The 288,358-nt window shown below is 43.2% G+C and overlaps 4 protein-coding genes and 1 long non-coding RNA gene across 6 annotated transcripts; 3 read left to right on the plus strand and 2 right to left on the minus strand.

Annotated features, from left to right (window-relative positions):
* The first annotated feature begins 14,009 nt into the window (after positions 1 to 14,009).
* Positions 14,010 to 31,214, plus strand: Scrg1 (stimulator of chondrogenesis 1). Its single transcript, XM_036166787.1, has 3 exons — positions 14,010 to 14,227; positions 28,097 to 28,348; positions 31,019 to 31,214. The coding sequence occupies exons 2-3, from the start codon at positions 28,107 to 28,109 to the stop codon at positions 31,071 to 31,073; spliced, it is 297 nt and encodes a 98-aa protein (XP_036022680.1). The 5' UTR covers positions 14,010 to 14,227; positions 28,097 to 28,106; the 3' UTR covers positions 31,074 to 31,214.
* An 8,719-nt stretch (positions 31,215 to 39,933) lies between these two features.
* Sap30 (Sin3A associated protein 30) lies at positions 39,934 to 45,004 on the minus strand. Its single transcript, XM_036166527.1, has 4 exons — positions 44,390 to 45,004; positions 42,587 to 42,712; positions 42,102 to 42,200; positions 39,934 to 40,269 (listed from the first exon to the last, which is right to left on the minus strand). The coding sequence occupies exons 1-4, from the start codon at positions 44,702 to 44,704 to the stop codon at positions 40,147 to 40,149; spliced, it is 663 nt and encodes a 220-aa protein (XP_036022420.1). The 5' UTR covers positions 44,705 to 45,004; the 3' UTR covers positions 39,934 to 40,146.
* Positions 45,005 to 45,202: 198 nt separating this feature from the next.
* LOC118597690 lies at positions 45,203 to 49,410 on the plus strand. Its single transcript, XR_004946882.1, has 3 exons — positions 45,203 to 45,227; positions 47,967 to 48,068; positions 49,089 to 49,410. It is a non-coding gene; the product is annotated as an uncharacterized LOC118597690 (long non-coding RNA).
* Positions 49,411 to 69,429: 20,019 nt separating this feature from the next.
* On the plus strand, positions 69,430 to 72,408 carry Hmgb2 (high mobility group box 2; the record flags this gene model as incomplete). The annotated part of the gene is given in 6 exon segments (XM_036209435.1): positions 69,430 to 69,636; positions 70,195 to 70,269; positions 70,271 to 70,378; positions 70,803 to 70,948; positions 71,029 to 71,203; positions 71,833 to 72,408. Coding segments are annotated over 6 exon segments (870 nt in total), but the record flags the coding sequence as incomplete, so codon positions are not given.
* An 8,972-nt stretch (positions 72,409 to 81,380) lies between these two features.
* On the minus strand, positions 81,381 to 206,697 carry Galnt7 (polypeptide N-acetylgalactosaminyltransferase 7). Of its 2 annotated transcripts, none has more exons than XM_036166411.1 (12): positions 206,504 to 206,697; positions 141,762 to 142,222; positions 109,344 to 109,510; positions 103,386 to 103,516; positions 103,040 to 103,119; positions 100,682 to 100,864; positions 98,128 to 98,245; positions 96,335 to 96,457; positions 92,514 to 92,732; positions 87,989 to 88,087; positions 87,176 to 87,304; positions 81,381 to 83,805 (listed from the first exon to the last, which is right to left on the minus strand). In XM_036166411.1, exons 1-12 carry the CDS (start codon positions 206,627 to 206,629, stop codon positions 83,668 to 83,670), a joined length of 1,974 nt encoding a protein of 657 aa, XP_036022304.1. In that variant the 5' UTR covers positions 206,630 to 206,697; the 3' UTR covers positions 81,381 to 83,667. The 2 variants fall into 2 exon arrangements, with proteins under 2 accessions (XP_036022304.1, XP_036022305.1); XM_036166412.1 differs by lacking the exon at positions 100,682 to 100,864 and adding an exon at positions 101,003 to 101,185.
* Between the last annotated feature and the right edge of the window lie 81,661 nt (positions 206,698 to 288,358).

Consider the following 288,358-nt stretch of genomic DNA (forward strand, 5'->3'; position numbering starts at 1 on the left):
AGGTGACTTGACTGTGAGTCTTGACAATTGTTCTTTCTCATGTTACTCATCTGCCCATTAGGGTATGGGATAATTATGCCAAGACATTGGAAAGCAATAGCATGCCCCTGGCTGGCAACTGACTCTCCTAGGAATGCTTGATTTCAAATGCCATTAATTGTTTTTTCTAACAGAGACTTTTACCTAGGTCGGGCCGTTTCTTTCCAGTCTGAACTTAGAAAAAGTTCAATAAGGGATGAATTTTAAATTTCATCACACGACTTTCCAGCATCCATGCTATTAACAATTTTTCTCAATGTGGGCTGGAGCAGAGGCCCAGGTGCAGCCTACTGCCCTCTACTGTAGCATACATGTTCTCATCCCATGTACCTGGAATGGATTACTTCTGTGGAGGGGTCAGAGGTGAGACTTTGAGGCCTGGCTGCTTGTCCCAGCACTGAAATCCTTCTCAAGTTGTCCAAGCTCAGGGGTCTTGGAGACTTTGCTCCCTTTTCAGGTAAAGGAAATTTCCGTGAACCAAATCCCCAGTGACAGGAAGGAGTTCCTGGGGACAGAGGTGCCTGGAATAAAGAAAACAAAGAAATCAAGTTAGGTAGAGAAACCCATAACCCTACCATCACCACCACTACCACAACCATCATGTACACAGATCGAGTGGGGGGTGAGGGGTAGGAGGAGGGAGGAAATATGGAAGGGAAGGAGGGAGAGAGAGGAGGAGAGGAAGTGGGGAATGAGAGAGACAGAGAAAGACCTAGGTTAGAATTAGTGGGGATACAGGTGCTGTGTTACACAAAGTGTCCTGTGACTTCTAGCCACGACAAGTCTCTAAGAAGTCCTTTATTGCCAGCTACTCAGCAGCAAACCACTAGGGCATGCAACCCAAGTGGCACTCTTAGTGGGGTCCTAACAGAAAACCATAGCAAGGCCTCTGGGCTCTAGAAGAAACAGGGACTCCTCCAATCCCACCACTGACTATCGGTCCCCTTCCTTCTCCTCCTAGAATCAGCTGGATACAGGCTCTTCACAACAGGGTGCGTGCATGATTCTGCACCAGTAAAAGTCTGTCTGGAGCTAGCTCTCCCTGCACTTACCTAAAGCTGTATTGTTCCCCCACTCAGCCTCTATGTCCTGCTCTCGCTGCCCTGGCCCCTCTTATTTTTGGGAAAGGATGGGTACCTGGGCTTGGGTGAGAAGTCACTTACAACCCAGAGTCTGACTACACACATGGACTGAGAGCCTCCCCTCTGCTGGGGTGTGTGTGTGTGTGTCTTTCTGTACGCTTAAATATATGTTGTTCCCATTGGTTAATAAACGAGCTACTTTGGCCTATGACAAGGCAGCTTAGAGGCAGGTGGGAAATCCAAGGAGGAGAGACAGGAAAGAGAAAGGCAGAGTCTGGAGAGACACCAACCCATTGTCCAAGGAGCAACATGTAACAGGATGCAGGTAAAGCCACGAAACACGTGGCTATGCGTAGATTAATAGTTATGGGTTGAGTTACTCTGTAAGAGCCAGCTAGCAAGAGTCCTGCCATAGGCCATACAGTTGATAATTCATATTAAGCTTCTAAATGATTATTTTTATAAGCAGCTGCAGGACCTCAAGGCCAGGCGGGACCGGAGAAAAACTTTTGACTACACCTCTCCCTTGTCTCACCTGCCTCTGCCTTTCCTCCCTGCCTTACCACCATTGAGGAGCATGTAGCCTCAAACACAGAAGGCACAAAAACCAGAAAATGAACAGAGCTTGGTCTGTCACAGTCCCGAGAGGCAGATTAGGATGGGTCACCAAGTGCTGTTTATCTGACCCATCTTTGTGCTAAGAGGCAGTCTCTGAGGGTGAATATTTTCAGACTGTAAGAAGCTCTTATCCAGACAGAGGCTGTGGTGGTTTGAGTGAGTGTGGCCCCCACAGGCTCATAGACTTGAATGTTTGGTGTAGCACGAACCTTAAAGGTCTTATTAATAAAAACAAATCTGAGAGCCAGGTATTGGGGTGAATGCTGAAAGATCAGAGAAGCAGAACAAGCCACAGCTTCCTCACCTCGCCAATTCCTCAGCTGATCTGTTTCCTCAGACTGGAAACCTCTGTGTCCTCATCCAGAATGAATCTCAGCTGAACTGTTGCTCAAAAGCCTAAAAGCTTAACCAGCTCTAGTTCCTGGTCCTCATGCCTTATATACCTTTCTGCCATCACTTCCTGGGATTAAAGGCATGAGTCACCATGCCTGGCTGTTTCCAGTGTGGCTTTAAACTCAAGAAATCCCGATGGATCTCTGCCTCCCAAGTGGTAGGATTAAAGGTGTGTGTGCCACCATTTTCTGGCTTATATGTCTGTCTAGTGGCTGTTCTATCCTCTGACCCCAGATAAGTTTATTAGAGTGCACAATATTTTGGGAAACACAATACTACCACAGTTTGGTCCAGAGTTGGTGGACTGTTTAGAAAGGCTTAGGTGTGGCCTTGGAGGAGGAGGTTTGTCTTTGGGGGTAAATCTTAAGGTTTGGCCACTATGTTCCCCACCATAATATTTATGGACTAGTCCTCTGAAACTGTGAGCAAGCCCCAATTAAATGCTTTATTTTATAAGTTACTTTGGTCATGGTGTCTCTTCCCAGTAATAGAACAGTAACTGAGACAGAGACCAAAATAGACAGACCCCATAGGCTCCAAATAGGTGTTAACGGTTTAGAAGGGTGAAGCCAGAGAGTACATTAATGTGAAGAAGGCAGGCTATAAAAACCTCATGTCCGTGCTATGGAATGGCTTTGGGTTGCACTATGAAGCCCATGTTCTTGGCCTTTAGTTCTTGTTTGTTTGTTTTTTGAGATAGAGTTTCTCAGTGTAGCAGCTCTGGCTGTCCTGGAACTCACAGAGATCCACCTGCCTCTGCCTCCTGAGTGCTGGGGAAAAAGGCGTGCGCCACCATGCCCATCTGGTCTTAAGTCCTTGATCTTAAGGTTATAGTCAAATTGCTTGCAGTGAGGATGAGTGTGGTGTCTGTCAAAATACGGTGCTTTGAGAATGGCCCCCACAGCCTCATACATTTGAATACTTGGTCCTGGCTTGGTAGAACTATTTGGGAAGGATTAGGAGGTGTGGCCTGGCTAGAACAGCCTGTGCCACTGTGGGCGGGCTTTGAGATGTCAAAATGACTCACACCATACCCAATACACACACATACACACTCTCTCTCTGCTTCCTGTTTTCTTTCTGATCAAGAAGCAAGCTCTCAGCTATTCCTGTTGCCACGCCATTGATGAGCCATCACAGACTCTGACCCTCTGAAACCCTAAGCCCAAATGAACCATTTTCTTTCATAAGACGCCTTGATCAGTAGAACAGTAACTAAGACACAAGGTAAGGTGTTGTGTACAAGTCTAGCAGGTAGACCTCACAGGGCAGTGTAGGAAAGAAAAGTGAGACCAAGATGAGGCCGAGTGGCTACCATTTGACTTCAGGCACTGAGTACTGGGGTGCTCAGATATGTGGAGATCAAGTGGCTGAGAAATGGGTATGTGGTGGAGCAGTTATCTTAGATGTCTAGGATCCCTGATCCTGCTGCTGAGAGAGATCCATCTGCCGCCAAACATGGCTGATAATTTAGAGAAAAAGTCGGATTCAGGATATGGTTAGGTCCGCTCTTGTCACTGGATGCACAGGTACTGCCAATGAGGAACTTTATGTCCACCTGTTACTTCTGCTTCTTGTCCATATGCCCTTGAGGAACCTAGTAAGGCCTGGCTGAGGTCCAGACATGCGTGTAGTGGTTGCTGATAATGAAGTCAACCGTTGATCAAGTCCATGACATGGAGAGGGAACTCTTTTACAAATGTTTGCTTACATTTTGTTTATTTATGGGTGCATGCACGCCATGGTGCACATGCGGAAGTCAGGGGACAGTTCTGAGAGTTGTTCCTGTCCTCCCTGATGTAGATCCATCCCCATATCAAACTCGGATCATCGGGTTTGGCATCCAGCACTTCCACCCACTGAGCAATCTCATCAACCCCCGAGGAAACCCCCCATGTCTGCTGATGGATAGCTTCAGGCCATGCAGGTAGACATATGCAGAAGAGGGTGGCACATGGTGGCCATCCAGAACCAGGGCTGGGTAGGTATTCACCTACCCAGGCACAGACACTTGGTAGATGTCAGAGAACATTCCAGCGGCAGAGCTTCAGTCTTTGCTGAGCTGTACAGGCAGGGATTGACCTTCCTCTAGAAGGACACAGAGCCTGAGCAAGGTGACCAGCAGGGACACCCCACTGAGCCACTCCTGGTCTAGTGGGCTGAGTATCATCACAAACCCAGCTAGAACATCATGTGCTCTGGCAGGGCACCATGACTTAAGGAGGTGTTAGCCATTTGGAGGAAAGGGACTTTGTGTCAGAGTGGTAGGTCCCACTGTCCCCAGCACCAGGTATAAGATATTCTGATGATGACAAAGGAGTGCAGAAGCCTGACCCCACAGTCCACAACTACTGCCTGAGTGGTGCTTCTGGTGATGAAATGAAGGTGCTGGGGGAACACCACTGAGTTTCCATCAACCAGTGCACAGCAGTGAATAAGCCAGTCAAGATGTACAGAATCTCTCTTACCCTGTTCCTCAAGCAGGCTTCTAGGATTTGATCTAAGCTTTTGTACAGTGACATCTGGTAATGGTTCTTCTATTTGGCAAATCCACAGTCAGCACAAGAAACTGTGAAGGCAGGCTCCACCCTTACCTACCCATAGCATCGGATACTCCGAGAAGGAACTGAATTGGCCTGTGCGTGAAACTCGGAGCTGATGTGGAGAAGCAAAAGCCGTTACAGATGAAGAAATGAGCATACCATTCACAGGGGCTTCTCATTCTGAAAGGGAAAACATCCTTTAGGAAACTGAAGCTTCTTCCAGTGATGGTCCCCTGTCTACCATATTGACCTCGGCAATAGCCCTGGCTGCCTAATCCAAGATCATGTGATTCATTCATCAGTCAGGTGTTCACACTCAAACTGACAGCGGATCTTGAGATCTAGGCCACAGGTGTGGAGGAGGGGGATCTGGGCTTGTGGGGAAGGCAGCCAAGTGTCTTGATGGCACAAGATGCCCTCTCCATTAGCACAGCGGCCAGGCTGGTACAGGTCACAAAATAAGGCATGGAAAATGTGTGTCAGAAGATCAGCCAGAGAGCAGGGCTACAGATTTCTTTCCAGCACCAGCATACTCAAATAAGCCGACCAATCAACACAGAGCAGTGGCAGCTGGTCTCCCCCAGACTCCTGTTGAAATCTCCAACTGCCTGTTTCCCAGAGGTCTTGGGATTTCTCTTCTCCTTTGGGCACTGATGTCACTTACCGTTTGTGGAGATGGCTTCCATAAGTATGAAGCCACGTTAAAACTAAAAAGGAGGCTAAAGAAGTGGCTCAGCCATTAAAAGCAATTGTTGCTCTTGCAGAGGACCCACATTCAGTTCCTAGCACCCACACAGTGGCTCACAACCAACTGTAACTCCAGTTCAAGGGAATCCACCTTATTCTGACCCCTGAGGGTTCTGCACACATATAGGTGATGCGTATACACAAATGCAGGCAAAACATTCATACACAGGAAAAATAACTGTATCTTTCAATTGCTTCAATTCAAACTTTTAAAGAGATTGAGCCTGGGGAATCAGAAAAAGACAAGGAGCCTGCCCAGCACCACAAAGACTGACCAGGAGGCAAAGATCCACATGTCCACCTAGGGACCTCCGCCCCAGGCCAGAAGGAAAAAACACAGGCCTACCTGGTGCTATTACGGTAAGCAAATACATGGTGGAGTATGGAAGAGATAGACGGAGACAGAAAGATTCATGTCCTGTGGAGAGAGGCAGATCCAAAGAGGTGAAGGTGGTGAGGAGTGGGCTGAGGTAGGTAGTCTGCTTGCCATCCAGGGCCATGGTGATGTCCGGGCCTGAGCTGCTGCCAAGGCTCATATCTGGGTCCATGACCCTGCCACAGCCTCAGTCTATGTTGATGCCCATGGCTCCTGTTACCACCGAGAGGATAGGGCTGCACAGAATTGGTCTGGCCCCTCATTGGCTTCAACACTAAGGAGAGTCGGTCCTGCCCCTCATCGGCTGCAGTACCTGTGAGAGTGGGTCCTGCACCTCGCCTGGGCAGTGGGACAGAGCTAACCTTGTTGGTCAAGGTGAGACTGAACTGGCTCTGAGGGCATGGGAGTAGGAGAATTGGCCCTGCCACATGGGGGTATGATTGAGGGGTAGATGCTGCCCCACCACTCCCCCACCACCTGCAGCACTTGGGAGAGCAGGCCCTGCACCTCATCTGTCTGCCTCCCATCAGCCATGTGGTGGCATGGGTGAGGGAGAGAAGATCCTCTACCACCACCTGTTGGAGGTGGGAGAGTTGTCCCTGAGGCCATGAGAGCAAGAGAGTGGGCCCCACCTCTCGCCAGCTGCAGCGCCTGTACACCTGGGCAGCAGAGTGGAGTTGACCCTGGTGATGTAGATGTGGGTGAGCTGGTCCCAAGGGCATGAGAGCAGGAGAACCAGCCCTGCCCCCTGCTGCTTACTCCATAGGGGGAGTTAGCCTGGGCAGTGCAGGAGAGCTCACCCTGGTGTTGATGAGCGAGAGCTGGTGAGTTGACCAACCCAGCAAACACCCAGGCCCAAAATCAGGGCCATGGATTTGCCCACCCCATCTATGATCTGCTGGAGCATGTAAAGGGGATGGACCTGCAGTCCAAAGCCACAGGACCTCCATGACCCAGGACAACAACAGGATATCCAAAAGGAGTCTCAGTGAGAGCCCAGTGTCTATAGTGCAACAGAAAGCAGAGGCCTAGAACCAGACCAAGGACTCATTGCAAAGAACACTTGCAAGTAAGATGTCTAGAGTGAAGGGTACACTGTGACTCACTGTGTCACATTATAGCTTCCACGATGAGATTTTTCTTTTCTTTTAAATTTTATTTTGTTTTAACTCAGGGGTGGGGGTTGCAAGGGCAAAGGGCAGATACAAAGGGACGGGGAGATGAGTGGGATAGAGATGCATGGTGGGAAATCCACAAAGAATCAGTAAAAAGTGAAAAATTAAAAAAAATATATATATTGAGTCAGGCATTGTGGAGCAAGCCTTTAATCCCAGCACTTGGGAGGCAGAGGCAGGTGGATCTCTGTGAGTTTGAGACCAGCCTGGTCTATAGAGTGAGCCCTGGGACAGCCAGGAGGAGTACATCCTGTCTTAAATAAAGGTTGTTGGTTTGGTTTTTTTTTTTTTTTTCAATATGTTGAGTATGAGACACTCATATAAAGTAGGAAATAGAAGGGACTGTAAAAGTCATTCTTTAATTCCACGTTTTACAAGAAAAACTGAGACTTCACAGTGGTGTTCAATAATCGTGCCTGGCTTATTCTTTGGAGAGGACCTGGAGGAAAGAGATGTGACCGACAGCTGGACTTCCTTTAGTGACAGTGTAACACCGATCCTGTCAACAAACACATAGCAAATGCCTGCCCCTATAATTTTATGCCTCAAATTACAGTCATTTAGAAGGAGCTGACATTCTGGCAATTTCCCGCGTCTGGCTCATAGAAAATGCAATTGAATTGATTTAAGACATCATCTCAAGCCGAGCATTAACAGAAAATAGCCTGAGGCAAGAGCAAGGGAGCAATGGTCCCGTGGTTCACAGAAAGCATGTGTGGTTCATTCGTATTCAGATTATGAGCTGCAGATCTGAAAAGGCTATTATCTCTTTTATATTTATTCTGTGTGTGTGAATATTTCGCCTGTACATATGTCTATTCACCGCCCTGATGCCTGGTGCCCCAAGGTCAGAACAGGATGTCTGATCCCCTGGGACTGGAGTTACAGACAGTTGTGAGCTGCCATGTGGGTGCTGGGAATTGAACCCAGTTCCTCTGCAAGAGTAGCCAGTGCTCTTAACTATGGAGCCCACTCTCCAGCCTGAGTTATTTTATCTTCTTCAATCACTCACTCCTTTTATTTTTCTCTTGATGGAGGTAAATTGTTTAAGAACATGCCTTTGCCGTTATTTCCAGCTTGAGTCCCATGACTTTAAAATGTATGAACTTGGCTAAGTTGCCTAATTGAAACCCTTTGAAACCAGCGCCCCCTCCCCCAAAATCTGGAAACTCCACCCTGAAAGTAAGTAACTTACTCATATTAAACACAATGGGGATAGAGCCCTGAGTCCATTTACTAATGACAGTCAATGTTATTACAACCAGTGTTGTTACCATTATTCTTAACAACCGATCAGACTCGTGTACCTGTCAGACAACCTTAGAAGATTAGGATAGCAACTTGGGGGCCTGTCACAGAACACTTCATCATTCCACCAATTTGGGTTTGTTAAGTGACTAGGGTTTTCTGACAGAGCACACACGTCACGCAGGGATCTGGAACATCATTCTCTGCACTGCGGGTCTGTTACCCCTGGAAACTCCTGGGAGACTGAAAAGATAGTTGTTAGCTTTCCTTTGCCGCCTCTAGTCAGAGGGCATCGTCACATTAATATTATCATCCATTCTACATGTTCCATGGAGTCCTAAAACTGGATGCTTCTCCTTGGCACACTTTGGGTTTTTTTTGTTTTGTTGTGTTTTGGTTTTGGTTTTGTTTTTTCAGAGTAGCCCTGGCTATCTGGAACTCACTCTGTAGACCAGGCTGGCCTCGAACTCAGAGATCCTCCTGCCTCTGCCTCCAGAGTGCTGGGATTAAAGGTGTGCGCCACCGCCGCCGCTGCCACCACCGCCACCACCGCCACCACCACTGGTGGCACACTTCTCTCTTGATGCCCACTTCTGACATTGTTCCTCACTATTTTGAACAGTGCTCGGGACCTGTAGGTATAACTCTGTGAAGAAGCCCAGCAGAGAGAGTTCAGTTACTCTCCCTTTCCAGGGAAAAGAGGGCTCGGGCTTGCTAGTCTAGTCAACGCTGTCCTGATGCCATGATGACCGCAACAAGAAGCCCCCAGGACCCTGCCCTGCCCAAATTGCATCCCAGTGTAATTTTGTCTCTTGAAAGCGTTTTCCTTCCTGGAGCTGCCATCTGGCTCCACCAGAGACTTGGTAATTGCGCTTTCCCTGCCGGGGCCTCACGGCAGACTCCTCAGGGCAGTCTGCTTTCATTAAGTTTTACTTCCAGAGGCAGGAAGCTAAGGTTGAGGGGGTTACATTGTTTAACCTAGTTGCACAAACGATTCTAGGCACAGATGTCTCAGGTTCTATAGAAATCTTGAGGGAGAATCTGAAAGAGTTTTAGGAAAAACAAAAACAAACAAACACAACCAAACAAAGCAAAAACAGGTAAACGGGACAACACGCTTCTTTTGAACTAAGGAGACTGTGAGGTAGTTTAGACAGTATGCTGTCCGAGGCTGCTTATTATTTCAACAAACATGTTGTGAATTGGCTTTAAGTTTGTGGGATGATACTGTGACTCTCTTGTCAAGGATACTCAGGTAGGACAAGCCCTGCCTCTCTGCTGGGAGAAACCAGCTGCTGCTTCTCCACAGACTCCCAATCTCAGAGATTCCCGAGGGACTGGAGCCTGAAGGAAGCGAGAAAAAGAGGAGGTCAACTGTGCAACAGACAAGCAGGTAGGGAATGGGGCATATGCGTCAGCCCCCAGGTGGGCAGCAGAGGGAGGGTTGACAGAAGCTCTGGGGCTTTTGTTTGGTTTTTGTTTTTACCCCCACAAGCCTAACATTTATGATGTCTGAGATTATTTATAGCCGAGATAATTCTGAGACTTCATCTGGTTGCAAGGATTTTATGGTGGTGGTTGTTGTTTCTAAGAAATACAAATTAGACCCCTTTTCAAATGTAATGCATGTTCTTTGAACGCAATTGTTTGAGTTCTACTTGAAGTATTATTTTGCTTTGAAATCATCTGCCACTAATTTGTGAGTTTTTATTTGTAGCAAACCTTTTTGGGCCTAGAAATGATCATACCTATAAATAAAAATACAGGAAAACACATTTATCATTATTTAAATATGAACTATAAAAGCAGAATTGGCTATATTTTTCTAGAAATCGGGTAGTGTATTTGCACGACTTTGCTTAAAATGTTGGCTTTTTGTCAGTTAAAATGTTCACTTTGGGAGGAGTGTCCAGAGCAATAAAAAGCAAGGTTCGTTAGACAATCTGAATAACAACCCATTAGAAGAGGGGAAAATGGTCCCTATACAAAATAACAAATATTGGCTTGAACTTTGAGCCTCATTTTTTTGAGACATAGTTCAAGCTGGCCTCAAACCTGATATTCCCCTGCCTCAGTTTCCCCAGTGCTAGGATTGTGTGTGCCACCATGCCAGAGTTGAGTCCCAAATTAAAAATCTTTAGTTGCCAGTCTGGGTTTGCAACTCAATTGCTTCTCAAAATGGACAGTTCTGTAATGGACACGGGGGTAACAGCAAATCTTTCAATACTTAGCAATCTTCAACATGTTCCCCTGACATAGCAGAAAGCCCAAGTGGTAATAAATAAATGTTTGACAACCTAACTGGGAGCTAAGGGTCCAAATGTGTATCATCAGGGGACGCTTACCAAGGTGGCTCACATGTGATCCAGAGACTAGGAGACCGTTACCAAGAACTGCTGCACACCGTGTAAAGCCAGCATGCAGGAAGGAGCGTCAGGAATGCTGTATACCTGCGGGTTGCTGGATATACACGATAATATAAAGTGCCCTGGAACACAAAGGAGACTGCATGAGCAACACAATCAGGGAAATGCAAGAGCAAAGGGGGGTTCTGACTGCAGGGAATCCAGGCTAGCACCGCACTTCTGAACTAGAGCTGCACATGCTCAGCAAGGCCCATAGCGGTACTTCAGAGGCAGTAAAGGTGCATCGATTTTTCTCATATTTCTGCCCTTTTATACCAAACTCTCAAAGGCTGGCGGTGGTGGTGGCGCCCTCCTTTAATCCCAGCACTTCAGAGGCAGAGGCAGGCGGATCCCTGTGAGTTCAAAGCCAGATTGTTCTACATAATGAGTTCCAGGACAACCAGGATTATGTTGACAGACCCTGTCTCAAAAGGAAGAAAGGAAGGAAGGAAGGAAGGAAGGAAAGGAAGGAGGGAGGGAGGGAGGGAGGGAGGGAGGGAGGGAGGGAGGGAAGGAAGGAAGGAGGGAAGGAAGGAAGGAGAGAAAGAAAAGAAAAGTAAAAGCAGAAAAAAAAAAGAAAAGAAAGAAGGGAGAAAAAATAGAGAAAAGGGGGATTGATTTCAGTTTACAATTCCAGGTTACAGTCCATTGTTGTGGGGAAGTCAAGGCAAGAAGCTCCAACAGCTCGTCACATCACATCCACAGTCAAAAGCAAAGAGAAACGAACACATACATGCTTGGTTGCTTGTGCTCAGTTTGTGCTCAGTTTGATTTCTCTGCTCTTACACAGTTTGGGACCTAGGGGATGGTGCCTCCCACAGTGGGCTAGATCTCCCCATACCAATTAGCTTAATTTATACATTTCTCCACAGATAGGCCCACAGGCTAACCCAAATGCAGACAACCCCTCATTGAGACTCCTCCCAGGCGACTGTCCATTGTGTAAGGTTGACAACATTCAGCACAGCAGCAGATAAATACTGGTCTACCAGAACCTTACTTTTCTTGACCTACCTCTGTATCAGCATGGGCATGAATCACTTCCCCGGAGCTACTGCTGACAGCCACCCTCATTCTTACTGAAATATTCTTCCTTTTGACTCTTCTGATTTTTCAGAGTACTTCTTTGGCTGCCCCTTGTTCCTTTCCACCTCAGCTGGCTACCTGTCCCTTGGAGGCTGACGAGCCTGAAGATTCTGGTCACAGCACTACACTTTCTTCTATAATCTCTTCTGAGAGGCATTCTAGAACAACAGTGAAAAGTGAAGGTACCAGAACTGCTGCACTGACCCTGTTGTTTTTCTGGCTGTGTGGCCTCGGGCAAGCTATCTAACATCTCCGATATGTCCTCACGTATTAAGAGATTCTATACTAGAAGCCATTTCAGAGGGTCATAAAGAGGCAGGATACATCCGCACATGTAATGAGCATACCACAAAACACAGTAAGCTCTGAGGGGCACAGCCGTGGCTCCAGCTATCACTTAGTTGAGAAACTCTGTAAGTCATATAGTTGGGATGATTTGGCATTTAGTTGATTAATTAGTAAACCCTGATTCTCTAGCCAGGCTTTTTCCTTCCTGAGCTCCAGGTCTGTCCAGCCAATTGCCAATTAAACATTCCCAAATGCTCCTTGACTCAACATTTACCAAGTAACTAATTTCTGTCTTCCCACTCCTGCTTTTGCCAAAACTTTTAGATTTGTTTTCCTGTTTGAATAACAAATAGCTCCCCCTTTTGGATTCCTTTTCCACATGAATGACAGCACAGCCCATCAAAGCCCAAGCCTTGGAAAGTTTAACTATCCCTGTCTTAAACACAACATAATCATTAACGGAGTGACTCAGTTTCCCCTGCGTTGCTAATTCAGTTTTACCTATTTTGTCTTATGAATACTGCTACAGTTCTGTTCCCCAGATCATCCTCATCTCAACTGTCTTTCCACTCACACTATAATTCTTTCACACTGAGATGGGAGAGGTCATCTTTTCTAATGTTCCTATCATTTTCCTCACTCGCTTTTAGGATAAAATTCCAGATTTTCTCTTTGATGGGATTTAATTGTCAACATGATACAATGTAGAAATCTCCCAGGAAAAGAATCTCAATTGGGAATTGTCTACATAGGGTCGGTCTATGGGCATATGTGTGTATTATCTTTGGTTTCTTCATGTGAAAAGACACAGTCTGCCATGGGTGGCACCATTCCCTAGGCAGAGGGCCTGCACTGTATAAGAGTGGAGAAATCAAGTTGCACACAAGCAACCAAATGAGCATATGAGCATCCTTTCTTTCTCTTCTTGATCGTGGATGTAATGTGACTGGCCGCTTGGAGTTCCTGCTGCTTTGACTGTTGTTTTTTTGTTTTGTTTTGTTTTGTTTTGGCTTTTGGTTTTTGCTTTTGTTTGTTTGTTTGTTTTCATGGACTGAAACCTGAACTGATGACTAAACAAATCCTCCTTCTTCTCTGAGTTGATTTTTGTTAAGGTATTTCATCCCGACAATAGAATGTAACTGGAGCATGATGCTTGTTATTGGAGGTATTTCAATCACTTACTTTTTCCTATCTCTCTAATTTCATTTCCCAGATCTCTGGTCTCAGCCATACAAAGCTACTTGTCATGCCCAAAGTTGTTCCTCTATCCTTCACCATCATGATTTTCTTAACAGAACCTGGGATCGACACCCTTTTCTCTGTTCTCTTCCTACAAAATATCTATTTTGCTATAATGTCTCTAGGTCCTATAACATTGCTCCTAATAGAGTTTAAAAGGCCTAAATGAAAATTGGGTGTGGTGGTATGTGCCTGTAATCCCAGCACTCAGGAGGCTGAGGCAGGAGGATCTCTGTAAGTATGAAGCCAACATGGTCTACATAGCAAGGTCTAAACCAGCCAGGGCTATACCCGATCTCAACAAACTAACTGAAAGATAGTTAAATAGAGGTTAGAATTTCTAGACTTTTACTGTTTGTTCAAAAATATGGTCAATTCCTTTTGTGTCTTTTTTTTTTCTGAGACCAAAATAATTTTCTGTTTATTTACTTATCTTTGCTTTCATCAAATGGGTAAATGATGGAAGAATGAAATATGAACTTGAAAATACCTTTACCAAAATGTCATAAGTTATATAAATGGTGAGGGACACCATGCGCGGACAAGAGACCCTCGCCTTTCTTCCTAAGTAACATATCCTCTGCTTTGTCCCCTTTCCTCCCTCAACCCACCCCCAAACTTCTCTTAAGGTAAAAGTCCCTCTGTGTTCTTTTTAAATCCCAAGGTTTCAAATTTTATTGCTCCAAGACTCTGCACCACAGAGGTTCTTGTATAGACTAGTTCTTTCCCTCTGTGAAGAAACTGCTTAGTTCATTCTGCTTTGGAAGAGTCAAGAGAGGCAGTTCCTGTCTCTTTCCACTCCCCTTCTCCCCTCCTTCCTGGCTGGAGCAGAGACTGTCAATCCCAGGCAGAGACAAGGCAGACAAAGGTCCATTTGTAAGAAGCCTCCTTCCAGGACCTCATCTCTCTCTCCTTTGCCCAGACTAGCCAGGGAGCTGGAGCATTTAAGAAGACTCTTCTGTCAGTAAGACTGGAAAGAAAGAAAAAGGTATGACATTCTCTCTATGCAAACATTTTATAGCATTTATTCTCTTCTAACTGCTGCAGTAGATGGGAGCAGAAACATGTGTGTGTGTGGAATGGAGCGGGGAAGACATGGAGATTGAGTAGTCCTCTGAGGAAATAGTATATGCACTTTGAAAGAGATGGTCCTGAGATAAAGCAAAAGAAGCTGGTCAAAACAGGGAAGCAAATGTGGGTCCTTGATGGGGAAAGTCATTGGACCAAATGTTCATTTAATATGCAAACAGACTCTGCATCTAGGCCCCCTGCCCCTCAGAATTAGGTGTGGGTGTTGAAGTACATAAGAGCGCTCTGTCGATCCCCTATATGAAGTTAACTGCAATGTTAAAGAAAGCAAATGGTTTTGCTTTCAGAAGCTGTGATTCCTGAAAAGAAACTAGTTGCACTGTGTGACACAAAGAGGAAATTCATTGCCTGCATCCTTGGTGTTCTCACCATGGAACACAGCACAGAGTCTGCGCGTGCTAACCTTGAGATGGAGAGAACACTCTCCCTTCGGGACTTAGGAAAATACTTCTTGAAGGTTTCTTGACTCAAGTTACATGCACGGGCTACGGGAAGCTTTCCCCACGATTGGTCCTTTTCTCCTCTGATGAGTTATTGTGATCAGAAAAAAAAAATTAAAACGCTGTAAGATTGAGTGTTAGCATCATCCCGTAGCATGCTCTGATAAGCCTGAAGGCAGATCTCCTCCGGTGATTATGTGGACTGCTTTCCCAAGACTGAAGGCATCTTCACGACCTACGCTGCCACGTATGGTACTGGAATTTTTAAAAGGCTTATCCGTTTTCCATGCCATTTCTGTTCCTTTGCATTTGAGATATTTCACTTCAGAATTTAACTGTCCTAGCACAACCCCCACTTTAAGACAGCTGATAAGAAAAGGAGAGTTTTAAATAGCTATTTTCTTTTCCAGTGCCCAAGAAAGCCCAGCTAGGACAACAATTTTAATCTCTCCCAACTATTTTGAAATTTCAAGTGTCAAACATTCGGGGCTGGAGTTGTCCATCGTCTTTGCAGGCTTACTTCTCTCCCGTTAGTTGTTGACAGACATCTGAAAACGGACCGCTCTTGCAGCCTAATCCATCAATCCATCAATGCCGGTTTATTCCACTGTTCTGAACACCGGTTCCCAGAACTGACATCAGCTGCCTGGATGAATGCTCCACCACAACCAGCTGAATGCTTAAACTACATCTCCCTGTTAGTTTTGGCCATTAAATGGTTTGGGTTTTTTTTTGGTTTGTTTGGTTGGTTTGGTTTTTGTTGTTGTTGTTGTTTTGTTTTTAACTCTGGCCATTCAAAAGCTTGCAAAAAAAAAAAACCTCTCACAGAACTGAACTTCAAGACTCCCTTCCAAATGACAGTGCAATGATTTGGTGCTTATGTGGAAATGCCTTCTTTGTAATTCTGCGTCCTCTGTGGTGATTTTTTTTTTTCTGACAAAATGTATGATGGGTGTGTGTAAATTTCTAAGTACACCAATATTGGGTATAAGTGGTATCATACAACATTAGGAACAATATTAAGGTCACCAAATTGAATTTTTTGGAAAATCAGTGCATGACCAATCTCAAAGGCTCTCCTGTTCCTTCAGTTCTACAGTCTTTTGAGCATTCTTGCAAGTTGAATGTTCTACAGGAAGAATTTTAAGTGCATGTGCATGGTCTAGAAGAGAAAAAATGAAGAGTATTTTTCCTTCAAAATGATCAGTCTTCTTTCTTTGGCTGGCATTTGTAAACTATAAAGTTTTGATGGATTTCCAAGGATCGTGGTTGGTGTTTCTTGGTTTAAAAAAAAAAAAAAAAAAAGACAAATATACTCAGGGAACAAACCAGCCTGGACGCTTTTCTATTTGTTATGTAAGAATTAAAGCTATTTATCTGAACCTAACTAAGTAAAAGAGGAGAAGGCTTCAGTTACAACGTGTAATTTCTAAAGTGTTAAAAAAAAAAAAAAATTAGGGAAAAAAGCCTACCATAGGCGCTGGCCAGGCATGGAACTTTCCACTGCTGTAGACTGAACCTTGGCCAGAAACACACACTACTTTGTGCCCTGGCACAGATGTGAGGTTCATGGTATGGCAAATACCAGCTTTTCCAGAAATGTATTTGCTCATTCCTTAAGTGAATGTTTCTATTTATTTTCTGAGTCAAGCATTGAATCAGGTGCTGGAGTGATTTTTTTTTTTAATGTTTTTAAGCTTCAGTACTTGTTTTTGTGATGCTGGCATCTCTTCTTCTTCTTCTTTTCTTTCTTTCTTTCTTTTTTTTTTTTTTTTTTTGTTTTTGTTTTTGTTTTTGTTTTTTTTTCGAGACAGGGTTTCTCTGTGTAGCTTTGTGCCTTTCCTGGAACTCACTTGGTAGCCCAGGCTGGCCTCCAACTCACAGAGATCCACCTGGCTCTGCCTCCCAAGTGCTGGGATTGAAGGCGTGCGCCACCACCGCCTGGCTGGCATCTCTTCTTCAAGCCCAGACCATCCCACGTCCCCTCTTGCCTTCTTGGTCTATGCTCTCTCCTCGTCAGGTGCATAGCTCTCACTGCATCAATAAATATCCTGCTTACTCTCACATTTCTAGTGCCAACCTTGACTTTTTAGGGTCATCTTCCTGAATCACCATTTTCATTTAGATATTGTGGTGGTTTGAAGGAAAAATGACCCCCAAAAGGAGCAGAACTGTTAGGAGGTGTGGTCTTGTTGGAGGAAGTATGTCACTGTGGGGGCGGGCCTTAAGCTGTTCTATGCTCAAATTACTCCCAGTGAGACAGACCACTTCCTATTGCCTGCAAGATCTAGGACTCTCAGCTACCTTTCCAGCACCATGTCTGCCTGCACACTTCATGTCCCACCATGATAATGGACTGAACCTCTGAAACTGTAGGTGAGTCAGCTCCAATTAAATGTTTCCTTTATAAGAGTTGCCGGGGTTGGGAATTTAGTTCAGTGGTAGAGCACTTGCCTAGCAAGCACAAGGCCCTGGGTTTGGTCCCCAGCTCCAGAAAAAAATTAAAAATTAAAAATTTAAAAAAAAAAATTTTTAAATGGGTTGGGGATTTAGCTCAGTGGTAGAGCACTTGTCTAGCAAGCACAAGGCCCTGGGTTCGATGCTCAGCCCCCCACCAAAAAAAAAAAAAAAAAGAGTTGCCGTGGTCAGGCCATGCAGTGCTAGCACATGCCTTTAATCCCAGCACTCGGGAGGTAGAGCCAGGCAGATCTCTGTGAGTTTAAAGCCAGCCTGGTCTACAGAGCGAGATCCAGGACAGGCACCAACTCTACACAGAGAAACCCTGTCTCAAAAAACAAAAAACAAACAAACAAAAAAGAGTTGCCATAATCATGGCGTCTCTTCACAGCAATAGAATCCCTAAGACAGAAGTCTATGGCCATCCCAAATTTAATTATTACCAAAGTATTATTCTTGAAGTTCTTTGAAATTGGCTCCTTCCATTTAAAAAAAAAAAAAAGTGTGTGTGTGTGTGTATGTGTGTGTGTGTGTGTGTGTGTGTGTCACAAGTATGCTTCCACAGATTCACAGATGGTTTGTGCATTGCTTGACATGGGTGCTGGGAACTGAACTAGGGTCTTCTGTAAGAGCAAGAAATGCTCTTAACTGCATATCCATCTCTCCAGCACCTTTGTATTCTTTTAAAAATATTCTTTAAAAAATATTATTTTGTTTATATGTACATCTGTAATAGAAGCTCAAAAGAGCAAGCTTCAGTAAATATCCAGTTCAATACAGGTTTTCTCAGCTTTCCACTCACTTGTCCTTTGAACTTAGACCTAGTATTGTCTTGTGACCCTGTACTTTCCCAATCTCCTCCGTGGTTTATAATGTCTTTCTCTTGATGCATCTTCTACATAGTCCATATATGATTGAGTTTCCCTGGATTTTGCCTCTGGCTCACTTTCTTCTTATTAACATCATTATGCATGCACCACCAAACTGAATAGAAATCTGCAATGCCAACATCAGTCCCCTCTATACTAAGACACCAGTTGGTATTTTATTCTGTTTTTCTTTTTTTTTGTAAGTTGCATGCATCTATAATGAATAAGTCAGTATTTAGTTATTTTTAAAACTATGTTTGTTTGTTTGTTTAATGCCATGCTGTGGTGGCACACACTTCTAAACCCAGTACTCCAGAGGCAGAGGCAGGCGGATCTCTGAATTAGAGGCCAGCCTGGTCTACAGAGCAAGGTTTGGGATAGCCAGGACCACACAGAAAAACCCTACCTTAAAAATGAAAAAAAAAAACCAAAAAAACAAAAAACAAAACAAAACAAAAAACAACCAAACAAACAAAAACAACCAACAGCAACAAAAAAACCAAAATGTTTCTTTCCCCCCCAAAAGGTGTGTGTGTGTGTGTGTGTGTGTGTGTGTGTGTGTGTGTGTGTGTGTGTGAAATGAACATCTGTGGGGATATATAACCTTACATGTGTTCTTGGTGTGATCGAATGGACTGGCTTTGCCTTTGCTTGTCTTTGAGTGACAGAGCCAAGCGTCTACAACATTCATAGCTACAAAGCAAACACTGAAAACACTGAAATGTAAATAAGTGCATGCCTGTAGCTCTCGTCCTCAGCCAAACACAGAATAAATCGGTAAAGAGATCCAGTACCCAGCTTTTACTTAGAGACAGCAGAGCTGGGCCACACATCCACCACTCTCCCTTCCCTGAGAGCTGCTCAGGGGATTGGCTCCCATCTCACCTGTCTCGAAGCCTTGGTAAAGGTATTCTAGGAACCTGCAGACAGCTTAGAGCAAAGGCAGTTGTTGAGATGAGCACAAAGGTAGAAAACTCACACGTGAAGTCCTTCTCTTGCACAAAGCAGATTCATCACAACTGGGAAAGGAATGGGTGCTCTTTCATCTGTTTATTTCGAATGTGCAGATATCAATATGCATACACAAACACACATGTCAATGAAAATGAAAAATAGGGAAACAGAATCCAAATTAAATAACAAGATGGAAGTCTAGAAATTGATACTAAGGACAGGGAGATAAACGAATTACTTGACAGAGAATTTAAAATAGCCACCACAGGGCTGGAGATTCAGTTGAGAAGTTGCTAAGAGTGCATGATGCTCTTTCAGAGGACCTGAATTCATATCCTAGTACTCACATAGGCAGCACAACCTTCTGTAACTTCAGTTCCAGAGGGTCCAACACTGTATTCTGGCATCCACAGGCATCTGCACACACATGTCACACACACACACACACACACACACACACAGAATGTTGGTGTGTAGATCTTATGTTAAATATTCTTAACATAATAAGGAAAAATGGACATTTGAAATAGAAAGCTACAAATAATTAAACATGAAAGTATGGAAAAATAAGTTCATGAGTCTAAAGATCCAATATTATAAGGGTCATTGCAATTTCAATAAAAATTCCCCCAGGATTTTCCTATAGAAATTGGCAAGTAGATTCACACACAGTTATAAAGGACCTAGTCTTGCCAAAACAAACAAACAAACAAACAAAACAACACATAAAGACTTTATGAAAGAACAGAGTTGTAGGGCTTACTCTACCTGATTCCAAGAATCGCTACAGGATGACAGGAATTAAAACTTTAGTTTGGTCTGGGCAGTAGTGATGTATGTCTTTAATCCCAGCACTCAGGAGGCAGAGGCAGGCAGATCTCTGTGAGTTCAAGGCCAGCCTGGTCTATAGAGTGAGTTCCAGGACAGGCTCCAAAGCTGCACAGGGAAACCCTCTCTCGAAAAAACAAAACAAAACAAACAAACAAACAACAACAACAAAACCCACTTCAGTTTGGAGTAAAAACACACAAGTAGAGGAACTGGAAAAGAACGGGCATGGGAAGACTGCCCACATCTATGCAAAAGTGAACACGAGCCTGGGATTGAGTCAGTGAACAGCATTCCTCTGATGTTTTCCTCTAGTTCCTGCCCTGGGGTTTCAGCTCTGACTTTGTATTCACAAATGCCAGTACATTTGACGGAGGCAAAGGAGAGTCAGTGGAGAAAAGAAGCAACCTGTTAAACATCTAGTACAGACATGATTGGACAACTACATTTAAAAGAAAAAAAAAACCAACTTGAATTCATATGATGCACTGCTTACAATGAACTAAAATAGACCCCCAAGTGTAAAACCAAAACTATAAAACTTGTAGAAAACATAGAAGAAAACCTTTGTGAACTTTGGGAAGCTTTGGGAAGGCAAAGATTTCTTAGATAAAACAAAACAAAACAAAATCCATGGAAGAATCAAATACTAAATTATACTTTATCGATTTTAGAATTTTAGTTCTTTGGAAACCTTTGCTAAGATTAAATTGAAAGGCATAGATAAAAGCAAATATATCTAATAAAGAATTTATATCCAGAATGTGTGAAGAACTCTCAAAATTTGACAAGATAAGTCCTGGTTTGCTTCCTGTTGCTGTGGTGAAAACCATCACCAGAAGCAACTTAGGCAGGCAAGGGTTTATTTCGTTTTCTAGATAACAGTTCCTCCCTGGGGGAAGTCAGGGCACACACTCAAGACAGAAACCTAAGGTCAGGAACTAAGCAGAACCTCAGAGGAATGCTGCTTACTGGCTTGCCCTAGGCCCACGTTCTCCTGTCTTTCTTGTATCATCCCCTGGACCTTCTGCAGGGGAGGGGTTACTGCCCGCAGTGGACTGGGCCCTCCAGGTCAATTAACAATCAAGAAGATTCCACCCAGATGTACCTACAGGCCAATCTGAAGGAGACATTTGCTTAACTGAGGCTCCCTCCCAAGTGACTCTGGTTTACATCACATTGCCAAACAAACCAGCATGATAAGCAACCCAGATATCTTTTTCTATTTATTTTTTTTCTCCTCCTTTCTTTCTCTTCTTCCTTTTTGGTGCCTACACTTTGGTAAAAATCAAGGGATTGAAAAACTATGTAAAAATGTTTTAGCACACTTTTTTTTTTTTTTTTTATAAAGAGTGCTCTATCTGCATGTATGCCTGCATGCCAGAAGAGAGCATCAGATCCCCCATTCGAGATGGTTGTGAGCCACCATGTGGTTACTGGGAATTGAACTCAGGTCCTCTGGAAGAGCAGTCAGTGCTCTTAACCACTGAGCCATCTCTCCAGCCCAGCATACTTTTTTAAAGACAGTATTTCACTGTTTTGTTTTTCATTTGTTTGTTTGTTTGCTTGGCCTAGAACTTGCTGTATAGCATGCATAGCTTTAATGTATTGATCCATCTACCTTTGCCTCCCTAGTATTGTGATTACAGCATGCACAACCATGCCCAGCCACAGTCCTTTTTTTTTTTTTTTAAGATGAGCAACAGAATTGAAATGCAATTTGTTTTGTTTTTCAAGACAGGGTTTCTCTGAATAGCTCTGGCTGTCCTGGAATTCCCTCTTTAAACCAGACTGGCCTTGAACTCGGAGATCCGCCTGCCTCTGCTTCCCAACTGCTAGATTAAAGGCGTGTGCCGCCACTGCCTGGCCCTGATAGTTTATTTGAAAGTGAAAATACTCTAGAACTGGGGCAATAGCTCTGCTGATGAAGTGCTTGTCACGTAAACACAATAACTTGACCTGAGTTTGAACCCCAGAACCCATGTGGGAAAGAAGTCACACATGGCAGTGCTTGCTTGTAATCTTATTACTGGGGAGGTGGCGATCAGAGGCCCATTGGAGCTCCCTCAGCCTAAATGATTGACAAGCCCCAGACCCAATGAGATATCCTGTCTCAAGAACCTAGGTGGGGGCTGGAGAGCTGGCTCATCAGTTAAGAGCACTTGGTGCCCCAGCACTCGGGAGGCAGAGCCAGGCAGATCTCTGTGAGTTCGCGGCCAGCCTGGTCTCCAAAGCGAGTTACAGGAAAGGCACAAAGCTACACAGAGAAACCCTGTCTCTGAAAACCAAAAAAGGGGAAAAAAAAGCACTTGGTGCCCTTGCAGCCGGGCATGGTTGTGTGTGCCATAATCAGAATACTAAGAAGGTGAAGGTAGATGGTAGATGGATCAATATATTAAGGCTATCTATGCTATATAGCAAGTTCTAGGCCAAGCAAAAAATGGTGAAATCCTGTTTTTAAAAAAGTATGCTAAAACATTTTTACATAGTTTTTCTTTTTTTTCTTTTTCTTTTTTTTTTGAGCTGAGGATCGAACCCAAGGCCTTGTGCTTGCTAGGCAAGCGCTCTACCACTGAGCTAAATCCCCAACCCAACCCCTTGATTTTTCCAAAGAATCTTGCTCAGTTCTCAGCACCCATATGGTGGCTCATGAACATTCATAAATACAGTTCCAGGGCATCCAACAGGTATGCACATGGTATATACACATACAGGCATACAGGCAAAACATACACATAAAGTAAAATAAATTAGCAAAAAGAAGAACCAAGCTGGATGATTCTTGAGGAATGACACCAACGTTGAACTATGGCCTCCACCATCCAAGCCAGCTAGCTAGTCCACCACGTCCATATTTGCCCAAGAGTAGCAAATGTCCTGATCTTGAAAAGACTTGTACAGGAGTGTTCTCAGTACTTCCATTATGACTATCCCGAATTGAAAATGACGCAAATGTTCATTAGCAGGCAAATGGAGAGACAATTTATAGTGTGTACAATGGAATACTCAGCAGTAAAGCATCTAAACCTCAAAACTACTGTACTGAGATAACCCACATAAAAGATTGCATGGTTTCATGTTTACTATTTTATATAAAATTCTAGTCTTATGGATGTTACCTGTGGCTTCAGAAAGCAAATCAGTGGTTGCTGGATGGGATGGGTCACAAGGAGGGATGGACAATAAAAGGATGTCGGGAAACAGGTGCAATTATATGATTAATGTCTTGACTGTAGTGGTGGCTTCATAGGGAAAAACACATACCCAAATTTAACAAACTATGTTTGAAGTGTTTGCAGTTTATTGTATGTCAATTTCACTTCAAAAAAGCTTAAAAAAAAAAAAAAAAAAAAAAAAAAAAAAAAAACCTTAGCCCAATGAGTAGAACCTGTTAGTTCTACACAAACACTTCCTTAAAGATTAATGACTGTGATTATTTTCCTGCCCCATAGTAAAGGTTCACAGCGTGTGGCCCCAGTCTTGAAAAGCGAAAAGTGTCAGGGATTACAAGGTTTTGTTTTTGAAAAACTACATCTCTTAGGTATTAGAGAAGGGCCTCATTGCAGCAGTTGAGAATGAGAACATCTCATAGCATTAACATTTGTGTGTGTGTGTGTGTGTGTGTGTGTGTGTGTTTTGAGACAGGGTTTCTCTGTGTATCCCTGGCTGTCCTGGAACTTGCTTTGTAGACCAGGCTGGCCTCGAACTCACAGAGATCCACCTGCCTCTGCCTCCCGAGTGCTGGGATTACAGGTGTGCACCACCACTGCCCAGCTTTTTTTTTTTTTTTTTTTTAGCATTAACATTTTAACCATATGAATATGCAGGTGTGGTGGAAACAGGAAGATCAGGAGTTCAAGCCCAACCTTGCAGCTACCCAAGCCCAGAGCCAGTGTTATGTGTTGGCTCACCACATATCCACTTCATCTGTGATCTGCTGGAGCACGTGCAGGGGCCCAAAGCTGCAGAATTTCCACAGCACAGGACAACAGCAGGATAACCAGGAGGAGCTCCAGCGAGGGCCCAGCATGGACAGTGTAGCAGAAACCAGAGGCCTTGAACCAGATCAATGACTCTCTCAATGATCACTTGCAAGTACACACAAGTATACGTGAGACTATCTCAAAACAAAACCAAATCAAAACAAAAGTAAAAATAAGTATGAATTTTAATCTGATTTGCAAAAAGTCCATTTGAAGGTTATAATCTACATATATATATGCTAGATTGTGATACACTGTAGAACTTATGTTTTCCTCTATTAAATAGGAGACTATATCAATTAGACCTCATTTTGTCACTTCTTTTAGTAATTTTATAGATAAGAATTAGGTATGCCCAATTTTAAAAGTTACAAGCCAGGTCAAAGGTAACTAACTCAAATAAGAAAATGAAATAAAATCTGCAACTTTTAGGAATATGATATTTATTCTCTAAACTTAACAAAAAATCAGTCTTTATTCAAAATTTCCTGTCTTACCTAAGACGAGTTACTCATGAGCTGTTTCTAGTCATTGGAGATTTCATACTTTCAATCTCCCTTCAGCAGTACTGTTTCCTTTCAAAGTGCAAGGCTCGGACAAACACACACATGTGCACTCTTGTCGTGTGTGTGTGTGTGTGTGTGTGTGTGTGTGTGTGTGTGTGTGTGAATGGCTATAGATGGTGAGACCAGAAGGGGAACAGAAGAGAGGACACAGAGGTCATAAGGAAGGGGCCAGGGAAGAAGAAGGTAATAGAATATATAAAATAGGGCAGAAAGGGGACTTGGGAGGGAGAATACAGGAATGGGGGATGGAAGTGCACACCGGCTGGGGGATGGGAAGAGAAGGGCACGAAGCAAGTGTGTATGAGAACACCACATGGAAACAATTGCTCCGTAAGTGAATGAAAAACAAGCCGGGCGGTGCGGGCGGTGGTGGCTCACGCCTTCAATCCCAGCTCACGGGAGGCAGAGCCAGGAGGTTCTCTGTGAGTTCAAGGCCAGCCTAGGCTACCAAGTGAGTTCCAGGAAAGAAAGGCGCAAAACTACACAGAGAAACCCTGTCACGAAAAAACAAAAAACAAACAGACAAACAAACAAAAAATTCTTCTTATTTCTGGATTTTTATTTGACTTTGTAGTAAAAAGAAATAGTAGGTATCTCCAGCCATTAAAATCCACAAGTGATTAAATCCCTCCTGTTCAAACCACCTGGGGTTGTGTTCCCAGGAGCCCACCCACTGAGATCACTCTCCCATCCATACATTCTTTCCTACTTGGTCTTTTGTCTCGTTAGGTTATGATGTTTTTATTTTGTAGCAGAGACTCATGGACAGTAGAGCACCACAGTCTAAAATGTTTCTTTTTTTCCCTCTTCTTGTATTTATTCTTTGTGTCTTTACATCATGAATCTCCATCCCATCCATCTCCTCATCCCTTGGTATCCATCCACTCTTGCAAACTGCACCCCCCCCAAAAAAAAATAAATAAATGTAGGAGAAAAAAGAAAAAGAGAAAAGGAAAAAATCAATCTTGTCTTGGAAACTGTAGTGTGACACACAATGAATCACATGGTAAACACTTTTATCCATCTGTCTTTACTTGCTAGTGTTCATTGCAGAGGGTCAGTGGTCTGGTTCAAGGCCTCTGGTTTCTGCTACACTATCGATGCTGGGCCCTCACTGGAACTCCTCCTGGTTATCCTGCTGTTGCCCTGTGTTGTGGAAATTCTGCAGCTTTGGATCTGTAGGTCTGGTCCCTTCATGTGTTCAGCATAACACAGATGGGGTGGATGCTGGGGTGGACCAACACATCACCCTGGTTCTGGGCCTGGGTCCTTGCAGGGTTGGTCAGGCCACGCTCTCCCTTGTCCTCATCACCAGGGCGAACTCCTTTGCATTGTCCTGTCGAGTTGACCCCTTGCAGCATCGAGGCGTGGGGGCCATTTTCCCCACTGCTGCAGCTTCTGAGGGGCAGGACAGAACTCCGTGTGACCTCAAGGCCAATTCTCCCACTTGCCTCAGGCATTGATGGGTGCAGGTGGGGGGTGGGGTGGCACATGCCCTTAATTCCGGCATTCGGGAGAGATAGGCAGAGATCTCTGAATTTGAGGCCAGCCTGATCTACAAACTGAGTTCCAGGACAGCCAGGGCTACACAGAGAAACCCTGTCTTAAAATATATATATGTATGGGTTGCGGGGGTTAGTTCAGTGGTAGAGCACTTGCCTAGCAAGCACAAGGCCCTGGGTTCGATCCTCAAATAAATAAATAAATAAATATCCTTTAAGTGCCGTGTGCAAAGAGATGTGCCCTTATCAGCCTTCCTTCTTTGCCAGGAAGATACACTGTGTGTTAGCAAAGTGCAGTGTGCCATGTGCATGGCTATGGATTTGAATTCTGAATCCTCTACTATGCTGTTACCCCTCCTTTACTACAATCAGCTCCGCTCCCTTCAGGTCTAACACAGACCCTAGAGGAGACTGGTTACAAACATTACCACTATCCCAGTCCTGCAGAACCACTAGTAAATTGTCTCCTGAGGAACTAGACTTGTTTGGTATAGCTACGAAGTTCAGACCCAGACCGGTGGGTAGAAGCAGCTAAGGGAAATGATTTTTACAGTAAGTGAAATGTTAGAACGACATCAACAGAGTCTGTTCACTTAGGAGTTTCCCGTTGTAGGTAGTCATGGCCACACTAGATGATTAAGAAAGAATTCCTTGGGGATTTAGCTCAGTGGTAGAGCACTCGCTTATCAAGCGCAAGGCCCTGGGTTCGATCCTCAGCTCAAAAAAAAAAAAAAAAAAAAAAAAGGAAATTTATTTAAAAAAAAAAAAAAAGGCCGGGCGGTGGTGGCGCACGCCTTTAATCCACTCAGGAGGCAGAGCCAGGTGGATCTCTGTGAGTTCGAGGCCAGCTTGGGCTACCAAGTGAGTTCCAGGAAAGGCACAAAGCTACACAGAGAAACCCTGTCTCTAAAAACAAAAACAAAACAAAAAAGAAAGAATTCAAGCCTCCCTTTTCAATAGCAGATAAGTTGTCTATGTGGGTAAAAATTTAAAAGAAAAAGCAATAAACAGTTGTAACAAGAATGAGTGCCTAGAATAATTCCGGATATATTTATAGAATATTATCTGTGAATATCGGCATATGTAAGTTTTTCTCAGTCCAGGACTGGCACCTGTGCTCTTTGATAATGTTGTGGTTCTAATACATAGGAAATGTCAAGTTCATCTGGGAACCCGAGTCGCTCTACAACTTCCCTGAGATTATATTCTCTTAAAGCCGTTGTGCCTGAGTGACTACACGTAAAAAAAGAAGAAAAAAAAAGTGTGACTTTGGGTACCTTATTAAGTGCAGATTCTCTCTCTTGGTAGTTCTCATTCAATACTTCTTCTTGCGTGTGTGCACAGGCATATGCACGCCATGGCACCCATGCAGAAGTCAGAGGGCCAGAGGCTTTCTTTTGCAGAGTTTTTCTCCCACTGTCTTCCTCATGGCCACAGATCTCTGCTGGTTTTGCTGCTGGGCTGTGTGCTCCAAGGAGCTGGCCCATGGCTTTTGAGCCATTTGTGTGCCTCTTCCTTCCATGGAGTGCTGGAATTACAGATGCATGCTAACACCCTCGGCTTCTTACATGGCTCCCCGGGACTGACCTCAGGTCCTCAGGCTGGTGTGGAGTTGAGCTTCCTTGAGCTTCACTTTTTTTTTTTCCCCAGTGTTTTGAGATGGGTTTCTCTGTGTAGTTTTGGTGCCTGTCCTGGATCTCACTCTGTAGACCAGGCTGGCCTCGAACACACAGAAATCCGCCTGGCTCTGCCTCCCGAGTGCTGGGATTAAAAGAATAAAGGTGTGCGCCACCTCCGCCCATTTCTTCACTATTTTTTTTAAGTGGTGTCCAGACATTTGAATTTTTGGACAAGTGTTTCAAATAAAAAATGTAAATGGCACTCAGGAGGCAGAGGTAGGCAGATCTTTGTGAGTTCGAGGCCAGCCTGGTCTACAGCGTGAGATCCAGGAAAGGCATAAAGCTACACAGAGAAATCCTGTCTCGAAAACCAAAACAAAACAAAATGTAAATGGTCAGAAAGTTAAACTGTGAGAAAGACAAAGAGTGTGTAAAAGAATAACTCTCCTCATAGCCAAATTTACGACAGCATGCAAAACTTGATGTTCAGACAAATCCCACCTTTTAACCAACAAATGCTGACCTATTTTTGTTTGTTATTCTATCTCAGGAACAAAGCCATGATGAAATCTGTGGTGCTTGTCACCCTGGGGCTAACTTTGCTGTTAGGAACCCACGCCATGCCTTCAAGTCGCCTCTCCTGCTACAGAAAGATGCTAAGAGATCGCAACTGTCACAACCTTCCAGAGGGCAGATCCGATCTGACCCCGATCGACACAAACGTCCAGCATCATTTCTGGGACGCGAAGGGTTGCGAGATGATCTGTTACTGCAATTTCAGTGAACTGCTCTGTTGCCCAAAGTAAGGACATGAAATTTCAAAGTGTATTGTTATATTTGTAGAAAAAAGCCTCTTAAAAGATCATCTTTTGGCCGGGTGGTGGTAGCGGCGGCGCACGCCTATAATCGCAGAGGCAGGTGGATCTCTGTGAGTTCGAGGCCAGCCTTGTCTACAGAGCTAGTCCAGGACAGGGTCCAAAGCTACAGAGAAACCCTGTCTCAAAAAACCAAAAAAAAAAAAAAAAAAAAGAAAGAAAGAAAAAATCTTAGGCTTTTCCAAATAATTAATTGTAAATTTTTTCACCTTGCAGCACTGGTATGAAGATAAATTTCCCAGTGATTTCTCTACACAAATCTTTAAAACATGGGCTTTGAAAAATCTACACAAATGCATATAATACAGTGTGGCCAACTTTAACATATTTTTAGCATTATTCTGTATTTATTTATAAGGTTGTTTCAATTATTTCGTTTTATCATGATTATAAAAACAACCCAAAATTTTTTTTTCAGTTTTCAAATGTTGTAGAAATGTAACATTCAATGAAGGTTTATTATATACCAACGATAGTAATAAATCCTTCATAGGTGTTAATAAATTTCATCCATTCAATAGAATAGACTCATAGTTCAGTTACTATCTTTTTTGTTTTTTTTTTTAGACAAAATCTCAGCTATAGCTCAAGACCAGGCTGACCTTGAGACCTTGAAAACTCAGGGCAATCCTCTTCCCTCAGCCTCCACAGCATGAGGTACCAGACCTGGCTTAGAGCAGCTTCAGCACTGGGTTTGCTGAAGTTAATCACTCTCCTAAGTAAACTCAAATCCCAGTTATTTTCAGAACCATCCAAGTTGTGTAGTGTTCTTGTTGAGTAACTGTGGTAGAGTGCAGGCAAGAAGATTGGAGTTGGAGGCTAGCCTGGGCTACACAGTGAGCCTGTCACAAACAACCAAAACAAAGCCTAAATAAAAATGTGAAAAAAATAATATCGTAACTTGTTAAATTCTATTTTCAATTCTTAAAACAACAAACATCAGTTGGTAATATAAATGAACCTCAAAGTTGACATTGTAACTAATTTGAAAACCAATAAAATTTCTTTTTTAGATTAAACAAGTTAGTGAACAGCATCAAGTAAATAACTGGGACAAAAAAAAATGTCAGTAAGGACCATGGGAGGATTTTCCAGATCCATATATAAGTTAATTAGAAATGAAATATATTTAGAAACAATTTACATTTTGGAAAATTGGTGTATGGTAACTAAAAAAAAATGGGAGATTTAGTCAGTAGTTTTAGTTCTTGACTTTAAGATTATTTTCCTTTGATTAAGGACTGTTTTAAATGCTATAATCTTGGATATTTAATACTGTTTCAAATTGCTTTCAACATCTGACATCCTATTTTTAGCCTTCTAAGAAACCTGTAAGGTAGAAAAGGCAGATATAAGACTCTTCCCTAGGGAAGGCAGGTTGAAGTGATGGGTGGGTGACACCTCACGAAACTAGCTAATGTGACTGTGGGGACAAAAACCCGATTCAGACCCAGCTGAACCACAAAGTGAGGTTTCCAGAGCAGTGCGTGTTGAGTGCACACCTGCCCTGGGACCCCAGTGCAGACCCACTGAATCAGAGGTTGTGCATGGCAGGCCCTTCCATTAGAGGTCAACAAGCCCTCCGGTGGTTCTCAAGCACCGTGACCTTTCAGAAACATTGTATTACACCGATGCAAGAACATGTGTTAATTAACCCCATGAAACGCATTTCTATGCTGTAGAAATTAAGCGCCAATCAATATTAAAATGCTTTTTTTTTTCCATTATTGGATTAGTAAACCAATTTATTGCAGTGGGCTTATATTTTCTGATATAACTTTGTGATTATCAGTGTTACATTTAAACAGAGGTATAAATATACAGAAACCATTTCTCCTTAACTTGGAGATTCTTTTCCAGTAGCAACAGAATCACTTTGCAAAGTGTGTTTCTAGTAAGTCAGAATCATAACACCCTCCCTGTACATACAATTCTATACTAGTCCATGCATTTTTTTCATGTTACCTTTATACTAGCTTTTCTACCCAAAAAGATAAGAATAGCTTTTAGAACACTTTTATTGCCTAAAATTTAGGAAGCTGAGATATTTGAATTAAATGTAACAAAAATAATGAATTAAATATGAGAATAAATTTAATAAAATTAAAAATAGTTTAGATAAATATTTAAATAAATATAAATATTTTAAAATTTGTTGTTTAATGGTTTCCTTTTTTTTTTTTTTTTTTTTTTGAGCTGAGGACCGAACCCAGGGCCTTGCACTAGGCAAGGCTAAATCCCCAACCCTTTGTTTAATGGTTTTCTAAGTAATGTTTACTGATCCCTCTCTTCTTACCCCCAAATTTAAACTTCATAACCCATCTCCACATCAAAGTGAACTCTTTTGGATAAATAAGGTTTTGAAATTATCTATTGTTTCCTTTTATTTATAGACAAATAATAGCATAATATCCATGGTGAATGGGTGAAAGAAAATGCAGTTACCTTTTTGGTCTTTGTGACCATCCTTTTGTATTTGGTTCACCTACAATGAGTAGTCTTATCTGAAACCCTCGGAAGCCCCGTCCATTTTAAATCCAGAAGACCAACATATCCCTCTATTTCTGGCTGAGTTTAACTGGTGTTCTTTCTTTCAGAGATGTCTTCTTTGGACCGAAGATCTCCTTTGTGATCCCCTGCAACAGTCACTGAGGACCTGCATGCCTTCCGGAGAACACAGTCCCCAACTTCCCACAAACCGCATTATATAGTTACAGTTCTGATTTCCACCCAGCCTATGAAAGCACAGATTGTCTAAACCTGGCTACAGCAGCAATAAAAGTTGTTTCCATTCGGCTTGTCTCTGTGGACGTTGTTAGGACTGATTAAAACATTTGGCTAGAAGACTGTTATTTAGGAGGAGTTCACTACATCCAATAAGAGTCCTGCCCCCCAATGGGTAGCCACAATCCTGATTCTGAGAGAAAACTTTGGTTGTTAATTGTGAGTTTTAACCAGGCAAATTGAACAGAGAGAACCAGATAATAAATGAACTTAGTGGAGGGAAGCTACACATTTTTTACTAAAAAGGAAAAGAACCCATCCTTAGGTATTATTACATATGCGTCATCTTTAAGTACATTTTAATTTTGCTGTTTTGAAAAAACAAAACAACACCTTAAAGGTAATATTGTTAGCTCCATTTTTCTAACTCGAGTTTAAGACACAACAAACCAAAGCAGAATTTGAATGCCATTCAAACATACAGTTGTATCCTTAAGATCATGATATAGTTGCCTGAAGTATCATTATTTTTAAGAATTAAAAAAGTGCACTCGAGGAGAGCTGGTGTGTGTGACTTGGTTGGTAGATGCCTGGCAGTATGCAGAGGCTCAGGGTTCAAGCCCTGAGTACTACACAAATTATATTTGCTAATCTGCAGTTACAACTCCACGGCTATGGTTCGGCAGCAGGAATTCTGTTCCCTCAGGCACCGGCTTTATCGTGGCTGCTAAAGAGAACTTTAGCTAGATCTCTATCCCTCTATGGAACTCAGGAATCAAAGCCTGAGGCGACATTGTGCTCACTCAGAGAGGCTGAAGAGCAAATAGCTAACCTTTTCTCCTTGTTCCTTCTGCTCAGCCCCCACTTAAGAACCTGGCTATACATGGTTCCCCTACCACCTCCTGTCAGCTAATTGCTGACTCTTGCCCCAGGTTAATTGTATTTAATCAAACAAATGGAACATGTCTTTGCACCATTAAACAAATGCTCCACAGCATAAACAAATGTAACACTTCTTAAACGAACATCCCACAACAGGATGTAGTGGCACATGCCTTGGATCCCAGCACTGGGAACAGGAAGCGAGAAGGACCCCAAGTTTAAGTTTAAGGACATTCTCAGTTATGTAGACGATTTGAGTCCAGCTACACAGAACCTTACTAAAAAAAGAAAAAAGAAAAAAGAAAGCAAGAAAGAAAGGAAGGAAGGAAGGGAGGAAGGATGGAAGGAAGGAAAGAAGGAAGGAAGAAAGAAAGGAAGAAAGAAAAAGACATTTTCTAATTGTGAGGAGACAACTTTGGGGTTTAATCTTCTATTTTAAAATATAAGTGTGGAAAAATATATAAGTATGGACTCACAGTAACCAAAAAGTTAATTTCAGAAACTTCCATTTTATAAAAGCATTACATGCAGGCTAGATGCTAGCCTATATTAAGATTCTTGGGCTACTAGTAATGCATAAGATAGACATGTCTTCTCAGAACATGTGTTCTAACAAAGCTGTCCTCTTAATAAAGTTATTATTTATAAATATGAAGCCTGGGCCGAGCGTTGGTGGCGCATGCCTGTAATCCCAGAACTCGGAAGGCAGAGGCAGGCGGATCTCTGAGTTCAAGGCCAGCCTGGTCTACAGAGCAAGATCCAGGAAAGGCGCAAAGCTACACAGAGAAACCCTGTCTCAAAAAAGAAGAAGAAGAAGGAGGAGGAGGAGGAGGAGGAGGAGGAGGAGGAGGAGGAGGAGGAGGAGCTTGTTATGGGAAACAGGGAATTGGAAAAGGACTGTGGGGGAACATTTGAGACACACCATATCTTGAAGGCAGTTCAGGAGATACCATTTTGTGACAGAGCAGTAACACTATTCATTGAAGTACAACCTTGAAGGTCCTGTTTCTGAAGACCCAAACAGAATAGTAACTGGCATCCATTCAACACTAGCGTTACAGACTGAGTCCAACAATTTTGGGGTAATCTCAGTTCTGTTCCTCTTAAAGAGTCCTTACATATACCTGTCAGAACATGTTTATAAATATCACATCATTTAAAAAGCATGAAGAAATTCAATTGTTTAAAAAATATGGCTCAGTGGTTAAGAGCACCGATTGCTCTTCTAGAGGTCCTGAGTTCAATTCCCAGCAACCACATAGTGGCTCACAACCACCTGTAATGAGATCTGGTGCCCTCTTCTGGCCTGCGGGGACACATGCAGACAGAGCACTGTATACATAATTAAAAAATAAATCTTTTTTCAAATAAATAAATCAGTTGTCTAAATTGCATGCGATTTAATTGGGCTTTCTTCACTGAATGCACTGGCAATAAAACCAGACTCAACAAGGGATGTCTCACCTCCTTTCTGGACCGGTACATCAGACAGCTAAATAAAGAAAATTGTCAGTAATCTGTTTCATTTTGTTTTTTTTTTTTTCTGACAGGTAAGTATTAATAATCCATTGTCTATAAAAGCGACACAGCAGAATCAAAGCAGATAAGAAGCAACAAGTCCTTTAAACAAGCTATTTAAGTATGGTTGTCCACTTTGTACTCAGCAACATGGGAAATAACGTCTTTACTTAAATCTAACATGACTATATATAGAAAAACACATGTGCACGTGCATGTGCAATCAAAACCCGAAGAGAAAACACCATTTGAATAAACCATGGGAGGGGGTGGCCCACATCAGTCCTCCCAGCCCTCAGGAGGCAGGGGCAAGGGAATCAGAAGTTCAAGGTCATCCTCAGCTGTACTCTATTTCAAAAAAAAACAACAGAAAAGGAAGAAAAAAAAGAAAAGAAAAGAAAAGAAAAGAAAAAAAGAGGGTCTGGAGAGATGGCTTAGCAGTTAAAAGTACTTGCTGCTTTTTTAGAGGACCTGGGTTTGAGTTCTAACATCCATAAGATGGCTCCTAACCATCTACACCTCAGCTCCAGGTCATCTCTGATACCCTATTCTGGCTTCCTAGGGAACCAGGCATGTAAGTGGTGCATAAACATATATGCATGCAAAAAAAAAAAAATTTAAACATAAGAAAATACTATCAAAGAAATTCAATGACACTAACTGAATGCATTATAAAACAACACCTCTTCCTTTATATTACCAAGTAAACATAAAGACAACTTGCTTCACAAAATGTTTTCTAACTTGGTCAAAATGCCTTTAAAAGCAAATGTTTGACTCACTTATATTAATGGCTTTAATTGGGTTGTTCTTTAAAATTTACTGGTCTCAACGAAGGAAACAGATGTACTTTCTCCCTGTTCTGTGAGCACAGTGCCAACGTTTACAGAAATGAAGTTCTCTGCAGTTACATTATCAGTGAGCAGTAGACCCAGGTTTGGAATATGGGCAGTCTCAGCACAGCGTCTAGTCTTAACCACTACACTGTTTCAAAACACAGTTTCCTCTATTCCCTTCTCAGAAAAGCAAGCTTCTCAACAAACATGAGTTTATACATGGCCGACAGCTCACCAAATGCTTTCTGTGGTTTTGTCTTGGACTTGCCGAATCCTTGTTTTTGTTCTTAGTCCCATGTTGCTGAGTACAAAGTGGACAACCATACTTAAATAGCTCGTCACTTCCTGATAGTATTCTCTCTTTTCCTCGACATGGTGAGGGGTTCCTCCAGGGTTTGCTCTGCTGCAAACCGTACTGATTCTAAAGGATTGGTGGAGAGTTGAGAGCACCATAGACAACCAAAATAACAGGCAGGGCCCCTCAGGAGGAAGGACAAGTAGTAGTATGTGCAGGTCACCTAACTGCTAACAGGTATGAGTTCTTTTGATGATCATTTTTTAAGAAAAGCAAAGAGTAAGTAAAAAGCACAAAACAGGAATGTGCTTCACCAGTCATGGTCAGCCTAACCGAGCAAGGTCCAGCCAGAGCAACCTGGCAAGAAAAGAAACGAAAGGCATCCAAATGGGATCTAACATGACTATATATAGAATAACACATGTGCACACACACATACACACACATACAAACACATACACACATACACACACACACACACACACATACACACACACACACATACACACACACACACACACACACACACACACACACACACACACCTCTAACGCTGATAAAGGCAGCACAGTTGTTGTAGGGTCAATACACATAATCAGTTGTTTCTAAACCTCTAATGAACAATACAGATAATTGAGAAATCAATTCGATGTAGAATAGCACCATAAGAATAAAATGCCAACAAATAAATTTAACCAAAAGACAATAGAAACACCAAAATTCTACAAAAACAAATGAAAGAAGACCTAAGCAAATGAAAATGGAAATCTTTAAACAGTGTGTATATTCAATGGCATCCCATTGGAAAAAGCCTTTTTTTTTTTTTTCAAAATTCATACGGAATTTCAAGAGTTCAAGCATGATCAAAATAAGAACAAAGAATTGATACTTCTTGATCTTTAAAACTTAAAGCAAGGCTAATAAATCTAATAAGTCAATGGAAAAGAAGTGAAAATCCAGAAATAAAGTCTAATATTCTAGGCGAGGTGATTTTCAAAGAGGAAACTAAGAACATTCAGTGAGGAAATAATACCTTTTCAAAACGATGCTTTGACAACTGGTTAACCATAAAAAAAGCATTGCTCTTGACCACGTTGTGTTTAGCAATGGATTCAAGACTTGATGCTAAAAGTAGAGCCGCACACATAAGAACCTACTTACACCAGACGAGGGGAAAATGTAAAACCTTAGTGCATGGAACACTATCAAAAAACGAGAAAAAGACAACATCTGGAAATCTCTAATAAAGGTTAAATACCAGGAATAGAGAACAGCTGAGCTTAAAAAAAAGGGGGGGGGGACTTAAAATAACTTTTTTTTACAAAAAAGATATGTTATCTGCAAGCCTATAAAATAAAATTATATATATATGTATATGTATATATACACACACACATATACATGTACATATACATATACATACATACATACATACATACATATATATATATATACACCAGAGGCTAGAATTATGGTTTGGCAGTTAAGAGCACTTGCTGTTCTTTCCAAGATCTGGGGTTCAATTCCCAGCACCGACACACTGGCTTGTTCCTGCCTGTAACTCCAGTTCTAGAGGTCCCAATGCTCTCTTCTGGTCCCCTACATGCATGTGTGTTCACAGATAGACAAGGAAGTACAACAATGCACAGAAATAAAAATAAATAAAAAAATTAAAAAGATTATATAAATCAAAGCTACAATAAGATACCACTTCACACCCTGTAGCATGGCTTTAGTTAGGGGGAAATGTCCAGGCCAGGTGTGGTGGCACAAACCTTTAATCCCAGCACTTGGGAGACAGCCCGTTCTACATACTGAATTCCAGGACAACCAGAGCGACATAATAGAGGGACTGTGTCTCAAAGAGAGGGAGGGAGGAAGAGAGAGGGAGAGAGAAAGTACAAGAGCTAGCAAGTTTTCAGCCATTGATGACATCAATGTCCTAGCCACTTGGAAAATTTTGACAGTACATCAAAAAGTTAAACAGAGAATTATTCTATAACTTAGCAATTTTACTGCCAGGTGTATACTCAGGAGCAATGAAGAAATATATCTACCAAAACATTAGTTCAGGCCGGGCGGTGGTGGTGCACGCCTGTTATCCCAGCACTCGGGAGACAGAGGCAGGTGGATCTCTGTGAGTTCGAGGCCAGCCTGGTCTCCAAAGCGAGTTCCAGGAAAGGCACAAAGCTACACAGAGAAACCCTGTCTCCAAAAAAACAACAAAAAAATCGAAACAAAAAAAAAAAAAAAAAAAATCAGTTCAGTAACATTTCTACAGTAGCATTGTTCACACTAGGCAAAGGTTGAAACTCAATGTTCAATGAGTGAATAAACCTACCATGGAGATAGACTAACAGACCCAACGAGAGGAATGGGAGTGACCATGTATGACTGGTTTGGAGGGTGAGGAAAACCATACAAAATTGGTCATATTGTGTCATATTGTGAACACACGGAATACCACCAAGTTACGCACTTTAAATTGATTGTGTATTACGTAAATTCCCCTTCAATGAAAAAAGTACATCGTGTATGGGGGGGTTGAAAAATAAATTTTAGCCTTCTCCTAATTTGTTTTGGTTCCTACATAATTTTTAAAGCCCCTCTACAAATTTAATATTCTTTATCCAACTCTTATGGCAAATTTGGATTCTTCTCTTGATGCTGTTAAAAATAACCTGTACCCACGTAAAGATGATTTTCCACTTTTTATTCAGAGACAAATAAGTAGAAAGATTACTAGTGAATTCATAACATGAAAAACTTAACAGCACAGGAATAAAACTTTTTATAGAAACCTCTTCAGACTACAGCATCAGTAGCGACTCAACCTGGGGGAGATTCCAGTCTTCAATGTCAAAGATTCACTTTTGGAATGTTTTAGACTGATCTGGCAAGGGCCCAGGAGATGGCTCAGTGTGGGAAAAAGCTACCCTCCAAGTCTGATGACGTGAGTTTGATCCCCTGAACTGATGTCAAAAACTGGATATTGTGGTAGCTTCTGCAATCCCAGTGCCTCTACAGCAAGATAGGAAATAGAGACAGGGCAATCTCCCAGCATCCTGGGGCCAGCTAGCTGGAATATGCCATGCTGTAACAGAAAAAAAGAGAGATCCTGCTTCAGTAGGTGAGAAATGGATCCCTGAACTTGTCCTCTGACCTCTACGTGCACGCTATATCCAACTCACACGCATGCATACATGCACCTTCGTTCAAAAGGCTCCTTAAACTGGGCGGTGGTGGCACACACCTGTAATGCCAGCACTCAGGAGGCAGAGGCAGGGAGATCTCTGTGAGTTTGAGGCCAGCCTGGTCTACAAAGTGAGTTCCAGGACAGGCTCCAAAGCTACAGAGAAACCCTGTCTCGAAAAAACCCAACCAAATAAACAAAGGCTTCTTAAAATTGTTTTAACAAGGACTTAATTTCATTGGTTAATCACCATTCAGAACTCTATTCTTCAGGGTTGTTTTTTTTTATAATTTTATTATGCAGATAAGTATAAGAAACTAAATTGCTAGTTTTATGAGTTCATAAGGATACTTTAATCAAATAATTTCAAGTTCTTTTCACAAGAGAGGTTTTTATAGGGAAAACCATGTAGCTGTTTTATTCAAAAATGAAATCTTTCTGGATTAGGTAAAAATATAAAATATGAGAAAAATATTATTTTCAAATAACCATTAACATCTTGCAGCTATGTGGTTCATTTTCACACAGCTAAGAAGAAAAAACCTTGTTCCAGAAGTCTCTGGGGATACAGCAAAAGAGGTTTCCAAAATGCCTAGAATATAGCTTCTGCTCACCAAAAATGTTCTAGGGACATTTTAAATGGTGCTAAGAGCCAGACACCAGCTGTTTTATTTCCTAGTTGTGAATATAATCAGAACACTTGAAAATAAGTAGACTTACTCCTAATTAATCAGGACTGTAGACACGGTACTTTAACTGTCAGTGAGTCTCAGCTGGTGGTCAATACTTTGTCACCTAGGGACCTTTGGCAGTGTCTAAGAAGTAATTTCTGTTGTTACATCACCCAGTTACTGGCACTTATCCGTAAATGTCATGAACTGTGCTCATCTTCCTACAACACAGGGCGGCCTCCCACAGCCAACATCAGCGGTGCAAATGTCAACCGTGAAGGACTTTGAGCTATGTTAGGGGTCTTATCCATGTCCAGCCTAAAGTTTGCTGCCATTCTTAGGACATTTTTCCTGGAGCTGTTTTTGTTTTTTGATGTGACCAGCTAGCTACAAACGTGATTTGTGATGCTAAGCATTTAGCCAAGCAATAAAATTCCAAGAGAAATAGACGTTAAAAAATGATAAGACACTGACAGAGAATGAAATGCAGGAAGATAAAAGTGGCCTCAGCCCTTAAACAAGTCTACATATGTAGACTTCTCCAACCTTGGACAAGGTTTACTGTGTGTCAGGACGTCCTCGAATTCGTGACTCTCCTGGCTAGGCCCCAGAGAGCTGGGATTATAAATATTCACCACACAGCAGTTTTATTAAATAGTTTGAATTTGCTATCTTTGAGTAGCACAGATTATGAGTTATTTTCCATGTTCATGCCATGACTCCAGTTCTCAGCAAGCACTCTTGTGTGTGTGTCTGTGTGTGTGTGTGTGTGTGTGTGTGTGTTTACTTTTGCTGGAACATTGGGGTGTCTTTGGAAAGAGAAAGGCACAGAAATCACCTGTTTTTCTTCATAAGTCTTCAAGGGATACTAATAACAATGCATAAAGAGAAATTTAAAAGTGGTTGAAAAATCAATGGTGGAGGGGGCTAGAGAGATGGCTCAGAGGTTAAGAGCACCAACTACTCTTCCAGAGGTCCTGAGTTCAATTCCCAGCAACCACATGGTGGCTCACAACCATCTGTAATGAGATCTGGCGCCCTCTTTTGTATTAATAATAATTAATAAAAATCTTAAAAAAAAAAAAGAAGAAGAAGGTGGATCTCTGAGTTCCAGGACAGCCAGGATACAGAGAAACCCTGTCTCAAATCCCGCCCCCCCCCCCCCAATACACTCAAAGAAAAGAATGCTGACTCCCATTGGCCTAGGGAAAAAAACAAGTGGGTTATATTTATATCTGTTATTTCTCCTTTACCTTTAATTACTTTTTTAAAAATTTTTAAATTTTTAAGAAAAGTTTACAAAATACAAATCTTCACCTGAAACCTTAATACCACCCCCTGGAAGCTTACAACAAACTCTAAGTTTCACAAAATAAATACACTGAAGCAGCTCTAACAGTAATAACCTTTATTTAAAATAGTTTTAATTTAGGAAGCTCAGTTTCCACGAGTTTCCCACTAATTATTAGAATCAAAGACAAACAAACCAAAGGCAAAGAAAATCCTCTGTAGAAAAAATACACAGGAACCTTTCTACGTATGAAAGAGAGTAAACATTCTTGACAGCCAGACAGCTGGGGGCCACGTGAATGAGAAGCTGCCTCAACTAGTGAACTCCGCTGTCCACCTTGAGGTCTGATTTGTTCTTCTCATTCTTCACTGAGTAGATGAAATACGTCAGGGTGTCTTTCTCGTTCACTGGAATAGACCTGAAGTGGCAGCCAACTATCTACAAAGAAAAGAGGGGACCAATTACTGTTGGATACAGCAGACGCAGTGAGCTGAGGAAAAGACAGTGTTCCGTCAAAGTGTTGCATGACCACGAAAGATGGTCTTTTAAAAGTTAAGCCCTTTTAACAAACTATCAACAAGCCCCAAAGCACGCTGAAAACAAAATGTAATAAACGAAAGACAGTCTGATTTCAAAGGACCCGTTCGCGTACTCAATTAATACGCTCTGCTTCTAAGTATGCTACCCGCTTTGGTCCACTCAACGAATGTGCACTGGTTCTAAGTATTTTTCCCTTTAAACTTTACAACTCCAGTTTAGAAAGTACCTGTTCTTAAACATTAAGTATCAAAAACAGAAGAGCTGATGTGCAGCACACGAAGGAGTTTAGAAGGAAACAGAAAAAGATTAGTTAAAGTAAACAGCACGAATAAACACTTGGTAACAAACTACGATCCCACAACTATCTTTGGTGCAACTGACATTCATTCTTCCTAAGTGTCTCACAGAATTTTCTGAATAAAATGTAAGACCAGAAAATGAAAGGAGCTGGAGCTGTCTCTTCACTGTCCAAATCTAACATGTACACCACAACTACCAACACCTGAGTAAGACACGGAGCTGCTCGTGTGCGCTCGGATTCTAGAGGATGGCCTGTTTTTCTAGAACAGAAAAGGACTCTGAACCACTACAACTGTTTTTGGCAGACCATACCTTAAAGGCTTGAGCTTCGAGGTATATACTTAAAAACAATGTTTGCATCTGTCCTTGGCTCCTCTCTGTTGCAGAAGGGGGATGACTCCAGTACGTTAATATAGAGGATATTTCATCATAGTAGGGGATGTCTTTATATTTATGGAGTGTACCACAGAAAAAGGACGAGATCTTTCCAATAAACTTTAAAGAAAAGTTTGATTTTTTGTTGCCTCGGTAGGAAATATAGGAGAAAACTTGGCTAGTTAGCATTCTGAATTTTAATCATGTTAAAGAGCTTTGGACAAAGAATTGTAACTTGTATTTATCTTTTATTTAGTATGCATATTAGAAATGTAGGCTATTAAAGTCAAGCTGAAGAATATGAGAAAACTCATGTAAATAAACACACACACACAGAAAGAGAAAGGGAGAGAGATTTCTGTCCTATCCCGTGGAAATTTTTACTTAGATATAAAGTAAAATCATTTAAGTCTGTAAATATCTTAAAGTGCACAGATTTTGTGGTTCTATTACTTCTTGAACATATATATACACACACACACACAGATACACACAGACATACACGAACTCGGGCGTGCGCACACAGCTAACTTCCAAACCACACTCAAGGAACCAAAGTCCTATTCAAAACAAACTTTAAGTAAAGAAAGCATCCTTTACGTAAAAACAACAACAGCTAACAAAACCACCTGGAAGCAAAACTAGAAAGTTAGGAAGTCCTCTTTCAGGCTTACCTGCGGGCCTATGCCACAGACACTTTAAAAACTAAACTCTAATAAATGCTTGTAAGCTCTTTTATTTGCTATGCCTCAATTCTGTGTTTAATCAATATTCATTAAATAATTAGAAATTTAAAATAGATTTCTAGAATTATAAGAACTTCTCACTGAATACTTATTCTGAAAAATCACTATAAAAAGATGCTGTAAATGGATTTTTCTAGGTGGCAGACAGATGTTTCTAAACAATTATATTCTCTCACAATAGACCAATTAACTTTGACTTTCCTATACGTAATATACTATTACATATACTACACTGAGCTATTTCATCATCATTTAATGACCTCTTGTTGGTGTGAACAGGTTGTTTAAATAATATAAACTTATATATACCTCAACAAGCTGTGCTTTGTTAAGACCTGGTCTGGTTGGAAGCTTGAAGTGTCTTTTGTATCTTCTAAGTGTATTTACTTGTAGTTGGTACAAATCAACCTAGAAAAAAGTTAATATATCAATTAGTTCACTCTGCTAAAAAGATACCACTGATCTGTATGGCAAAGGGCACTTCCACTTCAGCACAGTAACAATTTCATTTACATAATTAGATCTATAGTTTTTTTTAAACAGTTCTACCTTTTGGGGATACATAATATCAACTTTTAGAGAAAAAAGAAAAAAGGAAGTTGTATGTAAAGGGCTATAAGAATTGTCACCTGAGATTTAATACTAGTCTAAGTACATGTTAACTGACTGTATTTAATTTTGATATTTCTCAGATGCTTTAAATACTTCAAAATTAGCCCAAATATTTACACAACGGTTCTGAAATTGCCAGTATGCTTATGATTTACATGTAACATAGAAAGACTTTCATCTACCTCTGGAGTATCAACATCCTGAACAGGTGAGTCTCCTCCATCATCATCGCTACCTTTCCTCTTTCTTCTGTTTCGAACACTCTGGATTAAGTTTTTATGATAATCACAAATGTAGAGATGTCTTGCCTGAAACAGAAAAAGTTTCGTGGACTGTGAGTACAGAAAAACCGTCTCTCTGTTAGTAAAAGGCCCAGGCCCAGGTGAATGACAGAACATACAGTCTAAGCAGTCCACTGTTAAGACGATGTAATGTTCCTTTCCAATTTTAAACCGGGTACCCGGCTAGGACATTAACAGGTTGTCAATACTGTCTGGAAGGGAGGGGCTAGGAAGAGGTGAGTGGTACCACTGGAGAAGGCAGACAGGCAGAAATTCCAACCCTCTGGGTTTTATCATCAAATTTGTCTGCGTTGAGGGTGACCTGAATAAGTTAGCTCCTGCTGATTTTGACTTTATAAAGGGAGGCATGATGTTGCCCACAATTTTGACCTTGGCAGTATTTTCTCTAGTTTGAGAGCAGCAAATTATATTAATGTTAGGTATGTGCTTCTTAATCTTTCTAAGTAGGTAGCCAAATTATACAAAGATACAAACTATGCATTTTTTAACAAATGCGCTACTGAATTAATATCCTAATTATGTTTAAAGTTCAAGTACTAACGTTTCTTTTTAAGAATTAAATGACTGTGTTTATCTGTATTGTGCTGTTTTCAATGAAAGCAAACAAATAATTCACGTTCACTTGTGAGGTTCCTCATGAGCCCTACTGAAAATGGCTTAAACAGAATCACAAATAAACTTTTCAAAAAAATTAATTACATAGGCATTAGAAAGTTACATAGTGAGCGATAGTAAACACTGAGCTGATTGACAGTCTCCTCCCCCCTCCCCCTTAAGGGTACAATTAAGGGCTGAATGAACAGGCTTTTAAATTGACTTCTAAGCTAAGGGCGAGTTAAAAATATACAGGATGTGTGGCGGGTCTGTATCTCGTTCTCCATGCCATCAGTCAGAGCTCTGAAAAGTAGCAATGGATCTCTCTGAAACCTCATAGCTGGCCAAAAGAGCAGACGTGCATAAAAACGGGGAAAAAAAAAAAAGAAATCCCGAAGGCGGCCGAGCGGGCTGTAAAACCGCAGAGGCTCGTTTGCAGCCTGGGTTTGGAGCGGCCGCCCGAAGAGCTGACACCGCAAACGCCGTTTACAACCTCCTCGCAGTAAGGCATTGCCGAGCTCCGTCCGCTTCCCTCTCCGTGTTCAAGAGAAAGAGAACACAGAGAGTCGGGGGAAGAAAAAAAAAAAGAGGATTTCCCTTCTCTGCGGCTTGGGGTCCTGCCAGACTCTGCTTTCCCTAAAGGAGCGGAGCTACTCCCTGGGGCCAGACGCTGGCTGCTCGGGGCAGCACAACAAAGACGCCTCCATTCCAGAAGGGGCTACCCGGCTACAAGACAACTACTCTGGGCCCTGGGTGCCGCCGTCCCCTTTGTTTCGTTTCCAGATCGCAGCCAAGGAGGAAGAGGGAAGCCTGGCGTGGGAGAGACGCGAGGCAGCAGCGGGGAGTCCGGGTGAGGGGCGGAGGGGACCCGCACCACCGCGCGAGCGCGCGCTGGGGGAGGTGGCCGGAGTTGCAGCGACTTTGTTTCCATCGGGAGAACCCGCTAAGCCCACCGGCAGCTCAGTCCCGGAGGACTCGTGAACCCCGCCAACGACCCGGCTGGGCAAGCCGGGTGAGGGCAAGGGCAGAGCAGGGCAGAGCAGAGCAGGGCAGGGCAGGGCAGGGCAGGGCGGTCCCGCTGCCACTTACACTCTTATCCAGCTCGATCTTCACCTTCTTCTGCGAGATGCTCTTCTGGATCCTCTTGCTGAAGCTGGCGTTGCCAGCCGCGCGCCCGCACCGCTCGCCGTCCTCCCGCAGACAACAGAGTTGCCCGGGGCCCGGACCCGCCGCTCCGGGGGGGCCAGCAGCCGACACCGCACCAGCACCGGGGACCTCAGCCCCACCGCCCGCCGCGTTCCCATTCGCCGCCGAGGCGGCGGCAGCTGCAGCGGCGACCACCGCGGCCACGGCGGCGGCCGCGTCCCCGCCGCGGCTCATCTCCTCCGGAGTGAAGCCGTTCATGTCTGCCAGCTCGGGGGCGCCGGCGCCGCCGCCACAGAGCCCCGCTCGCCGCGCCGCTCCGCCTCCTTCCCACCCCGGTAGCCGTTCGCTCCGCACCCCAAGTGTGGCGGCGGCACGGTCCGATGCTCAGAGTCCCGGGCCGGTCGGTCTGTCGGCGCTGGAATAGGGGCCGGTTCCTGGGGCTGTGATCAGGAGTGGAGTGGCGCCGGAGAAAGGGGACCCCGCTCACTGTCACATGGAGACTTCAGCAGTTGGACCGCAGCTCCACCGCCTCCTTCCAGCCCCCGGGATCAGCGCGAGTGAGACGCCCCGCCTCCGGCCCCGCCCCTCCACTGCCGCGCAGCCCCACGGGAATAGTAGTTCTCGGTCGCGGAGCCAACTTGCGCTCTGTTCTGATTACGTGGGCCGGACGGGCTGGACGAAACTACTCCTCCCAGTATGCATCGCGCGCGCGGCGAGCAAGCCATGAGGGTGTTTTTTTTTTTTTTTTCCATACCAAGCACCGGGTAAATCCGAGTATGAGGTCAGGCTTTACTGTGTTTTCTCGCCTCTTTTCTCTCCTACGAGCAAGGGCTGCTTTTAAGCTCCTGTTATTTCGCCAAGTTAGTGTTCCGACGGCCAGCCGACTCCTGGGAAGAAGCATAAATTGTGTGTTGTATGTGGTGGGGTACTTAGGAGTAAGTGAGAAAAAGTTTAGGGGATGTTTCGTATTTATGGAAAAAAAAAAAAGAAAAAACCACTCGGGCGATCTGGCGCTCATTAGGCGCTGGGTCGTGCATCTCCATCTCCACTCCCCAGCGGATTTCTGGAGCGTGGCAGGCCCTCGGCACACTCGTGTGCCAACCGGTTGACAGGCACCAGGCTGCTTTTCTCCTCTACTGCCCCTTGAGTTCCTTTCAAACGGATCTGAGTGGGGAGGGGTTTAAGATTTAAAGGAACCCCACTGCTACCGGGTCTGCAGGACTGCTCGCAGCGCTGGCTGTAGGGAAGGAGGAGAGAGAAACCTCGAACATGCATGCTTGTGTGTGTGTGTGTGTGTGTGTGTGTGTGTGTGTGTGTGTGTGTGTGTGTGTGTGTGTGTCTGTGTCTGTGTGTGTGTGTCTGTGTGTGTCTGTGTGTGTGTGTGTGTGTCTGTCTGTGTGTGTGTGTGCGCGCGCGCGCACGGGGTACGTGTTTGTGCTCGCGTAAGCCAGTATTCCTGCCTGAGCCTGTGGTGGGCGGGGTGGAAGGATGGGCGTGGCCATGCCAGCCTGGCACCTCTGCTAATTATTGGACTGTTTATAGCAATCCCACTGATTAAACAAACAATAATGTATTTCAGGTAGAGGAGTTTTGAAAAAAAGCTCTTTTCGACTTAGTCAATTGACTGACAGATTTTTTTTTTTTAAACTGGCATTTGGGTTGGGGATTTAGCTCAGTGGTAGAGCGCTTGCCTAGCAAGCACAAGGCCCAGGGTTCGATCCTCAGCTCCACCAAAAACACAAACAAAAAGTCCTGACATTTACGGAGAAACTCAAAGCTGTCTGTGTTACCTGTGGATTTCTATTTTCAGATATAGCAGTGAAAATTAGTGAATACATTTTTATTGTTTAAAATGCTAATTATCTCGTACTTGTTAAATAATTAATTAATATGTTTAATCAATTATTAGAAAATTCTAGGCTCTCCATGCCTTCCCATGTCATTTCTTCCGTCTCTGGGACTCCAATTCAGTACACATTAGGCCTCCAACTGTATCCTTTGTGCTTCCTTCCTTCCCTTCAATGGCTTTGCTTTGTTTTAAATTTCCTTTGGATTCTTTTAACCTGATCTTAGTCATACATTCTCTGTTTAGGTGTGCCTAATCTGCCCTAAAATTCACCTATCATTTTTTGGACTTTGTTATACTTCTTAGTCTTATAATTCCTTTGTGGGTTTTTTTCCCCAAAATCTTAAATGTCACCAATTTTCTAGTCCTCTGGCAAAATTTAGAAGTTTGACTTTTTCTTTAATAAGCCTTGCAAGGACAGTGATTTTTTTTTAGACTGTGTTTATTAAGTCTGTTTCACTTGTCTATTGTTTCTGGTGACAATGACTCACACCCGACTCTTCTTTGATTCATTATCTTTGGTCTCCTTTCATTTTGTTTGAAAAAAATAATTTGAATTATGCTCCTACAGAGCAACTTCACCTCCTTCTCTCTGGTGCTGAAAACCCTTAACTAATTAATGCCCAAGGTCTTCGCATACAAGTAGATGATACTCTAACTCATGTTTCCATTGTGGGCTGTGGTTCTTGCCCTATCGTGAGTTACTACTTATTGTAGTACCGAGAATTGAGCTTTGTGCATGCTAAGTGAATGCCCTACAACTGAACTAATCCCAGCCCAAGAAAGACCTTCTGCTGCCTTTCCTATCCTTAATGCAGACTGCAGTCCAGCCTTCTGGCTAACAAGGGCTCAGCTTTGCTCTTCCTGAGTTCTTAAGTTACATTAGGCAGCCTGACACAGACCTAGACACACCCAGAAAGAAGGACTCTCAATTGAGGAATCTCCTCCATTGGATTGGTCTGTGGGCCTTTCTGTGGGGGCACTTTCCTTGTAATTGATTGACATGGGAGAGCCCAGACCACCGTGGGTGGTACTATCCATGTAGAAGTGGGTAGGAAGGGTGGCTGAGGATGCTCGGGAAAGCAAGCCAGTAAGCAGTGTTTACCTCTGTGGTTTCTGCTTGAGTGCCTGCCTCAGGCTCCCTGGATGACAGACTGGAATGTTCAAGCCAGGTGGACCCTTTCCCCAGGTCGCTTTGGTCATGGTGTTTATCATAACAGAGAAGCAACTGTTATACCTGGGGTACCACATCTATTAAAGCTGCACCCGCATTTTCATACGACCTATAGTTTAACTCTTTTGCTCAGCTATATCTGGCTTCTACCAGGGTTTTATTCTTCTCAATATGAAGTCACCGAATGCTGGAATTTGCCCCGGATACAAAATTCTTTGTGGCTAACTATCACAAAACAGTATTCATTAAAAAAGAAATGTAGTGTCACTTAAAATCCCCAGGACCCCAAGTTAAATACACAAATCTAAAGATTTGATGCTAAGATACACATGTGAGTGAGAACATAACAGTGTGGTCTTTCTGGGTCTGGGTTAGTTCACTCAGTATAACGTTTTTTTTGGTTTTTTGTTTTGTTTTGTTTTGTTTTGTTTTGTTTTGTTTTGTTTTTCCCAGCTCCATCCATCTACCTGCAGATTTCATGAGGTCATTTTTCTTTACAGCTGAATAAGATTCCATTGTATCTAGGCACCATATTTTCGTCATCTCTCATCAGCTGATGAATATTTAGGCTGCCTCAGTGTCCTAGCAGCTAATGAACATGGGTGAGTGTGTGGTTTGTATAGCAGAAAATAGGGCCCTTGGGGTATATGCCCAGGATTGACATATCTGGCTCAAAGGGTAGATCTCTTTCTAGGTTTTATTTCTGAGGAACCTCCGCACTGGTCTCCACAGTGGCTGCACCGGTTTCCACTCTCACCAGCAGTGCACGAAGGCTCCTCTTTCCCCACGTTCTTGTCTTGCCAGCATCTGCTGTCTTTTGTTTTCCCAGGCCGTTCTGACAGGGCTAAGATGAGATCTCCAAGGAGCTCTCGGTTGCATTGCTAGGGCTGAGGATGGTGACCACTTTTAAAGATATGTCTTAGCCATTTGCATTTCATCCTGTGAGAGCTCTGTTCAGTTCCACATCCCCCTTTTTAAAAACTGGGTTGTTTTTTTCTTGGTGTTTAGATTGTTGAGTTCCTTGTATATTTCAGACATGCATTTTCTGTCAGATGTTTAGCTGGCAAAGATGCAAAAACTTTTTTTTTTTTTTTTGCACCCTTTTTATAGGCCGCCTCTTCGGTCGGTTAAGTTTTCTTTGTAGTACAAAAGCTTTTTAATTTCATGATGTCCCGCTTGTTGATTGTCGTATTTGCTGGGTGGTCGGAGGGAGGAAGGAAGGAAAGAAGGAAGGAAGAAAGGAAGGAAGGGAGGAAGAAAGGAGGGAGGGAGGAAGGAAGGAAGGAAGAAAGGAAAGAAGGAAGGAAGAAAGGAAGGAAGGGAGGAAGAAAGGAGGGAGGGAGGAAGGAAGGAAGGAAGGAAGGAAGGAGGGAGGGAGGGAGGGAGGAAGGAAGGAAGGAAGGAAGGAAAGAAGGGAGGAAGGAAGGAAGGGAGGGAGGGAGGAAAGAAGGAAGGAAGGGAGGGAGGGGGGAGGTAAGGAGGGAGGGAGGAAGGAAGGGAGGGAGGAAGGAAGGGATGAAGGGAGGGAGGGAGCTCAGGACCATCTTAGTTGAGGGGTAGAAAGGCTGTAGAAGCCTGAGGTTGGAGAGGACTAACCGTGTTTAATGGTGTCTTCTGTACAGGACAGGACCACAGCAGTCAGAGCCCACAGCACCTGTGGTCGCTTGAACAAGACCAGCACCAGACCAAGCCAGACAGCATTCGATCATGGAAGCCTCCTCCCCTAACTGAGGCGCTGTGGACAGGTGAGGGCTTCTGAGGGGCGGAGAGTCCGTTTTCTTTAAGGATATGGCCCCAGCTATGTCAACCGTGTTGCTGTGCATGGACCCGCCCCCAGGAGTATATGGGGAGCATAAATTGAACTGGAGAGGTTATAAAAAGGAAAAAAGAGAACATGAAGTTGGGGGTGGGGCTAAGGAAGTGAAGCTGGATCTGAAAGGAATAAGGGAGAGAGTGATAGTTATATGATCAAAATACATCGTATGCAATTCTCAAATAATTACTAAAATCATATCTGCAGTATTGTTTATTTATTTTGAGACAGGGTCTCACTGTATAAATCTTATCTGTCCTGGAATTCACTATGTGGACCAGGATGACCTTGAACTCACAGAGATCCACCTGCCTCTGCCTCCCAAGTGCTGGGATTGAAGACATGTGCCCCTATGCCCAATTATAAATTAAAAAAAAAAAAAAAAATCCGGTACCAGAGCTCAAGATATGGCTCAGCAGTTAAGAGCATTAGCTGCTCTTGCAGAGGTCCTGGGTTCAATTCCCAGCATCCATAGGATGGCTCACAACCATCTGTAATTCCAGTTCCAAGGTATCCAGCGCCCTCTTCTGGCCTCTCCAGGCGTTGCATATATGGGGTGCACAGACAATCAAAACACATGCCGTCAAAATACCCATACAAATAAGATAAAAATGAAGTGTGTGTGTGTGTGGGGGGGGGGAGATCTGAAAGACCCAAACCAAGAATTCTTGGAACATTCCATGTGTTTGTTATTTTCCTCACTGCTGTAGCAAAACACCTGACCAAAGCAACTTAAGAAAGATGCGGTGGCTTCAATGAAAAGGGCCCCCACAGGGTCATCTGTTTGCAGGCTTAGTGCCTAGTTGATGAATTATTTGGAAAGGATGAGGAGGTGTTGGAGGAGGAGGTGTGTCACTAAGGGACTGCGCTGAGGTATCCAAAGCTCATGCCAGGTCTAGTGTTTCTCTCTGCCTGCTGCCTGTGGATCAGGATGTAAAGCCCTCAGCTACTTCTCACGCACCGTGCCTGCTTGCGAGCCACCATGCTCCCCGCCATAACGACGATGGACTAACCCTCTGAAACCGTAAGCCCCCGATTAAACGCTTTCCTTTTTAAGAGTTGCCTTGGTCACGGCGTCTCTTCCCAGCCATAGGACCGTGACGAAGGAGAGGTTTATTTTGGCTTACTGTTATAGAGGACATGCGAGAGGGTAGGGAAGGCAGCCGGATGCAGATGCTGCTCAACACATTGCATCTGAAGTCAGGAAGAGTTCCATGAATCCTTGTGCTCAGCTCACTTTCTCCTTTTTATTCAGGCCCAGGACCCCAAACCCTAGAACGGTACCGTTCACAGGTGGGTCTCCCCATTCTGTTAACTGACTCTAGGTAAGATCTTCCAGGCATGTCCTGAGCCTACCCTAATCTAAATAATCCATCACAGCTTTGTCCTCCAGGGAAGTCTACTTCCTATCAAGTTGACCATCAATATTAATCATCATATCTTCCCACTCAAAATTCACTTACATTGAAATGAGGCCCTCTTAATCCTGTCTGCTTAGTATTCTAGCAGCTTGGGCTCAGGAGAAACTTCTTGACAAATCTTTTCAGTGCCATAACAAAATGTTGCTTTGTATTTGATGAGCCCTCCCAATTTAACTTTAAAAAAGAAATCTATGCTATGATGCTGCTAACAATTCTCTATATAATCTACTTTTGGAGTCTTCTGACATAGCTTTATGGTCAAGGCAGGTAGGTATATCTAATTAAGCCACTAAGAATTATAATGTTCATTATGTGGAGTTGGTAATCGGAGCATTTCATATCATGAAAACTCGTGCAGGGAAGCTGAATTAAGTCTGATGCCCTGGTTCGGATGCGATTTGTCTCTCCAGATTTGTGTATTAGAAGCTTGGTCTCCAGGGTGGCTATTGTCAGCACCTGGTGGCACCTTTAGCCTATGGGGACCAGTGAGAGGCCACCAGGACACTGCCCTGAGAAATTAGCTCTCTTGCCAGTGGTCTGTTAGAACAGGACTGCCCTGGTCCTTTTTTTTTTTTTTTTTTTTTTTGCTTCCTAGATTGTTGAGGAATGGCTCCTGCCATTGTGACGTCATGAGGTCCTGACCGGAGCAGAGCCTTCTCAATAAAGCTTCCTTTATAAGGTACTCAGCCTCCACTATTAGGGAGTGGGCTCCTCCAGAAAGGCGTTACTGAGGAGTTAAGTCATTGCTACAACTATGCTTGAAAAATATGGAAGCTATTTTAGAATATATAACATGTATGGAGCGGAAACATTTGGAGGGACGCTTAGAAATGGTCTCGGCTGCTGTAAGAGGCTTACGTGTGATGCTGGTGAGGAACAGCGGTGAGAAGCCTCCCTTGTCACACTGCTCACACTACTGGACAGGAGGTGGCTGTATCGTGTCCACATCCCAAAGCTTTCCGGAAGGCCCAATGTAAGAGTTACTTTGTTAGGAAAAAATTCAAAGTATCAAAGCATTCGGTAAGGGCCTTACAACTGATTTTGGTCAGGTTTACAGTGAGGCATTGGAACGAAAGGAAACAGTGGCGAGGTTTTTTTTAATATGTGCTTTTCTGACAGGTTTTCAAATGTGGCAAGGAAGGAGAAAACCCATAACAGCACAGCTGAGCTACTCCTTGCTGAAGGTATTAGCAAAGAAAAAAGGGAGCAGGTGCTTTGTATCCAGCTCAGTGGGAAAGAGTAAGCTGGAGCGGCAGAAAGCTGGGAGCCTGCCTTTCTCACCATGAGCTTGTGCATCGGCTTCTGGGGAGCAGGGGGCCCAGAATGCTTCAGGAATGAACCTAAGGCCACCTTCCGTGTGCTCAAAGCCCAGGACCCACTTGGGATTCTGTGTGTGGTGAAGTGTTGGGAAAGTACTGCCACCATGGTGCTGTCCCCCTGGGCTGGTCCAAGGCACGTGGAAGGTGAGTTATGGCGGTATAGCAACTTCTATGGCAATTTCAAAGGCGATCCTGTGAGGCTGGATAGAAGTTTGCCGCAGGGTCAGGGCCCCTGAAGAAACCTGGCCACTAGAATGTGTAACAGAGCCTAGGAAGGCAGAGGACTCGGCCTTTCGGGACCAACTTTGTTAAGCCTCAAAAAGCTTAGAAATCATGCCGGGCCATGGTGGTGCATACCTTTAATCCCAGCACTTGGAAGGCAGAGGCAGGTGGAACTCTGTGAGTTCGAGGCCAGCCACAGAGCGAGATCCAGGGCAAGCACCAAAACTACAGAGAAACCCTAAAAAACCTAGAAATCAGGGGCTGGTGATGTGAGTCTGAGGTTAACAGCACTTACTGTTCTTTCAGAGGAACTGAGTTGGATTCTCAACACCCACAAGGTGGTTTACAATAGTCTGTAACTTTAGTTCCAGAAGATCTGATGCCCTCTTCTAGTCTTTAAGGGCACCAGATATACATGTAGTACACAGACATAAATGCAGTCAAAACACCCAACATGTAAATAAGTAAATCTTTTATTTTATTTTATTTGTTTACAGTGTTCTGTCTGCATGTATGCCTGCAGGCCAGAGAGGGCGACAGAACTCATTACAGATGGTTGTGAGCCACCATGTGTTTGCTGGGAATTGAACTCAGGACCTCTGGAAGAGCAGTGGGTGCTCTTAACCTCTGAGCCATCTCTCTAGCCCGTGAGTTGTAACTTCTTAAAAAGATTTACTTACAGGGCTGGAGAGATGGCTCAGAGGTTAAGAGCACTTACAGCTTTTCCAGAAGTCCTGAGTTCAATTCCCAGCAACCACATGGTGGCTCACAACCATCTATAATGAGATTTGTTGTTTTTTTTTTTTTTTTGGTTTTTCGAGACAGGGTTTCTCTGTGTAGCCTTGTGCCTTTTCTGGATATCGCTCTGTAGCCCAGGCTGGCCTCGAACTCACAAAGATCCACCTCCCGAGTGCTGGGACCGCCACCACAGTCTGGCTGTTTTTGTTTTGTTTTTAAGTATTCTGCCTGCATGTGCCCCTACAGGCCAGAAGAGGGCGCCAGATCTCATTACAGATGGTTGTGAGCCGCCATGTGTTTGCTGGGAATTGAACTCAGGACCTCCGGAAGAGCTGTCGGTGCTCTTAACCTCTGAGCCGTCTCTCCAGCCCTAAATCTTTTTTAAAAAGTAGGAATGAGCCAGGCAATGGTGGCACAAGCCTTTAATCCCAGCATTGGGGAGGCAGCTGCAGGTGGATCTCTGTGAGTTCGAGGCCAGCCTGGTCTACAGAACGAGATCCAGGACAGGCACCAAAACTCCACGGGGAAACCCTGTCTCAGAAAACAAAACAAAACAAACAAAAAAGTAGGAATGAAGGAGAGGATGGTCATTAAATAGGTAATTCAGAGTATTCTTTACAATACTCTTAATTTAAGACTGATAAAGGAATAGAACAAGACATTGCTACTTTAAATTTTTCAAAGAGATGAAAATGTTTAGTAGAAATGATTTACTGTCCTCAATTAGCTTAAAAGCAACCTGTTAACCTAGCAAATAATGTGTTCTGTTGTTAAATTGAAATTTTTTCACCCAGTATTTTACTCATTGACATTTGGGGGCCGCTGTCCCGGGACCTACAGAGAATATAAAAACACAACAGATATTCCCAGTCGTCAAGAAACTTTTTAAGCAAGAATTCTTTCTACCTCACACTCTCCTTTGTAAAAGCTCTTTAGGGGTTTTTAATTCTTTTGAAGTTCATAAGCTGTTTTAGGCAGAGGAAATTTCTATCTGATAAAGAAACGGAGCGTGGGAGACAGGCAGCTCCTTACCCACGCCGCCGCCCCTCTAGCCCGTACTGCTCCAATGCTCCCTCCTGTGCCTGGGGACCTTCTCCTAAAGAAGGCCGCTCCACGGGTGGCCCAGGTCGGGGCCGTTGGGAAATGTCTAAGAAGAACTCCCTCCCACGCTGGCAGCCTTCCTCCAGTAAAGGATTTGCTCTGCAGACCACCCGTCTCTCTTGGTTCTTGCGGGGGATAACTCCGGGGCTCCTGTTTTACGCAGGTCCGCAGTAGCCGGCACCCGATGGCACACCCTTTATTGACCGCTTTCCCCTCTTTGTCTTGCTTCCCCACCTTCCACCGGTGTTTCCTGAATCCCTTAGATAAACCATCTGCACTAAAATCCTCGCCTCGGGGTTCTAAAGGGCGTCTCCACTCGGTTATTCCCCTAATACCTGCCCCGTGGCTAAAATACTTAGTTGAGTGTGTGGGCCCATGATTTCAGGAAAGCCAGCTGGAGTCCTTCCCAGGGAGTGTTGCCCGCCTGGAAGAGGGAGTTCGGGGCTCTCTTTTCTGTTAACGTTTTCTGTTCTGATCAGGTCGGGTTCATTCTACATCCAAACGGACCACCGTCTGGCACGACGCCGAAACTTCACCTCTGTAGAAGAGTTAATGAAATAAATTCTTGAGATGTCTCGGCTGCCCACCTGCTTAGGTTGTCAGCCATAGACTTAAAGATTATGCAACCCTGTGGTTTTTAGCACACCACAGTGTCGTAGCCTGTGACCGTAGTGAGAAGCTGGGGGGGGGGAGGGGGGCGGGGCGCAGGTTATTGGGACTTAAACTCTGCCACATGTCAGTTATTTGGGCTGTTGTTTACCAGTTCCATTCCAGTCCTATGCTCTTGTATGCCTTGGACTACTGCTGTCCTCAGAAGCATCTCCCAGACTCACTTGTCACTTGATTTCCAGGTCACTTCTGATAGGAGAATAAAAGGCAAGTGGGAACAGGCGACATTTTCCCCTTCTGGCTCCAATAGTCTCAGCGACCCTGTGCTTTTCCACCTTGGCTCTGCCAGTGGCAAGACGCAGGGTGATGGCTGCTGGGCTTCCTGCAAAGCAGCAGTCAGAGGCAGGCTAAATAATGTTCCACTAACCCCTCAGAAGCTCCAGGTTTGTGGGTCTGGGTCCCAGTGTTTCACGTTGCTTTTCCTAGGGCTAGGGGAGTCGCTGCTGTTTCTCAACATTACTATCAAATGTGAGCATCAGTAATTCAAAGTTAACCTCTGAGGAACAGCAGCTTCCTCCTCCTTCTCCTGTAACTCTTCAGTTCTTTTGTCCCAATTCCACCAGTCATCAAGGTCATTATTGTATTCTCTGAAATATCTAAAGTGACTTTTGTTTTCTTAGGTTAAAGCCAGACGAATACTGTGGTCTTGGGCAAGCGCTTGCTCTAGGCACCAGCTGATTGCTAGAAAATCAAGGTAGTGACGATCCACTTACCCGTCTCCTAGGTGGTTTTTTGTCTTTTGGTTTTTTTTTTTTTTGGCGGGGTGTGTGTGTGTGTGTGTGTGTTTGAGACAGGGTTTCTCTGTGTAGCTTTGCACCTTTCCTGGATCTCGATCTGTAGACCAGGCTGGCCTTGAATTCACAAAGATCCGCCTGCCTCTGCCTCCCGAGTGCTGGGATTCTAGTGTTTTTATGAGGGTTGAGGGAGCATGTGCCCTGAATGCTTAAAACAGTACAAAGCACGCACATTCCTTTGCTCAACAATTGACACTGTGTGCCAGTCTATTACTAAATGTTTGTAGTGTTAGCCAGATTATAAATCTAAAGTGTGCCTTCACACATGTATCACTTTGTGCAATTGGCCCTCGACTGCTCTGTCACTGCCATGTGTCACCATCGTTCCTGTGTGCCCCTGGGCCTCTCTCTGCCTTTCATGTTGTTCGTCTCTTCTAAGCGGGCGTGTGTTGTGCCCAGGGTCTTCTTGCATGGTTTAGCCCTAGGATGGACATTTTAGAGGCCTGGAGGCTCAAGTGTTTCATGACATTCTGTATCTAGGGATGCCGTAGCTAGAGGTGGTTACACAGCACAGGAAGCAACTCTGTAGTAAAAGATATTAGGTTTCTTTTTTAAAAGATTTATTTATTTATTAGGTATATAGTGTTCTGGCTACACGCCGGAAGAGGGAACTGGATCTCATTATAGATGGTTACGAGCCACCATGTGGTTGCTGGGAATTGAACTCAGGACCTCTGGAGGAGTAGCCAGTGCTCTTAACCCCTGAGCCATCTCTCCAGCCCTTAGCTTTTTTTCCCCTTTATTAAAAGTAGGGTTTTTTTCCCCCTCACATAATATATCCTGAATGTTTCCCCACCCTCTACTCCTCCCAAGTCCTGCTCACCTCCCCTTCCATCTGGATCCACCCCTTTTCTGTCTCTCATTAGAAGCCAAATAGGCTTCTAAGGGATAATAATAAAATTTTAAAAATTAAAAAAATAATCAAGGGGTTGGGGGTTTAGCTCAGTGGTAGAGCGCTTGCCTAGCAAGCACAAGGCCCTGGGTTCGATCCTCAGCTCCACATACAAACAAACAAACAAACAAACAAACAAAAAGAATCAAAACTAACACATCGGGACTGGACAGAACAAACACCAGGAAAAGAGCAAGAGAAGGCACAAGAACCAGAGACCCACTTGTTCGCCCACTCAGGAATCCCGTAAAAAACACTGAATTGGGAGCCATCATATATATGCAGAGGACCTGGTGCACACCCTTCAGTCCCTGTGCATGCAGCTTCCATGTCTGTGAGTTCAGATGAGCTTTGCTCATACAGATTTAGAGAGCCTTGATTCCTGGGTATCCTCCATCCTCTCTGGTTCTTACATTCTCTCTGCCTCCTTTTCTGCCTGAACCCTAAGGGGAGGGGTTTGATTGGAGATATCCCATTTAGGCCTGACTGTTCCAAGCAAGGTCTCCCACTCCCTGCATAATGTCTGGATGTGGGTCTCTGTATTTGTTCCCTTCTGCTGTGGAGGAAACATCCCTGCTGATGGCTGAGCAAAGCAGTGATCTAGAGGTAGAACAGATTGTTATTAGGAGTCATTTTATTTTATTGCTACATTTTTTTGTTTTTTTTAAGAACAGTAGTATTTGGTTTTCCCTTGGGTCCCTGGGCTATCTAGTCTCAGATTCTTGGTCACCAAGCAATGTGGGTTATGGGTTCCATCTCATGGAATAGGCAGATGTTGGTTGGCTACTCCCACAAGCTTTGTGCTAGCATGGCACTAGTGTTATCTTGCAGGCAGGACGCCACTGTAGACCAAAGCGTTTGTGGCTGGGTTGGTGTTTACATTTCTCTATGAGTAGTACAGAGTGCCTTCCTGTACCAAACATGCCAGCAGGTATGGGCAAAGACTCTGTGTACACACTAGTTCGACTTCTCAATGTTCAATGAGTTGTGTGTTATCTTCAGCAAGGGGGCCTTGCTATCAATTTACAGAGAACAACCTGTATATAGTCTTGGCAACAGCCTAGGTTGTTTGGAGATTCCATGGGACCGCTTTGCCCAACAACTCAAATAGATGTAACTCAATCCCAGTGCTGCAAGCTCCATTGGGTGACAAAAGATGTCTGGCTGGGGCTCTGTCTGCCCCATTATTTGGCAATTTAAAATAAGTCACCTTGATATGTATATTTTTAGGAAGATTCCACTGTATTAGCTTTACATACTACCCTCAGATCTCCTTTAGTTTTAGCTGTCTCTCCCTATATTACCCCTCTTGTCTCCCTCTTCTCCCCCTCCCTACTTGACCCTCCCATTTCAGCCCCTCTATCCATCCAAAGCTACCTATTCTGTCTTCCTTTCTAATGAGATCTGTCTCCTAGAGTCCCTTACTCTATACCTAACCTCTGTGATTCTACAGATTGGAGTCTGGTTATCGTCGATTTAACAGCTAATATCTACATAGATGCAAATAATATCATATTTGTCTTTTGGGGTCTGTATTACCTCACTCAGGATGATTTTTTTTTCTAGTTCTGTCCAATTACCCTGCAAATTTCATGATTTCAATCTTTTAAATGACTGAGTAATACTCCATTGTATAATGCACTACATTTTCTTGGTCCATTCTTCTGTTGGGGGGCATCTAGGTTGTTTGCAGTTTCTGGCTATTATGAACAGAGCAGGAATTAACCTGGTTGAGCAAGTGTCTGCTTGTTTGCATGAAGCACCCTTCGGGTATATGCCCAATAGCAGCACATCTGAATCTTAAGTAGATCAGTTCCCATCTTCCCGTGGAACCACCACACTTACTTCTGTAGTGGCTGTACAAGTTTGCACTCCCACCAGCAATGGAGGAGTGTTCCCCTTGCTCCACATCCTCATTAGCATGAGCTGTCACTTGGGGTTTTTTTGTTTGTTTGTTTTGTTTGTTTTTCCGCGACAGGGTTTCTCTGTAGCTTTGTGCCTTTCCTGGAACTGGCTCTGGAGACCAGACTGGCCTCAAACTCACAGAGATTCGCCTGCCTCTGCCTCCCAAGTGCCACCCCTGCAGCCCGGCTGTAACTTGTTTTATTGATCTTAGCTATTCTGACAGATGTAAGATGAAATCTCAAAGTAGTTTTAATTCCCATTTCTCTGATGGCTAAGGATGTTGAATATTTCTTAGTGTTTCTCAGCATTTTGTGTTTCCTCTTTTGAGAATTATCTGTTTAGATATGTACTCCACTTTTTAATTGGGTTATTTTTTTGATATCTAGTTTTTTGTGTTCTTTATATACTTTGGCTATTAGTTCTCTATCAGACGTGTAGTTGGTAAGAACTTTTCCCACTCTGCGGGCTGCTGCTTTGTCCGAATGATGGTGTCCTCTTTGAGCAGAAGGTTTTCAGTTTGTTCAGGTCCCATTATTAGTTGTTGATCTTAGAGCCTGTCCTAACAGTGTTCTGTCTGCTGTGGACTTCCTTTTCTGGTCCAATCTGCTGGTGTTCTGTACACTTCTTGTACCTTGATAGGCATCTCCTTCTTTAGGTTAGGGAATTTTTTTTCTATGATTTTGTTGAAAATATTTTCTTTGCTTTTAATCTGGCTTTCTTCTCCTTCCTTTATTCCTGTTATTCTTAGATTTGGTCTTCTCACATTTTCCCAGATTTCCTGGATGTTTCGTGCCAGATTTTTTTTTTTTAATTTTTTTTCTTTGACTGAAGCATCCATTTCTTCTATCTTGTCTTCAGTGCCTGAGATTCTCTCTTCCACCTCTTGTATTCTGTTCATGAGGCTTGCCTCTGAGTTTTCTGTTCTTGAACTCCTAAATTTTTCATTTCCAGATTGCCCTCAGTTTGGATTTTCTTTACTGATTCTATTCCCACTTTCAGGTCTTGAACTGTTTTATTCATTCCCTTCGCCGTTTGTGTTTTCATTGATTTCTTTGAGCAATTTATTCATTTCCCCTTTAAGGCCCGCTATCCTATTCATAAAAGCTATTTTACGATCTTTATCTTGTACTTCTGCTATGTTGCAGTACTCAGGGCCTGCTGTGATACGTTTGCTGAGTTCTAATGGAGACATTCATTGTCTTGTTATTCATTGTATTTTTATGCTGGCATCTAGGCATCTGGGACTGGAAAGGTTGTAATTCTAGGCACTGATATCTGATCTTGTTTTTGTTGGATAGGTGTTTTGATTCTTGATTTCTGTTGCCCTCTCAGTGGTGGCTGTGTGTAGCCTGGAAGGAAATTCTTCTTGGATCCTGATAGTTGTGGCCACTGGGTTCCAGGTAAAATGTGTTTATAGGTATTGGGAGCTGACACTTAGGAATGAGGATGGACTAGGCGCGGTGGGAGACTGAGGTGATATAAAGGAGGGAGGAAAGCAGGGTGTTCCACCAGGATCTGCGTAGTCCCCTGGGAATGGGGACAGAGAGTGAGGAGAGGTCATAGCAGAGGGTCTGCTCCTAAGCTAGGGATGAGACTGGGGGATTGGACTTGGAAGGCTGGAAGCAGGGGTGAAGATCTGTTTGCTTTCCTGGCTGAAGTGGCCTGGGGGGTCTGCAGGGCATGCCTGTAGAAGTTGGGGGCTGGGATAAAGCAATGGTTCAGGGAAGGGAAGTTAGGAGGGGAAGATCTATGTGGCTCACTGGAGATGGGGGCGAAGGAAGGATGCAGCATTAAGTCTGTTGCAGAGTGTGTATTGGGGGGGGGTGAGATGAGAGGGTTGGATTTGGAGGAGCAGGAGGAGAGGTTTAGATCTGCAGTTAGCCTCCCTGCCTCCTTGGCTGGAATAACTTGTGGGTTCCCAGGGAATGTCTGCTGGAGTTGAGGGTTTGGATAAAGCCATGAGTAGGGGAAGGAAGATCTGTGTGATAATTAGGTTTTATTAGAGCTTGATAAATACAGACTCTTTTGGCTAAATATTGTCCACACCACTTAAAATCTGTATGGAATTATACTACTAGCTTTTATTCTTGGATTTTGAGTTTTGTTTTGTTTTGTTTTTTTTCTCCCCTGAGAGGGTTTCTCTGTGTAGTTTTAGATCTTGCTCTGTAGACCAGGCTGGCCTCGAACTCACAGAGATCCACCTGGCTCTGCCTCCCCAGTGCTGGGATTAAAGGTGAGCACCATCGCTGCCTGGCAGTTTTTTTTTTTTTTTTTTAACTTTTTATTTTTTAAGTTGAATCTGGGGCCTTCTGCATACAAGGGCCTCCTATATACAAAGTAAGCACTGTAGCTGAATCCCCAGCTCTAGACTTGTTTCTGGCAACATATGAATCAGTTTTTTACTCTAGGATTTGTTGTTCTGTTTCCAAGATCTCCAATACCCATCCCTCCAACAACAAACACATATGGGAATGAGACTGGCCGAAAAGTTACAAAATGGAAGTTACCTTGATGATTTCCAAGGGCTGCACCAGTGTCTAGAAAAATGCTTGTGGGAATTCCTAGAATGACTTTTTTTTTCTTTTGCTAGAGCTGAGGATCGAACCCAGGGCCTTGCGCTTGCTAGGCAAGCACTCTACCACTGAGCTAAATCCCCAACCCCCCTAAAATGACTTGTGATGCTTTCAACAAAGGTCATTTCTTCAATTTTTGCTTTCTGCAGGCAAATCATACCAGACTCAGGATATCTTATCATCATCATCATTATTATTTGAGACAGAGTCTGGTTATACAACATGTACAGGCTGGCCTACATATATAGGCTACATACTTTACTCTGTAGCCCAGGTTGTCATTTTATTCTCTGTCCTCTTAATTTCAGAAGTACTGTGATTACATAGAGCTGGGATTCTAAAATAGTTGCCAGCATGCCCAGCTTTTAGTCCAATCCAACTTTTCATATGTGTGTTTATTTTTACTCTAAGATAATTTGCAAAGTATATCTGAAAATTTCATAGTTTGTGAATATATTTCTTTCTTGGGGGGGTGAGGTTTCAAGACAGGGTTTCTCTGTGTAGCTCTGGCTCTCCTGGAACTTGCTTTGTAGACCAGGCTGGCCTCGAACTCACAGAAATCCGCCTGCCTCTGCCTCCCAAGTGCTGGGACTAAAGGTATGCGCCACTGCCACCCAGCCTTAGTATTTCTTTTAAAGGACTACCCTGTCATGAAATCAATTATACTTATATAAAAGTTGGGCATTTATTCAAGAAATGTTGGTTGGTTGTGTCAAGCATTGAGCTTAGGAGTGGTCTTCGCTCTCAGAAAATCTTAGTGTAGAGAGACAAAAATAAACAGTACATAATGATAAAATTTGCTCAAGAGTGTAATCACAATGAAGATGTAAGGAACATACTATTGGAGTCCTTGTGTAGAAAGGGAGGGAGGGTCGAAGGAAAAAAGAACAATTACAAATCCACAGACACAGGCTCTTAAGGCAGAACAAGGATGATACTGGACTGGCAGCTTACACAGATATTTAGTCTTCATCCTTTAGCAAAGGAATCCCTAGAAAATAGGAGGGAGGGTGCAAACAGATTTCTTTTTTCATGTTAGTAGGCCTATGGCATGGTATAAATGAGGTCATAGAATTTAGAAATTGATTCATATGTTCATTCTTTTCTGTGGCTCCAAAGGGCAATGGTAAAAGATGTGAGTTACTTATTTATATACACAATCTCTAAGTACCCAGTCTTTTGATGTCCACTTGTGTTTAGATCACTGATTTTGAGGCTGAACTGCAAATATAAAATTGTTACATTATAAACATGTTTCAGGGATTGGGGATTTAGCTCAGTGGTAGAACGCTTGCCTAGCAAGCGCAAGGCCCTGGGTTCGATCCTCAGCTCCAAAAAACAAGAAGTTTCAGTAGGGCGGTGGTGGCGCACGCCTTTAATCCTAGCACTTAGGAGGCAGAACCAGGCAGATCACTGAGTTTGAGGCCAGCCTGGTCTACAGAGTGAGATCCAGGACAGGCACCGAAACTACACAGAGAAAAATAAAACAAACAGACAAAAAAATGTTTCCAATTGTGGTGGCACAAGTATTTAATCCCAGCACTCAGGAGGCAGAGGCAAGCAGAGCTCTAAATTTGAGTCTAACTGGGTCTACAAATCGACTTCCAGGACAGCCAGGGCTATGTATAGAGACCCTGTCTCAAAAAACAAAAACAGAATAAAAATGTTGACATACAAACAGAAGCTCCAAGATTCATTTGCCAACAACCCTGCTTAAGGAAAATTATCCTAGGTCCCCAAGGGGAAAAAATACACACACACACACACACACACACACACACACACACACAGGGTAATTACTTACATTTTTATTTTTTAAGCATGGCCTGTGGGTTCTTATAATGTGGGATTGAAATAACAACAGCAAAAGAATAAGATAAAGTGTTGCAAATGTCTTTGTTTAGAAAGTGGTAAAAGTAAAAATTTGCATTAAATTATAAGCCAAATTCCTTATGCTTTGTTTGAAGTGCTAGTTACATGTATATAAACACATGTGCATGTACAAAAATGTATTCCCTTGTACACAGGATATCAAGTCTTAGTTTATGCTAAGAACCAGGTGATTACTCAGCATGCAAAAATATATATTTCACATCATTATTTATTACAGAAATGCAAAGTAAAACCCAGTAGATACCACTCACTTCTTACTAAGATGACTATAATATTAAAAGGTAGGTAATGGGAGCATTGGAAAACACATGGAGAAATTAGAGCCCTATTATTTGTGAGACTTTAAAATGGATAGTCACTATGGAAAGTTCTGGCAGATTCTTAAGTTTAGACACACCTCAGCACCTACCCAAAGTAGACAAACCAGCTGGCCGGCTGGTGGTGGTGCACACCTTTAATCCCAGTACTCAGGAGGCAGAGGCAGGCGGATCTTTTTTATTTTTATTTTTTGGAACTGAGGATCTAACCTAGGGCCTTGCGCTTGCTAGGCAAGTGCTCTACCACTGAGCTAAATTCCCAACCCCTAGGCAGGCAGATCTTTGTGAGTTGGAGGCCAGCCTGGTCTACAGAGGGAGATCCAGGAAAGGCACAAAGCTACACAGAGAAACCCTGTCTCGAAAAACCAAAAAAGAAAAAAACAAAAAAGACAAACCAGCCAGACAGCAGATCTCTGTGAGTTCAAGGCCAGTTTTAACTATATAATGAGACCTCATCTCAAATAAACAAATAAACAAACAAATAAATAAATATTTAAGGCAGCAGTGTTTGTAATAGTAATATCTCAAAAGAGGAAACAATCCAAATGTCCACTAACTGTACAGAAATAAACCAAAATATGACACATCCATGTGCTAGTTTGCATTCATCAAACAGAACGGAATGAACACTAGTACTAGCTATTAATATGACAGATGAAGCCGAGAAACATGATGCTAGGTGAATGTGGTCGGACACTAAGACCACCTTTTGTATGACTCTGTCTACATGGCATTTCTAGATAAAAGTGAGTGTAGAAGGCGGCAGAAGAGCGGCTGCCCCAGGCTGAGGTCGCCACGGGGCTGCCTGCCTGCACAGTGAGGCTTTTTCAGGCAGTGGAAGTGTTCTAAAACTGTATGGTAAAGGTTGCCTAACTATAAATTTACTAAAAGTAGTTGAACCATACACTTTCAAATGGATGAATTTTATATTATGTAAATTATATATCGATAAAGCTGTTTCTTGCCGGGCGGTGGTGGCACACGCCACCTGTAATCCCATCACTCGGGAAGCAGAGCCAGGAGGATCTCTGTAAGTTCGAGGCCAGCCTGGGCTACAAAGCGAGTTCCAGGACAGGCGCAATGATACACAGAGAAACCCTGTCTCAAAAAACAAACAACAAACAAAAAAGCTGTTTCTTGGAAAGCCAATGACTTTTCCTTTTGTAGAACACGGCATTCAAAATGGTCAAGGGGGGATGCATGGATTTCCCTGGGAAGGGAAAATGGAATGGATTGTACTTGCGGTGGGTGGGAATGGGAACAGAGGGATCAAGTTGGGGGATGGAGGGGGGGACTACTGGAATTGGGGCACTTGGGGGCAATGTGGAAACTCCCTGGAATCTACAAAGGTGACCCTAGCAAAGACTACTAGTAATGGGGGAGTGGGGGTACAAAACCTGAACCAGCCATCTTCTATAATCAGACAAGTCTTCCAGTTTGGGACTGGGACATCAATCCAGCCACAACACCTTCACTCTACAATTTGTCCTGCCTGCAAGGTGTGCTGAGATAATGGTGGCACAGAACCTGTGGGAGTGGCCAAGGACTGGTCCAAATTGAGGCCCACACGTGACACTGCCTGGATGGCCAGGAATCCGAGGCTTGGTAGAGCCAAACATGACTGCCCCCTGCCCCCAAAAAGTCAATAAAATGGTTCCTAGTGATATTCTGCTATACTCACAGACTGGTGCCTAGCCCAACCATCATCAGAAAGGCTTCATCCAGCAATTGATGGAAGCAGATGCAGAGACCCACTGCCACTGTCAAATACTAGGCAGAGCTCAGGGAACCCCAAAGAGGGGGAGGAAGGATTGAAAGACCCAGTGGGGTCGAGGACACCACGAGAACACTGCCCACAGAATCAACTAAGCTGGGCTCCTAAGGGATCACAGACTGAAGGGACAATCATGGACCCCGTATGGATCTGAGCTAGGCCCCCTGCATATATGTTATGGCTGTATAGCTTGAGATTTTTGTAGGACTCCTAACAGTGGGAGTGGGGGTGTCTCTGACTCTTTTGCCTGTTCTTGGGACCCTTTTCCTCCTCCTGGGTTGCCTCATCCAGCCTTGATAATAGGGTTTGTGCCTAGTCCTATTGTAATTTGTTAGGCCGTATTGGGTGGATATCCCTGGGAGGCCTGCTCTTTTCTGAAGGGAAACCGAAGAGGAATGGATCTGGGGGAAGAGGGGAGGCGGGAGGGACTAGGAGTGGAAGGAGGGGAAGCTGCAGTCAGGATGTAATGTGTGAGAGAATAAATAAAAATATATATTAAAAATAGTTTAAGAAAAAATAAAACAATGTTTTCATCATTAAAAAAAAACCACAAAACAACAAGCTGGGCAGTGGTTACACCCACCTTTAATCCCAGCACTTGGGAGGCAGAGCCAGACAGATCTCTGTGAGTTCGAGCTCAGCCTCGTCTATAGAGAGTTCCAGGACAGGCTTCAAAGTTACACAGAGAAACCCTGTCTCAAAAACACTAAAAAACGGCCAAGGACAGCTTAGACTTTGAGAACAAGAGCTACAGGATACAGGAGGAAAAGACAGACATTTGAAAGGAAATGAAAACTTTGTCTGTCTTAAGGAAAAAGACAGTTACCAGTCGGCAACTCTTGAGTGGTAGTAGATTTACTAACTAATGTGGCCTGTCTTCAGTTGAATATCTCACTTTCATACACTGGGGGAATAATTCTTTTGAAAATAATTCCATGGGGTTGGGATTTAGCTCAGTGGTAGAGTGCTTGCCTAGCAAGCGCAAGGCCTTGGGTTCGATTCTCAGCTCAAAAAAAAAAAAAAAAAAAATTCCATATGCGTGTGCACTCAATGCATGTGCCTGTGCCACAAAGAGTGTGGCAGTCAGAGGGCACAGTGCCTGTCCTTCCTTGTCTTGCACCTTAAGGATCACGCTTTCATTGTTTGACACTATGTGAACCAAGCTGGCTTTTGGAAAGTCTCCTGTCTCCAATTTCCAGCTTACCATTAGTGGACTGGGATGTAAGGGCATGTGCTACCATCGCCCAGCTGTACTCTCATGCCCGGCTTCACAGAGGTTCTGGCCAGTGACACTCAACCTGTGAGTCAAGACAGATAGCCTGCATTATCAGATATTTCCATTATGGCTCCTAACAGTAGCAAAATTGGAGTTATGAATTGGCAATGAAAATAATTCTCATGGTTGGGAGTCATCACAACATGAGGAACTGTATATTAAAGGGTCGAAGGAAGGTTGAGAACCACTGGTTTCTGAGATTCCATGTTTGGTGGTAAGTGCTTTTACCCTGAGCCATTTCCACAGGCCTACATAAATTTATCTATTCTTTGTGTTTCAATTAAATATTAATACATATTTATTTTATATTAATATCTTATAAATATTAATTTTATATTGAGGGGTTGGAGAAAAGATTCAGTGATTAAGAGGACCTCTGTTTGGTTCCCAGAATCCACACTGTAGGTCACAAAAATATGTAACATTAGGCTGGGCAGTGGTGGCGCACGCCTGTAATCCCAGCACTCCAGGAGGCAAAGGCAGGCAGATCTTTGTGAGTTTGAGGCCAGCCTGGTCTACAGAGCGAGATCCAGGAAAGGTGCAAAGCTACACAGAGAAACCCTGTCTCGAAAAACAAAACAAAACAAAAAATGTAACGTTAGTTCCAGAGTATCTGATGTCCTCTTCTGACTCCACAGGGACCAAGCACACATGTGGTGTTTTGCCTGCATTCATGTCTGTGTGAGGATGTCAGATCCCCTGGATCTAGAGTGACAGACAGTTGTGAACTGCCATGTGGGTGCTGGGAATTGAACCCGGGTCCTCTGGAAGAGCAGCCACTGCTCTGAACGCTGAGCCATTACTTCAGCCTCCCCAGGCACACACACATGGTACAGAGACATAGATGTGAGCAAAATACTCATACACATAAATAAATCTAAAAGAAAGGTAATTTTAAACTTGATGACTTAAAATTGCAAAGGCTGGTCTAAAACAAAAACTTGTCAATATGGAAGTTTCATATTTACAACTTTGTCCTCTTTATTCCTGTGCTTAGCAGTTTGGCTCTATTTAGAAATATATTCATGTGGCTGGGCGGGGCGGCACACGCCTTTAATCCCAGCACTTGGGAGGCAGAGGCAGGTGGATCCCTGTGAGTTCAAGGCCAGCCTTGTCTAAAAGCAAGTTCCAGGAAAAGTGCATAGGTACACTGAGAAACCGTCTCAAAAAAACCCAAAACCAAAACAAACAAACAAAATACTAAACCACACATGATGGCTACTCTTGGTTGTCAACTTGATTACATCTGGAATTAACTAAACCTCAAGTAGCTGGGTACACCTGTGAAGGATTTTTTCTTAATTAAATCATTTTAAGTGGGAAGTTTTTTTTTGTTTTTTTGTTTTTTTTTTTTGGTGTTTTTCAGGACAGGGTTTCTCTGTGTAGTTTTGGTTCCTGTCCTGGATCTCTCTTTGTAGACCAGCCACTATTAGACTAATTGGATCACAGCCTGTAAGCTAGTCTAATATAAATCTCCTATATAGAGATTCATTCTACCGATTCTCCTCTAAAGAACCACATAAAATTTGTTGTTGGTTTTCAAGAAAGGGTTTCTCTGTGTAGCTTTGGAGCCTGCCTGCCTCTGCCTCCTGAGTGCTGGGATTAAAGGTGTGTGCTACCACCCGCCCAGGGAACCACGTAAGATCTAAAAACAGATCTAAAAGTGACCTCACATTGCTACTTGAGTAATATACCCAGGTTTGGTTAACTTTTTTTTTTAATGCTTAGAGAACAATTGCAACCGCCATTGGATGTAAGATTTCAGGTAGACACAACAATTTTGTAAGGCATTTTGACTACTAACTAAAATTCCCGGACCGGAGTCAGGCATGGCGGCACACGCCTTTAATTCCCAGCGCTTGGGAAGCAGAGGCAGGCAGATCTCGGAGTTCGAGCCCAGTCTGGTCTGTGTCGTGCCTTCCATGACAGGCAGGGCTACACCGGGAAACCCTATCTTTATTATTATTATTATTATTATTTTTAATGCTTCAGGGCACTCACTGCTTTAAGTGGGAGGGGGAAATCACATACCATCAAATCCACCCATTTTAGTATTAGTTGGATGGGTGCCAGAGAATCTACAGTTGTGGAAACATCGTCAAAATCCAATTTTGGAAGACTTCTATCACACACACACACACACACACACACAATTCTCTTTTCCGTCTTATTATTTTGCTTTTCCTAGAAATGTCCTATCCACACGACGTGTGTGTGTGGGGGTAAACCCTGTCTCAAACAAACAAACAAACAAACAAACAAAGGGGACCCTTAACACCGGAAAACACGCCACCCCCGGGCGCTGGCACCTCATTTTCACGGCCGGCCCCGCCCCGGCCCGGCCCCCGGCCCCGGGACAGTGCGCTGGCTTCAGGTATACTCGCAAGGCTCAACAGTCACCCGCGTCCCAGGGAAGCGCAGCTCCCGAGCCAGTCTCATTTTATTAAGGCGGCCGAGCACTGCGGGTCCTGAAGCACGATGGCGGACGGCCTTATCCACGAACCGAGCAGGAGGGGAAACATATAGATATGCACATTCAAACCCCGTGCAGACGGCGGAGTGACACACACTGGCGGGGCCATAGGCGACGGGGCCCGCTGGGACCCCGAAGCCCGGGCGCGCATCTCAGGCGGGTCAGCCGCGGACCACGCCAGCCCGGCGCCCAGAGCACCGCCCGCGGCCCCGCCGCCCCGCCCGGCCCCGCTCCGCTTCCACCTCCGCCGCGTCCGGGCTCCGCGGCTCCCAAACCGTCACCCCCGTTTGTTTTAATTCTATGAACTCATAGTTGGGCTCCCGGGAGGCCCCGGTGCCGGCCCCGGCTCTGTGACGACATCCGGCCAGTGGCTGCCGGAGGCGGCGGGCCCGGCGTCCTTTAGTCACCTCGGGGCCAAGCAAGAGCGGCCGCCATCTTGGGCACCCGAAGAAGTTCGCGCCAGCCGCGGGACATAGTTTTAAATCTGGCGGGGTGGGGGGTGGTTAGGGGGGCAGTTCCCCTCGGGCCAGCCCCACCCCTGTTTACAGTCTCAGCCAATCAGCGGCGGGCCCGCCATTTTTCAAACGCTTTTCCTGCCGCCAATCAGGGTCGAGCAGTCCATTCCTCTCTAGACCGGTTCCAACGGGTCTGGGAGTTAACGACCTGGGAGACCCACCGAACCTGCTAGGCAGGGGCCCGAGGGGCGGGCCCGGCCGGGCGCCGGCCAATCAGACGCCTCCGCCGCGGGAGGGCGGGGACTCCTGGGGGTTTGAATAATCCTGACGGCCAACCAGAGGAGGAGGAGGAGGCGTGGCCTGCGCCTGGTCCGGTCAAGTTGCCGTGGCGCGGAGAAAGTCTGCAAAACAAGAGGCTGAGGATTGCGTTAGCGAGAAACCAGTTCTCGCCGGTGCTCGGGGAAGGAAGTCTCTCGCTCGCTCTCTCTCTCTCTCTCCCTCTGGTCGGGGCTCGGAGGAGAAGCGCTCGCGCCAGGTAAGAGGCGGCCGGGAGTCCTCGGGCACGGCGGCCCGGGGGCCTCTGGGCGGAGACGGGGAGACGTGTGTCGGGCCTCCGGCGCGGCGGCTGCGGCGGCGGCGGCGGCGGCGGCGGGGGGGAGCGGGGGCCTAGCGGGCGGGCGGACTTTGGGGTGAAGGCCGGAGCCGGGGCCGGGGCGGCGGAGGTCGGGCGGGGAGGGAGGAAGCTCTTCGACCCGGCCGCGGTTATTTATTCTTTTTTTACTTTCCCTTTTTTTTTTTAACAAATGGAAGTGCGGGGCTCGCGGCGCGAAGGGAGGGCCGGCGCGCGCCCGGCGTGGAAGGCGCGGGGCTTTGCCGTCGGGGGCGCGCGGGCGGGCGGCTTTCGGGCCTCGGGGCGGGGGAGGGGGGCGGAGGGGCCGCGGCGGGCCGCAGCCGGGCGGGGGGCGGGGGGCGCGGGTTTGGGCGGGAAGCGGAGCGGAGGGGAGCGCCCCCCTCCACCCACCGCCCTCCCCTCCGCGGGCCGCGCCGCCACGGCTTCCTTCCCCCCCCTCCCCACCCCCACTCACTCCCCCAGCAGGTCAGACGCCGCCGCCGCCGCGCCGTCAGCATAGGCAAGGGAGACCCCAACAAGCCGAAGTGCAAGATGTCCCCCATATGCCTTCTTCATGCAGTTGTGCTGGGAGGAGCACAAGAAGAAGCACCCAGACTCCTCGGTCAACTTCGCCGAGTTCTCTAAGAAGTACTCCGAGAGATGGAAGGTGAGCCCGCGGGAGGGAGGGAGGGAGGGAGGGAGGGAGGGCAGGAGGGCGGGCGGGATTCCCACGCCGCCCCCATCGCCGCCGAGGCGCTCTTCTCCCTCCCCGGGCTGGGAAACCAGGAAGTGCGGCTTCCCTCGCCCCGGTGACCGAGTAGGGGATTGTAAAAGTCTGCCCCAGCCGCAGCCCTGGGTCGTGCAGATGTGCGTGTTGGGTGGGAGGCACGGCCACGCGAGCTGGCTGAAAACTTTGCTGACCTAGTCGCTCGCTCCCTCGCTTCTTGTTTGTTTGTCCGTTTGAGTGTTTGGGACGGCTGAGAGCGTGATACTTTGCCCGTTTATTCGCTTTCTTGTTCATATGTCCGGCCAAGAGCTTAACAGTTTGCCGGTTTACTCGGCTTCCTCTCTTCCCCCCTTCCCTCCCCCAGACCATGTCTGCAAAGGAAAAGTCCAAGTTCGAGGATTTGGCCAAGAGCGACAAAGCTCGCTATGACAGGGAGATGAAGAATTATGTTCCTCCCAAAGGTGATAAGAAAGGAAAGAAAAAGGATCCAAATGCTCCAAAAAGACCACCGTAAGTTGTTCCCAGAACTAAGCAAACCGTCTCTCGCCTTTCTTCCCTTCTCCATTTGTTAACTCTATTGCTCCTTTCAGGTCTGCCTTCTTCCTGTTTTGCTCTGAACATCGCCCAAAGATCAAAAGTGAACACCCAGGCCTGTCTATTGGCGATACTGCAAAAAAATTGGGTGAGATGTGGTCTGAACAGTCTGCCAAAGATAAACAACCCTATGAGCAGAAAGCAGCCAAACTAAAGGAGAAGTATGAAAAGGTATAGTGCCTTTGGACCTTTAAAAACTTACATGTATACATGAGCTGCAGAAACTGGTTTGTCTTTGAAAAGGCCTAATGAAACTTTAGCACTACAGACTAGATAAACTTGGTTTTGATTTATTTAGTCTTTACAGCCCTTGTAAATTCTGCTATCCACTCAAAGTTGTGTAAATCTGTTGTAGAGTGCCAACCATGTTTTAGGTAGTTGTTGCCATAAATATGTAAGGTGGGAAGGCAGGGGTGATCTTACAAAATAGATGGGCATTGTCAGCAAAAGCGCTCACACTGATCTAAGGCAGCTCCCATTTTATCTGATTAAAAGGAACAAATGGGCTGGGCTTCGGTGCCACACGCCTTTAATCCCAGCACCCTGGAGGCAGAGGCAGGTGGATCTCTGAGTTCCAGGCCAGCCTGGTCTACAGAGTGAGTTCCAGGACAGGCTCCAAAGTTGCAGAGAAACCCTGTCTCCAAAAACCCAAATAAAGGGGAACAAATGCTCTCAAACCTTTGGTGGTCTCATTCCCAGCTAATAAGGTTATTGGTCAGTTTTAGGTTGTTTACATTTAAGTGCTTTTTCACACTTGAGCAATGACACCGGATGCTGCTCTTACTCTGACAATATTTCAGGATATTGCTGCATACCGTGCCAAGGGCAAAAGTGAAGCAGGAAAGAAGAGTCCTGGTAGGCCAACAGGCTCAAAGAAGAAGAATGAACCAGAAGATGAGGAAGAAGAGGAGGAGGAGGAAGACAAAGATGATGATGATGAAGATGAGGGTGAAGAATAAATGGCTGTCTTAAAATGTGTGGCGTGTCTGTGCTCAGGCAACTATTTTTCTAAGAATGTAAAATTGAAGTGCAGCTCAATATTAGCTTCAGCATAAAAACTGTACAGATTTTTGTATAGCTGATGAGATTCTTTGTAGAGAAAATACTTTTTTTAAAGGAGTTTGTAGCTTTTTCCAGGAGCTACAACATACATTTAGATTTAAAGCTTTTGATGTTGAATGTTCCTAAATATTTAATGGTTTCTTTAATTTCTTATAGTAGCACAGCAAACTTAATAGGAATTTGTATTACCAGTAAATTGGTTGTTTTTTTTTTTTTTTAGGATGTTGCATTTTGTTTTTTAAAAAAAAATTTGTAATAAAATAATGTATATTACATGCATTGTGTTTGTATTCATATATTAATTTTCTCTTAAATAATTGGGGCCCTGTCAGTCCATTTTCTACAGTTAAGCTTTTGATCTTTGGTTTTTCTTTTCTTTTAATGAACATAAGTTAGGGCATAATTATTAGCAACAGGTTAGAGCTAAGTTAGGGATACAAAGCTTTCAAACAGTTCAGTGATTGTGCTAATTACAAGTCCAAAAATTATCCATTCAAATGTATGTGTTGATCTTTCAGGTGTTGGGTGATTTATTATATTAAAATATTTTGGATATTGTTTAGATATTGAGGTGGGGTTTTAGTTATTTTGATTGTTTGAGTGTTAGTGTGGATTTGAGGTATCTTAGCTTGTACCAAAATTTAAAGTCCTGAAAGTAAGTTATGAAATGATTTGAATGAGGATAGGAAAAAGGCTGTCCTGGACCAGATACTACTTGCAAGTGTGTAAAGAGTTAAAAGTAGGTCATACCAGACTGGGTGTGGTGGTCACAGGTATATGTAATCCTAGTGTTGCAAGGTAGAGGCAGGAGGATTCCGAGTTAGGGCCTACCCTGGTTGTGTGTGTAGGGAGATACCCTGAAAAGTAAGTGCTTTTGTGGTACAAAGTGTAAGGATTATAGTAAGCATGGTTACATTCCTTTTCAGCTTTAGGTTCTCGAGACTAATAATCCTAGGAACCATCAAGAATGTGAGCATAGTGGTGTATGTGTGTCTACATATATATGCCGATATCTATATATATGGCGTATATATATATATATAATGTGCATTGGTGTTTTGCCTGCATGTCTGTCTGTTTTGTCTGCATGTCTGAGCTGCCATGTAGGTGCTGGGAATTGAACTCAGGTCCTCTGGAAGAGCAGTCAGTGCCCTTAACTGCTGAGCCATCTCTCCAGGCCCCCTCTCCCCCTTTTTATTAATGTCTTCATACTCTTCCATTGAATAGGTTGTAATTTAACTAGTAGTTTTTCCCACTTAACAAGTACTTTTTTCACTATCATTGTAGCTCTCTGCCCCGCTTTAAGAACATTGCTGTGGCTATTTCTATGTGAAAAAAATCCTTTAAGGAATAGCTGGGCTAAAAGATAAAGACATATATATAAAATTTGCTACTTAGAATAATATAATTTTTTATTTTTTTATTTTTATTTTTTTGCTTTTGGCAGTGCTGGAGATTAAACCCAGGGCCTTAGGCATGCTAGTCAAGTGCTGTACCCCTGGACTAACTTTAGATGGCATTTATTTAGTCTCACCCCCCAAATGTTAGAAACTTCTCAGGCTTTGTTAACATGAAGCCTGGAAAAACTGCTTTAAGTAGTGCAGTATGTCACAGTAACAGTTGTGTAGTATCTGTTCTGTTCCATCAATACATAGTTATCAAATTTCATAGTCTTTATGTCTCACATGTATAATTTCGAGAGCCTTTTTTTTTATAAATACTTTGGGGTGTTTGCTGTGACCTTTTGTCTCATTGCTCTTAATTTTTAGTGTTTTAGGGGACATGGGGGGGGTCAGTTTTTCCTTTCGCATCTTTTTTTTTTTTTTTTAAATGAGTTGGGCATTTATTTAGCTCTGGTAGAGCACTTGCCTAGCAAGCATAAGGCCCTGGGTTTGGTCCTCAGCCTGCACACCAGAAGAGATACCAGATCTCATTCCAGATGGTTGTGAGCCACCATGTGGTTGCTGGGAATTGAACTTTGGGCCTCTGGAAGAGCAGCCCGTGAGTGCTCTTAACCTCTGAGCCATCTCTCCAGCCCTGATATCCTTTTAATGCACAGATTTATTTGAATATAGTGAGATGTTTACATTTTGAAGCCTATCTCAGCCAAAGACTAAAAGCAGTTGTCCTTTGGTTTCTAAAAGAAATGAATGCTGGGGAGATTGTTCATCAGGTAATAACACTTGCTTCGGAAGCCTAATCTAAGTTCAGTTCCCAGAATGAATTGAGAAAGTTGTTTCTGACCTCCACATGTGTCATGGTCACTTGCAAAGACATTTTAAGTGTGCACATGGGCATGTGTGTGTGTGTTGGGTGGGAGGGTGCAGAATGCTTGTTAGTGTCCACAATTTATAGTTGGTTTTGTTCTACCATGTGGAACCGTACTCCAGCTGTCAAGCTTGCTTGACAATGAGCACCTTGTGCCATCTCATTGGCCAAAAAAATACTTATAGCTGGGCGGTGGTAGCACCTCCAATCCTAGCACTGGAGAGGCAGAGGTTGGTGGATCTCTGAGGCCAGCTTGGTCTACAGATCGAGATCCAGGACAGGCACCAAAGCAACACAGAAATCCTGTCTTGGAAAAAAACTATAAATAGTAAATATGTCTTAAATCTGACTTCCCAGCTGGGCCTGGTGGCACCTGCCTTTAGGCCTAGGCAGAGGCAAGTGGATCTCCCTGAGTTTGAGGCCACCCTGGTCTACAGAGTAAGACCAGGAGAACAGAGAAACCCCATCTCGGGAAAAAAAATCTCACTTCCCATTACTTCATATGCCATGAAGTGTTTTGCAAAACAGTTCTATTTTTTTTCTTTTTTCTTTTCTTTTTTTTTTTTTTTTTTTTTTTTTGAGCAGGGTTTCTCTGTAGATTTGGTACCTGTCCTGGATCTTGCTCTGTGAACTAGGCTGGCCTCGAACTCACAGAGATCCACCTGGCTCTGCCTCCCAAGTGCTGGGATTAAAGGTGTGGCCACTACTGCCCCGCTATTGTTTTTTTTTAAGACTGGGTTTCCCTGTGTAAACAGCCCTGGTCTGGAACTCACTTTGTAGGTTGGCTTCAAGTTAACAGATCCACTTGTCCTCTGCCTTCCGATTAAAGGGATTAAAGGTGTGGGCCACCACGCCCGGCAAAACAGTTTTTGTTTCTCGGAATAACAAGGGGAAAAGGAACATAATTAGAAATTCAGGAATCCCTTATCACAATTAGTGGTGACACAATCTTAAGGGAGAATAAAAAGCAATGGGTTTTCATATGAAAATTTCATGTACATATATCATTTGTACTTATTTGGTCTGCACACTGCCATCCCATAGGGACCAAACAAAAGGTCCCGATCCACCTTTTGTTTTTGCTTATTTTAATTGGTTCCCCTTCAGCTTTTATGTCTCGTGGACTTACTGATTCCTTTCTCATTGCATCTTCCTTTTCCTAACACCCTATTTTTGTGTCTTAGACACACTAGATTCTGCATGTCAGAGAAATAGGTGGCGGTTGTAGTTTTATGAAGACTGCTACTGTCAATTTTAAACCATAAGTTTTTCCCTCTTGTGGTTCCTGTGAGTAGACAGGAGATATTTTTTTTTTTTGGAAAAAAGGTGGGGATAAGTGTCCCAAGTGGGTGAAATTACTTTATATTGTATACAAGTTAGCTTGTTTCTGAGGTATTAAAATGTATTCTGATTGTTTACACACTAAAAAGAAGTAAAGGAACTGTTAGAGCATTTCATAAAATTTATTTTAAAAATATTTCTAGAAACGAGCTAGTTTTAGATTAGCTTTTCATAGATTCCCAGTGGAGATGCCATTTTAGAGATCAATTTGTTGATTGATGGGAAATGTAAGGCACAGCTGGATGGGAAAGGCTGGAAGTAAAGAGGTGTGAAGAAGCCCAGGACACTCTTACTCAATATTGCGGTATCTGATGGGCAAAATGTTCTAGGCATACTTGTAAGCACAAATGTTATGAAAAATGGGAGGGCCACTATTTTTAACTTTTATTGGGTAGAAATGGTATAGAATTCATAGATCTCCCACATTTTCAAGTAGAATCAGATATCTTAAATTTTAAAAACTAAAATCAGAATTAAATATTGGCATTCACATTTTAGGGTCAAAGAAAACAGCTTTGGCAAGGGTCACCAATTTGCCACTTCTGTGATGGTTCTTATGCTGCAACAAGGGTAAACGACATTTTCTGGGGGTTCAGTGAACCTCACTCATGCTCCTGGGCCTTGATCACCTGGTAAGCTTCAGCATGTTAGCACATCTGTAGAATAGCACAATTAGAATGCTCACTTTAAAGGTGAAAAATCGGGCTGGAGAGATGGCTCAGCTGTTAAGAGCAATGACTCCTCTTGCAAGTTCAATTCCCAGCACCCACATGCTGGCCCATAGCTGTCTGTAACTCCAGTTCTAGGGGATCTGATGCCCTCTTCTGACTTCTTGGGCACCAGGAATGCATGTGGTGTATAGACATATGCAGAGAAAACACTATGTACATAAGCTAATAAAACAATTAGAAACAAAATAAAGTAAAGAATACCTTAGGTGCCCAGTAGTATTCAATTTCAAACTGACTGACCACATTTTAGAAGTGAAAATGGCCTTCTATCACCTATCCAGTCTCCTTTCCTCACCAAGACAGTGAGTGTCTCAGTACGTAGCTCCGGCTGGTCTGGACAGTAGACCAGCCTGGCTTCCAGTTCAAGAGACTGACTGCCTCCTGAGTGATAGCATTAAAGGTGTGTGCCGCCACGCCCAGCCTGTAGTTAGGTTCTAGTTCAGGTAACAGATAATCATTCCTCAGTTCACATATATGCGTTCTTTGATTTTCCACATTACCAATAAACAAGAGGTGCTTTTACAAAACAACCTGAGAACATGTGATACAAATATATAAAACCAAGACTGTAAAAGAAATTAAGCAGCAGAGGGGAGCTTAGCTTTGGGAAGAGCAGCTCTGTTCTTCACTGGTTGGGTAACAGTAGGCAGGGCATATAGCATAGGCTCTTGGTAAAATTTAAACTAGGTGGTGCACACCAAGAATCCTAGCCTTTGGAAAGATTGGAAGTTCAAAGTCATCTTGTACTATACAGAACCAGTTTGAGGACAATAACCAATAATATGGCACCCTGTGCAGAAGTTTTATCCTTAACTCCAACAGGAAACTCAACATGGACAAATGACTTCCTTTATACTTACATGTGTGCAACTTGCTGCATATCTAAGTTACTTTTGATATTTATAAAATGTGCTGAGTTAAGTCCCTTAGGATTTGCCCCTGACAATACTGTATCACCAAAATTTATGACTAGTTCATTCATGCTCTCCATTGTATAACATTATTATATGATTGTGTCAGCTGGGTGTAATGGTGCACACCCTTAATCCCAGCACTTGGGAGGCAGAAGCAGGAGGATCTCTGAGTAGTTGGAGGCCAGCCTGGTCTACCCAGTGAGTTCCAGGGCAGCCAGGGTTATATAGAGAGACCCTCCCTAAAAAAAAAACAAAAACAAAACCACAAAACATAATTATGTCATCTTTAGCCACTCTACTAATAGGCATTTAGCCATTTTTTTTTTTTTTCTTTCTGCTGCAATGGTGGACTCTCATTCTCTCTCAGCTCAGCAGGATCAGTAGTAGTCTTGCTCTCCATTCCATTCTTCATCTCCCAGGTAGCTCGCTCTCTCTCTCTCTCTCTCTCTCTCTCTCTCTCTCTCTCTCTCTCTCTCTCTCCTCTCTAAGATTTAAAAATTTTTATGTGCATTGATGTTTTGTCTGTAAGTGTGAAGGTGCCAGATTCCCTGGAACTGGAGTTACAGGCATCTGTGAGCTGCCATGTGAGTGCTGGGAATTGAAACCAGGTCCTATGGAAGGGCAGCCAGTGCTGTGAACCACTGAACCATCTCTCCAAGCCCATTTCTTTCTTTTAAATAGTGTGCTTTGCCTGCTGCAGTTCCTGATGACAGTTGCCCGTATATTTTGTCATTTTGAGGTTGTTAGGGATAGCAGGCTAAATGCAATCCCAATCAGTACGTCAAATTTTCTACTAACAGTTTTATTTGGGGCACTTAATCCTCAATAAAGCTAGTGTCTGTCATTATCAAAAGTCCAAATGAGACTTCATTTAAACTAAAACTGAAAGCCACATCTACACAGGTTGTGTGGTTGGCCTGAAGCAGATGTAACAATTTCTTCCCTATGGTAATCATTCAACGTGCTGCTGCTGCTCTTTCTTTTTCTTTTTGTATTTAAATAAATTTATTAATTTTTTTTCATTTTACATACCAACCCCAGTTCCACCTCCCTCCCCTTCTCCCACCTCCTCACCTCCCTCCCACTCTACCCCCATCCACTCCTCAGAGTGGGTAAGGCCTCCTATGGTAGTCAACAAAGTCTGGCATACCAAGTTGAAGGAGAGCCTAGGTCCTCTCCATTGTATCAAGGCTAAGCAAGGTATCCTACCCCAGGGAATGGGTTCCAAAAAGCCAGTTCATGCACCTGGGATAAGTCCTGGTCCTGCTGCCAGGGACCCCACAAACAGATCAAGCCACACAACTGTCACCCACATTCAGTGGGCCTAGTTCGGTCCCATGCAGGTTCCAAAGCTGTCAGTCAGTCAGTGAGTTCCCAACTAGCACGGGTCAGCTGTCTCTGTGGGGTTTCCCCATCATGATCTTCATCCCTTCTTCTCCTCCTTTTTTTTGAATGCCAACTGCCGCTTATTGAAGGAGGGAGGAAGTCTTAAATACAGGCTTACAGCACAATGGGAGAACCCCAGAGGGCAGAAGTTCGCTTCTGATGTTTTTTTTTTTTTTTTTAATTATTTTTTTTTTATAACATTTGTGGGTTTTTTTTTTTTTTGTTTGTTTGTTTGTTTGTTTGTTTTTGAGACAGGGTTTCTCTGTGTAGCTTTACGCCTCTCCTGGATCTCACTCTGTAGACCAGGCTAGCCTCGAACTCACAGAGATCCACCTGCCTCTGCCTCCTGAGTGCTGGGATTAAAGGTGTGCATCACCACCGCCCTGCCACTGCTGCTTTTGTTTTTTTCCAAACAGGGTTTCTCTGTATAGCCCTGGCTGTCCTGGAACTCAGTCTGTAAACCAGGCTGGCTTCAAACTCAGAGATCCTCTGTCTCCTGAGTGCTGGGATTAAAGGCATGCGCCACCACTGCCCAACGAATATTTCTTTATCTAATTTAGATTAGCCTTTATTTAATTTCTAGTCTCAAGGATAAGGGCCCCTACAAACCATTTCAACTTCTCTCTGGTTCTTTATTTAGATTCATCCTTTTAAAGATGCATCCATGTGGAATAATTTTCATATACCCAAACTTGGCCATCTAGGTATCTGATGGCCAGATACAGCCTTGTTTTTCACTGAAATGTATGTGGATTTCCTTGTTCATATATATATATATATTTTTTTAACGACAGTATATAGCCCTGGATGTCCCAGAACACTCTATGTAGACCAGGACACAAACATAAATATGCATATGCCACCATGCCCTGTTCTTTTTTTTTTTTTAACATTTTTTTTTTTGACATTTACTTTATTTATATATGTATTTGCGAACAGGATTTCATGTAGACCAGGCTAGTCTGTAGATGACTTTGACTCTTGATCCTCCTGCGTCCCATGTGATAGGATTATAAGTATGCTGCAGCTGGCAAAACAACTGCTTTATTTGTCTTTCCAATTTATTGACTTGTTTAGCCGCGCATGGGATTGACCCCAAAGCCTTGTGCATGCTAGGCAAGCTCTTTAAGAAGCTACAGCCCCTGGCCTTATTTTTTCATGGTTGCATGGTTTGTTTCTAAGAGGGTCTTGCTGTATAACCCACGCTGGCCTGGAATCTCAGTCTTCCATCCCAGCCTCCTGAGTGCTGGGGTTCCAGACAGGCAGTGTCTGTGTGTGATCACACGCTATCAGCCAGCGGACTCTGCACCCGTCTCTGCAACCCTGCTATTCAGATGTCACAGCAGGCACTTCCCACTACTGAGAACTACACCTCCATCCATTTGCTCAGGACTCTGTGGAGAAGAGATCTTTCGTACACACCCCAAGTTACTAAAAACCGACAACCTCTCAGACACTGTCTCAGTCACTGGGTTAAAAGTAAAACTATGTCTTGAAAGCAAAGATGAACATGCCATATCATTTCTACCAAGTCTGACTTGTCCATGAGGCCGTGTTCCCTGTGACATTGCCATGACAAAAATTGCTTTTTTGGAGCTGTTGGAGGTTAGCCTCCTATTTTAGGATTTTGGTAACGTTCATAAATTTTTATATTAATTATTATTTTTTCATTTATTTTACATACTTACCAGTTTCCTCTCCCTCTTCTCCTCCCGTCTCCCATTTACTCTCTTCTCCATCCACTCCATCTCCAGCAACAAAGCATGGCTCTCAAGTTGAGGCAGGACCAAGCTCCTCTCCCTGCATCAAGGCTGGGCAAGGCAACCCAGCATGGGGAATAGGTTCCCAAAAGCCAGCTCAAGTGCCAGGGACAGGTCCTGGTCCCACTGCTGGGAGCCCTACAAACAGACTGAGCTACACAGCTGTCACATACATGCAGACAGCCTAGGTCGGTCCCAAGCAGGCTCCCTAGGTGTTGGTCCAAAGTCTGTGAGGTCTCACGAGCTCAGAGTCCCCAGTCATGTGCCTTGCTTTTATATGAGGACAGTTCCCAATCATTTTCTGTTTAGAAATGAAAAATAGTCTAAGGTCCCTGCGAGACAGTCTTTTTTTTTTCTTTTGAGCTGAGGCCCGAACCCAGGACCTAAATCCCCAACCCTGAGACAGTCTTTAATTAGGAACTTTGAGTGTTTACATCTGTGTCATCTTTTGATGTGGTTTGTTTCGAAAAGTCCTATGGACTATCTCAAGTTTTATTTTGGTAGACTTCTACTCTCTCGGCTTTTTCCATTTGTTGATGTGTTGGTTTTGATTTAAAAATATTTTTGCTGTCAAATGACAATTTCATACTAGTGGACACTGCCAAGAAAGGTGCCCATTCCTGAGATTGTTGTTTACCATTAGGTAAGTGACTTAACAAAGTGCTAGAGACAAGCAACCTGAAAGGCTGTACCAAGAAATCTTCATGTTCCTGTTCTACAGGTAGGTATCTATCACATACAGCAGAATTCTAAACACTCAAGACACACATTCCTCTAATAACTATAGTTTGTATTATTTCAGCTACTGACCCTATATCCTGTGAATAAAAAGTTAATTGTTTAAGTGTGCAATTATGTATAGAAATGATTACAAATACTGAAAAGCTACGGATTAAAATACAATATTTTATTTTTTCTCACCTAAAAAACAAGCAACCCAGAAGTAAGATATACATAAGCTTCTCAAGTTTACCCTAATAAAATTTTATTTTAAGTATTTGTACAATTTCTACAGAAACATACAGTGTATCAAAATCTGCATAAATCAAATTTATAAAATGTATAGAAATGCATAGTGATATTATCAACTTACAAAGCAAGGATATGGGGATTATTTCCAAAGCAGCCTAAAGTACAAAATAGTCACTATGGCGGCAGCTTCTGATGTTTTCATGTGTGGTAAGGTTTCTGATTTCAATATATAGAATTATGTTCGTACAGTGTCCTAACGAATTGTACTAAAAACAATTTAATTTACCCATAAAATTACATGCACAGTTCGTGTGCAACCTTTCTTAGCCTATGCATAGATACAAGGTTATTATCTATTCAACATGGAAAATAGTGTTAATTTCAAACACAAGTAATTACCAATTCTCTTATTTTTCTTTTTATAGTTGATTTATTTGCAATTATATAAGCATATAAATGCATTTCTTTTTAAATATCCCTAGGGATAAATGAAAGTTTAAATAGTTGATCACAGATCAGTAGCAAAATACAAACTAACAATTCAAAATTATAAATAAAATTCTGCTCAGGATGTTTAAGTTTTACTGTCCAAATTGAAGAACTAAAGTTGGAAGAAAAAACATTGTAGACTTTTCTTCTGAACAAATGTAGGCTTTTTTTTTTTTTTCTTTTTAAAGCTTTAATTAAAAATATTTCCTTCTGGCAGTCATTTGTGAATTTCTTTCATTGTAATGATATCATGATTATAAGATCAAAAACGCTTAATTTACCTGTCCCCAAATTATCACATTGCTTTTCTTTTTTGGCACTCGATGTAGACATTTTAATTTTTCTTTTTGGGTAAGAGAAGACTTCTTAGAAATTAAAATTTGCAACATTTGGTTCTCTTAAAGTAGGTATTGTCTTAAATAAATGGTCAAATTAAATCATTTCATTGGTAAATATTAAAAAAAAAATTCCTAAAAAAGAAATTAAGGAACCCTACAGAACTAACACCCAACTTAACGGAACGTAGTTCACATTTGTTGATGATCTGTGTTCTTTGATGCTAGTTTTCTTAAAATAAAAACAATGTGCATGGAATGTCATTTGGATGAAGACAGATGTCAGCTCATCTTGGTTTCACAGCTTAGGCTGGACTGCAGTTTGCTAAGGCTTTATAGCTAACAAGGGCATAGGAATTCCTGCTTCAGAACCAACTGTAAGCTGTTGATGCTAGACTTCATGTGTTGCCCCTCTAGCCCCCTTTTCAAGTTTCAAACTGAAAATTACTTCTGGTTTTCCAGAGTGAAGATGCAAAATGCAGGTGGGCAGTTTTTCTTAGTAGGAAGACCCCTTTGCTAGCCTACAAGTTGGTGTGAGCAGAGGGCGTTGAAAATACCAGCAGGCAAGGGAGTTAATGCCACAGAGTCTTCAAGCCCTATGGAATGGCCTTGAGATGGCCCCCATTGTTCTTCTTCCAGCCATACATCATTCGACCACATAGTCAATGGCAGCCCAGAAATTCATTTTTGAGTGACAGAGGTATCCCCCATCCAGGTGACTGCCGTCCATCCATCGTTATCACCGTATCAATTTCACTATAAGCTCTCAAAAAGTATACTGAGAAACGAAAGAGGCACTAGATGTGTTGAAATTCACCTTTCAAACAAGCAGCATGACTGAAGGAAGGCCACCTTGGCTAAAGACCTGTGGCAGTGCTTCAGAAAGATGTCGAATTAAATAAAGACACAGCAGGTTGATAACCACCAAGTCATGTATCAAAGTCTGGTTACTCCAACCTTTTTTTTTTTTTTTTTTTCAAGTGTGTTAAAAACAACAACAACAACAACAACAACAAAAACCAAAACCAAACTGCCTTTCAGACCCCTGAGTGTATTCCCAAAGAAGACAACATACGCTTTAACTCTGTTCTGAAAGTCGAGTTAAAGGCACAGATTACCAACGTCATCTGAAAACAAAAGAAAAAACAATGTAAACATCTACAGAGTTTAAGGTAAAAGCAGTTTTGTAAACAGTAACTGCAGATGATAATGTTATTGTAAAAATCACAGTTTATCAACGTCCTTCGAGCTGATCAGAGGTTCCAGGTTTGGAGCTGTACAGAATTAATAATAATGGTTGCAGCAGGTTCCAGGCGGGTTTCAGTCCTCTATAAATGTACTTGTCAGTAGGTAGATTGTTGGCGTCTTTATCCGCTTTTAAATACTGTGAATGTTATTCATTTCCCACTTCTGAGTCGTCTTACTGGAGTCACAGCTGGAGATGAAGACTTGATGCAGGACCTCTGATCGATCTAAGCACTTTCCTGAGGGAATGTGAGTAAACCTGTGCAGGCTCTGGAAAACACGGGGAAGGAAAGTAAGTTTGAAATTTGGACTCTGGTGTCACTGACATCAGAAGCTATTACTTGGCTTTCCACAGAGGGCAATCAAGCACACATTAGACCTGGAATGTCAGTTTTCTCAGCCCTACCTTTATTATTATTAGCAGTGGGTGCTGCTGCTACGTCAAGTTCAATGCACACACAAAGTGAAGGTCAGTATCTTCCCCTCCAAACCTTTGTCTCTGGTTCTTATTCCGGCTAAAGGCAATGCCAGCTTCCCGGTCCTAAGGAAATCACGCTTCTCCTTCACTCACTCCTATTCTATCAGTTAGACACTGGCTAATGTTTCCAGTGTCTCTGGCTTACATTTCTTCTTTCCTACCTCCCAAGCTCTCAAACAGTCCTCACCATACGCGGTAATTTCTTCAATTCTGCTCACAACTTGAAGACAGGTTCTCACACTATCCGAGACGGGGTGTGTTCAGCAAAACTTACTTTCACAATGCGAAAGAACGAGTTCACTTTCCTTCACACTGTCTGTTCTACCGAACAGAAGCCATGGGTGAAAGCACACCAGTCCTCGAACCGCTGGAGCAGTGATGCACGACACACTGTCAACAGTCCTACCCGCCACTGCCGTGTACTCAGCTCCAACCAGTCCCACTTTCATGGAAGGATGCCCACAGTGAAGGTGTAGGGAGGGGGTTTGAGACAGTGTTTCTTTGCGAAGCCCTTGGCTGTCCCGGAACTTGCTCTCTAAACCAGGAAGACCCCCAACTCAAAGGGATCCGCCTGCCTCTGCCTCTCAAGTGCGAGGATTAAAGGCGTGCACCACCACCGCCTGTCAAAGTGTACTACTAATCTGTAATTATCACTTGACCCTCCTGCTCCTTTAAGAAACACTGAGAGGAAACAGACAATGCTATTGGAGTGCTTTCCAAGGTAGAGCATAGTGGGATCTTGAGAAGGCACACGAGAAAGGATTAATGCCTACTCTTTCATACTCTGTCATTTTTACTCAATTCAACAAACTATGATGATTCAAACTTGGATAGTATCTGTCACTATAAGAAAAATAACAACAAAAATCCCCAAACAAAGAAAAAGATACTTGACAGTGTCAGTTCTAGTTTTCAAGGAAAAATCAGAATTTTGAGAAACTTTCCACCACTCCGAAGACTTGACACAATTTAAAAACTTCTCCAACGAAACAGTCCTTACAATTCCTGATTTTTTGCATATTGTACAATGGAACTTGTCAGCATTCGGGAGATCTTTGTAACTTATTGAGTATTATTAATTTAGTAACAGTTTAGCATAATTTGAAACATAGCAAGGTTATAAATTCTTCCAATTTTATTTCAAATTCCAGAAATATTTTTAGTAATAGCCTATATGGAAGAAGTTCGGGGAGGGCGTTAGTATCTTTCTATTGTTGTTTAGTGGAGGGAAAGGAGGCTAGTCTGGATGTAAAATAAAATTAAAAAATTGGAAAAAGAAAATTCTCATAGCCAACAGGGGAAAAAAAAAAGAAAAAAAAAAAGAAAAAGAAACAGGGTCTCAATATTTCAGCAAAGGCAAATTCACAACTTGCTGGGCGGTGGTGGCTCACACCTTTAGTCCCAGCACTTGAGAGGCAGAGGCAGGGGGATCTCTGTGACTTCGAGACCAGCCTGGTCTACAGAGCAAGTTCCAGGCCAGGCATCAAAACTACAGAGAAAAACCCTGTCTTGAAACCCGCCCCCCCAAACCAAACCCTAAAACACACACATTCTATTTTTTTTTTTAATGTGGGGGTTGGTACTGAGGATTAAAATTACTATGTTATACCCCTGAGTTCTATCCCCAGACATCCATTCTTTTGAGGGCAGGGTCTCCCTATGTAGCCCAGGTTGGCCTCGAACTTACATCCTTCTGCTTCAGCCTCCAGAAAACTACTCCTAACTTCTGACGGTTGCTTTGGTCTGCTAGACTCTTTTATACTTTAAAACCTGCTGTTCTCAGTCCTACCACTTACTGCTCTTCATTTTCACTTGTGAAAATAAACACTATTTATCTGTCAGGATTTATTAATCCTATTAATAACAAGTTGTCCCTTCCAACTTGTTATTTAAAAAAAAAAAAAAATCAGGCCTTGTGAGCTGACTTTGTTTCAAAGCCTCAAGACCTGAGTTCAATCCTTAAGACCCATTTAAAGGTGGAGAGAAGCAATTCAACGAAGTGGTGTCCTCTGACCTCCACATGCCTGCCACTCACATATATCACACACGCTATACAAGTAAGAACAATAAGTAAAATTCAGCAACTAGCATGCTCAGTAATTATCCGTGAAAGATGGTGCCTAGGAATATGACTACATGAAGAACAATGCCTTCCCAGCAGGAGCGGGATAGCAAATACTAGATGACTAGAGCAGAGGGCTTCTCTGGGCCTTTCAGTTTCAAAAGGCTTTGTTAATGTTGTTCATAGTGACATAACTTGATTTATCCAGATGCTCGCTTTGAAAAGTTATATGTTCCTGAACATGTAAACACGTGACTCTTGGGCTCTTCTTCTTTTGGTCTGTCTTGTCCAAACAGACTTTAGTGTGATAGGGTTGTAGTTGATTATTATCCCTTAGAAGCCTGTTTGTTTTCTAACAAGACACACAAAGGGAGTGGATCTGGATGGGGGGGGGGGGGGGGGGGAGGAACTGGGAGGGGTAGAGGGAAGGGGAAACCGTAATTAAGATATATTATGTGAGGGGGAAAATCTATTTTTAATCAAAGGAAAAAAATAAAATTATACATTAATCCATTAAGTTTGAATCTTGCCAGAAAGCTTTACATATGCACAGCCGAAACAAAAAAGCAGCCCAAGAGTCAGCAAGGTCATAGGAATAAACCAGGCCTTTAAAACAAGCGGTTAGCAGGGGATGAGGAAGCAGGAAGGCCCGTGTCCAATTCTCATTTGCCTGTCTCTGCTGCCACCTGCTGGACGGCAGGAGTCAACCCCTGTCTTTTTAATGGTCTAAGAATACTGCTGATATTTCAGTGAATGACTCATTTACATTTTTAACATTGGACTTAGATCTGAAGACAACGGTGGTAACTGCCTCCCGGAACACTGGCATGCCTGAGTTTCTGAAATTAGCGCCAACCCTCCACGCCCATCGAGGTGGTCTCCTTGCGTGATGACACTGCTCCAGAGAATGGAAGTGATGCCTCATTATAGAACAGTGACTCACCCAGGGCCCGAGCAAACCTGCACAAATAGCTAATGCAGAAAATCCAAGTCACAAGCATGAACATTTGGTCTTCAAAATGTAGCCATCTAAATCCGACAAGCTATTTGTTACCGACGATGGGGCAGCACACTATCCCAGGAGCTGGGGCACAGCGTACCTTGAAGTACTGCCATTCCTTAAATTCATTTAGGTTGCAGTGAGTGATCATGACCTTAGAGCCGTCGGGCCCTTTTGTCAGACACTGGTCGTATTGCATGAGCTGATTTGCTTCATTGATTCGGAACAGCTATTGAACAAACAAACAGAATAAAGATAACTTTCTGGCCAATGCATGTTTTACAAAAGGAAAGAAGCTTAACTCCTATAATTAAACTGAATAACTTACATATCGTTCTATAATTTTTGGGCATGTTGGGAACCGTTAGTCTGCACACAAGAACTATAGCCAAGTTTGAAATTAGTGAAGAACTCTATTAACACTTTAATTACATTCTTTATTCTTTAGCCTCTAATACACAGAAAGAGTAATTTAATTAACACAGATTTATCATGTACCAACAATAAGAAAATTAAGTTATAAGTATACCTAATAGTGTTTCACAACTGAAATTAGAAACATGAAAAATATCTATATAAGGAAGCAAGAAAATACATGCATAAAATATATAGTACTGGCAGTAGTACCCCAGTTTATTATGAAAAAGTGTGACTTACCATAGAGATCGGCTTACTTAGTCATGATTAATGTATGTTCCCATGTGAATCTATTATTACCTCTGTGCAGACATTTCCACACTCTTATGTGAAATCAACGCTGCCAATAGTCCTTATTTGAATGAAATGCTTTAGCAGTCAGCTTTTACTGAATGTTTTTAATTTATCAGACAAAATTAATAAAGAACCAAACTAAGCCCTCTCTGTCTGGTGGCTCTCAGCACTGACCAATCCTGAGAGAAGGAAGAAGACTTACCTGGTTCCCGCCCATCCTGTGGCAGGGTCCTAGTTCAACGAAGCCTCCATTTGTTTTCCCCATGCTATCAATGCAGTATGCAGTCTCCAAGCCTCGGATCTAAAGGTACAGAGAGAGCCGACATGGAGGAAACAGTATGGTTTGTAATAAACGAGGACCAGAGCAAAAGATTCAATTTCAATATACAAGTTACAGAGAGTTCACTGTTGTGGTGCCAGGCTGTCCCGGGTATCACCATCCTTTAAGTATGTTTTGCGGAGCCCCCCCCCCCCCCTCGTCCTCATCCTCATCCTCATCTTTGAAATCATGAGCTGAAGCCAGCTCATTCTACTTGAGGGCACTAGCCCATACCGTGCTAGAAAATACCACAGAAGAAACAAAATCCAAGTGACTCTAAGGAAAATGTCGGGAGTAGAGGGTTCATGTAAATGAGACATAAACAGAGGAAAGCTATGTAACAACACTGGGGACAGACACCAGCTCTAGATATCAAGGACAGACCCTGCGTCCCTTGTCCTTCTCTCAGTGGCTCTGTGGCACTATTGTGGTAGCTGCCTCAAGGCTTCTCAGCACATGGGCCCTGCAGTGTGGCTCTCTTCTAACTACCAATAATAGAAGCAAGAGCAAACACAGGTTTCCAAGTCCGGAATGCACTTTTGTGCTAGAATAACTACTTTCGGAAGAACTGTGTATTCATCTCAATTTTAGACCGCTGCTGCAGTATTTGGATAAAGTGCTTGATTCTGTACGTACTGACTAAGGAGAAGAGCTTTTGAATACATGGAGATGTGCAAGCCATGGTCACCAGGACCATCCAAAAATGGGGGACAAACAGGTGTGTTGGTCAGTGGAAGAGAGGAATGTGTAGATGGAGCAGCCCCACTGCCTGGGGTCGGCTCACACTTGCTAGGAGACAGCTTTTAAATAAGGATGTATTCTGGAGGGGAAATGCCAGAATTGGACAAATTCCTCTGAAGACGTATTGAAGAGAAGTGGTAAAAGGAGAGGGGGGGGGGACCCTCATTAACCCATTCATTCCCGCATACATGTGTCTATTCACCCACGAAATACCAAGTGGGTACCTAGCACAGGGCAGGCATGTTATATCCCTGAGAGTGTCTCTGATACGTAAGTGAACAAACAAGCACACCTGCTTCAGCGAACTCACATTCTACAGCAAAAGAAAGGCAGAAAGGAAGCAGAACATGTAATGGACAATTAAGATATCGACCATGTTAGTAATTCAGGCCACGGAGGGGAGAAAGGAAAAGCAAGAGGAGGCTAGGGGGCTGAGGGCGTCGTCGGGCGGATCTCGCGTCATCAAGGGCACAGTTGGAAAACCGTGAACAAGGTCTAAGTTAGCCATGCCTGCCGATGTCCAAAGGACAGCACTGTGGGCAGAGGGACGGGAAAGCAGCAAGTGTGCGGAGGAGCAGCAGCAGGGCTGAGGTGGAGGCAGGCAAGCAGGGGCAGGTGAGGCGAGAGAGGAAGGAGGAGCTTGAGGCCACCAGAAGGGAGCCACTGTAGGTTGTATGCGGAGAAGTGATGTGACCGGACTTGCCCTGCCAAAGCCATGCTGACCGCTTGCTGTCTTAGAACAGGCTGCAGTAAGGGCACGTTAGTTTTGCTGAGGGGTGACGGAGTCAGGGTAAGGAAGGGCTGGATTCTGAAGAAGCTGATGCGAGTGTGAGGGAGAGGTCCAAAGAAGACGACCGAGTCTGTGGTGCGAGCAATGAGCCAAGATGGGCTGGAGAGAGAAAAGGAGTTCAGTTTCAAACCCATGTATTGAGTATGTATCCAGACCCCGGGAGGGAGAATTGAGTTGGGGATGGAATCTAACAGTCACCTGTACAAAGATGAGTTTAAAGCCAGCGGATTGGCTAAGGTCAAAGGAGATTCATTCCTTCCACCCAGAGGATTTTGAGGAGATTAAAATGTAACTAGGTCTGGTCTGGACTCCCCAAATTCATTTTTTTTTTCTCTTTGAGCTGAGGATCGAACCCAGGGCCTTGTGCTTGCTAGGGAAACACTCTACCACTGGGCTAAATCCCCAACCCCCAAATTCATTTTTAATTTTCCTTTTTTTTTTTTCTCCTGAGACAGGGTTTCTCTGTGTAGCTTTGTGCCTTTTCCTGGATCTCACTCTATAGACCAGGCTGGCCTCGAACTCACAAAGATCCACCTGCCTCTGCCTCCCGAGTGCTGGGATTAAAGGCGTGCACCACCACCGCCCGGCTCCTCCAAAATCATTTTTCCTAGTAGGTTACTAGCTAGTTTGCTATAACGGGAGAGATACAGTAAGAGTACAGGGGAAAAGGCATCTCAATCAGCAGCCCAAAGACAGCACTTTCAGTGGCCTCCATGTGTTCCCCTCCTTTTTCCCAAACTCTAAACACAGGAGACTTATGAATGGTCTGTATTTCTCCCTACATGGCCGTGGTGTCCTTAAACTGCATGCTAATGGTCTCCAGATGTCCATCTCCAGAGAAGCCTCTTTTCTGGGTGTCAGCCCAAGCTCTTCAAACAACAGGAGCTGACAGTTGAACTTGGCAGTCTAGAAGGGATCCTGGATGTGCAAAACACCAGCAGATAGAGTGCTGTTCCTCACACCTCCACCCTCTCCGGCCGGCTACTGTGTACCCGATCTCTGCTACCTCCTACTCAAATTGGACACGAGCACAGCCCAGCCCCCATCTGTACATAGTTGTCGCTACGCTGTCCCTCTAGTCTCATGATGGTGACACGCATCTGAGATGTACAAACGGCGTGTCCTTAGCTGTGTCCCGTGCTCTCCACCTTCGTCTAAGCCATCGTTATTTTCACTACAACTGCCCTACCCATCCTTACTTCTATTTTAAACTCTCCAGGCAGGTGATTCAAACCGAAACACAGAACAAATCTCACTGCCTTTCTGTTTTAATGGGCCTCTCATCATCCCTACGTCCCACACCTGCTGTTCCACCTCACCAAACCTCTTCTAGTCTGCTTCTCAAATGTGCAACATTTGAAAGAGAATGTTCCCCACAGGCTCATGTATTTGCACTCTGTCCCCAGTGGGTGGCACTGTTTGGAGAGGCTTAGGAGGTGTGGCTTGATTAGAGGGAGAATGTCACTGGAGGCGGGCTCTGAGAGAGTAAAGACTCTCACCATTTCCAGTTCTCTCTGCTTTGTGCTCACAGTCCAAGATGTGAGCTCCCAGCTTGCTGCTACAGCATCCTGCTTTGTTGCCATTCCTGCCACTTGCTCGTTTTGATGGACTCTCAGCCCTTGGAACCATAAGCCCAAATAAACTCTTTTATGAATTTTCTTAGCTATGTTATTTTATCACAGAAACAGAAGAGGAACTAATGCAATTTCCTAACTTTGAATTTACCATTTTCTCTCTTTGTAGTACTCTTTCTTAGCTCCAGGTCTTCAGCATGTGGAGTTCATATTAAACGTCAGATCCTCAGAAAGCCTCCTCAAGATGGCATCTCATGCTCATTTCTTTTGCAACCATTACCATCTTGTCATGACCTCTGCTTTCCTGGACTGCTCTGGTCTCTCTCTCCATCCTCACCAGCATAAATGCTCTTTTAATAAAGGGGGCTTGTCTGTTTTTTGCCCAGATGAATGACTGGCACACACTAGGCCCTCAATCAATATTTACTGAATGTACAAATTAACAAAGGCAAGTAGTCTTGAAAGTTGACCACATGTTCAATTCCCTCTGAGGCACCACCATAACACACAAGTGTGAGTACAATCAGAAATGATGCCACAGAGGCAAGTTGGAAGAAATAGGAAATGACCATCCAGATCAATACCTTTACTTTATTTTATTACCACTGCCCAATTCATTTGACAAGTGCTGTGTGAATAGCATGTGCATTAGTCTCTGCATCAGCCTATTAGAGCAAAAGGAGGGTTAAGGTCCAGATGTGGATTTCTTGGAGGGTGGGCGAATGTGGGCAGAGGACAGACCTGAGTGGCTTTGATGGAATGGAGAAGAATAGCGAAATGGTTTTCAGTATTTATGATCTCCAGGATGAGAGCAGTAAGTGAAACTGGAAGTGGCCAAGACAGGGCAGGGAGGGTGCTGGAGGTGGGGTGTGTTGCATTGACAGCCCCGTGTATAATGGCTGGGAAGTGGTCAAGACAGGGCCATGGAGATTGCTGGAGGTGGGTGTGTTGCATTGACAGCCCCGTGTATAATGGCTGGGATGGGGTAGAGTGGGTTCATGGTCAGGACAGCTCTGATGATTTGGTAGAAGGATAGTGTATGCTGCCAGGTGGTTGTTTTTTTTAAATGGTTGTGAGCCACCATGTGGTTGCTAGGAATTGAACTCAGGACCTCTGGAAGAGCAGTCAGTGAGTGCTCTTAACCTCTGAGCCATCTCTCCAGCCCCCGCCAGGCAGTTTTTAATCAAACATTTCTGCAAACATTCTCTGCTTTTACGAATACCTTTCCATTTTTCTTTGCCTTCTTTCAAACACTGACTCCAAATACACACATTTTGATATCTAAATATTGGCTGTTACTTACTTCTCCCCACTCAACATTTCTGGGTGGCAAAGGGTAGTGGGCAGTGATGTCATAAGCGATTTCTTCCATAAACCATTTGAAACTTTTGCAGTTGTGATCTTCTCGAAATTTCTTCAGTTCGGATATATCTCCATAGGGCAGTGCCTTTGACTCAGGACGGCTAGCATAGAAGTAGTCTTTGTATTCATCCCACCAAACTTCTACAACTCTAACATAATTCTATGAAAAGAAAAAACTACAGTCATTATAAGATGTAGAAATAACTGTAACAGCACGAACAGCGTACCTTAGATGTACAGAATACAACCAAAATATAGTGAACTGATCCAGAGAGGTCTTGACATTTAATAAACAATGAAAGCAAGTGGTCTAATAACCCATATGTCATTTTCCAAGTATAAAAATGCCATACATAACATCAGACATCTCTGAGCTGGAAGACAATAAATTCTGAGATAATGCATTCTATTCTGATAACAATGAAGAAAGGGAAGCCCGGACAGGGTTCTGAGAGCCTGGGTGGCCAATGATATTCCTTCTCATCCCATTCCTTTCTATTCCAACCATGTTACTGACACATATGGGAAAAATCTCATTTTAGAAAGCGTCCTTACAAAGACTTGCTCCGCAGCTAGTTCAGCTACTCTTTGCATTGGCTATAATAGAATCATCTTACTGTAACCACACACTGACTGTACATCTTCCACAGGTGGCTCACGTGGAGGAAAAGGCAGCTGTGCACCAACACAATAAACGGACCCTGTCATAACTGACGAAACTTGAACTTCAGGGCTTGACAGAATTAGTGAATACTTGTGTGAACACACAGTTGGACTGGCGTTTACTGTCTCCACCCAGTGGATCTTCTACATCACCCACCAGCATTTTCTCCATAGAGGAGGGTGTGGGAGGCTGGGGAGATGGTTCAGTAGATAGAGCATTTGTTACTCCAGCGTGAAGACCAGGGTTGGGCTCTCTAGAACCCATTCAAACGCAGGTGGGAGCGGCAGCCTCTCTTCAATTCTAGCACATGGAAGGAAGGCAAGCTAGGGATCTGGAGTGACTGGCTAGTTAGACTAGCTATACAGGCAAGGTTTAGGTTCAGTTGAGAGACCTTGCCTCGGTGAATATGGTGGAAAGCCGTGGAGGAAGACTCTTATTGTTAGGCTTGGGTCCATGTGTACCCTCACACATGTGAACATGCATACACACACACACACACACACACACACACACACACCACCACACTGATGCAGGGATTCAGTTTCGTGTCTGCAGTAATTCTTCAGGCCTGCAATACAGCACCAGCTGGGCCAGGCCCCAGAAGGCTGGATGTGGTTCGTTGACCACAGTTACTGACCTGTGTTTTACATCAAGAGTAATCTTCAGGAATAAATTTAACAATGGAAGGGAAAGATCTGCATACTGAAAGTAATTTTAAAAAGAGACAAATATGGAAACATCCTGAGCTCCTGGATGGGAAGAATTAATACTGGAGGTTCCTCAAAAACACTAAGTTTTGACGGGCGGTGGTGGCACACGCCTTTAATCCCAGCACTCCGGAGGCAGAGGCAGGTGGATCTTTGTGAGTTCAAGGCCAGCCTGGGCTACAGAGTGAGTTCCAGGAAAGGCTCCAAAGCTATACAGAGAAACCCTGTCTAACTAGACTAAAATAAACAAACAAACAAACAAACAAACAAAAATAAAAAGAATACTATTTTTTTTGGGGGGGGGAGTAGCATCACACTTCCCAAGGTGATCTATAAAATACCAACTATAATTGTCATTGACATTGAAAGACCAGAGTCCGGTGAGATGGCTCACGGGAAAGGTGCTGCCCCAGGCCTAATGACCGGAGTTTGTTTCTCTGGCACTGACTTGATGGAATTCACACGGCGGAAGAAAGAACTGGGTCTCACAAGCTGATCTCCAAACTCTGCCTGTGCACCTTAAGGCCCCTGTGCCCCTACCTCCACTAAAATAAATAAGTACAACTGGAAGAGAGAGAACTAGAAAAAAAATCAACCCTAAAATTCGTAGGGTATGAGCAAAGAGTCCAAGCAGCCAACGTAATATAGAGTAGAAAAGAATAAATCCAGGGGCATCATACTAGCTGATTTCAAAATCTGCTGCAAAGAATGGTACAGGCAATAAAAACAGACACTGAGATAAATTCGGGCACACACAGCTGATTCTCACAGAAGGTGTCAGGAGCACACAACAGGGAAAAGTCGGAGAATGAAATTAGACCTTCCTCTCAAGGATATATGAAAACCAACCCCAAACAGATTACAGCCTTAAATGTGAGACCCCAAACAAAAGCTCTCAGAAGAAAACGGAAGAAAAGTTTTGTGATGTATTTTGCACATTTGAGCAAAGCGACACTACCACAGACGAGAGATCACGGCAGCCTAAAAGCCTCGGCGCTGCAGAGACACGCCTGCTAAGGGGTGGGTCATCTACAATGTACGAAAACCTCAAAGCAACTCAGCAGTAGGGGTACAGAAAGCCTGACTTTTAGATGGGGCAAATTGCCCGACACACACTCCTCTGAAGGAGACAAATGGCTGACAGGCACATGCCAAGCCGCTCGCCGTCACTAATGGCGCAGGGGACTCAAGTTAAACCATGACTTAGCATCGCCTCACTCAGCATCACCTCACATCTGCTAGAACAGCTACTGTCGAAGGATACAAGGTAAGGGTCCGTGAGGATGCAGATAAAATGGATCCTTTCAGACCCTCGGTAGGAATACAAGTGATTACAGTCATCTAGAAAGCAGTATGGCGATCCCTCCAGTGTAATGAAAAGAGAACCACTCTGTGACCCAGCAACTCCAGTACTGTGTCCGTGCATATTCCATAAGGATGTTGACTCGGTCTACCAATGAGATGCCTGCATTTCTGTGCAGAACTTTCAAGCATTATTCATAATGACTAATATCTTTTTTGTTCGTCTGTTTTTTGTTTTTTTTGAGACCGGGTTTCTCTGTAGCTTTGGAGTCTGTCCTGGACTAGCTCTGTAGACCAGGCTGACCTCGAACTCACAGAGATCCACCTGCCTCTGCCTCCCGAGTGCTGGGATTACAGGCGCGCGCCACCACCGCCCGGCCATAATGACTAACATCTAGAGTCAACCTAAGTGCCTGCCAACTGGTGTATGGATAAAGAAAATGTGATATGCACAATATAATGCCCAACCTTAAAAAAAAAAAGAAATTCTGTCATTTGTAACAACACACAGGACATTTTAGAAAGTGAAATAAAAGGAAGTGAAAGAGAAACATGTGTGCTCACTCACAGGTAGGATAAAGGGAATCCGTGTACAGAAACAGTGAAATGGTGGTTACCAGAGGCTGGGAAATAAGAAGGCTGGGAGGTATTGGGGCAAAGACACAATTTCTACCCTAAGAGATGCAAGTTGTGGCAATCTCTGTACAACAGTTACTACAATAGTGAGGAAGCACTGGTTAGCATGTTATATACTATATAAACTAAATGGACTATAACCACTCCACAATGAATATCCAATATCGTTATACATCATAAATACACCGACTCTTTACTTGTCAAAACACAAATGGCAAGAACAGGGCTAAATGAATAATATTAAAAGACAGTAAGATATCTCACGAGGAAGTCCAGCCTTGGCTTACCGTGAAGAGCCAGCATGGAGGCTTAAGAGATTTACCCCAGCCAGCGATCTCAGAGTGAAGTGGTACATGAATTTCAGTTCTCCCCTCCTCTCCCTTAACACCACCACCACCACCACCACCACCACCACCAACACCACCACCAACACCAACGACAACAACACCTCACCTTAAGAGTTGGAGAAGACCCAACATAAAGGGGTGGAGGATTTCCTTGCCAGCCCTCAAGACGGTAGATGTGTCCAACACGGGAACAAGGGACAAATAATAATTTACCGCCGCACTGCCAGATCTATCAAGAAAAGAATGTATATTGTGAAAGTGATCGGGAATGGAAAAAAAAATGGAAAATTTGTTCCATAAATGTAAATTTTAAGTTAGACATAATGGATTCTAAGTTATCCAAATTCTAAAATAATCAATTACTTTAGAAACACATGTAACAACAAGGAAGGCAGTGGTAATGTATACAGTAAGTTACTATTAATGAGTTCTTGTCTGTGTACATGGAGATCCAGGAGCCCTTTCTCAATGTAACCTTTCAAAGTACCGTAAATCCTTCATCCCTGGTGTGACCTGTCGTTTCTGGTGCTAATCTATTTCCTACTTGGGTGATTACCGTAATAACCTCTTACTGGCTTCACTACCTTGAACTGCTCTCTACGTAACGCTATCTTTATTTATAGCAAGAGATTACTGCAGCTCTGGGTCACGTTATCCTGTTGCTCAGTGTCTTCGGTGGTTGCCACCTGCTTATATGGAACAAGGGGGTGGGGGACTTCTTGTTTTGTTTTGTTTGTTTTTGTTTTTTTTGAGACAGGGTTTCTCTGTGTAACGGCCTTGGCTGTCCTGGATCTCACTCTGTAGACCAGGCTGGCCTCGAACTCACAGAGATCCGCCTGCCTCTGCCTCCTGAGTGCTGGAATTGTACTTGCCCGCTTTATCTTACGTGTCTTTCTTAATCACACTTTTTGATTCCACCCAATTGCTTTTGCACTTGCTCATGTGCTCCTCACCTCTCCTTCCTCTTCGCACACAGGAGGCCTGCTCGACGCCACTTATCTCTGCTTATTGAAACCATGCATCTTATTTCTACCTCAAATTCTACTTCCATCATGGTGGCATCTTCTTCATCCTACCCTATGAATGCCTCTGCCTTTTTATAGACTTACTATATTATACACGAACAAATATTTCTAATCTGTAAGGTTTTGGAAGGCAAGGATTAGCTGTCCCTAGCCCAACCCTCCCAATACTAAACACAGAATATTTAAGGTAAGAAGTATTGGACATCTGCTAAACTGGAATCTCTTCCCCTCTCTCAATCTCTGAAAATGGGGCAGGACTGGGGCTGAGTTGGACCATTCAGGGCACCTCGAAGCCAGCAGGAGGATGTCAGTCACTCCATCACCCTGTCCTACAGCTGTCAAGGATGCCTATGTCAGTAGACAGTCAGCATGCGGTCCTCCGCAGGGCTGCTATAACCCAAGGCTCCACTGAACAGAAAGCCTGGGAGCAGGAGAAAGGCAATTTCTAGTTCTGAAGCTTGTTGGCCATAATTCTGGGCTGAGCTCTGTAGACAAGCAATTATTTTACTTTATTATCCTAAGAGTTATGCTTTATTGAGGCATTCCTAATAATTTAGAGAAATTTATTATATATACATATATTTTTTTCTTGAAAAAAAAAAAAAGACCTAGTTTTATTTGAAAGTCATAACAATTGGGTAACTAGTTAGTAAACCTGAGGCAGGGCATGATGGCTCATGCCTTTAGTCCTAGTACTTAGGACGCAGAGGCAGATGAATCTTTGTGAGTTCAAGGACAGCCTGGTCTACACATCTAGTTCTAGGACAGCCAGGACTGCATAGACACAGACACCTCCCACCCCCACAAAAAACAAACACCCCCCCCCCCCAAAAAAACTAGTTAGAAAATAGTATTTGTTTGAGTGAAACGTTACCTTGTATGAGATTTCAAAGTTTTCACCACCCCAGATCTGGAGACCAGGGTCATAGAGACCTAGTTCGAAGAAGAACTCTCTTTCAATGGCAAATAATCCACCAGCCATAGCTGGAGACCTAAGAAAAGACACTGCATGCGATAACTGTGGAAACAGAGCCCCACTATCCCTTCACCAACAGACAGACAGCGTTTGGGAATACAGCGTAAGAATGCACAGGAGAGACAAGACTGAAGGCCAAACATTAAGAAACTATAAATCCTTCATAAAAGAATGCGCTCGCTGCACGCATTTACCAAAACTTGTGGAATAATTCTTTAGACTACCATGTTGTTTTGCCACTAGAGGGTGCCTTGGTTCTTTTGATGGTTTAAACATTTCTTTGTAATTAAGATAAAAATTTCTCTTTCTCCCCTGAAACACAGAACCATGCGGACATTGTCGACTGGCTGTTCCTTCAGTGATTCACGAGTGATTCTGGGATGAAACGACACTATACACCATGGAAGTAGTCTGCCATCTTTTAGTTTTATAGCTCAAGGCCTTGCCAAATAATGGTGTAAATCACCCAAGAACAACACGGTTCCTCCAAGATCTCAAGTGTAGCAGAGGAATCAACTTTCTCAGTAGCAAGAGGTGAGACTGCAAAAGAGTGCCCCATGAAGGTCTTGTGCAGATCTTAAGTTCGGTACATTTTTGAAGAAAGAGAAAAAACATTCTCTAACTTTTCAAGTCACTTCTGCCACTAAGGAAATGACAGCAGAATAATTTCACTGCGCTGTGGGTATTCCTTCTTTCTTACCATTAAATAATAATTAATGTATTATGACTCTTAAGTTTTAGGGAACTCGATACTGTTAGAATTCCTTATTCCTTATTCACACTAATGTTTGTCTATTACCGAGTCCTACTGATTTCACCTTGAAAAGGTATGTGTGTACCTTGTGTACTACTCACTACAGTATAAACTGCACAAGAAGATATTTAATTATATACAGGGTCTCACTGTATTGTTTTGCTTGGTCAAAAACTTGCTATGTAGACCAGGCTAACCTTGAGCTAACAGAGACTCGCCTGCCTCTGCCTCCCTGGTGCTGGGATTATCAGCAGGTGTCACCATGTCCAGCAAGAGAACATGTTTTTAAAAGGTCATTAACTTCTAAAATAGTGGCTGGTGCACAGTCAACAGTCAACAAACATGGTGAGCAGCCAATGAGTCAGGCTATTAGTGTTAGTACTGACAGAAAATCCCATCAAGAGTTGTTCTCTTACGCCTTTCTTAAAATATGCTGCCTAAATCACTAAGTTAGCACATTTTGGTTATACTTTCGTGTCATATTTACTTAGCTGCCATTTAACATTATTTCATTATGACTGCACCTTTTTGCTCTTCAAATATATTCCCATTCATCCCAATACAGATCTGAAGATGCAGCTTTAACTGTCTCACTAGTTAGCTAACTGAAGGGCATGGTGATAGAAACTTTCCTAGTTTACTTTAAAAACATGGCTTCACGGAACTGCTGGAGAAACTAAGGCAGTGAACCCTTGCTTTTTCTCCTAGGTGATCCGTGGGCTTAAGCAGCTCGGCAACAGATTTCTGAACCTTAAGTGTTTGGAAGAAAATTTGAAAGCTGTCCTGTCCAAGCTTGAAGTCCTGTAATTTCCTCATGTTGGCCATTCAGCGTCCTGAGCACAAACATGCCCGAATCCACGACACAAAAGCACTTCCCCAAATGAGTTCCGACAGGAGCAGTGTGACAGGAAGGAAGATAATGAAGGCGGAACCACGAGACAAAATAAATAAATAAATAAATAAATAGGAAACACATGATGGACATGGTCACACTAGCCTTTCATTTGGGGGTCACTTTTTGAAAGACTGTACAATGTTCCAATTAACAGATTAAAAGGGGAGAGTAAAATCAATCATTCTATTTGAAGAACCACAAGAAGGGACAAAAGCTGATTTGGGGATCGAGCTTTCTTTTAATCAAGCATTCTTTTGAGAACCAAGCGGCAAAGGATTCGATACAACATTTTCTAAAGTCATGTACTTGCTGTATTCATCACATTTAACCGAAACAAAATCAGTATCAGGGCGTTAGTATATAAAAGGGAGAACCCCCAAATCTCTTGCTAGTGCCGTTCACTGTCAACAGCGCACCCAGGACTTCGAGGCACAAACTGCATGTCTTGAGCTGTCAGCAGTTTGCGTGTCAATTTATAGAATACACTTTGCCGCCTGGTCTCCCCGGACAGCAGGAAAAGGCTGTTTCCTTTTTTCCTGCTTACGCTTCAAATTAACAATGCCTTTTGCGTTGCTTTTTCCCCAATGAAAGAGTATAATCCACATTAGTGCGGCTTGCATTGGGGGTAAAAGCTGTTGCAGGAGCCAATGTGAATTCAAAGCCTTGAAGCTGCAAGGAGCAAAGCTCGGCCAGGGTCCGAGACCACAGCTCCAGTTCTTACAGCGAGTTCTCAGCGTGGCAAGAGGTTAATAGGTTAGCAGCAACCGGAGGAAAGGGGGGTAGGTAAGTGATTTAGTGATTACCGATACGGCTCAGTTTTTGTCTTTCTCAGTCTCTTCTCGCGAGAGGTCAGAGGCACCCGTTTCCAGAGCATACTCCAATCCCATGCTCCTCGGGCATACCCATCTTCATCACCACCCCCTTGGGGTACAATTTCATATGTGTTGCCATTTATGACATCTATAATCGGCACAGTGCAAATGGTTCTGTGTTGTATTGATGATGCGGCAAGATCAAATGGAAACGTATGTATGGACCCACACATTTACACGCGTTCATAGGGAAGGAAAAAAAAAGGACTTAGGTAAACATTCAACACAAAAAAATAAAGTAATAGTCTTTACCGATAGGGTTCAGTTTTATGTTTTCTTTTGGCCTTTTCCTTGTGGCTTAGTGGAATACGTTTCCATAGCATACTCCAGTCCCAGGCCCCTCTGGCAAAACCATCTTCATCCCCACCTTGCTGTGGTTCAATGGAATAATCATTCCCGTCTATGTAATCTATTAGAGGCACAGTACATGTAGCTCTGAAACATTTACAGAAAATGAAAACGCATTTAAGAACCCCAAACTGACTAGGTCAGCATGCCTAACTACATCGGCTTCCTTTGTACTTGGTTTCATTCTGTATTAGGAAACTTATCTAATGGGGGCATAGAGTAAAGTCAGGTCTTGTGAAAGCCAAGGCCCGCTAGCATGAGGGAGGGCTGAATGGGAGGGAAGTTTATCTCGGCTGTCCAAAGAAACTCCTGGGGCTCAGAGCCACACCACTGAGCTTACTGTTCTCTCCCTTTTCCTTGGCATCACCGGCAGCTGTCTCATAGCGATTCTATAGTATTTACAAGATTTTTCTGCCTGCTGTTTCTCTCTGTGTCCCCCAACAAACACTCCTCCAAGTTTTTGTGTGCTCACACCCACTGCCAGCCCATCTGTAATAGCTTCCTTCAACTTTTTCTTGCTTCCTCGGAAGCAGTTATTATGAACAGGCCTTTCTGTGCTTTTACTTAATTTTCTTCCCTTCTTTTATTACAAAGCAAAACAGCTCCCTTAAACAAAAATGAAACCTCAGGTTCTATATTTATTTCACTTAAAAAAAAAAAAAAAAGGCAAGAAAGATGCTATAGTACCTGTTGAGGAATTTAAGGAATGAACTAAGAATTTAGATGCTAAAAGAAAAAAAAAATTGCTTGCATTTGGGCTTTGTAAAATGCTAGCACTGAATAACCAATTGGATACGGTGTTGCAGTTTCAATGATCCGGAACCCTGCTCATCATATCAGAAAGGGTTGAGAATGGGTTTCCCAAAATGGAGATCACAGAGAAATGAAAATCTATGGGACTCAAGAGTCTTGATACGAGGGCAGTAGATTCTAGAAAAGAGCTTACTTCCCTCCTGAACATGAACTCACAGGAGGCCCACTGCATGATACACAGAGTTCCCACTGTAACCTTTGGGAAGCCACGTCCTTGGTGCTGGGAAGACTTCCACATCGCCCTGGAGGCAATGGCTGGCTACCTGGCTAGTTATCTTTCCTCTTGCCACATTCTTTTCACAATTTAAAATAAATGTTGAAATGTAAAGAAGCACTAAGATCTGTCTGACAGTTCATTAAATCAGATTTGTGGCAAATTCATTTTTCTACGGCTTAGTATTGCTTTTGCAAAGTGTAGCTAATCATCTCTACCTGGCAGGGCTGCTGTGGAGATTCAGCCAAACAGCATGTACAGTGTTTAGGATGGGCCTTCACCTTAAATCTGATGAGAAAGTCTCCCAAGTTCCTCCATGCCATTTACCACAAAAAAATACGTTGCATTCGCCTAGATTCTGAAATAGAATTCTAGACAGAAAGCAACAAAAGTTTTTGGAACTAGAGACTGATGCTGTCTTTTGGTGTTTCTGTTCATTAATGGTGATGACCGCTTCCCACGGCACAGTTATCTATTTCTAACAGTTGGAGTTTTTGTAGGAACCCAAAGACTTGGCCTGAGTAACAGTTGCCCCTTATCATCTAACGTAACCATTTGAAAGATTGTAAGAAGCCCACAGGTTTAATTTCAAGACATGCTTCTTCAAATCTTCAGAGCATTTATCCAGTTTTGAGGGAACAATTAATATCACTCTTCGAGAGAGTCTCAACAAAGTACCAAGACAACTCTGCAGGGGGACACCTAGCTTTTTCCAAATACAGGCTGGCTACATTGGAATAGCCCAAATCATCCATTTAGCTCCACCCAGGACACAAACAGCTCAAGGAAAACACATCTCATACAGCATCTGGCAAACTAGATGGAATGGGGATCCCAGAGGAGAATAGTGTTTGTCCTTCTAGGACAAGGTTTACTTTGAAACTAGGAAAGAAAAAAAAGCAAGGTGATGTTACCTGTCCTTAGATATGGGAGCTACAAGTGGTGCATACCAGTTAACTGCCACCTCACAGTGGGCATCAAGGTATATCAAAACCTTAAAAAAAAGAGGCAGGGTGAAAGAATACTCCTCACATATGGTACATCATATATCACACACAATTTAAAATTAAATGCTAATGTAAATTAGCATTTTAGTCAATTTTTCCATATAAATTATCCGTTCAAACCAACATTCTCATTTAAATAAAAAAAACAAAACAAAACAAAATAAAACAAAGCTGAAGGATAATTTAAAATGTATCTGATTTTTTAGTTACCAAAAAGGCAGTGTTGACACTGTAAACAGCACAGGCTTCCTACCTGTCCGAGTTTAGCCTTCTGTGCGCCAATGCTTCGAGCTTGAATTAAACCTTCTCTTCTCTCATTTCGAAACACCTTCACAAGGCCATTCCACAGCTTAATGTAGTCATCCAGTTTTTCTTTTAAATGTTCTGTAAATATAAAAAAAAATTCACAGCCAACATTATAGATGTTTACATAGAAACTTTTTCTCTCTCTCAAGAAACAAAGATTGAGCTGGGGGGTTGGGGGGGTGGTGGTGGCGGAGGTGGCAGCGGCACACACCTTTATTCCCACCACTCTGGAGGCAGTTTGAGCCCAGCCTGGTCTACAGAGCAAGATCCAGGACAGGCACCAAAGATACAGAGAAACCCTGTCTCAGAAAAACAAAACAAAACAAAACAACAACAACAACAACAAAAAGAAACAAAGATTGGATACAGATGTGCTGTGCAATCACTAATCTTACATGGATCAGACCAACTGTTCAATCAATTAAGACCGAAGGCAAGGGCTGGAGGTGTAGTTCAGTGGTAGACCATGTGTAAAGCATTTATGAGGCCCCGGGTTCAGTCCTCTGCCATCACACACAAGAAAGATGGAAGGCAAAATGTGTTACAAGTTAAGTTGTAAGCTTAATATATCTGCAGAGGATTGGGTAGCGTTAAAAAAAATTATCAAGCATCCCTGTGAAGAATAAATGAATATTCAAACTTACAAATGGCAGACTGAAAAATTAAAAAGAAAAACATATAGAATAGTTTGAAGTCGAAAGAGGCTGTGGTTCAGGATCTCTGAAGACACACAATATACTGATATTGTCATGCAACTTCTGGAAGTCTGCATGGGGCATAGGCTGCTTAACATTTTGTTTCTGGGCCATTTTTCTGCCACCATAACAGGTACTGAAAACTGCAGTCTTGCTGTGCTGAAGGCTAGCCACCAAGTTGGCCTGTAACAATCAAAAGTCCAATTTTTGTCTGCAGCTTAGCATTACAAGTATGTGTATAATTAAATTATAATTATTATAATTATATATACATATACATATATGTTTGTGATTTAGTAGAGTAAATTCTATGTTATGAGAACCAGGCACAATTGGCAAAGCTTGTACCTTGGCTTCCCTTTGGAAAAATAACAGCTTTTGTTTATCACTGTGAGCCCAGGAAATTGGCTCAGCATTTAGAACAAGCTCCCGATCCTGCTGAGATACTTCCCAAGGACATAGAAATTGTCCTAAAATAGTTAAAAATCTGGCTCATCACAAAAACCACCCCCCCCAAAATTGCTGTATCTAGATATGAGCTGGTGGTAAAATGGGTATGTTAGACCATATATTTAATAGTTTGCTTGTTTTAGGAGGCTTTTTAAATGTTTCTGTTTGTTTCAAGAGAGAGTATAGTATATCCAAGGCTGGCCTCAAATTCACTATGTAGCTGAGGCTGGACCTGAACTCTTAAAAAATTGTTTTAAAATTGTATGCATTTAAAAATGCATGCATGTCTGTGCACCACTTGTGTGTCTGGTTCATGGAGGAGGCCAGAAGACTGCATCTTATCCCTTAGGACTGGAATTACAAATGGCTGTGAGCCAGGTGGCTGCTGGGAATCAAACTGTGGTCCTTAAGAGCAGTGAGTGCTCTTAACCTCTCTCCAACTCCTAGACTTGAACATCTTGATCCCCCTGCCTCCACCTCCTAAGCACTAGTATTACAGATGTGCATAACTGCACTGGGGAGTTTATGCCAACAAGACACCCTCCCATGTGGGTTTTCAGAATTAAGACATCGCGCGCGCGCGCGTGCGCGCGCGCGCGCGCACACACACACACACACACACACACACACATTTTGGCACCAATTTTTAATGAGTCTTACAAATAAAATTCTCATGCTTAATTATATTTTCCTGCCAACATATTTGGTGATTTTCCTTTTCAGTTTTGCCTTTTTTTTTTTTGAGACAGGGTTTTTCTGTACAGCACTGGCTGTCCTAGAACTCTGAGACCGGCTGGTCTCTGCCTCCCAAGTGCTGAGATTTAAGGCATGCGCCACCACCACCTGGCGATTTTCCCTTTCAAAATTAGTTGTTTCTTTCTTTGTAGAAGAAGCCTTGCCTTTTTAAAAAGCTTGGTACAGTCCTATGTTACTATTCTCTAAAGGCTTTCTTAATTCCATTAGGGCTGTCTTTGGGGCATGTTACTTAAAACTATATCTTAAATACATCTTAATGTACAGAAGCGAGTGATCTGTTTTTTCAAATTTAGACTCTCAGTCAAGACAAATGTTTTCTTTGTGACACCTTACACTGTGGTAGACTGCATTTAGGCCTCAAAATACCCATTGCCACTCTCTAGGTGAATATTGCCTTCCTACAAACCACGTACGTCAGGGGTTGTGACTGTCCGTGGCCCGGGCTCGTGTAGAAAGGCCGTGGGTCACTTGTGCACAGAAGCCTTACAGTCAGTTCACTTGTGTTCTGCTGCTGTCTGCTCCTTTCTCTGTCTCTGTGGAGGCAGTACACAACTGAGGCCACTGCACACTGTAATGTAGGACGGAGAAAACCCTGGGCGGCTGCAGGCTGTAATGTGGGACCGAGAAAACCCTGGTCTGCTGCAGACCTCTAAGCGTCTGGTCTGGGGCTGTTTTATCTGAAACTTCATCAGAAGACTCACACACGTGGTGAGGAGCCGGCTCTATTTAAAGGCCCCAAATCTTGCTAAGAGAGAACACTTTCATTTCCGGGAGCCTAATGGTTATGAAGAGTAGTTAGATCCTTTTAGGGGTTTTATATTATTTTGTCTCTAAAATAAAACTTGTAACTTGAAAGTTTACTTTTTACTGGGGCAAGGTATAAACCACGTTTTTATTTGGGCCTGATTAACCAAATACTACAATTTTCCTGAAGTTAGTAGCAAAAGATTTCAATGTTGTCTTGAGATTGGGAACACTAATTACAGACCTTCTGGACTCCAATTCCAGGAGAGTCTAGAAGTTTTTACCCACTGTGAGGTAAGCAGATCCTGCCTGAGTGTGAGTCAGAACTGTGGAGAGCTATGACATGAGACATGCCACATCAAGAGGGTAGTCAGACGCACAGACACCTCAAACCTCAGGGTCCCCTCTTCTTTGGGGGGCCAAACAGTTATTTTAGGGTGGTAAAGTATCTATTCCTTTTATAATGATTATTAATAATCAATCTCCTACAATCAGTACCAAGGCAGTAGAGTTTAGAAAGTAGTTTTGTAGATTTAGATTATTTATACATTTAAAAATGACTGCATGGCTGCTTGCTTGCTGTATGTAAGTGCACCACGTGTGTGCTGTGAACCGGGAGGCCAGAGGAGGACGCGGGGTCAACTGGAACTGGAGTCAGAGGTGGTGGTGAGCCATCTCCAGTGCCCTAAAGTCTATTTTCAAATGCTTGTTTTGCAGAAAAAAAAATATCTGATAAAAGCATTTCTGTCAGAAAAAACTGCAACCAAGATAAGACATCTACGTTAAATAAATTTAATTTAGCTAAAAAATTTAAAGCTATACATCTAGAGTAATTAAAAATGATTAGTTGAAAAAGTTATCCGCTGCAAAAAAGTGAGAGAAGGAAATAAATCATAATTCTCTTTTTTTCTAGTGCTAGCACATGTGAGCACATCCAGATTCCAGGCACGTCCTTGAAGAAGCAGCACAGGGTTACTCAGCTTTGGAGAGTTCTGAACGGCCCTCTGGAGGAAGTTCAATTCCGGACACCGTATGAAGCTATCCTGAAAGGTGTTTTCATGGCACTGATGTCCTATCTTCAACCCTAACATCGGATTTGGTGGTCACGGCTTATGCAGAAAACCTTGAAACTTGTCTGTCAGAGTGCAAACATCCTGTTCTTACTGAGTAGGTGAGCACTTCAGTCAGTCCAAAAACTCCTGTTGTTCTGTGACGAGTGAAAATAAACGAATATGCAGATTGATACTGAAGAAGCAACGTTCCATTTTCATCTGCATGTTGATGTAGGATCTGGGCTACATTATTTCCACATTTCTGTGATTAAGAATATATATTTAACTTGCAATAACGTATTGAAAGAAATTATTCCCAATGAACTGTGGAAATTCGCTTCTCTAGCGAATGGCCACTGGACCACTCTCTTGCCAAGCTGAAGCAAGGTGACTCCTAAATACCGTCACTGCCTCCTTCAAAAGAACGAAGAGCAAGCCAGGTGCAGTCTGTGGTGACAGGGGACAGGCAAGTACGGACAAGAATTTCAGGCTATACTTAGCTACACAAAGAGTTCAAGGCTATCTTGAGGTACAGAAGCCCATACATTGTGTGTGCTCTCTCTCTTCTCTCAAAAACAAAAACCTTCATGGGACTGGTCCTTCAGACCCAAAGCTGCAGGATCTCTATGACACAGGGCAACAGCAGGATATCCCAGTGAGGAGGCCCAGTGAGGGTCCAGTGTCTGTAGTGTAGCAGAAAGCAGAGGCCTAGAACCAGACCAATGATTCTCTGCAATGATCACTTGCAAGTAAAAATATATGGACAAAATGGTTTATCATGTGACTCACTGTATCACACTGCAGCTGTCATGATGAGATTGATTTTTCTTTTTTCTTTTTTTTTCTTAAATTTTATTTTATTTGGGGGGAGCTGCAAGGGCAGAGGGTTGTAGTGCATAGCCATCCTGTCTTGGCCTGGAAATTCCAACCCCCATTGAGGCTTTGGTAATGGTCACGCCCACAAGGCGGGGCTGAGAGAGGACGCTGAAGACCAAGGATCGAGAGGAGAGGTCTCTCTTGGTTCCAGGACCCTGGACGCTGGACGCTGGAGGTAGACTGAGCAGAGTTCTCCAGAGAACACCGCCGGACTGCACCATACCTTTCCCAGACCCTGCAACCTACCTATCCCTTCATTTGTAAGTTACCCCACAAAATAAACCTCCCTTTTAACTACGTGGAGTAGCCTTAATAATTAAACCAATAGAGGGTGGATACAAAGGGACGGGGAATGCATGGGATGGAGATGCATGATGTGAAAGACACAAAGAATAAATGAAAAGAAAGTTAAAAAGAACAAAAAGCCCTGCATAACTTGTTTTTACTTAATAGTTTAAATCCCATACAGTATTAAATGAGCTGTAGAAGGTGTGTTCCGTATTTTAAAAAGTAGTCCAGTATGGCGAGTATGATGGTTAATGTGGTAACTTGGCAGGATCCAGCTCTCAATGCAGGTGGCACGGACTTGGGTCCTTGACTGAGGAAAAAGAAAATGGGCTGAGCACCAACATTTACCTCCCTCCTCTTCCTCACCATGGACTCAACGTGCCCTCAGACTATGCACCAAAATAACCTGCTCTTTTTAAGTGGCTTTTGTCGGGAATTGCGCCAGAGCGACAAGAAAAGTAGCTCCTCACATTTTCAGGCCACATTCAGTATTTGCATCATGGTTCAAGTGCAAAATGAAGTCGGTGAGATAGGTGAGTGGGTTCCAGTTTGAAAATTATGGCTGGACCTTCGGGTGGCAATGCAAAATATACACGATTCTGTTTTCCAATCTTTCAGTAAATTACTGTAGAACTCATTTGTGTGTGTGTGTGTGTGTGTGTGTGTGTGTGTGTGTGTGTGTGTGTGTGTGAAATCCAAGCCCCACAGAATACTGGTACAGAATCTGACAATGCCTGAAGACAGTCTTGAACTCATGGATTTGGACCTAGCAGTTAATGACTACCTCTGTGACTTCTGGCAAGTCACGTGGTTTCTTTGAGCCTCCTGTATAAAATAGAAATAATTATAATATTGTAAAGGTTACTGTTAGGATTAAACAAAATGATGTATATACGGTGCTTGGCACAGTGACAACATAGTAACATATCAGTAGACACCTTTCATTTTTAAGACTTAATTCTTTTTATATAACATCTTTAATAACTGACTTACTTTATACCCAGAATTTTATAGCCAAGATGTCAAGTCTATAGCCGTTATTACCTTTATTGCTGAAATCATCAATTAAGACAATTTCTGCTAAATACTTCCTCGGTGTCCTTTTGATTACACTGTGTACTGTTCTCATGAGGGTTGACCATCCTTCATTATGGAAGACAATGACAACACTCGAAGTGAGCAGGTTTTCATCATAATGCCAATACTTGCATCTGTAAAAAGAAAATTTCATCATACAAAGTTAGAGGGAATCTATAACACTTGCTCCAAAGTCTCTGTGATTGAATTTTCTGATTGGATTAAATATGTTTGACTTATCTAAGGAAACAGTATGAAGCGCTTTGGATCTCAGCAGAAACAAGATCAAAGCGAGACGCCGGTGTTTAAAGTTCCTCTGAGATAAAGCTCCGTGCTATCAGCACGTCCTGTGATAAAAGATGATGCTAAAGACACTATTACAGCTGTCAGCTGGTTTCTGTATCACAGACATCACTTTACTTTCCTTCTGGAAACTTGAGCTTTAAGACTTACTCTGTTGTCTAATATGACAGCAAAAAATGTTCAGAAAAAATTAAGCAGGTTAACCAGGTACACATGGAAGTCTCTAGAAAATTTACTAGTAAATGAGTACAGCTCTAATATTGTCTGGACCTTCTGGGCTGACGAAAAAACGATCTTTGGTTACTCTACAAAAGAATGTTTGAGGCAAAGGTAGTGGGAATAAAGCTGTTGGAAGCCTTTTCCTAACAGAAGGAATCTGAGAACAGGGTCTGATGAAGACTCCAGAGCCAGGGGATACTTGAGCACATCTGAACGGGGTGGGGTGGGGGAGCCAAAGTTAGAAGTCTCATGCTCTTTCAGAGTAATTGTTTAAAATGCAGAAATAGGACAGTGTAAATCTTGGGCCTGTCCTGTGACACAGAGCAGAGAAAAATGACACTCACTGAGCAAACCTGGTTACATTCCTGGAACCCAGACGGAAGGGACAGCATGAGTGTACTGACTTGGCTTTAAACCATTTACTGTATAACATTCCACAGTATGGGCTGTTCCATAATTGATCGAATCATTTTCTTACTGATGGGCATTGCACCTGACTCTACATCCTTATACGGAATCTATCCTTCTAGATGTTCAAGTTCATAATCCTTTAAGGACAGAGCTTCGTTAGTTCCATTCAACACCAAGTTCCCAGCAGCTAACACACAACAGCTGCTCTGTGATTGGGGATGACAGTTTTGATAATCACTCGATGTGATTATCTCTTAGTATGACCATCCCATACAATCCCATTCTGAGATGCCTCATATTCTGTGAAGAGAAGCTCTGCCCCTTCCAGGAAAAAAGAGAAGCTGAAGATCTCCTAGCATGGAGAAGTGGGAAAAATTGGAAAAAAACAACGGGACAGAATGGAACAAGAGCAGATGAAGAGCCAGGTATGGTAGCTCATGCCTGTAAGTAACCTACCCCAGAGGTGGAGGCAGGATCAAGCCAAGGGCACCTTCAGCGACATAGTGAGTTCTAGGCCACCCTGAGGTACAGAATGAGATCCTGTCTCAAACCAAACCAAAGCAACAACAAAACCAGGAGATGAAGGGAGGTTTGTGCCACCTCCATTTCGTTCCAAGCTTCAAGAGAGCTTCTGAACACTAACAACAACTGAGGTGTATTTAGACAGTCTTCATCCCACATCTTCTTGACAGTCTCTCTTGGCTCTAGAATGACGCCCAAGGGTCAGAAATTTCCACTTGATTTCAGTGGGGAGCAGAGAAAGTGGCTAAGCGTTGACAGGTTCACAGCTTGCCGGTTCTGGGTGGCAGGGTGCTAGGAGGTAATCTACGGTACAGAAGCTTTAAGCCATGGTTTGGCTCTAGTCGACAAGTAGGGCTCAGAGGACCCAGTGAGGTCTGAGGTGGAGATGAGTCACCAGGGTAAGGATGGCATGGCAGGAGCCACTAGTCACAAGGGCTGCCCAAGTCACCAGGTCACCGCAGCATGATTTTCTGTGGTTAAACTGTGGTCCCCAAAGCTCAAGTGTTGCAAACCTGATCCCTAGATGCGAGAGTGTTGGGAGGTGGAGCCTTGAGGGTGATGTATTCATCCTGTTATCATGACACTGGGTTTCTCAAAACCGTGAGTTTGGCACCCTCCTATTACGATGTCTCACTCATTTACACAGGAACAATTCTGCTTTCAAACTTTTCTCCACGATTAGCTGCAGCAAGGAGGTCCATGCCGCATGGCTGTCCCTCAGTCTAAAAGCTTCCCAGTCCTCAGAATTTTGAGACATTTCATTTCTTAATTCTCACTGTGTGGTCTGTGACAGTATAGCAACACAGTGGTCTAACACCAATGTCTCAGAGGCGGATGAAGAGTTCGGTGGACTCAAGGAGACAGGGCACCCCTCACTCAGAGCCAGAAGAGGGCAGCACCTCAAGGATGCATGGCCGTTCAATCACCGAAGGCCAGAGAGAAAGGTGACCTCTGCAGCGTAGAAACACCCTATAGAAGTGTGAGCCGGGGCCAGGGAACCAGCCCCACCAGAGCTGCAGGGCGACACGGATTGCGTTAATTTAACCACAGGCTTCCTCTGTGGTTAAATTAACAGCCTGAATGGATGCAGGTTCTTGACAAAGGTTAGCTTTCTGCCACCTTTTCTGTTTGCCGTGGTGAGAAAGAGCCAAAGCAAAGCGCACACTGAGTGCTCATCATCCGCTGTGCCTTGACATGCACACCGACGGGGGAAGGAGAGAGCTCTTGTACTGGCAAGCCGGCTCAGCGGGTGCAGATGCCTAACCACTGTGCCTGAGGATCTGAGATGAATTCCTATGACGGAAGGACAGAGCTAACTCCTTCACGTTGGACTCTGACCTCCACACACAATAAATAAATGTGAAAGGGAAGAAAAAGAACTCTCTATGGGACTGAGGTAAAGCCCTGTCTTGCACCATGTCTCACCTCACTGCTGTAAATTTGCAATAGAGTAGTCTCCCTTTATCTGTGGGTTTTGCTAGTTACTTGTGGTCAAACATGGCTCAGTAATAGAGTATTATACAGTTAAGATATCAGGAGAGGCCCACTTGGGAGCTTAGTTTGTGATCAGTTACTGCTGTCTGTTCACCTCTTAGGATGCCTAATTTACAGACTATTTTTATCATAGGAATACATGTTTAGGAAAAGATGTAGCATACACATATACAGGATTGGGACTATCTGTGCCTCCAGGAAGCTACTTAGGGGTCTTGACCGTATCCTCTCTGGATAACTCACTGGGAGTGGTGTAGGAAAGAAAACCAATTGCAGTGAGAAGCCACGTTTGGTTGGATGGGTTGGTTACATGCTTTTGACTCATTTCTGCTCTCCAGCCATCTTATGCTCCAAGAGAGCTTTTCAGTCTTCCAGCATCAAGGACAGCAGGGCTCAGCTGTGCGGGAAAACTGCTCTGATCACAAGCATTAGCATTCAGGTTAGAAGCTTGGAATGTGGAGTGATCCTTGTCATCCTATGCAACGTTTTCATGGTAACTTCGGAGACAAGTGCTTGCTATCAGGAGAAGAGACAGAAAGCGTCCGCGCATGTGGCTATGCTACGCGTTGTGTAGGGAAAGGAGGACACCAGGCTTCCTTCTCTGTCACTCTCTACTGTCCTCCTTTCAGACAGTCTCTCACTGGCCCTGGAGCTGCGATAGCAGCCAGAATGCCTCCCATAGTGCTGGGGTTATAGGCATGTGAGGACACACTTTTTTTTTTTTCTTTTGTTGTTTTAAATGTGAGTGCTGGGGATTCGAACTCGGGTCCTCATGCTTGCACAGCAAGTGCTCTTACGCCCGGAGGCATTCCCGCTTCCCCAAGCATTTCACTGTGACTTCTGTAATTTACAAAAGCACATTTCAAATCCAAAACATGAAACCTGTATTAACGTGTACTTGATCTATCTCTGTAGTTCTGGTATCTTCTGTAGCTGATACAGAGCCTTGTCACAGGGGCTCGGCAGTGGTGCTAGAGGGGAGAATTGCTTGCTGCTCTTCCAGAGGACCCGAACTAGGTTCCCAGGACCCACATGGGGTGGCTCACACATCCTGTAACTGCATCTCCGAAGGATCTAATGCCTTCTGGTTTCCCCCAGGCACCCACACCGTGTGCCATACTTAAGACAGATAGACACACACACTCACACACTCCTAGTTAGAACAGAATAATTTAAGCCTTATAATTAGACTATCGATAATAATATCTAGTTAAGCAGACTATGAAGCACCCAACGGTTTTAGGTTATAAGCTGTTGAGATTCACATGTATTATCATTAATCGACAGCACTATGTGTATGCACTTGTGTGAGGACGTTACCCAACTTCCACCCTTTAAGAGCTGTGTCTTATTTATAGATTATTCACTCAAAGTCTTTATTTTGATAGGGAGTAACTTTAGAGTCTCTCCTGTTAATTCTGCAGGAAGTCTACATCTAACAGGGAGGAAGTTTTAGGCATAGGAATTAAACTCACAATTGGAGAAACACTGACTTTATTAATTACCTCTTCCATTTAAAAATAATTACAGTGCTTTTCTGGCCTCCATCTGAAAATACTGTTATTTAAATAATTAACAGGAGAGAAAAATGCTTAGAACCTACCTGAAATGGAGCTTATACTAAATTCCCAAATATATTAGTAATGTAGACACGAAATTGAACAGCATTCAGAAATATCTATTTTATCTTTTTGGGGGGCGGGGCTTGAGACAGGATTTCTTTGTGTAACCCTGGCTATCCTAGAACTAGCTCTTTAGACCAGGCTGGCCTCAAACTCACAGAGATCTGCCTGCCTCTGCTGGGATTAAAGGCGTGGTCCATTTCCAATTAAACCAGAGTTACAGCCATTAAACCTGTGCATCAAACTCAACAGACTGGGGGGAGGTCCTTTATCCAAGGGTGTGGTTCCTGTGCACTTTGGGTGGAAGGGTACAGAGTCACCACCTGAGAATGTAAGTGCTACTCCTTCAAATGTATTCTATGCAGAATTTAACAACAAAAAACCTAGAACGTTACTTCCTCATTAGCACTCTCTGGATACGCATTTTATCAGTGTGGCTCCTGGAGAAGATTTGACGATTTTTAGTCCACTTAAGGGTGTAGTGCCTCAAACTGGCTCTAGGTATAATTCTTTCATGAGTTCAAACAAAATTACATTAGCCCTAAAGTTTGTTTTGTTTTGTGATCGTATCATAGTCTAGCTCCCAAATCCCTAGAACGTTCTTCCTTAAATGACTATCAAGACCAGTGTCTCCCATTCTGTGTTTATAATTGCATTTCATATATTGACTTAGACGCTGACGCCCTGATCTCTGGGACAGGTTTATCATCTGTTGTGTATAAGCATCCCTCCCAGCTTTCTGGGTTCAAAATGGGCTCAGTATGCTTATTATCTCTTCATCTACTGTTCCTGGGGTTAAACCTAAGCCCAGGTGTTGTGCTTAAAGCTCTGTGCTATCTCTAAGAGAGTGAGAAATTCCATCTCTACTTCACTTAGTAACGCTGCCACTCGAACTGTGTGTCTGTGCCTTGTTCACAGAGGTCTGAAGACTTTACAAAGCTGTCCTGCCAAACTGGGTTATCATGGTCTCCCAGTCTACCGGGTTAAGCATGTGTCTGCTTTCAAAGATACGAGCTTGGCTTGGCTCCTTCTCATAGACCATGCTGACGTTTAGCAAAGGTGAGTCTTTATGTCTAAACCACTGGGACCATGCCTCACATCAAGTCTCTAGAACCAAACTTGCTCCTTTCGGAAAACATTTATTTGCTCCTCAAGTCCCTCCCCGGTGCTTCAGTGAGGTGAGTGATGAGACTTAAACTCATCTGCTAAGGTCCTCAATATCTGGTCCTCTGTGGAGCTTTGAAGGCCTGTGAGCTGGAGGACTGGTTTGAAGGGTGGGGACTCTCAATGAGAAGCTGGGTAAGTTTGATCCCTAGGACCCAGCTCCTAGAAGGAGAAAACCAACTTCTGCAGGCCATTAAACACACACACACACACACACACACACACACACACACACACACACACACACGCTCACACTCAATAAATGAATCTAATAACAAAATAAACTTTTAAAGGCCTTAGTAAATCTAACACACTCTTTTTTTTGAGCTGAGGATCGAACCCAGGGCCTTGTGCTTGCTAGGCAAGCCCTCTACCACTGAGCTAAATCTCCAACCCTTAACACACTCTTAAGATGTCAATTATAAAATTTTAATATTCATCTTTCCTGACAATGAGGGAACAAAAATATAGTATGTTTACTTTCCTCATATTTAAAAACCATATACTATGCCCAAACAACTTATTTATTTTTTGCATTTGTACTCCAAACAGAATCTGCATTTGAGGGGAACACTGTGTTGGGATACATGTTTAGAATGTCTGCTTAAAGCAACCACATCCCATGGTTCTGTCTCCTTATCAATTCCTCAGGAGGAGACCATACAACATTATCTCTGGAACAGTGAATGTACGAGCAGGGAACACTGGTCCCAGCTGGGCCAGCTGGGGTCCTTCACTTTGGACTCTGAGCTCCTGTGACTTTAGTTTCTATTTATACTTGCATGGTGAGGCAAGGGGTTGAAACAAGAGTTTTTCTTGGAGAAATGCAAAAACAAAACAAAACAAAAACAAAAACAAAAAAGTATGGTAAGTGTATGAATGCTTAACAGACACATGACTTTACTTTCTCATCTGCCCTCCTGGTTCTGAATCCCCAGTGACTCTCACATGTCCTGTGTGATCTTGGTTTCCATGAGACAGTTCAACAGGACCTCTTCGTTACCTGTTTTAGCTTAGTTAGTTTAAAAGATTTGATTTTAAGAAATTACCCCATCTAACATGTTAACCTTAGTATTTTTACTAAATTTCAGCTTGTTATGTATGTGTGTTCATAGACTAAAACTTCATTGGCCAATCAGCAAATCAAGCTATCTGTCTATTTTCTCTTACATTTTGAGATTGGAGAGCTTCTTGGTGAAGTTACAGGAAAATGAACCAGAGATGACCTCTCTAGGTGGTCTCATTTTGCAGGTCCTAAAAATACTTTGTGTGGTGGCACACGCCTTTAATCCCAGCACTCGGGAGGCAGAGGCAGGCGGATCTCTCTGAGTTCTCGGCCAGCCTGGTCTCCAAAGCGAATTCCAGGAAAGGCGCAAAGCTACACAGACAAACACTGTCTCAAAAAACAAAAAACTTTGTGTAGATGAACATTAACATTAGAGAATTGAATGTTACCTAAATTATAGATATTTCAAAGTAGATTACTAATTAGTGTATAATTTGTGATATTAAGAGAAAAAGCCTTCAAGTTTTATAGTCTAGACACCACTAAAAACTACCTAAAATCAGATTACGTGGCCAGTACAGAGTCTGTGAGAATGGTTGGTGTCACAATTCTGAAGGTTCCACACACCGTTCCTTGGTCACAGCGAGCTCTGCTGGGCAGGCTTATTGAAGGACTCAGCCTCGAGCACTCTCTAAAGACAGCTGGTTGGGACACAGTGACAGTGATCGCCATTTCTTTGGTCCCCCATTCTAGCCTCCATAATATAGTCTTTCTTTTGACTAGGCATAATGGAATCGAGTTCCAGTTTGTTTTCATCCTAATCATTGTCTCAGACGTCTTTCCACAAAGAGCTTGTGCCCTTTCCCTTCACTGTTAGACACTAATTACTTTTCCCTAACGGTCTTATTAGTCAGTCGTCCGTTGAAGGTCAAAATGCCGTCTGTAGTAAAGAACACCCTCATCCTATTATCTGCAAAATGAAAGTATCAGAAAAGCTAAGTTCAGTTCTGCCCAAATCACAAACATTTCATGATTATGTCAATTCTCGATAGATATTTGTTGATTTGATTTCAAAAATGTCTACAGGTCTACTGTTTTTCAGTGTCGCCCGATGTCACGGAACCCATCCATTTTCTCTGCTAATGAGCCAAATATTATTGAGAGGGATAATAATAAATCTTCCATTCTTTGAGAAGGTTCAAAAATCAAGTCGATGTACACAGAATTAACGGCTGTGCCTGGAAAAAATGTCAAGTATATCACTTGTCATGTCAAAACTGAGTAATGGAGAAAGTGCAGCTGCTAACGGTAATTCTTGCTTGAGCTTACCATGTGGTACCATGGCTGGAAACCAGAGCAAGTATGAAGGGTAGAGCCAGTGGGCAGCTTTGGCCCTGCCCCTCACTCAGATCAGTTCAATCTCAATAATGACAGTGGTCTGTCATGTGTACATGGTTTAAGGCAAGTGGTCCAGTTCCAGTTGGGCTACTGCGTCAATTCTTGGGACTAAAGTCTTGTTCTGGGGCCAAGCTGGGATTTCGAGGGTTAGTTCACGTCTAAACAGTCAACGGATGGGAGGATGGGGACTGTTTGAGCAAAACAAGTTTGCTAGAACCTCTCCAGGATGAATCGGGGCTAAGAGCTTTGGACAAAGCAGGATAGCCATAGCCTTGTGCAGCATATATGCCCAAGAGCAATAGTCGCCTACCTGTCCAGAACTCTGCGACCTCTGCTGATTGGGATGTGGGCCAGTGAGATGGCACCGTAAGTATACGGGATCCCTAGAACCCACATAAAGGTGGAAGGAGAAAGACAACCTCCCAACTCCTCTGTTCTCCACACATAAGTGCAACATGATGCCCATCCCCCCTCTCACACACAGAGCCCCCCAATAATAATACATGAAAAAATGGAAAAACCCCTGTATGCATCCATTTCCATTCTCTATGTGAGGTAGTTAGTGACCTGTAACTCACAGTGCAATACAGCTGCCCAGTCGTTAGCCATGAGGTCACCCTTCCTTTCCCTCAGCTCCCCATCCAGGGTCACATTCATGGTATGGTTAGAATTCACAGGTCCTGAAAGGCCAGAGGAGCTAAATGTGATGCTCTCTTCGGAGAACTCAGCTTGAGTTCTCTGCAGTAACCTGGGCCAGAGACCTCCAAGCATGAGAACAGCTCTGTCTCAGCCCCCCAGCTGGTGCTCCAGCTCTGTTAAAGTGTCCAGCAAGCCAAACAGGGAGAAGAGGTTATGAGCTGGAATTCCCGAAGACCCTGCAAGAAGACACAGGAGAGACCTGTCCGCGGAACTGATGGTAAACATGCTACCGTGGCCTCTCTGCTGAGGAGACAGGTGGCTTTAGAGACGCACAGGCTAGCCTCAGAGGACACTAAATGAGCGGACAGCACTGCCTGAACACAAAGCAGAAACACAAGCACCCATGGGGAATTTTAGGGCATCCGTTTCCAAGCATGTGTCCAACATGCTTGGGCTCTCAGAACTCATGGGAAGAGCCGACAATCTTGCAGGGTGGATGTTTGAGCCAGAGAACTGGTCCTTTTTGCCATCAAGTATTCTGCTCATTTGATCCCAGACGGGAGGAAATGAGTTTCTAATAGATTTCATTCCTTCCCACACGGACCACCTTATCCAAGTTTCGTGGTACTCTTGCAAGGTAGGGAGACGCTTTTTATCATTCATTTTCTCCCTACAGGAACTGAGGCAGTTAGGTTATTTGACCTGCCCAGTCAGTTAAGAACAGCAGTGAGTTTCAAGATGAATCCTTCAGCTCTAGCTTTAAAGTTTTTTCCCCTTAAACCACAAATGTACTAAGCATACTTACAAATGCATGCTTATAAAGCAAATAGAAAAATGAGTTCCATATTTTCACCCATACGCAAGGAATGCATAGCTACTAACAAAAATGACTGCATGCAGTGTGGAGGATTTCTGCCTGATTTGAAGGGTCGAGAGGATACTAAATATGTTTTAAGAAAAAAAAAAAAACTAAGAATGCTGAATTATATTTTTGGGATAGCTGCCTTCAAAGTTTTTCTCTTTTCTTTTATTTAAAGAAAAACATACTCAGACAGATGTGTCCAGTTAATGATCTGAAATCTCAAACCACAATTTAGAAAAAAATCTGGCAGTGAGTCCTAGGACAGGACATATGTTCTTGTATATTTCTTCAAAACTCCCTGGGAAAGAAGAAGGAAAAAAAAAAAAAAAGGAACATTTCACAGTGTGAGCCATATGTTTATAGCTATATTGGACTCCCATTTCACATATGAGCTTACATATGATATTCTAATTTTATAGAAATGCCAGCTTATCAAACACCAATATATTTGAGCTAAAACAGCAACACTAAGAGGAGTTAAGAATCAACACACTGTGGGCCATGCACAGATGTGAAGACATCAGGAGTGAAGAAAGGTTCTCATCTTTGAGCTAGCTGGTTAATGCTCTGCCTCACTCTGTGAAGGACCTCAGACAGCATACAAAGACAAAGAACGAAACATTACAGAGATTAAAAATAGAAGAAATGGATTAAAAAAAAAGGACGTAGAGAAAGAAATAAGAATGCAATTTATAAAGTGCCTGGCAGAGTGTGAAGAGTTCCGACAAGCACAATTCTAGGGCACTGCTCACAAAGAATCCACTGCAGATGGTGCTACCCTGAATTCTACTAATGGTGGAGCACCCCTACTCTCAATACCTCTTATGAGTCTACCAGTTTGGCTAGAATTTTCTGGACCTAAACCTGGTTAGGTCTGTTGTTGATGTGAAGTCTAGTGTAAGTTTTTTTTGTTTTTGGTTTTTTTTTTTTCCCCGTAACATGAGGTGTCCTCATGGCAGGGACATACAGCCGTGAGCTTCACTGGGCTGTATTTCTACGAAGGCTTCAGTGGTGACAACGGCATCATACCAAGTGCCAGTCATTAAGAACAGTTGTACAGAGAACAGGTTGGGAGCTGGAGTTCCACACAGACGTGAAGATCACACTTTGCAAACATTCTTCGGATGTTCTTGAGTCATCTTCCACTTGGCATTTCCTCACTCTGAGAGTGAGGCTACGCCTTCCCAGTGCTCTAATCACAATAAGGAAACCACATCGGCCAGATGGAGGGTTTGCAGCTTCACAAGCACATTTCAAAGTCGTTAATGACTGGAGAAGAGGTAGACGCATACAAGGGTAGCGTGGTAACTTCAGGTTGGTGTTAGGGGGTAATTTCCCAACAGCGAATGGTTAGCTATCGCAGGCTGTGTAATGCTTAGTTGCGGATTCTTACACCATGATTCATAGATGCCCCCAACTGCAAAATGAGGGGATGCACTACATTAGTTTGTGAGGACTCTGCTTTTGGCTACAGACTGTTACACACAGAAACCCTGTCTCGAAAAATCAAAGAGGGGAAAGGGCAAAACAAACCCACTCTGTATGACGTGGATGTAACACGGAGCCTGAACATGATGGACAGCAGACGAGAGACACCAGAATTGAAAACTATGACAGTGCAAAAGGGAGGTCATCTGTTCTGTGACCGAGACCCTCCATTAGAAATTTGTCCTGCCGAGAGAGCTAAGAATGGGCAGAGACTGAGTCCCAGGCTGTCCATCATAACATTTTTTACAATAGTGAGAAGCTAGAAATGGTCCCAAATGTCCTAAATAAAAGACTAACAGAATAATGATTGTGGCTAATTAGGAGAGGAATGCTTAGCAGGCAGATAAGAAGATACTGTTCCAAAGGAAACAGACAAACATTTAAAGAACTCAAGAAACTAGACATCAACAAACTAAACAACCCAGTTAGAAAATGGGGTCCAGATCGAAAAAGAATTCTCAACAGACGAATATCAAATGGCCACGAAACACTTCAAGAAATGTTCAACATCCTTAGCCATCAGGGAAATTAAAATCAAAACGACTCAGAGATTTCCTCTTACGCCTGTCAGTCAGTCAGCATGGCTAAGATAAAAACCACAAGTGACAGTTCATGCTGGAGAGGATGTGGAGCAAAGAGAACTCTCCTTCAATGCTGGTGGGAGTATAAACTTGACCAGCCGCTTTGGAAATCAGTATGACCGTTTTTTAGAATATTGGGAATCAATCTACTTCAAGACCTAGCTATACCACTCCTGGGCACACACCCAAAAGATGCTCTATCCTATCACAAGGACACTTGCTCAACTATGTTCATAGCAGCTTTATTCATAATTAGCCAGAAACTGAAAACAACCTAGATGTCCCTTAACCAAAGAATGGATAAAGAAAATGTGGTACATTTACACAGTGGAGTATTACTCAGTGGTTGAAAACAGTGACATGAAATTTGAAAGCAAATGGATGGAACTAGAAAAAAAAAACCCATCCTGAGTAAGGCAACCCAGACCCATAAAGACAAACATGGTATGTACTCACTTATAAGTGGATGTTAGCTGTAAAAAATAATCATGCCATGGTCAGTCTACAGACTCAGAAAAGCCAAGTAACAAGGAGGGCTTATGGGGGCAGAGCAGCAAAAGTTCCCCTGGGAAGGGGAACAGAATAGATTTCAAGGATGGACTGGGGCAGGTGGAGTCAGGAACAGGAGGTATTGGGTGGCAGAGAAGGGAAGGAAAAAATACTGGGAGAGACAGCTGGAATTGGGGGGGGCACTTTGGGGGTGAGGTGGAAACCTGGTGCAATGAAAACTCCATGGGATATATGAGTAACCCTAGCAAAGACTCCTAGGGACATGGAGCCTGTAACCAGATGAGGCCTCGGAGAGACTGGAACACCAACTCAGCCACAAGACCTTCGACCTACGGTTTGCCCTGCCTGCAGAGTGTTCTGGGACCAGAGCCTAGCAGAACTGTCATAAAAGAGATGGGAGACTTCATCCAGCATCCGATGGGAGCAGATGCCAGTCCCACAGCCAATATTAATTAGGTGGAGTTTGGGGCATCCTGCAAAGGAGGGGGAGGAAGGATTGGAGGAACCACAGGGGTCAGGGAACACAGCTCACACAATCGACTGACAGGGACTCATGGGAATTTGCAGAGATCAGGGAGCCTGGTGGGGAGGGGCCTCACCTAGGTCATCTGTATATATGTTATGGTGGAGTAGCTTGGTGTTCTTGTGAGATTTCCAACAGTGAGATCAGGGGTGACTCTGACTCTTTTGCCTACTTATAGGACGCTTTTCCTCCTACTGGGTTGCCTTGTCCAGCCTTGATGTGATGGTATGTGACTGGTCTTATTGAAGCTTGTTATGCCAAGTTTGGTTGATGTCCCTGGGAGGCCTGCTCTTTTCTGGGGGAAGGCAGAGGAAGGTGGATCTGGGGGAGAGGGGAGAGACTGGAGGGAGAAGAAACTGCAGTTGTATATGTAATATGAGATAAGAATAAAAAAATAGTGCTTCAGGAAAAACAAACATTTAAAGACACATAAAATGTGTAGTATAATTTATTTATGAAATAATAATTGCCATCTAACTTCATTGTTTAAAAAAAAATAGTACCTGGAAGTGGATGTGGTGGTGTGTGCCTATGATTTCAGTATTTGGGAGGTGGAGACAGGAGAATTAAGAGTTCAAGGTCATCTTCTATTAAACAGGGAACTAGAGAGAGGTCAGTCTTGGCTACAGGAAACCCTGTCTTGAAGAACCCACAAATAAAAATCATTCTGGGTTGTAGGGCTACAGTGTGGGAGCCCAGCTGGGAGCCCAGCTCCTATATTTACAATAGGGTCTCCTGAGGAGTGAGGGCTAAGATATATTAGATAGAAGGACAGAGGGGAGAGAGACAGACAGAAACATAGGAGAGCCTCAGGAGGGCCTGGATCATTATCCGCCGGCCCCTTCTGTCTCTTCTAAAAGGCTTTTTATAGGAATGCCAAGGGGTGGAGCAAAAGACCTCCCCCCAGCACAGCCAAGTGCAGACCCTTTCCAATCTCCTGGTAACCACACACGTGGTCCAGCCATCCCCTTATACAGCCCTGCTGGGTAAAGCAACCTCAGATCTCACTAGGAAACGTTTGTGGGCCTCCACACTACAGGTTGAGGGTTTTTTTTTATGTTATCTATTAAATACATGTAATTTTCCTGTTTTTTTCAAGTGTTAAAAAATGAAATCACCAGTACGAACAACTACAAGTGTAGAGAACGTCACTCTGGCAGCTTCATACTCGGTAACTCCCCAGGAAGAGATCTGCTCTAAAACCTCGATTCTCACAAATGCTGTTATGTCAGACGAAGGCTTTGCCCAGCATGGGTACCAGCACATGGCCATCGTCATGCCAGATTGCCCCATTACCATGTAGGGAGCTTTGCTGGACACACATCTATTCTAAGTGAGGGCACATTAATACATCATTTATACCTAGCCTCATTCTAATAGTAGGGCAGCTCAAAGATTTGCAAATCCTGCTTAGGCTCCCTTCACACTTCATTTCTGCCTCTTTCTTTCCTTCATTATCTAAGTTGGTTGTCTGTCTAAAGCCACGTAATTTACAGTCCTTGCAGATAGCTGCACCAACGCAACAGGTCCATTACACAGAACAGAGCCACCAAGAAGGCTGTTTCTCTAAGGACTAAGGCAGCTAGAAAAAAGATAAATGTGCTCTTGTACAAATGAGAAACAAAGACAGAACTCTGCGGGAAGAGATGTTTTCCTAGGGCCAGTCCCAACTTTTGCTGATCTCCAAATCCAAGCCAGTACTAGAGTTCCATACAGTGTTCCAAATATTATCAAGTAATTGTATTTAATTATCACCATTTTAGAAGTAAAGTACTTCATGCATACACCTCAGAAATCCTAAATATTCTGAAGCAGCTGGGTAAGGAAGTCTGCAATTCCTTTAAATGGCTGCAAGTAGACATAATGTTGTGGTGACTGAAGGCACTGTGTTCACAGAGATGCACCTAACTGGTGATTTCCCAGTACTGTGCCGTCTGAACGCTTGTCTCATATTCAAACCTTCAAATGCCAGCTTGCTTGTGGCAGCACTGTTGGCCACTGGGCGAGTGCCACAGCACTGCTCTTTGGTCATATCTTACACTAAAACTTCCATGGCAAGAGATCAGGACTGAAGACATCACAGTGCTGAACATCAATTCTCCTAAATTGTAATTTCCCCTGAACAGCTGTAACGCACAGTGTGGCCTTTGGTTTTTTTCAGTCTCTGGAACTTAGGAGCGCCGGATCATGGTAGGTTGGCTCCTTTGGATACTGAATGTACCACTTTCTGAAGCTGACATCTATCTGTTGAGTCTTTCCTGAGAGCACAGATGCTTATAAGGCTTTATTGTCATAGGTTAAAAAAACAAAACAAAACACATGTCCCCTGTACTAACCACCAAATCTTTCTCACCCCAGGAATGAAGTTCTCCATATCACACAAGCCACAAGCCTCCCATATCGTTTCCTGTTTCCCTAGAACCAGACTTCATGGTTGGCTGAACTCAGTGTAACATTTCGTTGAGGCCAAACACTGGAGGGACAAGCAGGTAGAGTGTTCTTGGTTTATGTGCTACATGGAAATCATTTCTTTCTCTCGGGCAGGAGGGGAGATACAATCTAAAACTATTAAAATGCCAGATAAAAATCAAGGCCAGTTAACAAGACACCTGAGCGGATTCAATAGAGCAGCCACCTGTTGAGACGAGGTGATATACTGGGTGCCCCGGAGGAGGCGGCCACTGCTATGTTCCAGTCATCAGCACCTCTGGAACTCTGATTAGGTAGGCTCATCAACAGAGATTGCTGCAACACAAAGTCTAATAAATATTCCAAACAGTGGGGAAAGCTGCAGTATTCCGTTGCTTGTGTCCCGGACTGCAGCAGCCTCTGGGGAGCCCAGTTTGGCAGGACTCCAGCTTCCCTTCCAAGCCTATTTTAGCAGTGAGATATCTGTAAGAGGATGCGGGGGAGGGGGGTAAAGTGAAGAAAGGTGGGTGGGATAGAGGGAAAAAGATGAAATATAGGTGTAATAACAATAATAATAACAATAATAATATAATAGGCCAATTTATTTCTGTTCCTTGTATAGAAAAATTTAATATGCTATGCTTTTTTGTTCTTGACATTTCTATAATCCATTATCAGGTTTTATTTTGGCATAAATTAACAAGTGAAAATATTCACTGTATTAGTGGATCTTTATTATCCAGTCTTTGTCCCAAGGAGGATGGAACCTGGAGCTACCTGACAGACCGACAAGATGATGATCTCCCTGTTTCTGCTTTTGTACAGAAAATGTATCCTCACTGTAGACTATTTAATGCCCCATTGTTCCCCTTTTTATACTTTTTGTTGAGCATTTTGTTGTTTAAAATGGCCCCAAGTGTAATACCAAAATCTAGCATTTTGAACCATAAAGACACCGTGCTGTGCCTTACAGGAAAAAAACAACAACAACCAAAAACGCAGTTGTGTAGGTTTGTGTTGGCATGAGTTACGGCCCATGGCCATGGTTTCTGTCAAATACTCAATAGTATACAAAGGAATAGGAGGTTTTAAAGCAGTCACATACATAAAATAAAATGAGATGTGGGAAAATGTTGTGACCAGGAGTTTGCAAAGCCTAGCCCTGTCTGTTCCCCTTGTGTGGCGGTCTGAATAGAGACTCGTGTGTTTGAATGCTTGGTCCATAGGGAGTGGCTCATGGAGGAGGTGTGGAGGAAGTGTGACACTGTGGGGGTGGGCTGTGAGGTATCATACGCTCAAGCTATGCCCAGTGTGGCTCAGTCTCCTTCTCCTGCTCGGGGAACAAGATGCAGAACACTTAGTTATCTCTTCAGTACCATGTCTGCCTGCATGCTGCCATGTTTCCGGCCATGACGATAATGAACCAAACCTCTGAACTGTAAGCCAGCCCCAATGAAACATTTTCCTTTTTAAGAGTTGCCCTGGTCATGGAGTCTCTCCACAGCAATAAAACCCTAACTAAGACACATTGGAACAACAGTACAGTATTGGAAGACAGTATTCAGTCACTATAGAGCAGACCTGTGATGAATCAATTACACATCGAAATGCAGAGGCACAGAAATTACATTTCATCAGTGAAGGCAGTTATTGAACTGTCAGCTATAAGAAAAAGTAAAAAATAAATAAACAAACAAACAAATAAATAAAAAAGAAAAGTCAGCTATAAAGCCAAACTAGGTGGCATAGACCTGCAGTCCCAGATATTTGGGAGGCTGATGCCGGAGGATTATACATTGAAGATTCGTCTTGGCTACAGAGTAAGAGGAAGGCTAGCTTAGGCAACTTAGTAAAAACCATGTATTGGGAGGTGGGGCCGTATTCTTACCACACACAAGGCCTTGGATTCAACTCCTAGTATTGTGTTGATGGGGGGGGGGGATGGGAGTTGGGGTCAGCTGTGGAATCTGCCACTCTTGGACTGCTCTCTGTGTGGGGAAAGTGTGCTGGGCAGATGGATTTCCACTCTATAGGCAAATGTTTCTGCATGCAAGATGTAAAAAATAGGGATGGAGTCACATCTTTTCAATTCAAATTAAGTTTATGCTCTGATAAAAACAACACTGTGCCAGAGAACAGTCAATAGGCTTGTTCAAGTCAAGCACACCCAGTGAAATATTTAAGGCTGCAACACAAAAATGCCCTGCAAGCTGAAGCTGCCAGAGGAACAGCAGAGATGAGGAGGGCGGCCTTGCCACTTAGCAACAGCAGTAACCAAGCGGCAGTCAGAGAGGAATCAGCCTGCTTTATGACAACCTACCCTTGCAAGGACAATGTGCCCTCTCTACTAGACGCTGGGTCAGCCTACAAAGACGCTTAGCCCAAAGAACTATGGGACTAGATTACAGGGTTAGGTTTTCAGAAATGACAAGGGTGTTCTTGACTAAGAAGTACTTATTTAATTTTACTGAAATACTAAGCCCACACCCATGATGCGCTTTGCTGCCCTCCCTTGGATGCACATTAGAGACTGATCTCTCAAATACAGAAAAGCAAGCATTTCTTCACCCTCTGCTGGTGTGAAGGACTCTGTCTTCTCCCTGTCTTTAGCACTCCTACTCTGTGGGAAGGCAGGATGGAAGATGATGTGAGGCTAACACACTCCAGGACAAAGGGTGAATGCCACACGATGGGGGGGGGGGGTCTTATCAGAAGCAAGAACCCTGCACTGTGACACGGGGAAAGATGGCCCCTAACCATCACGCTCTCCAACCAGTGGGACTCTGTTACCTACCGAGATAGACACTTTTTGAGCTCTTTATTACATCTGTTCCTCACAGGAACTTTAGGAGGCAAGTTTTCTGACCCACATTTGCTAGCAGAGGAAATCAAAGATCGTTAAATGCCAGCTGTCGGGCTGACTGCTCTCCTCAGCTCTCCATGGGATTCTGCAGTGCACGAACCCCCAGCACCCTATTCTCAGGCTCGGACTTGCTAAGACGGTATTCTGCTGGGAAGGGTTGCTGCTTTGTAAGCTTCTGTTTAGTTTTGTTCCGAGGCAGGGTCTCACTACGTAGCTCTCTTTATTCCCAGGGATCTGCCCTCCTCTGCCTCCACTGTCCTGGGGTTAGAGGCACATGGCTCCACACCGATCGGATACTATTGATTTTACAGTTGTCAAGGCAGAGAACTCTGCACACCAGAAACGTGTAGTGTAGAACGGCAGGAGCCTGTTAGTGATAGTTTAGAAACTGTTGGAAATTCTACCCTAATCCCCAAACAAATATCTATTGAATTTCTTTTTCCTATGAAACTTGCCCGCAACTTGAACTCAAACAGTACATTTCTCTTTCCTGTTCCTGGGAATTGAACTTAGGTCCCTGTGCAGGAAGTCGCCTAGCACCAAACAGTATTTAAAAAAAACCAAACATCTGGACACAATCCATCCAAAGATTCAGTAATCTGACGCTTACATGTTGGTGAATGACAACAGAAAAACATTGTCTTTTGTTTTCTGCAGCTTAACTGTGCTTCTATGAAAGCAGAAAACATCATATATGTTGTCAAACACCACAGGTCACTACCACCATAGTGTCCAATCAGAGCTGAGGTGTTCCAGGAAGCCTCTGTGGGCTCTCCACTGCAAGACGGAGCGTATGCATGTGTGTGTGCGTGTGCGTGTGCGTGTGCGTGTGTGTGTGTGTGTGTGTGTGTGTGTATACTCTATGTCCGGAACCAAGGCTGTAGTGAAGTCCCACCACACAAAAGGGGGAATGCTGACTGCCGAAACCCCTGGGGCTCATTCAGCACTGACTGATTTTGAATTAATTTTTGGTTGCGCATGAACTTTTTTTTAATTGCCAAAATGTTCACAAGTCCTGTATTTAGTTATGCGACCCCATATGTGACCCGGAGCTAAGAATCAGCGACTAGGTGACTGGTGCGTCATGGCGGCTAAGCTGGCCCAGTCCCGTGGTGCTCTTCGGGTCCCTTTCTGTCCTCCTCTTGGCTCAAGCTCTACAACTTAAGTTTCAGCAGAAGCCCTTAAACACACATCTGGGATTTTTTTTTTTTTTTTTACGCCCACACTTTAAGAGAGTCAGGCTGAGATTGGTATCATACTTCCTTTACTTTTATGTTAAAAAACATTTAAACATTTCTTACATTAGCATAGAAAGCAATGGGTCTCGCAGCATCTTCATACACCATCTTGTAATGCTTTTAAGACATTTTAAATGCATTTATTTTACTTTTGCATCCTGTGTGTGTATGATGTGTGTGTGTGTGTGTGTGTGTGTGTATGTGGTGGGGTATGCATTGTGCATGTGTGGTCAGAGAACAGCTTGTGGGCGTTGCTTCTTCCCTTACACCATGTGGCTCCCAGGGATAAAACTCAGGTCATCAGGCTTGGTGGCAAGTGCTTCTCCTCCTCCACCTCTTAACATGTCCCCCACTCCTTCACTGCCCCTCCATTTCATTACTACACAAATGCTTTGTGAATGTGCCACAAATATTACACACAAAACTACTCTCATAAACAGACTTTCCTCATCTTGTGTGTGTGTGTGTGTGTGTGTAGGGGCAGCTGGTGTGGTGAAAGATCCTAGAAAATTCGGATTCTCTTTAGGTAGTCACCTACACTCTGGTGGTCACTTGGAGATTCCCTGTGCTCAAAATGAGGGGGGAGCACGGGGAGATCTCTTGGCCGCCTCGGCCTCTAAACTTCTAGGAATCCATGACATACAGAAGATGCCATGGACAATGTGGAGGCCATTCCCACTGAAAGCCACTGTGTGACTGATTCTTCCCCACGGTTTCTAGTCTAGTACGAGCTGGGGCATTTGAGGACTGGAATGAAAACAAAGACGTGGACTCAGAGGAAGAAGGTAGAGAAGGCAATAAACAAACAAACAAATCAGAAAACCCTAGGAATAGGTGCGTGGGAGGAATCCAAGGCCGTATCGTATTGCTTGAGAGAAGGAGAGAAAAGAGCCAGACAGAGCAAGCGCAGCCTTACACCACCGTCACTGCTATAAATAGCCTCTGTGTATGCGAGGCGGTGTGCAAACCATGTCACAGGCTGACCTCACGTAGGGAAGACTGATGAGGCTCAAACTCAAGGAACACAAGTGACGACGACCCCTCTCTGTACACAGAATTAGTTCTTGCGCCCTAAAATTCATGAATGTATTATAAATGCACAGCAAAGAACATGACAGATGTTCCCCAGGCAGCGGTTGCTGCTGGACACGGAGAAGGGACAGATAATCATTCACTTCTTCACTTACAGAGCAAAGGGGTCTTTCTCCATCCTGGGAGCTGGCATACACAAAGGTTTTCCTAACAGGGCTGTATCCCGGAAATGCGAGCAGGGCTGAGCTTGGCAATACAAACTGGTGACTGTCTCCTTGGCTAATCCATTCTGATCCCATGTCTATATGGGGAAACTAAAGAAGGTCGAGTCCGGTCTCTCTGCTGCCAGACTGATGCTTTCTCGGCCAGACCGGACACAGTGCCGTGTAGCTGGGCACTGAGGGCAAGTTCTGCCAGCGGAGCACCAACTGCTAATGTGCTGCAAAGAACGCAGGGCACGCCTCTGCTCGGATGCTGCCTAGCCAACTTACCAGCCACCACTACCTTCCAGCAAGAGCTGTTACACCTGGCAGTGGCTCCAGGTCTGCTGCCAGCACCACTCAGACCTCTGAGAACACAGGCAAAAGTAACCTTGAGCAATGTGCAGCTCAACGCCAGCTGCTTGCTCGATGGTTCTTCAGCTTCAGAATCTAGAAAAACTAAGGGTGAATCTGAGCACGGGAAGATGAGTTCCTTTTGATACAGGAAAGACTTTTGAAAACCATCTAGGGCAGTGATTTCTAGCCTGGTTTAAGGAGCAAGGATTCCAGGAAGATGAAAAGGATCCAAGTCCAGAGTTGTCTAAAAAAGACTGTTACAAAGGGAAGCTGGAGGATCCTGTGGATGAAACAGATTTAGAACATGCCTGTGCTGTGGGATGTTCTATATGTTAAGTGTGTTGCTCCAATTGGTTAATAAATAAAACACTGATTGGCCAGTAGCCAGGCAGGAAGTATAGGTGGGACAAGGAGAGAGAAAAATTCTGGGAAGTGGAAGGCTGAGTCAGGGAGACCCTGCCAGCTGCCGCCATGAGAAGATGTTAAGATACCGGTAAGCCATGAGCCATGTGGCAACTTATAGATTAATACATATGGGTTGATTTAAGATATAAGAACTAGAAAACAAGAAGCCTGCCACAGCTATACAGTTTGTAAGCAATGTAAGTTTCTAGCCGGGCGGTGGTGGCACACGCCTGTAATCCTAGCACTCGGAAGGCAGAGGCAGGAGGATCTCTGTGAGTTCGAGGCCAGCCTGGGCTACCAAGTGAGTTCTAGGAAAGGCGCAAAGCTACACAGAGAAACCCTGTCTCAAAAAACAAAAACAAAAACAAAAAAAACCAAAATGCAATGTAAGTTTCTGTGTGTTTACTCAGTTGGGTCTAAGCGGCTGCAGGACTGGTGGGTGAGAGAGATTTGTCCTGACCCTGGGCCAGGCAGGACTGGAGAAAACTCCAGCTACATGCATGCAACTTCCTCTTTTTACAAATAAGGAAACTGGGGTTCAAAGAAGAGCCCTGGGAAATACCATATTCTACCTTAGCAAATCTGGTCCACAATGCCACAGGTGTGTGGACCCACATATCTTACTCTGTGGTGGACACTGATGAGGAGGCAGGAGTGATTTCACTGGCTTGTAAGGCTAGCTTTGTCCACAGCCTTGTGTCTGGGACTGCAGGCCCTGCTACCTTACTACTTAGGAACTGTACAACAAACACATTCCTCTTGAAATCAGAATGCTGCTTGGGATGAAAAGAGCAAATGACACCATCCAGTTGTATTTTCCTATTGAAAATCTGGTTCTAAAATTAACTAAAAAAAAAAAACTTACATTATTTTGTGTCCGTCTATACTACCTATGGCAAAAATGTAGCCCCTTTCATATTCACTAATTTGCTAAAAAGAGAAAGCCTTGTATAGAATAAGATACACAGGGTCCCAAGCCCATGGATTGAAAGTTTAGAATTTAGGTTACAGAAATAATGTCTCATAAAAAGTTGGCATCATATAAATACTTACATCATATTGATATTTATCCTGTTACTGTCTTCAGGAACTACAGATAACCTTTGGGTGTCAGGTTGAAATTCCTGAATTCCAAACAACCACTAGAAAATACTAACTATTACAATAAAGTGCTCAACTGAAACAAGGTTGCGCTCTGGATCATCACGTCCTTGAACCATGGCTGCCTTCAAGAATTTAATTTTAATTATTATGACAACGGCAAATACCTTAATTATGCCACTTAAAACCATTTCTGTCCTAGTCAACGCCGCCACAACTCCCGGGTCATTAGCGTAGGGACAGGACTTCATAGCAGCAGATTGGCTCCCTCTTTGCAAAGGCTCCAGCACCTTTACCACAGAAAACCAAGCTCTTTATCAACCACTAAAATAGGCTGAGGTGGGAAGACCCAAAGTTGGACGTTACAGGGGGTAACGAGACAGACCCTATCTCTACAATAATAACTTGAAAAAGTATAAACAGGATTTTTTGGTAATTAGGTTAGAATGCAATAATAACTACACTAGATAATTAAATTTCTGTTGTCCACAAATTTGCAATAAAAGGAAATCTTGTGTTATTCCAATCTTTAGTGAAGAAGAGAGGAGCTGATTAAACCAGACTTCGTTTTTGAAAAGCCTAGTGATACTTTCCTTAACCACTGTGCTTTCCAGACTTCGCCAAAAGCTTTCAGCAACGTTCTGTCTTCTGTCAGTCCCACCCTCACCCTGGATCCCTCTCGTTCAAAAAGAAGAATCCTAAGGAACAGACAGACCTTCCTTGGAGGAGGCCTAGGGCCTGCAGCCCTGCAGCGCCGGGCTCTGCCTCTGGAGGGCGCTCTTGCCTCAGAGGAAGATGAGCCCACCGCGGACTGTGGCGGTTGCGCATCTCCAGGGCCTTAGGAACTTGGAGTTGGGATTCTCAAATCTTTCTCCAGAGCCCTTTATCCTAGTTTTTTATTTCCTCACTGGGACTCTCCATCCTGAACCAAATGCAGACATTTCCCCCTTCGATTAAAACGGCAGTGCTCACTCTAAAATAAGTTACTGGGTCATTAAAACTGATTTTTCCACCTGCACGTTAGCTACATTTTGAAGCTGGAATCTCCCGCAGGGTTCAGTGAGGAGGGAATAGCTATGGGCCATTCTCCCGTGACACACTAAAAGGTATTGCTGAGATGTAACTAAAGTGTGTTATTTATACGACTGTAATTGTGTAATTAGCTTGGCTTTGGTGCCGAGGGGTTTTGTTGTTGTTTTTAACCTTTTAGCACATTTACTTTTGTATCTTGTAGGAATGACAAAACAATAATCCTGCTGGAGCCATAACCAAGTGCATCTTTTACATATTTAGTTTCCAGTGGGCAAAGATAATTAACTTTTTCAAAGAGCACTCGGGATAACCACACCGTTCTTCATGTACTGCTTCCACAAGCCCCACTGAAGAAAAATGGTTCTTCCTCCAGGTCTCCAACAGCTTGCCTTCACTCCTGCGATTCGGCCCCACACTGCCTCCTGAGACAGAGAAAGCATCCTAATTGACTCGAATCTGATTCAAACACTTTGGCAAACTGCCCCCCTCCAACACCGATCTTTAAAAAACCAGTCGTGTATGGGGCGAGGAAATCATGCCAGGGTTTACAGCCTACCTGGCAACAGTGAGGCCCCTCACTAAACTGCCCTGAGTGTGTGACCCAAGGACAACACCAGCTCACCGAGAGCAGTTTGTTTCTCAGAATGAGAGCCGTGTGTCTAGAATATGTGTGACAGGGAGTCCCTTCCATAAAAGGACTGATTTTCACTGTGGAAATGCCTCCCTTTCTTAGACGCTGGATGGCCCTTTGCTCAGGGCTTTGGCTTGGACTGTTATAGCCAAGAACTTCTGGTAAGATGTCATGCACATATTCCCAGGTAGCTTTTCATAAACAAAGACAAAAGATGGGAAGGAAAGATTGAAGGTAAACGAGTAAGTATAAAATCAGATGACTCAAGCTTAGGACTTGAGGAACTAAGAGGCAGAGCCCTGTTTTCTGGCTGTGGGAGCAAACCCTGATTGGAAGCAAAAAGCAAACACTGATCACAATCCCTAAACGTTTGTTCTTCGTACCACATCCACGGCCCATCCACCGCAGCCTTAAAACCCACAGGCGTGCACTCTCCATTCTGGAGATTTGGGGAGACATTACGTTCCAGACAGAGCATTTAAGAGAAATGAAAAGCCCAATCCAAGGAAAGCACAGCTCATCAATCAACTCCCTTTCAGCTTTTCTGGACTCGCATGCAGTTTACCTAGACAGCTTAGCACCATGCCGACTCCAGTGGGTTTTGAAGCCACAAGGCACAGAAGGGGAGGTCTTCACAGGTACACCATGTTCACCTCTTACACTAGGAGAGGCCCGCCCCTGACTACCAAGCCGTACCCTCCAGGAGGAAACCTCGGAACCCCCACCCCCCACCCCCATCCTCCACACCAACTTGATGCCACCTCCCTGTTTCCCAAACAGAGCCAACACACTGTCAAGACTCACACTTGGGTTAACGGGCTGTGGCTAATGGTGCTGGCTGCTGCTCAGTCTCAGCCAGCAAGTTCCCAGAGGAACCGTGCTAAGCGCGGAGGACAGGCCTATACCCTCTATGTGCCTGGCGCTTCCACACTGCGGCACTTCACACCGCTGGAACGCCTGGATCTGTTGGAAGTGGTTCTCTTTCCTGGGGAATTGACCTTTGAGCAGAAGCCAAAGGCTCATCACTTTGCGGAGATGAACAGCTCCTTAGTCTGAGACATTTTAGAAAGAGAAGGTATAAAGAGCATCCCCCAGGGTCCCAACTGGTGTTTCTGATAGTCAGGAAATATACTTCATTTTCTTTTTAAAGTTGTGTGTGTTATGCATGTGGAGGTCAGAGGTCAACAGCAGATGTCTTTCTTCTGTTTTTTGAAACAGGGTCTCCCACTGAACTTGCAGCTCCCTGACCAGGCAACAAGGCCCTGGGATCTGCCTGTTTTTCCTGGACCCCAGCACTAGCGTTATAGACCCGTGTTTGTATCTGGATATGTGGACATACCCAGCATTTATAACCTGTACGCATGTCTGTGCACCACATGTGTGCAGTGCCCCTGGAGACCAAAAGAGGGCATTGGACCCTCTGGGACTGGAGTTACATATGTTTGTTAACCACCATGTGGGCGCCGGGAACCGAACTAGAATCTCCTGCAAGAACAACAATTGTTCTTAACTGCCCAGCCACCTTTCCAGTCCTACCATACACATTTTTAGCTGCTTTCTAGAAAAGCTATTCTGGACTCCTGGTGGGTAGCAGAGAGTTAGGAAAAGCCACTAGGAGCAAGGGGTGCTGCTAACATCAGACACTCTGGATGACGTGTAAGACAGGCGACTGGGATGAGATAAACTTGGAAGAAACAGAGCCAACTCCCCTGGCACAGCAACCTGGACGATCACCAGCAAAGGGGAAGAAGCTTGTGAGCCCAATGAGGTCCCCAGCAGGAAGAAAGCCCCCAGGGAGTGTCAAGGGTGGGCAAGGGGATTTAAGATGTCTGGTGTTCCGGTGATGGGAGCTCAGAGCAATACACTACCACAGTTTCTGGTCTCTGTGGCCTCGGTCTGTGAATTTGGTACCCTCTTCACTGTGTGGAAATAAGGGTGACTTGAGACCCTTTGATTTCTGTAACAACTTCAGTTTGCTTAAACACACCTCCTGCTGTCAGCCAGAACCTTAAACAGAAACCAGCTCTGTGGTCACAGCTGGGGGAATTCCCGAGGGCAATGTGTGTCCCTGTGCATCTCTTCTTACGTGCGTGTTCACTGGAGAAAGAAGAAGCAGGGCATCGGAGCAGAACTTATCTTTAAAGTAAATCTGGAAAATCCCTAAACACATGGGAAGTTTCCAAGAGTGAAAAATTTCAAGCTAGCTAGTTAGAAAGTACCTTTTGGATTCAAAGAAGAAAAATACTGTAGCTCATCTGAAACACTTCCAAATGAGCTTGCTATGTATCAGACTTATACGTCAGATCGAAGACTACCAAACTAAAATTTGCAAATAAGACAGATTTTGGAATTTAGTAAAGAAAAGGGATGTGGGTTAAATATCGTTTTTAGTACAGAGCCATCATATAGTCTGACATAGACCCATCATGTATTCAGATGTTCATACAGACCCATCATATATTCTGATAATACAAACTGGGGCAAAGTACTGAAATGTGCATTCATGTATAGGAACCATCCACTCATATGAATGCATATGTGACATATATCGCTCAAAATATGTGTTTTAATTTCTTAGGAGTGCCTCCAAATTTTAGTTTGCTCTAACTGAAACTTATGAGTCATGACAAATAGAAAGTGAAATTAAAGACAACATCACAAGGCTGGGCCTGGAGGAATTCCCACAGCCCAGAACAAGGGAAGGACACATGAGTCTGGCGACATGAGGTCCGGCCTCTAGAACTCAGAAAGAAAGCTACAGCATTGTAATTAAGTGACATTTTTCAAACGCTAACCATTTTCCAAACTGCATTACTATATCCTAGAAAACCCAGTAGATATGGAAGAGAACCTTTAATACAGATGGAGAATGAGAAAAATCTCATGATCACAATTCATCTTAAATAGAAAATTAGAGTCTAGAAATCAGTATATATTTTGAAATCTGGTAAGAGAAGAATTCTTATGTATAAGGGACGGGGATAATTGTAAGTATTTTCAAAGCACCTCTATGTTCCATAGAAAAGCTTAAGAACGTTATTAACAATCATATTAAATTTTCTGTAGCTGAGTTTTCAAAGCGCTTTCCATCTATTATTACAATTTTCAAATGCAGCTAAGATAGCTTGATAAACTGAGATGCAAAAGGCGTGTAAGTGGGAGGCAAGGTTAAACATCAGAAGGAGGTGAATTTGCTCAAGTCAAAATATTTAATTCATTTATTTGAAACAAAACTAGCTTGGATTCTACACCACTGACTGGCTGCCTTCTTGAACAGAAAAGGGATAGAATTCTTTTCATTGTCTGTGTCAGCAGTTCACAGTCATGGAAAGAAAATCCCAAACTTTATCAGAAGGTAATTTATCATAACCACAAGTAGAATTTTCCACTTCTTCACAGAGACGAGTTCCTCTTGCTGCATGAACTCCCTCAACCGGGGAGTAACTAGTTTCGGCAAAAGGGTGGAAAAGCTTTTCTAGCCAGTTCTGTCTGTCTGTCTGTAACTGGCACCGTTTCGTCACTTTATCTTTGATTCTTCCTGGCACTCCGTCACCGCCGAGACCTACTCAGTCTCCTGTGGGTCTCTCAGAGCCTCCTTTCTTCTGGTCCTGCAACCTCTACTTGTTACTACTCTTACTACCACTAACCTGGCCGTCCCCCCTCCTCCCGATCCAGCCTAGACACTGGTCTAGCAGGCCTAAAGTTCTCTTCCTCAGCCTCCTGAGTACCAAGCTCAGGACAAACGTTGTGAATGGTGTTATGGACTGCCAATGCTCTACCTAAGGTACCAGCTTCGTTTATTGTTGTTGCTGGTGTTTTCCATATACCTTCTGATTCAAGCAAACCTGACCATTCATTCGTGGTGTTTTACACCACACCTTCCCTGGAGCATTCTACCCATTCCCGGGGGTCTTCCCCAGGGACCCCTTCTCTGAATCCTTTACTAACCGTCCCTGCCCCATGTGAGCGCTAATTGTTCTCAACCTTGTCTATGCTCACACATTTCCTATGGCTCTTTTAGTTTATAACATTCTCCTTTTCTCCCTGAGGACAGATGGTGAGCCTCTTGGGGACAGAGACTGTGTTTGCTCATTGTCAGATCCCCTAGCAGGCGAACTGGTTATCCCAGTTAAGACCTGTTGAATTACAATAAATTATACTCTATTGTTAAAAATAAACATGAAGGCAAGAAAGGTCATTCTTGACTCAAGTCTTCAAAGAAAAGATGGCAGCCCCAGTTCCCTCAAAATACTGCTAGCCTCTTCATAAGCTATCAACAGCCAGTAAATTACTGAGCCAGTGAATGCAATTCAAAGCATTACATCCCTGAGTCATGCTGGCAGCTGGGCAGCTCTTTCCGGCTGCTTGGGTACAGAACATTCATCAGAGAAGGCTCTGGAACAGCCACAAGAACGAGCAAGTTAACCACAGTGTTAGATGTCACAGCTGGACTGACACCCAGAAGCAGGTCCCTAAGCTTTGCAGGTGGCTTGCTTATGTGAACAACACAGGCAAGGGCCCAGCTGCGGAGCACCAGCTCCACCAACGGGCTCTGATGGGATTAAGAAGCACATTCTCTATGAGGGGTACAAGGTGTGTGTGTGTGCAATATGCAAGTTCTTAACATGCTGTCAGGAAAAGCAGAAAAGTACTCACAGGTACACTAGACCATATGCAAAACTAGGGGGTTGTTACTTTTCTAAAATTTTATTTTAGAGAAAGTTCTTAAGATAGTTGACATCCTAACATAAATCTACTAAATTACTTGTTACCTTACACAGTTTTAAGTGTTCAAAGAGAAATGAAACCTATTATTTTCTATTTGTTTTTTTGCATGTATGTGGAGTTCACATGTCTATGTGGAAGCCAGAAGTTCCCACTAAGTGTCTTCTTCACTGCTCTCCATCACCAGATGGTATATTAAGGCAGGGTCTCTCCTGATGAACCCAGAGCTCACTAGTTCTAGTCTGGCTAGTTGCTTGCTCCTGCCTTTTCCTGTCTCTGCCCTTTACATGCTGGGATTACAGACAGGCTGCCACAGCTGCTTGGCTTTTAGACCAGTGTTAGGTCCCTGCAGAACCATCTCCTTGCTCTGACGTCATGTGCATGTGCGTGTGCGTGTGCGCGTAAAGGAGTCCAATCTTAAAAATAAATTGCATTCAGTTAAGATGTTTCTGATGGTAATTACATTGAGTCTTTTGAAATATGTTTTCAAAGAAAGGAGTATCATGAATAAAAATAAAAAAAAAACTTCAAGGAAAGGCCCAGGAGCAGATGTAAAGATGGAGTGTCAGAGCATTTTATTTGATGGGCAACAATGATGCTTAATAGGAATGATACATGAAAAGGAAGCTCATGTTCTTTCTAGGTTCTGTTGCAGTTGTGCAAGAGAATAGACTACGGGAGACAACTGGCCTATGGCAGGCAGGGATGCTGCAGACACAGGGAAGAGAGTTAGATCAGGCAGTAGTGACATTGATGGAGAATACCGAGGTTAAACAGTAACTGAACACATTTAAATGTGATGATAAGGCACCGAGAAAGCGCCACAGTAGTCAAATGAGCCAAGGATGCTTAAGGTTTGAGGAAGACCGTTGTTTACTATGCCATTAAAGTCTAATTCCAGCCCTGACAGATCAGTACTGTTAGACCTATTGTTAAGAGTTAATAACTGGGCTGGAGAGACGGCTCAGAGGTTAAGAGCCCCGACTGCTCTTCCAAAGGTCCTGAGTTCAATTCCCAGCAACCACTCGGTGGCTCACAACCATCTGTATTGAGATCTGGCGCCCTCTTCTGGCCTGCAGGGACACATGCAGACAGAGCACTGTATACATAATAAATAAATAAATAATAAATAAATAAATCTTTAAAAAATAAGAATTAATAACTAAAGTTAGAGAAGGTAAATGGCAAATCAAAGATCTCATCTCTGGTAACAAAGCCGGGGCAGAACACTGGCAGGCTGCATTCATTCATTCATTCATCCCCTCAAGAGATATTTACCAACTTGGTCCTGCTGACCTAGAAGTCCCTAGTGAGGAAAAGAGACAAAAGTTCTCAAGCTCAGCTGATCGTCTGATAAGAAAGAGACCTAACTCACTAAATCAGCCAGCATCTAACTTTGAGATTTGATGAGTACTATAAGCAAGGTGGCCATGGGGAAAGAACAGATTGAATCTCGGCATGACAAATTAGATGCAAGGGTAGAAGAGTCCCACTAAATAAGACGTGAGAATGGGAAGGATCCAGCCAGGAGAAAAAGGGAGAAGGAAAGCACATACAGACATCCTGAGATGGACCAAGGCAGGCAGGAGCTATGAGCCAGGACCATGGCAGCAAGAGGAGGGTGCGAGGCAGGGTCTCGAGCAAGGGCTGCTGCAAGTTACAAGTCTGAGCTTCTTTCAAGTACAATGGGAGAGCACAGAATAACCTTACCGGGGCTTCTGAAGGACCACACTGGTCACTATGTGAACAACAGAACAGAAATAGAGAAAGCACTCAGCAAGCTCTTGCGAGGTTTCAGGAGAGACATGGTTGACGGAGAGAGATGGTGGCGTGGCGGTGGTGATACACAAAATCAGCTCTGAGAGTGACCAGAGCGGCCTTCGGTGGTGAGAACCAAAGGCCTCTCTCCCATGAACTGTATCCAACAAGACTCCCTTACCACATGTTTATATTAGAAATTAATCAAGCTGGCACCAGTGGCTTAAACCATGTATTTAAAAAAACACAGTACATACTTTCACACACACGTGCCTACTGGTGAGCCTTGCCTCGGCCCCTTTGTGGGGTTTATATGATTCTGAGCCTCAGGCTGTCTATCCACAGGTGAGAACTCTCTCCCGGGTCAGTTGTGAGAACCACCGTAGCAATTCCAGAACACTAGGCTGTCCCGGCATGCAGGAGAGAGACAGCAAATGATGGACATTTGTCCCACTCGCCCTGATCTTCTTCCTTCAACAGCGGCATCAGAACACACAGAACACGGGAGTAATCACATGAGTGCGATGCCTGGATAATGGGAACACACTCGAGCTTCCTACAGATCCTGTTACCAGAGCTAGAAAGGATTTACATGACAGGCCCAACCTCTGTAACATCCATCTTCATACCTGACTGGGAGGGTTGCCAGGTAAAATATGGAATGCCCACGTAAATTTGGATTTTAAGTAAGGAAAAACCTTAAGATATGCCCGTGTATGACAGCAATTTATTCTAAAGTTTTTAATTAATTATCTGAAATTCAGACTTAAACTACGTACACTGTAGTTTGAGTTGTTAAATCTGGCAATCTTATGACTAAGGCTCCCGTAGGAACAAATTGTCCTACAATTCTCCCTTCATAGCCCCCATGAGATGCTAATGCTTCTCTGGATAAGATGGATATAGCTCATCATCATTGTGCTTTTCTTCCATTTCCACATTTTTTTCTTATTTCATTCATCACCTCTCAGTCTAAATACTAAGTGTACACATGTCAAAACCTAAGGAATGGTATTATATTGGGAATTTTATCATACAGTCATAAAGAATGCTGATCCACACACGTGTGTTTGCAGTGGATATAGAGGTGCGTGCACCTGCTGTGTTAACCTTTTAAAATAAAGATTACAGTAACAGCACATCAGGAATACCTTTTAAGGGTTTTCTAGTCACAGTAAATTAAAGTTGCATTCACATTCATGAAAGCTACTTAGATCCCACCGTAGTAGAACCAATTATTGAATAAACGAGAAGAGAAAGCTTTGAATTCACTCAATAATCACTGTCTATCAAAAGCTAAGCACTGAAAATCCTTCCCTTCAAAATCATAACACATGAAAAGAGTTGAAAGGTGTAGGCCACAGTTTTCCCTGAGTACCCTTCTTGCATGCACAGCTGTTTCCATTTCTGTTTCAGGATGGAGGGAAAAGTCAAAGGAGGCACAAATCCAGTTAAGGACATGAGATGTCCAAAGCAGCATCGGTATTTGCTACTGTTTCACAAGATGAGGAGCTTTCTTGTCCCAGAATGAAAACACACAGAGGAAGTTCTGCGACTTTATACACAAATTATTTAGTAGTGTGATTTATTTTCATTCTGGTGTAAGCTCACTTATGTACTGTGGACTGGAAATAAAATACTCACAGACTGGTGCTAGTCTGGAGACCACGTTTTGACTACCACCAATGTAGGAGACCCCCAAAATTAACATTCCATATTTTCAATGACAAAAATAGAGACCTACTTCTGACCATTCCACTAAACGAAGTTCCTTTTCTTTCACTGAAACAAAGGCACAGACATGTCCTTCATCCCTAACAACCTCGCTGAGTCTAAGGACCTGTAGAAACAGTAGTTGCCCCGAGTTTAGAAAGAAGAGGATGTGTGCTTACTCTTCTTGACGTAAGTCATTGACGCTGCGGTCCAGTGAGATCATGTCACTTGCCACCATGTTAAATCCAAACTCCTTAATGCTCGCTTGAACTGCTGGCTTGTATTCTGGTCCCAGAACCAATGGCTTGGCTTTCTCTCCAGGGCCACCAACCACTCCGTGAGGCTCAGGTTCTTTGGGCTCAAAGTTACCGAGGACCCCTGGGCGGAGCACAGGATCGTGGTAGGTGAATGTCTGAGGCTTAAACGTGAGGAACTGCCTCTGTATTATGTCTTTTTGGGAATCTCCTCCAGCATGACGCTCCTGTTCATTTTTGGCCTTGTTTTTTCTTCTAATAGACTCTAAGTCCACTTCTATTCCTTCAACATGAGGCCATGGTACCACAGGTTTGAATCTGTCATCCCCAGGAGCTAATCCATTGCCTCCTCGGTTAGGCATGGGGTTATTGACATCTCTGTCTTCCTATACAAAAGGGAGGGACATACAGTGAGTACACGAAGGCATACAAACCGCAGCAGAATTCATGATATAAACTTTCATGTGCAAGAAAAGGCTGAGATGATGGCAAAACATTTTAAAATGTGAAATGCAAGCAGGACACCATTAATCAGGACGTTGCGCTGGAAGACAGCTTTCAGATTGGAAAGGAAATATGATCAAACAGGCTATTTCCTCACCTTATTATTTCAAAACAAATGAACACATTTTTACTTGTCTCTTTATAAATTTAACTCGCTTTAGAAAGATTTCTCAATGATTGAGACAGACACTTAATTGGTCTAATGGTACAGCGGTGTTTTTCAGTTAGCTTTTCAGTTAGCTGATATTTAACAAATAGAACCTTTTGTTAGCAATACGGCCATATGGTAGCAGTGATATCAGATGGATGTCACCCATCAGCCAGCTGGCTTTGTGCCCCAAATGGCAGAGGAACAAGGTAAACTTATGCATTTGGTCCCAATTCAGGATTTTTCTACTCAGTCAGAGTTTGGCTGAATAAGTACAAAAATAAACAAAACTCAAATAACTGTAACCAAGCCACCATGGCCTTTTAAGCTACTCTCTGCACTTGACTTTGCCACATCCAGGTAATACGGTAAAGATGAGCCCTGCTTGTAAGAATATTCGGTAGATATTCTCTCTTCAGTTTGGACTCTCTTTACCTATGTAGATCATTCAGCCAGAAATCCCCAGTGCTATTGCTTCTGAGGTAAAATATGTTAACCTTTGGCCAAGCCTTTCACGAAGCAGTGTTTCTCAACATTAGCACCATCTCAGGCGACCTTAAAGAATACTAAAGTGCCTGCTCTCGGGCACTGTGATTTAATTGGTCTGGGCAAGTGGAGTTTTGAAAGCACCTCAGGTTGTAATATGCACCTGAGCTACTGAGAGCTACCAGCTTAAAGTCAGAGTGTTAGCTGTAATTGGGCAGGGGAGGTATAGAGCCAACACAGATGGGTAGGATGCAAGGCTCCCTGTGAACTGCAAAGCAGGCCAACTGCTTGCCAGGTCACTCCACACTTCAATTACACCGCCCCCTAACAGGTCAGTAACAGAACTAGCACAATCCACCCTCCTCCCCAAATTTTTAAATTGAATGACCCTGAGAATTAAAGTTCAAAAGACTATATGAAAGCTCTAGGGACAATGGTGATGTTTGGGCTGCTACCTACTTACAATTCATTAGAGACAGACATTTCTGGAGTAAGTTACTCCAGATGGGAATCTAGGTAAGGAGTGGCTAAGGACTGACTTTAGAGAAGTCAAAACCAATTTTTAAAAAACGATCAGTTTATTTTAGTAATATTCTAGTAGCCAATAAGCTACAGACCCGATAGGCACACAATGAAAAACAATATTTTCTCCCAACTGTTTACACATTTCTCCAGAGACGCATGTGAACATACATGTGTTTTACATAACAAGTGATTTTAACATGGAATGCAGACATTCGCTACTCCATTAATGAGAACTTGTATGTTACAATGGAATCAAGGAGAAACCCAAAGAACAAACAAGTACACAAATGTCAAGAATATTAGCTCATACAGGGCAGCAATCAACTGTATTCTATTCTACACAATTTCCACTTCGGTGGATGAGAATCCTTTGTATATAGTATAAAATGGTCCAACAATAACAAAAGTGTCAAAAACAGGAGAACTGGGTGAAATACACCAGTCATCATTTGGGGTCACTTTAAAGTTTCACACAGCTGTACCTGAGACATGAAAATATAAGGTGCAATGTAGCTTGATTTTGTAAATGTGATGCCTTTCTTCCAGAAGATACGGCTTCTGGATCAGGCTTCTGAGCCCTAGGGCTGCGTAGGCGAGACTTAGCGTGGATCTAACTTTTGATCCCTAATAACATCAGAGGCAAACAACTAGAAAGAGAAAGAATATCGGACAAAGAAGGCAGAAGAGTGGACCCCTGCGGGTGGGGAGAGAACCAGCCAGAGGGGAGCAGGGGACACAGAAGGGCAGCGGCAAAGGGGAGCAGGTGGAACAAAATACACTCTCTTACACACATGAGATGCACAGAAATGCCACAGTGAAACGCATTACTCTTACATAAAACTTAAAACAATGACGGTAAACGACTAGGAGGTCATCTTGCCAAAAATGTCCATGAAGGATTGGAGAGTCCCTCGGGATTAGCCAATCATCAGAGGAATGCACCCCAAGCAGGACTAATTCTGCAACAGAGGGACAAGCATTGAAGCCAGGTGTGGTTCCCATGAGCGGAGTGCCACTTTCTCTAGTGTTTCCTGGCTCGTTTCAAACTCACAGTGTTGTAGATGAATCAGAACAGAAATCATTAGAAAACACCGGAGGGTGTGAGAACAAGGTTACTGACATTGACCCAAATTTAACACAAGAAACAGACAGACATTGTCTCCCTTCAAATGTTCATATTCTCAGTGTGAGAACTGGTAAAAGCTGGGGAGAGGAAATGCCACTGACTATGGATGGGAGTCTGGAGAGCCATACTTCCCACTAACTCACTACGGTAGTTTGTAATTGGCCCCCATAATCTCACAGGGAGAGGAACTATTAGGAGGGTAAAGGAGGCGTGGCCTTGTTGGAGGAAGTGTGTCACTGTGGGGGTGGGCTTTGGGGTCTCTGATGCTCAAGATACGGCCCAGTGTCACAGACTATTTCCTGTTGCCTTCTGACCAAGATGCAGCCAGTACCATGTCTGCCTGTGCGCCACCATGCTCCCCACCATGATGATATGGACTGAACTTCTGAATTGTAAGTAAGCCACCCCAATTGAACATTTTCCTTTACAAGAGCTTCTGTGGTCGTGGTGTCTCTTCACAGCAATAGAAAACTGTAACTAAGACATTATCTAATGTCTCCTAGGTGGAAGCAGTATCGGAAGACTATGGAATAGCAGATGAAATGGATTTGAGATGGTTTCTAACTTCATGTGTACCTTCCACTAAACGTTGACGTAATGGTCTTCAACTTTAAGCTGTTAGTGTTTTTCTTAGGGTTCTCTGAGAAGTCTGTTCTATCTTCTTCCCTGGCTATCCCACTTTCTTCCAAGCTCCGTGACCAGTGTTACACTGATGTCTCTTGTGCTTACTTCCCCGCGCCACACCACACTTCTGATTTCCAGATAATGCACACAACTGTTTCCAGACCTTTCCACTTATCTCCAGTATCCCTCCTTAACATACCCCCAATGGAACCTGCCGTTTGCCTCACACAACCGTTTCATCACCGGCTTCCAGCCTTCAGAGCCCGGGTCACCCACCCTCCAAAGTCACATTTCATGTCAACTTCTTGTTTTGTTTTCATCTGTTCTACTGACATCTGGTCAGTCCCTCATGATTCCCTGTTAATTCTGTCAGCTAGGTAGCTCTTGCATTTGGCTGTGACTAAGTTGGGCAGCCACTCTCCTGTAAAGAAACATTAGCATGATAGTAGTCCCAGTGATGACTGGGAACACTGTGTTCCAAATGCTTCTCAGACACGAGCCTGTGTAATCTCATGGATGAGGTATGATCATTATCATACAGAAGGAACAGTCCAAATTATCTGAGACCAGAATCAGCACCGAGTGGAATTAAAATTTGCACTCTGACTGGCTGAGGAGTCTCTGCTCTTGAGCTCCCCACTTTATGCTCCCTTCCTCTCACTTACTGCCCCCTCATTTTGCCTTCCCAGCAGCCAGAAGGATTTTCCTCAAATCAAATATGAAGATACTGACTTTGGTGGATTCTATTTCACCGGTGGCCACAGTTCTCAGTAGACATTCTCTAACAGTACTGACAAGATTTCCCTACACTCCAGGCTGCATTGATGGAATGTCTTTATTATTACCAATGAAGCAGGGGCTAGGTAAGTTTATCTAAGAGTCAAACAGTACCTTTTTATTTTATTTTTTTACTTTGCAAACCACGAGGTCAGTCAGTTATTGTAGTGTAAAAGCGGTCACAGATACTATGTAAATAAATGGTAATGACTATGTTCAATAAAACTTTATGTGCAAAGACAGGTGGAAGGCTGGATTAGGTTCCTCCACCTCTGTACTCTACTGGAAGTTTGAGGAAGGGACAAAGGCTATGTCTATCATGTCCCCAATGTCTGTCTTTGTATGGAATTCCTCAAAAATTTTTATGGAATAAATGAATCCTAAAATTTGTGCTTTTGTAGTAAGAGAGACAGAGAAGAAAAGGAAAAGACAAAGAATGGAGAATATAGTATTGGGACCCAGAGGCTCGGATTAGCAGACAGACCCTTATTGGCAGTATTTCACGAATTCACTGGGGACATAACTATATTCTCTGCATGACACTGTACTCTAATGATATATAACAGGGCCAGAAAAATTGAATCTACTGGCTTCTCAAAGCCCGTATGTCGTTAACTGTGAAGGTAGAACCAAATACTAGAAGTCTGTCAAACCTCATGTCAATTAGGAATAATCATGTCAGCTCTTAATGTTATACGATTCAGAGAGCAGCTCTAAAGCAGTGCAATCCTTAACTCCCTTGGGAAACAAAGCTGTGCACGCCTCCTCCCGGGAGTAAATGAGTTAGGAGCCTCCATGACTCACGGTACTATAATAGTGGCTGACTTACTGTACAGCCAAAGTCAATGAATCACTGTTAACCAGGAAAGCAAGGAGAAGCAGAAGGCACTTTTGCAGGATGGTTACATTCACAAAGGTGAGAAGGACAGAAAAACCGCAACCACTTATCACCAGATGCTAACATGAAATAGAACTGAGGTCTACCTTACATTATAAAACACTCCCTGCACCCACCCCCCAAAGCCTTTTTATGTGTGCTATTTTTTTCCGGCATGATCATGCCTTAGCAAAGATGACACTAATCTAAAAGGACTATAAAAATGGTCTTTAGAGCAAATGACAGTAGTCTAGAGTGGGTATGAAATCATAGGTCCTGAGAAAGAGCTTATGTAGTCACAAGGCTCCTTGGTAAACAGTTTAGAAAAAGTGGCCAGTGCCGAACAGCATCATTCTCTGTGAGCCACAGAATTTCAAAAGTTTTATTTAGTAGTTAAAACCTCCCTTAACCAAAACAAAGTACACCAAAGAAAAATTTAAAAAGCTAAAAAAACTCAACCCTTTAACTGGGGAATTCACATCATTTCTTGGACTGCACTCACCACTCACAACAGAAGAAACAGGCAGAGAACCGGAAGGGAGGCTGTCAAAAATCAACCAGCTGCCACCAGCTTTAGAGGAAACAGTATGCTTGTAAGCGGGCCCCTCAGCCTCTACTCCACATGTGGCGGGAAGTGAATGGGAATGTAGGATGGTCAGGCCTTCGTGCTTGGTTTAACTATAGCTAGATGCTAAACTAACCTATCTGATAATATGCTGACCAGGCCTGCAAGAGTTTCTCCTTTCAGAGCGCTGAAAGTGGGTGGCATTGCAAGTTGTGGCCCTGCTGGGACGTGTGTGTGTGTGTGTGTGTGTGTGTGTGTGTGTGTGTGTACACATGTGCGCACATGTGTGTGTAGGGGGAAATTTGTGCTTAATCAGGGCTTAAAATTGATAAGTCCAAGATTAAATCAGCCCTTGAATATCTAGTACAGTGGTTATCAACTTGTGGTTGTGACCCCTTTGAGGTCACGTATCATATATTCTGCCTATCAGATATTTACACTATGATTCATTACAGTAGCAAAATTATAGTTATGAGGTAGCAACAAAATAATGTTATCGTCGGGGTCACCACAACACGAGGAACTGTATTATAGGGTCACAGCACTAGGAAGGTTGAGAACGACTGCTCAAAAGTATTATCTCTTGTAAGGTATGACCCGATTTCCAAACATATTTTAGACGCTTGAACCAGGAAGACACTTTGCCATGGCAACGTCTGTGTAAGGGGCTAGGGCAGAACGAGGTGTGCTTCTAGGTTCAGTGAATACAAAAATTCCATACAAGCTTTGGGTGTGACGTAGTAAGATAAAGGATGACATTATGACAAGGACCATCTATGGGCAGAAACGGACTCCCTTAGGAGAGGCTTTCTGTGAACTTGTGTTATTTTCAAAGTACCAGACTAAAAAGACTGGAGAAAAGTCTGTAGCTGATATTACGGTGATCACTTCACACAGAGAAACCCAGCTCAGTCACTCAAAAGACAGTGGTAGACTGTATCAGGGCAACAGGCTGAGTGAGTACTATACCTTAAAAGCCACTTCCTCAAATGTAACCCTGAGACCACAATGTTAAGATCCTGACTGTGGAGAACCTCCGGTTACGTTATATAGCTGGAGGTTACCCTTTTCACACGACTTTTCTCTCAAGACTTCCCCCACACTACAGGAAACGTACTCACAAGAGTTGCAACTAGCTGCTGCCAGTTTAAGCCCTGGGAAGATTGTTGTTGTTGTTGTTGTTTTTCCAAGTTTCCAGACAAATGAAGGAAATCAAAAATACATCCTATAAAGTCCATTCTATAGTATCCTGTACCGTGTGACAAGCACAAAAATGGCTATCTTCCTCAAAATTGGCCAAACTGTAGTTTTGACATTTAGCTGTCGGAACAAATGAAAACAGCTATTCCATGAGAGCATCCCAACACGTCCCACTGCTGTGCAGCTGGTCCAACCATCTTTGGGCTTCCTTGCATACCTCAGTATCTTTTGGTATTCCTTTCTTCGTTTAAAAGACACTCGGGACTGAACCTAGGGCCTTGCCCATGCTAGGTGAGTTCTTTACCACTGAGATCTTGGGTTTTTGAGATGGAGCCTCACTAAGTTGCCCAAGCCGGGTACAGAACTCACCCTGGAGCCCTGGCAGTCTCCAGAGTCACTGAAATCATAGGCCTGTGTGATTAGCCCAGCTTCATTTGCTGTTCTTAAATGAGGTATCCATCCGCACTGACACAACCATTTTCTCAAGTAACCTAAGAGTAATCAATCACACGTCAACAACAGAAGAGCCCAAGATGGCAAATTTAAAGGCTCTGGATCTTTGTGCTAGCTTTAACAGTTTCTTTTCCACTGTTAGAATAAGAAAATTTTGTGATTTTCCTGACTTCATGAGAAATCAAATATACTGAAATACTATACACTCAGTAGGAAAATGTCCATTATTTTTGGTAATCAACTAGTGGAGTGATGATAAACTCACTAAGTTATCTAAAATTATCTCCATTTTCTGGTGTCTGGTCCAAACATTGCTTTCAGCTATCTCCTCCTGGACACATCCGAGGCTGCATGCTCTGAGTGGCAAACTCATGCTCCCTCTTGAAGCGTGAGCCCATAAAAATCTATTTAGTAATTTATTATGGGGTACAGTGGAAATGCAGACTCATTGATATAGAACAAGGGAGACTCCAGTGCTGTTCCTGCGGGTCCAGCTGCCACTGTCCTGTCCAAGGAAAACAGAGAGCAGCCGCAAGCTGCTTCAGGCTGCTCGGTTCAGTCCTGGCCCCCAAGAGATCCCTTTTCCTCTGCTCTTAAGTGGTCATGTATGCAGGCAAGGCCCGCTCTAGCGCTACCTCAAAGCCATTGGCTAAACAGAAGAACTTCCCACAACACTCTCTAAGCATTTAAAATCATCTAAGAAACTAAGCAGGGGTTAAAAGCAAGTTTTTTCCTACTATTCAATTTGGTACAAAACCAACCAAACAAAAACCCATCAGGCCTGACAAGGCCTGGAAGATGGATGGCTCAGGAATAAAATGCTCACCTCATAAGCATGAAGGCCTAAGTTCAGATCCCTGGTACCCACGTAAAAAATCAGCTGTAATGTGCCTTGTCGGAGAGGAAAGGGTGGAGACAGGTGGATTCCTGGAGCTCATTGGTCAGCCACCCTAGCCCAAATGATGAACTTTAGGTTCAGTGAGGCCTTGAGCTAAAAAATTAGCGTGGGAGAGGGAGAGGTGGCCCAGGGGTTAAGAGCACTTGCTGTTCCTGCAGTAGACTTGGATCAGTTCCTAGCACCCACATGACAGCTCACAACAGCCTGTCATGTAACTAGATTCAGGGCATCCCAGCACTCCTGGCAAGCAAAACACTCATACACATAATATACAAAAAAATAAATCATATAAAAATAAAGGTGGGGAGCAATCACACAGACCTCCAGCCTCCACACTCAAGTGCATATGCGTATATGTACATGTGTACCACACATGTTAGCAGGTCCAAACAGCGTGCCCGCACACACACACAGTTACTGACATCATTTCTTTATGTTCTTTTGATGATAATTATGCCATGCTTACATTCCAGCTTTACATCAGGCATCATACAATTCTCAGTCATCTATCTCTCTTTGAAGAAACAACTTAGTAGGGTTTTGACACTGAACACTGTGATACTTTGTGTGTGGGGGAAGGCATCTCTTCCTTAGGGTTTTAGGAAAGCTACTTTTCAACTGGCAAGAAATAATTATTTTTTACTTGATCAGAATCCAACCCTAATGGACTAATATAAATGTATTTACAGAAGATGTATTTATTTGAAATATTTCAGAGATACAAGTTTATATTAACAACAGCAAAACCTTTAGAAATATAAAAATATTATTTTGTGGTTTTGTTTTTGTTGGTTTCTGAGACATGGTTCAGGCTGGCCTTGAACTTGCTATGTAGCTAAAGATAATCTTGAACTTCTGATCCTCCTACATCCAAGTGTTAGGATTATAGGCATGTGCTACTATGACATTTTTTTAATTCAATTTTTAAGCTTGAACTTTTGGAATTTTAGATTATTCCAGTGACTGAGTATGCTTACAAATATCTCTGGAAGTACTGTAACCAAGATGGGTCACCAATCCAGTCATTTATTCAGAAGTATACACTACATTTCTAAGCAAAATTTAGTATATCCAAATGAAAACTAAAGTAGTTTGAAATCATGAAAGTTATGTTTTTTAGGGGGGGGGGGAGTTTCAAGACAGGGTTTCTCTGTAGCTTTGGAGGCTGTCCTGGAATAGCTCTGTAGCCCAGGCTGGCCTCGAACTCTAAGAGATCCACCTGTCTCTGCCTCCCGAGTGCTGGGATTACGGGCGTGTGCCACCACTGCCTGGCGAAAGCTATGCTTTAAAAACAAAAAGTAAAACAAACAAACAAAACCACAGGGTCTCACTACATAGCTCTGATTATCCTGGAACACACAACTGTGTAGAACTCACAGAGATCCACCTGCCTCTGGCTCCTGAGTGCTGAAATTAAAGGCATATACCACTACGTCCAGCTGAAATTGTACTTTTTAAAAAGTTATGTTTAAAGTATCAAGTTGTGGAATTCTTAGTAACTTAAACTTTTAATTTTCAACATTAAAGTTATAGCTTGAAAGGAGATTCCCTCAAAATCTTTCACATTAACTCTGTCATCTGTAATGTTCTAGTCTGCAAATGTGAAATTGCCAACGAGCACACAGTAGTTCAAACCTGCAACTTAAACTAAGAAATCAGCTGGCAGGCTTCCCCCGACCCCCGTGGACCTGTGCATACTTCTGTCATTCTGGTCTTGCACTGCCTTGGTATCCACGTGTTTCTTCCTGGTCAGGCAGAAGACAGTGTATTTATCTGTGAGCCCCGAGACCTGGCAGACAGTGGGTTTCCAGTGCATGCTTGCTCGAGGGAGGGCTGAGTACATGGAAATAGTCTAGCTGTGGATTATCTGTTATTACAGTACTTCCTGGAATATAAACGGACTTTGGATACATTATCTTATGCTCGCTCGCTCGCTCGCTCGCTCGGTTTAAGCTAGTGCTTTGGGAATCTAAACGAGACCACAGCAAACGTTCCCTACACATCTAAAATTTGAATAATCCTTTTTAAAGTTTCTTCTTTTGTTTGAATAAATCTTCTCTGCAACTGAAATCTTAGTGCTTCACAGAAAAAAAAAAGTGCTTTATTTAAACACGAGGAAGTAAATCTACTGAGGCCGGTCCTAGTTTTCTAGACTAACTTATCTCACACGGAGCATCCTGCTGAATTTTATACTGCAGTTCATAGGACAGAGATGCTAAATGAGTCCAGAAAAATCTGATGTAATATTAGAGATAACAGATTTTTAAAAAAGTGAGAAAACAAGGCTAAAATATGGTTAATTTTTTTTTGTGGTAGGGAAAAACCACAAGCAACAAACTGATATTTTTAACAACAAAACAACTCCGCCTTTATTCATAAGGCTGTATTTTTTTGAGACTATGTAGCTCTGACTGACCTGGAACTCGATAACGTAGATCAAATTGGCCTTGAACTCAGTAGAGATACACTGGCCTCAGCCTCCCGAGTGCTGTTATTGGAAGTGTGCTCCACCACACCCAAAGACTAACTGACCAAGATCGAAGTTATTATCAAGGAAACTATCAGGAAGCTAGCAAGCGGCAGTAGTGGCGGCTCGCGTCTAACACCAGGAGGAGGCAGAGTCGCTCCTCTGTGAGTTCCAGGCCAGCCTGGTCTACAGAGCAAGTTCCAGGACAGCCACAGCTGTGGCAGAGAGAAAGAAACCCAAAACTAAAATAAAAATACCCAAGAAGCTTATGAAACACATACAATTTTTAAATAGTCGGGCGGTACTAGCGCACGCCTTTAATCCCAGCACTCGGGAGGCAGAGGCAGGCGGATCTCTCTGAGTTTGAGGCCGCCCTGGTCTACAGAGTGAGTTCCAGGAAAGGCTCTAAAGCTACAGAGAAACCCTGTCCCGAAAAACAAAACAAAACAAAAATGTATTTTAAAAGTCTAGTAATTTTTACCTTCGGGAATTCATGAAAATTCATGCTTTAATCCCCAAGATGAATCATAAATACACATATTGAAAGATATCTTATTGTGAGTATTTAATATTAAACAGGTAGCTGATTTTAAATAATTTTTAGGAGCCAAACAAACACAAGTATTGAATAAATGATCAATAACTCATTTCCCAATACGTTTCAAAAGATGTTACCAAATTGTATTTCTCAGCTTATGCTGACATTTTAGCAGTAAGGACACAGACTTTCAGAATACGGCTATAAATACAAGGTACAGAAATGTCATTAAAAACCCTCATCCAAGGTAGTAAAAGAGAATCATAATTTTTTTAAGAAACCATTGAAGGCTGTAGCATAGTTTTTTTGTTTTTTTTTTTAAACTCTCTGTGTTAGAAGCCAAGAGTCTCTAAAATTGTAAAGGAAAGCTCCTAAGTAGAACTTTCACTTTATAGATGATATATAAGCTACATGGAATATTTGAATAAATTTGCCAATACTTTATAGTAAATCTTAGCAGAGTATTTTAGAATGAGCTGTCTGAAAAGTAAGAAAGATGTTTGGGAAAAGTGAAGAGACTAGTGGAAAAAAATTACAACAAAGCAATGGGATTTTAAGATAAAATCTGTGAAGATTTTAAAGCAAATGAATAATGTATGCATGAATATATATTATGTATGCACACGAGGAGAGGAAATATACATTTTAAGACCAAACAGTTTAGAAAGAAGGGAAATTAACCCTGCTGAATAGACCCTTCAGAAGAACAATCAAGGCGTTTCATCAGGTACTGAAAGGAGAGGGCACTTAAGGCTGAACTGATGGAGATGAGGCCACATCCGCTCAGCCCACCCGCACCATGTGTTAGGACTTTGTTTCGGCTTGTGCCAATCAACTCTATTTTCTTACCTACAATTGCTCAGTAAGATTCCATTCCCCCTTCACTCCACTTGGTAACTCATCTTCTCAAAGCCTGTTCTCAGTATTAATCCCTGGAGACCATATTCCTCTCTCTCTCTCTCTCTCTCTCTCTCTCTCTCTCTCTCTCTCTCTCTCTCTCTCTCTCTGTGTGTGTGTGTGTGTGTGTGTGTGTGTGTGTGTGTGTGTGTCCTTTGATTCTTATTTCCAATATCACATTCAATTTTGTAATTTAGTATCACTGGAAGGCAAGCAGACAATTGAGTTCTTAATCCTCCTTCCCACCTGGAAAGTCCAGTGATGCTACATAATGATTTCCAATCTCCCTGAAAGTCTCATAGAAAAATTATGACACCAACGGAATCCTCAATGTTCCTTACAACATTTAGGAAAACACTTTACCCAGGGAGAGTAAAATGAAGTCTAATGTGGCGATTGTGTTGGGAGAGGAATGTTTGATGTCCTCTTGAAAACGAAAAGAGCAATGTCCTGTTGTCCCTCTGGGAAGAGTCAAGAACGGAATACAAAGCTCCCCCATGACCCCGGGACTATTTCTGCAGCTGCGGCTGGATAAAGCAGCCTTTGCTGAGAGCTTCCTTGGCTCTGCCCTGATGGCTGGGTCCACAACAGGTCAAGAACAAAGGCTGCAACAGGAACGTAGCAACACGTACGCTTCAACTGGTGTAAAATAATCTCCTCTCCCAAATCTGGGGGAAAAAAGGAAAATCACGCCAAGGAAGAACATACTTCATTGTGTAGGGTAGATGTGTCATTCTGAAGCAGAGCAAAGCTTTACTACCGTGTTATGACCAGGACGAATCTAAGGGGAGTATGACACAGTAATATAATCAGATGAGACCGAAACGTCACAACGTAGATCAGGTTGTTTGTGTCATAAATGTCTTGACTTTTTTTTTTTTTTTCTTTTCAAGTCTCAACAGGCCTGATCTCAGGAGAAAATGCTTGGCCAATTATTGTCTAGTTTGTCCCAAGTGTTCTGTGGCCTTCAAGTTAGTATAGAAACATCATTAAAAGACACATGAACCATCTTTTTACTTCTCCTATTATGTATTTCAGTTTTCTGATATGCCAGATGCTCTACCTCTAGGGAAGAAGCAGGGCCTATCCAGGGAAAGCTGTGGCCTGGGGCCACAAGATGGAAGGGTGGGTCCACTGATGATGAGGAGACACGAGAGAAGGTGGTGATAGTGTCTGGATAGCACAAAGGCAACAGAGCAGAAGCTGAGAGCTGAACTAGTTCCTCCCAGGCCCTTTGGAACTGTCAGGGGGTCCAGATGTCATCCTTGGATACTGGAACCATGGGACTGGACACATCCAATCAAAGCAAAGCACTCTAGTGTAGCAGACGAACCAGAAGGAAGATAACTTAAGAGGTTTTTGGAGAGCTAAGGAAAAAATATGAAAAAACACGCTAGAAGACAGTGTGAGAGAATTTCAAGAAATGAGTGTCCAACGGGCCTAACAAGTCTGGGCATGATTGTGGTCTTAGGGTCGTACCCTGCTCTGTCGGAAACAAAGGCCACCCACCACATTTTACAAGCAGCACTTAGCTTCATCTTGAACGCAAACACAAGCCAACTCCACACCTTGTATATGTAGACAACACCTCCTTTTCAATACCACCCAGCAGTCCCAGACCAATAAAGAAGTTATTCCAAAAGCAAAAGGTCAGTTGGAACCAATGGACACATGGGCATATTAATACCACCCCAGAAAAACCAGGCTGGAGAACTAACTGAGCGACAGAGGGGAACAACAAGCTCACCCCACGAGGAACACAGAAAGGACGTGATCACCCAGGGTCCGGCTGCAGAGAAGTTTAGCTTTCCCAGGAGCTCCAGGTAAGCTCGGTCCTGGGCGTTATTTGTTTAAGAAGACGATGCTCCTGCCCATCTCTCAGGCCAACCTCAGGCAGCAGCACATCTTGGTCCAGTTTCTCCCTCTTCTCTCCAGGTCTTGTCTCAGTGTCATTTACACGGATCTGCGCTCCCACCTGCTCTGGATGTTGCGGTATTAATTCCCTGGCTTCTCCTCAGCATGGTTCCAACTCCCCAACTGCCCTTCATGCTAGTTTTCCTTCCTCAACCAGCACAAAAGCTCTAACTGAGAAAAGCCTTACACACTCTTCTCGCCTTTTCATAGTACGAGTGCCCGATCAGAATTGAGCCCTCCTTGTGTGTTTTTTTGAGACAAGGTTTCTCTGGGTGACAGCCCTGGCTGTCCTGGAACTCAATCTGTAGACTCAGCTGGTCTCGAACTCACAGAGCTCCACCTATCTCTGCCTCCAGAATGCTCGGACTAAAGGCGTGCACGGCCACACCACCACTCAGTTGAACCCTCATTTTTATAATCATTTAACAACAATGTCAAAGCATTTCAAAAAAGACTGTTGAGAATGACTTACACTTTCTAGGAGCTGAGAAATTTACACAAATAATTAATTTTTGGAGCCTTTAAAAGCCAATTAGCATATCCACTGATGTATCTTCCATCTGTTTTTTTAATTACATTATAAAGTCTGGCTTTGGCATCCACTCACGCCAGAGAAATAGCCAACTGCGACATTGAGCAATGAAATCTGCCTTGTCAAAGCTTCTCTGCTCCTCAGTGTGTTAGGTTATAATTTCTCTTGACAGCATGTGAAAAAAGGGAGGAGGAAACATTTCCAGTCATTTTGCACAAAGTAAATCAGTCTTTCTCAAAATTAAAGACTAAAGTGTTTTCTGTCCTATGTTAAGCTGGCTATTCTGAAACACTGACTTCTGAGCAGTCAAACCACCACTAAAGAGGACCCAAGCCTTTTTATGACCAACAGGATGGCTGAGGCTAGGAGTGTGCCCATGACTGTATCTTCATCCACAGTCTACTCTAAGAAGGACCTTATCAAATACTTGTTTCCACAGAGACGGTGAAAGACCATTACATCATCCTGAAGGACTTGCTGTTTCTTAGGACAGGCTAACTGTGCTTAAGACTGGAGTTCTAGGGGCTGGAGAGATGGATCAGCAGTTAAAAGCACTGGTTACTCTATCCAGACGATCCAGGTTCAATTCCCAGCACCCACATGGTAGGTCACAACTGTCTGTAACTCCACTTCCAGGGGATCTGACACCTTCACACCAATGCACATAAAATAAATAAAGATCACCCAGGGTCTGGCAGCAGAGAATTTTAGGTGGTAGTTTATTTCTTCCCCTGTAATGTAAAAATGTAACAATCTGGAGAAACAAAAGCGCCCCCCCCCCCAAAAAAAAGATAAAAACCCAAACCAACTAACAAACCAACCAAAAACCCTACAGAATACTTATCTACAAATGCAAGCAACACTCCATTCTTTGGGTCACAGCAGAAAGGTCCCAGTGAAAACTCCAGGGGAACCAGAACAGGATCGGAACTGAACAGTGAAAGGAGATATTAAGACTGCTTTGGCAGAGTGTAGGGACACACCACTCTTATACGGATTCACAACACACCCCCATGGTTGGGCATGGTTGCGCATGCCGGGCAGGACCTAGTCACTTCCACCTAGTCATTTCCGGGTCAAAATGTCTCACGTGACCAGGACCCCCGTGGCTTTGTGTGGTTGTGTATGGAATAGCTACATGGGCCTGTGTGCGCAGGTGCGGCCCCGCGTCATGATTCCCGGCCCCACTTTACTCATGTGTCTTTCCACAGGCCTGTGCACGTCTGTCTCTCTACCTTATCATAATAAAATTCTTGTTAGTGGATTCTGTCATGTTTCGTGACGTTTCCTCGCAGAGTAAGAGCAAAAAAAAAAAACCCCAACACACTCTAATGACAACTTTTAGGAGGTGGAGGCAGGAGGATTGAAACTTCAAAGGCAGCCTGAGCTATCTGAGACCATCTCAAAACAACAATAATAAAACAAAAACAGACGTAGCTTTTACAGAGAATGATGATTCAGGATGTTTTCTTAAGCCCCGATTTACTAGGAAGTAAATAGATTCTGTTTAGATTATCAAAACATTACAATTTTGTTGCAGTGAATTTTAAATTAATTTCTATGTCTTAACCTTGCTAACTACCACTTTTTAGGTGGTAGGAAAACAACAGTTAGATTTTATTCTAGTGCTGTTCAAAATACTTACACTTCTTTCTAGAACACCTTACACGCAATTGAAGTGTTTATTTCAGGAAACTCTGGGTATTTTAAGAGACACTAGCCGTTGAGCAATAGGAACAGCTCCATCCACTGCTCGAGAAACAAGCCAGTTTCATAAGAGGAGGCATTGTAAGAAGGTTCGGTCACCCAACCTTCTGCGTGTGTGCTTGTGTGTGTGCGCCTGCTGAAGCCTAGGACCACGGTCATGCTAGGCAAGTGCTCTGTCCACTGACCTACATCCCAATAGCCAACACCTATCTCTTTTCACCCCTCCAGGAACTCCTTGCCTGAGGTACCATAAACCCTCAGGTTACAGATAAGAACTGGGAGAGCGGCTCTCTGAAAGCCTTATCAAGAGGCAGTAAGGATGGGAGTCAAACACAAGGTCACCAGCTCCAGGGCTCATGTTCTTAATGGTCTGTTCTCTTGATTCCTCTTGACTATGAAATCTTAGACCTAGAAATATATTTCTGGAAGATAATTCTAATTTCAGAAATGACATTATGCATAAATGTTCACCAAAAGAATGGGACAGTCAAGAAATTAAGCTACAATTAACACAGCTGAAAAGTACATCACTTTTAAAAATTGAAGCAAAAATATTTTTGTTAAAAGTGTCTGTTCATTTTAAGGGTAGAATACGTACATGGGCTACACATAATGCTGACACTATATGATTCCAAACATACAACAATAAGTCAACAGAAGGAAGCAAAGTTTGCAGCTTTTTCCAGTGGTAAGATTACCAGTACTTATTTTTCTTCTATCTCGGCTTTCCTTATTTTTTTTTATATTGAATGCACTTATATAACTCTCTTAAACTACTAAGCTTATTGTTGAGCTTGTTTTAAAAATTATTTATCCAGAAGAAAACTGGCCTGTTTAAAGTCTAAGTTAGAAACCCAAGGCTCCCACTCTCAACCCTGTAAGGAAGTTCTTTGTCACAGTAGACTGTAAAATTTGTTGACTGCCAAAAAGATCGTCCTACAAAATGCAAGGACCAAGCAGAAAACAATTCTATGAGCAACTGGGAAGGGCTCAGGGGCCCAGCATGGAAGCATTTGGTTGGAGGTTCACAGACAGGGCATAGGTAGGAATCCCCCTCCCCCCATACCTATTATTATTATTATTATTATTATTATTATTATTTAATTTAAGAAGACAAGATTAGGCAGCACTAAAAATAACTACCACCACAAAATAACAATAAAACTCAAAACAAAACCCAAATCACCCTCATGCATTTCTCTTTTCACAAACAAAATCTCCTGTGGCCCAGGCTTGGCCTCAACTAGCTGTGTAGCTGCGGATGACCTGATCCTCCTGCTTCCATCTCATTGCTCTAAGCAATTTTTTCCCAAAGGCCTAAAAATAGAAGGATGCTGTGAAGTAAGCTATTAATCATTCAAACATCAAATATCAACCACAAAGAGATTTACACTGTGTGATACCTTCAGCATGAGGCATTCGGAAGCCAGAAACCCGAGGCACACAGCACAGTGTCTTAAATGAAAACAGATTTTGTTTTAAAAGCAGGTGAATTCTTGGCTCTTGACTGAGTTCTCCACTTATATGTGCTCCCGGCTCAGTTTTCCTCAAGACATCGCTGTTAAGGTTAAGACAGTAATAGAGACTTGTGGGTCCTGTAGACCTCCCCCACACAAAAATTACAGGCCGCTGCCATTGCTCTTGGTCGCCCCTCAGAACCTGATGGTAAGATCCCGCTGCTGAAGACATCACATTCGGGAGTCACAACAGGAGAAAATCAAGCCGGCACTAACCGGAAGCCCCGCCTCTCTAACTGGAAGCCCCTCCTCCCCAAACCGGAAGCCCCGCCTCTCCTGGCTGCTTTCATGGTGCTGGGAGGTGCTATGCATTCTACCAATGGAGCTGCCTCCCGAGCCCGGATACATACTTTGTCTTAAACAAAACTATAAAGAAACCTTAAAGCTTTATTCTTAGCACTAATCATGTCAACATTATACTTCCAAACCGAATATACAAATTCATTAATTAGGAGTAAAACTGTTGATGAGATACAAATATTAAAAATTAATGCTACGTTTCAATTAGAAATCTCAATGTGATTTTATGAGAAAAAGAACTAAACACATTTCCTTGCTAGGTATACTGGAAGAGTCTAGAAGCAAAAGGTATGCTGAGCACTCAGATCTCAGAATACTGTCTCCCACCAAATGGAACAAGTCTCCCTTGGGCAATTTTAGGTCACAGGCAGAAAATTATAAGGTAGGTGGATCTGGCTGTTGGAAAGAAAATGGCACTGAGAACTCTGGGGAGACCTAGTCGAAGCGTGGTAGTTAAAGGGAAGAATTAAGTATTTACCCTGACTTTTCAAAAGTAATTGTAACTCATTTATATTTGACGAAGGAACAGTGCCCTTTACAAAAGGCCAGCTAACTGCGGTAGTCAGAACAATACAGTCTGATGGGAACTTAAGCAAATTTCTCTTTAAAAAGCTTACAGAAAAAAAAAAAAAATAACATTGAAACAAGCTTTCCAGGTGATTATGACGATCAATTAGCTTGTCAAATTTTCGACTGCGTGGGGTTTTCTTTATGAGAGACAGGTTTATTCCAAAAGTGAAGTAAAGAAATTAATTCCTAAAGAAAACACACGATACAAAGTGGTATCCAGTTATTTTAAATTTAAAAAAAAAAAAAAACAAAACCAAAACCCAGCACTTTAATTACTAGACAGTTACATCGAAGTTAGAGTGGTTTTATATGAAAGGTATTATATGTAACTCAAAGTTTACTTATAAAAAAGTTATTCTTCAAATACTACTTATTCATCAAATTTATTGAACATTTACTATGTTAGAACAAAGCAGGGAAGTGGAGGATATGTCTCAGTGGTTTGGAGAGCTTTTTTTTTTTTTTTTTTTTTCAGCGCACCTGAGCTCAGTTCTCAGCACCCGTATGAAGTGGTTCACAACCGCAGGGGATTGGACGCCCCCTTCTGGCCTTGGTAGGCATTCTTACTCATATGCACACACCCAAACACAGACACTAACACATAATTAAAACAAAATAAACCTTTGAAAAAATGAACACGGCAGGGAAATGGCATTTAAAAGGGGTAGGAGGCCTAATGTACTTAAGACACAGTGAATAGGGCTCAATGCAGAATACAGACCCTGGTCTGAGTGCTTGATAATTATTGTAAGTATTAATAGCAGTTTTAATAGAATTAAAATTCTAAGGAAGCATTTAGAATGGAAAGCCTGACTTCCTTGCTTCAAACTGTAATTTCACTAAACCCTGAACTTAAACTCATATCAAACATAAGTCTGGGGCAGTGAAACAAACACTCCTGCACATGTCAGTGAGGGTCCCCAGACCCCGAATCTCGGGATGCTGGGGGCAGCTCCACTCTCGGCACTGTGACAGCTCTTGTGTGCACAGGAAGCCAAGCTCACACCGAGCACACACACTGCCTCTGGGAGGCTCTGTTCCCTTCCTACCAATTCATCTTTATTGTACTGTGTAAAGATAACGGCTGGTGACGGAAGGGAAATAGAAAAATGAACCCCACCCCTACACACACACACACACACACACACACACACACACACACACACACACGCCGCACACAACTCCAAACATGGCGTTTTCACTGCTCATGGAGGAAACCACTGTAGATAATAAAGTCGTGAGAACAGTTCCTGGCTCCTTTTTTAAGCCATACTAAAATGTAAGCACATCTGTCTTATGATCAGTCCCTCTGAACAGCAGGAATGATTAAAGTGCAGGAGAGGCTGAATAAAATGGAATTACATTGTACTGAGGTAACTGTAATGACTTTCAATCTTTGCCTGTGTCAGATTCATCACATCACGGCAACTTAGTACTAGTCAGAGTGGATCTTAAAAGCTGGCCATATATACCACTTTTTAACTTCTCCTTTTTTAGCTTTCATTTTCATCATTATCTTATGTGTGTGCTTTACTTGCATACATGTCTGTGTACATGCATTCATGGTGCCCTCAGAGGCCAGAAGAGGGTGTGGGATCTCCTGTTACTAGAGTTACAGACAGTTGTGAGCCGCCATGTGGGTGTTAGGAATCGAACCTGAGTCCTCTGGAAGAGCAGCCAGTGCTCTTAACCACTGAGCCATCACTCCAACCCCTTGCTTTTTAACTTTTCAAAGAAAGTTTAAATGTACTTTTTTTTTTTGTTTTTTTGGTTTTTTTTGGTTTTTCAAGACAGGGTTTCAATGTGTAGCTTTGGGCCTTTCCTGGAACTCGCTTTGTAGACCAGGCTGGTCTTGAACTCACAGAGATCTGTCTGGCTCTGCCTCCCGAGTGCTAGGATTACAGGCGTGCGCCACCACCGCCCAGCTAAACGTTCTTATATTACTTATATTAATAACTCTTACATAGCTGACATTGAAATCTTAAGATTCTCACTAAATTATAGAGCATTTTTTAAGTTTAAAGAGTTTAGCTCAGTGACAGGGCACATGGATAGCTTGCTGGAGACTCTGGCTACATCCCTGGTACAAAAATAAAATGAACTCAAATCGCTGGGCAGTGGTGGCGCACACCTTTAATCCCAGCACTCGGGAGGCAGAGGCAGGTGGATCTCTGTGAGTTTGAAGCCGGCCTGGTCTACAGAGCGAGTTCCAGGAAAAGCTCCAAAGCTACACAGAGAAACCCTGTCTTGAAAAAACAAAACAAAACAGAACTCAAGGCTAACAGTAAAACAAGTATAAAATAAGTTTTCTACTGATGGTTAATCCATTAGTCTTAAAGAAAAAACAAACTCTAATTTTATTTCATTTACTTAATTAGTTTTTCACCAAAGGACTGATTATGTGTCTCAGTACTAGTGTGGTTAAGAGCTCTATTCTATTTGAAAACTTTATCTTAGCACTGGCTAATTATTGTACTCCTGTTAAGTCTTCTCGAGCCAGAGAATAATGTCATCAAGGGAAAGGTTTTCCCTGTCTATTTTCTGTTATATCTTCAGCACGTAGTAGACAGACTATTGTTGAATATAAATAAAATACAAAATACTGAAATGACCAAGCACTCACTGAGGTGGTGGTCGGTTGAAAAGCGTGGTGACGCATCTATCATGGCATATTGCATATGGCTTACTCTCCTAGTCCAGTTGAGAAACTGGGAACTGCAAGAGCATGAGAAAAAGAGACAGATGGAGAGACAGAGTGAGAGAGACAGACAGACAGACAGACAGACGGATGGAGAGACAGAATGCTGCTGGATGAAATAAGACCGAATGAATCGCGGGTAGTACTGGGTAACCGCCAACACTGGAAAGAATACATACACTTGTCTTTAAGACATTTTAATATTCATTCTAAAGTTAACTGAGTAGAAACTGTATTTCCCTGTCATTATTTAGACAACAGAGCTAATTTCTCTATACTCAGCACAATGTGGACACTAATGGCTAACTACAGAAGCAGGAAAATAGTTGGTTGAGAAAGTTGCCCGGTTGTTCTTCCTGGTGTACGTGGATGGAATACACTTTAAAGAGCACACACAAACTCCTCAGGAGCCACTGCTGGATACTGTTTCCCTGGCAAACCATGCGGAATAATGAGGAAGAACTTCAGGTGTCACACCAGCTTGTTATCCCAAATAACAACACTTTCTAAAATCCTTTTAAGGAACTTTTTGCTTTTCAGAGACCATTATTCCACCAGATTCCATTCCTTCTCACCTTTATTCCATTAGACTAGTAATTGGAATAAAACCACCTCCTCATCCTAAAATTAAAAAAAAAAAAAAATGAAAACAAGTCTGGGGAAATCAAGTAAGGCCTTGTTATTTTTGAGTATCTGAAGCCATGTGTCACCCCCGAGTGAAGACTTCTTCCTTAGAGGAAGCCACTGTGTAAGACTCAAGGAGAGTAGGATTTGTGTACTATTGTTTAAAATTTTAAACCAATTCAACTCACCTAGTGAACAGATAAGATACTGGAATTTAATCTGTCTTGCCTTCTCTCCAGATGCCAAGAGGAAATTTAATAAAGGGATATGGTTACAAAAATTAAAGTTATTAAGAAATCTAATCAGTTTATGTTTTTTGACAGTATTTTATAAACACCTTTCAGAACCCTCCGAATTTTTTAAAAACTACAAATTAAGTTTACCAAACCACCCTTTAATAACTGGCAGAGTGGCAGCAAGCTTGAAAAGTATCTTGACCTCTCCAAATCTGCACAGAAACGGATAAGCACCCAACTTCATAGTCCTGTGTATCTTTAAGGAAAATCATAATTGGCAAAACCACCCCCTTACCATCAAAGAAATGCATAAGACAAACCACTAGTCATCACTAGTGACTGTGTTGAGAAACACAGTCACTAAGCCCAATTTAAGTATGGAAGTTATTCAGAGTAATTTGTGTAGTTGTTGGTGGGTTAACAGAAATTTATTTTGAGCATTAACAGAAATTTATTTTGAGCTGTATATGGTGGTTCCTAGAAAGCCAACATCTGGGGAATGTTACAAGTTCCAGGCCATTTTGGGCTACGCATAGAGACCCTGTGTCAAAACAAATAAAAAATATACAAACTAAAATATACTTTTGACATCAACTCTATTTCCCATAGATGCTGTGGAATAATCTTTCTGAACACTGTGAATATGTATTACTCTCATTGGTTAATAAAAAATTGACAGGCCGGTAGCTAGGCAGGAAGTATAAGTGGGACAGCCAGACACAGAGGACTTTGGGAAGGAGGAAGGGCAGAGTCAGGAAGACACCAGCCAGCTGCCTAGGAAGCAGGACATATAGAAAATGAGGTAACAAGCCATGAGCCACATTGCGAAACATAGATAAGAAATATGGGTTAATTTAAATGTAACAGTTAGCTAATAACAAGCCTGAGCTATCGGCCAAGCATTTATAAGTAATGTTAAGCCTCTGAGTGGCTACTTGGGAGCAGGCAGTTGGGAGAGGAAAACTCCACCTATGCATAGATATTAAAAATGTATGAAGTACTAATGGGATAAATTAGTGGCTTTTACCATGTCACGTGAAATTTATGTTTTCTAACAGAAGAGGGTGAGATGCTACATTACTTTTATTGCTCTGACCAAATACCTAACAGAAGCAACTTACTGGGGGGGGGGGGGAATTCTTCAGGGTGAGGGTTTCAAGCTATATAATAGTGTGAAAGGTATGGCCCAGGGCTTGGTCCATGGCAGCAGAAGCATTCAGCAGTGGCCCTTTACCTCTCCACAGAAACAGAGGGCTCAGGAAGGAACCAGAGCAGACATGACCTTCAAAGCACACCTACACTGACCCCTTTCTCCTAACTTGGCTGTGGTGTTAAGGATTCCACAACTTCCGCATACAGTGGCACCAGCTAAGGGCCAGCCTAAGCACAGGGACCCTTTATATTCAAATCATAACAGATGCATAATTTCCACTTTGAGCACTTTTTCTCACAGTAATGACAGGTTACTGTACCAAGCTATCCTTATTGACACACTTGTCCTAACTAACAGTCACATATGTAAAAAGGGCAATGACTCTAGTTGACTGTGGCACCTGAAAAATTAATCCACGAGACTGTCACCTATACAATTTGTATGGATTTTTTTTCTTTTCATTCTTAAAATTTATTTATTTATTTATTTATTTATTTATTTATCTCCCCCCCCCCCCCCCCCCCGGGAGCTGGAGACCAAACCCAGGGCCTTGCGCTTGCTAGGCAAGCACTCTACCACTGTAGATGTCACCATCTTGTTAAATAAGAAACACAGAGCCAATTGCAGAGTTAAAAGCCAAGAGGTCAGAGCAATAGCTAAGAGCTGAAAACCTTACCCTTCACTGCTGCTCTGTCTTAATGTGGTGGTATTGTGTTCCCCACAATATTGTGCACCCTAATAAATTTATCTGGAAGATCAGAGAAACAGAACAAGCCATAGCTACCTCACCTCTCCAGTTCCTCAGCTGGTCTTGTTTCCTCAGACTGCAAGCTTCTGAGCCCTCATCCAAATGGATCTCAGCTGAACTGTGCTGCTCAAAGCCTAAAAGCGTAACCAGCCAAATGCTTCTAGTTTCTGGTCTTAATGCCTTATATATCTTTCTCTTTCTGCCGTCACTCCCTGGGATTAAAGGCTCGCTTTCTGGGATTAAAGGCGTGTGTCACCATGCCTGGCTATTTCCTATGTGACCTTGAACTCACAGAGATCTGCCTGGCTCTGCCTCCCGGGTGCTGGGATTAAAGGCGTGCACCACCACCACCCAACTTCTGCTATGGCTTGCTCTGACCCATTTTCTAGCCACCATTTTTGGCTCTGTATCTAGTGGCTGTCTGTTCTCTAATAAATTTATTAGGGTGCACAATATTTTGGGGAATACAATACCACCACAACCACTGAGCTAAATCCCCAACCTCCCTTTTTTTTCCCCCATAATGGTACAATTCTCTGTAAACTGGGCTAACTGGCCATGTTTTTCTTTTAGTGTTCTCAGAGTAAATGGTTTACAGATATGAAATGTAACCAAAGATGAGACTCAGATCTCCCATGGATAACCTAAACTGTAATGCAAATATATAATAAAAACAGTATACCAGAAACGCAATTCACAAAACCAGGAAGTGTACCAATCTCAATTCAGAAACCCTCACAACCAAACCCCTAGGAAACACACCCATCACAGACTTGTCCCATAGAGGAACCACATGCTAAGTGCTTGCCAGTGGACCTATGCTAGTAGACACTTTCATACATAACTATCTCACAAAAATCTTCTTGACAACTATAGTTTTTAAGCAGGAAGGCAGTAGAGCTTGGCAGGTGAAATAATTTGTCTAGGTCAATGTATTTCTTCAGTGAGAAAGCCAAGTTTTGGACATAGACATCTTTGACATCAAACACCTCCCTGAAATCTCCAGACTTAAGAACTTCAAGCATTTGCATTTTTGTATAAAACATTTCATTTATATTCTACTTTGAAATGCTTTGAAGATCTGTAAGGTTTAAGTTTAGCTTTGCACTCTTTAGGAAGAAAGTGTCTCAAGGCAATTAGTGGTTGGAACAATATTAAGAGGAGAGGACACACTGTATAGATAGCATTACAGTTTGCTTTAAAGCCAGTTTCTAGGAGCTGCAAGTTGGTAAAATGAAGCTGGTCTCATCCAGTTCAGTCCTAGCTACTAAACAGTTTCCAAACAATAGTGGCTTTTATATGCACCTTGAAAAAACTCCTTGAGCTGGATGAGGCTCTGCATCCTAAACTCAGGTCTCTGGGTCAGCAATGGACAGCTCTGGGTTAGTGCAGTTGCTCCTAGGCTTTGAAAGGGTTAAAAGCAGTAAAGCACAGGCAGGGGATTCATTGGGAACCACGTGAGTGCTTGGATCCGCCCCTGTAACTTCTTTTGTACCACCCCTGAGCTTTGAGCACTGCTGGTCCTAGAATTAGAAGCAATCAACGCCATGGCATCTGCCCTTTGCTTGGATTCCAGTGGAGTACAAGGAGTCAGATTATGATAAGGTTACAGAAAGGAATGGGTCCACACGCCCAAACCACAGCTTGGCTACACACACTGGCATATGGCCATCACCAAGGCAGTGGGTGTATTCCTGAAATACAACCACAGGCTGGGTGCCAGGGTGAGTTGATACTGCCTCTGCTATTTGAAAGGTATTGAAGAACATTGTGGGAAATGCTGTCCAGCTACTGGAGTTAGAAAGAGTCTAATTTAAAAAAGAAATCCATAAAGCTGTTAAGTCTGGGAGTAAAATGAAGACAGGCTGACAGGCTTTCCATCAAAGCATTCTACAGACTCGGTGCCAACCACCAGTAACCTGACTCCACCAGGCTGGGGAACCTCCATTTAGACCAGTGGGTGGAAGAACTTTGCTGGTGTCCTGTGTGTGGGCCCCAAACACTTAACTTTTCCCTAGGGCTAAGCTGGGTCTTTCACTCCCTTTTCTGTACAAAGACTTCTTAAAATTCAGTGTTCTCTTAGTCCCCACAGGCTTGATTTCATCACACGGAGACCTTGACCTTTCTTCTTAAACACACTTTGCACCCCAAGGGGCAGGCAAGTTAGAGATAAGAGATTGGAAGCCACCCTGACCTTAACAATGTGATCTCCACTAATGCCCAAGTTAATGACTTCTCAAAATAAAGCCGAGGCTATCAGAACCCAAAGGTTGAGATACTTACTACCATAGAGACTCCTGAGTTACAAGAGCTTTAGAGCAGACCTGTAATCCTAATCCCTGGGAAACAGAAGAACGAGGGGCCAGGAGGCCAAGGCCAGCCTCAGCTATAAAGAAAACTTGAGGCCAGCCTGGGCTACGTGGCATCCTGTCTCAAAACAAACAAACAAACAAACAAACAAAACCCAAACAAACAAACAACAAACAAACAAACCTGGGGTGTACTGACCCTTGTTTTGCAAAGCAGAAATTGTCTGGGGTTTATCAACTTTGCCTGGAGCAACAGAAAAGTCCCTACATTAACTTTATGAATGTGGGGTGGAAAAAGTCCATTTAAGTTTATCTAAAAGTCCTCAGTCTAAAGCTAAACGTTCTAGAAAAATTATGAGGAATCCTTTCAAGTCATAATGGGAAAAGATATTCATATAATTTACTCCAGGAGAGAAAAAAAATAAAGACTTTTAAAACTGAAGTTGTGATGTATAAGCATAGTGGACAGCAAATGAGTAGACATACTATGCTGTACGCTTGTCAGTTTTTCAATTTTTACCTGCAGTAGTTTTTTTTTTTTTTGTAATTTAATCTTTAATTTCATAAGACTGAATTTTTTAAATAGCATTTTTAGTTCACAGACCTTCAGGATTACTTAGAAATAATTACCATATAGTCATCAAATTACAGTTTTCAGGGCATGTGCCAAGGGTGTCCCTTGAGAGCAAAGGCCATGTAATGAAAATCTCTCTCTAGGACTCTTATGGACAATGTATCTCCATCCATACTATTTACCACGGCTCAGTGGCCTCAAGGGTCATTATCTTGTTGCCTGAGCAGCTCCACAAACATTACTATAGACAGAAGTCCCTTTTCTTGTGTACTTCTAGCCTGGTTCTCTATCTTTCTTGGCAAGCAAACCCTTGAGCCCAACAGCCACCAGGACAAAGGACCTTTGGAAAACTCAGATTCCAGGGGAGCTGAAGGCCACTCATTTCACCTGAACTAACCCCACCTGAACAGCACCCAGAGCTCAGGATCAGGTTTATCAGCTTTATTTTCACAATAAAAACACTGTCCTACGCAAGAAGAGGAAACGCTAGTCAGGGCAATGTAAAAAGAGATATCTTTATCTCTTCTTGTTTCAAATAAGGATACTGAATGCTAAGAAAAAAACAAAGCCTTCCAAATAGGGGGTTTCCATTTTAGTTATCTGGTTACCGTATATGACTGATAAAATACAAACATGCCCATTTTTTTCCTCAGGTAGTTAGGAAACTGGAAGTCGGGCCAATGCTCCCTGTGCGTTGTCTCCAGTTATAGCCATGTGCCCAAACCAATCACCTTCCTAAACCGAACACACATAAGTGAGAAGTGATGATGACAAATATTAGTATTTGCCATACACGCCATTAAACATTTTTGGCTCTTCATCTCCAAGACTCCTATTTTCGAAGAAGTGACTGTTCTCTAGTTAATGCCCTGTGGCCCACAGGACACACAGAAGCACCAGCCACACCTGTAGTGCCTTTGTTACACTATGTCAATAAGCCCCGTGGGTATGTCAACATACTGCTGTCATTTTATCTCAGCACACTAGCGCACTGTACCACACAACTGCGCTCCAGCGACAGTCAACGCAGCCAGACAAGGGAGTGAGTCAGAGACTGGGTGGGGAGCCCCGAAAGGAGCCTGGGCTACCCCGCCCGGATAATCCACCTCTTCCTTTTTCTGTGTGCGTTTTCCAGTTTCTAGGGAGTTAGTTCAGATTCAAACCAGAACTTCTTTTAAGTAGAAGCTATCCATCCATCCTAACTGATCACTGGTGAAAAGGCTTTACTTGACACTTCTGTTGATGTATCTGGTATTTCATGAACATGGGTATAAAGAATCATGAAAATATCCAGTAGTTAAATTCACTTGACTTAAACTGAACAATCAAACTTTAATCATTTCATACAGACTTAGTAATAAGGAGCTATCTTGTCAGTGTAGGCATGAGGATCCTCATCGGTCACAAAATGTGTTAAAAAGCAAACCTTTTCTTCATATTTTCAATTCGTCCAGACTAATTCTTGAATGACCTCTGGATGACCTTTCTGAGGTTTACTGCCTTTCAGTGAGCATGAGTGCTGCCCTTCCCTGCCATGGAAAACAGCAGCTATTTCTGACTCACCCTGTAAAGAATTCCCTTAAAATCACAGAGTAGGCAGCCATGACGCCTGCTGGGCTTGTCATTATGTAAACATGAAATGTTGACTGGTTAGGTCCAAAAAACACTGGCCTATCAGGGCAAGTCCGACAAGATACCAAATCAAGACAATGGAAGACCCCAGAAAAATCTGCCCAGTCATCACAGTGAAATTTCATCAAAGCAGACTACATATGCAAAGCTTGTGTGCTGACACAGTTAATTTTCTTAGACTCCAAGGATTAACCTGAAAAGCACACTTGTCCCTAACCCTTGTTGTAGAAACAACCACACAAATTCTTGCCCTGGTTTTCTCATCTGTGTCAGAAGTAACTGTGGTATAGAAAACAACCCGGCAGGCTTGTCTGTGGAAGGCCAAAGGCTGAGTGATTACTCTCTGAAACAGTCTTAAAGCTGGAGGTGTTCACTCATACTGAAGACGAAGGAGCTGTACTACCTCAGTAGTTTTTAATTAAGGGATGCTTGTCTGAATGCCCAGTGTACTTTTCTCAGAATACACATGCTCCTACAGAGATTTTTACTTCAGTAAATTCGATGGAGGTGGAGGTTCAAAACAGGACACGGTAAGAGAGGGTATAAACTCTAGAAATAAGATGATCTCGCATGTGGCTCGTGCGACTGGATGGGCCCTGTCACTGTCCACGCACCTCAGATTTCAAACAGAGAAGAATGTAAAATAGCTCATTTAAAAATTGTGGACTCTGTGGTGATGTATTACTGAACACAGTGGGTTCAATAAAATGCTAAAATTGTTTTACCTGGCTTTTAAAATCTAAGTGTGGGTGCTACTAAAGTTGACATTACACTTATATGATCAGAATTTATTTTTTTCTAGTAGATAGTACTAGAATAGAATTACAACAAAGGGTTTTCAATAGAAACCACTTGATATGTAAACATTTAATTATTATTTTTTTGTTGGAGACTCAAAAAGGATGAAACGTATATAGCCCATATGTGAGAATAAATAAATATGATTTCTATTCTGCTTGGTTGCTGCTACAGATTATGCAAAAAGTGACCATTTTTTCATGTAGCTCTAAGTATGTTTATGAAACAGCTAACGATGGCTGAAATTCTATCTACCTCAAACACTGGCTCCATGCCCACAGAGAATCCACAGCTTGGGTTTTCTGGCATGGTTCCTGCCAGAAAACAAGTACTCATTCTTCTGGCCTGACCTTGTCATAAGTGAGCTCCAATGTTTCTACATATGCACAATGAAATAAGTAGGTCTTGAGTTGCTAGGTCCCTATCTGTGGTCCGTGCCAGGGGCAACAGAGGCCAGAAACCTCTGTGTTGATAAGAGAAAGCCAAGGAAGGAGGGACAAAGGGACAGGAAACAGAGTGTGACAAATGGCAGAAGGCTGGTCACACATGGGTGGAGGCAGTGATGGAGGCTGGGTCGGATTGCCAGAGATAGGCGGATCAGCTTGGGTGACTTGGAGGTACTGGCAGGTATTGGCAGGTGCCTGGGAAGTGGAAGCACACAGACTGAGACACTGAGAGTGAAATCTAGCCAAGTCATTAGTTTCCTTTGGCTCCAAGGAACTACACACAAAGGCCAGAGAAGATGTACCTTCGCAGACAGAATCCGCAGGAATGGCGGTTTTCAGTTCTGGATCTGGAAAAGAGTAAGAATAAAACCTGGGAGCAGGGGGAAGTTAACACAACACCAAGGGTTACTCCTAGTGCCTAGGTGGGGCAGCACCGAAGACGAGCTAAGAGACGGAGCCAGTCTTGGTCAAACCCTACTGCAACGGTTCTCACCACGTGGGTCGTGACCCCCTGGGAGAGTGAATGACCCTTTCAAGTGGGTTGCTACCCCCAGGGGGAGGGTGTCAAGTGACCCTTTCACAGGCGTCACATATTGGACATCCTGCATAACAAATACTTTACAATTCACAACAGTAGCAAAATTACAGTTATAAAGTAGCAATGAAAATAATTTTATGGGGGGGGGTCACCACATGAGGAACAGTACTAACAGGTTGCCCAGTGTTGGGAAGGTTGAGGACCACTGCTCTGCTGCATATTCTGCAAACTCCCTTTTTGCAGCGGGGAAATGAACAATCACACCGTCGGTTGAGAAGATTGTGAGACAGAAGAATAATGATGGAGAAGGTGGAGACCCTGCCTTCCAACAGTAAAGTGAATTCTCAAATCTACAGCATAAAAATAGAGCGCTTTCTATAAAAGATTCACTTCATATTAAAAACACAAATACACTGAAAGCAAAGGGCAGGGAGACGATATTCTCTGCACAGGGAAACCAAAAGAAAGCAAGAGTATTTATACTTGTATCTGCTGTCAAATAAAATTCAAGCAAAAATCTGAAAAATGAGACAAAGTCACTGTATGGTGATAAAGCAATCAATTCATAAAGAGGCTACCATTATAAATGTGTGTGCACTGCACACACAAAGCAAACAATAGATGTGCAGGGAGCAAGAGTAAAAAATGAATCTGCAGAAGTGATGGCATTACGATTTAAATCAGAAGTACCCACGACAGGCTCAGTATCTGACACTTTCTCCTGGTTTGTTCCAGAACTGACGCCACTGTGTTTGGAGGTGGGAACTAGCGGGCCAGGGCTAGGCACTGGGAACCCGTCCCTGAAGGTAGAGCTCAGCCCTGGCTCTGCTTAGTCTGACTTAACTCTGCATCCTCTTTGCCCAAAGGTAGCTGAAACCATGAACCTCAGAACCGTGAGCCAAAATAATGTCTTGCCTTAAAGGGACAGAGATCGTAGCTGAGAAAGCAAAGCACCTCACGGGGCTGCCGCGGAACAAAGACAAGCACGTGTTCTTATTTAGTGAGATGTAAAAGTACGTGCATCAGGTACACGGAGACTGAATCACAAACGCTGTACATGATCAAACAGTAGTCCAGGTTGTAAGGACAAATAGAAGCTATAAATGGTTAAGGAAAGAAATACATTGGAGCCTCCTGCAAGGCTTCCAAATGGAAGCAGAACCTTAACCAGATAAGGAAAAAGCAGAAAAAAGTGGAATTAGTGATTCAGGAAAGGTACATCCAAATTAGGACGAGGTCAGCGCTCGCTTTCCCTTGATGTTTTGTGGTTGGTGTCCAGTTCTATGACCACTGTGAGCCTTAACAGAAAGCAGCTTCACAGGCTCCTTCCAGGGTCCTCCAAGTTTAGGAACTGCACTAACTTCTTACTGGTCCTGCTTTAGAACGTCTAAATGAATTTGCAGACATTCTACAATGTCTGGTGTAGAACTGGACCCTCGGTAACACACACTTCTCTCTGGAAAATTCTCTCTGGCTCTACGAACTCTTCTCTAGCCATGAGTTAGGACACTGGGAAAGAGCCAGAGAAAGCAATTCAAATACTGGTTGCATTCCCATTTTCAAAAACACACACGTGTTTCCCTTTGGCAAAATAAAAATAATATACAATATCAAGATTTCTCTGAAACAGCAACAGTCACCAGGGAAAAAAAGAAGAAGAAATCAGTGTTATCACTTTTCTAAGCCAGCCTGGCTACTTCCATGCACACCAGACTTCCTGCTACAGGACACACACAGTGTCTGCTGAGTTTTCTTTGGGGAAGATTTTTCTGAAATCAGAATACACCATAGTCAGAATACAGGTATACACTTCTGAAAGCTGCCACTATCCTCAGACTTCAAAATCTAATAAGAAGCAGAGACTGGAAGCCCCTTGCCTTTCTACAAAGGAAGTGCCACAATAAGAATATCTATGAGAGGTGATCTATAGCTATTTGTGGGGTTCTGGACATCTGGCTGGAGCATTAATAGTTTACTCCAGGCTAATTAGCACAGCAAGCTGTAGGATACAAACAGCAGTTACTAAAATGAAGATTTTTTCCCCCCTAAAGTGTCCTCTCTGATTCCACCTGTTGGTCACCCGTTGTAAATGGGGGCTGGCATTTTCATTAATGTTAAAACAGGGCTGATCTGAAGCCTCCAGACTGAAAACATATGGATTTGGCTCAATGTAGAAACAGTATATAACCTAGCTCTCTTTTCTTAAAATAGGGTACATTCGAGTCATGAGGACAGCTGTGAACCCTTTCCAAGCACTTCAAGTTTTCATTTTTATCTTCTACAGGCAGCAAAATGCAATGGGATCAGCAAGCACAGCGAAATTTGAATTTATACTTACATCAGACTCTTTTATTTCCCACCCGAGTGACTTTGGCCAAGTTTGTAAGTAGCCCATTCATCGACTTAATATCTCATTATACTGAGGATATGAGGTGACTATACTTAAGAACATGTGGCATAAATGCAAAAAAAAAAAAATGCTGGTTTGAAAGAAGGATTGGGATAGGGAGGTAGCTGCGAAATGCTTCCTATAGACTGAGGAGAGAGCGCCGTGGTAGAGCACTTGCCTCACTTGCACCAAGTACAAGGGGGCAGAAAGTATTCTAAAGGGTCTCATAAATTACCAAAGATAGGTTAAAATTTGAACTTCATAGATGGTGAAACCAAGTAAAAACCAAACCATTTACAAACTCATTGCAAATCTGATCAAACAGAATTATATGTGAGGAACACTATCACCAATCTTGAGTATTCAGCCTGTGTAAACACTCAGCACAATCCCTAGAGCGTACAGTAGCTGTTCCATAAAAGTCCTTCCTTTCCTTCCCATGATAAATTTAATTTAAGCTGGAGTTCAAAAGCAGTATTTGAGAAATAGATGTTGTTGAAAATGCTGTTCTAACCCTACTTCATTCAGATTATTGCTCTGGTCTCACTGAAATAAAAAGCAACACACAACACAATCTACGATACAGAATTTCAGGACTAAAGAATCTTAACACTAAAAAAAGTTGGCAATAACTAAATCTTGCAAAATATATTTGAGACCACAGTCTTCACGAGAACATATCCACTTCCTGCTCCTTCACATATCCTGAAGACCAGAGAGACACAGAGTTTAAGAAAGCCAAATTAAACAGCTAAGAGCAAAGACAGGGAGAACACGTGCTAGTTACTGGCCAAAGGACCAGTCCTGTACGCGGCATCCTAAAATGGTCTCTGTATCAGTGCGCATACTGGGTACTCATCTACTTCTGGGAAGTGATCCCACAGGTTTCAGAAGGCACTGTCTGAGGGCAAGGAGACCTTGTAGCATCAAGTGGCCCATATGCAGATGACTGAAGATGTTCTAAGCAGATTCAGCTGAGTGGCTGTCTTTCTGCTTCCAACAATCTAGAGGAAAAGTGGTTCTCTGTAATAGAAAGACCTGACATTTTCATTCTCTTGGCATGAAATTGTCATGTGCAAAAGGTGAGTGACTTTCAAAAGAACACAATTAGGTTAATTCCAGAGGGCTGCCGCAGAAGCTAGTGTGTAATTGGCTAGCTAAATGGCCTCTCCAATGCACTGACATCAGGTTACTCATTTCCTTGACTTTATAAACTCTCCTCTGTCTAAAGGTTGAGTGAGGAATGGATTCTTTAAGGGCATTTGCAGCAACTGATATCATCCTGTTCTCTACACTGATTGGTAGTTTTCTGAAAACTAGAAGCCAATAATGTATGAAAACAATCTCAGATAATCTTACCTTTTGTTAAAGACCATGGTGAAATTTTAAGAGTCCCAAGGCCACTGCAATGAAACTCTGGTACCAGCCCAAGTCTGCGGCTCTAATCTGCGGCTCTCATCTAACTGAACGCAGCAAATGTGCACTGCAGAAGCTGGCCTACACGATCCTGCACTAAATCCTATCGCCACCACTATCACCAATCAGAAGAGAAGACACACAGGCATAGGAACCCTCAAGAACCTTTGTGTGTGTGTGTGGGGGGGGGGTGAGTAGTGATTGAAGGACAGTTAAAAGTTAATGGGTAGAAAAGAGATGAGCATGTTTCAATCTTTTCTTTGTTGGGTAGGGATGGTGGGAACATGATGACATGAGATGAGCATGTTTCAATCCTTTCTTTGTTGGGTAGGGATGGTGTGAACATATGATGACATGAGGTGAGCATGTTTCAATCCTTTCTTTGTTGGGTAGGGATGGTGGGAATATGATGACATGAGATGAGCATGTTTCAATCCTTTCTTTGTTGGGTAGGGATGGTGTGAACATATGATGACATGAGGTGAGCATGTTTTGGTCTTTTTTTTCTTTGTTGGGTAGGGATGGTGCTAACATGATGACATGAGGCGCTCTATCAGCAAGCTGCAGTCCCATTTGCAAGAGAAGGTACTGGGGCATCTAGACCGAACCACGGCACTAGGTAAAAGACTACAGTAAACAACACTGTAACCAGTATAAGAAATAGAATAGGAATTATTACCACCACGATCACCACCATGTTTTTAACAATGGCTTCCATGCCTGGGAACTAGTCTAAGAACTTAGCATATATTAATAATCCAACAATGTTGCCTAATGTTCAAACACAAAGGTTAAATAATTTACCCCAAGTTATAAAACACATGAATGGCAGACCTGAGATTTGAACTTAAATAGTCTGCTTCACTTCACACACTATACACTGTACTACCCAATCCCCTAAGTGTTGACTCTCTCTCCTCTGACTTAGTCTACTCTAAATGTGCCTGGATCTGTGTCTACGGCCCTTTGTGCCTACAGGGCACAGCATCTAGCAGCCGATGCTCAATAAGAATTCCTAGGTCTCAAAACTTGACTAGGAAGGACACCTGCATATGTACTTGATCTTTTTCTAACTCTTTTCCTCAAAGTGAGAGTAGAGAAAAGGAACTCCTTGGTTACTCCTCCTTTCAGTCCACAAGGTTCTATCACCCACAGTGCTTCTAAGGGCCTTTCACTTGCATGAGGACGATGCAGGGTTTAGTCTGAGTCACACCTTTCCTAGGGCCTTTTGTGACCACCGGATTGCAAGTAGCTTTCTCTTCTCATCCAAAACACATTTGAGTCATCCTCAGACTACCCATAACTACCCAAATCAACACCATTAAAATCCTTTCACCTCTTTCTCTGTAGCTTCCCAGCATTGTCTGAGGTGCTACCCAATGGTCTCTGGCACACAAGTTCTGAAACACTACGCACTTCAACAAATTACTTGTTCATTACTTACTATCATACTAACAAAGATTTTGTTTTCAGACGTTTGTGAAACACTGCATTAGAAAAAGTAAAGAAATTTCCTTAGGAATTTCCAAGCATGAGAATCATCCAGAGTCAGGATGACGAACAGCCTCTGCCAAACTTCCGTGGTGATAGAAATGAGGCGGCCTGGAGAATTTTGTTTCGATTTTTAATGGATCTCACATAAACACTTTGAATCTGGTTAAGGCCACAAGAAATGCTTGAACTACCAGGAGAGCCTGCACACTGCACATTGCTTTATGAAGTTGCCTTCTCCCAGGCTTTCTCACTAACCAAATGGTTTAAAGTAAGGTAAAAGCAGGCTGACTCAGCCTCCCAGGCTGTGGTAGTTTGAATGAGATCCCCCCCCACCCCCACCCCCACCCCCCCCACCCCCCCCCCCGTTACGGCTCAGGCATTTGAAAACTTGGTCCCCACCTGGTGGTTGTTTCTGAAAGATTAAGGGGTGTGGCCTTGCCTCAGGAAGTATTGCACTGGGGTGAGCTTCAGAAGACTCTCTGCTTCCTTTCTGAGCTCCCAGCTACTGCTCCAGCACCATGCCTGCCTGTCACCTGCCTGGCTTACTACCACAGTCCATCCTTCTGGAACCAATAAAGCCTTCCTTCTACAGAAGTTGCCTTGGCTGTGGTGTTTTCTTGTGGCAACAGAAAAGTAACTAAGACGTGGGATGCCATGAGGACCACATATGACATACATATGGCTTCTTATTGTACTTCCTGCCTCTCCAGCCATCAAGGCTGCACTGTGAAGGTGGCAGTTTCCACTGTCCAGAGGAGGAGGTGCATTTCCGACCAATTAAATAGTATGCTCTAAGAGAAACAGTGGGATTATATTGAGAACCGCCCAGGCCGGAAGTCATCTTGCTCCCACTTTCCTCTCTACCCTCCACTACTCTCTAACTAGAGCCTGAGCATCCTGGGGTCTGGACTTGGGGAAGACCTTGAGTAGGGTTTAGATAGCCAAACTGGACCAGAGACTGGATAGCATTTCTTTCTTTCCCTACATGTGCTGACACTGTGGCTTCAACAACCCCTAGACCATGAGCGACGGCAACATCCTGTCTAATGTTCATCAATATGAGGTATGATAGAGCCTGAGTATCCAATATGGTAGAAACACCTCTGATTGTCACCAACACAACTATTTTCAATCTCTTTCTAGTATAAGATTTGAGAACAAGGACATGTTATGTATTTATTTTGTGGGTGCCGGGGAGTGCTTGAACGGATAAGCAGGAGTGGGGACTCAGGCTGTCAGACTTAGGAGCAAGCACCGTGACCAGCCGGGCCACCCAACACTCATAGGGAAGCTTCTTTTCCTCCTTATTGCTGAATTAATTAAAGGATGAATCAGTTTTACCGTGAACATCTGGTCCAGGGTTTATCAAATTCAGTTCTTTTGCCCTTATAGGCACAGACTTCTCTCCATTTTTTAAACAGGACATAGCTCAATAGTTCTATACATCACCATCTTGATCTCTTTTACTTAACAAAGTGGGGCGGGGGAGAGGTTACAGTTTAGTGGTAAGTCTGAAATTGCCACTTTCCAGAATGTGCTGGGTGGAGTCAGAGCTCCGCCATTACCGTTCTCACAGGTCCAAATGGTTGTTCATTCTGTTTCCCTACTGGGAAAAACACAAAAAGGAAAGGAGAGAGAGAGAGAGAGAGAGAGAGAGAGAGAGAGAGAGAGAGAGAAGAAAGAAGAGAAATAACAGGATTTAAAAACTTCGCCTTCTCTGAAATGCATGTAAGTTTCAAATGAATCTCTAAATGTCTGGGCAAAGAACACATTTCTACAGGAATACACCTGCTAGTTAAACAAGAGAAGTTAATAAAGAAAGCATTTCCAGAACAAAGCAAACAGCAGCGAAGGAAGTGGCCCTGGGGTTAGGTCAGTTACTCCACGACTGCACCATTGACGTCAAACTACTCTGTCGTCAAGACAAGCAAACATCAATAACCTTCATACCAAATCATACCGAAGGATCAGGCTCCAATTTCCAGATCTTCCCACAGATCTTAAGGAACATATGAAATCTTTCTAGTTTAAACAGCTCAAATACATGTCAACATGAGAATCCTTTCACCGTTAAAATCTGAATAAGGAAACTAGTGATTTTCCATAATCTATGTTTTAGGGTTTTTCCCCTGTTAGTTAGGGAATTACCAAGTAACTTTACTTACCATATCTTGAAGTAAATAAAGCCAGCATGCAGGGCTGTTATGTTCACATTAACTTAAAGGTGGCTATTGACTATAAAGCAGACATTACTAAGAGGCATGTTTAAGTAGGCTTTAAAGTGTCAATCAATCAATGCCACTTCATGATGGACACTGGTTCTCCTCATTAATTTTTTTGAGTGGCAATTGAGGTGGCTCAGTTGCGAAAAGTACACACTGCTCTTGCAGAGGACCCGAGTTCACTGCACCCCTGTTTTAAGGCCCACAGCCACCTGTTAATTCCAGCTCAAGGGGAAGCGGAACCCAGTGGCCTCTTCCAGTCCCCTCAGGCGCTGCAGTCACATGACAAACCCACACAAACACATGTATACACATAATTTTAAGAAATTAAAATATCTGTTGCTATGAAAAACACCATGACCCACAGTAGGTTAAGGGGGAAAGAACTTATTTCATATTACAGATTACAGTCCATCCCTGAGACAGATGTCAGGGCAAGAACACCAGCAGGGCAGGAACTCAAGCAGAAACCATGGAGGAATGCTGCTTACTGGTTCTCTCCCACGTTCAACCTCAGCTGTCTTTCTTATAGAGGCCACACCCATGTGCCCAGGACCCACTGGGCCTTCCTACATCAATTAATCAAGAGAAGGCACACAGTCACACCCACAGGCCAATCTATCTGATCAAGGTAACTTCCTCAATGCAGACCAGCTCAGATAACTTTGGGCTTTGTCAAATTGACAGTTGAAGCTGACAATCTAGAAGAATCTACTGTCGTAGAGAAGAAGATACATTTGTGGAGGATGTTCAGGTACTGAAGGCACAAGGGCTGGGCAGAACTCAATGGACTAATGTTCCTCTACATGATGGGCCCAAGATCCTGGAGAAATCAGATGGCCACTCAAGCCTTTAAAGGCATGGGAAGGGATTAGCTTCAGAGACCTGTTCCAAAAGTGAAATGCATGTGAGTTAGCACCTTCAATCTTCAAAGGATTGTATTGTTTTTATGGACAAGCTCTGCATCTTTTCAGAAATAAGTAAATTTAGCAACATGGGACGTTGTTAGAAATGCTCAGAGAAGAAAATGAACAAGAAAAGAATGATAGACCATGACAGATAATCAGGGGCACTTCGTCAAGGCCAACCTCAACAGTAATTCCAAATCCCACAGGCAGATTTTGTACTTTCGCCTTGAATTAAAGGAAATAAGTGAGTTTATAAACACTTCATGTACATGAGACACAATCTCATGATCAAACTGAGTTATTATTAAACCAGCATCGGAAATTAACACCTGCCACTTACTTACCTACTGATTCCAAATGGAAATTTAGCTAAAGAAAACCAGGACAAAAGATCTTGGGTTTACAAATCTTTATACTAATTTCTGGAATAGCAATAAAGAGTACAAGGGACATTTCCAAAATCCACATCAAACTAACTTCCTATAAGACAGAAAGCAAGCCGGGCGGTGGCAGCGCACACCTTTAATCCCAGCAAGTGGAGGCGGAGCCATGAGGATCTCTGTGAGTTCGAGGCCAGCCTGGGCTACAGAGTGAGTTTCAGGAAAGGTGCAAAGCTACACAGAGAAACCTTGTCTGGGTAAAAAAAAAAAAGAAAAGAAAAGACAGAGAGCACTTCAAAATCTCCCATCAAACCACCTCTCAAAACAAGGGCTTGGATTAAAGAAAGCTAATAGTTTCATTTATCAGTGAAAATCATCTTTCCCTTTTTTTTCTGAACATAATAAATTCCTCAGTTTACATTCAAACCCACAGAGTATTTCTACAAATGTGGAATAATTGGCAAAAAAAAATTCCCAACAGCTTTCCAAGCATTTTTAAAAAGTTGCAATGTGGTTATATACTAGCCCTCAGGCAATGAGACTGACTTTCCAAGTTGATAAGTGTCTATTTAAAACTAAATTGTCCCTTTAAACAACCCAAGGCATGTTCAAACCATGCCTCCTGTAAGTGCTGTATATTAACATGTTACATTAAACCTGACAATACAAACCCCAATTAGTTTATACCATTAATCTTCTTAACGCTCTATTATCTCTTAATGCTTTTTACTTTCTGTACCTTAAGCAAGCACAGTGAAATAAATAATGGTCATGAAGCAATTAGCTGAGCCATTAAAGAAATATTTAATTGGTTCCTTGACTATCAAAAGGACTTTCAATCTATTTATAAACAGAAAAGGAGAAAACTAAAGTCTAATTACTTTCACTATCTGTAACTTTACAGCATATGAACAAAATATATTCTGAAAACTGACAAAGGAAAATAGAAACCAATAAATGACTAGACCTGTCAGCCATTGAACATACTTAGCCTTGTCCCCAACGGTCTGCTTTCCTACTATACACAAACTACTGGATGCCTCTTTGTAAATGAAAGATTTATTCAAATGTATTAAATGCATCCTCTAGAAAGATGTCTAAAATGGTATTTTACCTACTTGGAAAAAAGTTAAAGTTTGGGGGTTTGAGCAAAAACAACTGTACTACTCATTAACTGCATTAGTTGAAAGCAACAATCTGGGACATTAGTAATTCCCGTTCTCTCTTCCACTGCCTTCTGGCTTATTCATCTACACAGAAACTTCTCTCACAATACCTATCACAATTAAAGACTCTTCTTTTTGTCAAAAAAGATCATCAGGAAGTCAGATATGGTAACAAAAATTATATAAAGTAGATTTTACTCTGGCATAGACACATGCTTTATCTCCCTTCATGTCCTACCTCAAAAATAAAATAAGTAAGAAATAGCTGCAGTTGGAGGAGAGGTAAGACATACGAGTCCATAAAACTGCAGAGCAACCTTATGTACAGTTTTGAGGGTCCTGCTCAAAATTCTCCCTTTTTGTCTACCACGTGGGATACCCATAATACTGAATTCCCTTAGGTTAAAATAGAGGCTTATTTCCACGTGGGATATATGGTATTTAGAACAACTTGAGCGTGTTACAGAATCCATGCGAGCTAGATTAATGAAAATGGCATTTATTACATGAACTCAGACCAGCGTTAGGGATGCTAATCAGTAACAGGTAACAGGAATGAGAAGGTTCCCCAGAATGTTTTCTGTTAGTCTGTTTCAGCTGAACCCTCGATACATTATCTTCTGTCTCTCCTAAGAAGTCTCCTTTATGTCCCCTCTGGAGACTGGATTCCCTAACAAGATTTAGATGGTTTCTTCCCCCATAACTGTACCTCGTACGGGCGGTTGGCAGTTAAACAGTTGACATTGACGTCACATCTACAGGCCATTGGTGATGTCAGTGCTGGGCAGTGCCACACAACTAACAAATGCAAGAATAATGCTCCCGTTTCTGAAACGCGAACCCCTTAAAATTGACAAATGAACACCAAATAAGAACTGTTACTACATGGCATGTTCTTTTAATAATTATTTCTCATCTGCGTTACATTTCCAGATGATTCTGGTCTCTCTCCCCATTCCATCCTCCGCACAAGCACACCTACACACACTTCTCTGTCAGCCTGGCCAGGCTCTACTTTGGTAGATGAGCATAAAGGTTGATTCTCTTCCAAGAAACTTCCGTTTTCTACTTCCCAGTGGAAAATTCTATTTTAATCTCACACAAAATAGTATTAATAATTTCACATTTAGCTAGTAGTAAAACCAGACTGCGGCTTCCCTGGGGACAGGGCAGTCAACTTTGTATCCTCAAGATCTTAACACAGCACGAAAATAAGCCAATGCACATACACATAAGAACACACATACACGTAAAAAAATAAAAATAAAAAGGTTTTTGTTGTTGGGGTTTTTTTTGTTTTCCGAGATAGTGTTTCTCTGTGTAGCTCTGGCTGTCCTGTCACTCCATAGGCCAGGCCAGACTCAGAGATCCAGCTGCCTGATTACAGGTGTGTGCCACCATTGCCTAGCCAAAAATAAAATCTTTTAATACAATAAAAGCTCCCAGAAATTTCCCTGAGGAAACAATAGGCTGCATCCTTAAGCCACAAATAGAAGGCTGGGAGATATGCCTTCTTCCATGGAAGGACTCACTTAAGATGTAATACAAGGTTGACTGGACCACCGTTCTCTTCGGATGCAGAAGCGGCTCTTGGAAAGGGCAATCTACTCCTGTCGATGTGGAGGACTCCCTCCTGCTCCCATCCCTCCGGTCCAATTCCACCCCTCAAGATTCTCTCACAACACTGTTCAATGAAACAACAACAAACCCCGCAGACCTTCCAAGGAAAACATTAGCTCAGTATTGTGCTCGTAACTAAACCGAACCCCCACCTCTCCAGACTTCACTTTGTGACCTTTTGAAAGGCCTTAAGCATTTCTCCTCTGTCAACCTGTCCCTGTCAGGAGCTCCTAGAAGGCTCCAGAGACAGAAAGACAGAGATCTGGCAGAAGAGGTTGATTCTTGTCCTTGTGCTAAAGACAGCTCACCACAGCAGCTGGAGTGGGCCAGTCTCCAGCAGTCATCCAAACCCCCTGCTACCAAGGAACCAGCCTCAGGGCTTTCTACAATAGGCAGCCGCCATGCATCCAGCAGTCTCCCACTCTCTCCTTATTATCTCGGATCCAGGATGCTTGCTCTTAAGACTCACTCTTTCTGTGTTTCCAGAGTATAGTATGCGGGTGTCTGCCCACCACCCCCCATGCACCAATATCCTCTTTTAAAATGATTTTTATTGCCGGGTGGTGGTGGCGCAGCCTGTAATCCCAGGCAGGTGGATCTCTGTGAGTTTGAGGCCAGCCTGGTCTACAGAGCTAGTCCAGGACAGGCTCCAAAGCTACACAGAGAAACTCCTGCTTCCTTCCCATCAGGCGGCGTTCAGACTTCAGAGGCGCACATGTAGACCAAACACTGAGTAGAGCATCGAAGACAAACGATGTTAATTTTGTACACAAAGGTTCCTCAGAGCCAGAAAGGGGCATCCATGATTATTGTGGGGAGTTTCCAAAAGAAAATGGGGTGTGTTTCAGAGCAATTGTTATTAGACTAATACTCCAATGTTGCCAATGCAAGAAAACTTTTTCCATGTAATCAGTATTGCATGGCTTTGGTTTTACATGCATGAAAATGCTTCGGTTGGTTTGAAATAGACATCTACCTACTTTTATACAAACAGAAATCTGAGTCGTACTTCAAACCCCTTGACCTCCAACCAAAGTAAAAGAAACGTACTCGGTTGAGGTTCCTTATACAAAAGTAACTCCTGGATGCAAACACTAAGCACGCATGAACTGTCGTGGCACAGGGACAAGACAGAAGTGACGCACGAGAGATGCCTATTCTAAGAAACCCATTAACTGAGCAGTAAGATTTTCCTGCACCTCATTTGTGTAACACCTTCTGTATTCAATGAGACTAAAATTATTCTAAAAGAAACAATAGAGAAAAATCAATGAGTGATCTCCAAATGAAACAGAATACAGGGAACACAACTGTTGAGAGCAGTGTAAGATGGTTATATGAATTCTTGGAGCTTGAACGTTGAGAGTGTTCACCTCCAATGAAGCCCACAGACAGACAGACAGACACACACACACACACACACACACACACACGCCCCTCCCCTCAAAACAAAAACTCAAAACTCAGCAGCCACAGGCATAGTTTACTGGGCACTTGCCCAACATTCTGAAGTCTGGAGGCTCTGGGTTTTTCCCTCAGGGTATCCTTCCCTCAAAAGAAAGAAATAAAACAAAATTTGACCAGGGAGACAATGAGTATGTGTTAAGTGGACAAAAGCCACTCCTGAGACTTGAGGCTCTCTCCGCCAGGGACTAGTCAGCAGAGGACCTGGAGGCTGGCTTACAAACAGCCCCCCTCTGCCCCCGGGAGCTCAGGGACAAGTCCCGAAGCACTCCTTACTAATGGCAGGACAGCAGGTCTCGTCATGGGTCACATGGGAGCCTTTCTGAGATGAGATACATCCCTGCGAGAACAGTTAACAGGAACAGCGTGGGAAAGAGGTAGACCCTGAATGGTCTGAGAAAGATGGCGGGATTCCCAGTTAGATGCCGGAATGGCATCCATGAATATAGACATTGGAGTTCTAAAAACAGACAGCTCATCAGCCAATGAAGCTGGATTCTTCCCTAGAGACTCCATCTGTCCACACAGCCGCTAACATCACCCAGGTAACTTGCAACTAGTTTGGGGACCAGCAAACTATCCTTTCAGGAGACATGACTCCTTTAATGAAGATGAAGAGTGGCTAGCGCAGGTCAGTGTGACAGCTGAGCTCCAGAGCTGAAGGCCCTCTTCTGACTGACTCTCCATGACTGCGAACACACCCGTCAATGTGCGCTATGAATCTGATAAGGGTAATATGATGTGCAGCGTTTTTCAACCTTAGTGGCTCAAGGACTCTCTTTTAAATAAAGTAGCACATGCTGCCATGCTGACAGATCTTGGCTCACAGAAAATGGTTGAGGAAGTCCTACGTGTGGCACTGAGTCCTTCCTGGGAAGGTGGACTCAGCTTTTCAATTCTAAGTCTATTATTGTAGGAGCAAGGGAACTTGGGCATGCCATTTCACTTCCTGAAATACAAATCCCTGCATTGATAAAATGTTAGAATAAAACAGAGCATGTAAACATGTCTAGCAGATGGTACTGTTAAGAAGTAAAGATGAGCTAACAGTACTTGATGTTCCTCAGTTTTCAGGCTACCACCTGGCACATAGAGTGTGCTGAGCACAGAGTTTGAAAATGAGACTTAGAGACCTAGAAAGAGCCAGTGATATGGCCTAGTCATAGATAGTTGCTTAACACGCACAAGACCTTGGGTTCGACCCCTAGTACCACACACACACACACACACACACACACACACACACACACACGACTCTGAAGGCAATAAATCAGTAGACAGACGACAAAGACTTTGCAGACAGCCCTGCTGCTGTGTACTGGCATCAGTGTGGCTGGCTACGCAGCGGGTCAGTTTTGTTTTTAAATACACTATGGAGGAAAACGTTACATAAACCCTGGTAGCTGAAGTTAGCTCAGCAGAAAGGGAAGAGTCGGTGGGACTCAGAGTACACAGCCAGGACAGTCATGTCTGTCCTCAGCCTCATGACTGACCCCACTGCACAGACGCCGACCTCACCGGGCAGAGGTTTAATGGCTTTGGAGAGTTACAAGAACTCCAAGGAGAAGTTCACTGCGGCCTCCTGGGATGGGCGAAGACGGAGGAAGAGACCGTGAAATCAGTAACTTCCGCACACTTGCTGCCTAGCTCTCCCTCAGATCACTTCTCCTTTCTTTCATCTGGTTGGCTGCTGGCTTGGTCAGGAAACGCCAAGTTCTAGCAAGTCATAAAACGTTTTAAGTCCTATAAAATTCAGAGTCAGGCCTAGGCATTTCCTTTCTTTTCGGTTTTTTGAAGACAGGGTTTCTCTGTGTAGTTTTGGTGCCTGTCCAGGCTGGCCTCGAACTCACAAGAGATCCGCCCAGCTCTGCTCCTGAGTGCTGGGATTAAAGGTGTGCGCCACTGCCGCCCGGCCTGAGTATTTCTAAAAGGGCAAATGAGAACAGTTGTGCAAATGTGGTGTGTCGGTGATTCCCAATACACAAACATTTCTTCTCTTTTTCCTCCCCCTCCCTCCCTCCTTTCTTTCTCTTTTCTTTATTTAATGTCTTCTTTGTCCTTTTTTTTGAGCTGAGAATCGAACCCAGGGCCTCGCACTTGCTAGGCGATTGCTCTACCACTGAGCTAAATCCCCAACCCCATGTCCTCTTCTCTTTAAAGCACCTCAATGCTAAACTGGCGTCTAAAGAGGGTTAGTTTAAGAGAAAGAGCACACATCCTAAATGAAAACATTTCTACTGTGAAATTTTCTCCAAGGCGATCCCTAAGGCTGTCTATATAGTGTGGTGTATGTTGATATCTAAGTATCTGTGCAAGGAATGCAGTGAGCCACCCAGTCAATGACAACCACCTTGGCACAGACAGGTGACTTCTAGTTTCTCATCTGCTTTCAGCAATAATCGAAAGTTACATTCTGAAAACCATGTATTTTACAATTAAAAAGTCATTTTCCTTTCTCTTCCCATTTTGGAACACTGGATCATTGAAAGACATGACTACTTTTAAGACAAAAGACTAGCAGAAAAGACACTCCTCAGCTCCTTTTTATACTCAAAATTGAAGGAATTACTTTACAGTAAATTCAAAAACTTAAGTATTTTCCCTTGAAACGCTGCACAAATTATTCTCACAAAAGAAGGAAGCAAAAGGGAAGAGGGAAGCCAGCTGGGTGGCTTGATGGAACCTAATCCTAGGAGGGAGAGGCAGGAGGCTCGAGCGTTCAAGGCCAGTGTGTCTCCAACTTAGTGAAGCCAGTCTGGGTTCCAGGAAAGTCCACTTAAAAAAAGAAAAGGGGGGAAAAGAAGAAAAAAAAAGGAAGGACGAGGAAGAAGAGAAGGAAAAGAAGCTGTTGAAAGGAAAAACAACACATGTAAAATTGCATCTTAAATCCTTGGAGGTTCTGGCAAACTCATTGAATGAAGCATCAGGACCTTGCTATAAAGCGAACTTGTCATCTTCTTTGTAGACGGGCAAGGCAAGCTCAGAGAAAATCAAGAACTAAGGTAAACTGATAAAATTATTAACAGTGGCTGTGCCACACTTTAACCTCGTGAGCGTCCATGTACACTTTAGCTACATGACATCAGCTTTCACCCACCAGCTGTCAGCTTGTAAGGGAAATTAAACACAAATAATTTCTTCATAATAGTTCATACTGGTGGGGGTTAATCTTCATTACTGACTCAATTATTTTTTCAAGAGAAAGGAAAAAAAAAAAACATGCATGAATAGAAGACCCCCTCATCTTCCTACATTCCAACCTCCATTCAAATGGCTGGCCGAGGGCTGGCTGTGATGAGACAGCCTTGAAACCCTAATATTCACTTGGGAAGGCCGAGGCAGGGGGATAGCAAGTTCCAGGCCAGCCTTAGCTACATAGTCAGGCACCACTGCAAGAAATAAGAAAGCAAAAAAGCAGGGCGGTGGTGGCACACGCCTTTAATCCCAGCACTCGGGAGGCAGAGCCAGGCGGATCTCTGTGAGTTCGGGGCCAGCCTGGTCTACAGAGCGAGATCCAGGAAAGGCGCAAAGCTACACAGAGAAACCCCGTCTCGAAAAACAAACAAACAAACAAAAGCAAAAAAAAACAACCCCCAAAAGATGACTAGCACTTTGTGTTCCGCAGTAGCCCTCCCGCTTTGGCGTGGCACACACTCTCCTGCTGCCGTCTGAGAGATCCTTCTCCCTGACCTACCCTCAAAGTTCCCTATCACCACCTCAGGTGGAAACGTCTCAGGGACCGGTTGACTTAAGGACATGCTGGAGTTTTTCAAAACCTCAGCACAACGGTCATGAGAAAGCCACTAGAATGTCACGTGACTCTTAAACCATGACCTTGCTGTGACTCTTGAACCTCCACAGAGCTTGTCTCTCTCATTTGAACAGCTTATAGTGCCCATAACAGAAACGGTTACAGTTCACAGGGCAGCAAAACCAAGAGAGTGAGGCGAGGCGCACACCAGGCAATTAGGAACCCGCCCAGCAGAAAAGACCGAACCTCCACCACACATCCCGGGAACTAGTCTAACATTATAAATTTAGGATTCCTAAGTTGCAGGTCCCTTTGGCTGAATATCAAACACGTTTAAATCATTAGTCTGTCTGGGACTGGAAGCTTTTAGCAATAGTAGAAAATCAAATAAATACAGAACCAATTTTTCTTTCTTTTTTTTTTAAATTTATTTTTATTTTATGTGCATTGCTGTTTTGCCATGGGTGTCGGGTGCCCTGGAACTGGAATTACAAACAGTTATGAGCTGCCATGTTGGTGCTAGCTAGCGATCGAACCTGGGTCCTCTGGAAGAGCGGTCAGCGCTCCTAACCACTGAGCCATCTCTCCAGCCCGTAGAACCAATTTTTATGGGATCGGAGATTTCTGTCAGTGAACTAACTATAGCAAACAGAAATCCTTAATCATAGCACCCCAAATGCTTGCTTACACTCTCCAAAATGAACTTCTTTACTTTTCTTTGGAGACACTCATTGGAACCCTTAACGGTGCCCTTAATAGTAAGTTAACCATCCTGGAGGCGGTCCTTTCAGGATTCCAGGAGCCACCAACTGTACAATTCATCCTCACACACACAGGGACAGGGGGCTGTGCATACAGTGGCAGGGATGAGAAGCCAATCAATCCATCTGTTCAGAACAGTAAGATACCAGTGGCCTCCATCGAGGGCAGGAAATTTCTCTTATGCTTTGCTTCACTACAAACAAAAGCGGCATAGCTTTGTTTTGGTTTGTACTTTCTGGGTGTCTACAACCAATATATGTTTAAATGTACGAGTGCAATATCCTAAATAAAGACCGCAAATATCAGCACTGACTCATGGGTCTGGAAATAAGTAGCTCAGATAAATAAAGTGAAAACCACTAGAAATAAAGTCAGGAACTTGACTTAACAAAACACTGCGTATTTCCTGATCTTTCTGCACCCTTTGAAAAGCAGTTCCTAAGTGAAACTGTGGCACTTGGACCCATGCTCATAGAGAGGTGACAAGAGCCGGCAGGAAGAGAAGCAGGTTCAGCCGCAGCAACCAGCTTCCAGAATGCTAGGACATCTAAGTTCCAATGGTACTATTCTAAGTCAGCTTTTAAAAACATTATCAGGAAGACTGTCTACTTAGAAATTTAAATCTGATTTTATTTTCATTGCTACATATGTGAGGCAGTTTAAAATTAAACCCTTGTCAACCCAGGAAAATTCTCAGTTCTTTGACAAAAAGGATTTGTGTGGAAAATACAAAAAATCCAACAACCCACCTTTGCTTGTTCCCCATCCCTACTAGTCAATGCTGGGCTCCTGGACTCCCATCCCTCACTTGTGCCCTGCAAACCTGTGGTATTCCACAGGACGCAGAGGCCTCTGAGGGCTACTGATTTGGGGTGTCTTTTTTTTTAAGTGGGGCATCTGAGAGGAGTAGAGTGTGAAGAGATTACACACAGCAAAACAAAAGAGGTCTTTCCCTTCAATTTTAGAAATGAGATTTCATTCTCTCCTTAGCACTGGCTCATGAGCAGAGTTCTAAGATTTGGTTATCTTTAATTAAAAAGAATCAGGGAAGGAGAGAGACAGAGACGGAGACGGAGAGGAGGACAGAGACACAAAGAGAGAAACAGAGGCACAAAGAGAGAGAGACAGACAGACACACACACACAGAGAGAGGGGGGGGGGGATGGATATATTCCGAAAATGTAACTTCTGTTTGGCAACAGAAGTCACCTGCCAGGCTCCGCTCCGAGGCACACTGTGCCCAATGGTTGGACTTTCTGCTGCAGGCTGCATGCCTGACCTTGAAGGAAGGAATCCTTCTCACATTTAACACCCTCTAGTACCCAAAGAAACTGACCAACCACTCAACAAAGGCCAGGCCTCATAATCGGAGAAAGAAATCCTCTGTCCAGGGAACAAAGAATGAGGTAAACAAAAGGCAGTTGTTTCCTGAGCACTGAGGGGCTGATAGGAAAGTTATCCATCTCAGTCCATTAGAAAACAAAAACGGCACTGAATAAATGCGTGTTATCTTTGCTATATCTCAGAGGGGTTTATTCCTTATCGTCACTTACAAAAATGTGTTTCCACACTTTCTGTATCTCATCAGGTCTTTTAACAAACGTGAGATGTACTTCCTTTTCAATACAAGTACCTGTTAGACAAGCTAAGAGCGGAAGTGAACCAGAGGAATGTTTCAAGCCGCTCGCTTTATCTTTAGAATGGAATTACTGCCATTGCAGTGTGTGTGTGTGTGTGTGTGTGTGTGTGTGTGTGTGTGTGTGTGTGTGTGTAGGTGGCGGAGGAGGGAGGGAGAGGTCACAAGCTTGTATTAACACACACATCACAGGGTGCACCTAGAGGTCAGAGGACAGCATCTACGATTTGAGACAGTCTCTGCTAGCTGGCTCAAGCTTGGCAGCCCTTCTGTCTGCCTCCCATCTCACCGGAAGAGAACTGGGATTAAGGGTTGATGTGGGTTTTGCCACGCTTGGCTTTCCATGGGTCCTGGGGGCTCAAACTCAGAACCTCCTGACTGACTGCACAGTAAGCACTCTCCCCACTAAACCATTCCCTCAGCCCTCTAAAGAAGATTTTAACATTCCCCTTTTGCTTAGCCTAACCAGTTAATTGAATAGAAGTCAAGGATGCTATAAGCATCTCTTATGAACCATGATTGTACTACAGTGAATCTATTCATTAGACTCTGGCTGGGATTTTCTTCAGTGGAGTCAGGGGAATAGCCTGCATTGTTTCTGTGATAGTAATTAATGGAAAACAAAGTGAACCCGTGTTCATTGAAATCTCTTCCAAGTTTCAAGCAGAACATTGGAAAAACAACCTGAGACTAACCACAAGACATATAGGTACTCTGACGGATACTTCATGATACCATCCATCCTTTTCTCAAGCTAAGAATGCATCAAGGTCTGGGAAGGGTGTGTTATTTTTGTCTCTGCAGATTGATACTACCCTTCAAAACGGTATTGTACTTTCATATACTCTACTTTTAAGACATAAATGTTAAGTGTGCTATATTTTGAGTCTAAATGTTGGCCACAAGAAGATTAGGAGCGAACCGGCCCTCTCCTGTGACTAGATTGGTGCCTAGCCCAGCTGTCATCAGAGAGGCATCAGCCAGCAGCTGATGGAAACAGGCGGAGACCCACAGCCAAACCTTAGGCGGGGTTTGAGGAATCCTATAGAAGAAGGGAAGAAAGGAGTGTAGGAGCCAGAGGGGTCAAGGACACCCTAAGAAAAGTCACAGAATGAACTAACCTGGCCTCACAGAGACTGAACCAACACCCAGGCAGCCTGCATGGGGCTGGTCTAGGTCCTCTGCATATACGTGACGGTTGTATTTGATTGTCTTGTGGGGCTGTCTCTGACTCTTTTCCTGGCTTTTGGGGCCTACTCCTCATACTGGGTCGCCTTGCCCAGTCTTAACACAACAGGAACTGCTTACTTTTCTGCAACTTGATGTGCCATGTTTTGTTGATCTCCACGGGAGGCCTGCCCTTTCCGGAACAGAAGTAGAGGAGGTGTGGCTGGAGGGCAGAGGAAAGGTGGGGGAGGGGAAACTGCAGCTTAGATGTAGAATAAATGTATTAAAATGAATAAATAGGTCACAGAATAAGCACTGTGAGAAAACGAAACAAAACAATAGTTATCAACTTACACAGAAAATGTGTTTTGTTAAAATTTTAATTTTTAAAAACTATCCTCTTTTCAAAGAGAGAATTTTAGTAAATTATTTGCTAAACATATATATTTTTTTAACCATCATCATTTCTCTGGGCTACAGGCAAATTTAATTGCCAACTACTGCAGAAACATCTTCCTCCAACCTCCTCAGACAGACACTGAGTTTAGAATTTCCTCTGAGGCCATCATACAAGGAACCATAGCTAATTAAACTACACATCTGCATTTCCTTATTCTAGCAATCCACAGTCTAAATGCTAAAACAGTCAATTTCAACTTACCAAAGTACCCAGTCTTAGTGATTTTTTTTTTAGTTTAAAAAAACTACACATCTCCCAGAGTAGAAAAATTGTAACGTATAAAGTAGTAACATTTCAGTCATTTCTACTCCACTACTCTAAAAGGCACTTTGTAGGCATTTATTCTACATCATAATTTGAGAACATATTTGCCAAAAATCTAATGGGCTTTTTATTCATTTTAAACCATTCTGGCAAGAATTAGTAGATGTTTGAACAGGGCGTTTTAAATGGATTCTTTCAAAAGAAAAGAGGTAAAACCTTTCAAACAGATTGTAAAGGAAACAAATACTAAGATTTATATAGCTTACCTTGCTGTACTAGAGATTAAAATATTAATTCTATAGGATTAATTGGATTATAAGAAACACAATCAAATTATATAACAAAGTTGGTGACAAAATACTGAATTTGCCACAAGAGCACATTGAAGAGGTTGTGTACCCATTTTCAGCTATTGCAAATCAGCACAGTAAAACACATCTCCTGGGGCTGGGGCTGGGGCTGGGCCTGGGGTGTATTTCCTACAGAGGTTGCATAGCATGCAGGAAGCCCTGGGTTCAGTCCCCAGCACCACAGAAACAAGGTGTGGTGGCATGCTTGTAATCTCAGCACTCAAGAATTATAGGCAGGAGAACCAGCATTCAGGAGCAACGTTGGGGTTCAGATCAGCGTGAGATACATAAATCCTGTCTTAAAACAAGCAATGGCCACACAGAGTGCCCCTTTTGGATGTATACAGGCTGCTGTCAATAAAGAATTCCAGTACAATATAAAGTATTCTAGGGGACATTTTTCTAGGGAAAAAGTTCACCCACAAATACACATTCTCACAGCAGCATTAAACAAATACAATTTCTTGATTGCCTCAACCTCACTGTGTAAAATGTTTGTGTAACTGACCACAAACAGCAAACCTAAAGGAATGGGGATCCGATCTCACATTCTCCCCTTCTCATAGCCTATACCTGAACATCCTCACAGGCATCTGCACAGGCACACACCTGCCAACTCACTTCCAGGAACTGACAGTCTACTTTTGTCCCCGAGTTATACAGCTGTACTGTCTGTCAGATAGTAGATGCCAACAAAAATGTTGATGTGGTAAGTAAGAGCACTTGCAGCTCCTTCAGAGGACCGACTTTCAATTCTTAGCATCCAATCTGGGCCGCTCACAACGGCTGGCAGCTCCAGCTTCGAAGGATCCCATAATCTCTTCAGGCTTCCTAGGGTAGCCATACACACCTGTGTGTGCACATGCACAGAATCACACATGCAACACATAAAAAGAAAAATCTTCTTAAAATGTGTATAAAATATTTACCTCAAATTCAGATTTTTTTTTAAATATAGCGTGTAGCAATAAATGCTGATGAGCACAGAGTTTCTAGAGTACTTCTAGAGTACTCCAAGCACATGTCTTAGGACTATATTTTATAATATGTAGCTGCCCCTTACTTGTCTGTGCTAATACAAAAATTACTTAGTCTTGTAAATGAATATATCAAAATGTGAATTCTCAGACAAGCATGAAGATACTGCAGTGATGTGGTCACTGTATCTCACCTCTTTACAACTGTTAATTTCTAAAATTCTGCAAAACCGTCCCAAATTGCCTCTTTTGCTTCACGAAGAGTTTGAAAGCACTGTTATACGTTGATAACCAGGATCAGTGGGTTAGTTTAAGGCAAGGACTGCTGGGGGAGGCAGGCCTTCACCTGTAAGCTGACCGCAAGCCTTTCTAGCATTAAAGGGAGTGTCCAATGTCTATGGTGTGGCCTTTTTTCCCTTCGCCTTTCTTTCTTTCTTTCTTTCTTTCTTTCTTTCTTTCTTTCTTTCTTTCTCTCTCTTTCTCTCTCTCTCTCTCTCTCTCTCTCTCTCTCTCTCTTTCTTTCTTTCTTCCTTTTTGGAGTTTTTACTGAATGGACACTCAGAAATCAAAGGCAAACCATCTGGGGAACAGGAATGCGGCGCCCTCATTTGAAGGACCGAAAGGAAGAATGGGAGACTTCTAGCTTCCTTTCTGTTGCTGTGAAGTACCCCGACACAGAGCAACCGAGGGGAGAAAGGGTTAATTTTAGCTCCCAATCCCCAGGCACAGTCCATCACAGCAGAGAAGTCAAGGCATCAGAAACCTGAAACAGTCAGGGCAGGGCGTCACAGCCACAGTGGAGAGCGGGAGAATAAATGTGTGGATGCTCAGCCTGCTGTCTCCATTCTCAAACAAATCAGAAACCAAACCCAGGGCATGAGATGGCCCTTCCTGTATCAATTAAGACAGCGTTTTCCCAACCTTCCTAATGCTGTGACCCTTTAATACAGTTCCTCATATTATGGTAAACCCCCTTCCCAACTGTAAAATTATTTTGTTACTACTTCATAACTGTGCTTGTGCTACTGTTATGAATTATAATGCAAATATAGGATGTGCAGGATGTCTAATATGTGACCCCTATGGAGGTTGTTATCTGCAGGTTGAAAAGAGCTGATTAAGGCAGTCAAGATACCCACAAAAGACATACCCATATGTCAACCTGATCTAGACAATCTGTCATTGAGACTCTCTTCCCTGGTTAGTTCAGGTTATGCCCAGTTGCCAACACTATCCCAGGCAGCTTCTCTGTGAATACCTACTTAATACCAAGACTTTACATAAAACAGTGTGTAAGTCAGGATGTAAACACTACTGAGTAGTATCAAATAATTTCATAAAAGCACTACAAATGGAGGCCTAGAGAGACTGCTCAGTAGTTAAGAGTGCTTGCTGCTCTTGGAGAGGACCAGAGTTCAGTTCCAGGGGATCTGATGCCGTCTTCTGGCCTCTAGTGAACTAGATATGCATTCAAGCACTCGAGCATGTGCCTACGTGCTTGCGCGGGCACACACACACACACACACACATACACACACACACCTTTAAAAAATTCTACAAATGCTAAAATTACATCTAAGTCAGACAATTGTTAAACATGTAAGTTTGCTATTGAAGATAGTATCATACCTCTTGAGGCCAAATGTATCCTGAAACCCAGAGAATCAATAAAAATTAAAAGATGAAAAAAATGATTAGGGCATCTATTCTTTTACAGAATGGTTTCCCAGTATTGTGTGATTTAATTTTAATTCACCAGTTAAAAAAAATTCTTGGTAATAACAAATTCCAATTGCTTTGCTTAGCCGCCTATTAGCAGACTAGCTGGTATTGATACAACAGTGCAGTTAATTGTACCTTCTAGATTTGAGAAGCAAGGCTACTCTGCAGCACACCTAGATAATGCAAAGCTAATTTTTTCCCTCAAGTCTCAGTGTTCTGGTTCCCGTATTCGGTGAATTGACGCCAGTTTCCCTGTTGGCTTGTCAAATGCTTCTCTGGGTGATGCAAGAATGCACTTCAAAGACTGAGGAGCTCATGGGGGAATGCATAATGGAGCAGAAAGAAGAATATTTCTCATTTTGAAATAGTCAGGATTCTTAGCAAATGAAGTAACTGCCAAGGTAGTTCTTCCTCCTTCAAGAGGGCTTATGGATCCCTGGGCAGCTGCGGTTCAAGTTGTCTGCTGCTCTCAAACTCACAGGACTAAACAGAATAAAATGGTAGATCCCATCTTTTAAAAGCAGACTGATTTATTATAACCTCAAAAAGTAATAATAAAAAAACCCCTAGACTGCTGAAATGCTGAGGCCAGTTTTTCTATTCTGCCCTCCCCCCACCTCTAACCCCCCCCCCCGCCCCTTAAATACACAGCAACCACATGGAAGTAACGAGAACTAACACTTAGCCTAATATTCTTGGCATCAAATTTCCTTTCTAACTTAAAAATTAAAATGATTTTTTTCAGGCAGCTTTAAGTCACAGGAGTTCTGACTGAAAAGCACAAAATGCCTAATGTATATAATCATAATATTTAGTATATGCATTATCACATTATCACAATTGCAGACTACACATCAACTTAAAATACATATGCGTGTCTATATGTACACAACAGTGTGCAGGGGGAGATAGGCACTTTATTAGATACAACCATTACGTTCCTCTAAGATTGTAAGTAAAGGCTTTCTAATAATACTCCATCTCCTCTGGCATGTACTATTTACCACTTGAATTTCTTCATGAAGTTCCTGAGTCATACTACTTACTGAGATCTGCTGAAGAGATACACAGATCCTACCTCTCATGGCTGCAGCGGTACAGGTTGGATTATTGGGAGCAACACCTTCACAGTCACTGATGTGTTTTCTTAACCAGCCTCATGTCAGTACTGTGGCCTTTGAATGTGCCGATGACCCTGAAATTACCTTTTCCACACCCTGGACTGCGATTTTAAATTCATCAGCATCCCCTTTCCCTTCATCCTCTCCTCTAGAGCAACTCTACTCCCAGAATCTCACCTTGTATTGCGTCTCTGCGCCCCTCTCCTAGGTAAACTTCATCCTAGCCTCTAGAGACAATTACCTCGTACTGGCATTTAGCCTGCACTCGGTTTCCAGATTTTTCCTTATTACTTAGCTCTAACAATACGTATCATTCAGTCTTTCAGGGCTCAGATTGGTTCATTTTTCTATGGTCTCCAGGACTGGCCATGGTCTCTCATGCTTTTACAACATATGCTGTTCCTCTGTGGCACCTCCAACGTGTCCCTCTTTAAAACAAGCGTCATGCTGCCATCCAGCCCCAGTCAAAGTAGATGCTGCTTCTCTGTGATCCCACAAGCCCTAGTCAGCTAGTACAGTTCTCTTCTCAGCAGCTACAGTTGTTCACATCTGGCCTGCAAATCTCTTGCAGGGTGTGTGTGTGTGTGTGTGTGTGTGTGTGTGTGTGTGTGTGTGTGTTTCTATTTATCGAAGACCGGGTCTAGCGAGTGAGATAGTCATCCATTTACGCTGCAACTCAGGCCACTTGAAAGTGAAAGGTGGCAATGGCCGAGGACAAAGACGATAAAGGAAATAAACAACCACTCTAATACCAGACCACAGGACCTGCACTCCAGGCAAGGGCTCTGCCTACACCTCTAACTTCCTCAAGGACTACACTCCCTCAAGGGAGATGCTCCGGCTGCACTGACCTCCACTGTGTTTCTCAAACACTCCCGCTTCACTCCAAACTTGGGGATTTTTGTACTTCCTGTTCCCTCTGCTTGGGACACCCCTGCCTCAGATTCACAAGGCAGGCTTAAATGCATTCCTCAGGCTTCAGCATCGTCTTCCCTGACCAGCTGTCATGGTTCCTGTCTGAAACGATCCTGCTGTTGTTTGCAGACAAACCTTTCAATGTGCTCCCTAAGAACACGTTAGAATCAGAGGCGAAGGGTGAATGCTGAGGATCGGATGTGGAGTGTCTCCACAGGTTCCTGTGCATTGGACGCTTGGCTGGCAACTGATAAACTGGGGGACTGAACGAATCCTGAGGGTTCAGTGGATGAATCCCCTGTCAAATACACAATCTGATGGGCAGGACTGGGAGCTGATAAAAACTGGGGGTAGGACCTAGACAGGGGAAGCAGGGCAGTGGGAGCATGCCTTTGGGGGCCCTCTCTTGCCCTGACTCTACCCTCTGTCACTACCCTGCCCACCCCTCCACCCCCACTTCCCTGACACGCAGTATGAGCTGGTCTTCTCCACCTGTTTTTCCTCCCAGGACACGAAACCTCTGAAATTGTGAACCCAAGGCAATCTCTCCTCCTTGTTTAGCTTGGGGGTTTTGTCACAGAGAAGTGTAACTCTGACCCAGGCTCAACTGCTTGTTAAAGTAATGATCCCAAATAAAGGAGTCACTAAAGCAGCTTCATCTATAAGGCCGGGTCTCATCACACTGACATTCAAAGGTTGTGACCACACTATAGAGAATATCTGCCTGATCCAAACTAAGGACCCACTACATGTTGCTACTACTTCCTACTGTGTAGAAAGACCAACGCCTAGAGCAGTGAAGTAATGGAAGGCACTGAGAAGGCATTTAGAAAGTATTTCAAATATCCAGAGTAAATAAATGATTGAATAAGAGTTGACATGTAAATGTTACTATTCCTTCCCTCTCCCTTCAAAAGCCTCCAAAATCACTTTAAAGACCAAGTCAATATAATCCCACCCAGTACCTTAGGCTCCCGTTTAACTCCCTTCAAAATGTGATCAGAACTCACTTCTCCAATCACATTCCACCACTCTTCACCAACAAAAACTGAACCGCTTTCTGGTCTACGAGACTCTTCTGGTCTGGTTCTTTCCTGCCTCTCTCCATGGCCCCACTGCACCTACATCCACAGCTCTCTAAACGCTGTTCTAAAGGCTGTGCTTTTTGTTTTCCCTCCCAACTTCCACCTAACCCACTGCAGCTCTTTGAAGACCTCCCTTTTGTGACTGCTACACAGTCACACAGCTCATCTTAGAAGAGACCCAACGTCTCTGTCATTTCTGCATCTCCAGAGGGCAGCCCAGTGGAACACAGAAGCCTCAATGTATTGTTTTGAGCAAATGGGAAGCTGGGAGTTGGGAGGTGTAAAGAGGTCTCTCTCTCTCTTCTCTCTCTCTCTCTGTCTCTGTCTCTCTCTCACACACGTACCTAATAATTATTATTATGGACATTACCATGTGGCTATCAGGTCAAGACTTAAGAACATCTTTAGTAGTCTCTGTAATCTATCGTCTCCAACCCCTAAAGCAATGAATGGATAACATTCAGCAAACACTCAAAACAGTAAGAAACAACTTGAGTGAAAACCATGTTTACAATATGGCAGCAAGAGACTAGGGGTGTGGAAAGAGAAGTCTCAAGATTGACATATGAGAAAAGGCAGTCAGTTGGCAGAGGGGAACTGGAAACTCTTCCCCACCTGACCTCCAGGCCACAAATAGGATGCAGGAGAAAAGCCTACAGCATCCACCTTTAGGAGGAGGTGTTTTGCTGTGTAGGTAATGTAAAGGGTCAGAACTGACATGGAGCAGGACAGACTCACCATCGCACTTCAGTCTCCAAGAGTGTTTTTTTTTTTTTTCTTCCTTAATAAACTGCCCCTGTTTCTCCTTTTACTCATATGTCCCTGATCCAATTCATCGTTCTGGAATATAATGACCCGGACACCTCAGTGGGTGCACTTCAGACTCCCATCCCCCTTATTACAACATCAGTGCCTCCCAATTCCTACTAAAATAATCAGTCAACCTTAATAGATACTCCACTTTACACCCTTCCCATCTCGTACCTGAATTTAAAAAAAACGTATGAAATTGCTCTATTCATGGCCTTCATCGATGGCACACTGGAAATCTAAGTCCTTTATTTTGTTACTTTTGTCAGCCTGTACATCCAATCTTCAAGAGTAAGAATTAGCATCCAAAATATGAACAAAGACAATGATCTCCTTTGAAGCTGAATGATCATAATTTCCCTGCACTCAGCTATTCTCATTCTGCTGACCGTTTTTTTAATAACTACTAAGTTAGAATTTGCCAACAGTCTGTTCACTAGTGGCTCAAATTGAGGATTTCGCTTTCCATTCCTGATGCATTCTTTTCTTTCTCTAATATACTACAGCCTGGCACGATGCAGCTTGTACAGAAATCCACACTACCCGGCTCTCATCTCCCATTCCACATGGCCGCCCTACCGGACCAAGCAGTGATCCAAATCCAACTACTGTTCGACACCTCTCATTCCGTCTTCACTGAAAACTGGGCACTCTCCAAATGGCTGTTTTTAAGCCTTCTCCACCAATTGTTACTAGGAAAACATCTTCTGCTGGCAAGGGTTGTTTTGTTTGTTCGTCTGTCTTTTGGGGCAACTTGAACCTCAATTGAGAAAACGCCTCCACCGGGTTGGCCCACATATAGGCAAGTTTACAGGGCGTTTTCCTGATTACAGATTAATGTGGTGTGGGAGTGCCCAGTCAGTCCACTGTGAGCAGTACCACTCCTGATTCTAGGAGGTGTCAAGTAAGGCAGCTAGCTGCAGGATGCAATCTTCCTCCAAGAGTCTACCTCAGTTTCTGCCTCCCACTTCTTGCCTTGCCTTTCCTCACTGGTGGACTCTAAAGTGTACGCTGAAATGCACCCTCTCCTTCCCAGATTGCTTTTGGTCATGATGTTACCACAGCAATGGGAAACACACTCGGACATGGTTTCAAGATGTCTTGGTGTTTTTTTCCTTATATAGCTCCTGGATTAAGGAACGGCTTTGTTCCTTTGGTTTCTTTTTTGCCAAGGAGAGAAGGTGGACTTGTGCTGTGTGTTCTCTGAGCAGCCTCTCTGGAGCCTAACTAAGGGGGAGAAGAGGGGCAGCTGGAAGCAGAGTGCTACCCGACCCTGCTAAGCCCTCAATAGAAAACCTTCCCACAGAACCAACAAATGCAGCAATTTGGGGAAATCTGGTTATAGAGGAGCACAAATAAAGGCAGCACCTCGTTTACGTTATTTGACATAATAATAATAATAATAATAATAACAACAACAACAACAACAATAATAATCAGTGCCTCCCATAAATTCAGCACCAAGGAGAGAGGAGAGATACTCTCATCAGGAAACAAGAATTCTGCCTTGAAGAGCTCTCAGTCAGTCAGGGTTCTGAAGCTTAAAAAAGGCTTTGGATGACCCCCCCCCCACACACACACACGATCAGATTGTGCACAGGTCTCCCCAGTCCTGAACGTTTGAACAGAAACTCTAAAGCTAACGGTCTGTCAACATGTCCACTGCAAACCTTTCTTTTCAGGGTTTATGATTCAACAGTGCACATTCAGGAGTAACACCTGGGGCAAATGGTGTCACTCTGAAACACAGTCGCTGTATTTAATTAAAAGAATGTCTTGCATTTTCCAAGTCTAAACCAATGATCTGAATAAATGATGACATTAAAATACCCATTTTTAGAAATGAGCTTTCTTATAAACTACAAAGGGAATGCATAAATCTTGTCTCCCTAACTTGTCCTAATGTAGCAAACTGTTGTCACCCTAGACTTCGTGAAATCGTCCCTTCCACATCCATTCACCAAATCCTGGCACATTAGCATCTTCAGCTGCTCTTGAATCAGTTTCCTTCATCTCAACAACCACGTGACCAAACATTGTCAGATGTGACCCGGACCATTATTATGAGACTCCTATTATCTGCTCTACAAACCAGCACGCGAACTCTTCCTGCAGAGACCTACAGTGATCTTTCCAAAACGCAAACAGTGCCATGCCTTTCCCCTACTTCCTTCCTTTAGTGGCTTCCCACACTTAAGATGCAAACTCGCAGCATGGTCCACAAGACCATGCTGTCTTTGTGTCTTTGTAGTCTCACTCTCCATGCTTCCCCTGGATTCACCTTCCAGTTTCTCACCTTATCCTTGCTACCTTCGTGTCTCAGAAACTGCACCTGCGGCTCCTGTCAGGATTGCTCTGTCCCCCAGCCCCAATTCAACAACTACTCTTGTTCAAATCTTTAGATTTCAGCTCAGAAGTCAGTTATTAAATAACTGGTGATGTGAGGATATGCAGAGATGACCGGTCACACTAGTGGAAGCCCATGAACTGTGGACTGGTGGCGGTGGAGCCCCCACGGGACTGGACTAGGCCCTCTGGATACGGAAGACGGTTGTTCGGCTTGAACTGTTTTGGGAGCACCCAGGCAGGGGGATCGGGATCTGTCCCTAGTCTATGGGCAGGCTTCTAGAATCTGGTGCCTGTGGTGTGACACCTTGCACAGCTTTGGTGCAGTGGGAAGGGGCTTGGACCTGCCTAGGCTCAGTGAGCTGGGCTCTGCTGACTCCCCATGGGAGACCTCGATTTGGAGGATGTGGGAATGCGAGGTGGCTTGTGAAAGAGGGTTGGGGGTGGGAGGAGGGAGGAGGGGGGATCTGTGGATGGTATGTAGAGTGAGTAGAAAATTTCTTAATAAAGGAAAATGAGAAAAAATAAAAGACTTGCATGCTCAGACCTGTTTTCTTACCCCCTAAGGTTTTTCCTAACACAAGTGTATGTATGCATATGCTTATTTCAGAGCACAATTGTATTTGTATATTTGTGAAGGCTTGACTAACATGTGCTTTTCTCACTAGGCTGTAAGACCCATAATGTCAAAGCAAGAAGTGTTTCCTTAAGAGTTAGCACCATATCTAGTATACAGCAGGCATTCACAAATGTTTGAACAGAGCCACAAAAATAATCATGTAATAGAGTTGTGGATACAGTTCAGTTGACAAAATGTATGCCTACCATGCACAAAAGATTCCCTGGCACACCACAAACCCAGTATGGTGATACATGACTGTAATCCCAGCACTTAGGAGGGAGAGGCAGAAAGATCAAAAGCTTAAGGTCATCTTCAGCTACACACAGAGTTCAAGGCCAACCCGAGCTACAAGAGATCCTGCCTCCAAAAAATAAAATATAAAATAAAATAAATCAGATTGAAATGATAATGTCACTTTAAATATCAGTCACCCCAGAGAAATAGCAAGAGGCTCAGACGTAAGAGGGAATTTTTGTCTTCACCTCGCTTGTTCCACAAAATTAAAGCAAAGAAATCTTCAAAGGACCCTTTAGTTCCAGTAATACCAGCAGTACAAAACAGAAGCAGCCTTGGCTGGACACAAGCTGGTGGTAGCAGAGGCAGAACTTTCATTTGGTAAGGTAGGTCGCTCTGGTCTACCTCAGGCCTTCTGCAGAGATCAAAAGAGGCCACGTATAGACCCACATCCAAGAGAAGCAGGTTCTCACGATGGATGGAAGTACCTGCTGTCACACTGTACCACAAGGCAGAGGGAAAACCCAGGAGTCAAGGCCACAGATAGACAGACCCACATCTAAGAGAAGCAGGTTCTCACCATGGATGGAAGTACCTGCCGCCACACTGTAAAAATACCACAAGGCAGAGGGAAAACCCAGGAGTCAGCATCTGAACCTTCCCTAACTGTTCCCCCAACACTGGTTCTCAAGAACCCTCAGGTTGGCTTTTACTTTAGGGAAGTAACAGTCCTTGATTCACACTCTTCTGACATCACATCTTAAATTGCTTTAGGCTACTATTTACTACACGTCACTGATGTCTCCTGACACAGCATTCTTTTTAATACTGTGCTGGTAAATCTTGGAAAGTCTTAGTTTATCTTTGGCAAAAGGTAGAAATGACAAGTTATACTAGGTCTACTGACAAACTTAATACAGTGAAGAAAAAAAATTAAGCTGTGCTTCCTTCCTAGACAGGTGGGCACTACAGTTAATTATATATCAGCACTAATAAGCTATCTAGAAAGGTGTTATGATATGCCTCCACTTCTTTTTTCAGCTCCTTGAGACTAGAGTCTCCTGTAGCCCCCGCTGGCCTTCATCTTGATATATAGCCAAGAGTGACCTTCAGCTTCCCAAATGCTGGGATTATAGGCAGGCTTCACCTTGCTGGGCCCAATCTTGGCTTTAAAAGGACCAGAACACTACAGGACATTTTGAATGCAAACAGCTTTGGCCGGTTTTCGATTTCCTTCTCAGAGAAATGGGGGTTAAGTTGTCCAGCATTATACACAGTACTTTTATATAAAAGGGTATTTGATGACTTGAGGGAAAAAATAAATTTCAATATTCATCTCACCGAATCACTTCGAGAGCAAAAATGATTTAAAAGGAAAAAAAAAAAAAAATCAGCCATCACTCCAAACACACCGAAAAGGGAGATGTAGTTGTTTTACCAATTTAGGTGACCTAGGTGGGACTCCACTTCAGTAAAGTCAGTCTTAAATACTGCAGTTTACAAATTAAGCTGTGACATACGCAATAAGAGGGCCACCTCCTAGGAGTCTTCTCGGCCGGTCGTCACCAGCTTTTACACTCCAACTTCCTGACGCTAACTTTCCAAAAGTTAATAAAGTACATCATGGAGATGCAACGCCGATTTTTACAGAAGGCACTTGACTACAGACTCCTCCCCCGGCTGCTCAGCTTCTGCGCCCCGGAATCCTTCGTGTCCTCCACTCCCTTCTGGCTCTGACCTGAACTCGAGGCAGTGGGCATCGGGGGGTGGGGGTGGGCGCTTGGTGTGGATGGGGGTCGTGGAGGATGAGGAACCCGAGGGGGGCTCTAACGGCTCATTTTGCTGAGGGTGGGGGGGGGTCAAGCCGGGGAGGTGGGAGCGGCGGTGCAGTGCGCGCCGCCAACGGCTGGGTGAGTGTAGCGCAGTGGCCGGATCCCGGTAACTAAAGTTCCGAGCAGCTTGACTAAACCCTCAAAGCCAGGCACTGTCAAGGCTAACACCGGCGCCGAGGGCGGCAGACGGATGCGTCCCAGCGGAGCGCGCCTGCTCGGCATCAGGCTGATGGAGCGGGCAGCGAGGGGGCGGCCAGGAGCCGGGACAAGTTAGCTCCTCAGCCGGAGCAGCCCAGCCAGGGCCCGCCGGGGGCGGGGAGAGGTGCCCGCTCGGGATCCGCAGGACAACGCAGGAGCGCCGCCAAGGGGCCGGGGCTTCCCCGGCGCCCGGGTGCGGGGACGCCGATCCGGCTGGGGGACCCGGCTCTCCCCTGTCCGGAGATCGAAGGGACAAGCGGGTGCAGAGCGAGGCCTCAGCCCCACGTTCGCACCCGGCTCCCGGCTCCGGGAGTTGCGGGGAGGCGGTGCCGTGGGCTGGAGCCCGACGCGGACAGGCTGGGGGCGCCCCGGTGGCGAGCACCCGGGCTGGGCGGGGACGTCCGGGGAGGCTGGACCGCGGGGCCTGCTCCACCGGACCACGGCGGCGGCGGCATCTCGCCTCCTTCAGGCCTGCACGCGCCACAGGCCGCAGCGGGGACCAACCCCGCGTCCTCCCGCCGCCACCCGCGGGGCTCGCAGCTCCCGAGTCGGACACCGAGCCAAGCCTCGCTTCCCCGGGAGCCGACTCTACCCCGCGATTCCCAGCCCGGCAGCCCCGGCGTTAGAGCGTCCGCCTAAGCAGCAGCAGCAGCCGCCGCCGCCGCCGCCGCCGCAGCGCGGGTGACGGCGCTGAACCCGGGGCGGGGACGCGCGGGAGGAAGGGGCGGCCAGGGGGCGGGCCGGCGGCGGCGGAGCCCCGGGGCGGGGGGGGGGTACCCGCGGTGTAGGGCTAGGCGCCCCCGATCGGCCGGCGCCGGGCCAGCACCACCTGCGGAGCTGCGGCGCCCACGCGGCCGCGACCCCGCCGCCCCTCGCTCCCGCCACACGCGCGCGCAAACAAAACAAGTTGCAGGTCGCCGCTGCCTGCCTGCCTGCCTGCCTGCTTGCCGGAGGGGGGCCGGGCGGGTCACTCACCCTCATCCTGCTCAGCGGGCTCGGGTCGTCGGGCCGCGAGGACAGGGAAGACCAGAGGACCAGGAGCCCCAGGAAGCTTCCCACCACCAGCAAACTGCGTAAGATGAACCCGATCTTCAGCCTCATCTTCCTCCGGCGGCGAGAGACACACAGCCCGGCGCAGCCGCCGCCACCGCTCTCCCCTCCCTTCTTCCCCCTCCCCCGGCCCTCCTCCTCCTCCTCCTCCTTTCTCCCCCACCCGGATCGCTACGCCCGCCGCCCTCCCCACCGCCTGCCCTCTCCAGCTCCAGATCCGGAACTCCCCTCGGCTTTACCTTCCCCTGGCTCTCCCCCTCCGCCCCCTCCCCGCGCCTGCCTCTGCGCTCCGCTGCCGCACCCCCCTCCCCTCCGGCGGCCTCCGCAGAGCTCCGACCGGCCCGAGTGGCTGGCTCTCCCGGCTGCCTTTCTACCTGCCCGCTCTAGCTCCGCAGTGCTCCCCCCGCCTCTCTCCACCCGCCAGCGCGAGAACCCCCTGCGAGTCCCTAGTAACCTTGGAACTAACTTAACACTTTTCCCCCCGGGGCTGATCGTAGCCTTTGCCCTATGCCTCAGCCTCTTAAAGCTTCCAGATCCCCAAACTTTTATAGTGATTGTGGACTCAAACTCTGTCCTTGACCAAGCCCCTGCCCTCCCAGGATGCGGCCTCCCTCCCGTCGCCCCTCAGGTGGACCTGCAGCCTTCCCTAGGCTGCCCTTCCTTCCCTCACGCCTACTGCCCGATCTCCCCTGCCTGAGGCTTGCAGGAAGCAAACCAGGAAGTCGGCTACCGCTGCTGCAGCAGTAGCTCCACGTGGCTGATTTATAACCGGATTTTTTTTTTTATTGACCTTGTTCCCCCCCCCCCCCCCCCCCCCCCCCCCCCCCCGCCACACACACACACACGGCTCCTTAAGGAGGTGCATTTGTAACCGAAAGGCTCAGGTGAGATGTGCAAATACCAAAGAACTAAAGAGCGTTCCCTTGGAAAGACGGTATTACCTTTTCTCTTGAGCTTATTAGAAAGCCAAGTCGACTAGCTAATACACAATACCGTCCTTGTTGATGAACTTGTAAGTTTCTACTCCGGGGAAAGCGGATTTCGGGTTTTTAAAACATTAAACACACGCACCATTGCTTCTCTCACAGCTTGATTTTTCCAGGAAAGGATATTGGCAAATGTTTAGCTACACGCCTCTCCCTTGTACATTGTGCCAAAGATGTCAATCACTTTATATCACAGTCTACAGTGTGTGCCATACTCCTCAGCTATCCAATTTGTTGAACAAATGCTTTTTGATGGCAGGTTTTAGAACGGTGTGAATTGACCTTTTTAATCCTAGTATTGCCTTGCCTGAGTCTGTTTTGCTCTAAAACAAGTGAAATTTGGTTATTTAGTCCACCTGGGTGATCGGCATGATATGAGCCAGAGATAGTTTTCCGTTATTAGGAAAAGGGAAAGCTGACCCTTTAGGATTGTGAGCATAGATGGGCATACACGGTGGAGAAGTCCTCATCTCTGAAGTGATGGGAGCCGCCCTTCAGCTGTCAGTATTCACAACTTGAAATATGTTTGAAAGGCCAAAAAGATAGAAATTGATGAACAGGTCTACGGTTGTAAAAGCCCATGTACCTCTTGAGTTCTGAACATTGTTTAAGAGAAACTGAAAGTATACCTTAAAACACATGCTTTTCACCACATTTGCTAGCAGGCAGCCTCTGTAGAGACCTCTTTAGAAAATGAGAAGCTACGTTAAATGATTGGGTCAAGAAAAGTCACACTTAGCCTCTCCGAGCTTAGAGCCCTTATCTGCCAAAATCATGATTATAATACTTCACAATATTGTCAGAAGGAATAATGGAGGCCAAGTGCACATGAAAATATAAAGCACAGATAATGTGATGGGGTAAGTCTTAGTGATTATGGGTATAATGCTTGTGAACACCACAGCCATTATTGTATATAGGGGCTGTTGCTCTGAGCTATTTCTGACATGTTGATCCCTGAGTAATGCTCACTGAAGAGAATACCCCCTCCACTGTACCTATGGGAGAGGTACAGAGTATGAACAACAAGGCAGCGGTCTCTGACAGATTATCAAGTCACAAGTGAATGGTAGCATGGTGCCTTCACTCCGAGGCCAGCCGGGGCCTCAGAAGTAAAATCACAAGGGAGTAGCATTTCTGAGCAGGCAGAAGGATTCACGTTTGTCATTTAAGTTTTGTGTTGCCGGAGACTGGTGCTCCCTGTTCTTAGAATTCAGAGCAGGTTTTCTCATCTTGCCAACACGCTCACAGTCCTTGCCAAACAGTATAATCACCTCATGTTTATTATATAAATGCTTTCAGGATTCCACAGGTCAGAACCTAAAGGCTTGGTGGTTTTTTAAAAGTCATCCCCACGTGACCTCTGCTAAAAGAGGAAACCCCCACAAGGAACTAAGCCCACCTTTGGGCTACACTCCCCTGGGGCTTTCAGCCTGCCCCCTCATCCTGTACCCAAGCTGGAGGTCTGTTTCTAAATGCCACTGCTTGCCCTCAGGCCTTTGTACAGGGATTTCTTTTCACCTGCACTATCTTTTGACACCTCAACATTAAGCTTCCATGTCAGTTACAAAAGCTTTTTTTTTTTCTAAACTCTTATCATGGTCTCTACACCAAGATATTGGCCAGGCACCCTGCCTTCCACTCCATTTCTCCCTAATATGTTTGATTGCTTAATTTCCATTTGCAAGTAAAAAATAACATGATGCCGGAGACTTGTCTTTGGAGAGTTTATTGTATTCTTGTGTCTGATGTGTAAGAAGGGTTTTAATATTTTTTGGAGGAACACTGAGTAAATAACTGGATTAAAGATACAAAGGGAAAACAGAGCTTAGAAGAGGGCTTAGGAGCACTTCAGCTCCAATTGTTCTTTACCTAGGAGCTGTTTTTCCGAGAACAAAATCTTGGAGGTTTTATTTCATTAGGTCAGTGATTGTCTTACAGTAGTTGGTATTTTGGTAAGCTGTTGTTTGCCTATTGATAGTCTACTGATAACACCTAGATACTCCATTGATAGTCTACTCCAGCTACTCGAACTAAGAAAATCATAGTTTCAACTTAAATTCAGGACCCCCCAACATAGATTACTAGTTCTATAGTAAAATTAATACTTGTGTTGTGCTCATTTGGAAATGAAAACATTGTCAAGGGCTGCCATTTGATAAGATTAGTGATCTCCTGTAATGTTTTGGAGGCTAACATGCTGATTTAAGGCCCCCTTTGATTTCATGCTGTGGAATACTACCTTTTCATAGCTGGTTACTCTCTGGAACACCTATAATTCAGAGGCTCTTCTGATTTAGCCATGAATTTAAAAGGCCATTGAAACACATTTCGTCTCTCTTCATTGGAACCCTACCACTAGCTCTCTGTTCCTCCTAGAATTAATCCTGAACTTCTTGGTTTGTCACGGAAGACTTCTGGAAGCAGGCATAGCTTTGTACCTACTTGATTACAAAGCTTTTCCAGTTGAAGTTACAGGCATGTCAATTTCTATTTCTAAAATAGCTCAAGTTCCTTCTCACTTCTAGATTTTTGTGCATATCTCCTTTTTTCCAGAACTCTCTTGGTGGTTTTTATACCAACTGGCCCCAAAAGCTCTATAATTATTCAAACTTCCATTCCTACACTGTGTTTTTTCAGAACTTTTACTTGCATAGCCCCCCCACTTCCTTGCTAGGTTGGGAATTTCTGCTCTGTGTAAGAGTGTCTTGGAAGGTCCCTTTCTGAACAGAGCTCAGCTTTTGTATTTGCTCAACTGTCACCTTAATTAGACCAAGTTTTTAAAGGCAAGGACTGTGTTGTCATTTAGCATCGCGTTCCTAGGATGTTGACAATGTCTTGCACAGAAGACATGCTCAGTCCATGAGAGTGGATGGGAGAGAGAGTATCTCATGCATTCACTGGTAAAACACTGAAAGATTTGCACGCATTCTGTAATATAGTAAACTAATAGCTTAAAAGACAATTATATCTGAATGTTCGCAAAATATGTTGTTAAGTCAATTTTTCTCTTATTTAAAGAGTTGGGAAAGAAGAAAACAATGTTCTATACCTTATCCAACCAACATGTATGCTATCATTCCTAGATAAACATGTAGTTTATTCAAACTAACAATCTGCTTGCTAAAATGAATGTACGTTGCCCAGAACCTATGGTCTTTGAGAACCTGGTGCCTGCAAAATGAAAAAAGTAGCCTGGTTTTTACTGAGACTGGTAATCACAACTTTGTTGTTGTTGTTGTTGTTGTTGTTTTGTTGTTGTTTTTAAATGGAATGGGTGGGATGGAAAGAAACTTACAGTAAAAGGGCTGGAGAACCCACCCTACCATTTGGAGCTAGAGGTTTGACTAGGCTTAAATTTCTAATATCCTTTTACAGATTGGCTGAAGACTCAGGTTCTCAGCAGAATGGTTAAGTGATCAGAAAGTCTTCACAACTGAACTTTGTCAAGGTATTACTGTAAATCCTGTTACAGTGTGTGCATATAAATGCCTGCGTCGGCGCAGACAAGCAGCTTCAAACATCTGTCAGTTTATTATCACATCCCCCAGAGATCTTGCTTATTCAGCTGTGCCCCGAACCTCACTGTCTTTAATGGGCAGATCTGATACCTATAACACCAACTAGTATCTGTCTTGTTAATACCAGTAATCTCTTAGACACAGGGCACAACCGTTCTACAATTAGAGTGGAAAGGAACACTGTCAGTAAAAGGGCCAGAGAATCCACACTCACAGTTTGTAAAATGAGAGATATGGCTAGGCCATATTGGGCAGAGCCTTGATATTCAAGGTCTCTGGAGGGCTGGGAAGGCTGTTGATATTGGGAGGGTTGGGAGGGTCAATTCTGGCTCCTCTACAAGAGCTGATAGGAACAATAGAGAAGTATTTCACACTTACCAATGTTTGTGATTAGTTTTAACTAGAGTGGGGTATTCTTAATAATGAACCATTCCTATAAGCCTTTTTAGACATTTCAGAGGAGATAAACAGAGCTGAATACAAATAAAGAAATCTGAAGCCAGACTGCAGAGAGATTCTGCGGGAAGATTACCCCAAATCCAGGAATTAGAGGATGGACAGGAACTCATTATCTGTCGATTCAACCCCTCTGCTTTTGTGTGCTCTGCTGCATCTCACTGAGGTACAGAAATTTCGTCTTTTCTCCAGCTATTTTCTAACAACTGAACAATGAACAAGTGTATTCTCCCTCTTATTTGAACACATGGCTCTATATTAAATGACTGTTTGGAGAGTCACACCAGGGACTTGTGAAGCGAAAGTACTGCTCTTGCAGGGAGTTCACAATACTGTCATTCAGATAAAGGTGCCTTTTGGAATATCGCAAAGAACTTCAAAATTTGAATTTAATTACATTTCTTTTATGGAGAGCAGTCTTTGAGAATTTGGCCTTGTGAGATGGCTTCTGTTTCTCAAACCATTGAAAACAATTTTTAGCAAACCGAGTCCTTTTCTGTGATCTTTTATTGTATATTAATAGCTATTTCTATTTACTCAAAGCACTTTTTTGTGCGTGTATTATGTGTTAGCCATTGTTCAAGACTCAGGGGATATAGAAATAAACTAAAGGAGCAATCATCCCTGTCCTCATGGAGTTAGATAGTAAATTGTGTGTATAAATCATTATATATTGTTACCAGATAAACTGCTGCCCCCCTCGTGTGCCCAGAGTCTATGAAGATTGACTCACAGACTTAGATAGTACCTTAGAAGGTGTCTATGATGGAGTGAAACAGCCAGGGCATGTAATTTGGAATGCTGGATGGACATGAAGAGAGGTCTGTGTTTTGAACAGCTGGAGTAGGTCTCCTTGAGAAGATGACGTTTGAACAAGCCCTGAATGGGGATTTGGGACAAAGCCAAAAAGGAAGAGATAGCACCAAGCACAAGGAATAGTACGTGAAGGCCCCAGGACAGGAGTGTTTCTTCTCGCCATGGCATGGGAAGTCTTAGGAGGTTTACTGCGAGGTGGTGTGATTTAACATATCTAAATCAGACCACAGCTGGCTTCTGGGTTAGACATGCAGAGCAGCAAAGCTAAAAGCAGAGATTATCTAGTTAGGCTATTTTGACAATCCAGGTGAAAGCCTGCAGAAGAATGGACTGGGATTACAGCAGCAGTAATTACACTAGGTCAGACCATGGATAGATTTGATTTTTTTCTCAACTATTATGGTTCCAAATAATTTAGTTTATTGTTTTGCTTCTAGACTGTAAGCAGTTAAATTAATAACCTGTAAAGCAACTCTTTAAATACTCTGGCAAAACACATTCTTTAAAGAAACCATGTAAGCAATTACTCAACAATTTAATTAAATCCCCCATGCAACAATAGCAGGTCAGATGCCAGGCTTAATGGAGCTGATGCAAACAACGGAAATGCCAGGAACATACGTTTTTAAATTTAAAAAAATGCACCCATTAGATAACAAAACAAAGAACTTTAAGGTCAGAGAACGAACAACGGAGGCCTCCCTTCCCTGCCTTTTCATTCAAGTGCCATGGCCAAACATGAGTTAACCTGATTATCATTTATTTTGTATTTATGGATTTAGGAACAAAGCTGTTTCCAAGCCGCCCCCCAACTGGAAAGCCTGATAGGTCTGCAAAAGGCTACGGAGACTCCCAGGGTGAGAGAGCAAAACCTAGTGCCCTGGTTTCTTGAAGAGAAGCTTATCAGTACACATACCCACATCATGATATAGGGAGTCATAATCAAAAAGTGTTTTTCACTCTCTTGCAGTGAAAACACATGCCCACTTGACAGCTAGAAAACCCGTAAAAACAATCATTTAGTTAAAACTGACCCCAGACCAGTGTCAGACATCTGAAAAGTTAATCTAGCTTTCCATGCTTTTCTTTCTTTAATTACTTAATTTATTTGTTCTATTATCAGCTTGCTACAGTACAAATTCTAATCCTAATAGTGAAATGTTTCACTGAAGCTTGCCCAGTGATTTGAGTAAAACCAAAACTTACTATAAGCCACAGTCATCCTAGGGTCTCCCCTGCTACGTAGGCTCCCTGGTTCTGTGGGTTGCAAATGGATGGAACTAGAAAATATCATCCTGAGTGAGGTAATCCAAACCCAGAAGGACAAACATGGTATGTACTCACTCATAAGTGGATACTAGATATAAAGCAAAGAACAATGAGACTGCAACCCATGCTTTTCTTATTACAGTTTTTTTTTTCACACAGTGTATTTTGATATATTCTCTCCCTCTCACAACTTCTTAAATAAATAAAAAGCACACGTGCACAACACCCCTGGAGTTTGTTTTCTGTTGACTAACTGTTGAGCATGAAGATTGCCCTAGAGTGTAGTTGAGATATCCAGTATCACTCTAGGTTAAGAAAACGGATTTTTCGCTCTCCCAGTAGCTATTGCAAGTAGCTTCTTGCTTAGGGGAGGAACTTGGTGCCCGCTTCCCTTTCTTTGTGCTGGGATTTTGTCTGGCTTGAACCTGTACGGGCTTGTCTTAGTCTCTGTCCATCAGCTGTTTTGTGTATGGAAAATGCTGGTTCCTTGGACTCACCCATCACCTGCAGTAATTACAGTCTTTCTGCTTAGATCTCTGAGCCTTGAGTAGTGGGTAGTAAAGACATTCCATTTAGGATTGTATGTACGTTCCAGTCCGTGCATACCATAGCACTCATGTGGAGATCCGTGATCATCTTGGAGTTGCCTCTCTCTCTTTCTACTTTGTGAGTTCCAGGGATTGCACTCAAGTCAAGCTTGGCTACAAGTACCACTTCCTACTGAGCCACCATGCAGGCCTAAATAAAACTGTGTGTGAGAGACAATGTCTATGGATCTCTTGCATGCTGCCTACCTATATCTGCCCCGAACTCACGAATATGCCTCTGCCTCCCAAGTGCTAAAATTAAAGGTGTGTGCCCCTACTCACAACTAAAACCTGTCTTTGAAGGACTCTCATCAGGGGGCTGGAGAGATGGCTTAGCAGTTAAGAGCACTGGCTGCTCTTTCAGAGGACTTGGGTTCAATTCTCAGCACCCACATGACAGCTCAAAACCATCTGTAACTCCATTTCCAGGTCCTCTGACACCCTATGGCCTCTGTGCACACCAGGCACATGTGATGCACAGACATATGTGCAGGCAAACATACAAAGAAATAATAAAAAAGAAACCCCATCACCTTATGCTTTGAAAAAAAGTACTGTTCTTGTTTGTTTAAAAAGTCACATTTGAAAGTCCCTGAACACTGTTCCTGTGAGGTACAGATGGCAGGAAGAAGGTGTCATACTTTAGAAATAGCAGTTACAGCTATGGACACAGTAGAAAGACATTGAGACATTTGAAGAACTCTGAAAATATGAGGAAGACTGTGAACACACTCAAATTCCAGAAGAGAAAAAAAATCGTAAAGATTGTGAATAGGCCAAATTGCAGATTCGATTATTAACTAACTTTTTCAGTTGGTTTCTGGAGTCCTGCTTTCTGTCTTGAAAAGGTCACAGTTTCAGACTGTAAATTATCTCTAAAAGGAATTCATTGAAAGTTGAGTCTGAATTGTTTCCTCGGTTTTAAATATTTTCCACATTCATAAGGATTCACTTACATTAATAATTTGCATACTTGAATTTCAGAACAGATTTTTTTTTAATTTTCTAAAACTTTCTAACTTTAAAAAAAATTTTAATTCATTTTTTTAAACTTTATGTTTATTAGTATTTTGTCTGCTTGTATGTCTGTATGAGATGTCAGAAGCCCTGGAACTGGAGTTACAGACAGGTGTGAGCTGCCATGTAGGTGCTGGGAATTGAACCCAGGTCCTCCAGAAGAGCAGCCAGTGCTCTTAACTGCTGAGCCATCTCTCCAGTCCCAGCACAGATTTTTTTTTGAACATTTAAATGTCTGTCCACTTGGACATTTGGAAGCCTCTTTGGTGCATTGAAGTCAGCAGTTCCTCAGTGGAATTCTATTTTCTCATGGAACCTGTTCTTCTTGGGCTCTGGACTCAATCTTTGAGGCTACACAAGGTTTCTAAGACATCTCCCATGATTTCTTTCTTCCATCACAGACTCTGGTGGCACGTAATTGGGACTTTGACATTCAGTTGGCTTGTTCACACTGTTGTAATCAGGGTCCCTTGCAAATTTCATGGGGTCTAACCTTCAGTTTCTTTTTCTATCATCTCCCCCCCCCCTCCCCGCTTCCAAGACAGGGATTCACTATGTACCTCTGGCTGTTCTGGAACTCTGTAGACCAGGCTGGCCTGGAACTCACAGAGATCCACCTGCCTCTCTCAGTTGCCATTTAAAGGCGTGTGCCACTACACCCAACCCTCTTGTTTCTTAAAACCGTAATTTCCAGTACTACCAGAATCTGTCTAAAATGTGAGTTCCATCACACTTCCACAGCAGAAAAGTTTAGTAGTTTTCCCTTAAAGGTGGCAATTTATTGCATCCTGGAACATACAATCTCAAGTGAAGCACCAGCAAATAATGTCACTTCCCCTGGGAGATTATAGGCTTGGGTGGAATTTATATATAGGTGTTTTGCCTCCGTGTACATCTGTACACCACATGTTTGGTACCCACAGAAGCTGGAAGAAGGTGTTGGATGCCCAGGAACTAGTGTTGGACATGGCTGTGAGCCACTATGTGGTTGCTGGGAATTGAACTGGAAGAGCAACCAGTGTACTTAACCACAGAGCCATCTCTCCAGCATCCCCTCATCCAGTTTTGTTTTTTAAAGAAAGACAATGGGGTAATTAAAGAAGATGGTGATAGAGTAGATACCTGATAAAAACCCACTGGTTGGATCAGTGCACTACAGACCAGAACAATCAAGTATGAAAAGGAAAGCCTTGTGGAACACTGCTTTCCCTGGTGACACCATCTAAAAGGCCATAACTGGCAAACAAAAGGACCACACTTTCCTTACACGATGTCCTTAATTTCAGCCTTATCACGCTCAAAGCACACTGTCAATGTGGCGGGGATGCTGGAGAATTAGCTGTGGTTGTATTTCCTGAGTGTTATTCTTTTGGGGACTGTTTACAACACTTTTCAGCCATGGTTGAAGTTGCAACATACTATTGTTTAATATTTTTACTTCAGTAACCTAACTTTGTATTAAATTTAGCTCTGTGCTAAATAGCAATACAATGTATTATTTTTTCTACATACATTAAAATGAATACAGTTATAATTAAAGATATTTGTGTTTCGGGGTTCCTAAGGATCATCTTTTTATCCCCAGGTTTACCACAGCTGGGAGCTAACTGATACATAACATAGTGCATTTATCTCCTTAGTGTCGTAAGTTCAGTTAAGCCTGCATGGTCTAGGGATTACAAATGATGTCTGTTTGGGCTTCTAGGTTTTTGTTTGTTTGCTCTCTGTTTGTTTTGAGACCCTTCGGATTAAACCCAAAGCCTTGTGGATACTAGACAAGCCTTCTATTTCTGAGATACACTTCCTGCCCACTGTCATGTGGTTTTATGACTTATGCCCTAATTTCACGAGTTATCTTTTTATGTAAGTTCCAAGCATGAATGTTTTATGTAGTATAGATGCTATATAGAATGGCCCACCTTAAAACAAAAACAAACAAACAAAAAACAACACACACACACACACACACACACACACACACACACACACACACACACACAAAAACCTCACCAGGCAGTGGTGGCTGGCGCACGCCTTTCATCCCAGCATTTGGGAGGCAGAGCCAGGTGGATCTCTGTGAGTTTGAGGCCAGCTTTGTCTATAAAGCGAGATCCAGGACAGGCTCCAAAACAGAGAAACTTTGTCTCGGGAAAAGAAAAGCAAAAGAAAACCAGTCAATACTCTGCCTTTCCTCAACCACCTACTTACTATAGAAGTTCACTAATAAAGTGTAGAATATTTCTATTTTTCCTTCTGAAAAACTTGGTAATTTAGATAACATATGAAAAAGGTATGTATATGTGCATGTGTGATTGTGTGGTCTATGTGTGGTGTGATTGTGTAATTGTGTGGTGTGTGTGTGGTGTGATTGTATGATTGTGTGGTGTGATTGTGTGACTGTGTGGTGTGCATGGATGTACGGAGGCCAGTATTCCACACTGGGATCTTCCTTAATCTCTTTCCACCTCCTTTGTTGATATGACAGGTTTTCTCACTGGACCTCCATCTTCCCAATTCTTCTAGGCTAGCTCTCCAGCAATCCCTCAGCATCCTGTCTCTCCCTCTCCAGTGCAGCACTCAGATTACATGCATGTATTGTCACATCCACCTTTTATACAGCTGCTCAAACTCAGGTCCCCATCCTTGCCTAGCAAGCACTTTACCAACTAAGCTATCTCTCCGGCTCCCTGGAACATTTAAAAAACGATTAACTAGTGTGTGTGTGTGTGTGTGTGTGTGTGTGTGTGTGTGTGTGAGAGAGAGAGAGAGGGGGGGGGGGGGGATTGCATGAGTTTATGTGTACCATGTGTATTCAGGTGACCAAGACCAGAGGGTATCAGATCTGGAATGGTCGTGACAGGTGGTTTGGGACCACTTGATATGGATGCTGGGAACAAAAGCTGGACCTCTGGAAGAGCGATAAGCACTCCTCTAACTGTTGACCTATCTCTGTAAGCCCAGGAACTTTTTTTTTTTTTTTAAGTTCAGAATTCTTTGCTTTGTACATAGTCTAGATGAGTCAAGTTAACCATGTAACTGCTCATGCTTGGGATCATAATCCTGATCCCACAAACATCATTTGTTTTACACTTTGGATGAAGATTTCTTTGTGGTTGTCAAAGACAGGGCAAGGTTTAGATTCTGAAGCATTTAGAAAGAAGAGGACATTTTAGAGTCTGGGAGAAACCTTAGGACACAAACTTGTTTAAGATGATTTATGGGTTGTCTGAGAATTCGGATGTGGTTTCTAGGTTATTTCTGGCTTCATGGTTATTATGAGTAAGCCTTGTTATTATGGGCAAGTTGTAAAGGATGGAAGCCAGAGAGGACAGGGCGAAGTCCACAGTTTAATCACCATGATGCCTAAGACTTTATTAAACCAAATGACTTAAATTCACTAGGTAAGTTAATCAGTAATATTTGTTTTTCATATATTTTTAAAACAAGTAAAAATCTGACTAAACCCCATCAACGAAGTCCTTATGTGATCTCATCAAACAGCAGCCAGATGGTGGATACTTACCACTCTTCAGAGCACAACCTTTTGTGAATACTGTCGACCTTGAACACATTGTGTAGTAAACTATTATCGCAAGTGATGGAACTGAGTTTCTATTACATGTGGTCACCCCATCATATGAGTCTATCCTGGGGTGTGTTTTAATGATTGAAACAAAAACCAAGAGGATTTAGAAGGGAGGATGCCCATGAAGAAATTCTAGTATTCTGCATTATTCTAGTCAGTGTGGATTTATTCTTCCCTTCCTTTGATATCAGAGAAAAAAAATATTTGTACTTCTACAAGATAAAGGAGGAACGAGTGTGGAAATAGGAGAACGAAGCACTCTGGATCCAAGGGCCTTAGTCATTGTCACATTTACCCCAGGTTTCACATGTTTGAAACGTGTGACCCCATCTCAATGTAATGTGACCCCTCTTCACCATACTGAGCCTTGTGGATTGAATGTCATACTGTACTATCTAATACTGTCTTAATACATGTTTGAACAGACTATGTCCTGTATAATCCTATATTGTCCCATCTGTTTTGAAGTTTATATAAATTATAAATAATAAATGGATTTGGCCTCGATTTTGACTGACCTCATTAGACATGAACCACAGAGAGACACAAATGTACAATTCAGTTGTTTGGCTCTGAAGTACAATGCTTAGAATTCATAAATAAAATAACAGAAATGATTTTGTCTCGCATGGACTGCAAGAAAAACAACAGACAGTTGTACCTCTTGGCCCTTTCCAGTCAGTGAGCTAGAAAAATCACCCAAGAGGCAGACTGGCGGACCCGGCCCATTACACTTTGAGCATTTTCAACTGTACATCCAGAGATAGGCCTTGCACAGCTCTGTGGAAAAGACCATTCATTGGTCTGGTGTTTGTATTTTCAGCTATGTTATGTAGACAGCAGTCACTTAAGGACCAAAGTCTCTCTGCAACTTATGATCTCAATGTAGGTGTTCTAGAGGTACTTAATGATACCTGACCTCTTAGGGTGAATTGAAGAAAACCCTTCTGGAAAAAGTAGTGTTTAAGAAGATGGGCGGTGGTGGCACACACCTTTAATCCCAGCACCCCAGAGGCAGAGCCAGGCGGATCTCTGTGAGTTCGAGGCCAGCCTGGGCTACCAAGTGAATTCCAGGAAAGGCGCAAAGCTACACAGAGAAACCCTGTCTCAGAAAAAAAAAGAAGACACTACCAAATTAGTAGGTAGGTAAGGCCATAAAAGGAGATGGGGTAGGAATGAACATGCAGTATATTTGAGAAGAAATAAATAGAATTACACATGGTCAGAATGAGTTCAGCAGTGGGCAATAACTAAGCCAAGGATTTTTATTCTTGTTTGTCTTTCTTTGACAAGTTCTCAGTGAGCTCAGACTTGCCTTGAACTACTGGTATATTCTATGCTAGCAAGGCTGACCTTTAACTCCAATGTTGCTGCCTCTAGCTCCAAGTGCGTGGGTTACAGGCATGCTGGGTTACAGCTCTAGCTTCATGGTGCTTGGATTAAGCCAAGGATTTTAGAGGCTATCTACTAGTCAGAATTTTGTTTTGTTTTTCGAGGCAAGGTTTCTCTGTAGTTTTGCGCCTTTCCTGGAACTCACTCTGTAGTCCAGGCTGGCCTAGAACTCACAGAGATCCACCTGCCTCTGCCTCCCAAGTGCTGGGATTAAAGGCATGCACCACCACCGCCCGGCAAGTCAGAATTTTTGTATGATAAAGTACATGGTATAAACAACGTTAGGGGAGCTGATGGGATGGGCCAGTGGGTAAAGGCCACTTGGTGGGTAAAGGTGCTTGCTCAGCAAACCTGACAGCCTTAATTACATCCCTGAATCTATGTAGAGATGGAGGAGAACCAACCCACCATGTTGTTCCCTGACCTCCATAAATGCACTCCAGAAATCCTACCCCCAGCATACACACCAATAACATTAAAAGGCCCATTATGTGGGGAGTAGGTAAGTTTGGCTCCCTATTTCAGAGGGTTAGCCCATAGTTCTTGGCTCTGTTGATTCTAGGCTGGTAGTAAGGATGACAGGAGCATGTGGTAGAGGCTACTCATCTCAAGATAGACAGGAAGCAGAAGTCAGGGATATAACAGCCCCCAGCTGGGCTCCTCTTCAAGAAGTTTCCAGAATCTCCTCGTCTACCACCCTGGTTGGAGATCGAGCTTTCAATAGATGAACCTTGGGGAAAGACACTTGGTTTCCAAGTAACAGTCCTTAGGACAGTGAGAATTTCCTTAGACCATCAACATCTCTGTGATAAGAGCCACTGAGAACATCAGCATTGAACATTCCAGAATACACATGGATCCAACTGCATCCCCTTCCTCATTGCGGCTGATACTGTTAAGAATACACATATAGGGGCTGGAGAGTTGGCTCAGGGGTTCAGAGCACTTGTTGCTCTCCCAGAGGACCTGGGTTCAATTCCCAGTACCCACATGATGGCTAAAAACCATCTGCAACTCCAGTCACAGGGAAATCAAATGCCCTGCATATGTGTGGTTCATAAACATATATGCAAGCAAAACAACCATACATATAAAGCAATAAAAAAAGAATACACATGTAATTATTTTCCTGCATGTAGACTGGAAGAAAAACTCATGATTCCCTATGTGATGCTATCTTTCAATTGATCTAAAATTCCTTTATTGAATTTCTAGTCTGTTTATGGGAATGTACCACTTTGCCCTAGGCACGATTGTACATTCAATATATTGACTGATTACTTGCCCATTATACAGACTGGTGACCAGAGAGGATGTCTAAGGTCTTGCTTACAGGACAAAACAGAGTGAGGCAGCTGGGATTGTGGAGAAATAGGCATTTTGCACAATGCTCAGAGTTTTAATAAACAGCCAAGTTGATCTGGTGTTAACCAGAGATAAGATATCTTTTAAGTTATTTTTTTGAAGACTATTCAGAACTACTTTCAGTTCCATGCTGCCTAGTTACTTTATGCTTAAAAATATGTGTGCATATCACAGGTCAGTCACTGTACTGTGGATATAAATTGAAGGCATTGTTCCTGGCTTCTGAGAGGCCTACAGACAAGTGGTAACTATAGACACAAGAGGAAATCCATCGTAGTAAAATGTGATATAGAAAAGGGGGTTGATCCAACTTCCCATGGGATCCATCAATCCTCGACCTCACAGGTCAGAGGGGCCCCTAGACCCCTGTGCAGACTAGACGTCTACCTTCAGTGGCCCTGAGCCTCCAAACTGCTGAGGTTTCCCATGATATAGGGTAGTATCTTCCCATGCCCCGTAGCACAAATACTGGCCCTCCTAACACTTTCCAGCTCCTAAAACCCGTCTTCCTCTCTTTTGAAGATTGGTAATGAAGCTTCTCTCAGGAAGGAAGGAGAGCAGGCTCCTTAAGCTAGTGTGTGTGTGTGTGTGTGTGTGTGTGTGTGTGTGTGTGTGTGTGTGTGTTGCTCTTTATCCTTTGAAGCCTGATGTGTGCAGAGAGAGGTACCCTGTCACTCCTCTTGGTCAGTGTATCCTTTTATGCATCATGGTGATGGTGAGGGGGATGAAGAAAGGGAGTTAATGTGTACAGCTCCATAAACCACTCTTAACTGGCCTCCTACAGGAAACAAAGGAATACACAGCCTCTCTCTTTTCCCTAACGACACAATTTTACTTTTTTCTTTGCTCATTTATCTTGTTTTTGAGAGGGGGTTTCATGTAACCCAGGCTGGCCTTGAACTTGCTATGTTGCAGATCTGACCACCTGATCACCCTGCCCCCAACTTCCCAAATGCTGTGATGACGGTATGCATGACGGTATGTGTTCCCTGCTCTGATGACATAGTTTTAAATGAAAGTAGCTGAAATCCAGTAGGTGCTTGTTTTCTTCTAAAATTTCCAAACAGAGTAGTATGCCTAATGAAAATATAAACATTAAGAGCCACTTCCTGTTTGGGGAACTAAGCTTTCACTTAAAAAAAAAAAAAAAAAAAAAAAGGCAGCAGATTGCATTCCAAAAACCAAACTTTTCGTCAGAGAGAGCCATTTTTAACGTGATTTGACAGTTCTCTGTCAGCACAGAAAATCCAGCAGTCACTGCACTGCTGAAGACTGTTGGGATCTCCAGTTCTTTCATTTTTAGCAGCAAGAACACTTACACAGCTTTCTAAATGGAACACCAATTTTCATATTTCAGCATGAAAAGCTTCCTCATTTTATTTAAAACATGAGATATTATCATAACTTTAATCATTCAGATAGGATCTTAGTGATGCAATCATTCTACAAACATTAACTAGTTTGCCTGCCTGAGAATTAAATCCTACACTAAGGTGTTTCATAGCCCAGAGAGCCACATGGAATGATTAATATTACTATTTTTAATTTTTTTTTTTTTGGTTTTTTCAAGACAGGGTTTCTCTGTGTAGCTTTGTGCCTTTCCTGGAACTCACTCTGTAGACCAGGCTGGCCTCGAACTCACAGAGATCCACCTGGCTCTGCCTCTCGAGTGCTGGGATTAAAGGCGTGAGCCACCACCGCCCGGCTATTTTTTAAATTTTTCTTAGCCATTCTCCTCATCTTTTATTGTTAAAAACTGAGGCCACATCTTATTAGTATTCTCAACTATCACTTTTTAAAATATAGAATTGTATAACTTTTTTCTGGGTATATTTCACTGTCTCGCATCATGAATTTTGTCAAAGCAGCCATTCCTGAGATTTACTATGGCAAATTCTTCTGTTTAGAAAAGAATGGGAGGGGGGAGTTCATATAAATATCCCTGAAGCTCTTTGTGACAATCTGTAATGAGAAAAGAAAAACCAGAAGTAAAAGTTTGGGAGAACGCTTCAGAAATACAGGAAGAAGGAAGCATGGGGTTGTATAGATAGATTTCTAAAACTAATCAGAATTTATTTTCAACCAAGTTTGGAGAAAATAGGAAGTTAATAGTCAGTCAATACAACCTGAATAAAATAGTCACATAACCCAAGAACTATGAACATCCTGAATCAGAGATGATGTCAAGAGGAGATAGTTGATTGAATTTCCTTTAGCTCATCATTAAATAACAGTTTAGTCATTTTATCTACTGAGTGACTAAAAATAACCTTATTTCCTAAAAATAAGTCAAATAGATGATTGGAAGGCAGTCTGTGATGTCTGATTTCACAAGTCATTTAATGCTCAATAACAAAAGCCAATCAATCAATGGGCAGAATAGTAGAGCTAATTAGTTGATTTTGAGACTTTAGACTTACTTTGCCTCCTTAATTTTGATGTCTCAGCATCACAAATCAGGATTCTGCATTACATTTCTCTTTTCCTCAGATGGTTTTAAATGGCAGTATATTTGAATCATGGTGTTCTGTATATAAATCTTGATGTATGGGTTGTTTTACTTGATACATTTTTAAAACGTTGATTGTAGAGAAGGAGGTCACTATGAATGAGTGTTCACACCTGCCTGATCCAAACAGACACTTCTAAAAACTGTATTCTGAGTATGTATGTGTATACTTTATAGAGTTACCTTGACTTGCATTTATTACAGTCCTGAGGCTAGGTTACAGGTGATTTTAATAACACCACAACCTCACTCAGTAATTATCAACATACAGCACAAACCAGTCCTTTCTCTATTTGCCTAAATGCTAGTTTGGAGGCATGAGGGCTGTAGCTCAGTGACAAAATGATTCGGGTGTAAAGCTAAGTAGTGCAGAGTCACCATCTGGCTCTGAAATGACTTTGACTCTGTTCCTAACCTCATTTTTCTCAACCATATTTTTCTTATGTCCAAAATTACATCAGGTACTGTTTACTGTGGAAGTATTGAATTATACACAAATGGATAGATGGAATAGGGAAGAAACAAATAAACTGAATAAACCATGAGATTTAGTGTATATTTCCATCAAATAGCATTCAGAAATACAAAAATTCATAATAAGCAACAACATTTATGGGAACCTTGTGACAGCAATTAATACAAAGACGGCCTGAATCTTCTTCCACCAATTCAATTCTTGATGTCTGAACACTATAATCTCAACAGTGAAACTCTGGCCATGGGATAATATTCTCTTTTGTTTTTGTTTGTTTGTCTTGTTTTGTTGTTATTGCTTTTGAAACAGAGTTTCTCTGTGTAGCTCTGGACATCCTAGAACTCGCTCTATAGACCAAAGTGGCCTAGAACTCAGAGATTCACCTCTGACTCCCAAGTGCTGGGATTATAGGTGTGCGCTGCCACCACTACCCAGCTTTTAATTGAAATTAGAATAACATCCATTTCCCCTCCCTCTCTCCTCTTTCCTCCCTCCAACATCTCCCTCCAACACCTTTAATGTCCCCCACCCCAGGCTGATAGCATCTTTTTCTTTGATTATTATTGCTACACAATACACACACACACACACACACACACACACACACACACATATATATATATATATATATGTATATATGTGCACAAATACATAAAGACACATACAGCCTGTTAGGTCCGTTTTTGATGTTCGAGTGTGTGTGGTTTTAAGGCTGACCACTCTACATTGCACAGCCAACAAGGGCGCTCATCTCTGGGAGACACTAATTCTCCTTCTCGAAGCAGTCATCTCTCAAGACGTGGTTTGTCCAATCGTCTTGTTAATTTTTATTGCGCTTTATCTTCTATTGCATTTGCTAAGTTGGAAGAATAGCACACTTAGCTGTACCCGAGTTTCCTGTAAACCTCCTCGGAACACAAAGAAGAATGAAGAACCAGCTTTTATTGTCAACAATTCTATTTTCTTATACGATACTGGCGTTACAAAGCTTTCATCAACAATTACCGACTGCTTTCATTGTCCTCATGTGCGAGCTCTGAGAGACTGTTTGAAATGCATTCAAGGAGCAGGAGAGTGCACCGTGCAGCTCGGTCTTAAACAAAGAACAGCAGGAAAATACGCACTCCTATCCGATGTGCACCCAGTAGAGTGTCAATACAAACAAAACAGATGCAAGCCAGAAAGTCTGCAGGAAGCTAGGGGAGGAAGACCAAAATTAGGTTCTTTGGATGTGCACAGAACAAAGGAAGTACGATGCTATTTGTAAGCGAACTTTTATGAATGATAGACTTAGCCAGACAATTGTTAAGATTTACTAAGACACTGGTCCAATTAACAAGACCTTCCAGAAATATCACAGTAAGAGGAGTTCCCAAAAGTTCTGCTGCTGTGTCTGTTCAGGCCCATGAAAGTCGCTTACCACCAACAAACTACTACATTGTAATATAGTTAGCAACCACGCTGCCTCACAATTTTCTCCACAAAATGTGGAGGAGGTGGACTACAGATGAAAGTCAATTAGAGAAATTCCAAAGGTTGTCTATTAATCATTCTTCATATTAATTAATGCCATCTTAGCCACTGAACCCTAGGTGGAAAACCCATATCATTTTGGACTTACCCAGAAAGTATTTTATGTCAAATCCCTCTATTACAAGTACAAAATGATTTACTTCTTTGACATTAGGAAAGAGAATTATTTCCAGAGAATATATTAATTAGAGAATATATTCCAGATTTATGAAGACACATGACAGATACTCCAAGAACTTCCTAAATTTAATGCACTATTATAAATTATACAATGGATCTCATTAGCATAATTGTCAAAGTAAGATGCTGAGTGCCTTAAAGGAATGTCACTATGGGAAAGAATGTAATTAGTAAAGATTACCACAGGAGTGTGGTAATCAGTATGGTAGTTTGCAAATCCCACACTGTCCCTTTCTCAGTAAATGGTGGGATTAGACTTTCTTGTGCAGTTGGAATTCGATGTAGCAAGTGATTTCTATGGCTAAGAGACCTGTCTCTCTCACCACATCCATCTTCCCCTCCGGCTCTGTGATTGACAATATTTAAGATGGCAGCTTGCTCCACCAGCCCGGATGCCTGAGTGATTACTGGAGGCAGAGTTGTGCTTCCAACCTGCTACAGAAATAAAGCATAGCAAAGAAAGATAAGAAAGAAAGAAAGCAGAAAGAAGCTCTGCACACGAAGCCACTGAGATTTTAGTTTGTCAGCGTCATAACCTAGCCTATCTTTCCACGATACTGTAGCCAGAAACACGCAAGGATCAGTCTTTGACCATCAGCAGCAGCGGTGACAGAAGGCCGGTTTCTCTGTCTCGATTCTGCTTTGTCTTTCAAAAGGAACTCTATTAGCTGCTATGAGGAAAGCATTGCCAAATTGTGCCAACTCACAGTGTTTGCAGAGATACGGTGGGTGAAACGGAGGGCAGATGTTGCATTGTTAGAACTCACAGTAGCTGAATGCTAGCCATGGCAAGCAGTCCAAGGCACATCCTTCTGCACTTCCTTACAATAAAATTAATAAGACAAATGCTAGTTTACTGTTTAAAACAATGTATTACTATCTCATTCAGCTCTAATATTTGTTTTCCTGATCAAAAAAAAAAAAAAAAAAAAGAGCCAAGACAAGAATGTAGGAGTTATTTTTATCAACAACAAAAAAAATTTCAAATGCAAATGTAGATTCCATTGACTCCATTTAAAGTTATACTGTTTTCATTTTCTGAAGGAAGGGATCTCACTGTTCTTTCTCAAAGCTCTATCTCTTAGAACTTACAAGGGAACATCCACTAAGTGGATCAAAGTGAGCATTTTCAAAAACAATTACGCCTGCTTTTTTTGCTAGAGGTTTTCATTAGTTACAAGGTCAAAATGAATTACAAGCCTCATGTGACTTCTCCAAAATCCAAATGCCATGTTAGGCTATAGTAATAGAAACATGAGGCTTAGGACAAATGATTAGCACTCATCCCAGTAAGCTGTTTGGGGTGCAACATTTGGCTAAACATGGACACATACAGGACAACAATAATTACCAAATTCTTTTGGAATGTTTCTCTAAGGCATATATATACAGTATGGCCCCAGAAAATGAATAATATTGGTAAGACTGAAATGAATAAAATAAAGAAAGGGAGTTTCTAGGCTATACTCAGGGAGAGATTCTAACATGATCTCAACAGCTATGGGCTTATGAGATGGCTCAGCAGGTAAAGACACTTGCTGACAAGTGTGGTGGCCCAGTTCCATCCCCAGGACTAGTGGAAGAAGAGAAGTGACTCCCAAATGTCATCCCCTGACCTCCACACACTCACCACAGTGCATGCGTGCACACATAATTAATTATCAATTAAAAAAGGAACTCACAAATTTCCTTTAGATGTTCCTTTTATTTCTGATACAAGTTGGTGTGTAAATGCTGCTAATGAAGAAATGTGGTGTACATGACAATGGGCAAAAAGAGGACTGTCTGTGCTTTAAAAGGTGCGGTGGTCAGGAGAGAGCAGAGGATGGATGCGGTGCCCATGTACACAAAGGTCATTACCCCCACAGAAAACAAAGCCATTTGCCTGACATATGGGGAGGCAGTGTTGCATCCAGAGAAAAACAATTCAGCTCCAAGAAGAGACTTAGGGCTACAGTAATTATGCTAATCTAGCACCTTTAATGTAAGACATTCTGCATATATTAACGGGTTTAATCTTCTTAAAGACTATAGATGGGTGTAGTTTCCTGTTTTTCATTAAAGAAACAGGCCTAGACACTCACTAGCATTTCCAGGTTTATGTAAGCTAGGACCGAACCCTCAAATCATGTGGCTTTTTTCATTTTTGGCAAAACAATAAGGATTTTATGTGTATATCACTACCTTCAAGTGTAAAAGGAATGTTATGTGTCTGAGAGAGTAGACATTTTTTATATTCTCAGAGGTTGGTCTAGTATGTCATTAGCAAAGAAGAAACTATTTCTGGATAAGGAAATTTGTTAGAATTTTTTTCTTCATGTATGATGTTTTAATAAAAATCATGAAAAATTATGTTAAGGATTTTCTCTTGGGTTAAGGATTGTCTTCATTGATAAAGTAATTACTTGGTGTGTAAAAAGTCCTGGATCTCATTCCCAGCGTTATGTAAGACGGGCCTGGTGGCACATACCTATAAAATCATCACTTAATAGGTAGAGGCAGAAGGTCAGAAATTCAGGGTCTTCCTCTGGTACGGAGTGAGTTCAAGGACACTCTGGGATATATGAAATACTACCTTTAAAAAAATCAGGCCAGCAGGACAGCTAGAGGGTAAAGGTGTCTGCCACCAAGCTTGAAGACCTGAGTTAATCTCTAGGACACACATGGAAGGAGAAAGCAGAATCCAGCAAGTTGTTCTCTGACCTCTACAAACATGCTATAACATATATGTGCACACACATATAAAATAAATAAAACATAAATATATGTATATTTTATATGAACTCTATCAAGAGGAATTTTTAGTTTACACTAACTGTACAAAGATTAAAAACTCCACTTCCAATAGAAAGGATTCAGTAGCTTTGTAACTATACCTTTCTTTGAAGATTATTATAATACTTTCAAGTTTCTATGACCTGATCAGAAATCCATTCATTCTAGAAAAAGGAAAAAAGAATCAAAATGCACTCCTGAACTTCCGTCTTCGGCAGGGTCAGAGTAGAACAATGAGGTTCCAATACTTGGCTCAACCTTCCCAATAAAGTGAAAGCCTACCAGCTAACAGAAAGATCTAGAACGTTACTTTGGAGAATAGTGAGAGTAATCTTAGTAGGATTTAATTGTGTCTACGAGAGGAAGGCTGTGTTTTCCTATTTCCTGTGTTTTACTGCCTTTGGGGTGGTGGTGGAGGAGAATGCCCCTTTCCTAGACACATTTCAACATTCTGCCTTAGAATACCAATTAGCGATCTAGGCTACTCTGAGGATATTTTCATCCTTGGCTGAGTTAAGAGAGGATGGACGCAGTGGTGGCCATGGCAGCAGAGCGCAATTGCAGGCTGGGAAGTGACAGCCGTCACACCCACTCCCCTGCCTTAGTCCCTCCTCCTTCAGGACAAGGCTTAGTACACAATGAACTTCCAACCCCTACAGGAATCAGACCAAAGTTTGAAGATATAGCTGCTGTCTCCTTCATCCTTCATTCCCTAGACCAAAGATGATTCATATGGCTGAATTCTCCCCTTTCAAAATATTTACTAGACATGCTTTTTTGCAAAGGCACAGTCACTGTCTTTGATTCAGGGCTGAAGTCTCCACTGTCTGAGCTTTGTAGGTGGGTTGGTGAATGCTGCAAAAAAAGCCTAGGCATTGCACAGAATACTAAGAAGAGTACCGTGTAAATAGAGGTGGAAATCTCTTTGTATTGAGCTGACAGTCCTGCACCTTAACACAAACCATTGCCCAGACATTCATGTTATTCAGGTTCAAGACAACCGCTGATGAATTAGTTCAATTTCCATGACATGTTCCAAAGAGTAAGGTTACAAACATCTTCATTGAGAGAACGGTGTCATTTTTTTTTTATTAGTTTTCAGAATCCTTCAGTTAGATTTCCACTGTTTTATTTCTGCTCCTCAATAACATTCACAGTTAACTTCTTGTTCGCCTATCTTGACTACTTGTGTGATTTTTCATGCCTTCAGGTACAAATGAATTATTTATGCACCCATATGATTTTCTTTCAACATCTCTGTGCTGTGTTTTTAGGGAAAAGTTATGAAGGAATATTAAATAAGATCAGATCAGAACCAGGAGAAATGCAATATGGTTGTGCATGTGTACTGATAATGCCAAGCATCAAGTATTACTGCACTTGGCTGAGCAAACCAAACAGGAAAAGCTGTTACCGCCTTCTCTGGTTGCCCATTTTATAATGCCCTAAGTCAGCATTACTTCTGAAAAGACACCATCCAGTACTGTAAACCCTCCTCACCTCTAATCTCCCCAGCCCGGCTTCTGCCCCCATCATAAGTCATTGAGTGAAGCATAATGCGTTTTATTAGCAGTGGAAGAAATGTATGGAACAGAAAGGTAGATAATCTGTTATGCTAGAGGATAAATTACAAAGTGTGTTTTCACCAACCAGATACATTTTGCAAATCAGACCCTACAAGAACTGCAAAAGGCAGACATTGCTAGACTTATATTTTGCATCCATCTTAAGTCATAAATCTTTAGATGCTCTTTAAGTCCAACAGACAGAATTATATAGCTCTTTCCATGTTGCTCACAGAGAGCAAAAGAATTTGCCACACTGTTCAGTCCTAACAATTCATATCCTTCTCAGGCCTTTTGTCGAAGACCTCTCTCTCTCTTAAGATTCTCCCATAAAGCTTTAAAATCAAGCTTTTTCTAGCACGGAGAAACAGTTTCAGTCTAAAATCCATGGTTTTGCATTTTCATCTCCTAAGCTCCCCTCTGTGGGAAGTAAGCCCCTTTCTTGGCTTTTGATTGAGAAAAAAAGATTCAAAGGATGTTTCAAGTGTCGATTGATCTCCACATCTTTCTGTATCATCTAGCACCTGTTTCTCTCTCCTCACTGGAGTTGGCCATAAAATTCCTGTGTTGGAAATTGTACCTCATCCATCACAGAGTTCCAGATCAGAAAAAGGACCTATCAAGGCCATTGGAAAACCATCTGTTGACTTCCAGCTGGCTTCCAAGGATGTGCAGAGCAAAGCATTCTAACTGGCCTGTAGCATTAAGGGCACAAAATCACAGGCCATTCAGTCAGTCAACTGGAACCAGCGATGAACCATGCTCCCCGTCCCTCCCCACATGCACTTAAACCTATCCCAGTGTAGCTAGCAGAATTCTTTACACTCTTTTTTTTTTTTTTGGCAGCTTATAGAGTGCAGAAAAAAAAACAAAAAAACAAAAAAACACCACGATTTCATGACAATTGACCATGCAGTAACATGGTTAGAAAATTCAAAGTGACCGTGCTATTGTAGTCTTTGACAAGTCTCTCATTCCCTAGGTATCCTGAGAGTTCATTTCTCCGTAAAATATACCCTGCCATTTATCTACCATAGTAAGAACAGACCAAAAAAATTTAGAGAATTCTCTTACGTGTTACGAACATTTTACATTCATCTGAAGTATCTGTCTTAAGATTCCCATGTTCATTTGTTTTCAGGTAACAACTGTGCTGTGGCTTCATTTCTTGTGTCTGTCTATCTCCGATTTAATGACCGATGCTACTTTATATTATTGTTTGTCACCAATATTAAAAAAAAATGCAAAGATGCTAAATAGCCACTAAAACCCTTGATGTTTTTCTTTAATGCATTTTGTCTCTGAAGCTGTTCATTTTAACCCATCCCTTTCCTAGATTGCTAATGGTGCAATACATAGTTTCTCAACTGTTCTCAGGAGATGATAACATGGACTGGTTAGTAGCTCTGTCTGCGGACAGATTCACAACACCCATCGTCCACTGTGTTAGAGAGAATTAAAACATCAGCTAGAGAGCACGAGAGCTTCAGGTCCAGGGCTGAGGAAGCCAGCCAAGCCACTGGGTAGTTCTGATATTGAAAGGATTCTCAGACCTTCCCTCCAAAGTCACACACCCACACTGGAACATCAACACAAAGGAGGCAGCCAGTGTGGGATTGATGTAACTCTGCCTGGCCTGTGGGTCACTCCAGCTAAAATCTAACAGTTATTTCACACAAATGGTGTCATGAGTCTCAGGGTATGCAGTTCTCCAATGGCCTGGTCATCAGACTGAAGATATATTTTTGTCGTCGTCCCCTCCCCCTAGAGATGGGGAAAAAAGATGACGGAAAATATGTGGTCCTCATAGCCACATCCTGATACAACATACTTTTAATACCCTGACGGTAATAAATTACTCCAATGTTACCAATAACCAATATTTTAGCTTAAACAACTGTAACTCTGTAGTCAGGGGTCATAAGCCTCTCCTTTAATCAGGAGTGAGCAAAACATTTCTATATTTTGTTCTTAGATTCAACTTAAACCCTTTTAGAGAGAAGCCAAAGTTATAATCGGAGAGATCACAGGAATGTGAAGGAGTGATTCTCAGACTTCATTTCTTCACTTTCTAGCCTGGTGTACAAGGCAGGATGAGAGGAGCAGAGGAGTGGCTTCCTCTGCATCCAAGAATTCCACTGTCTCTGACTCTGCAACCTGTTCCCAGGTCCGAAGTAGACATGAAAGCAGCTTTGGCTGTCTTAAGTCACAGTGGCCAATCATGCTCTCCGGGAGGCATGGCACCCAGGGGAAGAAATCCTCTTCCCTAACAAAAATGGCTATGTGGATAGAGCTACTTTCTTCTCTCTCTCCAGGGACTTTTACATGAAATTACTCTGGGGTCAACTGCATAAATTCTCTTTGTTGTTCTTCTGGCTTCCGCAAAAGAACACATGGAGACCTGTTCATGGGTCTAACACGAAGAGATGGTGCCCAGCCCCACCATGCTCTGTATGTGTGTGTGTGTGTGTGTGCGTTGAGTGCACGCATGCTTCAGAATGCTTCGTAACAAATGTATACATGCAGTTGACAAATGATAGTCTCATTTTACATTTGTGTTAAGTCTTTTAATGCTAACAGTAAATGCAGAGCAGGTGTTGAGAAGAGCCTACAGCAATTATAGCAGGCATGACACATCAGTACTTGTTATAATGACTTAACAGTTAAGGGTTAGCTGAAAATCTCGTTACAGTCAGGAGTCAGTTCAGCACCACCATGGCATAGGAGTGCAACAATTAAGCTGGCTTCCTTGCCACACTGGTATTCAGAGCTGAAAAAAACGCCCTTTGGATTCACATGCTCTCATTTCCCGGCCTGTTCATTTTACCAAATGACATGATTATGCGACTCTGCTAACTTCTGACCCGCCTTCTGCTCGGAGGTTTATTTCTATGTGTTCTCCATTCTGCGTCCCTTACCTGTGGCATAAGCCACACACCAGATCACGCATTTTGTAAACGATGCTTAAGTCATGGCTCTATTTCATGAAATTATGCAGACTATATCTACAGAGATACTTTGTATTGTCAGCATCGAAGCTAGTGAGATAGACCCAGCATCAGCTCGAAATCCTTTCCAAGGCCTCTTGAAATGTTAACTCAGTTTCTACGATGACCATGGGCAAAAGCTTGGTTTTTGTTTTCCAAACGCTCACGATCCATCTAGCTTTCCTTCTTGTATTCTCTTCCCTTCTTCTTTTTAAAATTTGACCTGGAGGAGATTTCAGTTCCGCAGCCACGACTGCTGCTTTCCCTCAAAGGCTATAATTAAGTCTTTTGTTTGCTTCAACCGCAGTTCATTCCTGGCCTTGGATAAGAGCTCAGTCACTGCCTCGGCAGGTTCTTCCCACAATAAAACAGGAGGCAATAGTGGAGTGATTACTGCCTTCTCTAATGTGAATTGTAATACACATGACAAAACAAATTCGCTTTAATATAAAATGGGATGTAGCATTTTATTTCATCAGCCACCTGTCAAACCAACCCACCTAGAATTTCTAAAATAATTTCTAACCTTTAGATTAATGTTTCTTTTCATTTGTATTCTCAAAAAAATCACATCAAACATCCACGACAGCCTCTTTTTTTGAGTGTATGTGTGCTTCTTTTTTTTTTTTTTTAAGGCAATTAATACATTATGTCAGAAGTATTGCTTCATTTCCTGTGCTTTGGCTTTCCCATGTCAGCACCACAGTCAAGTCAGCATGTTCTAGAACTAATTGTTGGGGAAAAAATACCTTGCTTTTTGACTACTCTTATGCAACCCAGAGTCATATTATTATGGCATAAATTGGACATTGAAAAAAAATAAGATTGACTTTAGGCTTAGCATGAGATTAGGTATATAGAAAATAATATAAAACTGCTTAGCAAAGTGAACAGTAACAAGAAGCATTGCATTTTTTAGATGACTCTTACTTAGTATTAACCCCTCTGCAATTAGACCGCTGAAAGCATAAAGATTCTACAAATGTAAAGTAGATAAGGGAATGGGGTACACATGCCAGCCTCCAGATGCCAGGTCTGGTGTTTGATCAGCTTGCTAAAGAAGGGGTTAGAGTTGTCAGGTTCCAAAGGACGTGGCTCCTCCTTTCAGAGTTTCCGGGATCCGGCAGATTTCACATGCTCTTCTTACTATGGCAGTGTGACCTTTCCTGAAGTTTTAATTAGTTAATTAGTGTGTTTGTTCATTCTCCCCCCCCCAAAAAAAACCTAGGGCTTGAACCTAGGGCATTGGAGGTGCTAGGCAAGTGCTCTACCATGGAGCTATGCCCCCAGCCTTTCCTTCCCATAATTACTTAATTACTTAAGGCCATCTGATACTTCTACTTCAGCAGGAGCACACTGTGTTTATCTCTGCTTCATTGCCTTGTACCGGACCTTGCTGTCCGGGAGTCTGCCCTCTTCTTCCTGCTTTTCCATTCCGTGTGTTTCACTCTTGACTCTCAATTAAGTCTTCTCTGGTGGCCTGTACTTATTTCAGTCTTTCTCTTTTCTGAGCCATTTAAATTATATCTATACTAGTCTCTTTCTACAAATGCTTTCTTGATATATAATCATTGACAAAAACCTTAGTATCTTCGTTTTTGGACTTTCTGGTCACTTTTACAGACTGCTTCTTTAAAACAGAAAGACAAGAAAGTCCACAGGCTCTGTTCCCTTTACTGACTCCTTGGCATCTGCTTGAATCACTCACAGGAGAAAAACACTGTCAGCCTTAATATGTAGCAGCAAGTTGAATATTCATGTTGCCTTGACTAAGGAAGTCTAACCATTTCATTAGTCCAATGATGTCTTATGGTTGGATTACTACTTCTGTATAGAAGATATGACTATCCAGCATTTCCACAGGTGAGCATTGGCCTTGTTTCTTGAGAATTATCAAAGTCTTATGGGAATTTCATTTGCTGTAATAAAAGGTATAGAGTGGACCCAGAGGAGTCATTTAAAGTAAGCCCTCTGCTCAGCTCACTTTCTAGCGTGTGAAGATACTCAATCCAGTCCTAAGATCTCAGTTCACAGAGGAAGTTAAAGAGATGAATGCAGGAATTACTGGGATTATTGAACAGTCTAGGAAGAGAGGGAACAGATCAGAGAACACATAGTTCACAGAAACCAGGATGTCTGAGACGGAGTCAGACACAGTCCCTGGAGAGAAGCAACCACTGAGTGCGATAAATGTGAGTTTAATTGTCATTGTGGTGACTCTGTTAGAATCATCTACGCAGGTGATTTTTAAGTGTCTCAGAATTTTCCAACTGATCACTAGGTCCACGTCATGGACTTTATACAGGGCTTCTGTCTGTACTAAGGTCCTCAGAAAGCCACCTAGTAGCCAATGTTGGCCAGTTGGGCTCTCCAGCTCTGACATCATTAGTTGTGGGTTCACATGATCTGGAACCATTTTAGTACCTTTCTCTAGGTACCACTTATCCATGTCATCAACTTTAGTGTTGGCCGTGAGGGTCTCCTGAAAGAAATGGCTACCAGAGAGATGCTGGAGGTTGCACTCTGGGACATGGTACCATTGCCCAAGCTGGGCTGCCAGAGGATGACGGCTTTCAAAACTTCAGAAGCCTTCACCTTGGTAGGCAATAGGTGGCCTGGCTGGCAGCTTGCAAACATGGCCGGCCCTTGGCCTCTATACCATTTTCTATTTGATTTTGATTTATATGTGCCTTCACATTATGTATTCCTTGCAGCCTATATTCTGTGCATCTGTATCTATTATTGGTAAACAACACTTCTTATTGAAGTTCATTTTTAAACTGGAAGGTTACAAATTATTAAGGCACTCCTTTTAATCCCTTTGTCTGTCCTCCTGGATCTGATGATGTGCACTGGAGACTTAACGAAGTGAATAAGTCAGACTACAAACAGGGGAAAGGAAAGACAGAGAACCCAAAGCAGGTTATTAACAGAAAGGATTTAGCATGCAGAACTGTTCCCAAGTTGGAAGAACAGAAAGAGACAAACAGCGCTGAAGCGAAGGATTAGTAAACCCAGGAGGTTTCCAACACTTGAAGGGCACCAGGGCCAAGAAAGAAGATGGTTTTCCCAGGGTTCAGGGCTGAGGTTGTTCACAGCAGGCAGCAGTCACTAAGGGTAGGGTTTACCCAGAATCCTCAGAGTGCTGAGGAGCTCAACCACTGCCAGAATTACCAGTCAAAGCAAGGACCAAAGGAGAAGTATTCTTCAGCTAACCCAGGCTTCTTTCCACCTCTTACTTTCCACACTCCTGCCAAAGACTCTCCGTGGCCAAACTAAATAGAGACCAACTGGCAGAGGGGCTCAGGCAATGTTTTGCAGAGATCAACCCTCTGTGTGCAGAGCAAGACAGAGGAAACAGAGAAGTATATGTGCAAACAACTGACGCACGGATCGGGTTGCGCGGATGGGGTTGCGCGGATGGGGTAGCGCGGATGGGGTAGCACGGATGAACAGAGTCAAAGCTGTTCTACATGTGGGAAAACTGCAAACAGCTCAAAACAACTCAGACATAACCTGGGTTTCTGTGTCTCTATTGGGAGCACCAATTCCAAATGACCTCAGTTTAACAATTTCAATTTCTTAAATAATAGCTAGAGGGTCCTTTTATTTTACTGTAAGTGAGTGACAAATCGCTGCTGTCTTTGTATCCTTGGCCTGTTTTAAAGCTTTGTAGCTATTCTGGTATCTATCTCTCACATTGAAGAAAGAATTTCCAAAATAGATCTCTGAATCTTATCCAATCCTTTCAATTGTTTGTCCCCCTTGCAATTACTTAATGAATTTCTTTACACCTGACCTACCTAACAGAACTAAGTCCATACTTTACCTATCAGCTATGATTTTGTGTGTGTGTGTATGTTTGTGTATTTATGTGTGTGCATGTATTCTTTATGTGTGTGTCACACACACACACACACACACACACACACACACACACACACACACACACAAAATGGTGCATTGGAGACCAGAAGACAACCTCAGTCATTATTTCACATTCCACCTTGGTCTTTTGTTGGTTTATTTTGTGTTTTCTTTTGTTCTGAAGATATGTTCTCTCAATCCTGAAACTTGCTGAGTAGGTTACACTGACTGGCCAGTAAGCACCAGGAACCTGCTTACCTCTGCCTCGCCGATGCTGGGATGAGAATCATGAGCCACCATGCTCAGATTCTTTTTTAACATGGGTTCTGGGCACTTAACTCAGGTTGGCATGGTTGTAAGGCAAGCTGAGCTATCTCTCTATTACCTGTTAGCTGAGACTTTTCCTTTTCTTCCCTCTAAACCCCACTATGGTCCCTTCCTCTACCCCCCCCCTTTCCCTCCCCTCTCAAACTGAAGACAAAATTCTCCTTGATTTTGTATGTGTATGTAGGGGTGGGGGTGACTCACGCACTAAATCTATTTCATGTTGCTTGTATGTAAATAATTTTAGGGTAGACAGCTTGGTATTGGATACAGTTAGGGAACTGTTCTGATCCCTGAGAAAGACTAACTATATTCCCTTTCTCAGCAGTGATCAGTTGCCTGTAGTACTTTGCCTAAGGGAGGGGCCCTGTGAGATTTTCCCCTTCCTTGTTAGGGTGTCTTTTGATTTTTATCATTGTTCAGATCTTGTTTAGGCAGCCATATTGTTGAGTGTCACGGTTCCTGTCCTTTCTAGGGGACGCAATATCACAGCAGACGTTTTGGCCCTCGGCTCTTGTCATTTTTCTGCCCCTTCTTCCACCATGACCCCTGAGCTTTAGGTGTGGGGGGGAAAGGGCCTCTGGAGCCAGGTGCTGGTAAAGCTGGCCCCCAGGGAAAGTGTTTACAAAAAAAATATGATTGGAGCTTCAGGTCAAGAAGGATGATGCTGGTTCATGATCCCCTCATAGACAACACTGTGAATACTGTAGACTAGGTGTGTGGTTGGGTCACTTTTAAGCTGATCGGCCCAATGGGGCATTTGCCCCGCTGGGTCTTGTTCTCTTTATGCTTTAAAAGGAGCTTGTTGTTTGTAAATAAATGAGTCCCTTGCCTGACTTGGCTCCCTGCTGCATCTGATTGTCTGGGGGGAGGGGAGGGGAGAGAGGGAGGCTGGGGAATGGGCAAGCAGCTGCACTTATCTTTTCTAGGTTCCAGGTCTCCCTTCTCAGGGGACCTAAGTTCCCAGTGGGGCAGGATTCCACATAGGTCCAATGTTACATATATAATATATGCATGTCGCACACTCACACACACGCATCCATTGGGTCCAGACACCCCACAATCAATTGATCTCTGCATTGTAACCAGTTGTGCTTTCCTGATCTTTGATGGCTGGCGAGAAGTTTCTTTAACGAGAGGTGAGAGCTGCATGTGTCTGTGCATGCATAAGGATAAGCTTTAGAATGCAGTTAAAGATTATGCTGGCATAGTAAAGAAGCAACAGTAGGTTCTTCTCTAAGACTCATGACCTTACTGGCCCAGGGGAGTTGGCCAGGTCCTCAGTACCCTTGAGTCCAAATTGTCTGGGGTTGAGTGCCTGAAATGCACCTTTAGGGATATCTTGTCATGCTGGTCATTGTGGTTCCTAAGTGTCCCAGCTGGGTGGAACTGTTGGATGCTCCTCCTCCTGGCAGTTTGGTAGCACTGTCTGGAACTATGAAAGCTGGAGGTCAGGCTTTCATGTCAAATCCAGCTTAAAACACCTGAGTCCTGTGTCTGTCTTCAGCAACGGAAGTGACCGTCAACTTCTGGAAGTGACCAAGGAGAGCTGCAATAGTCTATTTGTTTTGTGAGTCACTCGAATTACCCTGACCCAACAACTCAAAAGGAGTTTCCTTATGCCTGTTACCGGAGTTTTTATGGCTCTCATGGGGAACATTCTTGGTCCAATTGGTATAACTTCATATACATACATATACATATATATATATATACACACACACACACATACATATACATGTATATATATACACACACATACATATATATATATATATATGTCTATATCCATAAATTTTATTTATTATATGTATTTTAGGAAAATATAAAATAGTACAATTCCTTAAGGCTTTTCCAAACATCTTTAGTGTTATTTATGGCTTTCCTTCCCTCTCCTTCTTTAGAGACCTCCCCACCCTCTCTCCCTTTAAAGTCTTCCTCTCCATATTTCCCATCCCCTACTTCACAAACCCAAAATGGGAAACCTGCTAGCTTAATCTAAATGGAAAACCTAGGTCTTGAACTCCCCACCCCACTTCTTTCCCCCAGGATCACGCCTTGTACTCTACAGGCTGACTGACCTTGAGTTTCCTGTGTAACCCTGGCCCACCTTAGACTCTTCCCTCAGCTTCCTGAATGCTTGGGTTGCAGGTGTGTGGCACCACACCCAGCTTTAGTCTAAACCTCGTGTTTCTGGTAGAGCTGGATCTGAGGCGGCAACGTTTTCAAGTTGTTTCGTTGTTTCCGCTCCCCAAGCTCTCTCACTCTCCCTTTCACGGTCGGTCTGCCCTGCCTACCTGTCTTTAAAGTCCGACTCCAGGGGAAATAGTCCCAGCAGAGCTCTGATTGGTTTGTCTGGATCACGTGTCGACCTGTAGCCCCCCCATTCACCAAGTCCTCCTCAGTGGTGGGTTCTGATTGGACAGCCTCAGGCAGAAAGAGTGCAGCTTTGGGTGTGTCTAGCCACGTTACTTTCCTCACTCAAATCGCATTAGAGTTTGATGAGAAGGTTGCTTTTAAGAAACTGAGAGGATTAAACAAATGGCGGTATATTTATATTCATTATTACATTCACTAAGTTCTTCCCCTTCTTACTATAATTTCTTTTTCTTTTTATCTATTTTTATCACAATATAGTTTTATATGGAGTTTTGGAGAGGATTTTTTTTTTTTTAAACTTTTTATTGACTCTTTGTGGACTTTACATCATGCATCTCAATCCCACTCATCTCCCCGTCCCTTCACCCTTGCACCTCCCTCCCCAAGATAAACAAACGAACAACGACAACAACAAAAAAAAAACCACAAAAGAAATATTTCATCATGGAAGCTGTGGTGTGACACAGTGAGTCACAAGTAAACCCTTTGGTCCATACATCTTTACTTGGAAGTGTTCATTCCAAAGCGTCATTGGTCTGGTTAGAGGCCTCTGGTTTCTGCTACACTATCAATGCTGGGCTCACAGTGGAACTCTTCTTGGAAATCCTGTTGCCCTGTTTCATAGAAATCCTGCAACTTTGGGGCTGCAGGACTGGCCCCTTCACATGCTCCAGAAGATCATAGATGAGGTGGATGTTGGGATAAGCCAACTCCTGGCTCTGGCTCTTGGTCTGGGTGGTTGCTCTGTTGGCCAGCCCAGCAGTTCCTTAACACCAGGTGAGCTCTCCAGAGCTGCCCAGGCTAGCTCTCCCTTTGCAGTAAGCAGCAATGGGCAGGGACAATTCTGCTCTCATGCCCTCCAGCTGGCTTACCCACACCTACCTACACCACCAGGGCCACCTCTACTGTGTTGCCCAGGCTCGGTACAGGGGTAACTCTTCCGAGGGCTACACCTGGTGAGAGGCAGGGCCAGCTCTCTCATTCTTGTGACCTCAGGGCCAGCTCTCCCTCCTGTCACAGGCAGTGAGAGGTGTGTAGGGGTGCTTGGGCCACTTTATGGAAGATGAGGGGCAGCACCAGATCTCTCACTCTCACATTCTTAGTCGGCATGCGTGCGCGCACGCACACACACCTTCCACACACACATCTGTCGAACACACACACACCCCTGTGGACCGACAAGGTCAGTTCTACTGTGCTGCTCAGGCCTGTTCTGTCATTGATGAGGGAAAGGATCAGCTCTCTTACCTGTGACAGGTGGCTGGGGAGTTGGGGGCATCTTTCACTTGCCCTCGACACCACATGACAAACAGCACATGAGGTGTGTAGAATCAGCAATCCCCTCTCACAATCTGTACTACGGTTTCTTTAAAAAGACTTCGCTACGGTAGTTTTGTCAACAATGCGAGTTGTAAGCCATCGATTCCGGAGCTCTTGCCTCCAGACCTTGTCAGTTCACGTTTCCCTTGAAAATGGCTGTCATCACTGACATTGGCTTTTCTCTCTGGGGCAGCCCCCTTGGTTTAGATCCAGTTTTCTCAACCTTGGCATTACTGACTGTGAACTGGCTGATTCCTTGACATAGGACCTTCTCCTATGCTTTGTGGATGGTTAGCTGGTCTCTACCTGATGGATCCCAAAGCATTCTCCCCCTGTGCCAGCCAAAGACAACTCCAGAATCTGCAAATGTTTATCAAGGGTAAAAGACCCCGTACTAGAAGCTTTAACCTACACATTTGTTATTGTATACTCAGAGTGCTCTGTGGGCTTTTAAAGAGCATTTCTACACCCATCCCCTCTTCTTTCTTTTATTTTCCACACCACACTGCCAAAACAGTCCCCTTGAAGAACCTCGCTGGTTACAAAAACAACTTGATAACATTTCTGCCAACTTCCTCCCGCTGTTTCCTCAATAAAGACCAGATTCTTTAATCTGACGTTTATAATCAAACCCATAACTTCTTCCTACTCAGCTAAAGGAGGAGCTATGCCCTACTCTAAGTGAGCTACCTGGCTCTGCTTCTGCTTTGCACTGGTCTTACTGTTCTATATTCTTTTGAATTCTGCCCACAAAACTGTCGTGCTCCTGTGCTTCCCCTGAGGCTCAGCTAGGGTGCCACTTTCTCTCTCCCTTCAAGAAGCCACCTTCTTCACTGTCCCACCTCCTTTCACTTGTCCCGTGCTGTCTCCTTGTGTTTTGTGGCTCACCAGCCACTTGACTCATAGCCCATGCATGGTGCGTTGTTATGACCCATGCTGAAATCTTATCATTCCTCCGTATTACAACTTCCTTGGGGGTAGTGATTAGCATATCCCCCCCCCAACCATCTATATGTGTCTTAGGGCGAGATACAAACTTTTGCATTTTGATATCTTTCCTAGTTATCGCACATGTTTTGGGGAAAGAAAATAATTAAGGTGAGTTTCATAAAACTGCTCCAAAGGCATAGTTCTTGTTTGGACTCTCCCAGGATTCATTGTGATTGTCTAAAAAGTGACAGTCATTCTAATATAATTGGAAATAGATGGGGAAGTAAGAACAGGATCTCTATACTGGAGAATTATTTGTGGCTACTATTGATGTAAGTACCAACTCAGCATTGTATGTTTTCACTTAGATGTTATACTGAATTAGTTTTGTAAGAATTTTAAGGAAACTAGGAAACACTGGAGGAGTATCAAAGTGTAAAACCATGAAATCACTTTGGAAAACAGCCTGGTCATTCCTCAAATACTTACGCATAGAGTATTGGTAGGAGCCATTAACTCTACTCAAATGTACTACCCCAAGAGAAATGAAAACATATGTACATATGTTATACTTGAATGTTTAACAGTATTGCTTCTTTTAGCTAAAAGGGGGTAAGAACCCAAACATCTACCACCTAATGAGTAATTAAGGCAATATTGTATTCCATACAAAGAATATTATTCTGTTAAAAAAAAAGTAACAAAGCACCTGATGGTGTTAGCCCACACCTGTAATCTCAGCACTCAGGAGGCAGAGGCAGAGTCAGGAAGACAGAGTTCTCGGACAACCTGGACAATGCAGCGAATTTCAGCTCATCATGGGCTGAAGAGCAAAACCTGTCTCAAATAGTCAAAAAGTAATGAAGTGGTAGTATGTACTATAAGAAGGATTAAACCCCAAAAGTATTATGCTAAGTGAAAGGAAATAGTCACAAAAGACCTCATGTCATTCCATTGATATAAAATGGCCTCAGTAAATTCAGAAAAGGAAGTGATTAGTATTTGTCAAAGGGATAAGGACCAGAAGAAGATGAACTCAAAGGGCTGATACATAAGGCACAGGGCTTATATGGTGACAAGAATGTTTCCAAACTGACTGTGGTGTGGTTGGGTATATTTGTGACTCTTCTGGCAGCTACCGTGTTGATCTGGGTGAAAATGGCCCCCATGGGCTCATATATCTGAACATCTGGTCTCCAGTTGGAGGAATGATTTCTAGGATTAGGAGGCGTGGCCTTGTTGGAGGAGGTGGTTCACTATGGGTACCATTCCCGTAAGTTCTCTTTCTGCCTCCTGCCTTCGGATCAGGACGTGAGTTCTCAGCAGCTGTTGCCGCTGCCATGTCTTTGCTCCACCGTCATGAACTCTGACCCCTGACACTGTAAACCAATTACACACTTTCTTTGATCCGTTGCCTCAGTCACAGTGTTGTATCACGGCAATGTTAAGTAACCAAGACAACCACCAGATGTGTATTTTACATGACTAAATCATGAGGTCAATAAAAGTGTGTATTTGCTTTGGTTTTCTTGAGATAGGCTCTCACTCTGTAGCCCAGGTTGTCCTCAGACTCCAGATCCTCCTGTCTTGCCTCCACTGTTGAGGTTTCAGCTGTGTCCTACCCAGCTCAGTTATTACTGTTTTTAAAGAACGGAAGTCCAGACTAACTGTGATGGTTGATCACTATTGTTAACTTGATGAGCTCTAGAATCACTCAGGAGATGGGCCTCTGGGCGTGCCTGAGGGGGATTTTCTTTCTTTTTCCCAATGTTCAAAATTTTTTTTTATTCATTTTTAAGCATAATTTCTTTATTGATTTTTTTTTGGAATTTCATGTCATGTACCCCAATTCCATTCATCTCCCAGTTCCCTCATATCATATCTTTAGTCCTGCAGCAACCCCCCACCAAAGAAAATTAAAAAAAAATAAATCAAACCAAAACAAAACATAGCAAACAAACAAACAAACACAAGAATAAAACAAAACAAAAATACCTAAAAATAACCCTCTTTGATTTTCCATCTTTCTCTCCTCTCCAACTCCTCTTCATTTGTCCTGGTGGCATTGGGAGTGGTATGTCACATAAATATACCTTTTTGTCCAATCAGCTTTATTAGCAAATGTTCATTGCATGAGTCATTGGTCTGATCAAGGACTCTGGTTTCTGGTACATCATTATCACTGGTTCCCCACCAGAACTCCTCTGGGATATCCCAAAGTCTCTCTGAGTCGTGGAGAGCCTTCAAGTATTGTTTCACAGGACCAGTCCTTTCACAAGCTCCTGCAAGTCCTAGATGGGGTAGATACTAGGGTGAGCCAACCCAAGTCCAGGGCGGGACCAGTTCAGCATGACCTTCTGAATCCATCAGGTATGCTTCCTATGGCCCCCTGAAGTAGCATAGGCCACAGACATCAACACGGACCTCAGCTCCAGCTGGACCACAGACCCAGAACTCAACAGCAGCTCGGGCCAGGACAACATCCTGGCTCCAGGTAAAAGCACTGGCCACTCAGATTAGGTTGGCTCTGGTATTGGCATGGCCCCTGGACACCAACAAGGCCATAGGTTGTGGCTCCAACCCCAGGGCTTCCATGTGACCTTTGGTGGCAACAGAGGTCTTGGACTTCAACACAGAACCCACCCGGCATAGGACCACAGACCCAGACATGGTCCTCGGCAGCAGCTGGGTCTGGATGTCGCCATTGCCCTAGAGAGCAGTGCTGGCTGCTCAGATCAGTGAGGCCCCAGCAGCAACGTGGGCCTAGGACACTAACAAGGCCCCAGACCTTGGGTGTCCACATGGCCTTCGATGGTAACAGGAGCTTCAGACATTAACACTGGCCCTGGCTGCAGTAGGACCACAGCCCAGACAGTAGGGTGGCCTTCGCTATCAGCCTGCTCCTCACCGTATCCATTTCTTCCCTTTGCCTCTTTCCACAGCAAGTGAACCAGTATTCTTCTCTTTCACTCCCATTTCTCCACCACATATTTACTTATCATGCTGGGAGCCTCCTGCTCTGCCCTGCAGGCCTGTGGATGTCTTCCCACCAACTCCAGTCTTGAGGACGCAGGCTGGCATGTGGGTGGCTAGCACCCACCTGAATGGGAGCCGTGGATATCTTCCCTCCAGCCCGGGCCTTCTGGATTTTCCTGATTATATTCATTGAGGTAGGAAGACCTTCAGTATCCTTCCCTGTTGTAGGATCCTGGACTGTGTTAAAAGGAGAAAGTGAGCTGAACAGAAGAAGCCTTCTCTGCTCTCTTCTGGTCAACTATGGATTGCTTTAAGGAGCTGCTTTAAGCTTCAGCTGCCTTGATTTCCCCGCCATGGTGCCCTGTACCTGGAGCTGTGAGTCAAATAATCCATTCCTCCCTTAACTCTCTTTTGTCATGGGATGTCATCACCACAACAGAAAAATAACCAAGGAGAAAAAAAAAAAAAAAAAACCTTCCACAATTTACCAATGTCTGTTAAATTTCTTGAATCAAAACAGGCAAGGGAACCAGACACTAACATGTTAAGTCCAGGGATTATGCCACACATGTCGCCTATGTTGGTCCGTTGATTGCCCTCTATTCATTCTTAATCCCCTGGTGGAAATCATGCTCTGCAGTCTCTGCTTCTGTATTCTTATCTGATGCCGCCCCAAGTGACTCATGGATCCATAGAATTCTATTAACTTGCCGATACTAATTTTTGGGTTTTAGCTTAGCTGTGTCTGGTTGTCAAAACAGGAATTTTTATTAGAAAGAATTGCGTGATGGAGAGGAGAAAATCCTGGCTTCTCACACACAGGCAGCATTTGAATGTATCAGTTTCTGCGCATGTGCTTAGATCATGGCCGGTTCCATAGAGCAAAGTTCGAGGCTACCTGCTTCCTTTGCTCTTTCAGATCCCAGCTGCCAGCGGATTATGCTGAACAATTTTCATTTCTTTTGGGCCACACATAGACTTAATTTCATCTTTCTTGTTATTTTTTCCTATAAATATAGTGGGACTTTGTGATTCTCTCAACCCTTTCCTGGGGGAGGTTGAAGTCTTCATAAGACAAGCAGGAAGTCTGGCTCTACTCTTCCTCTTGCAAAAATTCTTTTGGAATCTCCAGCATGCTGGTGGTCTTGGCCACTACAATCGCTTCAGTATCTCAGCACATCCACTTTTCCTCTCGGGTGTTGGAGAGAAAGGGACAGAAAAGGTTCCTTTACTTTCTCTTTATTCACTTCAAGACAGCTGACATGAAGTAGATGTATTTGTCAAAAAACAGACAAGAGATGGCTCAGCGGTTAAGAGTGCTTACTGCTCTTGGAGAGGACTGGAGGTTGGTCCAGTACCCACATGAAGCAGATCACAACTGCCTGTAACTCCAGCTCCGAGGAATCTGACATCCTCTCCTGGCCTTAGTAGGTACGTACATGCATACATGTGAGCATGCACACAAACAAAAAAATAAATAAAATCTTTTAAAAAGTGATAATGATAACAGAAAAATTAATGTCAACATTTCTTGATACCATTAACTATATTGAGTGTATTGCTGAAGTCAGCACCCCTACAACTATGCATTATTGCTATCATGCCTGTTTCTTAGGTAAATGTGAGCCTTGGAGGGACGAAGTAACTTACCCTAACTACTTGGCTGCATAATGGTGAAGTAAAGATTTTAAGTTAGCCATTATCATGAATGAGTCAATTAATTGAGTGCAGCAGCAACACTCAAATTCTAAATAAATTGAATTTCCTTTGTGTATCTGAAGAAAGTGACCGTGCGATGTGGACTTTTTCCATTTGGAGTGCCCGTGAGTTGGGCAGCTTCTATCGGCTTTCCAGAGTTTTTCTGTACATTGCTCCTTCTTGCTCTGGGCACCAAGATGACAACCTCAAGTATATCAAGTCTTAGATCACCCATTGGTTCAAGGATTGGACGTCCATAGACTGGAGGGAGTGAGGTAGAAAGTCGGCTTCTTTCTTTGTCTCTCTCACCTCTGGCTGTTATCTCCAGGTGTCCATCTCTTGCCCACGGAACCTTCCCTGTCTAAATTCTAGTGATCACTTCTTCCCTTTACCACTTGGACTGAAGGCTAGTTAGTAATCCTTCCTCTACCAGCCCCAGGGCTACAGAGGCCTTTTGCGGTTTCTTTCTGTGTAGGGGGTATTATTTCTACTTTGTCTAGATCTTTGTAAATCAACCCTTAATTCGGCTCTGACTTTTCCTGTGTTGAGTATGCCTTTTGTTCTGGTGGATGCAGTCTTTGAGAGTCGTTTGCCCCCCCCCAACCCTCAGCCCCAACCCCAACACGATTCTCTTCCAGTTTACACCAGTGCTGGATGTAGTGGCTGACAAATTGTGCTCTCTTCCACAGGAAGGGAAGTGTGTGTTCCTATTCCTGAATCCTGTGATCTCAAGTAGGATTCTGATCAGTTTCATAGACCTAGGGAGTGCAGGGATTACAGGTCTCTAGTTCTGGTTCAGGCACCCCAGGGATGTGGGTTCAATAGTACCTTTTTAACTAATTACAGGACTCAAGGATGTAGAGCAATTATTTATTTCAAAGACAACATGAATTGACCTAAAGTCTTAGGCCCATCTTTGGTTTTTTTTTTTTTTCTTTCTTTCTTGTTTTTCTTTTGGCTGAAGAAAAACATTCTTCTTATTAGCAGGCTTTCACCCACACCTGCAGTGACAGCAGGTCTCCTTTATTGTACCTGGAGTCACTGCATGCAGGTTCTTTGCCTGGAAGTGTGGAAGTGTGAACAAAAGGCCTTAGTGACTTTAGCAGTTCCCTGGAGAACATCACCAATGGTTATTAAATTCCTAAGCTTTAGATTTAAGGCATGCCCATCCATCCACCATTATTCACGAGGAAATTGGGATTAGACATTTTTCTTCTTTGAAACTGGCATTTTACCTCACTCTCTACCCCAATTCTGAATGAAGGAGAAATGATTGATTCCTAGAAATGGGCTTTAGGGAAATACCTACTGAGTTTGTGATATATCCTAAAGTTTTCTTGAAAGAAATGACAGTGGCTGACCAGGTCAGAAACGGATTTTCCAGGTGGAGAAAACAGTGTGGGAACAGTCATAGAGGAGAAAATATGAACATTTTGTCCACTCCCAGGCTTGTATCCTGGGATGACAGCATGGAGAATTTAGCTGTGTGTCATTAAGGCCACATGGGTGTGGGGAGTTGGCATTCGTACGTAGGGTGATCAATGCCCTTGCTTGCTAGGACTGTTCCAACATGACACCAACAGTCCCAGGCCTCAGAAAACTCAGACACTGCAGACAGATGTGAACAGGAATTCCTGGTGCAGACAGATGTGAACAGGAAAGATTGTGCATATGCAAAGGGTCATTGATTGATTGGAACTGCCTCTGTGTGGAGAGGTCGGGATGTTGCAGGTCTAGAGGTTAATCGCCTGGCGTTAGCCCCTTGGATAACCATTTCTTGACTACTTCTGTGTTGGAGCTAACATCCTGTGACTAATACCTAGAATCTTCGGAATCTATTCATTTTAACAGACCGCTAGCTTCCACCAACTCGAAAGACAAGGATGTTGCCCTATTGCATTCAAGGTCTAGAGGACAGAGTCCAGTCCTCCATCTGCTGTAATCAGTGCTGTGATGTTTCCATTATGTATTTTAAAATTGCCTTGATTTGTAAATTTCCATTACTAACGAAAAAAAAAAAAGCCATGAAACTGCTTCCATGTTGGAACCTGGAACCTGAGGTAATGTAGCCCTGCATTTCCTGGGCCATGTTCACTCAAATTTTGCTCCAGAGTAAATGATCTCATTCATGTTGAGATGAGAGCTATGTTTCTTTTGCATCTACCCACGCCAGGGCAGCTAGTTCCCCTCTGCTACACAAACAGCTGTTAACTATTTTAGATCTCTTTCCTGAATTAGTATGTTAGGGTACCGGGCTGCAGAAATGGCTCAGTGGGAAAGGTGCTTACCGTGAAAGCTGGAGGATCTGAATTCAGACCCCTAGGACCCACATAAAGCTGGGCATGGTAGCATCTGTCTGAAATCCCAGCATTCCTACATCAAGATGGGAGACAAAGACAGGGCTTTCTCCAGCTCACAGGCTAGCTAGCTGGGCTTACACAACAGCAAACCACAGGCCCTGTCGCAAGCGAATGAGGTGGAGGTGGGTGGGGACCTGTACCTGAGGTTGTTCCGTGACCCCCACACATGTGCTATGGCACACAGGTGCCTGCATTCACATGCACTCACTTGCATGCACTTACTCACATCTCTCTCTCTCTCTCTCTCTTACACACACACACACACACACACACACACACACACACACACACGCATGTACCCATGTACACACAGAGGATGAATACATGAACTAAGGCAAACAGACATAATATGTCATGCACACCTGCAACTTGTGCTCTGAGTCTTGGCTTTATCCACTTGAATCTTCGACAGTTCTCTTGCTTGTCTGGCTCCTGGGTAGGATTTCTAACTTGTTCCTTCATTCTTATGCACTGCTTAAGATAACCTCCCCTCACCTTGACAGCCTAAGGTACTAGTCTATACATGTCCTCTCCGGGGCATCTTGAACTCCCCTTTCTTGCTAGGAGCTGAATTCCCCTCAGGGACCTTTGAAGAATACTCTTAAGACTTCTCTGCTTAGAGGAAATGCTTTTTTTTGCCCCAGCAAGTGACTGGCTGCATGAAAGGACTGGATCACTGGAAGACACTTTGAGAAACCACAGCACCGTTTTTTAGGTTTCCTTTCTTTTTTCTTTTTTAGTCCCCGAATTCCGCACTCACTATAGACAGATCTGCAAGAATAGCAGATGCACCAGCTGATGCCTGGGCTGGCAGAAGTGTTCTTCCTATCGGCTGCTTTCAGAGCCAAACAGCTGTGCTCTGCCTCTGTTCCCTAGACACCTGCCAGCCCTCCTCCCCTGCTGGAGTGCTTCCTCTCAGTGCAGCCACACCCAGAAGTTGAGAATGTCACTGGCCAGACCAAGTCAGGTGATGAGCACCACAGAAAATTCTGTCACAGTGCCTTCCTGCACACTTGCGAAAGTGACAGGCATTTGTGAATAATTTACAAAAGTATACATTCCGTATTGAAATTTGAGGTCTGTGACATGTCTGCTCAGCAGCTAAGAAATGTAGATGGGGGTCTAAGTCACGGCGATGGTTCCAGTTCTGTTTTTTCTGCTTCACAATAGTGCATAAGAGATACACATTTAGTATAAATAGTTCTGATTTTTCAATGCTGATCATTTCTTGGGCTAACAATATGCTATCAGATTCTCTTCATGTCAGTTACATAGTGAAGCTGCCAAGCTATGGCATCTTGTGGGCTAGATGCACAGACTACATGTTCAAGTTTCATTATTTTCACCTTATAATGGAGTATTTTTGTGCCACAATCCCATTACAAGCACCGTATTCCACATTTGAAAGCATTTACTTTGTTATAAGCCAAATTAATTATCTACACCTCTCAGGTCTGCCGATGACCAAGTCTGTAGGTCACCACATCACCATCATCATCACCGTTGTTTTCGTTTTGTTGTTTTGTTTTGGTCAAATCAGTTTTGGAAACAGGAAAATGAACAACTAACTACCCAGCCTGAGTTTGTGTCCTAAGGAATGAATTTCATAGTCTACCCCCTTGTCACCACTGTCACACTTTCTCTGCATTGCAGCCTTTGTTGGATCTGCACCATTAGGAAAGAAACTACAGAAAGTTAGCTCTGCTGTGGCCTTGGATGCCTGTGAGACCTTCCCATGTGGAAAATGCTAGAGATGGCATGCTTATTTCGCCGCCGGCTGTTGGTGACTGTTTCAGACCATCTTGGGCAGAATATTTGAGGAAGGTACAAGCCAATCCACATTACCCATTTTAAATTTCTATTCCCATCTTTCCAATACTCAGAGGAAGAAACACACACAGCCTCTAAAATCATGAGAAAGAAATAGCTTTCTTCCATAAAGCGGTGTAGTTTTAGAATTTCAAGGGGATGGAACGATCCTGAGTTTGTAATTTCTCCAGGCTGTCTTTCATTCTCTTTAATCTCACTGTGATTGCTGCCCCTCTACCCTTTTCTGTCCCTCCTGAAAGGCAGGATTGGGTCTTATCCATCACACCACCTTGTCATTTAGTAAGTACCAGGTGTATAAGAAACACTCAAGCATGGATCTGTAAATACAAGCAAGAAGGGGCAGTTCCAGGCGGGTGAGGGATCTACCCACTCAAGGTTCTAAGTCAGAGAGGGGCAGTTACTCATGATTTCCACGTGTGCCTCGGCAATACCTGTGCCCAGTGATGAGAAGATCTGCAGTCAGCCCTGACAAGGCTGAGAGGAAAGCATGAGTCAGACAAACAAGTTCAGACAAACCAGCCATGTTGCCGTGACTTATTGCCTCCGTATCATGAAAGCACCCGGCAAATCAGGCATGGGCGGGGCTGGGGTAAAGGAAAAGCAAATGCCCTGTCCGATTTGGGAGAGAGGCAGGTAGGATTTCGAACAGAAGCAACGCTTGCGTTCCTCTGAAGGAACCTCACTAATCTGCTGGTGTGAGGCCACTTGTGTAGAAAATTATATATGAAGATAGAAAATCGGGAACCGTTGAATGTATGGATTTGTTTCTGCGCTATGTGCTCTCAGCTACATCCCTAGCTCCAGAATTCTTAGCAAAGATTGTCCTGGGTGTGGAATTGTGAGGCTCCTTTGCTCACTAGTGTCTGTTTCTAGTAACTCTTCTCACCCGTTAAAACAAGGGATAGGCTCTTAACACACTTTATAGCACAGGCTGGCTTTGAACAGACTATGTACCCCAGTGCTGGCCTTACACACACAGAATCCTCTGGCCTCCATTTCCCAAGTTCTAGAATTATAGGGGTAAGCCCCCATGCTAGGCTTCAATTAGTAAAAATGCCATGAAAACTGTTTGTCCCCCCCTTTTTGGTAAACTTCTAACATAATTAAAATTGTATACATATTTTATTTAAGCCAACCCTGGAACACCTACTATAAATATAAACTCAATAATTCATGTAGAGATGCTTATAAAAAATATTTTTGTCTAATAGAAGTAAAAATACTAAACTATGGAAATGTAAAGAAGGGATGAGATGGCATTGTAATGGCTTCCAGTGTCCAGTATCAAAGGTTGGGGGCATGAGACACATCTCTGTAAGATGCAAACACAGGGATCCCTCCTCTTGGAATAGAATAAAGTATGAACTTTAATCAATACAGAAAGACATAAAAATGTTAATAAGTGAAGGGACAGTTGCAAAATAGTTTGTTAAAACTGCCTGAATGCCAGGGAGACATGAAAGCACACGGTCCGTTGGAGGTGGAATAATAGATTTGTGTGTATTAGCACATTCTCTTGGAGGAGGAAAGTCGTTGTTCATGTATAAAGCTTTGGATGACTTGCAAAACAGTGTCAGGGATTAGGGAGCCATAGGAGGCTCTATGATTAAGGAAGAAATCCAATTTTACTTGTAGAGCAGACATTTTTTAAAAAAGCTCACAAAACTGTATTCCATTTTGCAACTGATCTTCTACTTACTAACATTTTTATATCTTATTGCATCTATAAGCATGCACACTTATCCTTTCTAATTGCAACATAGACTTCTATTATATGAAAGTTTCATAGTTTATTTAAAACCTTTTGGTGAATATTTAAGCTAGTTCAAATATTTAGATTTTATTAACACTGTAACTCAAATATGTGTGTGTGTGTGTGTGTGTGTGTGTGTGTGTGTGTGTGTGTGTGTCTCACTTGGGACTGAATCTAGGACTTGGTGCATACTCAGCAAGCATTCTACCACTGAGCTACAGCCTGGGGGGGGGATCATTTTAAATGATTGTCTTATCTCGTTACTTCCTATGGGCCACTTTTTGGACGTACACTTTCAAGCTCCTTACCAAGACTTGTGTCTTTTCTCATGTTTTGATAAATTTCCTCCCCTACTCCAAGATTTTACCAATGTTCACTTTTATTAATGTGAATGTTCAGTGTTACCATTCTCTAAGTTTAGCCCAATGTTCTATGTTGGTCAATGAGCTGTTATCAAAACAACTACCCAAGACAACAAGCTTACGGGAAAGAGGGTTCTTTTGTCTCACCACCCTGGAAGGTGCCAGCTGTGAGCTAGTTCATTGCCTTTGGCTCATGGCGAGGCAGCACATCGTGATGGGAGCACAGTGTGGAGAACCCCATGCCTTATGGTCAGGGAGCCAAAGGAGAGACCAGCTAGGGTCCCCCAATCCCCTTGGAGGATTTGCTGTCAGTGACCTGCAGAGCACTCCCTTCTTAGCCTCACCATCTCAAGAGTCTGCCATCTCCTAACTGCCACTCTGTAGAACACATGTTTGGTGCCCTGACCTGTGGGGACATTCCAGATCCAAATTCTAACACCTGCTTAACTTTATTTTAGGCTATAACATGGGCTGGGGGATTAGACTCAATTTTTAATCTCTTGCTGACTCCCTTATATGTATTGGGTTTAAGTTTTAGGTATGGCCAGTATTTCCTCCATTTGCCCTGGGTATAGCACCACGCTGCTTTAATCTTTGCAGCTTTCCAGTGGATTCAATACACAACGGGGACATCTCCCTTAGTCTACATAGTGGCAGGTAGTTTCCTATATGTGCTGTAGGGATTGTATGTACCACTTAGCTTTGTGTAAGTGTGTTTGTATTAGCAGCCTTCTTGTAGCATGCGTTTTTTAGACCGCCAGTGCCCATATTATGACACAGACACTTAATATTAATTACTAATCCTGGGACTTAGTTTAGGCTTGTTTCTAGCTAGCTTTTTTTCTTAACTTAAATTGACTCATTTCTATTAATCTATGTTCTGCTCTGAGGCTTGTTTACCTCATCCATGTGCTGTCCATCCTGCTTTCTTGTTTCCTCCATGTCTGTCTGTCTGGCCCACAGCTGGCTGGCCCTTGGTGACCTAGTTCTTCCTATCCCTCTTTTGCCTAGTTATTGGCCATTCGGTTTTTCATTAGACCAGTCAGGGGAGTCTGCCCTTACAGAAGTGGTACCAGAAGAAAGATAGGTGTATGTGGAGAAGGCTTGTGTGTTAGGAAATTAAAGCATGCATCACATTGACAGTGAAGTGGAATGGATCCAGATGATGGTGACATTGAAGACCCAAGATTATGTATGCTGTACATTTGTTTTTTTAATTAAATGTGTGTGTACGTGCATGCGCACACATCATAAAGTGTACATGGATCTAAAGGACAACTTGTGACAGACAATTATCTCCTTCCACCGTGTGAATCTAAGGAATGACCTCAGGTCATCAGGTGTGGTGGTTTGAATAAAAATGGCCCCCATAAACCCATAGAGGGTCACACTATTGGGAGGTATGGCCTTGTCAGAGTAAATGTGGCTTATTAGAGGAAGTACATCATGAGGGGGTGGGCTTTGAGGTCTCAGATGCTCAATCCATGCCCAGTGTGGCAGTCTCTTCCTGCTGTCTGCTGATTCAGATGTAGAACGCTCAGCGCCTTCTCCAGCACCACGCCTGCCTGCACACCCACCTGCTTCCCACCATAACAATAATGGACTAAACCTCTGAAACTGTATATGGGCCAGTCCCAATGAAATGATTTCCTTTGTAAAAGTTACCATGGCCATGGTGTCTCTTCACAGCAATAAAATCCCTAACTAAAATATCAGGTTTGATGGAAGTATCTTTATTTGGTGGGCCATCTCATCCTTTCAGTTCTGTTGCTTGTATAATCCATCCATGGTTGTCTTCATGATGTTTTCTAAGGTCACACAGGAACACTTCATCACTAAAGTCTCATGGAGGTCAGCTCCAGAGGGATCATCTGCAGACCTTTGAAAATGTCAAAGAAAAGACAGGTTTCTCTGAGCCAAGAAAGTATTGATTGAACTTGTCTGACTTAGTGGTTGTCAGATTTATCTGGCACTTTGTAGATTGGTCTTTGCTTTTTTCAGTTTGGAGAGTTAAATGTGTTTGTGTCACCCTCCTTGATTTACAATTTCACCTAGGTTTTCAGTTTCTGTAACTAGCTTTTTGAGTAACCTGCTGTTTGTACTGTTTGAACCCCACGCTTCTGCTGTACCTCTTACTGCTTCATGGGGTGGGGTGGGGCGGGGTTAGCAGCGGCATAGTTGGAGCCATGAGAGGGTTAGTGGTGTGACACATGGGACCGTGAGGCACTTCCCTCCATCCATGATCCTGGTGACAGCAGTTCACATCAGCGCTTTTTCCAGTCTCTAGGCTCGCAGTTTTCATCTTTTATTTTTAAAGTTAGGTGAGAGTTTCAACATAAAAATACTACCTCCTGGACAGGCTGAGTGATGCACACAACTCGGGAGAAGAACATAGTTCCTGTGGCTCTGAATCCAATCACTATTTCTCTCAAATTCCCTGTTACTGTAATAAGTCACCTTTGATTTCCTGTACAAACACTATTTTGGTGCAGAGAGATGGATTTTGTATGCTAGTCACTTATTTATGATTTTAGATCTGTATTTATGAATCATAAAGGCTTACCTTTTTTTACTTATATCACCTTTTTAGCTTTGGAATAAGAGTTAATTGCCAAGTTTTCAGTATTTTTCTGGACCCTTCCCAGGTCTAGGTACAACAGAAACATTCCGGTCTTTATTTGGCTTAAAACACTCTGGTCCTGCTCTGCTTTTAATTCAGTTTTTCATTTACTTCTAAAGAATTATTTTATGATTATTGAAGTTTTAAAAATTTTACTTACTTTTTAGCTGGTACTTTTTTTGGTTTTTCGAGACAGGGTTTCTTTGTGTAGTTCTGGTGCCTGTCCTGGAGGATCTCGTTCTATAGATCAGGCTGGTCTTGAACTCACAGAGATCTGCCCACCTCTGCCTCCCAAGTGCTGGGATTAAGGGCATGCACCACCAACACCCAGCGTTACTAGTTGCTTTTCAACAAAATTCCCCTGTTATATATTTTGATATAATTTAAACACAAGTATTTCTTTATCTGTTTATGGGGGAAGCATGTGTCAAAGCACATGCCAGAGGAAAATTCTGGGAACTTGGCTCCATGCTTCTACCATGTGGGTCCCAGGGATGGAACTCAAGTCTGCCAGGCTGACAGAAAGTGCTTTACCCACCCCCCTCCCCCCCATCATTGAGTCAGTCATTTTAATGTATTTTATTTTGTGTAATTTTGGTTTGCTTTGAGGTCTAATCAAGTAGGCCTGCACAGCTGTCATATATATTATAGTTTTGCTTTCTTCCATTTTGAGGTAAGGACTCACTCTTCAGCCTTGTCTGACTGGGAACTCACAGGCTTAGAGATCTGCCTGCCTCTGCCTCCCAAGTGCAGGGATTAAAGGCGTACGCCACCATGCCTACCTAGTTTCGCTGTTTATTTATAATAAGAACTAACATAATATGCATCCCAGCATCTATTTCTTATTTCTATACAGTTCTAAACAATGCTTACATATATCTGGTTGCTTTGAACTAAATCACATCCAAGCTCAGATACCCAATTTGCTGGTCTTTGGCTTTGAAGTCTTTGGTAGGTTGTATTAAAACATGGACTTCTTAGACTTACTCTCAATATTTCAGTAGATGATGGGCCAGGAAGGTGGCCTGGAGAAACTGACATTTCTACACTCCCATGTGGTGCTGATGCTATTGGCCTGGGACATGACACTTTAAAAGTCACTTTAAAAATATATATATTATATATGTTACTGAATGGATCAGTTTGTCCTGCTAATAATGTATTTTATTTTTTAAAATCTAAGACCTTGATATTTGGTAGTTCAAGCTAAGGAGAAAACCAAACAAACATTAGCTTCAAGTTACAAATAGTTATCTTCCATGTTTCCAATCCATTAAAAATTATTGTTTCTTCTTGATTTTGAAAAATATTATTCCCTGTCTTCTAAGAACAGTATTTTTATTTATTAATTGTTAAATTTTGAGCTGGATGATGGTGGTACATGCCTTGAATCTCAGAACTCTGGAGGCAGAGGCAGGTGGATCTGTATGAGTTCGAGGTCAGCCTGCTCTACAGAGTGAGTTCCAGAACAGTCAAGGATACACAGAGAAACCCTGTCTCAAAAAAAAAAAAAAAAAAAAAAAAAAAAAAACCAGTTAATTTTGAGTAAGGAAAATAGTCTTGGGGTGTGTGTGTGTGTGTGTGTGTGTGTGTGTGTGTGTGTGTAAGCCTGGCTTAATTTCCTTGCATGTATAAATATGTGGTAATTTAGATATCTAAAAATTATTTCAGAACTCTTTCTGAAAGATTTTTTAAAGTGCTGTTCATCTTGTCTGTTTTGTAGCATCACCTGGGTTTGACTCAAATGATTTAATGTTTACTGAAGCCAGTCACCTAGTGGTTGTTCCAAAGTACCCATTGGTAACTAAGAAATCCAAATGGATAAGGAAACTAAGTATACACCGTTGTTCTTATATCCTGCTGTTTCTCCTTTCCTCTTCAGATTGTGTTTTCAGGCCCAGGAGAATGTTTACACCTTATTTTTCAAACTTGTCTTCATATCTGCTTTGCACTGCGCTTTTAGAAAATGATTCCATGCATGAACCATTTATAAGAATTGTGTGCATGTATCAGAATCATTAGCACATGAACTACATTAGGAAATGTAGTCATTAGCTGATAAGATTTCTTTAACCTTGAGAGTTCTTGTGTCTTATAAAACGACAGCCTGGCATTTTGGTGAATCTCCTTAACCTAGATATTTGAATGTGCTCTGAAGTTTTCTTATTCCTCTAACCTGTTATTAGGTGTTGACCTCAAACACTGCCTATTTTAAGCTCTAAGTACTTTAATTTAAATTTACAAGTAATTATTACTCCTTGAATTTGAAATGCATATCCTTTCAAGTGCAAAGATCACACTCAAGTGACTTAGCTTATGCATAAATATAAGCGACCTTAGAGTAAAGGAAACCTAAATTAGCCAACCTTGTATCAGCTATCATCTGAACAAACTATACACACGTTTTAGACTGTAACATTTCTACTACACCCTAACAACTAAAAATACTACCTGTGTGCTTGAGGGTAAGTTATGACTGTCATAGGGACCACAATTTTGAACTAGATATTTGTAGATATAAATCTCAATTCTGTTTCTGTCTTAGTCACACACACACACACACACACACACACACACACACACACACTGTTTTGGAAGCTTCTTTGCTTTCCTTTGATAATAGCATTTGGCCTGATTCTGCTATTGAGATTATTACCTACAGCTGTTCTGATATAGCCATATTTGAAGAGGGACCCTCATGCAAGCCCCTTATTGGATGTCACTGGCCTGAACTGTGAACATGATACAGAGAGCAGTACCAACATAAAGAGACACACTGAATGGTGTTTAGTGCATTAGAATATTCTAACAAAAGAACTACAGAAGCTCGATGTGGTGACGCCCACTTCAATGCTTAGAAGACTGTGAGTTTGAGGCCAGGCTAGTCTGGGCTACATAATGAAACCCTTTGTCAAGACAGGACAAAACAACAGCAACAACAACAACGACAAACAACCTTCAAACAAACAAACAAAAAACAGAGGAAGGAGGAGAGAGAAGATCAACAAAGGAGACACAGACCACGTTTGAGTTACAGTGAACAATGCTTATGACCTCCCGTGCATGTGTTGTGTTAGGACCAGCAATGCTGTAAAGAATTGCCTCAGACTAAAGTTGCATTAAAAGCGTATGTGAGCCGGGCGGTGGTGGCGCACGCCTGTAATCCCAGCACTGGGGAGGCAGAGCCAGGCGGATCTCTGTGAGTTCGAGGCCTGCCTGGGCTACAGAGCGAGTTCCAGGAAAGGCACAAAGCTACACAGAGAAACCCTGTCTCAAAAAACCAAAAAAAAAAAAAAAAGAAAGAAAGAAAAAAAAAGCGTATCAGAGGATGGTGAGGAAATCAGCACTTATTTGAGTAATAATGTTTACTATTTGAGTGTGTTAGACACCTAGCATCACAAAACGGCACAAAATTCATCATCTTAAAAATATCACACATGTAGGATGTCTCCAATTTTAATTGGGGATCTGAGCATGGCTTTAGCATCTCTCCTGGCTTCAATTGAAAGCATAATTCAGGATTGAGGTCTAAGGTAGAGCCTTGGCTAGAGAAGCATTTCCTTCCCGACTGGGTCAGGACTCAAACTCTTCTAAGGTTGCTGGACTGGGTCCGCAGTAGCAGGGTGGTAGCTGGAACTGAAAGCATAGTACAAGATGGACAGTCATGCATGGTCTGTTTAAGCCCTTCCTTTGTGTTAACCATTATCTAGGTGGGAACGGGTTCTCTTGGGAAGGTTTCCATCCTTCCCAGAGTGTAATCTTGCTCCATGAGAGTACATGGGCAGGAATGCAACAGGGTAGGGGACAGGGATCTCTTTAATTTAACCAACCAGGCCAGTCACTTCCACTCACAAGTAACTCATGATGGAGAAGGGACCACACAGAGGTGAGAATGACCCAGGAGGGGAATCTGAGGACACCAACTTAAAATCAGCCTATCACAGTAGCCAACACGGAAACAACAGAAAATTTAAGTATAACAAAACTTAAGGGATAACAATGACACTCTGGTAGAGTGCTGGTGTACCACATGCAAGGCTTGGGTTTGTCCCCAGCACTGGAAAAACCAATAAATGAAAGTGATATATAAAACAAAAACCCACAGAGCACCTAGTATGTACCAAACATTTTTCCAAGCATTTGCATTTATAAATTCACTTGACTCTTCTAACAAACTTATAAAGTAGGCACTATTATTATTTCTATTTTGATGTAAGGAAATTAAACAGAGAGAGCCTTAGGTCACTGCTGTGTAATGCAGGGGCTCAGGAGGCCCCACCCCTTCTGTTAAAGATTTGCAGTTAGCAGTTGTTGGGCGAGTGTATCATTTTCTTTAGTGGTGTAGCTGCCCATAAGTTGTCTGTGCTTCTGTAAGCAATCAGTCAGTCACTCATGCTTCTGTAAGCAACCACATTAAACTCATTGGTTCCCCAAGCTGCTCTCGGGTGGAATTGCTTGTGTTTCTGTCATAATTGCTCTTTCTGGGGGTGAGTAGATGCTTGCTCACATCTCCTCAGAAAACGGTCACACGGCAGCCACACAACTGATAAGTGGTAACGCTTCAATTTGGACATTCTAATTATAGAGTGCTCGCTCCTGACTGGTTACATGTCACATGTATTTAAGAGCTGTATGTCGTAAACTATAGACAGTAATTTATTGTCAGCTATGGTCAATTTTGGTCTATCACTTATCTTCTATATTAAAGAGCTTTCTCTTGTGGGAAATAAAAATATACCGGGTAGGGTATGTAATATATGTGCTAGTACACATGAGTGCTTAGTTTGTGCAGGTTTTCCTTTCCTCTTCATCAGGAGCTAAGTTGCACAGCACAGTGAAACTAGCATTCCAAATGTCCTTCTTTGAGTAGATCAAGGTTTGACATTTATTTTTGTACCATTAACTCTAAGAGGATCAAGATGCTCCTAAGCGTTTGATGGTAACAAAATGATATAATTAATCTCTTGAGATAATAACATTTTTGCTTCCAGATTGGAAAGCAAACACAGTATTGAACAAGTCATCAGCTTCGGATGAATGACTTCTAGTTAAAGAGTTGCACATTTGTTTAAAGGGGAATTTTCTGGGTCTTTTTTTTTCCCTCCAGATGGGGTTTCTCTGTGTAGTTTTGGTACCTGTCCTGGACCTTGCTCTGTAGACCAGGCTGGCCTGGAACTCACAGAGATCCGCCTGGCTTTGCCTCCCCAGTGCTGGGATTAAAGGTGTGTGCCACCACCGCCCGGCTTACTGGGTCTTTTTCAATTCAGCTACCATCCTTAGTAGTGTGACAAATATGTCTTTAATATGCCTTCTACATATGATTTTAAAAAATCCCTTAGCCTGTCACCACACCTGCTGACTTCTGTTTCTTGAGTTTCATGCTTTAGCCCAGTGCCTCACTAAGACAAACAGAATGGAGATACCTGTGAGTCCAACACAAGATCTCTTCCTACTCCATTTAAAATGTGCCTTTCCCTCTACAAGTACACGGGGACCAAGAGAACCAAGAGAGCAGGTAGCCAAAATGGCTGGGTTACATAGGAGAAAAGAGAAGCCAGGGTGGGGGTGGGGGTGGGTGGGGTGAGGGGGATGAGGAGATTGGGGGTGGGAGTGTGAGGTAGGGATGTGAAGGGTGAGGGGTTGGGGGTTTTGGGGACTTGGGGGGTGCAGCTCAGAAGTTGGAGAGGTTTAGTGTAGGGGACATAGTATGCTATCCAGGGTACCTCTGTGGTGATAGGACTTGTGGGTAAGCACTGAGGGAGGTTAGCACAGACCTTGATATGCTCACTGGCACCACAGTATAGGTTAATGGAGGAGCCATAGGTCCCTTTTGCCAGAGGTGAGAATGACTCCTTTTAGCAAGTAGGAACTATCTTCTGAAGTCCCTGAAGGAATGTTGGCTTGTCTAAATGCCAGGCTTTGGGAAAAGGAATTTCTCTTGGGACCCAACACAGACAACAGTTGAAACTGTTTTCTTTGGATTCCCAGGTAATTGGAAGATGTGTTCAATACCTTCACTGGTGTGAATAATTGAAAACTTAACTATTCCTGACAACATATGTCATATGTATGTGTGTAAATCTGTGTCAGAAAGAAAAAAAATCTAATTCTTGAATTGTTCTTTAATAAGTTGAACAAGTTCAGGACAGTGCTGTTATGGTTTGGATATGAAATGGCATCTATACATTCATGTATTCAACAGTTGGTCCCCAGCTGGTGATGTTATTCTTCTGAGAGATGGTAGAAACTTTAGGAGGCAGGGCGGAGATAGAGGAAGTGGGTCATGGAGGTCAAACCTTTCAAAGCCATGCCTGATCTTTGGTCCCTTCCTCTCCCTTTGCTTTCTTGGCACTCACCGTTACCATGAACAAACCCTTGGAGAACCTTGAGCTAGAATAAATCTGAACACGTGTGTTGAGTTTCTTTGCAGGTATTTTGTCCCAGTGACGAAAGGCCTGTTGACCGTAGCTAATGACCATGTGTAAGTCTAAACCTATTCTGGTTTGTGTGTAGGACATCCCTCATGGGTTCATGTCTTTGCAGTCTTGTTCCCTAAAGGATGGTGCTGTTTTGTGAAGCTGTGGTACAAGGTGGGCCTAGATGGAGAAAGAGTTATTGAGAAGCAGAGCAGCTCCGTTTCTGGCCACAGTTAATTCCCCCCTGCCTACCCACCCCCCATCTAATTCCCATCCACCACTCTTTCTGTTTCACCTGGTGCATCAGGATTAGAGTCAGAGCTACAGACTCCTGCCACCGTGAACTTTACTATGCTATCCAACCATCATGAACTTCACCCACTCAAACTGTGAGCCAGAACAAAGCCGTCCTCCTTGAAGTCTTCCATCAAATAGTTTTTCACATCAATGTGACGAGTAATTAATACAAAAATGCAGAAATTAAGCCAAGGCATCTTTTTATAGAGTATAAACTATATATACTCACTATATAGAGTGATAAATACTCTATATTCACTGTATAGTGAAAACTTTGAAATGCTGATTTTTCTGATTTCATTTTTTCTTGCTGTGATGAGGTGTCCTGACAAAAAGAAACTTAAGGGAGAAAGGGTTTATTTCAGCTCACAATTCCAGGTTCTGGTCTATCACTTGGGGAAGTCAAGGCAGCGAGTCTCATCACAGTGCAGGCAAAACTGGAGAAAAGCGAACGCATGCATGCCCAGAGCTCAGCTAGTGTGCTTCCCGCCTACATTGGTCAGAACTGCCTGACGAGGGAATGATGCTGCCCACAGTAGGATGAGTCTTCCCACGCAAATGAAGACAATCCCCTGCCCCTACAAAGAGACATGCCCACAAGCCAACCCGGTGGAGACAGCTCCTTATGGAGACCCTTCCTAGGTGATGCTCCACTGTGTCAAGTTGACAATGAAAGCTAACTATCACGCTGTCATAAATGTACTTGTGTCCTCCCTCCCTCTCCAAACTGATGCACTGAAGTGACTGTATTTGAAGACAAGGCATTTAAGGTGATAACTAAGGAGGGGATGAAGATGTATCGTTAGTAGAGTACCTGATTTGATCCCTAGCATCACCACCACCACCACCACCAAAAAAAAAACCAAAAAAAAAAAAATCCAAAAAGTAATTAAGGTTAAATAGTATGAGAAATTGGGTCCTGATCCATCCATCCAATAGGACTAGTGTTCTTATGAGAGGAAGACATAAGAAATCCGCCTTTCCGAATGTGCCCAGAGGAAAGCTATGAGGGTATAAGGCAGACTTCTAAAAGCCAGGAAAGAAATCCTCACCAAAAACCAACACTTGGCATCTTAATTTAGATTTTTAATACCTGTAATGAGAGAAAATAAATTTCTGTTTAATCCATACAGTCTGTAAAACCCTGTTAGAACGGCTTAAGGAGACTAAAGCAGTCTTGTTAAGCGCCCTATCACCTACAGCCTCATGTGGCTACAGAGTGAGCTCCACTGATCTGGCTTACAGGCCCCCATGCAACATTCCCCCTGAGCACAGCCGTCCCTGCTGCGCTACCCAGTCAGGCTTGTTCAACACATCCCTTCTCGAGGGGATTGGAAAGAAAGACTCAGAGCTTAAACGTCATTTGGGTGCGATACATGAACAGGAACAGTATCGGAAAGCTGAGCTGTTGTGACCTCGTGCATCCTGACCTAGGAAAGGCAAAGATGAAAGCAAATGGTCACATGTGCAGAGGGGAAGAGATGAGAATCCAAGATGGAGGTCTAGGGGAGTCTTTGGCTGTGCATTTTCTAGCTCTGACTTTCAGTCTCTCGAGAAGCCCTGTTCAAGCTACATACTTGGTTTCCACAAAACACCCTTGATGACTGACAAAAGTTTCCTTCCATTTTAGCAGCCTCTAGGTAGATTCTGCTCCCTGCAGCCTAAGGGTTTTTTAATAAGACATATGAAAACATGTATAATCAAGGCCTAGAGCTTGAATTAAGCTGGAATCCAGTAATAAGCAAAAGATTAATTCATGAATTGGATAATTGTTTGCCGTTGCTGTGGAGATCAGGAGAATTTTACTTTTAATCTGCATCAGTTGTAATTCTCTCTTTAGCTCAGTTATTTCCATTTCTTCTTCAGAATCTGTGCTGTGTATTTTTTCCTCTGGGGCCCCACTGTTGGTCTATTACATATGGGGAAAGGGAGAATATAGTCTCTTCATTAATTTTAAAAACGTTTATCTTCTTTTTAGTTATGTATATGTGTAGGGGCCTGAGTGCAGGCATGCTCTCATGAGTGCAGATGCTCACAGAGGCCAGAGGCATAGGATCTCCTGCCGCTGGAATTAGAAGCAGTTATGAGATGCTGGACCCTCAGCAAGTGCAGAACTCCATCTCAATTGCTGAGCCATCTCTCCGGCCCTTATCCATCATTCTTTTAAAAATAACTGTGTATGTATAAACAAGGTGCCGAGGCGTGACCCATAGTGTGCATTATATAACTCTAGAGGCCATATTCAAGATCACTGTGAACCAGAGTGAGGCCTCAAAACTACTGAGCATAAAGTCACATGATTGGTGCAATTAGATGTATGGACAGGGCCATATCGGGCATGATAAATTCTATCCACAAGAGGAAGAACAAATGGAATTCAGTGGGGTTACAGGGAAGATGAGACATTTGCTGTATAGGAGGGGATTTTCCATCCAAAATAGGAAGAGAACATGGATATTCCAAACACAGGGAATGGAATCCACCCCTCCCAAAACATAAAATGGCAAAACCCGCAAAGTGGCATTAAAAAAAAAAAAAAAAGAATGGAGGGAATGGATGAGTAAGGAACTCAAAAAAAGCTAATCATTCACAAACGCCACCTAACAACTGTACAATCCACCTTTTCAGAACTCCAGAAATTAACCAAAGCCTTATAATGTCTTGAGGAGCATTTTTGAAGAAAAACAGCAAAATCTGAAAACAATCCATGTGTTATTTTTTACTTGCCCTGCTTCCTCCAGCTACCAACATGAGCTCTGCGTAGCTTTGAGAAATGAGTGGCTATATGACTATGGTCAATGGTCACTGGGCACACCAACAGCCTTAGCACCCACTAGAGTAGAGCAGTTTTGAATGAGGTCCATCCCCAGACAGTTGTCACCATTTGACTTGATTGACAGTTCACCGAGACGCTCTCCCCACAGCATTTGTCTTCATTTGACTTGACTTAGAGTTTTCGGTGTCATACTTCCAAGGGACTACAACTGAAAAATAGGATTTTAAAAAAATAAAGCTCAAATAAATAAAAACAGCTCATAGGAGGAAAGAAATAAAACTGGAGAAAGAAAAAAAAAAAGCAGTTCATAGACGCTGTCTCAGCAGAAGCCCAGAAGTTGGGTTTACTAGACTTTAAACTTCCCATTTTACATATTTTCAAAGGCTGTTTTGGAGTGCTGGGAGGTAGCTCAGTCCGTAAAATGCTTGACTCAGAAACATGAGTATCTGACTTTGATTCCCAGCACCCATGTAAAATGAATCCTAGCACCAGGGAGTCAGAAACAGAAGGGTCCCTGGTGTTTGCTTACTAGCCAGCATAATATACTTGGCAAGCCTCAGGTCTCAGTGAAAGACCCCTGTCTCAAAAAAACAAGGTGGACAGTACCGGAGGAACAACACCCAAGGACAACCTCTCCCTCTACACACTCACAAACAGGAGCATACATATCGGCACACATGCAGACAAACGCCCTTCCAAAATATATTTCATTTGGGCTGTTATGAATTATGATGAGAAGAATATTGAGTTATATGAGCAAATAAAGGGATGAAACAGTGAGTTCAACAGTTCTTGTTTTGCAGGTATGTCAGGGCCTTGCCATGCTAGCACAGACGGTGGCATCCAACAGTGCTATTTGATAGAGTGTTTGCTAAAAAATTGAGTATAGAAATACAGTCAAATAAAACTCATAAGCAATGATTCCTTAAAAATAGCTCAGGAAATATCAGCCTAGGCTATACTCTTGTAAAATAGGATAATTATAGTTGAGGAACCCCCATGGTACTGGACTAAGTCCTCTGGATAAGTGAGACAGTTGTTCAGCTTGACCTGTATAGGGGGCTCCCAGGCAGTAGGATTGGGACCTGTCTCTAGTGCATGAGCTGGCTTTTTGGAATCTAGGGCCTATGCTGAGATACTTTGCTCAGTCTTGGTGCAGGAAGGAGGGGCTTGGACCGGCCTCAACCGAATGTACCAGGCTCTGCTGACTCCCCATGGGAGACCTTGCCTTGGAGGAGGTGGGAATGGGGGGTGGGTTGGGGGGAATGCTGGGGGGGTGGGAGGAGGGAGAACAGGGGAATCTGTGGTTAGTATGTAAAATGAATAGAAAATCTCTTAATAAAAAATTCATTAAAAAGAAAAGACAGGGACACTGTCTTATATAATTCACATGTCACGAGGTTCAATGTTCTGCACAGTGCACAGGTTCTGCACATGTTTACTGAATGAACATATGTAAGTGGACACATTAGAAGAAAAGAAGTCAGAGAAATTGTTCCAACATCACAGGAGAACAAAAGCCCCCGCATGTCCCATCCCGCATGCCCATGCTAGATGTCCCCACCTGTATGTGAATGAGACATCTTTCCCTCTGTAAGGCCCAGACAGACCTCATCTCAACCCAGGCTTCACAGAATGGCTTTGAACTACATACCCATCCTCTATTCTTGCCCAAGAAAAATTTCAGGACCAGTCCCTAAATTCCCATCTAGCTTATTTAATGTTCTCTTTGTCTTAGCTAGGATCCGACTGGTCGTCACCTTAACTCACTTTTTGGGCGCTTTCCTAATCTCAGGCTTGGAGTATAATCTCTGACATGCTTGCATCCCTCTGCCTCTTCTGTGCCGTGCATTAGAAGGAAGGCACTTGTGATTGATTGGGCCAGTGGACAAGACGCAGACCTGCCAGATGTGAACAGGTATGTGGACTAAGGTGCCTCTGGCTATCCTGATCTTGACAGCATCTCTTGCAAACACCTTGTGCTTTCAAGTCACTGACTCACTCTTACGCTCTGCTTCTTTCCTTTCCTACTCTATGTGCAGGGCAGACTTCAAGGAAATGGCAAAGCAGGGGAAGGGACGCTCTTTTGGAGTGTTTGGGGTGGGTAGATTCCAAATCAGTAACGAAGAGATCCACCAAGCAAGAGCCTTAGTCCTAGAAACAGTGCGATGTCGTCTGCTGACCATCCCAACTATTGTCACAGAGGAGAGAGATGAGGGTCCAAGGGAGGGAGTGAAGAGGAGCTAAGTTAGCCAGCATTTAAAAAGAAAAAGAAGCAATAAAGGCATGGACACGTCAAGAATTGGAACGCAAATTAATCTTATTAAATGCAGAAGTGTACTATGAGTTCTGCAGAGCTCTCTGGTAAGTGTGCATTTAGCAACAATAGCCAATTTTCCTGGAACTGGGTTTATGGCATATTTTGATGGAGACCCTTTGAATAAAGCAATCAGAACTGTTTGTGATGACAATGGGCACGAAAATTGCTGCTTGAGGAAAAGTAACAATCGAGAGCCAATAGCTTGACTAAATAGGAAGAAGGTAAGAATTTTGGCTCCCTCCTTTTGTTGCTGCTATCTGAAAGACTCCCAAAGCACTGTCAGGAGGACTATTCTTGACATTTATGTTCCTCACCTGTGCCTGTCTCTGGGCACACTCAGGGGGAAATTCGGAACGTTCAGATCATCTCTGGAGTTTAGAATATTGAAAAGGCAGTCTTTGGATGTCAGGCAGAGACAGTCAGTGGTGGTTGGTGCTGTGATGTGCCTTCAGGGAAGTAGAGCAAAACTGATAAAAAAGTATAAATTGTGGTAGGAACCGCCCCCCCCCAAAAAAAAACCCCACACTGAACAGCTCAGCACCCTCAGCTGCAGGAAATATGTCAAAATTTGCTGACACAACACTTGAAGAGATGGTGGGCAAGCAGTTGGCAGCAAGGGAAATATGAAACTGTGGAAGGCTGAAGAGAAGAAATATTATCATACACAAATAGAAGATGCCCAAATATGCAGTTTAGAGTTTTGCATGGGTACTGACTGCATTAGCGTTCTCTAGAGGAACAGAATTGATAGGGTGAACATGTATGACAAAAGAGGATTTATTTGATTGCTTTACGTGATCCAAGCTGGATAGCTCTTCACCCTGGAGAGGCTGAGAACCTGGTAGCTGCTCAGTCCACAAAGCTGGATGCCTCAGCACTCGCAGCCTGGTCCCGATGGCCTGGAGGATTCCTGGAGAGCTGTTGGGCGGTGGTCCACATTGAAACACCAACTGTCATAGCCACTGTTCTGTTACTGCTAAGAGATGTGTCAAGGCAACTCTTATAAAAGAAATCATTTTGTTGGGGCTGGCTTACACGTTCAGAGGTTTAGTTCATTGTCATCACGTCAGGGAGCATGGTGACAGGCAGGTGTGGTGCTGGAGAAGTCGATGAGAGTTCTATAATCTGGATCTGTGTGCAGCAGAAAGAAAGGGAGAGGGGGAGGGGCGAGGGAAAAAGACTGGGCCTGGCTTTTGAAACCTCAAAGCCCACTCTCAGTGACACATTTCCTCCAACAAGGCTGCCCCTACTCCCACAAGGCCACTCCTCCTAATTCTTCACCAATGTACCACTCCCTAGTGACTGAACAATCAGATACATGGGGACCATTCTTATTCAAACAACCAAACTGACAAAACTGGATTCTGCTGACAGCCCCAACAACAGGGTAGGTCCACTCCCTAACAGTAAGTGGAGTCGGAGAAAGAAGTAGCACCGCCTTTTCCTCAGATTTCTTTGTAGCTGGGCCTCTCAGACTTCTTATGCCAGAAGGTGCTGCTCAGTCTTGGAGAGTCTCACCCCTCTCAGTTAGTCCTTCCTGGAAATGTCCTCATGGATCTGTTCAGAAGTGGGATTCTTTGTTGGTTCCAAAGCCAATCAAATTGACAAAGATTAAGTGTCACACATACCTGACATTTGCCAACTACTAGGCAGCCATGGTGCAATGTCGGTACTACTACCCCTGAAGAATGGAGTACTATTCCTGAAGAGTGGGTACTACCCATGGAAGATGAGTGCAACCCTGAAGAATGGGGTACCACTGCTATATGGTACATTGCTGCTGATATCCGTAACTATTAATATTTAAAGTTTCAGTCTGATCGTCTTTGTTTACATCTAGTATCCTCCTATGAGTGAGCACATACCATGTTTGTCCTTCTGAGTCTGGGTTACCTCACTCAGGATGATTTTTTCTAGATCCATCCATTTGCCTGCAAACCACATGATGTCATTGTTTTTCTCTGCTGAGTAGTACTCCATTGTGTATATATACCATATTTTCTTTATCCATTCTTCAGTTGAAGGGCATCTAGGTTGTTTCCAGGTTCTGGCTATTACAAACAAAGCTGATACGAACATAGCTGAGCAAATGCCCTTGTGGTATGATTGAGCATTCCTTGGGTATATGCCCAAGAGTGCTACAGCTGGGTCTTGGGGGAGATGGATTCCCAATTTTCTAAGGAAGCACCATATTGATTTCCAAAGTGGCTGTATAAGTTTGCATTCCCACCACAAATCCAGGGAGGCTACCTAGAAAACAGGACCCTAGGAAAGACACAGGGATCACCCAATGATAGAGAAATGGATGAGATCTACATGAACAACCTGGATGACAGTGGGAGTAATGAAGGGCAAGGTTCGAGGGATAGAAAACTTAGGGGAGCAGGAGATCCCAGCTGGATCAAGAACAGAAAGGGAGAACAAGGAATAACAGACCATGATAAATGAAGACCACATGAGAATAGGAAGAAGCAGAGTGCTGGAGAGGTCCCCAGAAATCCACAATGATACATCCTCTGTAGACTGCTGGCAATGGTCAAGAGAAAGCCTGATCTGACCTGGTCTGGTGATCAGATGGCCAAACACCCTAACGGTCGTGCTGGAAATCTCATCTAACAACTGATGGAAGTGGAAGCAGAGATCCTCAGCCAGGCCCCAGGTGGAGCTCCAGGTGTCCAACTGTCGAGAAAGAGGAGGGAATGTAAGAGTGTGAATTGTTGAGACCAAGATTGGAAGAGCACAGGGACAAATAGCGAAATGAATGGAAGCACATGAATTATGAGCCAGGGGCTGTGGAGCCCCCAGCTGGATCAGGCCCTCTGGATAAGTGAGACAATTGAATAGCTTGATCTGCTTGGGAGGCACCCAGGCAGTGGGACCAGGACCTGTCCTTAGTGTATGAGCTGCCTGTTTGGAACCTTGGGACACTTTGTTCAGCCTGGAAGGAGGGGACTGGACCTGCCTGTACTGAATCTACCAGATTTAAATGAATCCCCAGGGGTGTCTTGGTCCTGGAGGAGACGGGAATGGAGGGGAGGGGATGGAGGGAAGGTGGCGGGGGTGGGAGGGGGGAGGACAGGGAAACCCATGGCTGATGTGTAAAATTAAAACACATATATAATAAATAAAAAAGAGGAAAAATATTTTAGGTTTCATGAATTACTGGACCTGTTTCCTTTAATCTGCATAAGATTTAGGATTTACCTAGGTATGGTGGTACATGCCTTTAATCACAGCACTTGGGAGGCAAGTCAGGAGGATCTCAGTGAATTTGAAGCCAGCCTGGACTACAAAGCAAGTTCCAGGATGGCCAGAGCTGTTACACAGAGAAATCCTGTCTTGAAAAACCAAAAAGCCAAGAAAAAAAACAAACAAACAAAAACAAAAACAAACACCAAAAAACCTAAAAAACAAAAAACACCCAAAATAAAATAATAACAACTAAAAAGTTTTAGAATTTAGGGACTTTCATTTTATTGTTACATACTTATTAAATTGAAACTATCTATTCTCTTTCCCTTCACCAAATGCCACTAACAAGATTAACATATTGTTTCTGGTAAGTTCCAAAGTACAAAGGGATCTAAGACTCTTGAAAGGTCCTTACACTCCTTTATAAGCACATGATGGGTAGACAGAAGACCCTTGAAGAGAAGGATCCGTTATCCCTCATAGCAAAAAGAACATCCACAGCAGCATTAAGTACAAGTCCTTACAATGTCCAGATGATGATGGGATGGGGCCAGGTGTTACCTATGTAATGCCTGTGTGTATCATAGGAAAGAGACCTCCAAATCAGTGGACCCTGAGCTCATCACACTGTTGGTTTGCCTTCTACCCTTTGGAGAGAGATTTCTCACTATCCCGGAATGTAATCAAACATCCTTGGCAAAAGGTGACACTTTTACCTGCGTTACTTAATCTTCAACTTGATAGAATTGTGTGATGTCTAGAAAATGGGTAAAGGCCACTTCTGGATGTGTCCTCGGGGGGCACTTCTAGAGTTGATTAGCACTGACACTGGAAGAATTTCGAAGCACATCTTACAGAAATGCAGACACTCACTAGGAATTCTGGAGGGTGGTGGGATGGAATAAAAATTGAAAGATGTGTGTTGGGGGGGGCTTGGTTAGCGCTTCAGCACAAGCCTCGTTTTTCTTGAGCAGGTGTATTTGTTGGTGGCTTCATTGCCTTGGGTATCCCGCTCTAGATTCTTCAGCTTTTGCACGCACACTCACACCAAATCCTCCAGGGAACTTAGGAGCCTTCAGCCTTGGACTTGGTGCCATCCTGGTTCTCTCTTGTAGCTCTTTGGACAAGATGAATATTGGGCTGTGTGAGAGCCTGTCTTTCTTTTTACATGTTGCCATTTTAAATACAATTTTCCCTCCTTTACCTTCATAGGCTTTCCTATGTTTATTATGTATTATAGTTTCCACCGTCCGAGTGATTTTTTTTTTCTTCATCTCCTTTTCTGGTTTCATTATATAATCCAAATTATTGAATGTATCTTTAATCCCAGAGCTCTGGAATCACTGGATCCCCACAAGTTTGAGGCCAGTCTGGTCTATGCAGTGAGTTCCAGGCGGGCCAGAGCTACGTAGTGAGACCCTGTCTCCAAATAAAGCAAAACAAGGCCAAAGAACCGAAATACACCGTGTTGAAATTGTTCACTGGCTAACTGATCATTAACTTCCTCTGTGACGATTAATATAAAGCCTATAGCATGCCTGTAATATGTAGATTTAATTTGCCTTTGATGCAGCACACTTTTCAATGATGGGAAGAACAGTTAGCCCCAAATCCATTTCTCTAGTCTTAAGTTCAGTAACTTTTGGTTACTCGAATCTTCAGACTGTCTTCAGAGGGAGTGCTTCTTCAAAGCCTCACAATCCTCCCAGAAAAACAAAGAAGAGAGATTTTTTTTTCTCACAGGCTTTAGAAACAAATGACGCCAAGAACGCAGATGTTTTCAGGCCCTGCCCTTTGCTCAAGGTGAACCACAGCTGCCCATGTGCCTGTGTTTAATAAATCCTCCTGTATAGGACAGTACCTGTCCCTGTCTTGCTGAGTTCTAAATCATGAGGCAGCTAAGCTTCCCCTTCTCAAGGCACAGTGTTATATCTTCTCTATCATCTTTCGCTCCCTTTATTTGCAGTGCCAAGGATGAAACTCAGCGTCTTGCTCACGCCAGACCAGTTCTCTAGCGCTAAGTCCTGAGTCCGGTCCAGCATTTATCTTTCTACTATGCCCCCTCAGTCTTTATGAGGAAATTCATACCGGGAATTCGTCAGTAGTGTTAGGAGCCTCAAGTCTTCATTTTCTTTCCCATCTCTCTTTAACATGTGATTGGCAATGTCCTTATTGCTTTACATGATTAATATTAACTTTTAACACATATGACATGGAATAAATATTATTTGTTTTTTTTTTTTTTCAAATAATCCTGAAAGTCTCAAATAGCAGAGCAGCCAGGTTATAAACACAAGAAGTCCCCCCCACCCCCCGACTCTGTCTGTATCCATCCCTTCCCCGTTTTCCCACTGGAGTATACGCATTGTACACAGTGCTGCTCTGTAAGATTTTCAGACTTGTGTCTTGTTCATTGAACATATTCACCCCTCATACTCTTTACCCATCCTCATCCTCATCCTCATCCTCCTCTTCTTCTTCCCCCTCCCATTAGTCCCTAATGTTGCTATTTTCATGTTATATACACATATGTAGGTATACGATTTCATATGTGTGTGTGTGTGTGTGTGTGTGTGTGTGTGTGTGTGTGTATGTGTGATTTTATGCATCAATTTAATATCTAGGAAACTTAAATAAGAGAAACCAAGTGCTTCCTGTCATCACTTCCTGGGATTAAAGGCGTGAGTCACCATACCTGGTTGTTTCTTGTGTGGCCTTGAACTCACAGAGATCTGGATGGATCTCTGCCTCTAGAATGCTAGGATTAAAGGTGTGTGTGCCACCATTTTCTGGCCTCTATGTCTATCTAGTGGCTGTTCTGTGATCTCCCAGCCACAGGCTTTGACCAGGTTTACAGTATCAGGTATGACTTCTTTCCTGTGGGCTTCAGATCTAGTCAGGAAGTGGTTAGTGACCTCCAAACAGTGATTCCATTATTGTACTAGTAGGTGCATCTTGCCTGGCCCAGTCAGTATTGTAACATGCAGGGTCCGTTGCTGAGTAAGTCCACTCACTGATGATTTTTCTCCCCAGCATCCTCCACAGTGCCATCTGGCATTATAAAAATTAGCCATCAGGGAGGTGGCATCCTGGTAATTTCTAATTTGAGTTCTGTACGTCCTGCAATAGAAGTGTATTATGTCTTCAGCAGTAGAGTCCTACCATCTAGCCACATTGAGCGACCAAGCCCAATGGTCATAGCCTGTGCTGTTTTGGAGGCCTCTGGGGCCCTCTCTGACCAATACTTCGCAGGGAAGTATCCCATTACGTGGCACTGAGATTTCACTTAATAGCCCATGTCCTCCTCTGGGGGAAGCACTGACCCCCCCCCCCCCAAGATCGGCTCCATTCAAACTCTTCGTTTCTGAAAAATCGGTGTAGTTAACTTACAAAGCAGTGGATTCCTGTGAGGCTTTTTCTTAATTTGGGGTTACATCCTTCACCCCACCCCCACCCCCACCCCCAGTGTCTTTACCCTCAAACCTGCTTAAACCTTTAGTCCTCAGTATCCCCTCCTGCTTCCATATCCTACTGGAAGGCCTTTCCTCCTCCCCTCTCTGACCTCTACAGACACCCCAAATTAAACATACAAATCTAAAAATCCGAAGCTAGGATCCACGTGAGAGTGACTATACAGCACTTGTCTTTCTGGGCCAGAGATGGCCACATACAATGCTCCTTTTATGGAGCCTTTTCTCGTCTCCTGGCTAAACTTTAATCTATTTTTAGTTCTTAAGCTCACGTTCATCCGTTCTGCTTTCCTTGCATACTTAAAATGTCTGTGGGAAATGTCTTTAATCTTGCTTGGCTTCTTTTCTTCCTTATCACTCAGGACTCTGTTGATAGAATTGTCTGTTGCATAGTGTCTTCTGATATTTTACTCCGGTATTTTAGCTTTGTTTTTTTGAACATGCACATGATGAGCTACTAGCAGTTGGGAATATCTGCTTTGTTCTTCAAAATCGTTGGCATGTGCTTTCTGATGAGCTTTCCCGTTGTATCATATTTTCATAGGTGGCCTGTTCCCCCCTATGCATTGCAAGGACAGATCCTCTTTCCTTTAGGTCATGTCCCCTATATTTTTAATTTTGATTCTGACAGGATCTTTCCTGTTTACTGTTGCTGAGATGTGTGTTTCAGAAAGTTGACTAATCTAGAAAAAAAAAAAATCTCCTTGAGTAAATCTGGGGACTGAGGCAAGACTGAACTTGTAGGTAGATTGGTGAGAAGTTTATTTGTATAAATTGCTTGTTATTTGTTTGAACTTACAAAAGCCTGGTTTGAGCCTTTGATAAAGGGTCTCATTCCTGAATGGCTCCTTTGTGTATGTGGTGTGGTGTGTATTATACGTAAGTCTGCATGTTCATGTGTTTGAGTGCATATGCGTCATGGTGTGCATGTGTATGCCAGACATGTCAGTCAGAACCTCAGGTGTCTGTCTTCTCCCCCCACCTTGTTTGAGACAGGGTCTTTCATTCACAAATGTCAGTGGCAGCTCCCATGGACTCTTGGTCTCTACCTCCCCTCTCAGCACAGGACTTCCAGGATCATGAGCTGTGCTGTCCAGCTCTGCTGGGGTTATAGGGATCTGAACTTATGTCCTCAGGCTTGCATGGCAAAGCTTGATCACCTTAGCATCTCCCCAGGCCCCGTGCATGTGGCTTAGTGGAGAGAAGGGGCTCAGAAGGAAACAGTGAGAGCTATCATGGGGAAAAAGTCACTAGAACACAAGAGGCACAAGTGGCCAACGTGACCGATGTGACTGGAAGTCAGGCACTCAATTCCACCTTATGGGAAACACAAGATTTATATGGTAGCAGAAAGCATTTGCTTGGAGACTTGCTAGGCATTAGCAGGCGGCAACTTTAGCCTATATCTTAGTTAACTTTCACATTGCTTTGACAAAATGCTTGACAGAAACAGCTTAAGTAAGGAAAGTTTTGTTTGGCTCACGTTCTTGGGTACAGTCTGTTACAGCAGATAAGACATGAGCTTGGGATGGCCGGGCACACTGTGTCCCCAGGCAGGGAGAAGAGAGATGAATGTATGTTCTTAGTTTCTGTTCTCCTTGCTCATGTAATGGAACTATCCACAGTTAAGGTGGGTTATGCTACCTCAATTGACCTAATCTCGAAACTCGCTCTAAGCCATGCACAGGGGTTTGTCTCCTAGGTGAAGCTGGATCCCATCAATTTGACAATCAGTGTTAATTACAGTCTGAAAGTCTGGTGGGAAACTGACATGGAGGATATTTAGCAACTGGAAGGACTGAGATTTTGTTCACTGTGTGTTACCTAGGTACCCAATCTTCTCCTTTTCCCAAATGGCCCTTTTTACATTTAGTGACACCTGTTTTCCTTACAAATGCCAACTAAGAGTGTGTGCCTTCTTTCTTCCTTCCTAGTTTGACGGCTATTAAGGAAATCCTTTAACATGTGTCCTCCTGCAATTTAGATGCAGAAGTCCTAATCCCTGGTACGTCAGAATTTGGAAATAGACTCCGGCATACGGTCATCTTCTAAGCTAATCCAGTATAATCAGTGTTCTGAGGGAGAAAGCAAATTTGGGCACAGACACATCACACAGAGTGGGGATATTATGTGAAGAAACACAGGGAGAAGACTTCCATCTGCAGTTAGGAGGGGAGGCCCTTTCATCATAGCACTAGGGGGAATTAACCCTTTACCTTTAGTCTCAGACTTGGGCTATTATTAATAGGAAGTTCTATGAAGGTGTTCTCTGTGCCATCCTGTTAGGACATCATTAGCAAACTAAGATGGGTCCTTATGTTAATCATTTCACACTCCATCTTTTCAGTCTGTAGGGTTTTGTTGTTGTTGTTTTATTTTTGTTGGTTTGTTTATTGGTTTTTCAAGACACTGTTTCTCTTTAGCCCTCACTGTCCTGGTACTGGCTTGGTAGACCAGATTGGCCTCAAACTCACAGAGATCTGCCTGCCTCTGCCTGGGATTAAAAGTGTGCGCCATCACATCCAGCTCATAGTCCATAGTTTTAAGTTAGTTTGGAGTACATTTTGAGTTCACTACCTGTCCTGGCTAGTTTTATGTGAACTTGACACAAGCTAGAGTCATCTGAAAGGAGGGAGCTTTATTGTGCAAATGCTTTCAAAAGAGGGTTGGGGATTTAGCTCAGTGGTAGAGCACTTGCCTAGCAAGTGCAAGGCCCTGGGTTCGATCCTCAGCTCAAAAAAAAAAAGATCTAGCTATAAGACATTTTCTTAATTAGCAATTGGGCTATAAGAAAGCAGACTGAACAAGCTATGATGAGCAAGCTCATAAGCAGCATCCCTCCACGGCCTCTGCATCAGCTCCTACCTCCTGGTTCCTGCCTTGTTTGAGTTCTTATCCTAACTTCCTTCAGTGATAGCAGTGATGTGGAAGCGTCAGCCAAATCAACCCTTTCCTCCCCAAGTTCTTTGGTCATGGTGTTTCAGAACAGGAAGAGTAACCTTGGCTAAGACACCTACCTATCACCACCCTGCCTTTCTACAGGGAAGTGCTCTGCCTTCTACTTTTGCCTCCTGGGACTTTGCTTTCTCAAGAATTGGACAGCAGGGTTATGACTTCTCGCTTCCTACACACCCTCTCTTTTCCATTTTCACTTCACAGCACGGACTTTTCATCCTATCTCAACTTGTGATTTCTATCCATGGCTTGCACCCTTTGACATTCATCCCCCCTTTTCTTTCTCCACTGCAGGCCTGGGATCCTTCGTTTTGATTTTCTCCACACCTTCTCTGAGTGCTCTCACTTCCAGTCACCCCACTTCTCATAGTGGCCAAGTTACTGCTTTCGAGAAAGTTATTTTGATGACTTTCCTATGATAAATAAGATTTCTTCTCACTTTCTCACAACCGCAAGGCCATTTAAAAACTGTAAATGATCGACATCTCTTAAGACATTCTTTCTCAGGGCCTTCTCTCCTTTGGAACCTCCCTAGCTTTAGTCTCCTCTTTGAAGGCAGCATTCCTGTGGCTGATTCTGTCTCCCTCCCTCCGCGCCTCTCTGTTAGTAAGTTCTTCAGTGTTTTGCACAGGGGCATCCTCTTTGTAATCCAAAATCTTCACGAATCTATTCTTGCATGAACCTTGTAACAACAAACACACAAACTTCAACTACACTAGTCTCTGAGGACAATTTCATGGTTGTTTCAATTTTTCACTTTTCATCAACTAAGACTGGTTTGATGGCGGCCCAGATTGCTACTGCAGGCATATTGATGAGCTGTAAATGTCACATAGTAAACGGAAATGTTGAGAGTTTCTTGCTTTTCAGGATAATGCAGTAACATTTAACTTACTGAGTCCATTACTTTTCTTAATATTTGTATCATAGGAAGCTCTTAGTGGCCTCTTAGTTTTTTGCATTTTCTTTCTTTTTTCCTCCTTCTTTTGAAGAATATTGAAAACACAGTAGGAAGACTAGTTTAAAAGCATTAATAATTTGAGACTACGTGTATTTAATGCTCTTAAACTTTCATGAGAGCCTTGCCAGAATCACAGTGAAAACCAAAGGCCGTAAGGAGCTGTTGATAATTTAGTGTCTCAAGTTCATGTGGGAATGTTAATCTCACTTACTAAAGAAGACTTCGCTGTGACTCATTATGATTAAGACCTTGTAACTGTGGAGAAGTGGTGTGAAAATGTGCTATTATAGACATACTGAGCGGAAGATTCAAATATGCCAACTGAATGGATTATGAGTTTGAGTTCCTGATGAACATTTCTTAAGGACGTACTTTAAAAGGTATAGTTGCACACTCTTGTGATCTCATAAATGATGAGTCAGAGGCAGAGGGATTACTGTGAGGAGGCTAGCCTGTTCTGTAGCATCAGGGTTATATAGTGAGGGCTTGTCACAAATCAAAACGGATCAAACAAAATCAAGCTCTAACAGTTAAACTCATTTTAGACTTTGCAAGCAAGTGGAATGTCACCCAAAAGAGCTTCTGGGACTATTTTTTTGGGGGGTTCAGAAGAGATACTTTCAGGATATTTGGAATTCAACTAGTTAAAGCAAAAATGCAATCTTTCAAAATAGAACATTCAAGAGTGGTTGTGAAACAGGGGCTAGCTTGGTGGTAGAGCACAAATCTAGAATGCTGTGGTCCTGCACTCAATATTTATCTTCTTAAAAAAATGATCGGGTCAGGCTGGGGGGTGATTCAGTAAAGTGCTTGTCTAGCAAGCACAAAGCTATGTCTGGAGAAAACACATTAATTTCTGGTGGCAAATATCTGGTCAATTCCACTTCAATTTCATTTTATATACACACACATAAACACACACACATACCATGAAATTATACACACACACACACACACACACACACACACACGCACGCACGCACACACACACACACACACACACACACACACAAACGATCGAACTTTGTTTTCTGCATCTTTGGGAAAGGCTGTATGTTTAATTAAAATTCTTTTAATTGTAACACTATCTAATTATATTCAACTCAGTTCAATGACTTCATTAGCAGTTTCTAGAGAAGAGATCAGAATTTCTGAGGTCACCTCTGTGGTTTTTTTTTTTTTTTTTTTTAACCGCCGTAGTTCTTATGGGTTTGTAATGTCTTTTCATTGAAAATACCTAAGGGTTGAGATGGGTCTCAGTAGCTAGTGTGCTTGTCTAGCATGCATAAAGCCCTAGGTTTTATCCTCAGTACTGTATAAAACCTAGTCGGGTAGTGCACATCTGTATTCTCAGCACTGGAGAGTTAGAGGCAAGAGGATCAGAAGTTCAAGGTCGTCCTTGGCTGCATAGTGAATTCAAGGCCAGCTGGGCTACATGAGACTCCATCTCAGAAACAAGTATCATTACATCTCAAAAGGTATGGATGGAGACAAAGGATAGCTTTAGAAGGACAGGGCTGCTGGTATGGAGAGATAAAATCTAAGATCTTGAGGTTGTCAGTGGAGATACTGCTCCCTGGGATTTTGGCAGTGAAAATAAGGTTACTGGCTCTCTCTTAGCTTTTGTGATTCTGAGAGAGACAGGGTTGGTGCTCTTCACTATTGTTTCTAGTTAAGGTCCATCATGTTGCTGAAGAACGCTTCATTTCCTTCTAACTATTGTTGTCTAATTATTATTGCCCAATTACTTCTCCCTCACTTATTAATGAGCTTGATGTTGGTCTGATAGTGACCCTTTCACCCAGATTCCCATTAATCATATTTTAATGCCTGGCCATGCCATTCCCTGGCTCCCATTTTGTTGACGTCTTTCTCCAATGACTCTTTCCTTCATACCACATCAGCTCACTACTGCCTGAGTCATATCCTGGGGGCAGAAAATATTTGCAACATCTCTACTTCTTCACAGCCAAACCCGATCATATCTCACTCTCTGAGTACAGTTTCTATTTGTCTAGATTTCTTATTCAGTTACCTGTCCTATCATATTTCATTGAGCATTGACTGTGAACAACTCTGCCTTCTCTCTGCTCATTAGCCTGCTCATCTTTTAGTGTTTTCCATATCAAGCTTGGATTCTGTGATCTATAGCTTCAACACAGCATTTTCTAAGACTCCAAAGAACTGCACACTGTGTCTTTGGTCATTTTCATCAATGTATGCATCAATCCTGACTGTCCACCTAATTGATCTATTATTCCCAGGAAGAAGCAGGACTACTGGAAAATGTTTGCAGCAGGACAGGTGCTAACTACTACAAATCCATGACCAGACACTTTAGTTTGACTTTGGATGTTCTTTGAAATTTCATTGATTCTACCCTGATTATCTCGTCTATCCATTCCTTAGAAGGAGAATGAAAGCCAGTTTGGGAACAGGCTCAATTTTTCCTTTTTTCCCTCTTTTTAAAGTCCAGTCCTGCACATGACAGGGATCCTGCCCTCTGCTGCTTGCAGAAAGATTTTTTTTTAAAGCAATTTATACTTCCTTTGGTGTCTTCAGCCGTTTGTTCTTTAGTGGATCCCTCTTTGCAGCACAGATGCATGTTTGAGTATCATCCATTAAATATGTTAGAGGCCCTAGCCCAGTCCCATCCTTCTCTCCAGTACCCATTCTTGCTATCTTTTTCTAGCCCATTTCTTCTTTTTTAAGTTTTTTTTTTTTAATTCACTCCACATACCAACCACAGATCCCCCATTCCTTTCCCTGCTCCCCCTAGCCTTCTCTCCACCCAATCCCCTCTCCCATCTTCTAAAAAGGTATGGCCTCCTTTGGGGAGTCAGCAAAGCCCAGAACATTCAGCGGAGGCAGGTCCAAGCCCCTCCCCCTGCATCAAGGCTGTGCAAGGTGTCCCACCATAGGCAGTGGGCTCCAAAAAGCCAGTTCATGCACCGGGTATAGATCCTATTTCTACTGTCAGCCCCGCCCCCCCCCAAACAGACCAAGCTACACAACTGTCTCGACCATGCAGAGGGCCCCGTCCAGTCCCATGCAGACTCCACAGCTGTCGGTCCAAAGTTCGTAAGTTCCCACTAGTTGTCTCTGTAAGTTTCCCCATCATGGTCTTGATGCCTCTTGCTCATAGAATCCGTCTTCTCTTTTTTCAGTTGGACTCCTGGAGCTCAGCCTGGTGCTTGGCCGTGGCTCTCTGCATCTGTTTCCATCAGTTCCTGGATGACATTCACCAATCTGATCACTGGGGTAGGCCGGCTCAGGCAGCATCCCCACCACTGCTAATAGTCTAAGCTAGGGTCATCCCTATGGATTCCTGGCAACTTCTCTTGCACCAGGTTTCTCCCTATCCCCGTGATGTCTCCCTCTATCAAGATATCTCCCTCATCGCTCTTCCACTCTGCCTCGGTTCCAGCTCTAACATCTCATTCCCTTATGTCCTCATCCTCCACCCCGACCCTCCATTGCCCCCCTTACCTCTAGTCTACTCAGGAAATCTAATCCATTTCCCCTTCCCAGGGCATTTCATGAGTCCCTATTAGGGTCCTCCTTGCTACCTAGCTTCTCTGGTTGTAGTCTGGTTATCCTTTGCTTTACATCTAGTATCCACTTATGAGTGAGTTCATTACATGTTTGTCTTTCTGAGTCTGGATTTTCTAACTCCAGATGATATTTTCTAGTTCCATCCATTTGCCTGCAAATTTCACGATGTCATTGTTTTTGTCTCCTGAGTAGTACTCCATTGTGTATATGTACCATATTTTCTTTATCCATTCTTTGGTTGAGGGGCATCTAAGTTGTTTCCAGGTTCTGGCTATTATGAATAATGCTGCTATGAACATAGTTGAGCATGTGTGCTTGTGGTATGATTGAGCATTCCTTGGGTATATGTCCAAGCGTGATATCAGTGGGTCTTGAGGTAGGCTGATTCTCAATTTTCTGACAAACTGTCATACTGATTTCCAAAGTCTAGCCAGTTTCTTAATGATTTTTACCTATGTTTGTATCTTCTCCTTACCCTCCATAGACACACTCCAACTCAGTGTTTGTTCTTTGATCCTGATGGCTTTTTTTAATGGTAAAAAATAATGTTCAGGATACTAACCCAGGCAATTTAACATCTTTATCTCATATTCCTCACCTGGCAGAAGAAATATACAGCTTCTCAACCAGCCTATGCACCTGGGTACCTCCAAAGCATCTCAGATCCAACTTTTCTACGAGAAACACTTCATGTTTCCCACGCAAACCACTTTAACAAGGCTTTGATAATGGGGCTTTTCCTTGCTTGGTGAATGACATTATAATCCATCCATTCATACAAGGAAATGCAAAACTCATAACTTACCCATGACAATCCAGTCGTCTTTGTTGGCTATAAGGCGATGTATGATCAGGGCCTGTTAATTTCATCCATCTCTATTGCCACTAACCTAGTCTAAGCTATGATTATCTCCCCCGCCAAGCTGATACTGTAGCTCTTACCCTTCCTCCCCTACATCCATCTTTTCTATCCCTTCTGCAAGATGTAGAAAATATGATCTTTTAAGGACACACATTTGTTGTCCCTTTCATGCAAGCATCCTTTAATTATAACCTCCCCCATGTTTTTATTTTTATTTTTTTATTTTTTATTTTGAGACAGTCTTACTTTATTGACCAGGCTGGTCTGGAACTCCCAGAGACCCACCTGCCTCTGCCTCCTGAATACTGGGATTAAAGGCATGTGCCACCAGGTCCAGCTACTCTCCATTGCTTTCAGGGACCTCTTACCACTTTTCCTCAAATGAGCCACCCCACTCCTCAGCTCTTGTGTGCTATGGTTCTCCAACACAGGGTGATTGCACACGTTTCCTGTTCCTTGCAGAGTCTCCTCTATCTCTCATTTTAGCTTCCTTTCCTAAAGCCTCATTCTTGTGAAAAATCTCCAAGAATTATAACCAGAAGCCCTCCTTCATTTTGTTCTGAGAAATGTTTTTCTTTTGGAAAACATGGGGAGTTAAAAGATTGGGTGCATCATCTGTGATTCTTAAGCAAGTTATACCAATATCTGAGATTCCCTTCCTCATAAGAGAAAATTTAATATCTCCAAAATGTCTCGCCTAAAGCCTTTTTTTTTTCTTAGAGATTATTCTTGTTTGCCTTTTTATATAGGTTTGTTTTTTTTTCAGCCTCCTGAATGAGGTAGCAGAATATTGGTACTCCTCAAGGGTTGGTAGTCTGGGCCCTCAGGGATGGCAATAAAAATCAGAACATTGTCCCATTGCTTGCTGTGTGCAGCAGCTCACCAGCAATTCACAAGAACCAGGCGTTTGCAATGACATCCAGAATCTTAATGAGGTTGAAAGAAAATTTCACCTGCAGACAAGAAGCTGGAAGCAGTGAGGGAAAAGTTGTTTTGATGTGCTATGGTATAAAGGAAAAATAGTAGCATTTGGGTTCATCTCTTCGTGCCTTGATGCTTGTAACACATTTTAAGTCCTGAATATCAGAATTAGAAGAAGAGGGCTGGTGAGGTGGCTCACTGGGTGAGGGTGCTTGCCTGCTAAGCCTGATACTCTGAGTTTTATCCCAGGGACCCGCAAGGTAAAAGGAGAGAAACCATTCCTTCACTTCTACAAGTTGTCCTCTGCCCTCCCAACATGTGCTGTGGTGTGCATGTCTGTCTGTAGACTAGCTCAAACAAATTTCATGGCGCTCGATGGCTTTGCGTCATAGTCCTTTTCTCATTTTTATTTAGCAAATCACAAGCTTGTCTAATTATTATCTAGCTTGTCTGCTGGGGCGCTAATTTGGAGAGAGCAGGAGGTGTATCTGAGGTCTCTTTTGTACCCTGGAGGACTGCAGTGTTGGCTTACACTGGGTACTTAATAGACACCCGTGAATGAATGAGTGAGTAGGAGAGGGTTTGCTCATTATCAACGCAGTTGGTCTTAGAAACACAAATCTGGAACTTCAAGGTCCTAATTCTGGAGAAACACTGGTTTAAGACTTCATTTTTTAAAACCAATATTTGAAGAAACGCAGGAAAACATCCAAAAAGAGAAAATGGTGCTAACTGAAACAGAGGTAATTCCCCCGACCTTGTGGCTATGAAGTGTAATTGTTTACAACGAGCCTTTTGTCTTTCATTCCCTTCCTGTGTGTCAGAGTTACTTACAGTGAGAGTGTCAGAGTGTGTGGGGGGTTCCGTGTGCTCACGAGCACACAGTGTATACTCACAGAGTGTGCAGTTCTCATGGCGCTCATTTCAGAAACCGTTTGTGGTACGGATGGCCTGGTCTTGGCTTTGGTCAGTGTTTGCAAACCTGCCCTTCCCCCTCCCTCCGCCCCACCCCGCCCCTGTTTTTGTGCCGCTCATCCCTTCCCAACACCCCTCCTGCAGAACGACTCCCTTTGCCCAGGTGCTGCTGCTATTGCTACACAGCAGGGCACGGTGACTGCCACATGGCCTGGTTTGTGATTTCACTGTTCCTGTTTCCGCTCCCTGCGTGACGAACGCCGACTCAGCTGGCCACCACTGAAAAAAATGGGCCGTTTTAAGCGTGACAGCGGGGCCTTCTGAACACGCTGCCTTCCAGGCTGGTGCCCAAGATCTTGCCCTTCCATCTGCAAAGTGTGAATTTAAACTTGACCTTGAATTCCGAAGAGGCTTTTTGGGAGTCAACAAAATGACCGGATATTTTTGTACTGTATTAACTCAGTAATACCTCTCAGTGCACTCTAACAGACAATTTATTTAATGAGTTTTCACATCACCTAGTCCAGCCTTGTAACTATGTAACTATGCTATTTATCTCGCACCTACATTGAAAAAAAAAATCACCTTGGCTTGTTTTAAAGTGTGCTTCAACAGCTGTTTCTACCCACAATTCCTGGCTCCTTTCCCATATATATGTGTGTATACATATGCACTAATAAACACATACATATACATACACACACACATATAAATTTCTATTTGACACACCTGCTTTGGTTATTCTTGCAGTGACAACTCAGGCTCCTCCTTTGAGTGGTTTTCTCCTCTTTTGTTTACTTTGTTTCACTAGTGCCGGGTGGGAATTAGTTTTTCTCTCTCAGTCCCTTGTCTGTTGAATTGCTTTTGATATAATATCTACACACCGCAGCTTCCACTTGGTTCTACCGGGTCCCTTTAACTAAGATGACCCAGAGAGGTGCTAGGTCAAATTAGTTTTGATTTTGAACAAGGTAGAACTGTTCTGGTGCTTAACTATTGGAAATGAACAAATTTTGAGTGTGAATAAATTTGAGTTGTTACTGTGAAATGAAGGCGAATGAACAGTCATGATTTAAGTTTAAATTAATTTTGTTATTTAATTATTCTGGATTTTGTTATATACACATTTTTTTTACAAATGATTTATTTACTTTTATTTATGTGTATGAGTGTATTGTCTGCAGGTATGTATGGCTGTGTACCACATACATGCCTGGTGTCCTTAGAAGCCAGAAGAGGGTGTCAGATCTCCTGAAAGAGTTGTGAGCTGTTGTGTGAGTTCTCTGTGAGATCAGCTAGTGTCCTTTACCACTGAGCCATCTTTCTGGCCCCCTATTCATGCATACTTTATATTTAGTCCTTTTTGAGATTAGGTTACACATAACCAAGGCTGCCCTAAAAACTCACTGTAGTTAAGGAGGCCATTGAATTCTTGACCCTCCTTCCTTTACCTTCTAGGTGCTCGGGTTACAAGCATGCACTACCAAGCCTGGATCTATATCTATATCTCTCTATATATCTCTCTATATATAATATTATATAAGATTATATCACATAAAACTCTCTCTCTTTAGAACACTGTGTGACACTCTTATCCCTAAATGAAAATGCAGGGTCTAACCACCCGTAACAGGCCTTTTGTGATTTTAATTTTGAGTGAGTAACTCCAACCTTAGAGATTAGAGCCTACACGCGCTAGTCACTTTTCATCACTAGGGCAGACACTCGGAAAATACAGGATGGGAGGAGGGATTTGTTTTGGATCTGTTTCCGAGGTTTTGGTCAGTGGTCAGCTGGCTCTATGTTTCTGACTCTGTAGTAAGGCATATCCTAGCAGAAGGGCTGCTTACCTTGTGGTGGTCTGCTCTGTCACACAATGACAGAGCAGAGGGTCTAGGGATAAGATATGCTCTTCAAAAACATGTGTCTCCAGTGACCTACTGCCTCAAGCCATGTGCCACTTCCTAGTAGTCTATTCACCTATCAAATCATCAGTGGATAAAGCCATCTATGACGTTGGAGCCGTGGTGATATACCACCTCTCAAAAGCCCATCAGCCGTCAAGTAGATCTTTAACCCATGAGCCTTTGAGAGACATTTTGTATCCAAACCACAGTGCTTCATGTTTAAGCATTTACACAGCAGCAATATCTTGAAAGAAGATTTTTGCCCATTATTTAGGTAGATAGATAGCACTATACTTAAGTTACTATGAGAGTTTGAGGAGAACACCCATGGATAAAAGTCCCACAGTATGTTCACTTTTGCGAACATCCTTGTGCTTGGCCTAACCTGCTGCTCTCTTCCTCTAGTCCTTTTCTGATGAATGTGTGGGAAGTTCCTGGTTTTACCACTTACCACCTTGATGCTGCTGTCACAAGACAAGGTCATACATACTATGGACCCCTCACTGATCTGAAACTCACTATGTAGATTAGGCTGGCCTTGAACTCATGGAGAGCTGCCTGCCTCTGCCTCCTGAGTTCTGAAACTGAAGCCATCATGATGGGCTCCCTGCCACCTTTTCATTCATCAGTTCCAATACCACGAGACTGTCTCAGAGCTGAGGCTGTTGGACACCCTCTCGTCATGAGATCAAAACATAACCGATGAGCTGTCATTTTACTATTTTGTGATAGATTAAATTTTTTTTAGCACTAATTTGAAAGAGTCTATGTGTCATTATCCTGGCTTTAAAAATAGTCAGCCTAGCATTGCCCAATATTCAGTGACATATGGTTTTATAAATTCTTCGTCTAGATGGGCATCAGTATGTAATTTTTTTCTTATTGTAGAAATTTTAATTCATCTGTGAAATTAAGTATTCATTTTTTAAAAAACCCACTATATAGTTTTTTATAATAAATTTGTTTTACTATGAACTATCATTTAGAGATGCTTGCATAGTCTTACAAAAGTATAGTTTATTATTTGTCTCCTCTCCTTTCAATTCAGGGACAATCTGGTTTTGAAACCGGGGTGGAGGCTCTTCAGTTGTTCTTGGTTCCATGGACACATTTAATACCCAACCCCAACCTTCAAATATCCTTCAGGTTGCATAGCCATAGGCATTTGGGGGGCATTTCATTTGATTTTAATGAGGTTAGAGTTATAGAAAAGCTGTAAAGTCTTTACTCATTAATCAATTCAGAAACGGAATATTTTTCCCTCTCTCTGGAGAATTAATTAACTATTCGGTTATTTTTAAAAAGTTGAAGGGCAAAATGTGATGAAGAAAGTGGCTTGCTGCAGAAGACACTCGCAAACTCCAGTCTAGAATACATCACGTAGGAGGGGGTGTAACAAGCAGTCTCTCACCTTCGGGTTTCTGAGTCCCTCCAGATGTCTCCTGTGCTCATTTCTTCCCTGTGTGATTATGTCAGCGTTTGGAGAAAGATGATCCGGTGGAGAAAATCTAGAACTAGAGGAAGCGTGAGGACACTGGCAGGGCGAGGAGATGTTACTGATGAGACTTTGCTGTGGCTCTTTTCTGTGACCTCTATGTATGACTGCCTCCTCCAATGTCGTAGCTGTGATATGCTAATTGGATACAGATGGAATGTATGTTCAGGATAATGATTTGTGGGAGGAAATAAAATCCTGGGGCCCTGTTAGGCTTAGTCTTGTGTGTTTTTCTACAAGAATACTGTATGCAGAACCTCTTCATGAGTAGATGTCGAGCACTAGATATCATCACAGTGA

The sequence above is a fragment of the Onychomys torridus genome, chromosome 17 (assembly GCF_903995425.1).
Source record: "Onychomys torridus chromosome 17, mOncTor1.1, whole genome shotgun sequence".
NCBI lineage: Eukaryota > Metazoa > Chordata > Mammalia > Rodentia > Cricetidae > Onychomys > Onychomys torridus.

Coding starts and splice junctions, on each gene's coding strand:
- Scrg1 (XM_036166787.1), top strand. CDS start 28,107: ATGATGAAATCTGTGGTGCTTGTCACCCTGGGGCTAACTTTGCTGTTA. Junction 28,349..31,018: donor GAACTGCTCTGTTGCCCAAA/GTAAGGACATGA, acceptor TCTTTCTTTCAG/AGATGTCTTCTTTGGACCGA.
- Sap30 (XM_036166527.1), bottom strand. CDS start 44,704: ATGAACGGCTTCACTCCGGAGGAGATGAGCCGCGGCGGGGACGCGGCC. Junction 42,201..42,586: donor AGGATGTTGATACTCCAGAG/GTAGATGAAAGT, acceptor ACTTTTTTCTAG/GTTGATTTGTACCAACTACA. Junction 40,270..42,101: donor ACAAAGCACAGCTTGTTGAG/GTATATATAAGT, acceptor TTTTCTTTGTAG/ATAGTTGGCTGCCACTTCAG.
- Galnt7 (XM_036166411.1), bottom strand. CDS start 206,629: ATGAGGCTGAAGATCGGGTTCATCTTACGCAGTTTGCTGGTGGTGGGA. Junction 92,733..96,334: donor GGTCTTCTCCAACTCTTAAG/GTGAGGTGTTGT, acceptor TTCTTTTCATAG/AATTATGTTAGAGTTGTAGA. Junction 87,305..87,988: donor ACAGGATGGGCGGGAACCAG/GTAAGTCTTCTT, acceptor TTTGTTCAATAG/CTGTTCCGAATCAATGAAGC.